Source organism: Nesoenas mayeri (assembly GCF_963082525.1).
Source record: "Nesoenas mayeri genome assembly, chromosome: 3".
Classification (NCBI taxonomy): domain Eukaryota; kingdom Metazoa; phylum Chordata; class Aves; order Columbiformes; family Columbidae; genus Nesoenas; species Nesoenas mayeri.
The window spans coordinates 2,298,132-2,560,764 of NC_137544.1; the positions used below are offsets into that span (position 1 = coordinate 2,298,132).

Here is a 262,633-nt window from a genome sequence, read left to right on the forward strand (position 1 = left end):
ATCCCTCGTGATGATCCCTGAGGCTGTAGCATGCGAAGCATTTCAGAGCGAATTTTCCATCTGCTCCTTTGAAAGATCTGCTCTCAAACGTACCTTAAAGCACGCACCTGATAGATTTATTCTCCTCGTTCAACTGCAGAAGGAAAATCCTCCAAATGCTCCTGTTCCCGAAGCGATCAGAGATTTGGGGTGTAATCCTTTTCTTTGAGAGCATTAGGAAGTAGAAAGTTATCATTGCTGAAGGGCTGTTCTGTATTCATTTCTTTCCCATTTCACCTGCAACTCTTTTCTGAAGGAGGGGAACGTGCTGTATTTTCCTTTTTTGAGCAAGATTTTCTGCTTCTCCTTTTAAAAAAAATGAATAAATAATGATTTTTTTTTTCTTTGATTTTATTTCTAGTGCTGGTGAAGAAAAGACCTGGCAATAGAAACCGCCTATTCAAGACCGGACAGACAAAGCACAGGAGCCGCTAACGCACTCCCTGCCATCCTTTGCTGTTCATCAGGAGGGACAGAGGTGGGTATGGTGCTTCGTTCTGGCACAGCAGGAATTTTGTGGGGTAACACAACAGCCATAACTCTGCAGACCCATCGTTTAATGAGGAAAAAGAATAAAGACAAGTGTGCCAGCATCCAGAGTGAGTTTGGGAGCTCTAATGTAGCGCATGCAGGATCTCTGTGGATTTTCCTCCTGGAAAATTCAGTGCAGTCTGTGTCACCGCCTGCTGCCTAATGGTTATTTATTGCTGTGCTAAGCTCTGGCAGATTCTAAGTTTAAAATTGCCAGGCTCTGTTCACAAATATGCTGAGAAAGAAGCAATATTTCCCTGATTTTATAGGGAGATGGGCAAAAGGAGGTGTAAGCGGAGACATGGAAGTAGATCTGAAGGGTGAAAGAGCTCAGGAAATCTGATAATCCTTACAGGACATCCTGCTCCAAGCACAAGAATGATCTCTACAAGTACCCATGAACAGAAACATTTCTCTCATGAGGCTGCTCCTCTGCACTGATGGAGCTGCAGGGCAAAAGGCAGCACACAGGAGGTGGGAGGAGGGGAAGCTGCAAAGGAGGAATTTAGAAACCTTGTCCATGGATGTGGGGATGATGACAAAACTGTCCTGGACTAGCTAGATACCTGCACGGGAAGGGCAGCAAGACGAGCTGACAGAGCTTAACTTGCAGTAAGAGAATAGACAGGATGAACGTGAGTCTGCTGCTGAACTTCATAAGGGTAGAATCAGACGGGACTGAGGTTCTTCAAGGATTCTTTGCCTCCATCTTCACCAGCAAGGTCTCCTGGGACTTTGTTCCTGAAGGCAGGAGTCTGGAGAACACCCAGCAGTGGATGGGGCTCAAGTCAGGGGTGACCTGAGCAAACTCAGACACCGTTACAGAACAGGAGATGGGTCACTTGCCCAGCTCCCTGAACACAAGTATCGCTGTGCTGTGGCACCTGAGATTGCCAAGAACACCCACCTCTTGGCCCAGAGGAGTGTGACTCCTCTTGAGGTGTCCTGGACTATCTCCTGAATCACATGGTGGTTTAGACACCCACTTTGGTGACATATTCAGTCTTTATCAGGAGACCCTCCATATCGATATGAACTGGAGTCTGCTGATACCACCTGTTCTGGAAATGGTGGGAAGGATGAGCAGGAGAGGGAATAGAAGAAATTTGGCTTTATTGCAAGGGAGGAATAGGTGTGCTGAGGTATTTGCAGAAGGACCTCAGTGACTGAACATTTGCAGAGCGGTGACTCCACGAGCATCCACAGGTCAGACCAGCCTGGCTCTTCCTTCTAGAAATGAGGGAGAACCTCAGGTATTCCCCTAATTTCATGGGCACAGGGAGGAAAGCTGGGGGCACAGCTTGGGATTTGAACCAAGCCGTGACAACTCAGCAATTCATTCTCGCAGCCCCACGGGAGCAGGAACTGCAGCGTGCGAACCCGGCGTGCCGAGAACTCGCTCAGGTTGGCGTTTGGGAAGAAGCTCTGGTAATTAGCGAGCTGTTGATTTCCCAAGAGCTCTTCCTGCCTAGCTTTTTTCCCCTCTGTGTGTGTGTAATTAGGTCTATCAGGCGGTAATGTTGTGTTGTAACATCAACAAGAGTTTCTCAGTGTGGGGCTCAATCAGTTTAAAGGACTAAAAAGTCCTATCTCCCCCTCCCAAATTTCTTTTGGGGAACTGTGGAAATCGCAGCGTTTTTCCCCAAGGCTGCTTATTGCTTTAAATACAACCCTGAAGTCTCTCTTGGTAAAACCACACATTGGGTTTTTTTGAAGTCCTAATAACAATGTGTTACAACCTCAGGCTCTATCGAGTTGATGAGGAATAAAGTCTTAGTAATGAAGAAGAGTCTGAGAGTGTGTCTGAAGTGCCGGCTTTATCGCCAGCACATATTTCATACTGACAGTCAATACTTTTTAACTGATCCCAAGCCACGCGTGTTGCATTTTAAATCCCTCCCCAGCCTGCTCTGCTCTTTCCCGTGTGGTCTTACCCAAGTTAGCAGCAAAGTCCATTTGTCAGCTTCAGCTTTCTGAGCGTACGGATTGGTTTTTAATTCGCAGCCCATAGTTTTAGGTCAGGAGGATAACGTTCGTTCTCTGGCAACTGGATGGAAGGGCCAGAGGAGCCACTGGAAGGATTAGGTGGCAGAACAGGTGCAGAGGATCGTGTGTGGGGCAATTTAGCTTTTCAAGGACCCCTGTTGCCATTTTAGCGAGTCCAGTTTGCCATTTCATTACTGTTTGGGGCTCGTAAATGGGCAAAGCGACTACAAAGGCACAAGATTGAGGTGCAGTCTCAGCTGATAACCCTTGGAACTGCCTTTACTACCCATGGGGCTGCACTTTTCCCTGGCTGGTCCGAAGCCGCGTGTCCACACACCTCTTGGCCACATTTACGATCTCTGCAGGGTCTGACCACACTTACCCAAACAAAACAAACCCAGAGCTTATTTTCCCACATGTGCCTTGAAGTTAAGCTGTTTTTTACATTCACCGATGTTTGAGTGAGTGTGTGCTTTGACAAGTCCCTCAGGAGAAGGATAATTAAGGCAACTCTCATCTCCTGGCCGGCTGTTTGCAGAAGACTCACCGCAATTCCAGCATCTTTGCAGCCCCTCTGTGACTACGTTCAAAACTGACCAACTGGTGCACGCACAAGGTGACAGCATGAGATTGATTTCCTGGGCAGAGCTTATAAAAGGAAAGATTTACATTCCTCGTCAGCCTCTCTCCCAGCCCACGCAAATGCAAGTTGGTGTGGAGAGAACAGAATTATTAATAAAAAGTCCTGCCAGCAGAAGCGAAGCCGCCCCCATCTGCCCGCAGCCACTGTGCTGCCGAGGTCTAAGAAAGCTGATTTAGCCTTTTCCTGACTTTTTAGCCCTTTTATCCACCCGGCTTTCAGAGATTTACACCAGTTCTGTTTGCCAGACAACGTTATGAATTTTGAATCTGCCTTAATTTTAAGCATCTGTACTGCTGTGTAACTCCCAGTTGTGGGTCAGGTTTTGGGGAGGGGTTCTCATTTAATCAAAGGGGCCGATGAGAAAGATGGGGACAGACTTTTGAGCAGGGCCTGTTGTGATAGGAGAAGGGGTGATGGTTTTAAACTAAAGGAGAGAGATTTAGGCCAGACATGATGCAGAAATTGTTTGTGCTGAGGGTGGTGAGAGCCTGGCCCAGGTTGGCCAGAGAGGTGGTGGATGAACCATCCCTGGAGACATCCCAGGCCAGGCTGGACGGGGCTCTGAGCAACCTGAGCTGCTGAAGATGTCCCTGCTCATGGCAGGGGTGCCACTGGATGAGCTTTGAAGGTCCCTTCAACCCAAAATATTCCGTGATTCTATGATTCCATGAAGTGAAAGAAAACAAATGGCCTGATAACAAAACAGGCCTAAGAATTATGTGTTATTACTCCACTTATTTCCCCTTTCAGTATGTTTTTTCCTGCTTAAAATCGAATCTTCCATTCATTTTTGCTGACACGCACTTGGGTGCTACACTGAAAATTACTCCTGACTTCTCTCTGCTCCTTTAAGGTGAACTCCCGTTTTGCTTTGGCCCTTTTCCAGCTCTCTGTTTTAGCTGAGATTTGCTTCCTCGCCTTCTTTCTGCTGATTCTTGATGAGTAGATGAAAGGAGTATTAAATAGATTTAGTGAAAAATGACCGTCACCGGTGTAGATGACTTTCCTCTAATTAAAAATTGAAGCAGAAATGAATGAGCTTCTCTCGAGGCCGTGCAAGAGTCGATGCTAAGCCCAGCTCTATATTCATCAGTGATGTGGGAAGTCCAATATATGAAAGAATAGCCCAGAAACAATAGCACCTCAGAGGATGCTAATGAAAGGGAAGGGAGAGTTTAAATCTCAGTTTAGGTTTAAATCTTTTGGCGTAAACCAAAGACTCGGAGCTGAATTTGCCATGTCCTGGATATTTATGCCCATGCTAGGTGGGTGTTCAGTGCCGTAGCAGAGCTTTCCAAGCAAAAACACACATCTAAACCAGCTGATACCGCTTGGGTGATGTGGTACCCAACAAATCCCAACTTTGGCATCTTTGCTTTTGATGTACAGTGTAGACTTCTCCAGTTTTGACCAGAAATTCTCATACGCAGCCGGGCGGCAGAGGTGATCGTAACCAAGACCAATATGTTCCCTTTTAAACTTTCTCTTGCAATGAATCCGTTTTTTCCAGCAGGAAATGAAAGCAAAACACTTCATCTAAAAATTCTTCATCAGCTCTACTCACTCAAGCAGAACAATAGTGATTACACTGGGTTACGCAGCACAAATTCACAGCACCGCTGTGGCCCAGGGTCACAACGTGCCATTAAAAGGTGGGTGGACAGGGCGGGTGTACATCAGTATCACCGTTTTGTACACAAGGAGACAGGAGCTTGCAGATGTTGAGCTGCTTCTGCAAAGTTACCCACCAAGACGGCGGCAGAACTAAGGAACCAGATGCAGGGGCTGTCATTTTTCTGCTTTGGCCACTGAAGCGTGGAGCCCTAACGAAAAGCAAAGTGCCTGGAGAAAACCGTGTGTCCGCATCTAATGAATCCCATCGCTTTCCCAGATTTACTGGTATTAACCCCAGAGGTGTCAAACGTGTACAAAGGTTGCTCGTTTGCAGAGAGGATCGTTGTTTTTAAAAACTAGCAATATCTTAGGGTCACTAAGGAGTCATTTTGTTTGCGTTGTCTGAATATACAATTATTCTCTTGTAGGACTGGCAGAGCACCAGCCGCGCCGCAGCGATGAGCGAGACTGACATTTGTACGAGTCTCTTCTGGCTCCTTCTCCACGACGGCTGCTGCCTCTGCATATTCATCGGATGGTAATGCAGGATGTTGAGAGCAGCGGTAGAGTTTGGCTTCATCCCATTGTGTTTTTCTTCTGCCGGTTGAGACTCTGAATCACCATGACAACGCTGTGACACTTCCAGCAACGCTTGCCCGCAGACCAGGGTTGGGCTGGAGGTGGGTGAGGAGGTCAATGATTGAGTCTAACGGGATCAAAAGTTGCGCCTGCAGCAAAACGACTGTGGAAAAGCCATCAGCACAAGAAGAAGATGAAATTCCCCTTCTATTGGCTTCTTGTTAAGCAGGCACAATAATATTTTTTTTTGAGAGACTCGCTATAAAAACTCTTTTGGTTATGGCTACTGATCCAACGTGATTGGGCGCACAGCGACTTTGGAACTCATGACTGGATATACGATGTTGCGGAATGGGGGAGTGGGGAACGGAGGCCAGCCGTGGGTGTTGAGGTGGTCCAGTCGGATCCGGCTCACCTGGCTTAGTTTCACCCTCTTCATCATCCTCGTCTTCTTTCCCCTCATCGCCCACTACTACCTAACGACCATCGATGACGCGGACGATGCCGGCAAGCGCATCTTTGGCCCTCGGACCGGCAACGAGCTGTGCGAGGTGAAGCACGTGCAGGACCTGTGCCGCATCCGCGAGTCGGTCAGCGAAGAGCTGCTGCAGCTGGAGGCCAAGCGGCAGGAGCTCAACAGCGAGATCGCCAAGCTCAACCTGAAGATCGAGGCCTGCAAGAAGAGCATCGAAAATGCCAAGCAGGATCTGCTGCAGCTGAAGAACGTCATCAGCCAGACCGAGCATTCCTATAAAGAGCTGATGGCTCAGAACCAGCCCAAGCTCTCCTTGCCCATCCGGCTGCTGCCAGACAAAGACGATGTCACCTTCCCCCTGCCAAAATCCAATCGGAACTGCAGGCTACACAACTGCTTTGACTACTCACGCTGCCCGTTGACATCGGGCTTCCCAGTCTATGTCTACAACAGTGACGATTACCCTTTTGGTAGTTCCTTAGACCCTTTAATTAAACAAGCCTTCGAGGCGACTGTCAGAACTAATGTTTATGTTACTGAAAATGCAAATATTGCTTGTGTGTATATAATTTTAGTGGGGGAAATGCAAGAGCCCGTAATGCCAAAACCTACTGAACTAGAGCAACAGTTGCACTCTTTGCCGTACTGGAGGACTGATGGACATAACCATCTCATCATCAATTTGTCAAGGAAATCGGAAACTCAGAACTTCATTTACAACATCAGCACGGGGCGCGCCATGATCGCCCAGTCCACCTTTTACGATGTGCAGTATCGACCGGGGTTCGATATCGTGGTATCGCCTCTGGTCCACGCTATGTCTGAACCCAATTTCCTAGAAATCCCACCCCAGGTGCCAGTCAAGCGTAAATATCTGTTTAGTTTCCAGGGGGAGAAGATCGAGTCTCTCAGATCGAGCTTGCAAGAGGTTCGCTCTTTCGAAGAGGAGATAGAAGGCAACGCCCCAGCCGACTACGACGATCGGATCATCACCACCTTGAAGGCTGTTCAGGACAGCAAGCTGGACTTTGTTTTGGTGGAGTTCACCTGTAAGAACCAGCCTAAGGCGAGTCTGCCCACTGAGTGGGCTCTGTGTGGAGAAAGGGATGACAGACTAGAGCTACTGAAGCTATCTACTTTTGCACTGATAATCACCCCAGGAGACACCCATTTGGTGATCTCCGCCGGGTGTGCCATGAGACTGTTTGAGGCTCTGGAAGTCGGAGCCATCCCGGTAGTTCTCGGAGAGCAAGTTCAACTACCCTACCACGATGTGATCCGGTGGAACGAGGCAGCCTTAATCATACCAAAGCCACGTATCACAGAAGTGCACTTTCTTCTGAGAAGCATTTCTGACAACGATCTCCTTGCCATGAGGAGGCAAGGCCGCTTCTTGTGGGAGACCTACTTCTCCACCTCTGACAACGTGTTCAGCACAGTCTTAGCTATCATAAGGACTCGAATCCAAATCCCGGCTGCTCCCATCCGGGAAGAAACGGCTGTGGAGATTCCCCACCGGTCTGGCAAAGCTGCTGGTACAGACCCCAATATGGCAGACAACGGTGACCTGGACTTGGGGCCTGTGGAAACAGAACCACCCTATGCATCTCCCAAATATCTCCGCAATTTCACCCTCACGGCAATGGACATCTACAGGAATTGGAATTCTGCTCCGGGACCTTTTCACCTCTTCCCCTACACTCCCTTTGACCCTGTTTTACCATCGGAAGCGAAATTTTTGGGGTCTGGGACTGGATTTCGACCAATTGGTGGAGGAGCCGGCGGCTCTGGGAAGGAGTTCCAGGCCGCTTTGGGTGGCAACGTCCCCCGCGAGCAGTTCACGGTAGTGATGTTGACTTACGAGCGGGAGGAAGTGTTGATGAACTCCCTAGAAAGGCTCAATGGTCTCCCGTACTTAAATAAGGTTGTGGTAGTGTGGAACTCTCCCAAGCTGCCCTCTGAGGATCTCTTGTGGCCAGACATTGGCGTCCCAATCATGGTAAGAAAGATGTAGCTACTTTGGTCTTGCTTTCCGGTGGGATTTGTGTGCTAAAATTGAAGCGCGTCAGCTTAGCTTAAGTCACCTAGGACAGCGTTTCTCTCATGTGGCTGTAGATGTCTGTACCTGATCTGGATGCTTTATGAATGAAGAAGAACAGGGAGACGACAGGTGCGACTCATCTGACCTGTTTTAGGTGTTTGCGTGAGAATACGGTGGCTGGTGCTCCAGGAACGCCGGGTCCTCTCCATCACCTTTAAAGGGAGGCCGGCGTTCCGAGCCTGTGCTCTGCGACCTCTGAGCTTACACAAAATGATTTGCTGTCATGGGAGGATCCATTCGGTTATGAAATAATGGGATCTTTAGAGGTGCCATGAAATGGTCATGGTTTTTAAGGAGCCTAATATGGATCTCAAGGCTTAAAGCTTCTTGCTGATGGAAAATCTTACTCAGGCTCTTTAAGTGTCGCACTTTGAGGACCTTATAAATACCTAAGTAGTGACTGTTTCTGCACTTCACAAAATAAATCTTTTATAAAAACAAAAGAGGGATCCACTGCAAGGGCCTTAGGAGCCATTTATTGCTTTACATTGTGAAGGATGGGAAAGAAGAAAACAGGGGAAAACCAATGAAGGCAAATGTGCCTTCCAGATGGGATGCATCCGCGGGTGCTGAGGGAGCTGGCTGAGGTCATTGCTGGACCGCTCTCCATCATCTTTGCCAAGTCTTGGGAAACGGGAGAGGTGCCTGAGGACTGGAGGAAAGCAAATGTCACTCCAGTCTTCAAAAAGGGCAAGAAGGAGGACCCGGGTAATTATAGACCCGTCAGCCTCACCTCTGTCCCTGGGAAAGTAATGGAACGGCTTATCCTTGGTGCCATCTCAAGGCATATCAAGGATAAGAGGGTTATTAGGGGCAGTCAGCATGGCTTCACCAAGGGTAAGTCATGCTTGACCAACCTCATAGCCTTTTATGAGAATGTAACAAGATAGATGGATGATGGCAGAGCGGTGGATGTGGTTTACCTTGACTTCAGTAAAGCCTTTGACACAGTCTCCCACAGCATCCTCACAGCTAAGTTGAGGAGGTGTGGTCTAGACAATAGAGTAGTGAGGTGGGTTGCAAACTGGCTCAAGGAGAGAAGCCAGAGAGTGGTAGTCAATGGTGCGGAGTCTAGTTGGAGGCCAGTATCTAGTGCAGTGCCTCAGGGGGCAGTGCTGGGGCCAGTATTATTCAATATATTCATTAATGATTTAGACGAGGGAATAGAGTGTACTATCAGCAAGTTTGCTGATGACACCAAGCTGGGAGGAGTGGTGACACTGGAAGCTGTGCTGCCATCAGAGACTTGGACAGGCTGGAGAGTTGGGCAGGGAATAACCTGATGAAATTTAGCAAGGGCAAGTGTAGAGTCCTGCATCTGGGTGAGGAACAACCCCAGGTTCCAGTATAGGTTGGGAAATTACACATTAGAGAGCAGTGTAGGGGAAAGGGACCTGGGGGTCCTGGTGGACAACAGGATGACCATGAGCCAGCACTGGGCCCTTGTGGCCAGGAAGGCCAATGGCATCCTGGGGTGTATTAAAAGGGGAGTGGTTAGTAGATCGAGAGAGGTTTTCCTGCCCCTCTGCTCTGCCCTGGTGAGACCACATCTGGAATATTGTGTCCAGTTCTGGGCCCCTCAGTTCCAGCAGGACAGGGAACTGCTGGAGAGGGTCCAGCGTAGGGCAACAAAGATGCTGAAGGGAGTGGAGCATCTCCTGTGTGAGGAAAGGCTGAGGGAGCTGGGGCTCTTTAGTTTGGAGCAGAGGAGTCTGAGGGGTGACCTTATTAATGTTTATAAATATATAAAGGGTGAGTGCCACGAGGATGGAGCCAGGCTCTTCTCGGTGGCAAACAATGATAGGACAAGGGGTAATGGGATCAAGCTGGAACACAAGAGGTTCCGCTTAAATTTGAGAAAAAACTTCTTCTCAGTGAGGGTGGCAGAGCCTGGAACAGGCTGCCCAGGGGGGTTGTGGAGTCTCCTTCTCTGCAGACATTCAAAACCCACCTGGACATGTTCCTGTGCGACCTCACCTGGGCGTTCCTGCTCCAGCAGGGGGATTGGACTGGATGATCTTTTGAGGTCCCTTCCAATCCCAAACATACTGTGATACTGTGATACTGTGCCCGTGACAGCTTCCATGCTCCAAAGGTTGTCATTGAGTTTTGCTTAGGATTGGGTTGATCTTCTTTTTTTCCAGCCAAACTGAGTGACACCTTCAAAATTGACAGTGTTCCTTTCCATGCCCAGCTCCTTGCTTGCGTATTGGCAGTGTTGCTTGTAGTTAATTCTCCCTAAACTATTACTTGCATATGTATTTATTTCTTTTAGGACTTCTCTGTCATTCCAGCAGAACTTTCTGCACTGGCCATTGTTAGCAATCAATATTAAATGTAAATCTCCAGGTGCTCCCATGAGCACAGAGCCACTAACAAAAAGCAGCGCTCTTGTCTGAATCCCTTCGTGTTTAGAGGACAAATGGAAGGATAATGTCTTACAAATTAGGGAAGAGGAAAAGAAAAGAGGGAGACGGTGCTTAAGTACACAAGCTGCATGTGGTTTATGTGACAGGATGCTACTAAGCTTAATAACAATGTGAGCTTTATGCTTCACGCAAAGAGATTCATTGATTTAATATTTCATTTTATTATTATTGTGATGAATAAATCCTTCTGCTCACATTGAAAAACCCGTCTGGTCCAGGGACAATGAGGAGAGAAAATTACTTGGATAATTGCAAAATAATCTTTCGCATTAGTCCTGTTGAATGCCCGAGTTCTGCAAAATCCTCACATTGTGTTTTGCTGAAAAACCGTGTATTCCTTCGGAGACGAGGAGTGGGGATTGTTCTCCTTGGAGTCGCTAATGGTGTTATTTGTGAACGAAAAATATGTTTCTGTTGATGGACATTAATGCCTTTTATTTTCTCTGCTGCTTGCTAAGTCCACGTCCATGTTTAAACCACATTGGGAGTCTGCAGTATTCATCTGTATGGATGGTTTAGTGTGGTAATGATATAAACATTTACCTGAGTTCATCAAACAGTGACAGATCCGCTGTGGAAAAGGGCAGCAAGGACCTGGGGAGCAGAGCTTGAGGCTCCGTTTGAGCTTCGCTGATTGAGACGTGGGATGTGGTCACCAGGGTAAGAAGCGAGAAACACCAACCCTTACAACCGCCGATGTTGAGAGAAACAACAGAGCTGTACATTTAATTTCTGTATGGAAAAAAAATGGGGTTTGACGGGGAATATCAAATTCTCTCAGATCTTGAAGCAGGACTGTATCTCTATGTAAAAATACATCCCAGTAACTTTGGAGTGCAAAGAATTGTCCTAAGTCCCAAAGCACAGAGCTTGGCAGCACCTTTGTGGGACTTAGGCCTAGGCTTTAGCTTTGTGCTCAGAGGAGCATGAGGCTCCTTGCTGCACGCGTAGTGAGTTCAGCGACCCGTTCCTCCAAACTTCACTTGCAAACTGCGCTCTCTGGATGTGATTTGGTTTCCCAAAGCAGGTTCTGTGGTTTCTTTTCCCTGGTGGGCTGGAGTTAATCAGGAGCAAAGCTTGAAGCTGTGTTGGGTCTTTGAATCTTTCACGGATAATGAGATAAACAGTGCTATGGAGTAGATTTGATTTTTTAAAAAACTTGTACTTAGATGTAGATTTCTTGTGATGGCACAATTTACTAAAAAAACCAGTGAAGTTCCTTAGGTGCTCGGGAGTCTTTGTTCGAATATTCTGGCTCTGCACCAAGCCTGAAGTGACTGGGTGAAAATGTAATTTAACGTGAAGTTGTGTGCGTAGTCATTCAAGGCTGCCCCTGGAACAGATGTGGGTAGGTTACCCTCTAATTTAAAGTGCCTTTGTGCTGGAGTTGAGCTGTACAAGTTGCTCCCATCTCATATTAAATAGTGTCGTGGCAGAAAAACAAAGATGGGAAGTCTTGTTTGCGCAAGCTTAAAAACTTGCTTTCTGCAAGGGTTTTTATCTCTAGCGCTGCGTTGGGACCTGGAGACCAGGACTCCACCAGCACCAACAGTGACATTGCAAGTGCTGCTTAACTTCTGAGCTCTTCCCTGCAGCATTTATTCATCCTTCAAGATATCTCTGCGGTGTCTGGCAAAATTGCAGTTTACTCAAGGATACTCAAAATCTGGAGCATCTTTCTTAAGAGGAAAGGCTGAGAGAGCTGGGGCTGTTGAGCTGGAGAAGAGAAGCTGAGAGGGATGTGATCAATGGGATTCAATATCTCAGGGTGGGTGTCAGAGGATGGACCAGACTCTGCTCAGTGGTGCCCAACACTAGGGTCCTGCAGCTGGGGAGGAACAACCCCAGGCACCAGCACAGGTTGGGGTTGAGCTGCTGGAAAGCAGCTCTGCAGAGAAGGACCTGGGAGTTGTGGGGGACAACAGGGTGACCGTGAGTCACCAATGTGCCCTGTGGCCAAGAGGCCAATGGGATCTGGGGTGCATGAGGAAGAGTGTGAGCAGCAGGTCAGGGAGGTTGTTCCTCCCCCTCTGCTCTGCCCTGGGGAGGCCCCATCTGCAGTTGTGGGTCCAGTGCTGGGCTCCCCAGGTGAAGAAGGACAAGGAATTACTGGAGAGAGTCCAGGGAGGGACACAAAGATGCTGAGGGGTCTGGAGCATCTTTGTGATGAGGAGACTGAGAGAGCTGGGGCTGTTGAGCTGGAGAAGCTGAGAGGGATGTGATCAATGGGATCAATATGTCAGGGTGGCTGTCAGAGGATGGACCAGACTCTGCTCAGTGGTGCCCAACGCCAGGGTGAGGGGCAACGGGCACAGACTGAAACACAGGAGGCTCCATGTGAACATGAGCAGCAACTTGTTTGCTGGGAGGTGCCAGAGCCTGGCCCAGGCTGCCCAGAGCGGGTGTGGAGTCTCCTGCTCTGAGACATTCAAACTCGCCTGGACCCACCTGTGTGATCTGCTCTGTGACCCTGCGTGAGCAGCTGGGTTGGACTGGGGGATCTCCAGAGGTCACTCCAACCCAACCAACCTTTGATCCTGTATTTTAAAGCTGCCTGTGCCACCTGGCAGCAGTTGAGCTGCACTCCTTGGGGCGGGGGTGAGAGCCCTCCTGGACACGGCACAGCTCGCACCTCACCAGCTAGTGCTGCCACTATTTCCATCCTTCCAGGGAAGAAAAGGATAAGGAATTTGGATGAAATCTCTGCTCTGAGCAGGTGGAAAAGACGGCACTGGCGTTTGAGGTGGTGACACTTGGCCGCTGCTCCTGCGCTCCGCGCGGATGCACGTTCATCTTGGAAAGATTTCCAGTGGTAGAATAACAAGGGAGTCATTAAGGAGGAGATCTGGCGTGATCTCAGCGTAGAGACTTCAGCTTCCCCTTTCAGCATCTCTGTGCCCAGGATTTCTAAATAGCGTCCAGGCGACGACAGGAGAGACCTCGCTCTTTGCTTTGCTTTGCCATTCCTTGACAGCGTTTTCATCCGCCCGAATCAGCGTGAAGGGAAACAAATGAAACAAAACACTCAGGCAACCACACATCCAGCCCACGCCAGCGGTGATAAGATGCACCCAGGAAGATTCCGATCCTGCTGTGCGTTGCCATGTGCTCGGCGCTGATGTGCTACTGCTTTTGGGCTGCTACAGGGCACTTGCTTGCAAATCCTCAGCAAACTTGCGCTGTAAAGCCCGGTCCAGATGCTGAATAAACCCAACACGCGGTTTTAGCAGCTCTTCAGATCCTCCAGGGCTAATTCACCGTCCGTCTTCCATGCAGCTGTGAGCAGGACATGGCTTGGGGCAGGGGGATGGGGTTAATTTCTCTGTTCCTGCTCAGGTTTTAATGCTAGAAATGTCAAAGCATGAGTTGAGCTTGAACAGCCAGAGTTACCTGAAGAGAGTTTGTTTTAATGTATTTAATATATATTTCAGAAGGCTGCCGGTGCTGCACATGCCCTCGGTTCGGTGGGGAGAACACAAAGCCCAGAGCAGCGAGGTGATTAAGCTCTGAAGCAGCTTGCACTCAAAACAGCCACAGATCCTCTAATGCGGCAATTAAATTATCCATTTCCCATTCCGAAACTGCCTTAAAGCCCCTCAGGAGTTGCAGTCGGAGCCAGGGAAGCAAACGGTGCATTCAGCAGGAGTTTATCTCCCCTGCTACCCACGTTTCTTGGCCTGTGGGTCATTCCCTGGACACGGGAGGAGACCAGGAAAGAGAAAACTGAGCTTAGGATGAGCCTGGATTTGGTTACGATCTCAAATATGTAGAATTCTCAGCCTGTCGTATGCACCCTCTGCCATCCAACTCCAGCATCTTCGGGTCAGTCTCTCTTACACTGCACAAAGATGCATTTCTAACACTTTTTTCCCATGTCCTCAGTTGTGTAGGGTGAAAGTATCTTGTTTGAAGTCGAGGTTTTGCCAGCCAGAGAGAGGAACCGCTGCTTTCAAACCATGAAGGCTCCACACTGTGTTGCCAGCGCAGCGATCTCTGCTTGCCAGAGGAGAAAAACGTTTGTGGAAAACAAAGAGCTTCATGAGGACAGATGCTTCATCTGTTCACAAGGGTGTTTGAACCTCGAGCAGTGATTTCCAAGCAACGTTGCCTTTATTTCTCTTTATTGTTCCCTGTCCTGAGCCCTTCACATGCAGCTCAGCATGGCCACTGGCGTTCCCAATCTCAAATCCATCCCTTTGACGTGTGGCCTGGGGGTGACACCACCTGGGCCTGGAGCAAAGGAAGAGTGAGATGTGTCCTCGTTAGCTGATAATTGAGATTTTGTGCTGACCTGACATCAGGTTGTATTGCTGGGGGTTGGCGGGTTGGATCAGGACCACCCAGTTGTGTCGTAGCTTCACTTTGTTTTGAGCCATCGTTCCCACTTGCCCAGTAATGACCGGATTTCGGTTGGGTTATTTTGGAAGCCAAATGGTTTCGCATGAGCTGCCGGTGCCACATGGAGCGTGGACCCAGGTGAGCTGGGAAAACGCTTCCCACATTTGGGGCTAAACCTTATTCAGCCCAAACCCAATATTTTCACAACCTCTGCTCGTGTTCTAAGGAATTGCAGTTTGAATTTGCAATTCCTCTCTTTTCTGTGTGCGTGCGGGTCCTACGGTGGCTGAAATTCCCTGCAGCACTTTGCTGTCTCCTTTTCCTCCGGGGTTAGGTGGTGTGTGCTTGTAGGTATTTTTGAGCAATTTAGCTGGGTTGGCTGCCAGCGCCAGCTCCTGTGGCTTTGGGCACTGACTAATCCCTTCCTTCAGCTTTGTTACAGAATAAGGAGCTGACTTTGATCTCTGCAGCCAGTTCCAGCGGCATAACGTCCTTTTCTGCGGGCTTGGTGGCCGGCTGGGAAACCTCATTCAATTTAGCTGCTTGTTTCAAATGGAATAATGTTTGGAAAATGTCGAATCCGGGAGCGTTGCCGCATCTGCAGACCCGTTTGGCTGCTCACCGTGTCCCTTCAAACGCCGCTGGTTAATCCGGAGCAGACGGGGGGAAATGCCGTCACCGCTTTCCCTTCTGTTCGGGCAGCGTCTGTGCTGAGCTCGCTGCTGGAGGATGGATGTCTTAGGTTTGCATGCTCTTTCTACCAAAAATCCTTAAAGGTTCTTTGGTGTCTCCATTTTAAGGAGCACAAGGGGGTCCCTGGGTGATGCTTCTGGCTCAGAAGAGGAGGAGCAGACGCTGCCCAGACTGTCACATCAATGTGTAGCAAGACGTGGGGGAAGCACAAGTTTCTCTGCTTCTCCTTCAACATCACATTTGGTTTTGTGATAAGAGCAGAGCCGGCCTTGCAAACTAACAGCTCACACAGTCACCAGTAACTCGAGCTAAACTGGTGTATGTGATCCATGGTGAGGTCCTCAAGGGAACCATCAGTTAAATGGGGGAATCAAACTCTCCACACTGATCACACCACTGTTTCAATCTACCATTTTGCTTCCTGGGAGCTTTACATAAATACCAGCTCAAGTCCTGACTCAACCAGGTACTTGAGGACGTACCTGACCCTTCTTGGTGACATGACTTGGGTTTTGCTGGGCCAGCTCACCCACTGAAGCTCCTTGGTGAGACTGAGCTTCACACCCAGCACTTGCCACCTTGTTACAGAATCAGGAGGAACCCAGCTTAACATTCCGGTCCTGGGGAGCTCCAGCTTTGCTTCCAGAAGGAACAATTCAGGCTCTACTTTCCATGACAAAATCAGCTGAGAAAATCACCTTGTTTCTTAGCACCGAGTCACTTTACACAAGAGATTTGCACCATCTAGGGGTTAAATGAGCCCCATCCAGCGCACCAGCTTTACCGACAGCGTATGACGAGTTAGAAGATTTCTGGATGAGAGCAATTCTATAAGTCAGGGTGATATTGCCCAAAACTGTCTGTGCGCCACTGTCGGGTACGCAGCACCACCTGCTGCCCGCAGCCCACGGTGCTGCTGGAGGGCCGGATCGGATCTCAAATCCCTGCAAGTTTTGCCGTCTCCGTTTATATTTTTACCATTCGATAGCAGAAGAGGAAAGAACAAATTTGCTGCTTAGTTTACCTGCAATGCTAAAATCCAGATGCTTGTCACTGCGGGGCCTAAAAGCAAAAGTGCAGCGATGCGTGAATGTACGCTGATGATTTAACAAGCAGCGCCGACTTCTTAGGGATTTGCGCTCTGAATATTAACTCAAGCAGTCTTGCAATGCTCCGCTGCTGCTGCCTAAAACCAGCGCTTAATTCTCTTGGTGCTGCTTTGTCGTAGCTTTTCCGTAGACAAAATGGGACCATAGCCTCTCCCAATTCCCTTGGCTTAGGATGCGGCTAACGGGGTCGACGACCAGAAAGAAGGCATTAAAAAGGAAAAACAAGGAAGGGAAGCACCCTTGTACACTGCAATGTATATAATCCAATGGTTTTTCTTGCACATAAAAGCCTGAAAATGCCCCAGGGGCCAGTCCCCCAGGGTTGAAGCCTTTAAACCATCACCACAAAAGCTGTCCGTGCATCTTTAAAGTGGAGCAGACTCTGTTACAACAGCCAAGGGACAAAAGCGGCACGATAGGACTTGGCACCGGTGTCAGTGCAGCAGCAAAATCAAAATACCACATTGTTTTTCCAGGGCTGGATTTCTGCTGCTTTTAGGCTTTGCGTGGTGGTCTGCGTGTGCCTGTTTAAATAACAAGAGAATATGTAGTGTCCCCAAATTATTCTATACTGGGAAACAAGTGGTGGGGGGAACGCTTCTGTTTCACCTTCTTCTCATTTTTGGTGACGCTGTTACTGCAGATCTTACTTAGTCCATATGGCACTGTGTGGTGACATCCACTTCAAGCTACACCCCTTTGATAAAGTCCCAGAGCCCGGGTGTCTGCGTTTCCTTTCTTCCCATGCTTTTAACCATCTTGGTGAAGTGGTTTTGCCGTGCAAAACCATTTGATTGTGCATTCTGTACAGGTTGTTTGATTCGTGAAGTGAAGTCAGCCTTGTCTCCCGGAGCAGCCGTAACCTGACGCCGTACCACAAGGAATGGATGGGCCCTGAGGCACGGGGAGCTGTAGTCACTGCGGTCGTGAATTTGGCATTGGCTTGTGGGTGTTAAATAGATAGGATAAAAGAAAATACATGTTGTTAAAGTTTACCGCAACAGCAGGGACCTTGCAGGGCGTTGGGACATCAGGGAGGCGACTGAAGGACACGGGAAGGTTATAAAGAGGAAGGTGACGCTTGGCTACATGGTTAGAGAAGGACAAGAGGAGCAAGGGAGAGGTTTTAATCACTCTGCTTGTTCTTACGTGTCCGGTGTAGCTCACAGGTGCCTCCCCAAGCTCCGGGGGATCGATGAACAAAGATATTGCAGCTCTCAAAGAGAAGACGGTGACTTATTCCCAAGCGGAGCGGTGGGCTGGCGATGGGGCAGCACAGCAGCCACAAGATTATCGACTTCCTGGACACTCTCTTACCCCTTTTCCCCACAGCTCCTGCCTGTATGTGGTGAGAAAGTGGACGCTGCTCTCCCTTATCGAGCTGGTGGATGCTTTTTCTTCAATTTTTCTTGAAATCAAAGTCTGCGGTTAGCGATAAAGCGTGACGGATCTCCCTGCCGTGCTGCGCATACGGAGCGCTCCCCTCTCCAAAAGAGGAGCAGGTTCATCTCCCGTAAATGCGATCGATAAGCAGGAAGGTGATGGAGTGGCTGGAGTCAGAACCAAGGGCTGCACTTTGTTTTCCTGTTGTCCTGACTGCTGGGTCCCTGAAATCCATACTGATTAACTACAAATACCCAGAAAAGATGGAGCTTCTTTTCTTTCCTGGTGACGGTGAGGAGATGCCATTTTGGAGAGCATGAGGAAATCAGGGGAAAAAGCAGGAGTTTCAAGTCACTTCATTAAAAGTTAATTAATGTAAATCTGTGTTAGCCCTGCAAAGAAAGCTGGGGAATATTTCCCTTCTCCTGATATTGGCAAAAAGACCATAAGCAGGGAGTAAGGGCATCTTGCTAAGAAGATAGAGGGGAAACTGAGGCACGGAGAGCAGAAAGTCACGCCTGGTCACTAAAGCATTCACTTGTACATCTTATAAGCTCACAGAAATGCTATTTTCACCTATTTCCAGATTTACTAGCAGCAGAAAGATGGGAAATGTGGTGAAGCCGTTCTTAGGCTTCCCAGATAACACCTTCGGATCAAAATAGTTTAGCGAAGTCTTCAGGTTTCTACGTGCTTATCGGAATTGAACTCTGGGGTTTTTTGAGGTTCGGGAAGGAAAGGGAAATGGGTTTTGGTCTTGACATTGAACATTCAAAACATTCTGGGCAGGGAGGTTCAGTTTGCAGCTTCCATGTGAAGGGACTGAGCATCATTTTGATCTCCTGAGCTGCCCAGGCTGGTGGGAACCTGCGTTATCTCAACAATGAGGGACAGCCCGTCCTTCACTGTGCAAGAAGAGAGCTGAGAGGGAACCAGAAAAGCGCTTTTCTGGGGAATATAGCGGCTGTAAACTAGATAATTCTTTGCAATAAGGCTCTTTCCCCTCTTGCTCCGAATACAAGTGACAAAGCCAATTGGCTTCAAAACACTGGTAATAATTAGGTTGATTTTATCAGACATTTATAGAAGGAATTGTTTTTAATTATGCCTCATTAATGTGAATTCTATAATTTCTAACACATGCTGGTCCTTAATTCCCGACCCTTGCTGTGGTTGTGGGAGGTGGTTATGGCAGCCTGGATTCATCCTGACCATGTATTTGTAATGTGTTAACCACCTCTTGATGGAAGCGTTTGTTCCCCCTTGATCTTGTTTTACGTTTTAACTGACAAGTGGCAGAAGTTTAAATAGATCACTGGGTAACCAAAGGCTCAGGGCAAGCCAAGGTCTGAAGAATGTGATGTGGGCCACCGCAAAGCCCACGGCTTGGAGAGCATGAGGGTTGTTTTCCTCTTGCTGCTGCCCTCTGCTCCTCTGGATGGTGAGACCTGGACCAGGTGAAGTAGGATTCAACCAAGGGTTCCAGCAATTAAGATGCAGCAATTGAAGCCTACGAGCGAAGGGAAGATCTTCAGAAGCCCGTCTGGGGTTTTTATCCTGTTTTGTCATCAACTGGCTCGGTCGTGTTGAATGAAAAGGCATTTACTGCTTGCTGGGGTGAGATTGTGTGTTTGGCGAAAATGCCTCTCCTCTTTATTTGACCACACTCAGCTTAATGTCCTGACCTTATTCTCTGATATTTGAGCCTGTGGAAATTGCTTTTCTCGATGAGCTGTACTCATGGAACAACAACAGCTAAATGCCAGTTAGGGAATCAGGGTGTGGGGTTTGCTTGTTCTCTTCTTCTAACATTACATAAAAGAGCTCTCATCTTTAGATCATAGAATGACAGGATAATTTTTATTGGAAGAGACCTTCAAGATCATCGAGTCCAACTGTTCCCCCAGCCCTGCACTGCCCCATGTCCTGAGAACCTCATATCCGTCTGTCCAACCCTCCAGGGATGGTGACTCCAGCACTGCCCTGGGCAGCCTGTTCCAATGCCCCACAGCCCTTTGGGGAAGAAATTGTTCCCCACATCCAACCTCAACCTCCCCTGGCGCAACTTGAGGCCGTTTCCTCTCATCCCGTAATGGATTTGAGGACAGAAAGCTGTTTTCATTTCATCCAGACCCATCAGAACTTCCCCGGTGAGGTCTCAGCCTTCTCATCTCCGAGGTCGCCACAAAGCTCCTAGTCTGCAATAAACCCGGCAGCCAGAAGCTGGGTTCACGCACCCGAGTGCTCTTTATATTTGCTGCTCGCAGCCACGTCAGCATTAATAAATCCTCTGTCCTCTTCCCATCAAAAAAATAACCTACCTGCAAACTCAGTGACTTCTTGGCTGTTCTTATATACCAAGTTTATATACCAGCTTTTTTAGTAGCTGCTCAGTAAGTTAATAGTCTGACCCCAATTTCTTCCTCTGTTAGTTGAGATGTAATGCTCATTTTGATGCCTTCAGCCCCCAGATGTGAATGCCTGCGCTAAAGCTCTTCTAGCATGGGACACAGCGACTTTTAAGTGCTGAACACCATTGACGTTAAATGTAATGTATTCCAAAGAGTCGGAGAGACCATTTTTAACTAATTTAAGAATAATCACACCTGCTCTGCCAGGCATTTTGTTTTACTGCTGTACTGGAAATCCTGTTTGACAGATACCGAGCAGAGAGAGAAGAAACCTGCAAGAAGAAGTAATTGCACAACAATACTGGGGATTTGCACTGACAAAAGTCTCTGTTAATTAAAGCAGCCGGGCTATCAGCCAAAGAGCAAAGTGTGGCGAGATAAGCTCTGTCTCGCTTCGTGAACAGAAAGAAGATATTTCCAGTAATCCCCTGGGTCTGCATCCCTTGGGTTTCCAGCACGTTCTTCTTCCACTGGAGATGCTCTGACTCTCCGGTATGCATTTCTGTATTTCTGGGGTGAATATCGCTGTGTTTCCGTCCCTTTGACGCTGGTGACCTGGTGTTGCACCAAGCTGATGGCTTGGCACAAAGAGGGTGTCTCAAGGGTGCTCCTAAACTGCCACGCTGACTTGTACACACTCTCCGTCTTGCAGATGAGATGTGACAGCCCTTCTCAGATCCATCCCTTGGCTCTCAGTCCATTTGCTGCCAGACTTCTCAGTGCGGACCCGGGGACTGAAAACGTGTCTTTTCCAATGAAATTAGAAGTGCGTGAATGAGCTAGTGGAGTCGTCTCAAGAGTCAAGGCCTGAGAGATGTGAGCTTCGGTACTTTAGAACTTTTGGGGGGTTACTTGTCTTTTTTTTAATAAGGTCAGGGAGTTGCAGGTTGTGCATCTTTCTCAGGCTCTTGCATGGTTGTTCCAGGCTCTTGTTTGGCTCTAACTAAAAGAGGGGAGATTCAGGCCGGACATGATGCAGAAATTGTTTGTGCTGAGGGTGGTGAGAGCCTGGCCCAGGTTGGCCAGAGAGGTGGTGGCTGAACCATCCCTGGAGACATCCCAGGCCAGGCTGGACGGGGCTCTGAGCAGCCTGAGCTGGTGCAGATGTCCCTGCTCATGGCAGGGGGGGCACTGAGGGAGCTTTAATGGTCCCTTCAACCCAAACTATTCTATGATTCTTCCAAGGAGGACAACGCGCCGAGATCGTACCTGGCCCAACACATCTAACCACACATCTGTGGTAAGTGCTCTGCCTGCATAGTTCAGCTGGGAAAGTGAGGCAGGGACACTGAATATTTTGCCAAAATAAGGTCAGACTTTCCAGTGTTCCTCTGTGAGCTGGTCTATTTTTTCTCCTTCATCTGTATGGGCTGTATTACACAGTATTTCTGTGGTTCAAGTACAGGAACAGGGTAATCCTGGCCTGTTTTCGCTCTGCTGCTCTGAAAACACATCATCCCGAGCAGCCACGGGCAGCGCTCCCACCTTCTGCGTCTCTGCCCGGTGTGTGCAGCGCCAGCTTCCCTGCGATACCCAAAACAGGCCCAGGAGAGGAAAGCTGGCGCAGATCAGTGATCCCTTTAACTCAGCGTCTGTTTACATGTTCTCTTTTTGAGCAGCGAGGGCTGGTTAGAAATGGCATCTCCGTGTTGTACTGAAGTGATTCGGAGCTGTGCTTCTCCAGCGCCGAGCTCCTGGGTCTCAGCTTTGTGTATCTAACCCTCTTGTTCCACCACTTAATTGGTGCTGCACTCTCAGGCACCGGGTTATCATGGTTTAGGAATATTGCCCCTTCAGATTCCATTGTATAGGCCTGACCTTGAAAATCACAGAATCATTTTGTTTGGAAGAGACACTCAGGATCATCGAGTCCAACCGTAACCTAACCAACTCTAGCACTAAACCATGCACCTAAGAACCTCATCTAAACACCTTTTAAACATCTCTAGGGATGGTGACTCCAGCACTGCCCTGGGCAGCCTGTTCCAATGCCCCACAGCCCTTTGGGGAAGAAATTGTTCCCCAGGTCCAACCTCAACCTCCCCTGGCTCAACTTGAGGCCGTTTCCTCTTGGGAGAAGAGACCAACACCCTCCATGCTACAACCTCCTTTCAGGGAGTTGTTGACAGCGATAAACTCTCCCCTCAGCCTTCTGTTCTTCAGGCTAAACAGCAGTTTCTTTCCATCCAAAGATCTTTGAGTTGTTGGCACGTTCATAAACTGAACAGCTGCCCTGCGATACCAGGGGAGGATTGACACTGCTGGTTTGTTAAAACGCAGCCGTGTTGGCTTGGAGCGTGCCAGTAAGTTCAACAGTGTGTTATATCGTTACCCTGAGCTTTACAAGAGAAAGCTGTTTATTCCAATAACCTTTTTGCTTCTAAAATTACCACTGTAGCAGCCCAAGGGGTATTTAGAGAGGAAGAAGAGGGAGAGATGAAGTTCAGAGTTGAGGTGGGCTGCCAGAAGCAAGAGCTTGAAGGTTCAACAAGTACAACGAAGGCTGAGAAAAGAGTTTTTGAGAACGTCTTTTTGTTGTTAGGTGAGTGTTTTGGTGCTGTCACTAGAGAATCATAGAATCACAGAACATTTTGGGTGGGAAGGGACCTTCCCAGCTCCCCCAGTGCCACCCCTGCCATGAGCAGGGACATCTGCACCAGCTCAGGTTGCTCAGAGCCCCGTCCAGCCTGGCCTGGGATGTCTCCAGGGATGGTTCAGCCACCTCCTCTCTGCCCAACCTGGGACAGGCTCTCACCACCCTCAGCTCCATTTCCTCCTCATGTCCATCCTGAATCTCCCTCCTTTAGTTTAAAACCATCACCCTTTGTCCTATCGCAACAGGCCCTGCTCAAAAGTCTGTCCCCATCTTTCTTATTGGCCCCTTTTAAGTACTTTTAAAGTTTTTTAAGTACTTTTGAAGAAGAACCATGACATCTGTCAGATCACTACTCCTTTGCGTATTGCCAATTTAATTGAACAAATACCACAATAACCACCACAATTTGGATTCTCATATCCAAACCCTGAGTGGAAGGTTTTCCCTCCTCAGATGTCCTTCTCTCATTTCACAGCAAACAGTGATTTGCGTGTCTGGCTCGTGATCCCAGATCTACTAATGGAAGGTGGGTCGTGAGCTTTTCTGTCCCCTCGCACTCGGCTTTCGTGTAAAGCATAGAGTGGAGTTTCAGAAAGCTGAGAAAGGATGGAGGTGAAGCACTGAGAGATGAGGTATTTGAAACCCTCAACTGCAAGAGACACCGTGTTATCCCAGGGACCTTCTTTGGAGCCAAATAATTACAAATAATTGTAAAATAAACCTAATTGGACAACCATCTCAACGTGCATCTTTAACTGCACAGCAACACACAGAGAGTAAAAACAAGTGAGTCTCTAGATCCCTTTAGTGTTAAAATAAGCATTTTTGTCCTCTAGTTTCTCTACAGCTGCACCCATATGAAAAGGAATAAATAATTGGTTTTATTTGTATCTCAGGGTGTTTTCTCATCTTGGAGATGAGCAACCCACTGATTGCAGTCAAGCAGCTTAAAGAGAGACCAAGTCTTTGCACATATTATGTACATGGACATAATATCCATTTAAAAAAGAAGGATTTCCACTAGTATCTTCCTGTGTGGTTTTGCTCTCAATGGGGGATAATTTATGCTTGGTTTTATGTTGTATTATTTAATTACACGTATTTTAAGGATGCATCTGTTTTGCCAATTTATGCAGCGTGCGCTGCCTTTGGGTAGCTCTGGAGCTAAATACCCTTCCAGTGAAACACTTTTCATACCTCTGGAGATGAGTCTTAAAATAGTCTATAAATCCTTTTCATTCCAATTTTGAAGATGCCTTAAATTGGAGGTGGCAAAGTGCAGAAGTCTGGAGTCTAGAGAGGCTGGTTCAGGGCTGGAGCTGCTTCAAGGTGAAGAGAAAGCGCTGGGAAAGGAGCAGCAGAATAATTAATACATGAGAAAGGGGATAACGGTGACTTTCCAACCCATCTGTGCAAGCAAAGATGAAAGAGAAAGCAAGAAGGTGAAGAATTGCCAGGGGAAGCTGTTATAAAAAACAAGGACATCTCATCAGGCAACAGATGAAGGAACATCCCGCTAAGTGCATTTCTGAAGAGCAGGTTTTGGGTGGACTTTCAAATAAATGACGGTATTTTTGGTACAAGCACCATCAAATCAAGTAAGAGCGCAGATGCCAGAGAATCTGTACGGGGTAGGTGAGAACTGAGATGGAAAAGGTCTGGAAACAGGTGCTGGAGGAGAAGTTACTGTGTGCTTTCTCCTTGTCTGGCCAAAGCAGATCCTGGTGTGGCACCGTTCAGACCCAAGCGCCCGGTGGCCCAGGCCTCATCCAGAGAAGCTGGAGCAGAGCTGGGAACCAGCCCAGCACTTCCCAGTTTGCTGGAGAGAGACTGGTCAGGAGAGGAGCGTATCCCCCAAACAGCTGAACCTCACGTGCAGATGGCTCCGAGCAGCCTGGATCTCTCTCCAGAATGGTTTTGTTTGGGATATCGGGGCTCGTTCAGGAGCTCTGGACACATCCATGCTCGTTTAAATGAGAGGAGATTCAGACAAGAATGAGGGTGAATGATTGTTGACAGTGAGGGTGGTGAGAGCCTGTCCCAGGTTGGCCAGAGAGGTGGTGGCTGAACCATCCCTGGAGACATCCCAGGCCAGGCTGGACGGGGTCTGAGCAGCCTGAGCTGGTGCAGATGTCCCTGCTCATGGCAGGGGGGGAACTGGATGAGCTTTGAAGGTCCCTTGACCCAAACTATTCCATGATTCTATGATTTATCAATATCTTCTGGATTTGGGCATGTTAACCCAAGGGTAACAGCGCAAGATCATTGTCTTAACAAACATCTTAAGGTTTGGTTTTGGCTGAGTTGCTTTATGCATCTGCGGTTGTGCCTTCGCATCCCAAGGTTTTTAAACATGAAATTATCATAAACACAATCAAAAGAACATCAGTTTCTTTACCAAATGCCAGGCTGCTGACACCTGACAGTGCTGGCAGCGTTTCTGGAAGGAGCTTTAACACCATATTTACATGCGTCAAGGTGTGGGGCTGCAAAGTGCAGCTCGTTGGGAACTGTTGACATGCTGTGTGTCATACTGGACTCGTCTCCTTGAATTTTCGGGTCTGGGCTGGGAATGAGAGCATGTTTGTAGGGAGGAAAACCATCATCCCGGGTGGAAAGCCATGCTAGCATCCCTTCTTCTGCCCGCACAGCCCCGGCAGCCCGGCTGCGCACCGAGACGAGCATCGTGTTGTATCGGCGAGGCCAGATTTTTTATTTCTCATTAAATGAAGAATTGCTGGCTGAGCTCAAGGCTGGGATCTGTGCTTTTCACTGTGGTTTTGGCTTTGGAAAGCAGGAGTTGGATGAATTCTTATCCTCTGCAAATTGAGAGGATGGTGGGAGTCGGGATTGGCACAAGTTAAATGTTGTGTGTGGGCAGGACCACGGGGCCGCTGCATTGGATGCTGCACTTTCAGGAGGCGATTGATCGTCTTCAATAAGCACCGCTGGAGTTGTCCTTGGTAAGGGCAGTCAAATAGATTTGAGGTCTGGGCTGAGCGCCATGGTGACCTTGCCAGCTTTTGTGGAGCATCTCAGCTTGCCCAGGACAGGTAGTGATAAAACACTGAGAAAATAAAGGAATAAAAAGCCCGCGGTCTTGGTCAGAACCACGCGATTCACACAAATGTCATCTGGCTGGGAATGGGTAGAGGGCTGTGGAGGTTTTTGATGGCGTCTGTAGCGATGGCAACAGCTCCTTTGGTTTTTCCTTGGCGGAGAGCTTGGTTTCTCGGCACGCAGCCAACGCCTGGTGCCTGCCTTGGGACCGGCTTCTTCTCTTTTCAGCTCCCTGACATGTTAAATGGGGGAAAGATGACATAGAGCACAAAAGAAATCAGAATCAAAGTCCTCTTCAAAAGAGAGCGAACCTCAGGTGTGCAGTTGCCATATGGTGCCTCTCCCAATGCCAGAATTCACAGTACCACAGTATGTTTGGGATTGGAAGGCACCTCAAAAGATCATCCAGCGCAATCCCCCCATGGAGCAGGAACACCCAGATGAGGTTACACAGGAAGGTGTCCAGGCGGGTTGGAATGTCTGCACAGAAGGAGACTCCACAAGCCCCCTGGGCAGCCTGTTCCAGGCTCTGACACCCTCACTGAGAAGAAGTTTCTTCTCAAATTTCAGTGGAACCTCTTGTGTTCCAGCTTGATCCCATTACCCCTTGTCCTATCATTGTTTGCCACCGAGAAGAGCCTGGCTCCATCCTCATGGCACTCACCCTTTATATATTTATAAGCATTAATAAGGTCACCTCTCAGTCTCCTCTTCTCCAGACTAAGGAGACCCAGCTCCCTCAGCTTTTCTTAGTAAGGGAGATGCTCCACTCCCTTAATCATCTTTGTTGCCCTACGCTGGACCCTCTCCAGCAGTTCCCTGTCCTTCTTGAACTGAGGGGCCCAGAACTGGACACAATATTCCAGATGGGGTCTCACTAGGGCGGAGTAGAGGGGCAGGAGAACCTCTCTTGATCTACTGACCACCCCCTTCTAACCCACCCCAGGTACCATTGCCCTTCCTGGCTACAAGGGCCCAGTGCTGGCTCATGGTCATCCTGTTGTCCACCAGGACCCCCAGGTCCCTTTTCCCTACACTGCTCTCTAATATGTAATTTCCTGCCATAGTCCCATCTGACATCCCAAACCTGTTCCTCCATTTCCAGCAGGTCAGTGCAAACCCCTTCTGACAGTTTTACTCCCCAAAAAATATGCAGCTTCAAGGATGCTGCTGTTCCCTGGGACCAGGCAGGATCATCTTCCTCCTCCACATCTCTGGCTGTATTTGCAGAGAAGCGAGTGTCGGTCTGATCTAACACCTCGGTCACCGAGGGAGTTAAAGTAGGGAATGGAGTCCGACGTGGTAAAAATAAAGGTGTGATTTATCCTGCTCATGCAGACGTGAATCTGCACACACTGAACTCTTTCTAAGGAGTCTGGTAAATAATCTCAGCACTCGCATGCAGATGCACAGAGGGACAAGACCCTGGGGTATCTGGGAGTCTGTGGGTCTTGAGGGCTGATCTTCATCAGCCTAATTTTCCAAACTAGGAGTTGAAAATAAATGCCTGGTTACAGAATAGTTTCAGCGTTGCTTGGTACCTGCTCATTGTCCCCCTCTGGAGTTTGCCATCTCCCAAAACCTGCTAACAGACCTCTCCCTAACTTCTGTTAAGCTGATTTTAGTTGCATTCCATACTACATTAGCCAGTGAGAGCAGCCACGTGTGCTGCGAGCCTGCGGACACGGCGAAAAGCTGCGGAAGGTTTGGTTTCCCACGTGCTTTCTGCAGAAGGAAAAAGGCGCCATCAAGGTGGATGGGAAGCAGCCTGATCGGCTTGAAACGAGGGTGTGGATATGGGTGGGATGAAGATCATCAGTTCCCAATTATGCAAATTTTGCCTCCCTCCATGGGTGGAGATGATGACCATAGCATCTCTGGAGCCAGGTCCGAGTGGTCAGGCTGGTCATCCATGATTTGGGAGATGCATTATTCCTTTTCTCCACGGAGAGATCTGAGCCCCTACCTGTGCATCAATGTGGAGCAGGGTCATAGAATCACAGGATGGTTTGAGTTGAAGGGACTATTAAATCTCCCCCAGTCCCCCTGCCATGAGCAGGGACATCTGCACCAGCTCAGGTTGCTCAGAGCCCCGTCCAGCCTGGCCTGGGATGTCTCCAGGGATGGTTCATCCACCACCTCTCTGGCCAACCTGGGCCAGGCTCCCACCACCCTCATTTTAAACAATTTCTTCAGTGTGTCTGTCCTGACATGAGGAAGCTCCGTGTTGGGAACTCTATCCCAGACAAGGTCCTGGGCTGATCCCACCCTGAGGTCACTGCTGTCCCCATGGGGCTAAGCTGAGTTTTGCAGAGGGCTTTGCTGTGGGCCAGTGGATCAATCCTTGGGACAACAGTGAGCGAAAGGACATAACCCCGGAACCTCTGGCTCCTGCAAAGCAAGAAGCTTGTTTCACTGAATCTTTGTAATAAAGCGTTCAGCGTCGTTGCCAAGAAAAGGGATTGACGTGTTGTAAATCTGCATTCTCCCTGGAGAACCACGCTGGCAGGAGCTTTTTTCTTCAAAGTGTAGATCGAGGTCAGCTCTTCAGGCACATTTTCTGATGCATTTGGCTCCCACATCTTCATTACCATAATTCTCAACCTCATGGTGATGAAAGGGCTCGTGCTGTCCCCATCCCCACTCTGCTGATGGTGCTATTTTCCTCCAGCCCATTTGGGTTGAATTGGCACATATTTGGGAATGATATAACGGATGCTTTTCCCAAGAGCTTGTTCTTTGTCTCCTCAAATTATCCAGCCCTCCTGAGGGAATCTTTCTGGGGTTTTTATCTGATGAAGACCTGATGTGAGCAACGAGGTCCCTGTTTTTTGCAGAGTTTGCTCTTTGCCCAGAAATCAATCCAGTTCACCAAGCTGAACTGTCAAAACTTCTCCAAGGGCATAGACATTCTTCATCTTCTCGCCATCAAATTGTATGTGACAATTTAAAGCTTAAGTGTAAAGCCTCACTAGCAAGGAGATTGCTGGAAGATAATGATTTTACTGCATTTTTGTATTTAGGTATAAAAACTTTCAATAATGTATTGATTAGGGGAATTATTGCTGGGCAAACTTTAGATTTATGCTCTGTTTTAGTTCTGTCTAACATTTCTACGATCCATTTGGCCAACATAACTATGAACAACACCAGGAACAAATGGACTTGTGTAGAGTTGTGGGGTTTTATGCTCCCTGAGTCAAAAAAAACCCCATGTTGTGGAACTGAATGGCCTTGAGTTGATTTGCTGAAAGGAGCAGAAACTTCTAATGTGGTGTGTTGGGTGCTCAGAGGCATTTTAGGTCTTGCAGTTTGTCTCAGAAGTTTGCAAACTGTTTAGGAGGTTCATAATTTTTGAGCTGGGGGGCATTTTATTATTCCCAAGGAAAAGCCCAAAATAAAGACAGCCAGAAATACACAATCTGGGGTAGTTTTATGTGTGGAGGGGCTGGGGTTTGAGTGCAGGTCCAACCACTGATCAGTGTTTGGAGCCTTAACGTACGGGAAGGTGGCTTTTTGGTAGATGAGTTTGTGTCTTTCTCGTAGCTCGTTGTCTGATTCCGTGTCCTCCTCGCTGTTTTAATCTCCTCGTTAAGGTAACTTGACTCTGTTTTGCCAGAGCGCAGCGTTTCAGCTTTGCGGAGGGATCACGTTTTGTTGGGTTTTGACAGAGCTTTTGACTCAAGACTGTTGAGAAATAAGGTTGTGTAGAAAGCGGGCATTAAAACAATGGAAGGGCAGGAGAACCAGGTGGGAGATGGAGACATCAATCTAAAAAAGGAACAGCGAGAAGGTTTGGTTGTGGTACCCGTGTGGTTCTCTAGGGTGGAAGAAGCCAACGAGGAGCAGTGGCTGGGACCCAAAGGCTGATCGTTCATGAGGAGTTGTTACCATTTGAGAATGAGCATCCCAGGAAAGGTGGATTCCCCTGCTCTTGATGTCTTCACATAGAGACAGGGTGACTTTCCAGCAGAGATGCTTCTGGTGGCCACCACTCAGAGACGAGGTCCATGTGAAGGTTGATGCAGGTGACTTCAAAGTCCCTTTTGACTTAACTTGCTGCTGTCAGCCCCACCACCTGTCTGCTGTTGGTTATCCAGAAGTTGTTTAGATGATCATCCAGAGACTATTTAGAATCCAGCTGGTGCCATGAAGTTCGTTCTCGTGGCTTTGTGGTTTTGTCCAGGTTGTTTCACAGCTGGTTTATGGTGCTATGTAATGAGACTCTACCAGAGGAAGGGTGGTTGCTTGGCGTCCCCAGGTCCACCACATAGGGAGGTCCCAGAAGATGACCAAGATTACCTTCTCTGGCCTGTAAATCACTGAATTTGGCAACATGACGTACCTCTTGTCTCTACATATAGATCTGTGGTCACCATAACATCTACTGGCTTTTTCCACCCAGCCCCATGTGTGGCAAAGGGTGATTAATCAGTTCTTGCTGAAGAGTCCTTGGAGACACCTGCAGCCGAGGACATGGCACAATGAAGTGTCGTTCAGCTGTATTTTAAGCGTGTGATGGATAAAGTCATGGAAAATGGCTAAATCTCACTTCATGCCATGTGAGGGAGAGGATTGGACTATTGTACTCTTTGCTGATGCAATAATCCTTCTTTTTTCAGCCGGCCTAATGAGCTTCTGAGCACGTTTGTGCCCAGAACGTCCGTTTCGTGCCTGAGGAATCTGGTGTTTTTAGAGGCCCGTTGAATGTAAAAACCTTAGAAGACATAAGAATGTTTCAAGTCCTTGAATCAAACGCTCTCCCCATTCCCTCCTAACCTGTTTCTACAAGGTTAGTTGCTTGAATCAAAGCCGAAAAGTTTCCCGAAAATCCGCTTTTACCTTTCTCAAGAGTTGTATTTTCTGTCTAATAACGCGATGCTCTCGTTTCCGCAGCCTGGGGTGCAGAATATGTGGTCAAGATCAAAAGCTGGTCTTGCCTGAGGAGGCACCACATTCGAACCGTCCTGGGGGACGATGACAGACGAGAGGAAGGTTTTGAATCTCAACCCCATCGTTCCCACCTCAGGTCCCTGCTTTGGGTCCTTGGTGTGGTGGGGAAGGCACAAGGATTGACAAGAACCACCACATAGTTGTCTGATGACAATCAGCTGCATCCTAAATGCTGTAAATTGGGATAGTTCCTTTGAAAACAAGGCATCCAAGGCCTTTAAGTTGCTTCTGACTTTTGCTGGAGCTAATGTGACGATTTGAATGTGTTTGTGGAGGTGTGGGGGCATCCATCTCCTTTGGAACATGCTTCTTTTCAGGGAGGAGATAAATGCGCTGATCTCTCTGTCCTCTGTGATCCCCAATTTCAGACAATTCAGGCAGGATCCGCTTCCCTTTCTCACTTGACAGTAGTTGCATCATGTTATTGTTCAGCAAATTACAGGAAAACAAGTGAATCAATAAAATTTGCTGGGTTTTTCTTTGGGATCTATCGATTCTCAGGCTGCTTTATCTTAAATACTCCCAGCTGAAAGGCAGGAGTCCACCTATTTTCTGTGAAATGCAAAAGCACTTCCAGACCTGCAAAGCTTCAGCCGTGATGGAGCGACCTGAAACTTTTCCACTGCAGAACTTGTGCTGAGTTTTAACTCTTGTCCAGATCTTTACAACATGAGAAGGTGGGTTTGAGCCCAAAGCTCAGCTTTGGGCAGCAGAAATGAGTTGATGTTTGCAGACATGAGTCTCAAATCTTTTCTGGGAAGCTGCGTTGAAGACCCACGGTGAAGAGGAATCTGATAAATTCAAAGCAGTACCCACTTGCTGGTTCATCAGTGAGGTAGAGAGTGCTCAGCCTGGTGGTTCTTGCTCTTCTTTTGTCATTTATCCATCCATCCATCCATCCATCCATCCATCCATCCATCCATCTTCAGCTGGCATGGCAGGACCTTGCATGGAAAGCCTGACAAAACAATTTACCATGGACTCAATGCAATGTGCGCTGATCCTAATGAGTAAGACACCCCCCAGACTTCACCAAAATTGGGCTGGTTTTAATAATTTTTAATAATTTTGCAAACTTTCTAGAAGGTGGAACCTGCAACGGGAGGAAAAGGTTGGTGGGCACAAGACTTTATGAGGAGAAACGGTGCTGCTTTCAGACACACTGCTCGTGAGGAGCCAAAATCCATCTTGCATGTTGAATTAGAGTGAATGATGACCAGTTCCCAACTGGTATGGGCTGGAATTTACTGGAGGGGCCCTTGCCTGTGTCAGAAACCACAAAAGCTTGTCTTGGGTGGTTTTTGCAAGTCTGAAGCCTTTGGAGAACTGTTTGGGGTGGGTTGCTCATGTGTTGACCAGGAAAGGCCGACCAGGTGTGGGAGGCAGGAAATATCCTAAAGCATTTAACCACACATGTACTAAAGTAGATCATATAAATGCCACGATGCACTGGTTGATTAATTAGAAAATGGCTGCAAATTAGGGCTAATGGCTCTTGATGAAAGTGGTGAAGTGTGGGTGTCCCACTGAAGGCGTTCAGTGGCCCCACCAGTGTCTGCTTTGGTTTTGTCGCTGTATTGGTTTGACGAAGTGCTCTTCCAGTCCAGAGAACGTCTCTTCCAGTCCAAAAAGTGTCCCTGTGTGGGGCCTGGTTGCCACATTTAGATCTGTGTCACCTCTTTCTGAGCCAGAAAACTCGCTCACAGAATAGTTTTGATTGGAAAAGACCCTCAAGATCATCAAGTCCAGCCGTTCCCCCACCCCTGGCACTGCCCCATGTCCTGAGAACCTCATGTCTGTCTGTCCAGCCCTCCAGGGCTGGTGACTCCAGCACTGCCCTGGGCAGCCTGTTCCAATGCCCCACAGCCCTTTGGGGAAGAAATTGTTCCCCACATCCAACCTCAACCTCCCCTGGCGCAACTTGAGGCCGTTTCCTCTGCTCCTGGCGCTTGTTCCTGGGGAGCAGAGCCGGATTTTGGTTGTTTCTCCATGCCCCCCCAGCAGCTATTGACAGATGAAAGCACTAACACAGGCTTTACACAGGAATTTAATCATCCCAGCTGCCATGTGGATCCCCGATACAACTATTTTCCGCTGTTAATGGTTTCAGTGTGGCCTTTTTTTATGTGATCAAATGTAATCTTATTTAATGGAGTTTTATTGCCGTGTCGCCTTATTCTTTCCACCAGGCTGGACTTTATTTTTAAATCAAAGACAGATTGTTCAGAGGAGAGCCAGAGAAACAACTGGAGGGATTGAACAGGATGGGAAGCTTGGGGTGGACTGAGTGTCTATAGATCATCCAGGGCATGTGAAACGTGTGAAAACAAGGGAGAGAAAGGGTCTGGTGTGGAAGGGGCTGACAAGGAGAGGGACAGGCTGAGAGAGTTGGGGTGTTCAGCTGGAGAACAGAAGCTCGGGGGAGACCTCAGTGTGGCCTTTCTGGACTTAAAAGGGGCCTGTAAGAAAGATGGGGACAGACTTTTGAGCAGAGCCTGTTGCAATAGGACAAGGGGTGATGGTTTTAAACTAAAGGAGGGAGATTCAGGCCAGACATGATGCAGAAATTGTTTACACTGAGGGTGGTGAGAGCCTGGCCCAGGTTGGCCAGAGAGGTGGTGGCTGAACCATCCCTGGAGACATCCCAGGCCAGGCTGGACGGGGTCTGAGCAGCCTGAGCTGGTGCAGATGTCCCTGCTCATGGCAGGGGGCACTGGGTGAGCTTTAATGGTCCCTTCCCACCCAAACCATTCTGTTATTTGATGTAATTCAGTCCGATCTTACATGCATATGGCTGGGGATAAGGGACATTGCACAGTGTGAGCTTTGGAAGAGTTTTGAGAGAGGGAGGCATTGCAAATGAGTTGTGTCCAAGCCAGAAATCGTGGGCAGTTGCAGAAACAATTCAGTTCAGCTCAGCGCTGGAGAAACGCTGCGAGGGCCGCTGCTTCAGCAGCCGTAGGACAGACTGGCCGCGGCTGCCGTGTTCTGCTCTCTTGGTTTGGTATTGCTGAAGCACCCTCGGGCAGCGACCGCAAGTGCCGTCCTTACCGCTGGTACCGGGCATCGCTTGGGTTTGGCTTTGGCCGTGTGGCGAGACGGGCAGGACGCGGCAGGGAGAGGGATGGAAGCTGGAGTTGGTGCCAGGCTGATGCTTTTTGCTTAGTAAGTGCTTTCCCATCACAGCGGCTACAAAGCTGAGACAAAATGTTGGACCGTGTGCAGCCCCGACCCCTAAATCCTCTGGGCATGTAGAGCCATTGCAACTATTGTGTGTTCACCTCTTAGGTTGTTCGCACAGAGAAAAACAGCCTGAACAACCGGTTCCTGCCGTGGGATGAGATCGAGACGGAGGCCATCCTGTCCATCGATGACGACGCTCACCTGCGCCACGACGAGATCATGTTTGGGTTCCGGTGAGTACCCTCTTGGTACCCAAACTCAGGTTTTCCGCATCCAGGGTCTGTTCAGACGCAGCCCGGCCTGGTGGCTAAAGCCGGGGCCAGAATTAGGACCAGCGCATCCCTTCCCGTGGTTTCCAGCTCAATTTCTTGGAGGAGGAATACACACTAATGAACTGTTTAATGAGCGCAGGTGGGCGGGCTGATTTCAGGTTGTCCCGGCAACACTGATTCTCACGCTTCTTAACCTCGACTCTTTGGCATTTGCTGTGCTGATGATGTTCTCTTAATGATTTTGGGGGGTGCGTGGCTTCCTAGGGTGGAAGGAAACTGGAACACAAATCTAAGAGGCTGTTGCCTTCCATCCTTCACATGCCCGTGGCAAGGGCAGGACGTTTGCAGGACGCGATGCTCGTGTGTCCTCTGCTCGTTGTGACACTGGGATGTGACAGCTCTTTTGGTATTTTTCACTGCAGAGCATAGAATCATGGAATCGTTTTGGTCGGAAAAGACCAAAGCTCATCGAGTCCGGACGTTAATCTCACAGTGCCAAATGTTTTAGCAGAAACAAGTGTGGTTTTGTAAACAAGCTTTCCTCACCTGTGATCCTTCACCCCTTCGCGGTACCTGTTCCAATCTGGGTTCACCGTGTCTGAACGTGGATAACAGGCAATGGACGCAGCATCTCCCTTCAGTAATCTAAATATTTCATTATCTTAACTGAAAAAAGGCTGCGGTTGCTCTTTTCTGACGCCCTACAGAACAGCTCATACGCACCATGCAGCTCAGTACCTCCTATTACATTTTCACATGTGTCAAACTGATGACTTCATCATCATCTTCTCTACCTCAACTAATAATTTTCCATATTGTACCAAATCAGATGTTTTGCTGAAAGTCAACACCCAAGATATCCATTAACTTTCATTTTTTTTTCAAAAATATGTAATATATTAAAAAAATCATTATGATTTAGGCATAGTACATTTATAGAGCGTTTTATTCCGTTTCATAGAATGCCTTCAGTTGGAAGGGACCCACAAGGATCATCAAGTCCAGCTCCTGTCCCTGCACAGGACAACCCCATATGCATTCCTCATGTTATTTTTCATTGCAATTGCAGACAGGTGGGCCAAGCAAATGCACAGCGGTGGCTTCACATCTTGCCTCAGACCATTTCTTCTCAAGGCCCTCTGGGAGCTGCCAAGGATACATCAAAATATCTACACAATGTTTGCGTGAAGTTGCATGTCGATAGATAGATTATTTAAGATTTTTAAGACTTATGGAAAGGATGGAAAATGCAGACGTTACACAGAAAAGCCTGGTGCTGGTTTCTCCCATTCCCACCCCCTTCTTGCTCCAGCATCTACGTCTTCCCTTGACTTTGCCCTGGTGAAAACCTTCCTGATTTCAGGGCCAAGGAGGAAAGCGGGTCCATGGGCTCCTGCTGTGGGAGGGTTTGCGGGTGAAAGCTCTCCGACCACCAAGGTGGTGCTGGGGAGCGAGGGTGGCACGAGGAGCAAGGGCGGAATGGGGGACAAGGACAGAACGAGGAACGACATGAGGGGCGAGGACGGCACAAGGAGCGAGGCCAGAATGAAGAGTGAGGATGACACGAGGGCGAGGACAGAATGAGGAGTGGGGATGGCCTTGTTCTTTCCACCAGGCTGTCCTCACACAGGGACGAGGAATGAGGCCAGCACAAGGAGCGAGGACGGCACAGGGGTGAGGACGGCTCCAGGAGCGAGCTCCGCAGCTCGTTAGGCTGTGGCTCGTTAGTGGTTGGGAGCAGGGGTGGCAATTGCTCATCCCAGAGCAGCTGGTGAGGGGGCGAGACATGGGGACCAGCTCCCACCAAAACGTATTGGCTCGTGTTTGGGAGGAAGGTTAAAAGGCACAAAATGCCTGGAAGCCCAACAAGCTCTTTGAAAGATGAGGAACGATGCGTTGAAGTGATTAAAGCAAAGGAGTGGGTGTCAGGGCTCCTGGCTTCCCTTCCGTGCCCCGTTTCAGGCTCTTTACCTGAACTTGGCCGTTTTCTCCTCCTCTTTGGTCTCCGTTTGCCGCAGCGCCTGGCTGAGGCTTTTCCACTCAGCCCTGCAGAGCATCAAACAAAATTTGGGAGCGCCGGGTGTTATTCTCCCTCATATCCTTGCTTACAAACGCCTTGTTCGCACAAAACCTCCCTGTGCTCAGCCAGGGACCAAACGGTGTCTGGGCTATGGAGTGAACGTGGGGGATGGATGAACTGGCCCCTAACAACGGGGTTTTGTTGCAACTTTGCTTCAGGCTGTAATTCTTGGGGCCAAACGCCTCCTTTTGATCAGTTTTCTGCTCAAGAGCGAGCTGGAGGTGCATGCCCAGAGCAAACCTTTCTGAAGAGCATCCCCAGAATGATTCTCCGGAAAAATCCTTATTTTTGAGGCTGAGCTTAGAAGGAAAAAGCATCACATTCACAGGAAAGCGAGAGAAATGGAAGGGAATGAGTAGTTTCAACTGTGACTTTTCAAACCCATCGCGCTGGATTGACAGAAACGGCAGCGAACAAGCACTCAAGGAGATGTCAAAGGTGACACCCTCAAAATGCCTGGAAGCCCAACAAGCTCTTTGAAAGATGAGGAACGATGCGTTCTGGGAAGCTGTTGGGGTGTTTCATTACTTGGTTTTCTTCATCAGGTTATGGCGGAGTTTCATTAATTTGAGGAGGGCTTATAACAATAAACACATGGCGGTGTCAGTGACTGCAAGGAAAGCGCAGGGCTTGCAGAAGCTCCATCTCCTCGACAGCCCATCGCCCTGTGGCCATCGCTTCTGTGACTCCACGGGAAGGGCAACCTGCATCCCCAAGTGAAAAAACTGAAAAGGCCACTTTCTGCCTTAATTTTGCACCTATGAAGAAGGAAAACCCTTGCGTGTCCAACAGGCACCCACTTGGGACTTGTTCACTGTGGCCCCAAGTCACCGAGTTTGGAAACGCGTCTCAGACACGACCTGTTGGGAGGTGGGATGGGAGGATCCGCAGGCGTCCCGCACCCCTGCCGGTGGGTTTATTTCCCAAGCGAGGCGTTAGGCACTGATGTTTTTCTTCATTATTCGTGGCAGTGCTGCAGCTGTCCTGTGGGATTCCTCTCGAGGAGATCAAGCTTCACAGCACAATATTAAGTGAGCTCACGTGTGAACCTCACGATTTAATTCCCTACGGCTCGATTGCAAACCTGTGTTAGGGTGTTTTTTCCATATGGACAGAGCCTGGGAAGCCGCTAGATGCCAATTTGGGGTGGAAAACTGGCAGTTTGGCACTCCAGGTCTTCTGTTTGGAGACACTGGGGTCTTCAGCATCTCAGCAGCTTTCCTAAAGGGAGTTTGATGTTATCTCTACTTTACGAAGGAGGAAACAGCTTCTGGGAGATGCAAAGTCCCGGGGGTTTGGGGAAGAAGCGAGGAGATGTTGGGTTACCCCCAGGCCAGGTCTTGGCTGCTCTTGACTTTTTGTAGCGGAAAATAAGAGAGAAGCAGCATTGGGGTACGTGTCGTGGATGTCCCTGCGTGGGCTGTGGGGAGCTGGTGGCAAATGGAAGAGTTTCTCAACCCTTGTGAGTTAGAAAATGTGACATTTTTGAGTTAGGAGTGCTTGCTCCATGAATAAACAACTTGAACGTGCCTCTGTACCGAACAATGTTGGTTGGTGCTCATGGCCCAGGCTTGGAAGAGCTGACCAGGGGATGGTTTAGTTCACACCTAACAGCTTCTAACCTGTAACAAGAGAAGGTCAACAAATTCTGCCTCTCCGTTAAAGCCACGATTTCTGCGTTATTGCACTACAATAGGAAAAAAATCAGAGTTATCTCAGGGAGAAAGCTTGTTCATGGCTCACTGGGGCAGCTGTGACGGCTCATCGGTCCCTCCTGCCAAAAGCAGAGCTTTGGTTGAATCACAGAATCACCGAGTCCCATCCTGGTTGGGTTGAAGGGACCTCTGGAGATCCCCCAGTCCAACCCAGCTGCTCACGCAGGGTCACAGAGCAGATCACACAGGTGGGTCCAGGCGGGTTTGAATGTCTCAGAGCAGGAGACTCCACACCCGCTCTGGGCAGCCTGGGCCAGGCTCTGGCACCTCCCAGCAAACAAGTTGCTGCTCATGTTCACATGGAGCGTCCTGTGTTTCAGTCTGTGCCCGTTGCCCCTCACCCTGGTGTTGGGCACCACTGAACAGAGTCTGGTCCATCCTCTGACACCCACCCTGACATATTGATCCCATTGATCACATCCCTCTCAGCTTCTCTTCTCCAGCTCAACAGCCCCAGCTCTCTCAGTCTCCTCATCACAAAGATGCTCCAGACCCCTCAGCATCTTTGTGTCCCTCCCTGGACTCTCTCCAGTAATTCCCAGACTCCGAGGTATTTTGGCCATTCTTTGGATGAGCAGTTGCTCAACCTTTCCATGTGTAGTCATCTCCATCACTTGCAGGCCCACCTTGGAAGCTCCGTTGGTGTCAAGGGTGAGTCCTGTGCGTCGCGGTTGGGTTTGTGTCTCACCGAAAGCTTTTGCGTTCGCAGGGTCTGGAGGGAGGCGAGGGACCGCATTGTCGGCTTCCCGGGCCGCTACCACGCCTGGGACATCCCCCACCAGTCCTGGCTCTACAACTCCAACTACTCCTGCGAGCTCTCGATGGTGCTCACTGGTGCTGCCTTCTTCCATAAGGTGAGATGTTGCGGCCGCAAAGCCCTGAGCTTTCCCTTCCTTCTCGGAGCAAACGGAGGCTGCACGTTTGTGGGGTTGTATTTTTTCTTTAAAAGAAGCAGTTTTGGAGCTCGCCATTTGCTTCCCTACGCTGCATCTTCACTGTAGCATCTTTAGCCTTGCAAAGTGTTGCGAGGGGCAATTTGCAGGGAATTGGCTGGGGGTGTGGGAGGCACTGGTTTGTGTTGGAAGGGAGCGGAGCGGAAAGTGGCTCCGTGACATTGTGCCTGTCTCCATGGGAGAGACAACAGTCAGTAAAGACACCTCGAGAAAAGGAGGGGATGTCTTTTTGTCCTGAGCTGTCGTGTCACAATTTCTGAGCTTACAGGAGCCTCAGGACTCGATCAGCGTTGGCTTTGGGGTAGATTTGCTGCTGCTGCAGGTACAATAGATCTGGGTGCAGGATTGATTCTGTTATGGGGGTCTCCACTGCATCCTTGAGCTCTTTGCTTGGGACACCTTGGGCAACATTGCACCTTTTTATCCTTCCCAGTACTACGCCTACCTGTACTCCTACGTGATGCCGCAAGCCATCCGTGACATGGTGGATGAATACATCAACTGCGAGGACATCGCCATGAACTTCCTGGTGTCTCACCTGACCAGAAAACCTCCCATAAAGGTAAAGTGCCAGGCGGGAGTTTGTTCTGCGCTTTGTGTTTCTGGAGAAGCGGTGGGTTGTGCCATGTCTTTGAAAGGCAAGTGGTGTTTGGAGCCTGATCTGCTCCGGGGGAAGTAAAATCGCAGAAACATGGAATCATTTTGGCTGGAAAAGACGCTCAAGGTCATCGAATCCAACTGTTCACCCACCCCTGTCCCTGCCCCGTGTCCCTGAGAACCTCATGTCCGTCTGTCCAGCCCTCCAGGGATGGTGACTCCAGCACTGCCCTGGGCAGCCTGTTCAATGCCCCACAGCCCTTTGGGGAAGAAATTGTTCCCCACATCCAACCTCAACCTCCTTCACTGACATCAAACCAAACTAACCCAGGCTTGCTCTGCTGGAGCTCAGTGAGACTCGGGGCACAAACAGATGCAGGAGCAAAGGCTGAACCTCACATAACTCATTAGGATGAAAGCAAACTCTTCTGACTCATTTCACCTCCATCGTTCACAGAATCATTTTCATTGGAAGCGACCCTTAAGATCATAGAGTGCAACCATAACCTAACTCTGGCACTGCCCCATGGCCCTGAGAACCTCATCTCCATCCATCTCCATTTGTTCAACCCCTCCAGGGCTGGTGACTCCAGCACTGCCCTGGGCAGCCTGTTCCAATGCCCCACAGCCCTTTGGGGAAGACATTGTTCCCACATCCAACCTCAACCTCCCCTGGCGCAACTTGAGGCCGTTTCCTCTGCTCCTGGCGCTTGTTCCTGGGGAGCAGAGCCCGACCCCCCTGGCTCCAAGCTCCTTTCAGGCAGGTCAGAGATCAGAAGGTCTCCCCTCAGCTCCTGTTCTCCAGCTGAACCCCCCAGGTCCCTCAGCCGCTCCATCACACTTGTGCTCCAGCCCCTCCCCAGCTCCGTTCCCTTCTCTCCACTCGCTCCAGCACCTCAAGGCCTTTCTTGGCGTGAGGGACACACGACCCCTACCAAAATCTGTCAGCATGGCCCCTCTCCATCCTCAAGGGGATGTTGTGCGTGTTCAGGAACGTGTGAGAAGTCAGTGCAACCCTCAGAATCAGCCAAATCCCACCGCAGCAAGCAGATAAATTGGGGTTTGACTTACACTGCAGCTCAGCCCAGAGGTTTCCTGGGTCAGCAAAGGCCCTTCCAAGCAGCTGATCACAAAAAGGCACATTTTCTTCTTTCCATTACACACAGCACAAGCAGGAATGGTTTCCTTGCTGCTTTTGTGTGGCTTTCCGGAGCCATCCAGGCCCCCTGTGTGCGGGGCTGTTGGTCCAAACGCGGCGGTGCAGCTGAGACTCCCCTGCTCCGCGACAACAAATCAGCCTCACAGTTTTGAGCATGAATTTTGCTGCAGATCATTCTGCTCTTTATCGCTGCTGGCAAAGTGCTCTTTACAGCCCTGCGTATGTCTCCCCACGGCAGGCCAGCTGCCTCGGACATGGGTCTCGCCATAAATATGATGGGTGGGTTTTTCTGTGTGATGTTTTTCCCATCTGGAGCTGCTATGAAGTGAAGGCTGGAGAGTTTGGTGCAGCTGAGAGCATAATCAGGCCAAACCAAAGGGCAATGCAGTGGGAGGCCCGATTCCACACAGAAAAGGCCTTTCTGGACTTAAATGGGCCCAATAAGAAAGATGGGGACGGACTTCATAGCGGGACCTGTTATAATAGGACAAGAGGTGATGGTTTTAAACTAAAGGAGGGAGATTCAGGAAGAAATTGAGCTGAGGGTGGTGAGAGCCTGGCCCAGGTTGGCCAGAGAGGTGGTGATGAACCATCCCTGGAGACATCCCAGGCCAGGCTGGACGGGGCTCTGAGCAACCTGAGCTGGTGCAGATGTCCCTGCTATGGCAGGAGTGGGACCAGATGGGCTTTGAATGTCCCTTCCAACCCAAACCATCCTGTGATTCCATCTGTAGCTGGTGAAAGGAAAGGATTTCCTTTCTCAAGCTCGTGTCTTTTCCCTCAAACAGCTTCTCAAACATTAAACCAGAAACAAGTAACTAAGAATATGTAGATCATCGTGTCCCCCTTTAGCCTTTGCTGTGGCAAAGCTGGTGTGGACCGTGTCCTCCTTTGCTGGGCCCCCATCCGTCCAGGAGCGCTGTGTGAGCGTGTCCACTGACCCTCGTGTCCCTCTCTTGCCAGGTCACCTCCCGCTGGACTTTCCGCTGCCCTGGGTGCCCGCAGGCGCTTTCGCACGACGACTCGCACTTCCACGAGCGGCACAAGTGCATCAACTTCTTCGTGAAGGTGTACGGGTACATGCCGCTGCTGTACACCCAGTTCCGCGTGGACTCGGTCCTCTTCAAGACCCGCCTGCCCCACGACAAGACAAAATGCTTCAAGTTCATCTAGAAGCGGGGGCAGCCGCCCCCTGGGCTCTCCCGACTGTGTCCGGAGGCGGGTGAGGGCGCAGGCGGATTTTTGGCAGGGCTGAGAGTGCGAAACACCTTGTGCTACAGACTCCGGCCTCCCCCACGGAGCAAAAGGGACGCCCTGCATTGGGACGGGCGTGTTTCCCCCAGCCATGCGGATCAGGATCTCACGGCTCCCGTAAAGACGCTCCCTGGGGTCGTACACTGAGGAACGGCGCGTTGGCCGGCGGTTCTGCCCCTCCGCTAGCCAAGGGCCACCATTCTTTTTAATTATAATTATTGTTATTTAAAATGAAAGTGGTTTAGATTTGCCGCGTGAGGCTTTTTTTCTTTTTCCCCCTTTTTTTCCCCCTTTACCCACCCACTTTTCCCTCCGGTTCCGCCTGCGCACTCGGGGGGACCGGAGCGAGGCCGGTCAGAGCTGTTTGACACGGTGAGGTTATTCCCAGCTCCGGTCACCTCTAATGTCCCCGTCCTTCCTTCCACACACCAGCTCCTGGCTCATCTTGCCCTGTGGCTACTACTGAGGCCTTCCAGGTGTCATCTGGTGACGAGCTCTTTGTTCCGCTCCCTCTCAAAGGGGGATGAGCAGGGAAGGATTTGACCTCGGAGGGTGGTTCCCCAGCTCCCTGGGGAGTTTGGCCACTGCCGCCTCGTTCTCCGTGTCCTTCTCACCCCGCACGGCCCGCGGCCGGTGCTGCTGAACCTCCAGAGATGGGAGCGCGTTGGGGGCTTGGGAAGGACCCATCGCAGCATGGACGGGGCTGGCGATGCCTCGACCCGCAGTTTTCTGCAGCCAAAGGCGGCTGTGGGGCCTCCTGCCCTTTTCACAAAGCGCGTTGGGGCTTTTCCTCCTCGTTCAGCAGCCCCGCAGATTTGCTCCAGCAGCACCCGCAGATGGGCTACGGGAGAGCTGATAAAATAAACCAGTTTGCCAAGAGCATCCGAGCGTGGCCGCGGTCGCTGAGAGCGACTCTGAGTCGGGGTGTCGGCGCTTCTCTGGAGGTCACTTTGCATTTCGCAGGGTGGAGGAAGGAGAAGACACCGACCGTCAATGCAAGCGAAGCGCCAGCCCAGCCTGTGTGTCCCTTGTCCCTCCGCGTTGGGTTTGCCCCCCCGGGGCCTCAGCATCGCTGCCTTAAACCCCGTCCCCTCCGCACCCGTGTCCCGGCTTTGGGCTGAGGGTAAATCCCACCAAGAAACACCGATCAAGACATGGGGCTGTTTTCGGAGGTGGTTTCTCTCCCAGTGAAGCGAAACACCGTTGCGTCTGTGTCCACTCTGCTCCGTCCTGCTTCGATCCCACCCCGCAGCAGGAGGGGAGGACACAGGTCGCCCTCTCGGTGTCCTGCTCTCCCCCAGGGGTTCAGGGGCAGCCTGGAGAAGCTCTTGCTGGGTAGACGAGAAGGTGACGCTTGTGTGATTCACCTCCACGTCCCTGGTTGTGCTGCCCGACCCACAGCAGCAGGTTGCAGCTCAGCACCCCGGCGCAGCAGCCGATGTCACCACCTGGTTGTGTCACCTCCGTGTCCCAGGAGGAGCCAGGACGGGCCGTCAGCAGCTGCAGGGTCGGCCGTGCCTGCACAGTGCGGTTTGGGGGGTTAAGTGGCCTCTCCAGCCACATTTCAGCCTTTGTGTCAGCCCCACGGGCTGGGGCACCAACCGCAGCCAAATACGTATCACGGTCTCGTGTCCTCTCTGTATGGTTTTTCCTTTCCGCTCTCTTTTTGTTCTGACACCAGCTGCTCGATATGGAGCATGTGAAGTCTCATTGTCTTGGAAAATGCGATCGGAGACTCCTGTGAGGCTCCGAAACACCCGCGAGGGCGTTTTCTGCCCCTGCTCGGGGTGGAAAGGTGGCTCTTGGCAGCAGCCGCACCGGCCTCAGCGTCCATGAGGGTCTGACCCTCCCGTCGCGGGTTTTAATTGTCCCCTCGTTACTGGTGGCTCGTTAGCAGCAACGGTTGCTCAGACAGGTCCCTGGTGTGCACCAAGGGGTCCAGCCCTGCGAGTCCAACGGGAGCAGCTCTGGATTGCACTTTATATAAACAGAGAGATGAGATGCTTCTCAGCAACCTGTCTTCAAAAATCCCTTAAGGGAAATGTTATTATTCTGGAGAGAGATTTTAACACAGGGAGCTTGGAAAATAGGGATGTGATGTGAAATACTTGCGTTGCCATTTGCCAAGCCCCTTGGCTGCGGTCGGAGCTGGTGGCCAGCCCAAGGGTGGGTTTTTCTCCCTTTCTCTTGACATGTTTCAGTTCCAGGCCGGCAGAGATTAAAAAATCCACATCTTTCTTCCTCCCAGGCTCTTGTCATGCTCAACTCTTGCCCAAAGCGGTGCGCTGGGTTTATTTTTGGAGGATCCCCAGTGCCGCGACAGCCCAGGGTCAGGCTCGAGGCGTCACGGCCGCGCGGTGGGATCGCGGTGTGCACCGATTCATCCTTGACGAGACCCCCCAAAGGACGAGGATTTAGGGGCAAACAGGGTCCAAGTGGCTGCTCAGGGGGGACAGAAAACAAATGGCAAGAGCATCTCCATCCCCACCTGTGGGTGCTGTCCCTCCGGCACCTCTGCTGCTGTGGCTTTTCCTCTCGAATAGCCCCCAAAACCCCTCCAGAGTCCAGACTCATGATTCACACCCTGACTTTCTGCTCCTGAGCCATCCCACAATCTGACTGTCCCCAGCTTTTCCAGGGGAGGTGTTTCTGGACACCCTCCCACGCCACCTGTTGCTCTCCTGTGGTTTTCAGGGGGTCCCAGGGTGACCCCGAAGCTCAGGTGAGGTTCCACGATTGGTCGCGGTCCCAGCTGCCCCAAGGAGACGTGAAGGTCTCTCTGTGGCTGCCCCTTTTCCCCGCTGCCCGTTCCTGCTGCTCCGGCCAGGGATGCAGTTTGCTGTAAATACAATGACCTGCGGTGACACGGAGCCCCCGTGCGCGGTTGGTGCCGCACGGCACAGCCCCCGCGCCGCGGTTGTGCCGACGGCTCCGTGAACACCAGGTTTGAAAGGAAAAACTGCAAGAGAAAAGAAACACTCCTTCAACACGAGCACAATGTTGAGATTTTTTTGTAAAAGGATCCAATAAATGGAGAGTTTAACTTGAGACGTCTCCGTGCCTGCTTTGCCAGGGGGGTGCAGCACCCGAGTGGCTCCGTGGCCCCCAAAAAACAAGCGTTGCCCCAAGTTTGCATTTCCCAAGGGGGCAGGAGTGGGTGAGTTGGTTGGGAATGGTGGAAACCCCTCAGGAATGGTGGTGCCTGGCGCTAAAACCAGCTGTACCCATTGGGGAGCTCATGGTGGGGCTGAGAGAGCCCCCAGTCCAGCCCCACGGGGGTTTAGGATCCTGAAATGAGGGGCTGTTCCCTCTGGCTGCCCCACTGGACACAGGGGGCTCCATCTGAACGTAGGAGGTGCCGGACCTGGCCCAGGGCAGGTCCGGAGTCTCCTGCTCTGACACATTCAACTGCAGCAGATTCATTTGTGAGGCCTCTCCAGCCCTCACACGGCAGATAAAAACCTCTTGTGAAGGCAAATAATTTACAGCTGTGACTGATGTGACCTTGGGGAGAGGAGACGCAGGGTCCCAGCTCCTGTTCTTTGTTTTCTCTTTTCTGTTTTTTCTCCCTTTCCCCCTTTCCTTTCCTTTCCTTCTTTCCTTTCCTTTCCTTTCCTTTCCTTTCCTTTCCTTTCCTTTCCTTTCCTTTCCTTTCCTTTCCTTTCCTTTCCTTTCCTTTCCTTTCCTTTCCTTTCCTTTCCTTTCCTTTCCTTTCCCCTTTCCTTTCCTTTCCCCTTTCCTTTCCTTTCCCCTTTCCTTTCCTTTCCCCTTTCCTTTCCTTTCCCCTTTCCTTTCCTTTCCCCTTTCCTTTCCTTTCCCCTTTCCTTTCCTTTCCCCTTTCCTTTCCTTTCCCCTTTCCTTTCCCCTTTCCTTTCCCCTTTCCTTTCCTTTCCTTTCCTTTCCTTTCCCCTTTCCTTACCTTTCCCCTTTCCGTTCCTTTCCTTTCCCCTTTCCTTTCCTTTCCCCTTTCCTTTCCTTTCCCCTTTCCTTTCCCCTTTCCTTTCCCCTTTCCTTTCCTTTCCTTTCCTTTCCTTTCCTTTCCTTTCCTCTTTCCTTTCCCCTTTCCTCTTTCCTTTCCCCTTTCCTCTTTCCTTTCCCCTTTCCTCTTTCCTTTCCTCTTCCCTTCCCTTCCCTTTACTTTCCTTTCCCTTTTCTTTCCTTTCCTTTCCTTTCCCTTCCCTTTCCCCTTCCCTTTCCCCTTCCCTTCGTTTTCCCTTCCCTTCCCTTCCCTTTTCCCTTCCCTTCCCTTCCCTTTTCCCTTCCCTTCCCTTCCCTTTTCCCTTTCCCTTTCCCCTTCCCTTTCCCTTTCCCTTCGTTTTCCCTTCCCTTTTCCCTTCCCCTTTCCCTTCCGTTTTCCCTTCCCTTTTCCCTTCCCCTTTCCCTTCCCTTTTCCCTTCCCTTTTCCCTTCCCTTTTCCCTTCCCTTTTCCCTTCCCTTTTCCCTTCCCTTTTCACTTCCCTTCCCTTCTTTGTACCTTTAGATGGGGGAACAAGCCCTGAGAAGGGCAGGAGGGAATAAACCCCCCTAATAATTCATTCCCTTCAACCAGGAGGGAGAGCGGGGGAAAAGTGCTTTACCCATCACTCCTCAAACAAAACTTCCCCCTTTCAGGTGACACATTTCTTCGACATCGAAGCCATTTCACTGGAATTTCTCCCCGTGTTTCCGTTCTGCCCATCAATGCCATAAAAACTCCTGCAAGAGCTGCGGTGAAGGACTCACAGACACTCATGCCCTCCCACGGCCCCGGCCAAGCTGGGATGGGCAGAAAGAGGCAAATTAACTGCTTTGGGTTTTTCTTTTCCCAGCTGAAAATGCAGGAAAACGCTGCAACATCACAAAGCCGAGCTCCCGTCGCTTCATTAGTTTGCAGGGTTAATTGTTGCCAGGTTAATTAGATCGCCACTTCCACCCACAGCCCAGGGCAGCCCACGTGCCCCGGCATCGCTTTCCTCTTTAAAATACATGAAATAAAGGCTTAAATTCAAGTGCAGGCGGCACTGGGTGAGCGGGACGGGCAGGGGAAGGGCCAGGTTAGGGCTGTTATCAACCCTACAGCCGGACCATTCACTTTCCAGAGAGCATGTGCTTAGCAGCACGTGGGATTTACACCCGGGCTGGTTGCCAGTGATGAACTGTCACAGGCTTTAGGACCAAAACCGGGACCTTTTTCCTTTTAATAAGTTATTCAGAGGCTGAAAAGCAACTGGCGCTGTGTTTTTGTGGATGCGCAACGCACAGCATTCTCCACCGTCACCACGGGGTTCTGGTTTCAGCCTGGATACGGAGCTGTGTTTGGGAACCCTGGGCTTGGCTTAAATCCCAGCAAAGCCAGGTTTTGCCGCAGGGCAACCAAAAGGTTGCAAAGAGGTAGAGGAGGGATCGAGCTGGTGAAACAGCCGCAAAGCTCCCGCGGCGCCCAGAGGCTCCGTGAAAAGTACAGGCTCGAAATAATAAATATGAAGAGCAGTCAGATAGAAATGAGTGACTGTCAGCCCGTTTGCTGGTGACACCAAACTGGGAGGACTGGTGACACTGGGAGGCTGATACAATATCCGCATGGCTGTTTCTGGTAGGGGTCAGAGCTTTTGGTGTGAGAGCCCAACCGCATCAGTTGCCTTTCGGTAGTGAAATGAGCTCTGAACTAACAGCTAAGCTTAAGCACAGTTCTAATCCCGTTAATCAGCACAGCAGCCCCCTTCCAGTCCCCCAATTAGTGTCAAACCTCTGTGCTTTTAATATGAATTCTGCCGCAGCAGCTTTCAGCTGGAAGGCTCAAGGCAGCCTGAGAAGGACAGTGTGATTTTCATTTCCCAGAAGGGGAAAGCGAGGCACTAAGCCAGGCACTAAGCCAGGCACTAAGCCAGGCCAGTGTCCACAAGCGGCCAGGTAGGACTAGATGGGATCTCACTGATTCTGTCAAGTTGATCAGAACTGCGAGATTTCCACAGGGAAAGAGAGCAGCCTGTTTATTTCTGCCAATGACACACTAATCACTCCTGTGGAGTGGCTGTTGTGGCCGAAACGAGATGTCTCACTATCCCATATAAATATTTCCTTGATACCTTGAGCTCAGTAAAGCCCCTGGCTCTGACCTGGCTTTCTGTATGACGAGGATGAGGACATCGGGAGGTTATTGTCCCCTGACGTGCAAGGCTGGTTGGACTGTGCAACTCCAGCAAGGACAGCAAATCTGTCACCTTCCTGCCCTCACACACCTGCAGAGTCGGAGAAACACAGAGCTCGATTAAATCTTTTACGGCAGTGAATCCGCAGCCCTGTTACTGCAGGGCTGTGTGTCATTTAACCACATAAATGTCAGAGAGTCACAGGATGGTTTGGGTTGAAGGGACTGTTAAAGCCCCCCCAGTGCCACCCCGGCCATGAGCAGGGACATCTGCACCAGCTCAGGCTGCTCAGAGCTCGGGTCTGGCTGCTTAAAGCCACAGAATCCCAGAATGTCAGGGATGGGAATGGCCCTGGAAAGCTCATCCAGTGCAATCCCCCCATGGAGCAGGAACACCCAGATGAGGTTACACAGGAAGGTGTCCAGGCGGGTTGGAATGTCTGCACAGAAGGAGACTCCACAACCCCCCTGGGCAGCCTGGGCCAGTCTCTGACACCCTCACCTCCAACAAGTTGCTTCTCATAGTCAAGTGGAACCTCCTGTGTTCCAGTTTGCACCCATTGCCCCTTGTCCTGTCCCTGGTTGTCACCAGCAGAGCCTGGCTCCATCCTCCTGACACTGCCCCTTTCCATACTGACCCCCAGGAATGAGTCCCCCCTCAGTGTCCTCTTGTCCAGCTCCAGAGCCCCAGCTCCCTCAGCCTTTCCTCACACGGGAGATGCTCCACTCCCTGCAGCATCTTGGTGGCTGCGCTGGACTCTCTGCAGCAGTTCCCTGTCCTGCTGGAACTGAGGGGCCACAACTGGACACAAGATTCCAGGTGTGGTCTCCCCAGGGCAGAGCAGAGGGGCAGGAGAACCTCTCTGACCTACTGACCACCCCCTTCTAACCCACCCCAGGTACCATTGGCTTCCTGGCCACAAGGGCCCAGTGCTGGCTCATGGTCACCCTGCTGTCCCCAGGACCCCCAGGTCCCTTTCCCCTACACTGCTCTCCAACAGGTCGTTCCCAACTAGAACCTGGGGTTGTTCCTGCACAGATTCAAGCCACAAGTGAAGTCCCTTCTAATTATAAATGCAAATGAGTATATTCACAAAACGAAGGCTCTGGAGCACAGGGATTGGTGTAGGTGAGAAGGAGAAAGACACTGCCAAGGACTCGTATTTCACACTCTGCTCTCTCCCTCTGCATCCTCAGCTCAGCTCCGTTTATCACACAACCTCCGTGTGTTACGAATAATCTTTTCGGAGATTTAATTACAAAGTGAAATATGTCCAATTCTTTTATCCCATTTTGGAGCCATGATGAAGAAGCTGAGCTACTGCAAATGTTGTAAACTCTTATGAGGATTAATGCCACCGCAACAGGTTTTTTATCACATTAATGGTACCATTTCTCTCACGCCCATGACACAGACACAAAGCAAAGGGTATGGATGCTGGAGTGTGTACATCCAATCGAACAGGAATCCTTAATGCGCACAGAATGTGATGTGGAAACTGCAATAGCAAATAGTTTTTATTACAGAGCTGTTCCTCCGCTGCCTTAATCTCCCCCGAGCTATAAACTGAAGGAGCAGTTATATTTTACAAATGTGTATATACACGCACAGGCGGATGTGGAATAAGCATGCAGATGCTTTTATAAACCACACAATGCGCCTCCTCCTTGGCAGGCTTGCTATGCTTTTTATTTTTAACACCAAATAAATACAAACCAACCCAATAAAAACCGAACAGCAGTAAATCTGAGAAATTGGTTGCTTTTAAAAGCAATACTATTAACTAAGTGTAGGCCCCAAATCTATGGTTTGGGGAGTGAAAAGCCTGCCCGGGTCTGCAGTACCGATGGCTTTGTATAAATGGGTCAGTATTTCAATCAGGGTTTGGGATAGTGAGAGGTGAACAAACAGGTTTTTGGAAGGTAGAAACAAGAGGCACTTAAATCCCAAAGGTTTTTCATGAACACTGGGGGTTTACCTGCTTTATCCACTTCTGAAAGTACCTTCCTGAGATAATTCCTCCACTGACCATGGGGGAACCAGGATAAAACAGTTTATTGAGTGTCTCAGTGAAGAGCCCAGAGCTGGGTGGACAAACCTGGTCATAATGGGTGAGGGTGCAGCGTCAACAAACCCTTTGCATTGCTGAAGCTATAAAATCCCTTTGTTTTTGCAGGGAATGGCCCACGTTGCCTCCAAGCTGCTGCATGTCCAGCACAGCCCTCTTCTTCTCTTTGGATCTTTTATAATCTTTGCCTTCCCAGCTTTCTCATTCCTCTTCGCGCCAGTGAAACACACACATATGTAAATGGAGGACAGAGAGGAAATTCGGTCTGGTAACTGGGAAGAAAAACAACATCTTAATATCTGCGGCCACTGTTTCAATATTCTTGGAGTTTTCTCAGGGATACAATGCTGAGGGTCACACAGAAACATCTGCGGCTGGACGCAATTTCACCCTGACCTTGGAAATATACACTCTATTCATTTACTCTGCAGTTCATATCTCCTCTAAGATTCCAACTCCCAATCTTACAGAACAGGAATCCTCTCCAAAGTTGTCCAAAACCAGTTAAAAAAATTAAAAATAGATAGATATTAAAAATACTTCCTTGCTTCTCCATGAAGGGAAGGGGGTTTCTGGTCTCTTAGAATCAGGAAATTCTCCTTGGGGTGATGCTCTGGAGATGTTTTAGCTCAGGGGCTCTGGGGTGAATCCTTGCAGAGCAGCACCATGTCCAGGAGCTAAAATTTCTGCAGGAATTTGAGCACCAGGTCGCGCAGCTTCACCCTCAGGGGTTCGTCGTTGTCGCAGATGATGTGCGTGGAGTCCTCCTCGATCTGAATGAGGGTTTCTGCTTCCTGCAGGAGGACGATATGGCCCTTGGCTGTGTCCTCCACCTTCACGTCACTGAACCCATGCTAGAGGTGCAGTTGGGGAGGGAGGAAATGAGAGAGATGTTACTACAGCTCAGGAAAACGGGTGGAGATGAGCCCAGGGCACAGGGGAGAACAGCTACAAAATACAGGGTGCCATTCCAGATATCTTTGGGTTTTGCAGAGGAAACACGCACAGGTTAAGATAAATACGGCCCTCATTACACAGATGGATAAACTACAGAACAGAGAGAGGCTCAAGTCAACATCTTCCACCACACCAGGTCACTGTAATTGCAAAATCTTGAGAGACAAACAGGACAAATGGCTCCTTTAACTACTGAAACGTCCATCCAGTGACATTACGGCCTCAAAGAAGATGAGAGTGGAGAGCTACTGAACCCCAGGGCAAACTTCCTCAGGGACAATCCTGCCCTTTTTCCTGCTGATTTTCTCCAAGGATTCACACAGGTGAGAACTGGGCTCCGTGGAGCAGTAACCAACTGCCTGCAAGTTCAGCCACCGAGCCGCCCGTCCTGCAGCTGCGCAGGGAGTTCTCCAGCAGCAGAGACACTGTCAGGACCTCTTAGAATCGTGGAATCGTTTTGGCTGGAAAAGACGCTCAAGGTCATCGAATCCAACTGTTCACCCACCCCTGTCCCTGCCCCGTGTCCCTGAGAACCTCATGTCCATCTGTCCAGCCCTCCAGGGCTGGTGACTCCAGCACTGCCCTGGGCAGCCTGTTCCAATGCCCCACAGCTCTTTGGGGAAGAAATTGTTCCCCACATCCAACCTCAACCTCCCCTGGCGCAACTTGAGGCCGTTTCCTCTGCTCCTGGCGCTTGTTCCTGGGGAGCAGAGCCCAACCCTCCTGGCTCCAAGCTCCTTTCAGGCAGGTCAGAGATCAGAAGGTCTCCCCTCAGCTCCTGTTCTCCAGGACCCTCCAGGTCCATCAGCCGTATAATTCATTATTCGGTCACCTCATCTTCACAAAACTTGTAGGAACTTAAATACTTCTGAGTCCTCCTCCCCACTGTTCAAATTCATTGGAAATCAGCTGATGAATCCAGAAGTTACACAGGGGAAAGTCAAGTACCCAGAGTGACCCCAAAATCTCCGCTTCCATTCCCACATTCCCCAAAGTGCTTTGCCAGCTCATTGCCCTCACTTCCAGCCACACTAAAATGATTTTCCAACTCTGCTAGCAAAGCAGCGTGTTTCTGAGATGGGGAGAAATGGGCTTGAACCACTACAGGCTTCTCACCTTCTCGAGCGTCTGCACAAACTGGTCCACAGGAATGGAGCCGCTCAGCAACGGCTTCAAGGGTTTGCACTCCGGCACATCATCACTCACTCGCTTTCTCTTCTTGCTGGCGGGAGGTTGCGGAGGTTTTGGAGGGAGCTAATGGATGAGGAGATGCACAGCAATGACATGAATCACATCAGCTTATTGTAATTTAGTCGGAATAACAAGCACATCAAATAGGAAAGGAATACTGATTTGGTTTTCAGTGACTAAGGGGAAATATTGCGGTGTTGAAAGGGAGAGGAGAAACCCAGCCTAGCGCCCCATGGCACCTCCGCACACACAGGCCACCGCTTCTAGAAATAAATGAGCAGTTGTAGTTCAAATCTCCGTCATCCTAAAATTTCTGTAAATTCAGTTCTGCTCAAATTTCTGTCTGACTTAAGACTGAAGCTTTTTATTCTAGTATTCAATACTCTGCAATATTTTCTAGGAATCATGCCTTAAAGAAGCCAACGCCTTGAAAATCATGCTCGGGTTGGGAAACAGGCAAATTCAGGGCAAGTAACTACTTGGGGAATGAAAAAAATGGGTAATTTATTCCTCGCTGCCCTCAGAGAAGCGAGTCTTCAGGAAGAACCTGCATACAGACAACATGAGAGGTGCTGCAGTGCCTGAAAAAGCGTGATCTGGGTATAATTTTGTGCTGCTTCAGGAAACTCTGCCAACCTGTGCATCGCTGCAAGTGCACGCAAGGTATGGGGGTAACAGTGCTTCTGAAAGAGCATTCCATTTAATGGAGATGGAAATCAGATCCCCAGAAAATAACCATGAGGAAATTATCGTGTAAAACAAGTCCTGTGCCGAGTTAGTTAGGTTGGGGAAGAGTCAGCATTCGTCTTTCCCAGTGAACAAAACAACTCGATCCCTGGGAAAAAGGTGCTGGGGGAAATTTCTCCGAACTCTTGGCAGGACCGTTTGCCAGGGATGTGTCTGCACAACACACGGGGAATTCGCCTGCAGCAACCCCAGAGTCTCGTGGCCCCCACGCCCCCAGCTGACAGACTGGGCTCCTCTCTACGCTGTGTCTTTCCCACCACGTAGCACTGCACCTGAACCTGCTGCTGTGATGTCCCCGTGTTTCCTTCAACAGCGACGGGTGTTTTTGACCCTTGGGAGAGAAATGCCGCCTGCTCGGGCTCCAGTTCAGCAGCGATGCACCTGAGTCACTTTACCAACCCCACAGTTTTCCCTGAAGTCAGTGGGTGTATGTGCGTGTCTCACGTTACTTGTGCGTGAAACAGTCGTGGTGGGTCCCAAGCTCAGACAATTCCAACAGATACAACCACGCTGACTTATCTCCGGGCATTTGTGAGGGCTCTGGCATTTTAAGCCTAGGTCTGAGCTTATTTGGCATCAGGAATCAGAGTAGAAAAGGCAGTAAACTAACAAAACAGAGGGAAACGCAGCCTCAGACCAACTGCATGTTAGTATTTTGATTTGTTCAGTGTTGCCTGGTGTTTCTAGGGAATTGACCTAGAAAAAGTAAGACAGCGTGTCTGCTGTGCTCTGATATAAATCCTTAATCGATCTTTATGTCCCTACATTAAAGCCATTACCATACTGGGCCCTCTTCCCGAGTGCTTCGCAGGTCCCCCAGACATCATCTCTCTCTGCAGAGCATTAATTGCAGTGCCAGCCTAAAGGAGGCGGTAAGAAGAAAGCAGACACTGCTACTTCGCACAAGGATGTAGAATCTGCTTCCTGGGGGGCAGGACAAACTGAGGAGGACAGGCCCTTCACATGGCTCATGTTGTAGGTCACCTCTGACCCTCCATTCTGAGCCCATAAGAGCCCGGCGGGTGCTGCTCCTTGTGTCTGGGTTACACAGAGGGCTGTGTGATTTGTAGGCTCTCTTCACGAATAATCTCACCTCCCCTTTTATCTTAGCCAGGCACACGGCCAACAACAAAAGGGGAGTGAGATTTATTTGCATCCCACTCTCTGCTCTAAGTGTAATTCCTCACTCCTACATTCCAGGACAAAGCATCTGATGAGGACTCCACTCCGGGGGGGAAGAGCGGTTGGAGAGGTTGCCTCATGAGAACAGCTGGGCTCCCAGATGGCAGGAGAGCCGGTGTAAGGATATTTTTCTCCCTTTCCCATGATACCGTACCTGCAGCACATGCTTGTTGTCTTTAGTATGCAACACGGCAGAAACTGTTGCTAAGGAAATACCCGGCTTAATCTCCAAGGGCACGAGCGAATCTGCAAGCTAAAGCAAAAGAAGGATTTTGTTCAGCAAGTGATCATCTCAAAATTTGTATGAATCCAGCTGTGACTTAAATTGGCAGCGTGGTATTTTAAAACATGGACTAATGAACTGTAAACTCAAACCCACTGATACAATGACAGAGCACTTCTCTTACCTGTTAAACCTCCTGCCAGCTCTTAGATACTGATTTTCACACCTTTATCAGAAACCAAGGCAAGTCACACAAAATATAACAGTTAAAGAGAAACCTTGTTTAAAAAGACATTGACCATGTTTTTAATGTTTTGATTAGTAAAACTCATAAACTAATTCAGCTTTGTTTATTATGTTTGTTATGTCGATGGACAATGAAAAATCCAAGCCAGTTTCAGTTCCTTAGCACTGTGGCATTCAGGCTGGAAGCAAAGGGTTTGTCCTTAAGAACCCAATGGCTCTGTTGACTGGTTTGAAATTTTTCCTTACAATGCTGCATTGAAACCCTTCCACTGCCTTTTATATCACTCTTTTCTGAAGGAAAATAACATTTAGTCTTGGCTCCAGCTTTGAATGGAGTGGCAGCCTCCCGAGATGCTCAGCATTGAGGGTGCTGGCAGTGAACGTGGGGTGGGCAGTGAGGCTTGCAGAAGTCGGCCGGCTGGGAAGCAGCTCTTCCAGATGTATTTCCAAGGGAATGATGCAGAAAACACGGCTTGTGAGCACAGAAAGGTATTCCTTTTTTACCTTCTAGGGAGTTCGAGGTGACAATGCACTGGACACGGGATGTTGTGTGGTCCTGTCTTGTTCTGTTTCTTCCAAACAAAACGGTTCTGTGATTCTATGAAGTCAAAGCACGCTCTGTGTCTGTGGGAAAACCCTGCAGGCACCTCATAAAACAAAACCGGGTAAGATTGCTCATGTGTTATACCACTGCAAGGAAGAATTTTCCAGCTGTGAAGACCCGATGGAACAGAATCTACTTGGCTGTTTTTCCCAACGTTTGTACCATCCACGCACTCAGACCATCGCCCCATCTCACGTATTAATACAAAAAGCCTCTACGGGATGATCTTCACCTGAACTTCATTCCCTTTCATCCTCAAATACCTCCAGTTGGAGCCAGATATTAAGAAGAGCTTAACCTCCAGGTGAAGGAGCATTTTTGAAGGTTCAGCCATCACTGACAGTAGCACTTCCATGGAGCAGAGCTCCGGAGAACCAGCTGCCATCGTTGTCCCACCAGCAAGACAACACCAGCTTCCCAGGTGCTCCCATGGATGGAAAGTACAAAGAGAAATGGAACAAATTTCAGAAAAACAGAGTATATTTCCACTTTGGAGATAAAGCACCTGAGGAAAAAGTAGATTAAATCGCTCAGCAAAGGCCATTTAGTGAATTTTCAACAGGATCTAAACCAGGAGAGGGATGGAGCACAACCGGACCCTGCCACTTCTCAAGAAACATCAGGCACAAATACCTTACTGCCAAATACTCTGGTCTGCTGTAAATTAGGATTACAGAGGTGATCACTATTACCGCAAAGCTCTAAACCTCATGAATACAGAAGCTACAGAAGTTGACTTACTTCAGAAAGCAACTCGCTACCGGCTTAATCCTTTTGCCATCAAAGCACTGAGGTTCTTCTGTTGGTTTCAGTGGCAGCAACGTTCAGCTCCTTCTTCTGAAAACCTTTCCTACCACTATGAAAGTTGCAGGAACATTTTGAGAGCATCTCCTTGAAATAAAACAGGTGGATAAATGATTGCACTGCATTCAAATCCACTAAATTTTGTGCATATTCAGACTTGGCGAATCTTAGAAATCAAAATTTCATGAAGCAATCCACGTTGCTCTCCCTCTGGGCCTCTGTTCAAGATCTTGAAAGCAGTCAATTTGAATACAGCCTTTACAGTGTGTTGTTGAAGGTTAAGAGAACGAAAATACAACGCTAATCACTGCTCCAGATTTCCCCAGCACCCAAAAATTGTAATGCTGGCAGCACTTTGCAGGGTCAAAAGCACTTTCCATTCCCACCAGCATCCAGAGGAGGATCAATACAAAATGGGCTGTAATGAAGAATATATGGCAAAATGACAAACACTGTAAAGAGAAAGGTCCTTAAAAAACGAAGAGTCGCTTAGAATTCAAGTCCTCTTCTGCCGCTGAAATACTTTGATATTAACATTTACATGGGTTTTAACCACACCGCTGGTAAACGGCAACACTTTAATTACTAAGTCAAAAAGACAGCAAGGCAGATGTTCACTTCTATTCTTCCTAAGATCTTGCTTCATCTCACAGCCCTCTTCAAGTTGTGGCCAACGCTTTTATTATAGAAGTTCACTGACCTAAACCAAAAAGGTCATTTAATCACATCCAGTAACTCACCCACCGCTCTGCTCCTTTCCACTGACCTCCTGCACACACGCAGCACAGAACTCTTCCAAAACACCGGGTTAAAAAACCCTTTTCAGAGAGATAGCAAACCTTGTCTGTACTCCAAGCAACAGCAACTCCAGCATTTCCCCTCAAAACTTTAATTTTCCTTGCAGCTAGGAAACCGTGTCTTATTTCAAGGTTGAATTTGTCCAGCTTTCTGCTGCTGGATCTCGCTAAGGCTTTGTCTGCAAGACTGAGAAGCCCCCGACGATGCAAGAATAAACGTTTTTCCTTCCAGTCATTATCACGAGTCTAATCCCACACGCTGGCACGAGGGAGTCGCAAAAGCAGAGCCGCATGGCACTGAGCACCAGTGTTGTGTTAATCAGTCCCCAGGAGCGCTTGGGCTGCCTTAAGACAAACCTGCGTGTGTTACATGTTCTGTGTATCTCGGGTTTTTTCAATTCCTCCTCTTAAGGAAAGTTTAAAATACAGACCACCAACAAAAAGAGTTATTTACTCTCAGTAGCCTGGAAGTGCTGATGTGAATGTTGTCACGGTTGAGGGAGAGAAGAGGCAGTGCTGCAGTTCTGCTCCTGTGATCTGAGCTTCCACCTATGTTTTCACAGAGTAAAGACACAAACTGATGAAATTTAATAAGGGAAAGTGTAGAGTCCTGCATCTGGGCAGGAACAACCCCAGGTTCCAGTGTAGGTTGGGAAATTACATATTAGAGAGCAGTGTAGGGGGAAGGGACCTGGGGATCCTGGTGGACAACAGGATGACCATGAGCCAGCACTGGGCCCTTGTGGCCAGGAAGGCCAATGGTACCTGGGGTGGGTTAGAAGGGGGTGGTCAGTAGATCGAGAGAGGTTCTCCTTCCCCTCTACTCCACCCCGGTGAGACCACATCTGGAATATTGTGTCCAGTTCTGGGCCCCTCAGTTCCAGCAGGACAGGGAACTGCTGGAGAGGGTCCAGCGTAGGGCAACAAAGATGATTAAGGGAGTGGAGCATCTCCCTTACTAAGAAAAGCTGAGGGAGCTGGGTCTCTTTAGTTTGGAGAAGAGGAGACTGAGGGGTGACCTTATTAATGTTTATAAATATATAAAGGGTGAGTGCCATGAGGATGGAGCCAGGCTCTTCTCGGTGGCAAACAATGATAGGACAAGGGGCAATGGGATCAAGCTGGAACACAAGAGGTTCCACTTAAATTTGAGAAGAAACTTCTTCTCAGTGAGGGTGGCAGAGCCTGGCCCAGGCTGCCCAGGGAGGTTGTGGAGTCTTCTTCTCTGCAGACATTCCAACCCGCCTGGACATGTTCCTGTGCGACCTCACCTGGGCGTTCCTGCTCCAGCAGGGGGACTGGACTAGATGATCTTTTGAGGTCCCTTCCAATCCCAAATATGCTGTGATATTGTATGTAAATCTGTCAGGTAGGATTGTACTTCAACAAAATGAGATAAGACACATACTATGTGAGCCCAAACACCACGGCTGGCCGAAGTACAGTTGTTTATACAGCACAATGCACACAGGCTTGGTTATTCTGAAGTCTCTACTAAGGCCTTTACCATGGGCAATGGTCCTAAACTTAAGGTCATGAGCAGTCAGCAGCCAAAAATCCTCTTGTTGGCAATCTGAACAATGACTGAAGATGGGATCTGAAAATCCTATTAGTAAAAAAATAAAATGAGGCTGGATGATCGGTGAATAAAATGGGGAAATGGCCAGAATTTTAGCACACATGGTTTTGGTCCTATGGGGGATTTTCCCGGTGAAAGCCATCAGGTCAGTAATTAAAATCCCCTTAACTTTTAAGGTCTGAAATTCACTGATGCGTACACTAGACTATAGCATGTGTATTTAGAAAGGGACACAGCTGGGCTTTTACATCAGCATTAAGTGTCTTTTTTCCAGATCTGCAAACTGTGTAGAAGGGGAAGGAGCCAGAGCTGCAACAATGGGTCAAACCACAGAAATCAAAGACATGAAATAGAGCTGTGAAACCACTGGGCAGGACAGACCCATCATGAACTCAACACATTGCAAATCCTTGGAAAAAATAAAGACATAATGAAGTTGTAATATGTTCCTTGGGGCAGGGGTCAGTTTTGTTCGGTGCTTGTGCAACGCTCATAGCTCAGAAATCCTACTGAAGTGTCCATTATTCACGCTGCTATGCTGCAATAATAAAATAAATGGAAGGTAAACTTAAATCATCAGAAGTGGATCACGTGCAACTAACACAACGGCGCTCTCTGCTAAGCTGAGGGAATTGGGGCAGCCACTGTCTGCGCTTCATGAAGGGAACACGAGGAAGGTACCACATGGGAAATGACCAACTGTGGATTTCTACAGCAGTCCTGAGGCGGGGAAAAAGCTGGTTAAAGCAAAAATATCCTCAGACAAGCACGGAGCTGGTGCTGCAACTCCTCAAGGGTCAGTCTCAAGCTTACACCCTCACAATTTTTATTAATGACCTCGGTGCAGAACAAAGAGTGTTCAGAAGGCCGCACTGCAGTTTGTAGAGGGAGGTTTAATAGAAAGAAAACTCAGGTGAAGAACTAGATGACCTCCAGAACCGGAGGAAGAAAAACAAGATGAAATTCAATAGCATGAAATACAAGGCCAGGGACTGAGCTAACACTGAGAAATTCTGCTGTGAGCTGGCAGCCGCTGGAAATGACAGAGGTGAAGGGTTCAGGTTTATTAGTCCATCTCATGAGAACCGAGAGTCACGAATGTGACATGGCCATGAAAAGCCAAATGCAACTCCAGGAAATATCAGGTAAATCTAGCAGAGCTATTGCTATTATATTTGCCCCAGCAAGATCTCATCTGAACGACTTGTAAATCATGGGTAACTTAAGTTCAACTAAGACACTGTGTGAGCTGACACAGGCAGGATGCAGGAACAACCACAAAACCACGCATGAAATGCGAAGAGCAAATGTATTTATTTGCTAGAGAGTCACCAAACCTGCTGTTTTCACCTGTGTTTCAGAGATTTCAAAGATGCCCATAGACATATCTTATCACCGTGCTTTGATCTTTCCCATTGCGGGGCTGGAATCTCAAGCAGGTTCCATAGGATGCCTCTAAGTCCATCACAGACCGACATTATCTACTTGTCCAACACACAAGGCTAAATAACAATTAGTATTATATATATGTGTTTTTCTACACCTTAGCTGCAGGTCACTTGGGCATCTTTACCATTCTCCTCGCCAATATTCCGTTATTTTCCCACAGATACATTGATTAGGGCAGGATAAGCTGTCTTGGAAGAGGAAGGTAAATAACTTGGCTTGTTTAGCCTGGCAAAAAGAAAGCTAAAAGGAGAATTTGATTATTCTACATCAACACCGCAGGGAAAACACCAAAAAAAGGGAAAATCTATTTATGCTAAAACATGATGTTAAGAATAAGCATGTGCAGACCAGCCACGAAACGCATGGGCTGGAAATCGGGATTTTTCTCGCCATCAGAGACAGTGGGGGTTTGAACAGCATTCTAGTGGGAACAGCAGCGGCAAAAGGCTTCACAATGTGAAGCTGGTGCCTTCCATTTTTTGAGGCACGTTATAAACACTATTACTCACCGCAGTTGGGTTCTGGCCATGTAACCCATGAGGGCATTGCCATTTCTAGGTGGAAATGATTGCTTAGAGCCTTGGAGCTTGGCAGGTACAAAGAGATTCCCACCCAGATCCTATCCCCTAAAGAGGATGCAATTTGTATGTGACAGGAAAATATCTTCTCCCTGTTATTAGAGAAACCCAAAGATTTTAAGATCGTGTGCCCCTGCCTCATCCTCCATCCCTCCGCTCACCTCGTTCCCCCCTCGTTCAGTGAGCTCGGAGCTGATTGTAACAGAAGCAAAGCAGGATGGTTTTATTTCATTTACTTTATGGTAAGTGAGGCTACGGCATCTTCATACAAGGGGGAACAGGCCGGGGAAAAGGAATGGAGAGATCGGGAGATTGGATAATATGGGGCCAGCAAAATGAATCAAGGGTTAGAAATAAGACAGAAATGAAACTGAAATATGGGAGGAGGTTGGAGAGGCAAGGTGAAAGCCATGTTTTGCCTCCGTCCTGGTTTTGTTAAAACCAAGTTTCTCTTTTAGTGAATGTGCCTGTCAGCTAAAGCTTTCAGATTAGCTGCGTTTTCCTAGAGAACCAGATCCATGTTCTGGTGAACACAGCAATGGAATGCGAGGTCATTGATAAGGATGGATGCACATCTCGCCAGAGGGGCAACGAGAAACAGGGGACCAAAAACTGACCAACGGAGTATAACATCCCATTCACGGGATAATTCATATAAAAGTAGGAGATCATGAGGATCTCGTCCCTTTTCCTCATGGCGACATTAGGAGAGGACCTTGCGAGTCGTCCCTGCAAACCGGGGCCAGTGAGAGACTGAATCCAGTTCCATTGGCTGCAGAGTCCAGTCCAGGACTTTGGGTGCCAGAGCAGTTGCCGGGACTTTCAAGACTGGTTTTGTATATTTTGTATTATTTTCTCTATTTTATCAGTAGCATTAGTAAAACATGTTTAATTTTCCCAACTCGCTTCTCTCTGTCCTCCTTTCCCTCCCGATCGCCTGTCCTGAGTGGGAAGTGGGGAGAGGGGGTTAACAATACATCTGCCACGGGTTTATTGTCACCCCGCAATGAAAACCCTCGACAGCCTCCCTTTCTCTCACAAAGGAGTTGGCAAGATCCTGCGTGGAAAGAGAAGTCAAGGCAGGAGAAGGGGAGGGTAGATTGAAAGGTACAGAATTACAATGGGCCACCACGTGGCTTTTTTTCTTAATTATCCCCTGCAAGAGTTCCTTATAATTTCACCTCATGTCAGGCTGTGCTTTGCACGCTCACACTCTCCTATACTGGCCCGTGTCCTGAAGAACTTGCAGACAGAGTATCGCTCAAGTCAGGCTGCTGCTGAAATAAGTGATCCGCATCATTGTTCAGCTGTAATTAAACTGGAGGCACATTATTTGCTCAGACACTAGTGTTTAATTTATCTGTTTGCTCCAGAAGATGTTTTCCATTCTCCCGTCGTTCTCCCGTGAACAGACAATGCCTAACCAATTTCCAGGAAGAAGCCTATTACTTTTTAAAGTGAAAGGCAGATGCTGAGAAGAACAAATGAGTTAAAGCGTAAAGGTTTCCACAATACCTCGGAGAGTCATTCCAGCCCGGTGCTTTGGGACTGTTGAAATCTCTCTCTAAACAAAGGCTGCTCTGAGTGTAAATCTCATTAACATACAACAGTCCGGCTTGACCTGACTTTGCTCTTTGGTGAAGTGATTGAAATGTAGACAAGCTCCAGCGGTATCACTAAATTTGCATTAGTCTGACAGGCCAGAATGAACCACCGAGACAGTTTTGGAAAGGAAATTTCACGTTATCACATGGAAAGGAAATGTCACATTATCGCACCGGCACTCTGTATCCACTGAAACCAGGCTCAGCCAGCTGTTTGGTTTGCAAAAGCTTTAAGAACCCAGACAGAAGGTTCATTGCTGAGAAAGGGCTGTGGCTGTTAGGAGAAGGCCCTGATCAGGACTTCATTGAAGCAGACGTTCTTTTATGGAACTTTTAGCTACTTTAGACTCAAGTCCTCTCCCTGGAGCAGATTTAGCAATTACTATTTATTTGCCAGGGTGGATTTCATCATTCCATTTTTGCCTAACAAGGTTTTGACACATAAGAAGCCATTGCAAGGTTTGCTAGGAGCTATAAAATACCCTTTCCAATTGCCTCTTGAGGCTTAACCAAACCCCAGAGATGGTGGTACCCACATGCAACAAATGACCTTTCCTTGTAGTGCAGAGATTCCTGTATATTCAGGCACCATTAAAGAGTCTTTCTGGATGAAACTACTGAAAGAGGGACATGAAGCAGCCAATACTCTCCACCAGGGAGCCTCATCTGTTGTATTTACAATCCTGTCTTGCACAACCCACCCAGCAGAAGGGGAAGATCCCATTATTTTTTGCCACCACTGTGTAAACCCTGCATGAAACCACCAGGTCGTTGGCATCTGCTTCTCCAAACCAACATCCTAGTGATCCCCCTGCAAAACGGGACAATGATCCTTTGGGATTAACTGTTGTGAGTGGTTACACAGAGGAGGGATTACATTTATCAGCTACGCTGCAAAGGCTCAAAGACCAAAGTCAGAGAGGATGGGAGACAACGTACCATCCTTATCACCACCCTGCAGGTCAAGTTGGAAGTAAAAACCAGCCTCACGTGGTGATGTGATGAACACACGTTTTTGCAACAAGTTGGAAAGTGCAGCTTTGGAAGCAGGGAGAATACCTGGACATGGAAAATCATAAGATGCTCCTACTCCCTGAGCACGGCTAGCTTGGAAATTAGAACTCCCGTGTGAGTATAATTTGATGTTATTTGTTAGAGGAAAGAAAAAGGGCTATTTCTGTTGGTATTCTTGTCTGTGCAGCTTTCTGCTCCAACTCTCCAGGTTAAAGTGAATGCAATAGAAACCAGATCTCCTTTTCCACGTGCTTCTTTGATACTCATTCCCAGGTTGGTGAATAACACGTTGTCTACAGCGCATCCTCCTTCCAACCCCTCAGTAGTTTTGGGAAGCGCTCTTATTTCTGTGCACTGTTTTTGGAAGCACAGGAAGAATCCATTGGCTTCAGTGATAGCACCTGAAAACCCCTGGAGATGTGGGTTTGAGAAATGAAGAGCATTTTCACACTGGTGACAGACAATGAGGTTGAATCCACGCGGTTTCTTGAGCAGGAACTTCTTGGCAGGAACTTCCAAATGTATGAGGGCTGGTGAATATTCATCTGTAGCATGTGTGCTAATCTGCATTCTCTTTGCAGGGAAAGCTGGTATCCACTTTCTTCCCAGGCTGACACAAGGGACAAGCCCACTGACACCCTCACGGTTTAGGGCAAAACCCAAAGCTTCAGTGCCATCTAAATAACAGGGAAGCCGTGTGCTGGTTCTCTGCATTCTGAACGTGAGGTTTGTTTTGGTCATGCTGGTGAACAGAAGCCACGTTTTACTAGTCTTAGGTTTAAAAGGATCCAATAAATATGCACATTTCCGAAACAATTAAATACACGTGTCATGATGGAGTTGCATCCAATTATATTTTCTAATTAAAAACCCCTCCTTGTCTCTAAGCAATGGGCTGGGTAGGCTCCAAACAGAACCGATGCACCAAGCAGACACACAAACTGGTAGGAATGGCTATTGTGGGCTGGCTGAGGGATTTTGTTACATGGGTACCAGCTCTGTACTTCACGTTGGGCTTAACTAAGGGCAATTACTCCCTCTACCTTCTGATTAAATGTACACTCAGACATTCAACAGTTTCCAAAGTGCAGTAACACCTCCTCGTAAAAAGCCACTGTCACCTTTGATCCAAGGGCACATTTGTGCTGATTGGATTGTCCAAAAAATACTTTAAGATCATGCCTGTTAGCATATGGGTCACGGTTTGTATTACGGGTACATTTATATTTGATTTATGGGGTTAATAAATTATTAATAGGTGTTGCAGGCATAAGTAGCCCACATTATAGATGGCTGGAAGCAACCCATTAACCTGCTGGACTTCAGCAGCCTGTATTAATTAGGAATTAACCATTTATTGAAACTGTTGTAATACAAATGAGCCATTTCACTGCTATGCCTTTAACATATGACTGAATACTGCTGCTCAGCTGAAAGGGTATTTCTCATAGCAGATACACTTGGGAAAGGAGAAAGACGACTCCTGGCTACTAAATCCCAGATTCTCTGGATCCTTTTCATGGCCCTGGGCCACTAATTCAAACTTACTCCTATTTAAACTGAAAGTGACTGGCTTGTCTCACAGATGCCTAGCAGAGTTTGCCCTTTATTCTGTATTTTGAGATCCAGCTCAGGACATACTATGATTCTATGATCTGATACATCCCTGCAAACGACAATTAACCTGACCATACTTTTTGTTTGCCCACATTCCCATTAGTTTACACAGTGAAACTCTCTCTCAGAAATACTTCTTTCTTAACCCTCCATTTGATAGAAAACGTTTTACATGATCACAGTCAACATCAAGTCACAGCCACAAGATATCTCAAATCAAAGGGGCTACTGAGAGCAGTAGCTTGAATTTGGCCACACGAGCCAGAAGCCGCCTCATTTTCCCCACTTTATTTTACTCACTTCTGGCATGATTTCGATTTTCTCGTAGCGCCGCTTGTAGGGAAGCGTCAGGACCTCTGCTCGGCGGTAGGACATGGGCGGGGGCTGGCAGTCTATCATCAGGTCCGTGCGGTGAGCCTGGGTGGGCGGTGGTTGCGTGTACTGCTCCGGGCAAACCACGTGGAGAGGCTGCAAAAGAAAACTGTGGTGACTTCCAGAAACATCTGCCTGGTTCTGTGCGCTGCCCTACAACAGTAGTCGTTGCCATAAGGAGGTTTGTGGGTTGTTGTTGGCAAATTCATTTATTTGCATGAAAACAACATCCTGGAGATGCAAAATCCAGAGGGTCCAGTTGATATCGGAACAAATTGTCCAAGGAGCGGGGATGCTCGGCTTTGTGGACAATGCCTCAACTTGTGGCTTTAATCACCATTTCGATATCAGCAGTCATGTTAGCTGCCATAAGGAGAGGAAAGAAGAATATTCAATAGCTTTTTCTCCCAAATCTTTGCTATTGGAGCAAATGACAGCAGTGGTGGAGACCATCACAAAATGGCACAGATGCATCAGCAGGTGAGGCTGCGAAAACATCAGCAAAATAAGCAACTCGGAGTTTTCACGACCTGTCAGCAACATATTCACAAAGCATAAACAGCCTGGTTGTCACAAGGATCACTGCAGGGTTTAGGGAAGTCAAAGGAAAAGACGGAAGAAGATGCTTGTCAGATAAAACAGGCAATGGCAATTGCAATCAGGTGTGTAGTGACAAGCCAGGCCACAGAACAACGACATAAAATGATCCCATCATTGCTGAGAGGTTCAGAAGAACATGTATTAATATTTTGACACTCAACAAGCTGAAGATAGAGCAAAGGGAAAAGCTCAGCCAGGAAAAATACTGGGTATTATATTCATTATGTCATGAATCAGAAAGCAAATTTCAATAGAAACGAATTGGATGGATAAGGAGAGGCCACTAAAACCAAAAAGAGTCAGGGGGGGAAAGCAGAGACAATATGAACGCTCTGGTCTTCTTCCTAGACAGAAGTCTGGATTTTTCAGGAGTAAGGAAAGCAGTGGATTTGGAAGAGAGACAAGAGTGGAACTCCAGAATAGCAGAGCCGGGACCCAATCAATTATCAACTGCAGGTTAATGAGCAGAGGAGATGATTAAAGCTGAGGGTGCTGAGGATACTCAGCATTTGGTTCCCTTTCCGTTAAGACTGTGTTGGATACAGCCACACTTCCTCATTCAAATAGGAAAAAGAATAAGAGAAAAAAGTGATTATGACTATATACACCTCAAAAAGAGGAAAAGAATGGACACAATGTCTGCTCGAAGCTTTTAGGGGTCTTCTAGCTGCCCTGTGCAGGGATTGGCGGTCGCTCCAGATTAATTTTGGAGCAAGAGACCTCAAAGCTGTTGTCTTGGTTTGGTGGTTGTTTCCTGTTAACTGTTGCTCACAATCGACCTATTTATTTTTGGTGTGTGAAGAAACGTAAGAAAAGACAATAAAAATCCATTACCTGGACTTCTTTGAGTAATTTAGACACCTGAATGAAATTCAGCCTTGTGTCGATGGGACAGTAAACGCATTTCATTGCCAAAGGTTGGTAGGGAGCCAGGGCATCCAGATAAGAGAAATCTGGTTCTGCAAAGAGAAATGTTTGGCAAGGTTAATTCCGTTACAAATTTCTCTTCCCTTCTTCCTTCCCCTACCCGTTATTTTCTGTTAATTTGATGAAAATTATGCCCACAATTAGTCTTACCTTAATCAAGCAACTGAGCAATACTGTTTCATTTGAAGACATTACTGCATGATTTTTATAACAAACTTAATCAAGACAAAAACATATCTCTTCTTTTTAATCAGATCCCATAAAAGAAGGTGAGATGTGTGAATTTTCGCTATCATAAGGTAACCCAAATGTCAGCTTGTTTTCCACCGCGACAAAAACACAGCAGAAAAGTTGTATCTTTATAAACCTGTACCAATGTCCTTTGCTGCAGACACATTACCTCCCAAATCCTCTTCTTCCTTACAGTGTGTAACTATATATCTATATCTATATCTATGTACTCTCACTATTGACTTTCAAAAACCAGATTAGAGGTTTGCCAGAGAAAAGTCATGCACTGAACAGGCTTTTGCTCACATAGAGAGTATTACAACATTGAGAATATGACAGAAAGATACAATATTTTTGGTGAATGAAGAATACAGGTCTCATAGGTGACACAGTGTAGGATAAATGTGGCCACTTGATTCTGGGGGCCACCAGTTGATGTGGCAAAGCTTATGCTATCACTATGTACCGATAATTGTGGCATAGGGGAATGCTAGAAAAGGAAAAATTGGTGTTAGTTTGGTAAGTACGAAGTGAGAAAAAGAGAAAGAGATGCATAAAGGCCTCAAAGCACCATCTGCAGAGCGAAGGGCAGTTGTGAAGCACCCATCCTGGCTGGAAAATGGTATGAGGTATTTCCCTGGACTGCGATGTATTTCCCTGGACTGAGGTATCCCCCTGGACTGTGAACTGGCTGAAGGGAAGAAGCCAGAGAGTCGTGGTCAATGGGGCAGAGTCCAGTTGAGGCCTGGATCTAGTGAAGTGTTCACGGGTCAGTGCTGGGGCCGGTATAATATATATATTAATCAATGACTTGGATGAGGGAATAGAGTGACTGTCAGCAAGTTTGCTGGTGACACCAAGCTGGGAGGAGTGGTGACACTGAAAGCTGTGCTGCCATCAGAGACCTGGACAGGCTGGAGAGTTGGGCGGGAAAACTTCAATGAAATAGAACAAGGGCAAGTGTAGAGTCTTGAATCTGGGCAGGAACAACCCCAGGTTCCAGTGTAAGCTGGGAATGAGCTGTTGGAGAGCAGTGTAGGGGAAAGGGACCTGGGGGTCCTGGGGACAGCAGGGTGACCAGGAGCCAGCACTGGGCCCTTGTGGCCAGGAAGCCAATGGTACCTGGGGTGGGTTAGAAGGGGGTGGTCAGTAGGTCAGAGAGGTTCTCCTGCCCCTCTGCTCTGCCCTGAGGAGACCACACCTGGAATCTTGTGTCCAGTTGTGGCCCCTCAGTTCCAGCAGGACAGGGAACTGCTGCAGAGAGTCCAGCGCAGCCACCAAGATGCTGCAGGGAGTGGAGCATCTCCTGTGTGAGGAAAGGCTGAGGGAGCTGGGGCTCTGGAGCTGGACAAGAGGACACTGACGGGTGATCTCATTAATGTTTACAGATATATAAAGGGGGAGTGTCAGGAGGATGGAGTCAGGCTCTTCTCAGTGACAACCAGTGATAGGACAAGGGGTAATGGGTTCAAACTGGAACACAAAAGGTTCCACTTAAATTTGAGAAGAAACTTCTTCTCAGTGAGGGTGTCAGAACCTGGCCCAGGCTGCCCAGGGAGGTTGTGGAGTCTCCTTCTCTGCAGACATTCCAACCTGCCTGGACACCTTCCTGTGTAACCTCATCTGGGTGTTCCTGCTCCATGGGGGGATTGCACTGGATGAGCTTTCCAGGGCCCTTCCAACCCCTGACATTCTGGGATTCTGTGATTGTGTGGTATCTGCTCAGGCTGTGAAAAAAGATGAACTTAAAGGAAACTTAAATACAGAGAATTCAGCTGAGATTTCCACAGCCATCCTCTATGTTCTCCCAGCACCCTGAAGAGGCCACTGCCTGGATTCTTGTGCAGACAGAAAAAAGTATTCTTAAAATTTACCGCAGGATACTCAGCACCCAGCACGGCATCCGATGTTTAATATTAAGTCTCATTCTACTGATAAAGCCCAGTTAATTGCTGGCTAAGAATCAGCAATCACGATGTGGTTATATTTACCCTCTGAGAACAGAATGTGGCATCGGCCCATGATCCATACGTTTGGAATTGTCAAAGGGATCATTTTGCCAAGTTTAAAGCGATTGTCAGAATAACCGCCCGGGAACGTCAAAGTGAGAAATATTAACAAAAAATGATGGTTGTACAAGAATATCTTCCTAGATGCCCCATAAAATAAAAATTATACTGGGCAAAAAGCCACACTAGTTAAAAGCAGATGTGGTAGTGGCAGCGAAACAAAGACTAAAAATATCGATGTAAATAATGGGAGTTAATGGCACTAAGTTTAATAGCAATGGATAGAAGTTTAAAAATAAGAATACTGAGAAGGCAGCTAGTTGAAGAATGATCAGCAATCAATTAGAGTTAAATCAGAAGACATTTTAAAACTCATTGGGGAAAAATGGAAAACTTAAGTCAGGCACAGGGCCTCTGCTAGAGATGGATGATGAAATTGCAAATAATAAGCTTAAAAATTACCAGAAGGGAGATTTTCTATCCCATCAGGTGGATGACATAGAGACTTGACTGCCTGTATCTGAGAATGCCATGATGTGGCACCTATTCAGATTATTCTTGAGTCAGTAGGTTCAGTTAATCTACAGACATGGATTTTCGTCCCTAAGAACCTAGAATAGCATCCAGTCTATGGTGTCTCTGAACAACCAAGAAGAACATAATTAGCCTTGGAAATGTGTGAAATTCTAATGAAGCAATCCTACCAGAGGCCTTTGACGGTTTCAAACGTGAAAAAGAGAACAGGAGCTGGTCTCATAGCCAACTCGTGTGAAACAAAGGAATAACTGTCCTGAAACTACCAAAGAACCAGAAGCCACCTGCCTGATGGAAGATGGTGCCTGTCAAGGACACATAGATTTTTTCTGATAGAATTACAGGTCTTGAGCTTTTCCCCCAAGACATCTGATTTACTACTGTGTGACAATGAGTTCTAAAATCTTCCACTGCACAGCACTAATGTGACGCGCATAAACTGCTTTGAAGATCTCCTAGGGAGCTGCTTTTTAAAGCATTGTTGTTATCGGAGGGAGAGCAAGAAACCGACTCTTTTCTGCCATGTTTTCTTCTACCATTTCTTTGTGGCTTAGTGGTATTCAATGTTTTGAATCAATAATCTATTCGATACTGCTTCAGCGGTAACATTTGCAGATGCCACGAGCAAGGAGAGCAGCGCCGCAGCTCACTCACAGCGAGTATCCTGGTTATGGGCTGCAGACGCTGTTTTAGTCCATATTGTCTCCTGGTTGTTTTTTATATTACAAATTGGGAAGGTGGAGTCTATCTGGCTCCTGCAGGCTGAACAAGCAGTGTCATCATTAACAATACTGCGTGGCCTGTAGTTTAAGGCTCTAATTGCAAGAAACTAGGACTCTATAACGGGAGAAGCTAGAACATCATCTGCTATCACATACTGTTTCAATGGACCAAGCTTCTTTCTACAGGAGATTTTAAACTTAAAACACGAGAAGATAATAGCTGGAGAACAGGAGGCTGAGGGGAGACCTTCTGATCTCTGCAATTGCCTGAAAGGAGCTTGGAGGCAGGGGGGATCAAGTCTCTTTTCCCAAGTGACAAGTGATAGGATGAGAGGAAACCACCTCAAGTTGGGCCAGGGGAGGTTTAGATTGGATATTAGGAAAGATTTCTTCCCCAAAGGGCTGTGGGGCATTGGAACAGGCTGCCCAGGGCAGTGCTGGAGTCACCATCCCTGGAGGGTTGGACAGATGGGGATGAGGTTCTTAGGGACATGGGGCAGCACCAGGGGTGGGTTAATGGTTGGACTCAATGATCTTGAGGGTCTCTTCCAATCAAAATGATTCTATGATTCTAATTAAATAATAAAAATCCTGGGGATCAGTGGAGGTGCTTCAGATTTCCACTGGAGTTATTAAGACCAGAAGAATTTAAACTGCTACTGATTTCTGTAGGCACAGATGTCTTTGTTCCAGCTGAGACAGTGAGAAGAAGTAGGAACATCCTGCTGAGCAATCTGCCTACAGAGTCCAAAAGGCACAGATAACGAATTTAGGAATAAAACTAAACCTAGAATCACTGTGCTCTCCAAGGTCACCACAACCAAAGAAGATCTCAACTGGGAGTTTCATTTGAAGTATAAACTGGGAATGAATATCAAAGATCACAACCTAATGTATCCAGAGGTTGCTACGATCATCATTCAGATGCCTTAATGACTTGTCAGGGCCACATTCTAATCGAGTTCGCTCTATGTCCTCATTTCACGGAAGGATTACATTTTAATACAGAAAGGTCAATTACCTCTCCCTACAAGAAGGCACAGAAGAGAAGTTCTTGCCATTAAAGGCCAGTTCCTGACACCCTCACTGATGGTGGGTGGCACATTCAGGACATGATTAACGGCACTGATTTCCTAGGGCTTAATGAAACACACACCCCAGCACAGAGCATACATGCTCTGGTTTTAATTGAAGTCTCAGCTGGAGGAGAATTCACTGTTTCCAAGACAATGCATACCTATATTGCCATCTTACCAATTACTGTAATTAGGGCACATCTCCTGAAACTACCTCAAAGGTCAGGAGTGACAGGAACGGTAGCAGTTATGACATCTGTGCTGTGGGACCGGGTACCACTTCCCAGCATCATCACAATCTAGATTTAAGCATCTCATCTGCTCAGCACAAACCTCCATTAATCTTCCCTCCCCTTGCAGTAGGGCTAATTACATCCTTCTTTAAACCTTTCCAAATTGGTTTAACAGTATCATGATACCGTGACACTTTTTGGTACCAATATTGTGAAAGAGTCAAAGGGACTTGTTCATCAGTAGCCTCAAGTCCACAGTTAAGAAAACAAAGAAGGAAGGAAATAACCGTTTCTCAGTCCTCTTTGCTTTAGGAGGTTTTGTGCTTTCCAGCAGAGCTATTCACTAAACAGAGGAGGAAAACAAGCTTAACAGTGGGACTCCATCAGGCTCTTGCTGCAGGAGCAGGTTTGATCAGTCACCCGGTATTCTCCTCCTCATTTCTAATTCCTTTGTCCTAGTCCTAAATCCACACCTTCTGAATCTGGCTGACATATATAACACATCTCCCAATTATACCACAGCTCTTTAGAGATAAAATCAGTAGCAACGGCCTAAAGGATTATTTCCCTTCTCAGCTGTGAGGAGTGCCCGCTGTAGGGTTCTGTTTGGATGACACGTTGAGTATAAAGAGGAGGAGGTAGTTTGAGGGAAGGCCTTGAAGAAGATCAAACTTGGGAAGATATTCCCTTTGCTAGATTTCCCAAAAGCTTCACGTTAAATCCTTTGTCTCACTGTTATCGATTGGCACGGTCTCAGGATGCAGCTGCCCTGTGGATCGCAGACTTATTCTGAGGTAGACAAGGCTTGATTCACTAAATCCATTAAAGGTAGGCTCAGTACTAGAAGCAAACCGGGAGAAGCGGAGAAACTTCTAAAGACCTGTTGTGCCTCTGGCACAGCTCCCCGGGGGATGAGCTGGAGCTGAACCTTCAGCTTCACATCCAAATGGACAAAAAAAGTGTCTGAAAATCCAAAACCCTCAGCCAAAAGGCACAGATCGGCACTGCCAGGTCTGCACGGGGCGCACGCCCCTAAAACAGCAGACATGACAAAGGCATCGTCAAAAACAGACCAGCCGGTTGCCTGAGGTTCTGATGAAAGGGCAGAAGAGATGAGGAAAGAAAGGTTTGTGATTTCAATGGAACATGGAGAAGTGCTCCTGCTTTCTGAACCACGAGCAATTAGGTCTTGCCTGGGTTCCACTTGCAGCCAGCTGCTTTTAATCCAAAAATTAATTTCCTGTAGGCGTTTTACTGCTGTGTGTAACAAAGATTTTGCTTCGAAACGGCAGGAACGGGCTCTGCATGGCAAAGGTTGGCTCTGCAGGGCTAAAATGAATTAAATGGCACAATAATTACATTTGGCCCTACAGTTAGTCCTGGTGTCTTAATTTAGCTGAGCTCCTACTGAAGGCAGAAACTTCTGCCCCAGAACAAATGAGTAAAGCCCCCAGGATGTGGTCACACTTAACCAGAGTGCAAAACCTATTGTTAATTTAGTAATGACATCTGCGTTTTACTTACCTGTGAATATAACAGTGTTCAAGCTAGATTTTCCCCATAACTCCATGAAATGAACCACGTCCCCAAATCTAAGAGAGGGATGTCCAGTGAACACAACACACGGCTGCTTGAAGTCATTGCTGAAGTCTCCGTGGATGCTGGGATAATGTTTCAACTTGTTTGTCTGTATGAGCTGAAATAAGAGCAAAAAAAATCCAGATATTACAAACTTTTTGTGCCTCTGTGCTCAAGTGTGTTTATTTACATGAGATTATAAATATTCTACAGTTTATTTCTAATTCATCGCAGAGTCCCTGAGATTTTCCAACAGATTTAGTCATGACTGTCCTAAATGTTATGAAAAGGCAGACAGAATATAGGGCCAGGTGCCTCCGAGTCCTTGCTCCCATATCTTTGGAACCGGCCGTACGGTAATTTAAAGAGTAAGAAAACAAGATAAGAATAATATAAGAATATAAGAATATAAGAATAAGAAGCAGTTGCCACTAGAGCTGGCAAACAGTGGAATCAACTATGTGGTAAACCAGATTTCTTTACTAAGATGGGGAGTTTGATTTCTCAAGGCGCATTTTTAGAAAGTATTTTGCTTTATTTCTCCCACCACTGTTTTCTAATTTGCAAAACGAGGTTCAACTTAAAAAGCAATTTAATAGACTAGTCTGCTAAATACTTTCACACAATATTTTGCAAGTTTTTGCTTGGCAGGTATAAGCTTCCATCCTCAAAACGGCTGTAAATATGGTTTTCTTTAAAAGTATGCAATTGAACACAACAGAATCACACACTGAACAAATGAAAAGATACACGGATGTAAAAAGTATGAAAGAGGGGAATGGTACTTCCATGGGCAGTCAGTTTTTAGAGGAGGCGGGACTGTCCATCAAAGGTCTCTCTGTATGTTGCATCTTGGTGGCTGCGCTGGACTCTCTGCAGCAGTTCCCTGTCCTGCTGGAACTGAGGGGCCACAACTGGACACAAGATTCCAGGTGTGGTCTCCCCAGGGCAGAGCAGAGGGGCAGGAGAACCTCTCTGACCTACTGACCACCCCCTTCTAACCCACCCCAGGTCCCATTGGCTTCCTGGCCACAAGGGCCCAGTGCTGGCTCATGGTCACCCTGCTGTTCCCAGGACCCCCAGGTCCCTTTCCCCTACACTGCTCTCCAACAGCTCATTCCCCAACTTACACTGGAACCTGGGGTTGTTCCTGCCCAGATTCAAGACTCTACACTTGCCCTTGTTCTAGTTCATTAAATTTTCCCTGCCCAACTCTCCAGCCTGTCCAGGTCTCTGATGGCAGCACAGCTTCCAGTGTCACCACTCCTCCCAGCTTGGTGTCATCAGCAAACTTGCTGACAGTCACTCTCCTCGTCCAAATCATTGATGAATATATTGAATAATACCGGCCCCAGCACTGACCCTTGAACACTGCACTAGGTCCAGGCCTCAACTGGACTCTGCCCCATTGACCACGACTCTCTGGATTCTTCCCTTCAGCCAGTTCACAGTCCACCTCAGTACCATCCGCCCTTCTAGCAGAAAACCCCCAAACTCTGGCTTTACTCTTCATCATAACGTATTTGATTTTCATCAGAGGCACTAAGAAAGAACATGATGATAAGCAACTGCTTTGGTCTCCAAAAGCTGTAATTCATCTTTCCAGATTCTCTTTTATTTGGTATATTCTACCACGGTAGATCTAACTCAAGGATAGTGTGCCTATATGACAAGAAAGCTGGGGATTCTGATGCTTCTTTAAGCCTCTTAGCAACTTATGCACCACACAGCACTTCAAAACTTACGGTTATTTCATAGTTAGGTTCTTAATTCAATTTAGCATCACTGACCCTACTCAACTTGTAGCTGTCACCACTTAAAGATACATGTCAGTGCTCAAACAGGTAATGTGCAAACTTCTCCTCAATACCCTTTTCAAGAACAGAAAGTTGGCTGTACATAGGTACCAATATTTATGTTTCTCCCTTTCTTCCTTGAGTTTGGTCGCCTTTATGTTCCCACCAGCAAATATTCTGCTGCAATTTGGCATTTGACTTCCCACCTGTCCTGTTTAAAACAGCTGTGCAACACCTGGATGGCTGGAATGGAACAGGATTGGGGTTTGAGGTACGATGGAAGCTGTAGGTGGATGCACTCTGCTATTTCTATGTGGATCCTTGGATCATGGACGAAGGGGATGATACTTTCTGCAGCTTACTAGGAGTATCAAATTCCTATTTAATTTTCAAGAGGAAAAATGGAAAACTGCTCTGGCAGTTAATATGCGCTGTATCTTGAAAACATTTTTGCAATTAGGACTAGTAAAGATTTCTGATTAACACATCTGGAGTGCAATATTTAGAATCTAAACTTAGCTTCGGTAATAAAAACTGCAGTTTAGCAGACAACGCGCAAAACAAATTTGATCCCATATAATTCTGGCACTTAAAAGAATGGGTAGGAAATGGCCCCACAAAGCTTTTCACTTATTTTTTCGAGGGAAGTCTAAAGCCTCAAAACTGAAGTTGCAAAAGCAGTTTTAACTGGGTAAACTGGAAGAAGGGCCCAACTTCTGCTTCAGATATTCAATGGGATACGTGATGTTCCAGGGACCAGCAGAGTGAAGGACATTTCTAGAGCTTGCAGCTCTGTAACACACTCCTGAGAACCACAGATTTCCTGCTTCATAGGATCCTTAGGCTTAGATCTATATTTGTCTACAGTAGCATTCAAACCTTTGCTAAGATGTGAGAGCGGCGCTCGGTGAGCAAAATAATCCTCAACCGCCTGTTTCACTGCTCTACCTATACAAATGTTCATTGTTCATACACATAAAAGCCGTATTCTCTTCAAAACATTACGGCAGCTTCAAATCCCTTCCTGTCACTTTGTAGAGAGACACAGACTTGGTTTCCAGGACCTTGGGTTTTGTGTGTGTCATTCCTTTTAATTATTTTTATCATATTTTCAGCAACACAGCACGACACCAGGGCACTGAACTTGCAAAATAGGTCCAACAAAATTATACTCATCATTAAGGGGACTAAACCTGTAATGATTTGCACAGGTCTTTCATATCTACAGATGAGAAGGGCTGTATAAGCACTACAGTCAATCCTGTCCCAAAACCATTCAGCCAAACAATATTTTCAAAAGGGAACTGATTTCTGGAAACCAGAAACAACATTCAGAGTTTCTACAGAAAGAACCATTATTGACTGAAAGCTTAAGAGACAGAGGATGGTAAAGTACTGAACCGAGACCGAGGAGAGCTGTGGGTTTTTGAACTCCCCGATGGCTATGCTTCCCTTTAAAGCAGTAAATTTGATTTACAGGGTCAGCAACTGCTGTTATAAACAGGATAAATCTCCAGAGCCTTCGTGTGCCCTTTGTTTTTGTGAGCCAAAATACACCGCTATTTCCTCTGGGTCTTCTGGGTCCAGAATTTTGAACAGAAATGGTTCTTATCAATGAACAAGTGATGCATTTATTACTTGGCCTCACTCTCTTCATAAGACCAATGCTAACAGGGGCCTAATTCTATTTAATACTGCAAGACAAAACATAATGCTATACAGTCACCTGGTTCCAGGTATTTATTACTTTGAATGTGTTGCACAGGAACTGGTATATGGAGGAGGGAAGCAAAGATGAGGAAGACAAACGCCAGTATTTAAGACCACAGAATCAATATTACTCCCATCCCGGCGATTTTCAGCCACATAGAGAGGCTTTTTGTAGCCATTTCTCTTAGATGTTGCTAACAGAAACCTTAATAAGAGGCCATTAGCAAATACCAATCAGTGTCAATCAACTCTCAAATTTTCCTGTTGTGGACATTTAGCGAAGTATCGTCAACTCCGGATCCACATATTGTAGAGCCTGAAATCAGCTAGAAAAGGGAGCAAAAGCTTCTCGTCTTGCCTTGCTGGAGCAATTAAGCCACTCATTTATAAAGCACCTCCACAAAAGGGCTGACGCAGAGCGTACGATCCATGGTTCCTGGAGGAAAGGGCAGGGAGATGGTTAATTCCTCAGCTATGGCTGCGTTTAGGATGGGACGTTCCCATGCGCTCAAGGTAAAACACCACGAGTTGGTTCTGAGATACCAGAATAATATTTCTAAACAAAAATAATTACTGATTTTTGCTCCACAGCAATTCAGCTAGGAGTTGTGGAGCTTTAATCTAAGCCTATTTAGACAGTATGTGACATGTGATATTTAGACACGGTGAATACAGTGCTGCTGTATTCACAAACCTGCGCAAACTCCAGTTTTTAACAGTGCAGAAGCTTCCAGCATTGCTTCAGTTTGAGCTGCCTCTTCTCTTTTCCCCATCGCAATAAGTGCTGGTGAAAAACTGAATTGCCACTTTTGTCCATATGCAGGGGAAAGGCATCCACAGGTGATCCAGCCCTTTCCTAACTGACTGTTTCTCTACTTCTCCAGTTTTCCTCCCGAAAAATGACCGGTTGGAATGTCCATCAGTTCTGCTCCGGATCCTGATTCACTTGAGTCACAGCAACTCTTCCTCCAGCCATCACAGTGAAACAAATGCCTTTCCAAGAGGCTCTTTTAGCCTGTGCACCAGCTAACAGGCTGCAGATGCAACTTCAAAAGCTTGTGCGAGAATCTGGACGCCTCATTCATATTATCTTCAGTAGGAATCGAAGTCCAAATCCATCCCCACGAGCCTGAAGCACTTTAGCCCACATCCTTTGCTCATAAAAGAGGGAAAGAACATTCCCTATTTACTTGGACTGGATTTAGGAAACAAACTGCAACCCCAAAGCACAATAAATTGTGCGGGAGGAGATATGATGAATACCTACTACTACGTTAAAGTGGAAGCATTGAGGGGGGAGTAGAAGTGTTCTGGGTTCTCTGCGGAGTTGAACAGTTTGTCTGGTTTTATTCAATGCGGTAGAACAAGGAATGAGTTCAGAACAGGTAAATCACAAACCTGGAAAATATTCGTGCACAGAATGAAAAAGCTTCAAACAATTTGGTATAGAGAAAAGACTAAATAAAAGTAATAATTATAGAGATTGTCAAGATACTTTCATTTATCCTCTTGTAACAATTATAAAGGGATAGTTAAGTGAAATGCAAAATACAATCCTAGCTGATTAAAGGAAGTAAACGCTCTTTTATACTATGCATCAGATCCCCATTGGAACTCATTGCTGCATGAGACTACATCAATGATTTGGGGCATTTTTGCCTTGTTTGTTTTGAAACCCTGCTGTTTGTACAGCTAACAGGAATGTCGAATTTCAGGACCAGACAGCATGCTGGGCTGGACTTGTTCTGCAGATAATTAGAAGCTTATTTCCTGGCCTGTCCCTTTCTGATGTATCACGCCAGGCATGTTATTAATGCTTGCAAATAACTAAGGGGCTTGTCTGAGTAATTCCCTATTTTCTTCCAACAACTGAGCAGCTAAGCGCATCTTTTCACGACAGGCAATTTCCGTATAGTTTACGCCGCACAAGCCTACCATTACTTTGGCAAGAAGTAAGGCAATTCTCCACTAACAACCCATCCAACAAAAATGATCGTTCAGTGTCTATTTCTGATATTCATTAAAAATTCCTTTAAGAGCCAGCAAGCAGAGCTCCTGATTGTGAAGCTGTGGAGTCACAGACTTAGAAAGAGAGTGTTTATTTAAGACATAAAGACCGGCTGCTAAGGCTCTAACTCAGTCTCAAGTTCAAGTCCTTGCTCCCTCCCAGACTGATGGTTTGGCCATGGGCAGGTTATTCAGGCCAGGTCTGTATTAAGACCGTTTTGCTGGGTAAAATTACACCACAATTTTATAGCATCTGAGCCTCCTATGGCTGCTCTTTGCAGAGGCACCACAGGATTTCTGCGAGGGAATAATAATACATTTGTTAAAAATTGTACCGAAAAGAAGTTATAAGATGTTTCACATTATCTGAATTATAAATACAGTGTCAGCTGTAAGGTTTTGCCTCCTTCTGTTGACATGGGTTGGTCTAAGTCTGTATTTCATAGAAGAAAAAGAAACCCAGCTTGTTAGAAACGATATGACAGCGTTAAACCATAGCCAGCTGTAGGTACCACTAAAACTGGAATGCAGCCCAAGGCAGCTGAGAATTAGAGGAATAAAAGGATGACGGTAGCTTGCCCTCGGAGGACAGAACAAGGAATCAAAGGCACGTGCTGAGCACGGGGTATGTGACATGGTCACCGTGAGTACGGACCTTACGCGTCAGTCTTCTACATAAACCTCAGTATTTTGTTTCAAACCAAACTAAACCAAGCCCTCCATCTTGCAGATCAGAAAGGAGCAGCCTGATCTCGTGTTCCTAAGCGCGTCTAAACTTCAGTGATTTACAACCTTCAGGAAAAGACTAAAAGAAATAGTAGCCTCAGTCCTTCTTTGCCTGGTGATGACTTTGGTTTGGTTTTGCTGTTAAGCCAGGCTTTCCAGAGAGTCTTGCTACACACCCAGGGCTTCTACCTCTCATTGCACCGACTCCTTTTGCGAAAGAGCAAATAAGTGTCAGGAATTAGTGAGGAAGACACCCCTTTAGTCCATCAATGGGTGGGGTAACACAGGTTACTCCACTTCCCAGTGTTGATCCAGCAGCTGTAAGTGAACATCCCACACACAACCTGAGCTTTGTTAGAGGACGTACCGTGAAATGTGCAGAAATGCCTAAAGGCTACAGGCATTCCATGGTTTGGGAGCCACAGGGATGTGGATACACACTCTCTTGTGTCATTTAGCACATTTAAGGGAACTTTTAGGCAAAAATATAAGAATGGCTTCCTAGCAATGATATCCATGGGTCTAGATAAAGCTGTTGGTGCATCTCATGATAAAATGTCCTCATCTTTGTGGGTCATAACCTATAGGATCTGGCCTTGTCAAGCAGAGCCTGTACCTGTAACAGGCACAATATTCCCTCTATCCACTGCATTTTCTCATAAGGAAACCAATCTGTTATCCACCACTGTGAGCCCTTTCTTAATCACCTTGATCTGCACATGAAGCACATGTGTCGTCTCAACAGCTAAACAATCATTTGGCAAAATTCCATTATCAGCAGGCCTCTGGCAAACAAAAAATGTCCTAAAAATTAGAGGACATGGTTATCACTCTATAAACACAACGACCCATCTCAAAAGATGGGTTAATTAATCCAGTCTTTGGCAGCTGCATGTTTGGCTCCTCAGTTTTGGAAGGGCTTTCACTTTAAACTTGCCAATTCCAGTGTATGTTGCACACTAAAATTTTGAAGGAATATCTTTTATAGGATATAGGATGTCAGTGAAACAAAGACACTGTGGATCAAAAAGGAAAACAGAAATGCAAGGGAAATCAGAAAGTGTAGCCAGTAGCACAGGTACAAGAATGTCCTACTCGGAGATCAGGCTTTGGAATTGATCTGTGGATGTGAATGAGTTTTTGGGAAGAAAAAGTGGTGAATAGGTGGCTTGGCCTGCAGTTCGCATTATTCTTAGTCACAGATTATACATCATTCACTGCGCATCCTGCTTGGAATGTATTCAAGAATCTGGAAAGAGTGAGGGCTTCTGGTCGGATCCTACTTCCAACGGCGTCTTTGAAGCACCTACAGATGATAGATATGATGGACAATGGCGATTTCCAGAACAAGTCTCTGGATGAGGTATCTCAAAGGAAGGAAAAAAGAAAACAAAGCCTGAAAAAGTATTTAATCTCTGGGCCCTTGAACCTGCAATGGTCACTCTGCACATCTCATCAAGCAGTTTTGACCACAGGAACTAAAAGAGCCACTTTTTGGGGAGCGCACGCCCCAAGCAGCTCCCTGTCTCACAGGAGATTTAAATCCTTTCCCAGACTGCCTCCCATTTTTTCAGTGGGAAATCTACCTGTTCACAGTATCACAGTATCACAGTATGTTTGGGATTGGAAGGGACCTCAAAAGATCATCCAGTCCAATCCCCCTGCTGGAGCAGGAACACCCAGGTGAGGTCGCACAGGAACATGTCCAGGCGGGTTTTGAATGTCTGCAGAGAAGGAGACTCCACAGCCTCCCTGGGCAGCCTGTTCCAGTGTCTGTCACCCTCACTGAGAAGAAGTTTCTTCTCAAATTTAAGTGGAACCTCTTGTGTTCCAGCTTGATCCCATTCCCCCTTGTCCTATCATTGTTTGTCACCGAGAAGAGCCTGGCTCCATCCTCGTGGCACTCACCCTTTATATATTTATAAACATTAATAAGGTCCTCCCTTAGTCTCCTCCAAACTAAAGAAACCCAGCTCCCTCAGCCTTTCTTTATAAGGGAGGTGCTCCACTCCCTTAATCATCTTTGTTGCCCTACGCTGGACTCTCTCCAGCAGTTCCCTGTCCTGCTGGAACTGAGGGGCCCAGAAATGGACACAATATTCCAGATGTGGTCTCACCAGGGCAGAGTAGAGGGGAAGGAGGACCTCTCTGACCTACTGACCACCCCCTTCTAATCCACCCCAGGTACCATTGGCTTCCTGGCCACAAGGGCCCAGTGCTGGCTCATGGTCATCCTATTGTCCCCAGGACCCCCAGGTCCCTTTCCCCTACACTGCTCTCTAATACGTCATTTCCCAACCTATACTGGAACCTGGGGTTGTTCTTGCCCAGATGCAGGACTCTACACTTGTCCTTGTTAAATTCCATCAGGTTATTCCCCGCTCAACTCTCCAGCCTGTCCAGGTCTCGCTGGATGGCAGCACAGCCTTCTGGCGTGTCAGCCACTCCTCCTAGCTTGGTGTCATCAGCAAACTTGCTGATAGTACACTCTATTCCCTCGTCCAAATCGTTAATGAATATATTGAATAATATTGGCCCCAGCACTGCCCCCTGAGGCACCGCACTAGATACTGGCCTCCAACTAGACTCCGCACCATTGACTACCACTCTCTGGCTTCTCTCTTTAAGCCAGTTTGCAACCCACCTCTCTACTCTATTGTCTAGACCACACCTCCTCAACTTAGCTGTGAGGATGCTGTGGGAGACTGTGTGGAGAAAGAGATTTCCTTTCTTGATATGCGAGATAACTTTGAAAGGATGAGTTACAACACATTTATTTAATGTCCGGTTGGACATTCCCCTCAAATAATTATTTTGTTGCCGGGAAGGTCCCATCAACATCTCCCTCAAAGATAGGAGCCTTATTCCTCTTTGCTTCGCTAAGATGCTAGCTCATGTAATTTCATTTAAAATTGCCAATGACAGCACTCAGTGCTGCAAGCTTTAACTTTACATCAAATACCATTTCTCCTGCAGCAGGCAATATGATGCCTGTTGCGGCTGGGGAGGTAAGAGCTGGGGTGACTAAGCTGTCTCTGATAACAAGCTCTTAGTTTTACAGACTTGGAAGCCAACTGCTTGGGCAAAGGGAATATTCGTAGTTGCAGCCTGATAAGAGCAAACATTAAACCATGTGTGTGCCAGACCTGTGGGGGAGCAGAGGGGAGCATCTGTAAGTTCTATGCTGAAATAAACATCAGGATAATTTTTGAGTTGAGGGAACACCACCATTCATTCCTCCCCCAAACTCTCAAATTAATCACAGGAAGCAAATTAAAAAACAACCAAACTTGTATGAATAATGACACAAAACTACTCAATAGCTGTAGAAGTGTTCATCAGAAAAAACAACAGCCACGCAGGACTGTGTTCCAGAAACCCACTCGCTCTCTGGTCTTAGCAAACAGCAGAACTATGGTTTACTTACCTCAGCATGGGGAAAAGGAGGTTCTGGGAGATAAACCTTTGTTTGTTTGTTATGACACAACCTTTAAGAGAAAAGGAAAGTAAGCTGGGTTAGAGAGCGGCAAGATATCCTGTGGTATCTGCTGCCACCTACTGTTCAATCTTTTCTGGAGAAAGCAGTTTATTATCTGTGGCATCAGGTGCAAAATCACCAATTTGTTGTGTTGCTTCCAATCTTTCTGTTCAGAGCACCAACACCTACAGGACGCGGCAACCCAGCCGCAGGGAGATCACTTAGCGAAGGTGCAGGACACACCTGCTGCTGAGGACAAATCTGTAACTCAACATCTCTGCCATTTCATAGTCCAGGTCTCAGCAGTTTTTGCAAAGCCAAATTACCTGTCGACAGAAAGACTCCACTTGCCTCACCCCACTTCTCAGCAGTGATGAGGTTCTTTGGTTCATTATAATCTCACTCCCCTGTGCATTTTACTACTGCGACTACAATGTTGGTAAACTGCCTGTCACTGTGGCATAACGCTGTTACCCGCTATTTTACATCAATTGTTTATTTTTAAAACAGAAATACTGAAAGTTGTGGATTAGCTCTAGCCTCATTTCTGATTCATCCTACTACAGAAGTTAAATAAATGATATTTTTGCGAGGCCTGTGTGATGTTATAATTGTCTGCAGTGACTCTGGCCTGGTGGCTTTTTCTCGGAAACATTACCTGTCTCACTCATATTTTCTTTATTATAAAGCAATAAGCCTGGGTCAAACTAAATTTGATAAAGTCTAAGAGATACTAAGAGCAGGACATTTCTTTTAACTGATTAAATAGTAAAATTGGAAGGCAGAAATCCCTGAATTTCAACTCCATTTCTGAGCCCAAACCTTTGTTTCACAGAGTTCAACCTCTGCCTCCATCTCTACCCAAGTCAAACATTTACTTTACAGATAAATGTTTGGAGATTAGCTAATGATGGGTTTAACTTTTTAATATAAGTCACTACAGCGAAGGAGAATTCAAAAATACGGTGTATGTGTCTGAGTTGTGCCAGCCAGCCAGAAGGACACAACTGGCACATGTAACATTCCTGCTACTTTGCCAGCAAAGCATACTCAAGTTTGGCCAGGACACCAAGGCTTGATTTTCCTACTTTTGCTAAAAATAACATGATTAAAATTAACCAGATTTAATTCCTCTTTCCAGTTCTCCTGAGGGATCAATTCACCTAAGACTTCCTGTCAGGTGCATCATTTAATCATCGGTGCAAGTACCAAAACGGACAGATTATTTGAGTCTGTACATTCTACAGGAAACGCTGCTTCCCTAATCATACAACATCTACTTACACACGCACACACACCCTCGTGACTCCAGAAACGTGTTCACAATTCTAATCAAGTATATAATAGAATATGTCATGTAGAGATAACCTGTGTGTGTCTATTTACCATCTCTGGGTGTGCGAATTGAGGCCGATGAAGCAGCTGTTTGACACCTACCACTCAGCAAAGATCTGGGAGAACTCGAGGGAGCTGTTGGCAACGGGGGAGATGAAATAAAAGGGGACGTTGGAGAGTCCAGCAGAGTCAATATACTGATACAGGCACTCCAGCAGGTCGTATATCACTCCAGAGGGGTAACAGGGAACCAGCACATTTCCTCCATTCCGGACAGTCATAGCTAAGGGAGAGAGAGAGTAAAAATCAATTAACAGGGTTAATATTTAAGCTTTTTAACAGAATTCCTTTAATATAAGCATTACATAAGGTATAGAAAGAAGCTATCACATTAATTCGTAGAACTTATTATGCGTATGAATTGGGAGGAACACTTCTGATCATGAAATATGTTTATTTACTGCCTACTCCAGACTTAGTGAACAATTATAGTCTATTAGCTGGGGGCACACAACACTCTTGACAGGAGAGGGCGATCTTGCATCAGCACATGAGGATAAATGAGGGACACTAACCACCTTACCATCAAAATAACCCAAATAAACCCTGCTCTGTCTGTTAGCTCTCCACCAGAGAAGGACAAGAGCTCACAGGTCTCGGCTGAAAGCACCACACATGGTAAACAGGTCCGGACTCGGTTTTCAGTACTCTGGATGAAAGGCTGAAGATGTGGTTATTTCAAACATCCATTGAAGCTAGAAGGGGTGGGGGCGTGTTTCTCCTTTTTAAAAGCTCTAAATATTTTGTCCTTCCAATATAATAGGAACAATTTAAAAGCTCTGTGATTTGTAGACAGCATGGGAGTAGAGAAAAATGAGAAAAAGATGTTTACTCTGTAATCAACAGCAAAAGCAAGTACAGAGCAAATATTTTGTCCTTTTTGGCAGAACAATTTACAAAAATGTTGTACGTTATGGCAAAGTGGAAACGCTTTGTCCAGCTCACCCAGCAATTGCTGCCTCACCAGGATTTCATGTGTGGTCGTGGGGTAAAACCACCTACCGATGTTAATTGCAGTGCAGCGGCAGTAACATTAAGCATGGAGGTATTACACAAAAAAGCTGTGAAAGAGCCTGAAAACGCATATATTACATCCCGCCATAATCACTTCCTCGACTTCCATTTATCGACAAGCTTTGATGGGTACGGATTTCGCACATTAAGGGTCTTTTTGCCCCACCTACGTGTTCAAGGAAGATTTCTCTGGCTGAGTGTGTGAAGGTTTCTCAGAGTCCAGAGACTCTAGTAGGATTTTTCACATGCATTTAACTCCTTTTAGCAGTCAGTGCTTACTACATGCTGCTCACAACTGGTCAAAGACACCCTTTATATCAGAGAAACAATATAACTTCAGTGTAGTGGATTCATTGCCAAGGTTTTCTCCAGGTTACATACAAACTATACCATGGAAATATTTGGAATATGAAAAACAATAGTTCATATTTGGCTAGAAACTGAGATGCTACAAAACATCCCAGCAATGTGTTATATTATTCCTCTTCCATAGCTAAGTCTAAACTATCCCATCTGTAAACAGGATGCAAAAGGAGGAATGAGGAGATCAGGAGCAACATTTCCAAAGCCATCTGGGGGGCTGAAAGTTAAACCTCTGGCTCCAGGACCAGAATTTGCATTGCTTTGTTATGCACTCCAAAATCAGGAATTTGCCCAGGTCATGAAAAATGTGGCTTTCATTCCTAAAGCCTTAGGGTCTGAGTTCACAGCTCTCCCTTCCCTACAGCTCTAAGTTTGCTATGGGAACCTCAAACCTTTTCTGTTGGAAGCAACCAGAAGATTCCCAGGGCCACAGAGAAAATAATGGGGGGTAAGGTCTTGGAGCGGAATCCAACTGGAGTTTCTGTTCCCAGAAAAGCTACAGAGCTGGTTACCAATAATTCATATAAAATTATATTTCAGGGAGTGGAGCATTCTCCCAAGCAGCTGTCATACCTACTAAGCCATGGAGCCAGGGTTGCTGACCCTTATCTCAAGTTTCTGGTGCCACAGTGATGCACCTTTGAAAGGACAGCAACACGGAATCACAGAATCCAGGCTGGTTGGGGTTGAAGGGACCTCTGGAGACCCCCCAGTCCAACCCAGCTGCTCACGCGGGGTCACAGAGCAGATCACACAGGTGGGTCCAGGCGGGTTTGAATGTCTCAGAGCAGGAGACTCCACACCCGCTCTGGGCAGCCTGGGCCAGGCTCTGGCACCTCCCAGCAAACAAGTTTCTGCTCATGTTCACATGGAGCCTCCTGTGTTTCAGTCTGTGCCCGTTGCCCCTCACCCTGGTGTTGGGCACCACTGAACAGAGTCTGGTCCATCCTCTGACACCCACCCTGACATATTGATCCCATTGATCACATCCCTCTCAGCTTCTCTTCTCCAGCTCAACAGCCCCAGCTCTCTCAGTCTCCTCATCACAAAGATGCTCCGGACCCCTCAGCAACTTTATGTCCCTCCCTGGACTCCCTCCAGTAATTCCTTGTCCTTCTTCAACTGGGGAGCCCACCACTGAACCCACAACTGCAGATGGGGCCTCCCCAGGGCAGAGCAGAGGGGGAGGAACAACCTCCCTCCACCTGCTGCTCACACTCTTCCTCATGCACCCCAGGTCCCATTGGCCTCTTGGCCACAGGGCACATTGGTGACTCACGGTCACCCTGTTGTCCCCCACAACTCCCAGGTCCTTCTCTGCAGAGCTGCTTTCAGCAGCTCAGCCCCAACCTGTGCTGGTGCCTGGGGTTGTTCCTCCCCAGCTGCAGGACCCTGCACTTGCCCTTGTTGAACTTCATCAGGTTCTTCTCTGCCCAGCCCTCCATCCTCTCAAGACCCCACTGGACATGACTATCCTACCACTGGCAAGGCTCTGTGTGACAACTTCTCCATTTAGAATATACTACTCAGTTCCTCGGTGCAAGTTTATCTGTACGTGCTGTGGTCAGCATAGCTGGGCACTACTTGAGGGGGCGCTTAGAATTATAGGATCATTTTGGTTGGAAAAGCCCCTCAAGATCATCGACTCCAACCATAACCCACCCCTGGCACTGCCCCATGTCCCTGAGAACCTCATGTCCGTCTGTCCAACCCTCCAGGGATGGTGACTCCAGCACTGCCCTGAGCAGCCTGTTCCAATGCCCCACAGCCCCTTCCAGGAAGAAATCTTTCCTAACCACCCTAAAGTGGTTCGATAAAAGGATAAGAATCACCTCCCAGCTTCAGCAAAACAAGGGTGAAACCTTTTCCAAGCTTTCCATGCAAGCACCAGGTCCAATCCAGCCCTCTGCACCACTACAGCAACTTTCTACAGTTGTCAGTAAGAGGACATGTATATTTGAAAGCTGTTTAAAGCCCAATTTATCTCTGTGACTGATGGATGCACTCTCTTGATAAAAGTTGTATAATAATCTCGGCATTTCAAATTTAGTCTCCTTCAGTAGCTCCCTAACAAGTTGTTCAATTTACAGCTCACAATGAGATAACTTGCTTTTCGAGCAGCTGCCACCACAAGGTCAAGTTGGCACCTAAAAAGCAAACTGTGCTCTTTTCTGCTTTATATAAACACAGGCAAACACACAGGGGCCCGACCGCACACGAAATATCACAAACTGTCCCTACAGACAGTCTGGCAATGATGCTGATGATGCCCAAGGCAATGTAAAAACACAGCGGCTTTTCTCGAGCTGCAGGGCGCTGGTGCTGCAGTGCTGAGCACAGAAAAAGGGGTTTGGGCTGCGCCGAGAGGAACGTGGAGACGTGACAAAGCCCGTGCTCAGTGTTGCACACACAATGCGGAGGGGAAATCACACGTGTGACTCGGTAATAATGGGAATCAGTGTCTCCAACTCTACGCACAGTGATGAAAATGGAGAACAAGGCGGAATTTTCACACTTGCATTTCTGTGCTTTCACAGCGCTCACGAACATGCCGGCACCTCATGACACAGATTTTTGGTACGTTTCCAGCGTCTGCTTTAGAGTTTTTCCCTTGTGTGTTCTGAACGTCTTGTGAAGTCCCCTGAACGTTTGCAAATGGGAAAAACAAATGAAAACTACTGTGCTTAGCTTGCCTACACTATCGCTTTTCACAGCAACCTACTGCTTTTTGGACTTTTTTACACATTTGAAATTATACTGATCCACTATTTTCTTCTCCTGATGTTGGTGTAGATGCATAAATGCTGCTGGTGTCATGTAAAAGACAACGCTACAGCTACATTATTCATACAATTACTTAATTTCTTCAAGTCGCTGTGTTTTATTTGGCAAATAGCGCTCAAATTCCAGACTCTTACAATGGTATCATTTTAGGTATATATCTGCCTTTGGTCTTTAATCATTTTCTAATGAGTTTGTTCCATTCAAGATATAAGCTGCTTTGATGACCTTCTGCAAAGCCCTCGGAATAGTTCAGAATACTTCTGTGAACCAGAACAACCTGTGCAGATAAACCTCAACCTGTACCTACATTTGTAACACATTTATTTATACACAGTCCCCTTTTGGATTTTGCTTTGGCCCAAGCTACATCTCAAAGACTTTGTTTCATTTTTAAAAGTGTTTTAATTAACAGCAGGGGGATAGTAACCCCCTAAAAGGTCCAGAAAGGACAGAGAAAGGCAGCACATCTGGATCTAGCACAACAACGTCACTAAATCTTACCTGCGACAGCTTATGGGGTAATAAACCTAACAATGCTCAAAAACAATGAAAACATAGGCTGTAATACACACACACACATGAACACACAGGCAGCAGGTAGGAAAGGAAGCCACAGGTGTTAAGAATTACCATGGCTTCAATGGGGGGTTGAACAAGTTCCTGGAAGAGAAATGCACGGAACATTCCTAACTACACAAAAGCCACGTCTGATTCAGGAAATCCCGGAAATCAAAACACTTGAAGGCTAGGAGATTATAATGGGAAAGTATTCTATAGTCTCGTCCTGTTCTTCTACTGTCCTCTTGACATCTGCTCATGATCCCTGCTGGAGCCAGGATGCTGGGCAGAGAGCATCTTTGGTATAATCCAATACTAAAAGTCTTACAAAATGCTCTATTAATAGGTGTTTACACCACAAGGAATCATGTTGACCTCGTAACTCGTCTTTTCACATAAACAAATCCCACGTAATTTTACCTTGTACATCCCACAACTCCTGTTCGAACTGAAAAGCTTCAGTCATGAGCAGGAATATTTGATTTTCATTTAGAGATGGTGGTTGATGGAGGAATCTACCACGTCCCTTGGATTATCTGCCTTCCACTACCAGGCCAGTCTCATACTGGGACTGGGGGACAGTACGTAGATATCCAGTATCTGTGAATATGCACAAGGATTTTAAAACGGGGAAAAAAAACCCCAAGTATTGTGGGTTTTTTTCCTCTCCAAGGGTACATTGACTTGTAAAAAGACTAAGAATTGTTTGCATTTAAGTTCAGTTCTCAGCCTTTTTCTGCAGCCTTGGGTAAGCCATGTAAATACTGCAGCTCAGATCTCTCTCCAGTGTGTGATGGGGACCAGAACACTTGCTCGCAGTGAGCATTGCACAATTTAGATTTCTAAAGTCTTTTGATAACCTTTGTATAATAACAATCCACCTATCACGAGCTTTTTTAAAAAGCTGTTCATTTAAAATAAAGCAAAGATCTCTGATAAAAGAATAGGGAATATAGAGCAGGACAGACGTGAGCAAGCGGTTTGGTGACAGAGGGTGAGAGCACAGAGGAACTGGGGCAGGGGAAGGGGAGGAAAGGAGAGAACAGCCCTGGATGTGACATTCCAAACAGGCTGGAAAATGCTGCCATTCACACTGATATCATAGCTTTGTAATTATCAGCTTTTCCAGCTGTGAAAGCTTCTGATTAGGTTTTATATTTCTGAGGTCTATAAATATATCTTGATGTATTTTTTTTAAACAGAGATTGTGCTGTTTTGCTTTTGATATATTTAAAAATCAGGTGTAAGAAGGGAAGCAGATGTGCTTGTTTTCAAATCTGAAAGTCATAAAAAAACATGTAACGATTTTACACTGGCTGATATACAGGAAGGAAATAGTAATATTTCAGCTGGGAATCATATCCAAAACCTCGGCAACACGTAGTCTGTTGGCAGCTAAGTGACATACTTAGCGAACTAAGAGCAGCAGATGATCAAATCTCATTATACCTGTTCCATTCCAAAACATTTTAGGTACAACTTGTGTCTCTCCAAGCACTTAGTGTATTAATGACATCAGGAGCACATCGTAAAATCTAAACAGCTAGTTTTATGCCAGCAGCTATAGCTGGACAACTTATTCAGTTCCAGGAATCGCAGAATTATTTCCCATCCAAAGCAATGAATAAGATAATAAAATAGGCAAAAGACGCCTTTCAACGACCTACCCAAGTTGCTGCAGAACTCTCCTACCATGCCATCTGGGTTAGCGGTCGGGATTTGTGTCAGACCCGTCAGGATGAGAACGTCGCTGTTTTTCAGAGAAGCCTGGTCCATGGGCTGCAACAGAGCACAGCAAAATAAAAGGAGTGATATAAAAGGCAGAGCACAGGCTTTTCTGTTTTGCACCAAGAAGGCTGCAATACGTGACAGACACGGTGACCAAGGAGAACACATGGAACACTTGAAACTTCACATCCTTCCATCTGTGGAAACCTAACTGGAGTTAATAAAAACAGGCACAACTGTTTACCTGCATCCTACAGCCCAATGCAAGCGATGGAACTGTAATTGGATCCATCTCTAAGTAGTCTCCGTGGACTAATAATTTCATGGCCTTAGGAGCTGAACACTGAACAGACACTAATTTGCTGAGGATGTGACAGGGCAGCCAGGAAGGTTCAGCACTCGCATTCCTCTCTCTGGCTTCACGTGTTTCCAACTCGCTTCCCTTTGCAAATCGAGGTCGCAGAATCACAGAATCATTGCAGTTGGAAGAGACGCTCAGAATCATCGAGCCCAACCATAACCTGACTATAGCACTAAACCATGTCACTAAAACCTCACTTGAAACATAATCTTCTTGTTTCCCCATCCTATTCAACGAGGAGGTCTTGCTTCCTACCTCCACCTGCGCCACATGCTGCCCACAATAGACTTTCCTATCACTTAGAGACTCTATAAAGCAGCTTTTTGCTTTTTCTCTTGTTCCTCCCTAACACAGGCAGGAGTTCTCCCTTTAGTCTCTGAAAAACTACTTCATTGTTGTCATCAAATCTCTTCTGCAAACTCTACATTGCTGTGAGGCCTACAGGAATAAAAGGAAATGAGAGTCCACGTCTTGTCAGTACTCCTCCCTAAGGTTTGTTTCTTTGTGTTTCCAGTATATCTGCTCATTATTATCTGGTTTTGCACAGCTCAGCTGCTCGGCACACATCTCTTTGTCCTTGGTCAAAGTCTCCTGATCCATATGTAGGATTTACTGTAATGCAAATATTAATACTAGTCTGGAGGGGGAGGTCTGATGCTAAAATCCTGTGTGAAAATATGACATGGTCACTTGTGTCCAACAATGAAATTCAAACACTTGTTTAGGAGATAGCAATTGTGGTGACCTTCCTTCCTTCCTTCCTTTCACAGAATCCCAGAGTGTCAGGGGTTGAAGGGCCCTGGAAAGCTCATCCAGTGCAATCCCCCCATGGAGCAGGAACACCCAGATGAGGTTACACAGGAAGGTGTCCAGGCGGGTTGGAATGTCTGCACAGAAGGAGACTCCACAACCCCCTGGGCAGCCTGGGCCAGGCTCTGACACCCTCACCCACAACAAGTTGCTTCTCATATTCAAGTGGAACCTCCTGTGTTCCAGTTTGTACTCATTACCCCTTATCCCGTCACTGGTTGTCACCAGAAGAGCCTGGCTCCATCCTCCTGACACTCCCCCTTTCCATATTGATCCCCAGGAATGAGTCCCCCCTCAGTGTCCTCTTGTCCAGCTCCAGAGCCCCAGCTCCCTCAGCCTTTCCTCACACGGGAGATGCTCCACTCCCTGCAGCATCTTGGTGGCTGCGCTGGACTCTCTCCAGCAGTTCCCTGTCCTGCTGGAACTGAGGGGCCACAACTGGACACAAGATTCCAGGTGTGGTCTCCCCAGGGCAGAGCAGAGGGGCAGGAGAACCTCTCTGACCTACTGACCACCCCCTTCTAACTCACCCCAGGTACCATTGGCTTCCTGGCCACAAGGGCCCAGTGCTGGCTCATGGTCACCCTGCTGTCCCCAGGACCCCCAGGTCCCTTTCCCCTACGCTGCTCTCCAACAGGTCATTCCCCAACTTACACTGGAACCTGGGGTTGTTCCTGCCAGATTCAAGACTCTACACTTGCCCTTGTTCTATTTCATTAAGTTTTTCCCCACCTGTCCAGGTCTCTGATGGCAGCACAGCTTCCAGTGTCACCACTCCTCCCAGCTTGGTGTCACCAGCAAACTTGCTGATAGTGCACTCTATTCCGTCATCCAAATCATTGATGAATATATTGAATAATATAGGCCCCAGTACTTTCTTTTCCTTCTTTCTTTTCCTCCTTCCTTCCTTTCCCTTTCCCTTTTCCTTCCTTTCTCTTCCCTCCTTCCTTTCCCTTCCTTCCCCTTCCTTTATTTCTTTCCTTCCTTCCTATACTGTATTGTACACTTTGATAACTAAAAATTTAACTTTTCATGCAGAAAACTACATATGAGGATTGCAACTTACGAAAAATGTGGTCAGGGTTGTGGGTTTTTTTGTGATTCATGGGAATCCCATTTGATTTGTGTATCTTTTTTGGTGCATATGTGCATCACCTTTGATTTCCAGGGCTCACTGTCTACAGGGGGCAGGACCATTTTCTCCAATCACTCAGTGGATTCTCTTTGGAAAAGAGGAGACCAGTTGAATCTCTCAACTTTGTGTATGAACCTCAATGCCACACACAGCTCTCCCTAGAGTGTAAAATCTGCTCTTTTGCCCACAGTATTACAATCATGACTTTCAAATGCTCATTTCCGATGGTTTGGACAGGCTTTTTTAGAAGTCTCTTCTTGTGAAATGGTAAATGGCTACTGCTGGTGGAAAAGAGAAATCAGTTTAAGTTCCATAATATGTTTATTCATCTAAGAAATAATCATATATATATATACTCTTCTCCCAAGCAGCAAGTGACGGGACAAGAGGAAATGGCCTCAAGTTGCACCAGGGCAGGTTTACATTGGATATTAGGAAATATTTCTTCCCAAAAAGGGCTCTTGGGCATTGGAACAGGCTGCCCAGAGCAGTGCTGGAGTCACCATCCCTGGAGGGGTTTTAAAAGGCATTTAGATGAGGTTCTTAGGGACATGGTTTAGTGCTCGAGTTGGGTTATGGTTGGACTCAATAATCTTAAGCGTCTCTTCCAACCAAAATGGAATTCGACGATACATTTGGATTCGATGATACATTAATTTTTTAAATGTAGCTATAATACCAGGCCAAACAGACAAGTATTTCCTTAAAGGTCAATAGGTGAAAACAGGTGAAAAATCACAGCTTCAACAGCACAAAAAAACCCAAACCAAACAAATAAAACCAACATACAAAAAGTAGCGCTCCTAATACAACACCAGAGCTAAAATAATAGAGAAAACAGGCTCACACTTTTTTCACGGATGTGAATTATTTGATATACTTTATACTGGCATTTTATTAAAGCAGAATGAAAATGCATACCTGCTTCTCTCCACTAGCAAACATAGAGCAGATATTCAGAAATTATACTCAAGTGCGACCTGATACTAAATATCTATTCTTGATACTCAAAATTTAACATAATCCAATCTTGGAAAAGCAAAAGTCGCTTCTGTCTGCGCAGATGCAGTAGAGCTACTGTGAAAAATTAACTTGTAGCCTTGCTCTGGGCTGGGATGCACTTCCCACAGCTACTTTTCAAGCAAAGGTGGGCGACTGCAGCCAGCTATGCGATGTTTAATGTTATTTATTCCCAATAGACCCTCTGCAGTCTCACCAAGCAGGAAAGATTTCTACCAGAAGAGACTGATAAAGAGATTTCCTCTACTGAACCTAGAAGACCAGTGTATAGTTAATTCCCTCGCTCGCACTCAGTGCCATTTTAAAGCAGTTGAGAAAGACCTTGCTCTGTTAAACAAGCAGGGGAATTTCACATCAGCCTCGACAGAAGTTTACACTGTGCACCACCTTGTAGCACCAGCCCTGTTATGAGGGATTTATTGCAATCTTTGACTCTCCGTAGCGTGTCTGTGAAAATGAAATGCTAATAATGCCATAAAAAATAATATCGGATCTGCCTGTGATAATGTACATAATGATTATGCCACATTAGATAAGCATAATTTCGGCTGCTATTGCACTGAGAGGGCTTGCATTGATTTTTGGGGGTTAATGTAAAGAATATGTCTTAAAAGGCTTTTAGTGACATGTTTGAACCTGTGCTGTCAACTCGCATTCTCCACTTCGGTGGCAACGGTGTCAATTCTAAACTCAGTAGAGGGTGAGGCCAAATTTTCAACAGAAACCATCTGCCAGAAGACAGAAGGGAAAAGAACAATTAATGGTGCCAGACTGAACTCTCAAACAAACCCTTGAAAGCTCTTGGGTGATTTTCAGCGACAATGAATCCAGTCTCGCTGAACCCTCCACCTGCGCTTCCTGCTGAGGATTTCACAAGATGATCCTTGCTGCTGCACCCGGTCCCAGCTCATCTGTACATCCTAGGCCAGGCCTAAACTGCCAACTGTTCCACTTTCTATCTGTTATTAACAAAGAGGGACTGATAATTACAGACATATCATAACTTTCTGCTGATCATAAACGTAACCTAGATGTAACTTAAAATGTCACGAAAACTTCAAGCTGTTATTTATACCAAAGGGTCTGAGATTGACCTTATCCTATTGGCACCCTGAAAGAAGGAAATGCTTTCCAGGCTATTACTGTGTGTATTAGACAAGATTGAAGAGAAAAAAAGCATTTTTCATTTCTACGCCCAAATAATCTGTGTCTTATCACCCTAAATAGGCAACTGGCTGATGAGAGCCTGGCCAAGTGATGCCCATTTGTAATAATGACAGAGAGAGCTCCAGAAGACTGGAAAAGTGCTAAGGTTTTACTATTATTCAGAAAGCTCTGGATATGTATTTACATAAACATACGCTGATTAACTGGGTATAACTTTTAAAACAAAATGCAGTGACTGATTTCATACACCGTTTAAAGACGGGAATTTCTTTATGACTGCTCATCATGGTTCTACGGAGAAATGGGTCAGACAAAACATCTTTTCACTCCCCGATGAACAAATGCTGATTTGTTGAGCACAATTTTGACCCTACGCCACTCAAAATATTGTTATCATTACATATTGTCTGTCAAACATCACACAGATGAAGAGCTGGCTGGCAGCTCACAAAAACCACCAGTCATTACAGAATCACCACACTAGGAGCTCATATTGGTGTTCACAGAGATTAAAACTAGGACAAAAACTATCCAGTATTTTCAACAACCATCTGGAAGCCCACGTAAGATTATGATGATATCTGATGTGCAAATGATATGTGGTAACGTTAGTGATAATTAGCAAGGAAAGGGCAAACTGAATACAATTTCAACTATCTGGGAAGCTATTCCTTCAAACTATGTGTTAGTTTAAAATAACACGAAGTGCAGTGGGCTGTACGCTGAAAAATGAGGCTCTCGGAGAGCACGTGGGCCAAGCTACGCTGTCAGCAGAGCCAATGGTCCCGGTGTCATTTCTTGTAAGCAAACAGAGTAGGTCCGTGGGGTTTCGCGGAGGCTCACGGTACATTTTCCTGCACTTGTTAAAGCCCTGTCTGCAGATCTGTGCTCTTACCAGGCACTTCATACACACACCATTTCCTGCCACGGGGAGCTCATGTCCTTAAAATCAGGGACTTTACCAGAAGTTAACAGAGAAATGTTCACCTTTGGAAAATGCTCAAGCGTGGTCAGTCTAACCTGATAAACTGAATCACTATGTAATGTACATGAAAACGCTCCCAGTTACCCAAGGTTCCTCCTCACTGAAATATTCCATTCAAATATTGTCAAATATTGCTGCTGCTCCTTAGATGGTGACCAAAGAGCACGACCCAGGCCAGTGTGAGGCTAACGAGAAAAAGGGATTTAGAAACTGATGCATCGCATGGAGCCAAGTACAGCCACGCTATTAGGGATGGTTTATCTATTGGCGTTTCTCAGCTCCTGAGATCAGGCTTTTAAATGAAGGATGCTCAGAAGCAAAGCTCTTTAGAAGATACTCACCTTGGGGGAAATTACTTACTGATCATGAACCTGACACATTTTCTAAATTATTTTTAAATACCTCCTGCTAATATTGCTTTTAACTATTTTGACAACTTCTGAGGCACACAGTACTGCAAACTTCAAGCCATTCTTTGCACTAAGAATTTATGGATCTAGAGAGAATTAATTTACTGGAAATTACATCTACAGCACTATAAAGACTTTGCCCTTAGCAGAGCAGGGTGGAAAAGTTGGCAGCCAGTTAGCGATCATTTCTCCCAAGGAAGGATGTTTCAGAAGTGATATAGATGCCGTCTGTGAACTGTCTGTAAAGACTCTTCAGTGAAATATGGATTTAAAAAAAAGTCACTAATGTTCTTTTGTTTAACTCTGTGAACATTTCCCATTTAAGGTGAAAGAGAATTTCCCAGCTGGTAAGTTAATGTCAAATCATTGATAACAAAGAAGTTTAGTTGTCTTTCCCTAGTAACTATTGATACCTGGCCACTTATCAGGGTAGTATCTCTTATCAATGCCCATTAAGCGAGCTAATTGCTAACAGAGGTACTTTAGTACAGCTTCTCTACTATACCTGATCCCAGCTGGAATAAGCCCCTCTAGTTTTTTTGAGCAAAGACACTTCCCCCTATAGAAGACTCACAAAAGCTGTACCTGAGGATGTGTTGTAAGTAGAGAAGATCCTGAAACATAGGAAACCTTTTCATAGTGTGACTGGATAATCCAATTGGAGCTTCCAAGAGCGTAGCCTGAGCTGAGAGGGGTGACCTGTACCGCGCCAAACAGCTCCTGAAACACACAGCAAGAGGCATTCATTTGAGCAAGTCCCCGACAAAGTCAGAACAGGTCATGTTATCATCAGCGATATCAATTTTAGAAGTAGTTGTGTTATACAAAAACTTTATGAAGTTAGTTTCCCAAGCTTTATGTTTTTATTTCCCCGCATCTAACCAGACATGTGCTCTGAGAAAAGCTTTTCATTAGGTAGGGTCTTCATGAAGTCTCTCTTCCATATGAGTTCTACGGCATCTGAGTTCACACTGACCCATGATTCTAAACGGAGGAATCAACCGGGGTCGTGATCCTGTACCTGCCTTGGCTGCACTGAAGAACTTTGTAGGCACTTTGCATTTTTGAAGACTCTATACTCCCTTCATCAAACTTTATTGATAATGACAAGCAGGAGAGAAGGAAGGACAAGTATAAGACTCTCTTTGAGTTACACATTTTGCTGTGGAAAACAAACTTCACTTCAGACTCACTCACTTTCTAACTTGATTTCTTTTAAAATGCTGTCTACTGGCGATTTAGAAACAACACCCTGCAAACTCAACCCAAATTTCAGCTTCAGCTCTGAGCATAAGCAACCTGACAGTTGTCTCCTTTCCAGGTGTCATTAGAAAGTGTATTGCTTTATCTGTACACAGTAATGTTATACTTGTTCTGAGAAAGGAAAACAAGCCCCTGTGTATACATCGCTAATGTGATCTACTTTCTGGTTACTGAATAATAGAACAAGCATCTGATTCATGCAATACTAATGATTTCTCTAGTGTCCCAATACATATTTGGATCCTTCACAGGGCAAAACAGGGTCTCCATCACTTAGAGTGTGTAAACCAAAGCTCTAGATTCTGCTGATACACAGACGTGAAAAGTGGACAACAAACCATTCTTGATGCTGCCACATTTTGGGTTAACTGATTATTTGTGTCTGATTATTTTTAAAGTTTGCTCTAGAAGTATCTCCTTTTCCCCAGTAACTATAAAACAACAATTTGCTCAGATGCACAGACCTAAAATTAGGTGAGATACATCCAAACTGTTCATATAGTCAAAAACGCTGGGGTCCTTTTTCACCGGCTACAGTGCAGCGTCACACGAACCCAAATCCACCTAATTTAGTACACAGCACCACTGGTTACTGTTCCAAACTGTTTTACTCATTACCAGTAGTCTCCAAACTTCAGCAGCCCATTGCTTAAGAAAAGGGAGCAAATAAGGAGCTTTGGGTTCACAACTTTAATTCACCTTTTTATTTCTTACGGGTCCAAGCAACAACCGCAGGTCTCATGTCCCGCATGCTGCCTACAAGCCATAAGGGAACAGCATATCTGCAGATTAATGAATTGTTGGTTCGGTTCATTCTAGAAACTACACTGGATTATAGACAACAGCATTACAGATAAAAAAGGTTAGCTGGGAACACTGGGAAAGAGTGTTTGAAGTTCAGGTCGAACCATTAGGTTTTGTTTACAATTCCTAATTTGCTGTATAAAAAACAAAGTAGAGGCTGAAGCACTCAAAAGATTCCCAGAAGTGAGATACGGTAACTCAGAAGGGGATGTGGCTTACGGACAGAGAGGATACGCTCATTCGGAACATCCTCCCAGCTCTCAGCGGGCCAGCCATCAACTCCAAATTCGCAGGTACGCCGCCTTAAAATTGGTGTCCCCAAGGAAGAGGAGAAACAAATGGATACTCCCTGATTTCACCAAACAAGAACTTTTCCTGGGAGGTGGACTGAAGGACATTCAGTATAATCTTATCTTGCTTTCCTAGGCTAGGGTAACTAGATGTTACACAGGATCTAGAGGGAAAATCGAAAAGGAAGGGCATTTCCAGAGAAAAGTTGGGCAACGACAAGTTATTACTGTTGACCTGAGGATAATTTTACAGGTACTCACAATTTTCTGAGAATATCCCACCAGCTGGATCTTACTGAGTGCAGCGTTCACTTCTGGCATGGTGTAGCACTTCCTCCACATGGATACCTCCACCGCGTCCTTCAGAGGGGCAGGCAGCAATCTGCAAAGATCACAGAACCCCAGGCTGGCTGGGTTGAAGGGACCTCTGGAGATCCCCCAGTCCAACCCAGCTGCTCACGCAGGGTCACAGAGCAGATCACACAGGTGGGTCCAGGCGGGTTTGAATGTCTCAGAGCAGGAGACTCCACACCCGCTCTGGGCAGCCTGGGCCAGGCTCTGGCACCTCCCAGCAAACAAGTTGCTGCTCATGTCCATATGGAGCCTCCTGTGTTTCAGTCTGTGCCCGTTGCCCCTCACCCTGGCGTTGGGCACCACTGAACAGAGTCTGGTCCATCCTCTGACACCCACCCTGATATATTGATCCCATTGATCACATCCCTCTCAGCTTCTCTTCTCCAGCTCAACAGCCCCAGCTCTCTCAGTCTCCTCATCACAAAGATGCTCCAGACCCCTCAGCATCTTTGTGTCCCTCTGCTGGACTCCCTCCAGTAATTCCTTGTCCTTCTTCAACTGGGGAGCCCAGCACTGGACCCACAACTGCAGATGGGGCCTCCCCAGGGCAAAGCAGAGAGGGAGGAACAACCTCCCTCCACCTGCTGCTCGCACTCTTCCTCATGCACCCCAGGTCCCATTGGCCACTTGGCCACAGGGCACATTGGTGACTCACGGTCACCCTGTTGTCCCCCAGAACTCCCATGTCCATCCCTGCAGAGCTGCTTTCCAGCAGCTCAATCCCAACCTGTGCTGGTGCCTGGGGTTGTTCCTCCAGTAGGGTGTGGGCATTTTCAGCACCTCCTGTAGACCACCAGTTTTGATTCCCATTTATATTCTCCAGATCTTATATTTTCTCGTTTTTCTTTTTAATTCAAATACGCCTGGTGCTTCACAATAAGGAGCAAGACTCCCTGGCTGTTAAGGAGCCGAACAGCACTGCCCACTTTGCCGCACCCCACAGACCACTCTCCTTCTGCTCTTTGTTGTTCATGTTCAGCCCTTCCATCAAAGCAGCAGCTGTGATGAAGGTGCTACAGCAACTCTTGTGGTATTTTCACCACTGATGAAAGACATTGGCTGATTTGACACATCAACACCACTAGAATTGGTAAAGACGACTGTGATCTTGAATCAATGTCTATTTTGCGTCTCCTAAGAATTTGAAAACAGAAGTAAGCCGCAATCTTGCGATTAAAATAAAGGTACCACGAACAAAGGCTGGCTCTGCTCTCATCTTTGTCACCGGTGTCTTACAAGAACACATGTCCCTGCAGCTCAGCTCCTTTGCCTTCAGCTCTGATACCCCACTCGCCTTCCAATTGTGCTGGCACCGAAACATTAGCTGACACTGCAGAGCTCTCCGAAATCCCCTATGCGGAAGTATTTAAGATGTTTTACACCAAAGTAAAATCCATCCATTCTGCTCTTCACAGACACGGCAAGTTAACTGGACGGCGTTGTCAAGGGAGGAAGTGAAGTGTCATGTCACAGGCTGTAAGAGAGATGGCAAACTTCTGGGAAATAAATCTTCCTTAGCAACACGAACTGGGGCAGGAAGCAGCACAGCTGCCAAATGCATAAGAAGAATAGGATTTCTTTTTTTTTGTATATTAAACCAACGCTAAATCAAAGGGTAATTCAAACCAGTTTCCAAAGATTTATGGAAATTGGTCAAGTTTCTTTGATCAATTTGTTTAAAGGAATTTAATTTATTGTTATATCTACTAGGTCAGTGAACTCCTCCATAATTTAAGATACTGAAGAAAGGATTAAGAGCAGCTATTGCCAAGACAGGTCTAGTGCGATAACTGTAATTCCAGCACACGCTGGCTGAAATCGCACTGCCCTTAAAGAAACAAACAAAGTGTTCAAGGTCTTTTTTGGGAAGTCATAAGCAACAAAAGGCCAAACAATGTGGATAGTTGTCCACCACTGCACTGCAGCAAATTGCCTGTAAAAGCCTTTAACCTACCAGAAGAAGCATTTAGAGTTGGATGCTTTCAGGAACTTCTCTTCTGGGAAGAGGAGAATATATCTCCAAGTAATGGAGAAAAGTGGGAAAATGTCCTTGGTGACTGAAGTAAGTTTCTATTAGCCTGGGCTCCGTGGCTACGCTGTAAATATACTCTGACTTCTAAAAGAGACCAGTGGCACCAGTTTGCAGTGGTTTCACTCTTCGCTGAGCGGCACACGGAAAATAGGGACTGCTGGTTCCTCAGATGTGCTCCTGTTGGTGTTCAACCTGCCACCCACGCTTTGAAAATTGGTACAGAAAGATATTTTAAAGTCTGGAGAAGAGGAGACTAAGCGGAGAGCTCATCGTGGTCTGCAGCTTCCTCACAAGGGGAGGAAGAGGAGTAGGAGCCGATCTCAAGTCTTTGGCGACCAGTGACAGAACCCGAGGGAATGGCAGAAGATGCACCAGGGGAGGGTCAGTTGGACATGAGGAAAAGGTTCTTCCCCCAGAGGTGTTGGACACTGAACAGGCTCCCCAGGGAGATGTCACGGCCCCAACCTGACAGTGTTCAAGAAGAGACTGGACAACGTCCTCAGACACACGGGGTGACCTGTGGGGTGTCCTGTGCAAGGTGTCCTGTGTCCCATCTTTGTGGGTCCCTTCTAACTCAGGACATTCTGTGGTTCTACGATTCTAAAGTCTGAAGTGGATCTACTAACACTACAGCAACATCCTATCATGGATCACCTCGTAACAACCAGATGTATAAACCAAAGGTATCGTGAAGAAGCAGGATCCAGTGGTTAGTCAACAAAATTTATGCTGAAGAAGCTCAGAGGGTTGTGCTCCTAACTGGGCATCTGCACAGAGACAGTCCCTCCTGTTTAATGCAAAGGATAACATTTAGTATACGACATAACAGGTTCTTGTGTGAAGTCAGTGCCAAACTAGATCAGCGCGCTGGCCTCTCTCGTCCACTACTCCATCTCAGGAAACAGCCTTTACAGAAAGGCATGAGAAACCATCAAACAGGTGGTCAACAAAGTGCCTTTCATAAGGCGAATTTCCCCTTTAGTCCCCTGAATCCTCATCATTTTAAAATTCACCCTGGCTGAGTAGCTACAGAGCTTCCACGAGGCTGCACATTTAAAATAAAAACCAATGGTAATAAAACTTGCAAAGCAATTAGTTCAGACTAGATCTGATAATGGAAAAAAAACGTAAACTACTATAATGAACTTATTATATTTTATGCAGTATTTGAATTTAAAATGCTTCAATGCTCTATCTAATGAAGATGATAATACTTTGTGTTTTATACTAACTATTCAGAGTAGAACTAGCTGAACTGTAAAGCAGTAATGGTGATTGATCGGCCTGAAAAATTAAAGCTAGACTCAGAAGTAATAAGTATTCTTTTCTAGCAACAGTCAAGTATTAAAAAATCCCCATCACTAAGGATTACATTTCTTAAATAATGGATGTCAGTCCAACCCTGCGTGTGCCATTAGCCAGGTGTTAATTTGCGGATCAGGAGATGTTTTTGCTCACATGCTGTAATAATCAGTTCCATTCACGCTCGCATGACACTTGTCACTAAGACTCTCAAAACGCTTTGCAAACATTAATTAAGTCCCCGTATCCCCTCTGTGGTGGATAGAAGCTCCGTTTTACAGAAGCAGAGGGAGCTGAAGAGGGAAAGCAGTTGGAAAGGGAATTCAGGTTTGTCCCCCTGTTCCGGATTGCACACAACACTGGTTCGTACCAGGCGCAAGGCAGAGTTGATGACACGCAGACTTTTGTTACAAACAGCCGCAGGGCTGTGTCCGGTTGTCCCCACTAATACGGCATCACTTTGCTTCTAGCTCAGATTTGGGCAAGTTGTGCAGTTTATGAAAGCCAGGGGACCTGCCATCCGATTGAGGTTCCCAACGACACAGCACGTTGTGGCGGTGCTTGGTGCTCTGCAGATGTCCTGTAAGGGGGACAGGACGCTGTCTGTCCCCAAGGGTGGTTCTTACACCTTCTCCTACCTCTCGGAACCCCATCACAACAGCTACTTGATAGTGCCAAGGAAGAACTGTTGATGTTGGGGTACTTCCCAAGCAATATGATGCAGGAAAATGTATTTTAAATACCACCGCAACAAAAAGACTCCAGCCTTCTATAGCAGTTGAAACAGAACAAAGATATCTCTCTGTGTTCGCATCTGGAATAGTCAACAGCACACAAAGTGCTAGACAGCAGGTTTTCTATAAATACAGCCAGGGAAGTGACATTAAATGAGCTCCAAGATATATGATCCTTCTCTAAACCACGCATACAAAACACATGTGGTGGTGTGACGAGAATAATGGGAACAGGTCCCTCTCTTCCCATCACTGTGAGCTTCACGTGTGGTTCTGGTCAGGCCAGTGGACCCCCAAATTAAAACAAAACCCCAAAAATTATTCTGATCAGAATATATATCATCCAGCACAAAATCCTGATCATTTTTATCATCTATATTTTACTGGCCTTCTTCAGAAGAGTGAGTTACATGCTGAGATAAGCCTGCTCCTAAGCTCAGCAGGGGAGTACAATATAGAGCTAAACAGATTTTAATTTGGATTTTTGATAATTTTTTTTTGCATTGTGATATTGGAAAATATCAAAATTTCTTTTATAATGTATGTATGAAATAATTCAATTTTGGTAAACTTCTAAATCAAGCCATGTTAGGAATTGTGAGCAGAAAACAAGTCAATTAAAAATGCACAAAGCAGTTTTTAAGAATAACTTTGTAATCAACTGGCCCTATCTTAAAAGGTGCAAAACCAAAACTGTCTCCTCCATAGAATATGTTGTGCAGCTAAAGTTGTTTCTATTTCCAAGGAAAGCATTATCTGCAATTAGTAAACTCTATGGATAATTCTTAGATTACATAGGCTTTCAAAATTTTAGATGCAGAAGACCTCAATTTTGAGCGCCTTGTTTTTACATACAGATGGAATAACGGACATGGAGTTTCCAACTAACCTTTTTTTATTCAGATTTCAATTTGCTTCTAAGCTTATAAAGCCAAAAAACCCACCTCTGCTGTTAAAAAAGAGGCTGCAGACCTGGGAAGAAAGGCAGCACTGCCCTGGGATTGGCCACCAGTGTCTTCATTTTCTTCAGCAAACATGAATGTAAATACCATTTTAAATTAAAATTATTCCAATACAATCTAATCAAGTTTAAATATCTTGCTGATTTCAACAACTTTTTATGATGTCAATGCAAAAATCTGCTGGTTTTATCTTCCACCATGGAGCTTAACTACGTGAGGGGAGATCAGGGGAGACTTTTGTGTTACCGAGTCGCCCTCCAAGAATCAAACTTGTGTGGTTGTTTGGAAAATGAACAAAGTGCAAATCATTCAAGAAAGAACCAACCCCAGGAGTGAAAGCTCTAAGCCTCCTAGGCTTTTTTTTGCAAATCTAATCTCAAATGGTGGCAGCTGACCCATGGTTACAGTAAATTCTAAACCTGGGTTAGTGTTTCAGGACAGTCACCCTCTCCAGGTGGCTCTTCCTTACCTCTGTACCTCCTTGTTCTTCCACATGGAGGCAGACTGAGCCTTTGGCACACGTTCAATGGAATTCACCAGTTCTTCCATGAGAAGCCTGAAAAGATATAATAACTAAATGAGCATTGCAGCCTTTCACACAGGACAGAACTTTGTCCCAAGTATTTCCAAAATATCACACCAACTGAGCGTTTCAAACTCAAGCAAGTCCAATTCTGTCTGCCTGGTTGCGACAGCAGAGGATCTCGCCCACTGCGTTATGGGTTATTTGGGAAATGGCAAGAAAAGAGGAGCTCCCAAATCTCTTGCCTGCTGCACAAGATGATTTCTTCCTTACCCATTGCTTGTCATTTGCAATGAGGCAAAATACGCCAAGAAAACTCAATACCTGCTGCCTGTTTATCACTTAGAGAAGACAAGTACATTGTCCAATGAACTCTCCTCATCTGCACAGGCACAATACAGCTTCTGAGACAGAAAAATATTTCAGGCATCAAAAATTGGCACTGCAGATTTCACTGTCCAAAACTGAATATCTGTAATTGTACGTATGCTCCCTCTCCAAGGTAGGAATTCGCATTTAACTGCAGAAGCTGGGCATCTGGAATAACCTGGGGTGGGGACAACCACACCAGTATATTCTCCAACACGACTATGCTTGTTACCTTCAGCCACGGGCCAGCACCACCCCACAGGTCTACTCCTAGTTTGTATTTACACAATTCCTTTCACCTACAAGGGCCTTTGGTTTCTGTTTGTTTTTACACAATGGGAGAAATACTTTGGAGAGGGAAGTTTGCATAGGACCTTTAACAGACAAAGATTCCTGGTACTTACAGAGTAGTCCAGATACCACGGCCTAATCTGGTTTTTAATTATTGAACACAGCAGCTGCTCTGCATGGGAGATGCACACAGCACAAGCGCAGCTACAAACCTGCAGCCTTTGGTATTGACCCATCTAATCAACAGGCAACTTTGGAAGAAAAGATTGCCAAATTTGATGACCAAGTATTACATTTTTGACTGCACTGTCAGGTCTTACACTTCCCACTTCAGTAGAATTTCTGCTGTTTTTCTTAGCGATTATCTTTGGAGTTCAGATCTTATGTATCTCAACTGTCATTTGAGATGAAGCCAGATTAAATTCCCTCCCACGGTGTAGTGGAAAGTATGATGATACGAATATCAAACGCTGAAAAACAACAAGGCAATAATCCTAAAAGTCATTTATTGTTGAAAAGATTGGTGATTCCTCTTTTGCTTAAGGGGAGCAGCGAGGAGTAGGTGAGATCTTTGATCCACGGTTTTTGAAGGTTTGAAGTTCACTATACGGTAATTGCTGCTCAAGGTGTCTCAGTCCACGCAGGATCTGCTACCCCACATCTATTTTTTTGGACTCAACACAAAGCACCTGCTGTAAATGCTGAAGACGGAGGGTTCCAGAGGTTGGCAAACATGGTGTTAACACATTTGCAGCACTAAGGACTTGGCTGGTGTTCAGGTACTGCCTAAGAGCCTCTTCGGAACATTAGACACCACTCCTCTCCCCATATTGTCCTTTACACCTTTTCCTTAGCAGTGATGAAAGAGGAGAAGAGAATATTAAGGGGCTTTTTACCTGCCAATTTGGACAGTGGGCTCGGTGGCGTACACCGTGCCAGCGAATCCTGTGTACTCTGTGATATAGGGCAACGCCATCATGCAGTGATAGTTGGAGATCAAGATCACGTCTACCGTGGAGAGGTCAAGCAGCTCAGTCTGAAAACAGAGGAAAGAGATAAGCAACGTGTAACCCTTTCATGCAGTTTAAGCAATGGCAGAAAAACTTCTGTTCTTTTTTTAAAGTTTATATTGCGGGAATATTACTGGTTTATAAAAAAATTCAGGGAGGTGAGGCATGTCTCAGCTGTGGCAAAGGTTAATGTTGCCTTTAAATTAACAAGATTGATTTGAAAAGCCCCTTAAAATTATTCCCTTCTCAGATCTGAAAAGGAAACCATGTCCTGGGTTTGTCTGTCTTTCATGTAATGAAATCGCTGCCATTAAGAGAGGCATGATGATCACACTTTTATCAAAGAACTGATACGTGTGCTTCCTTAGGGAGAAATATTTTGCTCATACACCAAAACTTCTGCAGTAGTGATTAGCAGGACATCTCATATTTTGATGTGGTACATGGTACTGAACGCCAGGAGAATGAGAGAGATCAATGTAGACTGCATTCACATGCCTAAAATAATTCTCATATTTTCCCAAACTAAATGCTTGGCACCCTTATCATTCACATTTTCTACAGCAGAAGATCAAACTAACTCGTAGGATACAACAAAACAGGCGGTGGGTCCAATTTGTTTTGAAGTGATGGTTAAGACAGCAGTTCAGAGAGTGAAAGAAGATTTCACACATTGTTAAAGGAATTTTAATTAGAAATATTTACTGGTAATGCTATAACACAAATGGTGTCAAGTCAGAAATTTACAAGATATACGACCTCTAACTCAGTTATTATAGAGCAGCTAATGGAATTCAACACTCATCAAGCACGTATTATCTGATTACAAGGCCTGGTCCAGTAATTTGAATAAAAAAGGCAAGAAAGTAGGTCACTTGGTTTTTCAGAGGGCTGACACGGTGCTCTGGTGACAAGCTGCTTAACTCACAGCAAAGCGTCCATGGTTTCAGTCCATGATCACAGCTAATGCTGAGGCACGATCTCCAAGCTGAGCATAGGAGGTGAAACACCATCCTCAGATTCCTGACCGGGCTCCCTTTTATCTTCCTAAGCTTTCGAGGCAGAAATATTCTCACTCCACGGTATCAAGGAGGCTGCTCACGCCTGCTCTGACCAAGCTGGCCCTTCATGCCTTGGTTTTCAGCCACGTCCACAAGCAAACTGAGCTGAATCCCAGCCCCACAAGCCATCAGGACAGAGACTCCCGTTTTCCAAGCTTAAGCATCCTACATCTCAGCACCCTAGAAGCATTTACTAATAGGATGCAAAGGGTGTCAAAATCAAAACAGAGCAAAATCCTCCCTGGGACTTGCGGCGATTTCACTCCGAGTGCCTAAGAACTGAAGAGGTTTAAAAATGTTTCCTGAAGGTGAAGTGAGAGAGACCAGAAGGTTGCCAAGCAAAAAGGGCCGCACTCTGACATGTGGGAGCGCACTCTGCTGCTCAGATAGCCTTTTAGCACCTTGTGGCTTCTGGATCACATTCAGAACTCGGCTTTCTTTGGCAATAGTGTTCCTGGAAGTGATACTGTGATTCTCAAACTGTTTTTGCAGACAAGTTTCTTCAAAAGAAGTGGCATGGAAGGAGACAAAGATGACGACAAAGCCTCTTTCACACAAGCTCCTTTTTATACTGTGCTGCCAAACACCACAACATTTCTACTCTGCTGGTGCAGTGACATCTGAACCATCCTCCACACAGGGAGCCCTTGAAGCTCGAGACGCGAGCTGTGCACCACTAGCGAATCATAGAATCATTTTGGTTGGGAACGACCCTCAAGATCATTGAGTTCGACCGTAAACCCACTCCTGGCACTGCCCCATGTCCCTGAGAACCTCATCTCCGTCTGTCCAACCTTCCAGGGATGGTGACTCCAGCACTGCCCTGGGCAGCCTGTTCCAATGCCCCACAGCCCTTTGGGGAAGAAATTGTTCCCCACATCCAACCTCAACCTCCCCTGGCGCAACTTGAGGCCGTTTCCTCTGCTCCTGGCGCTTGTTCCTGGGGAGCAGAGCCCGACCCCCCTGGCTCCAAGCTCCTTTCAGGCAGTTCAGAGATCAGAAGGTCTCCCTTCAGCTCCTGTTCTCCAGCTGAACCCCCCAGGTCCCTCAGCCGCTCCATCACACTTGTGCTCCAGCCCCTCACCAGCTCCGTTCCCTTCTCTCAACTCGCTCCAGCACCTCAAGGTCTGTTCCGAGCCCTTGCAGAGAAGATTTGGCATCTGTTGGGAACTTTGGGAAGTGAAACATTTGAGAGAAAACTTCCTACCATGATGACATGGTTGGTGTCTTCTAGTTGTCACAGGGACTGCTAGAAAACAGAGGTAGGTTCAGTGACGACACCAGTACAATGAGGCAGCAACTCCCCATCATTTTTAGAGCTACACACGTGGGAGTTTTCCAGCCCAACAAAGTAACCAGACAGCCCAGCTGAAGCACCCTAAACCCCAGCATCATCATCCCTGTGCATGGCCTCAACTCCAAAGGGAAACCAGAAAGTTAATTCCATTCTTCCCAAGATCTGGGACACAATGGTATTTTCTAGGCATACAGGTGCTTCCCATATCCCTCTCATCCACAGGACACTAACCAGAAAGCATCCAAGAACCCAGAATTATCAGGGTGTTGGTTGTGCGGGTTTTTTGTGATTGGATTATATCCATTCCTATTGGGGAAAGCAAGTAATTGCACACAGATATGTTGATATCACTTGCCAAAACTAGTACCAGAGCTGCCAGCTTACTTTGAAGAATCAAGATGACACGAGGCAGAAGCTGCAAGAGGTGAGTTTCATGGGACCTACAGACAGAAACCCAGCAAGCTGACAACCACCTTCCAGAAGCGTTTCGTAATTCCTGTCAACAAGGTCAAGCAGAAAGGAAAAACCCTTCCCTGTCCACAAGCAATCATCTTGGTCTTTGAATGACAGAGAAAACATCCCCAAAATGAAACCAAAGGGCTGATGTTATCACAGTCCAAACACAGCTGAGGAATGAGGATGCTGTTCCCTGACTATTCCCCATTGTTGACCTGCACCACTCTCTGCTCAGCTTTTTACTTCTTCAGCTCTCCTACATACATCGTTAATCTGATCAGCCAGGTGAGCCCAGTTAATTAAAATATTTTCAATAGCCCTTCTTTCTTTTTTAGTTGTAAACACAGGTATTCTTGGAAAAAAAACAAGACAACTTCAGAAGCAGGTATTCACTATTAAGTGAGCGGATATGAGGGTACAATTTTTCCCTCAAAGAGGCAGCGATAAATAGCTAGGAAGGCAGCAAAGCTTTTTCACCTCAATTTGGTGCCGGCAGAACAGCACGTCTGATTGCAGTCCAGTGGAATCCATGGGGCTTAACCGCATGGTTGGATCCCAAGGGGGATCCGGTGGACAGGCCAACATCTGTGCTTAGAGACAAGCAGCTTTCCTTGTCTTCATTCACTGCCCTTATCTAGATCAGCACATGTATCCTGTCATAACTGAGTCCAGCTCAGTCACATTGTCTTTGGAAAGCCCAGAAAAAGGGGCAGTTAAACCTTATTTTTTGTGAGATACCGAGTTGGTCAAGGAAACCTTCCAGATCTCCCAAAACCATGGCTGAAAAGAGCCGTTTCAAGCCATTTTCCAGCCTCATAGATACTGGAGGCACCTTAAAAACACACAGGCTTTAGCAGTATTGTTTACTGAGTAGTAATAAATTAACGTGAATCTGATAATAATTACTTAGTAAGTTTCTTCCACATGATTGGAGTCTGATTTTTCACTAATAATAATGAATAAACTCACCTCTGGTAAACAGAACTCAGGCACGGAGTCTACAAACACATGGCCAGAGCACTCCTTCAGTTCCTGGGAGAAAAGCACATCAACAGAGAAGACACAAAACCACAACACAATGTTACTCCAATATAGCAGATTTTGCACTTTCAAAACCTTTTCTCTATCGCAGGTAATTTCCAGCCTGTTACTACATTATTTTTATGCCCTTTCTAGATACAATTTGCTGCAAGGAGATCTGCTGAAATTGTTTTTATACGAGATGAGGCTCCTTGGTACTTCAAGGCATCAAATCCTTGTCTGGAGGTAGGAAAGGAGAGAGACCCTGGCTGGTTTTGCTGGGGCCATGAAGCAGATGTTGTCCTATGAAGCTGCTTTTTCTCTGCTTTTCCACTTGCAGGTGTGTTGGCTGCGAAATCTGTAGCAAACAAGTCAACTTTGTCTATCAGAATCAGAAATATAAACTGAAAAGTGGGTCACGAAGACCACTCATCTTGGAACTGCTGCTTCCTGGAAGGCGTGCACAGCACCTTTATAGTGTCCTGGCTGTCTTACAAGTTTGGAATTTAGTTTTGATTCCAAATAACATCAAACCTTTTCTGTCTTGTTAGAAGCAGAATACAATTTTTAGCTTTTGTCTCAGAGCATTTGATGAAACATCTTTTGGGGATCTAAGCTCCACGTGGTGATTCTTGTTAGATTTATCTCTACTGGATCTCTAGTCCTCTATTTTCTCCTTCTTTTTTCGAGGCTGACATCAGAAACCTTTGTCACATGAAAAGTCACATTCTTCAGGATTATGTATGGCACAAAAAACGTACCCAAGTCTAGTCCTAACACACCTCCCAAGCTACCAAACACTCACTCTGCCTTCTCTCGTGGACGCTTCTCTTGCTCGTCCCAAAGCAAGTGGTCTCAGCCAGCTTCAGACCGACAGAATTAAAGACTGAATCCAATTCTTAATAATTACAGTGCACCTGCCAACTAATAACGAATGAGCAATTACATCTAGTGGCAGAAGTCTCCTAACCTCATCTCAAGGGAGTTCAAAATGATTAAAACTAGATCGCAGCAAATTTCAATGCCTCTCCAGGACTTAAGTTTTATAACTGTCATCCAGAGAGTGCTGTAACAGGAATGTCGACGCGACATGATAAAACACCCCCCTTTGACTCCTTCCCTTGCCTTTTTCCAGCATGGGTCAAAGAATTTACCATTCCAAGCAGTTACAATGGTCAAGGTGAAGGTAAGAGATGCTGCCTTTGAATTTTTAACACCTGATTTCCATTGATGCTGTGCGAGCTTGAAAAATTCATCCCGTGCCAGCAGTACCACAGAAATGTAAATACGTTAAGTATAAAAATATACTGACAGCCTGTCTGTTCTTTGCACCGAATGGAGCCCAAAGCTCTGAGACCAAGGCTTGGGGTTCTGGGGAAACAAATTCCAGGGAATTCAAAGCGGGTAACACCATTCCTGCCAATGAGCCTCTGTAGCTCTGCGATTGCGTGTGCTCTGAATAGAGCTGTTACTATTTTACTAACAGAAATGCTGCCTGCACAGTTTCTTTTGTCTCCAATGAGAAGAAAAACCTGGTCTTTGATCTGTGATCTTCAGCTCCCTCGTCTGTAAAAATCAGATCAATCCATTTTGTCCACCTCAAAGTCCCCTACAAAAGCAACTATTATTACAGTTTTCCTTTAATGTTCACATAGTCAGAGAACAGTCTATTAAAACAGTATTTTCTCTACCGATACCTATCACTGCTCACATTTGAAACCTATCTGCCTATTTCACTAACATCTGATATATTTTTGTGTTCATTGTTCCCCTATGGCAGATCAAGCTGGATGCTGCAGTGTCTAGTTTTGGTTGAAGCCCCAGATAAATTCTGCCTACAAAACTAAGGTAATGAAAAGAGGGGGAAAAAAGCCAAATTCTATGTCTCTCATGTAGCTGAGTAAGTCCCATGTCTTAGAATCAGGAAGCTGGAGATAATGTCCTCCCTGCTATGTCCAGCAGCAGAACACAAGTTGATTTCAGAGGCCAAAGACACACTTTTCCTCTGTACCAGACCTCCCGTGGGCAAACCATTCGCTTTCTCATAGTTCTCTTGCCTAAAAACCAGTATAATACCAACCTCATTTATAAGCACGTTATGAAGCTTTGGTGCCGGAAAAGTGAGACTGTTGAATAAAAGGCACTTTAAGAAGGCAAAGCACTATTATTTATGGAGCTTCATGAAACAAGAAAATATTCATCCTGACAATTTCTACATTTTAAGAGGAGTTTTTAAAATGCTGGGCTACCTCTGAAGACTGAAAGCCTTAGAGTTGTTCCCAGCGTTTTGTTTGGAAACATTCAGCTCTACAAGGACATCATGGCTGGTAAGGGTACACACAGAAACCTTTGCGATGAGTCAGCAGTGAAGTCTCGTTCCTGCAGTGCAAGCTCCTAACCTGTCAGGTAGCTTTTTGCATGGCAAGAAAATTCTAACTATCAGCACAGTACCTTGTCCAGAAATGTGCTTCCATCTTTCAAAACCCAACCAGGAAGTTTGGACAGCCTGGGGCTGCAGAAAGAGAGACAAAAATTATTGCAATATTAATTATATCATTATCAGTCGCTAAGCAAAGCCCTCCTATTTGGTGTCACAAAGGAAGGGAACACCATTTCTGTCTCAGGGAACTAACAATCTCAATAAAACAGACAGACAGTTTCACTGTGTTTAAGTGTTCACTGAAATGACTTTTACAAATCATGATTATGACATTTATAAGTAAAAAGAATAAAAGGATGATGCATGCAGGGAGTTGGAGTTTAGTCATTTACAGTGAGAATTTCAAACAGGCTCAGTGCTGCTTATGTTGCCCTGTGGTGAAACTGGCTGTGTAAAGAGAAGGGTTAGGACAGCAACAAACTATAATAATACAAAATAATATGAAATAATACAAAAGCACTGTAAAACCGTTCTGGGACAGAAGACGACAGACAAATATTCCCATTAGCGATGGCAGGGAAAGACCGATGCTCTGGACTAAGTCATTTATAGACAGAGAGGTTGCGATTTTATATCCACATAAACCATGGTTTCATGCTGAGGTCTCACCCTGAAGATCCACACCAGCATTCACCTGTGCTGGAAGGACAAATGGGCAAGGGGGTTTTGCTGTGAAGTGCGTGTTTTAAGCTGGTACGTCTGGTATCAATATCAGCAGGGTCCCTTTTCAAAAATGGTTTCAAATGGTAATAAAGACATGCTAATAAAGGTAGAAATTGTAATCCCAATGCCGCAGCATTTCTTGCTACCATAATAGAGAGACTTATCCATACTTCACAGTGATATCTGATTTTTGTGTGAGCCTACACCTTAGCTCTAAAACCACTGTCTGCCCAGATTCAAGCTTATCTACAGAAATCCAAAAAAGTTGAGGAAACAAGAACGGAATTCACCTGGAACCAAGCCCTGCAACAACCTCAGGTTTGCAGACAGGACCTGAGAACCAAGTTGCAATGAAATCTGCAAGTGTGCTCTAAGCTTTACAGCCAACATGCTTATACACTCTAAGGGCTCTCAAATTTAAGATCTTGAAAACAGGAGGTGATTCAAGAGCTCAGAGGAATGTTGTGTTCAGACTAACATCCGTAGAAAAGAACAAATCCTAACTGGCACTCCAGAAAGTCACAAGGGAGGAAAAAAGGGAAATCTAAGACTCAAGGAGTGAAGACAGAAGGTAAGAGGTGAGAGCAGGTTGTTACATGTACTCCCCACTGACACATTCAAAGGCATAATTTAAGAGCAGTATTATATTTTGGAGGCTGCAGGGGCTGAGTGGAATTGGTGCAGAGAGCCTACAAGAGCTATGGAAAAACAGGGAAAAAGCAAGAACAAACCAGTCTGATATGCAACGACTTTGATAGCTAAGGGAGGAGAGGACAGAAACCTTGTCTGGAAAGAACATCTAGAGGTCTGCAGTCCAGTGTCTCAAAGCCAGCATTAGACCAGGTCAGCCGCGGCTTTGTCTACTCATGCCTTGCAAATCCCTGGAATAGGAGATTCTAGAGCGTCTCTGGGGATGGGTGAAAATGCTAAAAAAACTGCATTAATGAGAGACTAATGTCCAACCTGAGCCTCTCAAGAGATAATTTGTGGCCACTAGTCCCGTAGAGTCTCACATCTGGGCAGGAACAACTCCAGGTAACAGTATAAGTTGGGGAACGACCTGTTGGAGAGCAGTGTAGGGGAAAGGGACCTGGGGGTCCTGGGGACAGCAGGGTGACCATGAGCCAGCACTGGGCCCTTGTGGCCAGGAAGGCCAATGGGACCTGGGGTGGGTTAGAAGGGGGTGGTCAGTAGGTCAGAGAGGTTCTCCTGCCCCTCTGCTCTGCCCTGGGGAGACCACACCTGGAATCTTGTGTCCAGTTGTGGTCCCTCCGTTCCAGCAGGACAGGGAACTGCTGCAGAGAGTCCAGCGCAGCCACCAAGATGCTGAAGGGAGTGGAGCATCTCCCATGTGAGGAAAGGCTGAGGGAGCTGGGGCTCTGGAGCTGGAGGAGACGGAGGGGTGACTCATTCATGGGGATCAAGATGGAAAGGGAGAGTGTCAGGAAGATGGAGCCAGGTGACAACCAGTGATAGGACAAGGGGCAATGGGTGCAAACTGGAACACAGGAGGTTCCACTTACATCTGAGAAGAAACTTGTTCCCGGTGAGGGTGTCAGAGCCTGGCCCAGGCTGCCCAGGGAGGTTGTGGAGTCTCCTTCTCTGCAGACATTCTAACCCACCTGGACACCTTCCTGTGTAACCTCATCTGGGTGTTCCTGCTCCATGGGGGGATTGCACTGGATGAGCTTTCCAGGGCCCTTCCAACCCCTGACATTCTGTGATTCTGTGATAGTGCCTACCACCAACAAGAAAAGTTTGGCTCTGCTGCCTTGGTAATTTCCTTTCCAGCAGATGTAGGTGGCTGTTGCTCCCCATCCAGCCTCCTCTCTGCCAGACTCAACAAGCCCAGCTCCCTCACCAAGCTGTGTCACTGTGGGCTCTGGACCCTGACCAGTGTTGGAGCCCCCTGGACACCCTCTCCAGTTCCTCAGCATCCTTCTGCAACTGGAAATCCACACCTGGATCCATTTGCGGTTTCCCCAGCACGAGGCAGAGCAGAATAAACCTTCCTTGATACGCTTGCCCTACTCGCCCTAATTCAGCCTAGTGTGCAGTCTGCTTTGTTCATGATTAAAGAGCACTATTGACTTGTACTAAACCTGGCATCCGATGAAGAACATACAGTCTTGTCAAGGGAGGCAAAATTAGCAGATAGGTCTTGTGTGGGGGTGGAAATGGAATAAGCAACACAGGACAGAAAGGACTCTTTACCTTGAAGGCAAGAAGTAACACAGTTCTTGCCGGCATGGTTTTGACATTGTAATAGAGAGATTGATTAATCCAAAATAGCTAGAACTGTCCCATAAATAATGTGAGCAAGTGTGTCATGGCTAGACAGGAAAGGTTAAGAGCTTCCCACATGTTCGTTTTACCGTTTTGCATTTGACTTTGGTGCAGGGGAGAAAATTCCAGTTGACAAACCTCCTTTAAAGTACATGAACTGGCATAAAGTGTTTGGCAACCGCAAGTACTTTGCACCTGCTCCAGGGGCTGGTGAGAACTAGGACTGCCATTTCCAGGACAAGGTGGAATCTAAATAACTTTTGATGGCCCTTTTTTTTTGAGAAGAGCAAAGAACTCAAAAAAAATGTCCAGACCCTTTAATGACACAAACACTACAGTGCTTCCCTCTCCTACAGATTAAAGCAGAGGCTCTCAAAATGTTTGCTCAAGGAGGGTCCCATGCCAGGTACAACACGGGATTTAACTGCATAGCAAAGCTCCTCTCTAACTTCACACATCTACGCTCTACACAGGTAAAAATTAGGGCACCTTTGCAGAACACATACTGAGACTTGCAGAACCCAAGCAGTTCATGGATCATACTTTGGGGATCTTAGGTTTAAAGACAGCAGAGAGGAGCACAACTGGTTGACATTTCACATGGGTCAAGAAGAACATAGAGCTGGTAATAACCTAAGATCTGACAGACCTACGTTTAAATTCTTGCACTGCTACATGCTTCATGCAAGACCTTAGTCAGTCCTTTGTGTAGTCTCTCACCTACAAACTGATGATAACGTCAGCTCTATGTCACCCGGTGGTGTTATGCTGATAGAACACATTTGAATTTCAGAGCTATTTAGACATCATGGTAATTCAGACCTGATATATAACGGTAAAACTATGAAAACTATGGAGAGATAAGGACTTTTTAGTGGCAGCAACTCTCCTCCTCAAGTTTCTAACTCATTTCCACAACTCTCTGCAGGACATCCGTTTTGTAGAGTGCTGAAGAGATCAATTACTCGCCCAAGTCCATGTGCTTAGGACAATCCTTGCTGCAAGGGGTGTTCAATCACCTTACCGACAAGATTGATTGGATTTAAATCCAACTGTTTGCTCCGATTCCACTGGGCCATCCGGGGTCAAATCCGACATCCTTTCTTATTGAGTTTGAGTCATTTCAATGCAGACATTCTGGAGGTACTGGGGGAATTCCAGGTTGTGACCTGCAATTTGGCCGTTCATTCCCAGGGTCTGCTATCAGCACACAAAGCTGCCATATCCCCCGGGAGCGCTGATGCCTGCAGTTCTAAAGAACCTCTTAAGCCTTTGTTCAATCACCTAATTTTGCTTCTTGTTCCTCTCTCAATTTCCTTTTTCTTTGGGGGCTGGGAGAAGGGGAATGCGAGGCAATTCTGTCTGTACCTGGATTTCTCAGATTTTCTGGATCCTTTCGAAATCTACTACTGCCCCTAAGTATTGTAGTTAGCAACCACATTTTGTAAAGGGATAAAATTCGAACATCATACCGATCCTTCTTAAGGCATCTGTTGCCTACTGTACAGCAATTCTTGAACTCCCTGTTCTTGCAGAACAATGCCTACATTGTCTATTCCTTTCCTCTCCAAAAAAATAACAAATCATAGGAAGTGCTGGAAAAACGGCTTTAACCTCATCAGGTCCCTTAGGAAACTCCCTTTCCCAATCATCTTCTCCCCCTCACCCAGAATGTACTTCACTTGTTTCCTTGTGGATCAAAGTTACTAAATGGCTTTTGTGAAAACCCCTCCTGCCTTCCATCACCAAGAGTTACTCATTCCCACCTTTCTGACCTCTCACTTTTGTAATTTGTTCCATTTATGCAAGACATAAGCCACCCTAACTGAATATCCAAATTCACCTAAAAACTTGGGAAGATGCAGCTGCGGTTAGGGCTCAGAAGGGGCAGTCTTGCTCTCAGGATTCTCTTCTAGACTCTACTTTTGTTTCACTGCTGTTCCACTCCCATGCTCAGCTGCACTGCCCTTTTATTTATTTAATTTTTAAAAGGGAACAATTATGCCATCAAGTCAACTAACGAGGACTTTTAAGTGCTATTTTTCTTTGCATTAGTCGGCGCTCTGAAGAAAAGCCTGAGAAGACGGTGGTTAAACAGTACTTGCTGGGCTCCCTGCACTCCATCTCAGTTACCCATTTATCTCATCTTGCATGAAGAAGCCAGAAAGATGACAGATATGTGACCTCACTTGTGCTGAGCAGTTGCAGCAATACTTTACTGAAGCTTAGAATAAATTATCTAGAAAAACCAATCAATAAATCCATAAAATGTCTTCCGTCTACTGAGCCAAAGGACGTTATTTTGATAAAGAGAATTTTTAAGTGAACAAAGTCTATTTATGATATCAGATGATGCTGTTCCTTTGTATTCACCCCCTCCCTGCTTCCAATACACCGTTTCACACAGAGCACTCCAACTGCAACCCAAGAAGACACAGACTAAGTGCTTACAGGCCGCAGAACATACCTCTGAACCAGCGGCAATGGGAGGAAATTGAGGGTAGACGTCATATCCAGGCCACAATCCAACATGATGGTGGTGGATTTGAACTTGAGTACGTTGCATGGTAAGGTTGGATGTCCTGACAGGCAGTACTGAAAGAGAATATGAGGGTGAGTTACTCATGACCTTGACCAACTGTGTGAAGCCTGCTTGAAAATTGCTTCTTGCCCTTATTTTTAAACACAGTTTCATACATACCAGAACAAAATCTGATTTCCTATGGATATCTGTTCTTTGAGGAGAAACTTGTTTGCTGGGAGGTGCCAGAGCCTGGCCCAGGCTACCCAGAGTGGGTGTGGAGTCTCCTACTCTGAGACATTCAAACCCGCCTGGACCCACCTGCGTGATCTGCTCTGGTGACCCTGTGTGAGCAGCTGGGTTGGACTGGGGGATCTCCAGAGGTCCCTTCAACCCCAGCCAGCCTGGGATTCTGTCTCACGTCCGTGTGTGTTCACGGAGATTTCCCCAAGTCAGGATGGCATAGCTCCTCTCTCTGATTTAGGACACATGCAGAATCTGTATTTTCTGACAATCACCCGCGTTTGCAAAAAACCCAGAAAAATCAGTGTCTTCAAAACTCAGTTCTACCAGCAAAATCTGGCTGAAATTGGCGAGCAAATTTGAAATTTACTTGGGGTGGAAATGGAAGGAGAGAATCTCTGCAGGAACACAAGTTTTATTTCTCTAAGAAACCTGCCTAAATGACCAAACAAGGCGCAGCCCACACGTTCTGTGGCTGCTTGGCACAGATGAGAGCGCTGCACACCTGCACTAGAGCAGCTCTGGGGCACGTTCTCACCTGCTTTTTGTCTCGCAAAACGCAAACAGGAAACACAAGGAAGGGACAACCACACCTGAATGGAACGGTTTGTGTACCGAGAATTCCCAAGTGCTTTGCAAGCTTAATGAGGCATCGAGCAGGTTATGTCCAGGGGCACTTCAGCATCATTGAGATGCAGCCACCTCTTGTATGGAGAGCAGGGAAACATTTAACCAGGCATCGGAGCAGCTGAAGTGTTGTATAAGAAGAGAATAAAAACATCAGCTTTAAAATTTAGGATTAGAAACAAATGTCTGAATAGCGTGTGGGCACCTCCACATGAGAGTTTCTCTGATGAGGGATTCATGGTCCTTCAGGGATTGCAAGAATAGATTCTGCATCTCGAATACAAGTTTTTGAGTCTCGGAAGCCTGGGCCTTATGTTCACTTTCTATACTTCACGCTAAGAAGTGGAAAGAAGGCAGATTAATCATTTAATTTCCTACCTCTGCTCACAATATGTTAACACAGGACTGCAAGTGTCTCCCAAGGAGACTGTTTACATCCATTCATCAAAAACCCTGCTTAAATTATATTTAAATATTAAAAAGTTGCTAAAAGCCCCAAATATTAAATTAAAAATATCACAAAGACTTTTGTTTCAAATTCACAGAGCCTTAATTTTTAAGGAGCAACACGACATTTTGCCCGCTGTTAGCAAAGTCTGAAAAGAAGGTGAAAAACCAAGCTGGTGAAGAAGTGAGTACGCAAGTAAGGAATTAAGTTGTTTTATTTGCAAATACAAAATATGCATGTGAAATGAAGTTCTCACCAAATCAGAACTTTGACAACTAAAGCTATAAATCTGAGGAAATAGAAAGAAATGAAGGGGAAACAGAAATCTAAACTATTTTTGTAGCTTTTAAACTATCTGCAATTAAAAAGGCAATGAAATATCACCACTTTTATCAGTAAAACACATTCTTGGGGTTTTTTTTGTAAAAATCATGAATAGGATCATGACCCTGACAACTATGAGCTAACTGGAAAATCTTCTTTTTTTCTTCTTTAAAAGCATCTAAAATAATCTATATCTGTGGCTGTCATGCTGTGGTAAATGGATTCCTGAGAGGCAACGGACTCTTCCTACCAGATTCAAGCAAAGCGACTAGGGAGGAAAAAGGGAGGAAAAAGGGAGGAAAAAGGGAGGAAAAAGGGAGGAAAAAGGGAGGAAAAAGGGAGGAAAAAGGGAGGAAAAAGGGAGGAAAAAGGGAGGAAAAAGGGAGGAAAAAGGGAGGAAAAAGGGAGGAAAAAGGGAGGAAAAAGGGAGGAAAAAGGGAGGAAAAAGGGAGGAAAAAGGGAGGAAAAAGGGAATTAATAAATGCTATATAGCTATTTGCATAGGTGACATTTCTGGGTCTCTACAATTTTAGATTCGGAATCCAGGAATTTGAATGTCTGCACTACATATATCTCTAGACACACTATAAAAGTGATAATTTCCACCCTGTTTGTACTTGTTACTGTTTAAAACAGATTCAGAGATCCCAGCCACTAATATTCCTGAGTGGACTAAAATGCAAGTCCTTTTTGCTCTAAGATTTGTCTGCTTCCACTTGGTTTTGTTTATTTAGGGCTAAAGGCCGGTGCAGTTAACAGGTGCCTCATCTCCCCATTAAAAACCAGCATGTAAAAAAGTTAAAAATTCTACAAAAGACACAAGTATGCCTCAGCTCACAATCTTCTTGGCAGGCTTTGTAAATGGGATGAAAGTTTGATGGAGTGGGGCACGAATACAAGGGGCTAATTCCGGATCTGAAGACCTTTGCAGAGCCAGGTTCTCAGTGGATATCTGGCTCGCACTGAGTGCTCGGCGGCCTCGAGCGTCTCGGGTGATCTCATGGATGGCAATGTGACAGAGAAAAGAGATGATGTCTCACGCTAGCGACTCCAAAACATTCCAAATTTCGCAGGTTAAAGCCAGTGCTTTGAATTCCAATCGAAGCCAACAAATACTGCAGTGCCTCCTTCTAGTATTAATATCACATGCTGGCTTAAAATCAAGGGGGAAAGTAGGAACTGGATTTGCCTGGACCAAAGCACGTTCACATTTGTGGAGTCTGACATTTTCACCGGATTCAGATTCAGGTCTGGAGGCTGTTACCTCTATCTTGTTCTTCCAAATTCAACCCAAATAAAAAAAAAGAGGATGAAATATCATCCAACTCTTCCCCCTACAACCCCAAGATTCAGACAGATCTTGAGAAAAATATAAGATGAAGAAACTGGTTTTATGATGCCCGGTCCCCAAATTTATACACAGGTCTAGATATGTTACAATACAGATTTCAGATAGCTTGTATCCCTCCCCTTTCCCTACCCCTATACCAGACTAGACATAAGAAAGAAATCTGCATTTCATCTACGGTTTTCATTCAAAGATTTCTCAGTTTGCTTCCCCCGTCCTGCATTTCATCAGCCTCTACAATCACGTCCCAAAGTGCTGAGCTTTGCACAGTTTGTCCCGGTGGTTCTAGTCATCCACGCACAGAGATTTAATCGCATACATAAGATTATGCAGGATTGAGCTCTTCGGGCACCTGCCTACCAACTGAATTTCACACAGCTACACCACGGATAGCGATTTATTGGAGGTCTCAAAACAAGCCCAGAATCCAAGTTCACTTCTACAAAGCTTCCTGAAGACCAACTGCTCCGTCTCAAAACTGAGAGACAATCGTATGTTTAACACTGTAACTCCAGGTTAAACTAACCAAACATTCTGCCCAGGTATTTTGAAAGCTGCTTTGGTTTTCATCTCCAAGCAAAGAATGTGAAACAGGGAAATTCTTCCTGGAAAATAAAGCAGCAGCTAAACTCAAGGTCTATGGGAAACTTAAATAGTTGAAAACAGAGATCTGGAGAGGAGATCAATAACACGGGTAATGTATTTTCTCATAACCTTCCCTTTAGAAGATTGCAATATCAGAACCGAATTATTTGTCAAGAAGCAGAGTGCACCCTCAGCAAAGTATTCCAGGCTGATTTTCTTGTTAGCAATTATCTGCGTTAACATCACCCTGCCGATGGAAAACGATTTTATTACGAACCAGGAGGATTTATTAATATTCCTACAGCAACCCGGGGACAGCCAGACATGCGGGGGACTCGCTCCACGGAGATATTTCAAGGGTGGAAGGGTGTTTTAAGGGAGGAAGGCAGAGAAACACCCCCCGCCTCCTCCCGCATCCCGCCCCCGGTAGCCCCCGGCCCGCCGGTGGGGTGGGCAGAAAGCCGGAGAAGAGCCACCCGCCCGGGCTTGGGCGCCCTCCCACCCCTCGGTGCTTAACCCCGCACCCGCCGCGGCCTCTCCCGCCTTCCCCCCCTCAGCCGCCGCTTCCCCGCTGACCGCTTAACGGCCGCTCGCGCGCCGGGCCCGTCCCGCTCCCTCAGGGCCGCCTCCCTCAGTGCCTCAGTTTCCCCTCACGCCTGCGGGTGAGGCTGAAGCTGCTGCGGCCCAGGGGCGATCGCAAGAGACCCCCCCCGCCCGCCACTTCCTCACAGCACCCCCAACCCCACACACTCACCAGCTTCATGCTTCACCCGGTTCTATTTACTGGGACAATCCTGCCCCCACCTTCCTGCCCGCCCGCCCGCCTCAGGGCATCATGGGAGTTGCAGTCCCGCCGTCCCCCCCACCCCCGCCCAGGATGAAGTCACGGCCGAGCCCGCCCCTCCCTCCTGAGGCACGCCGGGAGTTGTAGTCCGCCCCGCGCTTCGCCCCGCGCTCTCTCGGCGTGCGGCGCCGCCAGGCATGCTGGGAGTTGTAGTCCCGGCGCGGCCGCTCGCCCCGTCACCCTGGGGAGGGGGGAACTACAAGTCCCAGGGTCTCACAGCTGCAGCAGGTGGGAGCTTGGATGTTGATATCAACATGGCGCTTGTCAGACAGACAAAGACAGTCAGTCTGGTGTGATTGAGCCAAAAAAAAAAAAAAGAAAGAGGGAGAGAGCGGGGAGGAGGGAGCGGCAGGAGGAGAGCGAGCCGGGGAGGGGGGCTTGGCGGCCGAGGGATTTCCTCCCCCCCATTGTTCTCCTCCCTCTGCGCCCCCGTTAATCTCCCCTCACGCTGGGGCGGGGGCGGGCGGGGGGACCCCCCCAGTCCTGCCGTTCCATGGTGAGGTGGAGGCGCCGCCAGCACCCAGAGGTGAGTGAGGAGGAAGCTGGGGGGGGAGGGAGAGCGGCCCTTGTGAGGGGAGGGGGCGGGCGGGTGGGTGGGCTGGAGGGAGGAGGGGGTGCGGCGGGAAGGGGGGACCCCCCTGAGCCGGCACCGCGGCTGCCTGAGGGGAGTTGAGCCGCGGCGAAGAGCGGGTTTCCTCGCCTCGCAGCGCGGGATGTGCGTGAGGGGGGAAGCCGGGGCGGGGGGCGGCCGGGGGCGGGCAGGGGCAGCCCCTCAGCCGGGCCAGAGTTCGAGCCGCGGCTGCGGGTTATTCTGGGCGGCCCGGAGCGGGGGAGGAGGAAAAGTGTCCCCGGGTTGCTGCTGCGGGGGTCTGCGGGAGGGCATGGCAGCCTTTGGGCTTTAAGGAAGAGCCTTCCATCGTTGTTCCTGCCGTTTATTTATTTAGCCTTTTTATTTTTTTCACCCGTCTCCTGGGTGCGGGGGTGACGGACTAGTGGTGGCGGAGTCCCCTCAACCTGGGTGGGTGCTTATTTTTATTGATTTTCTTTCTTTTTTGTGGTGTTTCGGGTTTTGTTCGCTGCTGAGTTTGGTGCTGGGGGGTCGGGGGGTCCCCCCGCTCCGTGTCCCTGGGAACTCGGGTGGGGAGAAACTGCCCCGACGCGGCCGTGGTTTGGCCGGGGAAGGCGCCGACCCCGCGGGGATGGAGCCCGATGCTCTCTGAGGATCGAACCCGCTTTACCGGGGAGCTCTGCCCTGACTGGGGGGCTGTGGGGCCGCCCTGGGGGCTCTTTTTTAGGGGAGCGCCGGTGCTTTGTGCCTGTGGAAAGGGGGGAAACGGGATGAGCCCAACCCCGCTGGATCCCGGGAAGCGGCGCGATGAGGAGGGTGAGAGCTGTTGCAGCTCCCGGGGCTTTGAGGGAGGGTTTTCGGCAAAGGGAAAGGCGTGAAAGCGAAGGGTGTCTTGTTGCTGGAGAGTTTTAACATGGGAACGGGTGGGGGAGGAGGAGGACCCGGAGGGAAGTCATTCCCAAAATGTGCGAGGAGAGCTTGGGTGGGGTGTCATAGGCTTGTTTATTCTGTACTTCTTGGGAAGAGATGGGGAGGGGGTGTAAATGTTTTTATACCCGCGCCGGGATCATCTCTTTTTTTCGGAAGAACAGCGTGTTTGACCCCAGGACCGGTTGGAGGAAGCGGCAGGGAATGTCGCTGAACCGTTTTGCTTTGATTCGAGGTTAAAACAAAACAAGAAGCGACTGGTTTGGGGTGAAAAATACACATGCGAGACAGACCGAGCTGAGTTCCTCAACCTCAGTTTTGCATGATGGGTTGGGTTTTTTTTTTCAGTTTTAAGAGTGTCTCTTGGTATGTTTGCACAGCACTTCTCCGGAAAGCATTTTTTTTCTTTGCGATAGGTCTGAAAAAGCTTTGGTCATGTGTGTTGTTTTTCCCAGTCCTTTCGTGTTAGGGACAAAAAAATGCCTTTTGGGGTGGGGGGAAGAAGGAAGAGGAAATGAAGATTGTATGTTTGCTGTTTTGTCTGTGGAGTCGGGTATATCTCAATTCATTCTCCTGCTGAAGTAACGCTGGGAGTACAGATAAGTGGCTTTTAAGTACAAAATGTACTGAAGCTGGGAAGATTTAAACTTTGTAGGGAGGAAAGCGTTAAAGCGATGGCCAGGACACACGTTTGAGAGCAGTGTCGGAACAGATGTGACAGACGCCAGCTACGTGCCCCTGCTTCAAACTAACGGGGATGGGAGAAAGAAAAAAAAACCCTACAATTTGCATGAATGGTACCATGTACAAATTATCGTATCGGAGAGAGGGATTGTGCTTTGCAGCCGATTCGTGAGCTGGTGAAACCCCAAAGTGCCGGCTTGCGTCCCGTGATATGACTAGCTCATTTCTGCAGGGCTCATCAGGTACAGACTCTGCTTCCTTCCTGGGATGGTGCAGCTGGCATTTGATTTCCTCCATGGATGGGAGAGGAGGAGTCCTGTGCAGTTTTTTCCCCGAGATGATTGCATTTTCTTTGGCCTTGCTGTACCCTGCCTCATTAGTAGGAACTGCATCTATATTTATTTACCATTATACCGTGTCCCTTGGGATGTCGGGTGTAGTTTGGAGTAGGTATATATGGATTTATCACTCTTGACATTTTTTTTTCTCCCATCATGCTAGGGCCAAATCTGTCAACAGCAGAGAACAAACTTAATTTATTTCTGTGTTTTGCATCTCCCTTTTTGCCATTTCTCTTCCAAATTGCAAAGGAAACATCTCTGAGATAGGGATGGGGGAGGGAAGTAGGGGAGAAGTGAGAAAGGGATGGAGTATGTTATCTGTGCAGGGATGCATTTGTTATCTGCACGTTCTAGGAGCATGGGGCTCTGTGAAAGAGCAGAGTTTGATACTGCATCTGAAAACTGAGGTTTGGGAACGCTCTTTTTCCCTTATCTGAAGATTCTATTTTAGCCCTGTGACAGCCACAACTTTCTGTACGCTTGACAGAATCGTCTGACGAGCCCGGGCCTGAGACTGGGAACAAGGAACTCGTGTTTTACTCAGCGATGTCTGTTCTTCCTCCTCTGGTTCCTTTAGCACCAGCGCGAGCACCAGAACAGGCATCAGCATTTTTCCTCCTGTGTCATCCAGCTCCGTTCAGAGCAGGTCTAGACAACATTGTGGTATGCAGGCTGCCAGCTGGGTTACAGGAATGCTACCACAGGTGAAACTGCAGGATTTTTAGACAGTGGTAAGGAAATCTGCAAGAAAACCATGGGTGGATGAGGCCTGCTTATCTCTTATAAGTACTTTACTGAGTGGTCTTGAGCAATTCCTTTCTGTTTGTTGACCTTTCTAGAAAATGTGCATCTCTTTAGCATTGTGATTCTGATAATTCCACAGAACTAGTAACCGGTATCAGCTGCGGAAAGCTTACTTGTAAGGCAGTTTCTGTGGTCTTCCTGGTCTCCTTCACAAGGATATTAAAAGTTCACATCTGGCCAGCGTTTTGAAAATTAAATTATTATGAAGTGCTTACTTTATAGTGATAATCCATACATTGATAGAGGCGTTTGATATGTTTCTTCGTCGCTATCTGGAGGTGGGAAGACAGTGGGATTCTAACATTTGTATTTTAAACTAATTTTTAAATTTTTAATAAGCATGAATGTCAATAATTGTTCTACCATTAACTTTTGGGATGGTTCTTTTTTTTTGCTGGATGTCAGTGGGGGAGTGGTGAAGTTTGGATCTTTAGGATACGATGTTTGGGTGGGGAATTGGAAGAATTAATGAAATGGAAACATGAGAAGGGAAGAACGCTGTGCTGCCCCTTCCATACAGGCATTTCCAAAGATGTTTGGTTGCGTATGTTAGAAAATAAACCAATTTGCATGAATTAACAGCATGTTTTAATCTAAAGACAGCAACTTTACCGTGATTTCTGTGCAGAACTTTTAGGGGCACTACAGAATGACACATTACAGTGTTGGAATCTGTGGCAAATATTTTTCATGTGCTGCAAAGTTTAGGATTTGAAATCAAACACTTGAAAGCATGCTGTCATCTTAACAACGCTACTGCAAAAAAACCCCATGCCTTTATTTCCTCTACCCATAAGTTTATGCAGCTTTGACACTTCTTCTAAAGTCACTGAAGTCGATTTCACTTTATACCAATTTTAATGGAGCGGGCACTGGATCCGTATACACGTTCTCATGGGACTGGGCTTTAATGATGCCGATGCTAATAATATTACCTTGTGAGTTATCAATGAAGTGAGACCAATGTCATGGTTATAGTGGGATTTTTAGGAGATAATGAGGAGAATTTGAATTTTTGGGGGTCTAAGTTATATCCGTACGGCTGGTTTTATATGTAGGATTATTTAAAAAGTTGCATTTTGCATTCTAATATCCCTGTACTGACTAAAACTCGCTTTTGACATGTATAAAATCAGGATGGCTGGGTAGCAAAGAATATGAAGAGCTCATATTTGAACGCTCAGCCTTGCAAATGGGTGGTGTGTTAGCTATGAATGCAATTTTCAGTGTTAATGCTAAAGATAAGTGTTTTGACAAATGCTTTTCATTTGGGGAACAATACAAGCAAGAATAACAGGATATGAAAAGGAAGCGTTGTTTTTCATTTGCCAGGTGGCAAACCAAGGTGGAGAGGGATTAACTTGCCCGGGTTCATACACAAAGTCTGCAGCAGAACTAGTAATGAGTCTGTGATCTCCAGGGTTTGTCAGGGCTTTAATCAGTTTTTCTTCCTCTCTCTTTAACTGGTTAACTTCCACATTTAAAAAATAATGTAAAGAGTTCATTTTTCTTCCAGTTTCGAACTTTATAGCCTGAAGTTTGGTGGTTTTTTTTCTCATTTTCAGTCGAGCCTTGAAAACACAGGGTTGGAAAGCTGCGTCTGAACAGCACCTCCCTGACATATGATACTATCTTGAAACAGCCTCTGACAAGTGAACCCTCTCATTGAAATCATGTGAGGAATTTTATTACTCAACTCTGAAGATCTTCTGGGGGAAAGGAGGTTGCAAACTATTAACTATGTGGTCTTCATTTCAAGCTGGCACAGAAAATGGTCTTATGTATTGAGGCAGTCATGTGGTCCACAGAAAGAAGCAGAGAATCAGCTCTGTAGTCGCCGGCCAACTGAAAATTTCATCTTGTAACTGTGAGAAACACATTTATTTTTGTGTTGTGACTGCTAAAAAGAGGCACATTCACTTGAAATCTGGTCTTTCTTTAAACACGACATTGTTTGATTTCCTTCCCCTCTCCTTCTGCTCAACTGGGTGCTTATACAGGGTTAACCTGGGACCCTAAAAACATGTGGAGAAGCTTTTATGATAGATACCCTTAAAAAGTATATTGTGTTTGGGATGCTGCTTTTCTTTGCTGTTGCAGTCGGGTTTACCCAAGCTCGTTCGTGCAGGTTTCCTGCATAATGCGCTGCTGAGCAAAGTGCTCGTTTCACAGTTATGAAACGGCTGCTATCGCAATTATTGCATCGTAAAGCCCAGCCTAATCAGAAGTGATCGATTTATGGCCATAACTTCTGTGAGGTGCTAGTGGAGAATGGCTCTGATGTTTCACATTTGATTCGTTGTGGCCGAGCCACTGTCTTCCTCCTGATAAAACAATACTTTGTACCTTCGTTTGTAAATCTTCAGGTGCTTTACAGACATATCAGTATTTTACAGATAGAGAAACTGAGGCGAAAGGGCCAAGTGACTCACTCAAGGTCACATGCTGAGTCAGTGGCACTTGAACGTGGCTTTGTCTATTACACTTTTATATCTGTGATATATTAGTATATATTACCCATATAAGGAATTTATTGGCTGGTTGTCTAATGTGCTCAATAAGATTTTCTTACAGCGATGGAAGGATTTCCCATGTTCATTGACTTCTGTGCTTTGACACTTGTCATCCTTATTTGTTCAGTTAATTTTAATGCTTTTAAATTCATTAGTTTGTTTCCGCGCCCCTCTCTATCAGGCCAAAGGTGCTGTGGGGTAAACTTTCTAACCAGACTGTAAGGGATGCCCCTTTTTCTTGCATAGCCTTTCTTCTGCTTCATTTAATAGGAATTTTTCAGTGTGGAACATCGAATCTTATCTCAGGAATGCACATGCACGTTTGTTATTGTTTTGATTCAGCACCTTGTTAATGTAGACACCAAAAGGTTGAACAATTACTGGTTTGATGCACCTTTTTTTAAGAATTCAAAAAAGAATCCCTGACTGGTTATTCTGCCCGCGTTTGTGCAGATTTACCTTTCCCAGCTCTCCAGCAAAGCTCAAAGCAGAGTCTGAAGTTAAAGCCTGCTCTTAAAACTGGGAGCTGCTGTAGTGCAGCGCTTCTGACCGAGTGTATTCCGCTTTATCTTTCCTGTGCAGCCAACCAGAAGGTATGGAAGGTCAGTTAACTCTTTCTCCTACAGAGCTCCTCTAGGAATGGTTACTTCAGCATTTCATGTTGGTTTCAGTGCAGCTAATCGCCTGAAACTCTTTCCTAAGCATGGCCCTTCATCAGGTTATTTATATGTGTACACCAAAATTAATTATGTTATGTATTTGTTGTATATATGCCTGTGGTGTGTTGGTGAGAACGTCCTCCAGTCACTATTTGCCCAATGGGTAGAGTTTTGTTTCCAGATCTACTGAAGAGTTTCTTGCAGCCAGAGGAAACAGTTTTTATTACCTGTTTCATGCGTGGAGGTGGCATTCTTTTGTTCTCCGTGCTTATAAAACATCTATTTAGGCTACATTAAATTTATATGAAGGTCTTGATATTGGGCTGGGAAAGTCATTTACAAGCCAGGCATACAAAATATATTATGTTTGGCTCTACCCCCAGCTGAATCTCGCTTGCCCTGAATTCCTGGCATCGGTTTTCTCCCTACTTTTGAACTTAATATTTAGGAAGTCTTATTTTCTCTTCACTTTCTTAAAAAAAATTATGTTGACTGTTAAGTTCAGTAGTAAAACAACTGCTACTGAAACAATACTGTAGGCTACTCTTGCAGGGAGCCTTGTGAACAGGCAGTTTGATTCTGATAAGCCTATGCCCTATCAATCGGGAAGTGTAGCATATAGTCATTTCCTGCATTTCGAGCTGCCCGTTTCTTAGGAGCTCTGAAGGAAGCACTGAATCTGCTTTTTGTTCCTCCAGTGGTGCTGTAATACTAATGGAAGCAGAAAGCATTTAGTTAGTTCATAAAATACAAGCGCTGTTTCTGCTTGGATCTTTATTCTGACCTTTATTTTGGACAGTTTCTCTGCCATGAGCAGATTCTCCGATTACAATGTCAGCTTTCACTAGAAATCTCTTTGTGATTTAACAGGCAGGGTTTTGGAGTCGAAGCAACTGGGTTTGCAGCAGCTCTGACGTGTAAGTCGCATTGAAATGTTGAAAAGGAAAGTTCTTCCTGGCAATGAGCTTGCGCTGGGCTCTCGTGTGTAGGCCCTGCCGTAGGTCTTACTTTATGACCCAGGGCAAACTTCTTGACCGCCTACGTTCCAGCGTGTAATCCGAAAAGAAGCCTTTCAGGGCTGTTGAGATGCTTTCACGTTTGTCAAGTATTTGAAGATTCTTGGCTGGATGGAAGTGCATGCTGCTGCTCTCGCTGGTACAAACATCAATGTCGTAAGTGTATTTACACAGAGTAAGAACTAGTTATTTAAGTGAATACCGATTTTTTCGTGCCTCAGATGGGAGAGGTAAGCGGCTGATCACAGTTTTCTCCCCTAAGTTGTATTACGCGTGGGTTCCAGACATCACCATCGGTTGTTCTCTGTTTGCCTTTCACGGAGGCTCCATCTGCTTGGTGGAATGGTGCTGTTTAGTGAATAGTACAGCAGTCTGAAAAGAGGGAACTTATTGAACTTGAAACTTGTCCCACCCTCTTTAATTTCCTCGTCCATAGAAGTAGAATGATGTTAACATATTAGAGATTCATAAAATTTAACGTGAGAACAGGCAATTAAAATCTTGTCTGATACATTTTATGTGCTTTCTATCCCAAGGCTTTAAATTTTAATCATTTACTCTGAAACTGAGACCAATAACTGGTGTTTGGCTAAAAACAATTTGAAAACTTTCCAGCCCTGAGCGTCCATCATTGGTAAGTTCAGACTCATCACTTCTCTTGGTAGTTCTTGCCATCTCACTGTTAAAAATAAGTGGCTGATTTCTCATTTGAATTTGTCTAAGTTCTGCCGCTGGTTCTTGTTATGACTTTCCTGACAAGATTAGAGCCCTTTAGTACCCAGGACTTTCTTGCCATGAAGGTACTTACGCTCTGTAATCAAGTTACTCAATTGATAAGGAAACAGAGTTGAGCTTTTAAGTCTCACTCTGAGGCATTTTCTCCTGCACTCAGATCATCCGGTGATTCTTCGTGGTCTCAGGTTATTTTTAACATCGTGGAAACCAAAAATGGAGAGTGTTCCGGCCTGTGTCTAATCTGGACTGAATACTGAGGTGCAACAGCATTTAAAAGGTTCACAGTAGCCCCTTTGCATTGGGAAATCCCATTTGTGAGCCTTGCTGTGCCGGCACTGAGATTATTCTTAGTTAAGCCTGCCATTTAGTAGGTGCAGTCTGCATTTCTTAGATTATAAATTGGCCTTTGTATTCAGATGTGTTTTGCTTTACTGAGCTACGCTGAGGTATTCAGACGTCTTTCTTTTTCCGTCCTTTCCTCATCATAATGTACTGTTCCTATAGTCGTGGTGTCAGTCACAGATTTTTATCTGCAGCGATAAAAATGTTGAACTGCATCAGCCCTTAAATTTAGTGACAAAAAAACTAGCATGATGCAATCCCAGGAAGTAGATGAAGAACTGGCGAACTGACAGCCCTCAGAAAGCACCAGTCGATACGGAGCAGCCGATGTGCATTTCCACTACAACCAACGTATGCCCAATGCGCATCTTTTCTGCCGTTCGGCTACCTTTGTAATCTCAAAGAACAAAGTCCTTTATCAAGATATTTGCCGTTAAAACACGCCGACTGGCACTACCGATGTCCCTGCTCTCTAATTCTTTACTGGGAATGTATATATATATTTTTCTCCTGTTGGTTTGCCTGGATTGCTACCCAGCTACCTTACAGCTCTCCACATTTTCCCCTTTTTGAGCGTTAACACAATGTGAACATTACCCGGCCTTGGGTTTTGCCCTTGTTTTCTGGAGAATCCCTCCTTTAAAAAAAGAAAATAACCAAACCACACTGCCCGTCTGCAAAAAGCCCTTCAGTGCATGGATTTCAAATGTTTCACTCTTCATGGATCTGCTGGAAATATCCTTTTATTACTGGTGAATTAGAAGGTACTTTGTGTGACAAAAGCATCTTGCCCTGGTGTAGGGGAGAAGTGTTCACAGTAATCCTGCTTTTCCCTTTCACTTAGAAGTTAGTTTAAAAAGATGATTAGCTTTCTTGGTATGTGTCTGTTGAATCTAGCGCTTTGCTTAGTTTGAGGAACATCTCAAGACCTTTTTGTTCCTAAATGGCTGCAAGTGTAAAACCGCGATGCTTTTGGGGTGGCCGCAGTGCGTGGGCTGGAAGATTGCACGGCGTCCTGGGAGTGAACAAACACCTTTCTAACCTTTGCAAGTGGCTACTTATGAAGACACTTCGGAATTATAGTTCAGTTTGTTTCACGGGCATAATTCTGATAAATATTGGTGTCACGCCTCTGTCACACTTAAGTAAGTTCTGTTTTATTCATAGCAACATACCTTTTTGTTACAAATGCAGCTGCCTTCACTTGCTGGCTCTTCCCCTGCGTTGCCCTTTTCCTGTCCCAAACCGCTTTAGCTTTTACTCCTTCCATGTTACTGCTGGAGAGGCAGCATTTTTGCCGTTGCTTTTTAGGATACAAGATAATACAGGATCTTGAAACCAAACCTCGTTTAAATACCACTGTCAGGAAGAGGTGAAGTGTGTTGTATTTTGGTGGTTTGTGTGTTGGTTGGTTGGTTTGTGTTTAGGTGTTTGAAAGGACTGGCTCCATGAGGAAGCCCCTGTTTGGAAACCTGCAAATTCCAAGCAGATAAAAGGCAAAGAGGTCGGGCGAGGATCTTGGGGTTTGGGCCATCTGCTTCCTTCCTGGCTGGTGAGTGGGAAAGCTGCCGTAGCGATAGGCTTTGGGGAAACATTTGGAAGGGGGAAGAAAAGGAACAAGACTGAGGCCCAGCATCTGGGAAGGACACTGTAAAAGCAGGGACGGCATTTCTGCTGTTTGCAATCTGAGCTGTGGCACTGTGGAAGTCTAAGGCAAGTAACAGAGACTCAAAAGAGTGTGCTGTTTTGTTGTACATTAATATTTCTTATAACACAAGCTTCTTAGCTTTTCCTGCCTCCTAGCTCACTCAGTATCTGATTTTTCTGTTCCTCTGCTGTCTTCTTGCAGGAGTTGTTTATTGACTGAAATTGTTTCCATATGGCTGCAATGTAGAGCTTGATTACATTAAACGTGGCGCTTTCCTGTGGCATTGCAGTGCTATGCGAAGCTCATCCCTCTTTCTCTCCTTCCAACCTCCCCTTCCTCCCTAAAACTTTGGTTTTGAAATGTGTCATTTGTTTAGGGATTCTCTTCCCCCTCTCTGAAGCTTTAGAACTGGAAAGCTGAGATCCAGATCTTTTTTTTGGGTCTTTGTATGTGATTGTTTCGGCAGGTTAAGTTTGCTTGTAAATTGCTGATAAAATCCTTATGAAGATCAGAGTGACATTGCTGGAGCTGGGGCCCCAATGTGTTAACCACTGAACAAGTATGCAGACAGGAGGTAGTCTGTAGCTCCAAGGAGCTGACACCCATCAAGACAGTCCATTTAGATGGTGCTTGTTTACACTGATGATCAATTTAAATACTACTCCAAGAAGGTGTTAAAATGAAAATTCCTCTACTTGGAGGCTTCAGGCCAGATTCACCACTTATCTGGAGCCTGGAAGCTACATCTAGTTTGCAGAAAACAGATCTGTTTAATAGCAAATGATGCATCTGTATCTTTGATAAGAATAAGAGCTGATTGTTGGCTAAGTTAGCTAATAAAACCAGCAGTGCAGCATCTCCACCTGCTCTTGCAGTGACACTCTTTTATAAACTTCAGTTCATAACCTGGATTCAAAATTTAGGTTTTGTTAAAAATGTTTTCTGTTAACCAGGTTGAAATATATAAATACCTTTTTTTTTAAGCCTAAGCCATCTGATGTAATACCTGCATTTCTTGTCCTTAAAGAGAACCTAGGCGGTGCATTTTTATTGCCAATATCTCACATAAAGTCAAACCAGTGAAGTGATGGTTGTCACTCTTGGCTGAGCACACGGAACTGGAGTCTGATGAAGCACTAAACCAGCTTTGGAGAAGTAGCCTCTTCTGCGAGTACATAGAGAATATTTGCTTCATTTCTGTATATTCAGATAGTTCAGATCACAGAGTCTTTAATTCAAAACTGAGAAACCCATTTGGGAGCTGTAAATGCAGAAATGCTTGTTTTCCTCGCCTAACATAAGGTGGAAAAAAAAAGAACAATGAGGAAAGAGATTGACTAACACTGAAGTCTTTCAGTGGAGGACACAGCAAGGTTCAATTCACTTAATAAAGATAATTCATTTGTTTTCACTAAAGCATTTTAAAATGCGAACCATGTTTCCGACCCTCTTATGCGTCCAGCACATATGATGTATCATTCAAGACTAATAAAACTGTAATAGATAAAAGCTGGCATTTAAAATTTGTTTTCTAAACAGCCTGGCTAATAACCCAGGGTGGCAACTGAAGTGCAGGGAGAATGTTTAGGCCTTGCTAGAAGCTACCTCCAGTCTTTTTAAAAAAATTCAATGTAAAATGAAAGCTTCAAGGGGAGAAATTCAGGGGATCCAGCGTGGAGAAGGGTGGCGTGGGGCACTCGGAGGTGTTAGTTATGTGGCAGGTTCAAGCTGCAAGTTATTTAAATGTCCCTTGTAGTTTATAGGTGTTTGAGTACTGAGCTTGGCAGGTAAAAGACAGTGTGGAGCCGTCACAGATGTCACCTCTGCTTGGCCTTTACCTTAAAGGACTTGCTGCTGCTGCTCCGAGCTTGGAGTGAAGGCTGTGGGCACCTTGTCCCATTTGGGACATCACAAGTCTTTGCATTGTGTCCGAATGGAGCAGCCCACACCGAGGCACCTTGCTCCAACAGGACGGTGGATTTAAAACCTTTCATTCTCCTTTCTGTTTCTGTCCAGCGTGCTGCTCTTTGTGCATCCCTGGATGGATGGCTTGTGCACATTGTGATTCTGGGAACTTTTCAAGAAAGGCTGTGGATCCCACAGCTGCAGCGGGATGCCTATAGATCCTCAGTTAACATCTTTCTACTCCCTGTTTTACGAAATGCTGGAGGAAAGGCATGCTGGGGAAGTCTTAGTTTTCTTCCGTCCCTCATAAAATTCTCTATGTGGCAGCAGAAGCGAAGTTTAGAATAAATTTAGTGTTTCAGTGTTGTCATGTTCACAGAAAGGGAGAAGAAGAGGTAAATTGTGACTGTCCCAGGCTTTGCCTGTTCTACTTCTTGCACGTCAGAGCTATGTTCTGCTGCTTTCCCAGTGGATGACCAGCTAAAACAAATACTAAACTTCCCCTCTTTAAACTCCTCCTTTAATAACATTTAGTTAGTTTGCTGGGTATTTTTCTGTGATTTCCAGAACTACTGAAACAGTGTAAGTCGATGAAGACTCTCTTGTGTATTGTGTGTGAGCTCAGATATTTGAATACGGAATAGAAATAGTACTGAGTATCTGCAATTTCCATTGAATTTCAATGCCTTTAAGGAATGTGTCCTTAAGATGTAACTAACTTAGAGGCAGCGGGAGTGCTCTCGCTCTCTGTTGGTTTTCAGAAGAACTGAACTGGAACTATATTGAGGATATTTTTTTAATTAACAGGAGATCCCTGAGTTCTAGGTCCTTTCATACTTAAGAATAATTAATTCTCTATTGTTTTTGCTTTTGACAGACTTTTACTGTCAGTCTTCCAAAGGAGACATTGGTCCTTCCTCCAATTATTTGATGAAACAATTTACTACGTGCAGCCTCCCCCCAACCCTTCATGGTCAAAATCTGCTTCTCGTGTCCTCCTGGGTGCTGCTTCCCAACTCTGCTTTGCACTCTCTGTCTCTTACAGATAAATATCTCCATAGTGGTGGGACTGAAATGCTTTTATTCTCCTTGCACGCTCTTCCAAAAGTCCATAGCGCTGGCCTTCTAGGTAACAGCATGTGTTCCATGGCTTGCAAATAAAGAGCATGATCTTTCCATTTTCTTCTAATGGGAATTACTTTAGAGAAAAGACTGCAGGCTCAGGGCCGTCCTGCCTTTGCAGTATTATCAGTTCATTTTGGCTGCAAATGTGATTTCTTTTTTTCTTAAAGGTTTATGGTTTTTTTGAGGTATAATTGTATGGAGATGTTACTTGGACAGACCTCCTAAAGTCTCCTGCATTCAATTGGATGTGCTGGGTATGAGCTCTGTGCACTTACAGCTGCCGAGGAGAGTCCTGGACCAGAACTGGTGTTCCCAGAAACCAGAGAAACTGCAAATAATGCTTCTGCTTCTTACCGCATCTTGACTCTCCCTTCCCTGTTTTCCTTGCTCCCGTTGATGATCATCTTCTTACCTCTTCATATGCTTTTTGCAGTCATAGTTTCCAATTGTAAACTTAGCTTAAAACCTATCTTAACTAACTTTTCAGTTCTGGCCACATAGCAAGAGTGATTTAGCAATGTTCTTCCAGGTTACTGAAGCTACCATGTGGAAAGGTGTGGGCATCCGTCCCTCGCAGCTCTGAGACGGTTTGTCCTTGTAGGAAGAGCTGTCTGTGGTCCAGTTACCCCAGCACCAGCCTAAATCCAGATGGATCATCATGTACCTGCACAGGAAAATCCCATATGCAAGCTCGAGAGGTGCTATCCAACCTCCACAACTCTGGTACGTGCAAATGGGGAAATTAAAAGAAGAGTTTTCGTATAGATACATCCTTGTGCTTTTCACCCTGTCTCCCAGCTTTCTCCATATTTTTGAAAGGTGGACCTTTTAAAGCCTTTTATAACAGTACTTAAAGACATCTCATTGGATTTAACACTGGCTGGCTAAAGGGAAGGTTAGTAGCCAGCTGTTTAATTGACGTTTTACATGGTAGACTTTCAAATTGTGAGTTGGGTGAGGTTCCTGCTTTGCTGCTCATTCTCTACGGAGCAGCAGTGGTGTGCACACACGATACTTCAAAAAGTAAAGGTCTATGTCGTGACTGTTGCTTGAAGCTGGGCTCTGATCTGCAGGAACGACAGAGCTACACTGATTTGTACCTATGAATATAGGCAGCTAGAAAATAAGATTTACTTAAGAGTTGCCAAAGACAACTGAGCTTCTTGAACTTAACAAGTTCAGTTAAAATCAGGTTTAAAAAATTGGCACAAGGCTTGATGACTGGCAGCCCTGGATGCTGAGGGAAGCCTATAAAGACAGGGCAAACATCTGATACCCCCCCCAGCATATCCTTGCAAACACCCACACTGTGTGCTTCAGGCATTCTGAACATCTTTTGTATCCCAGCTTTTGCACTTCAGGAGAGGCCTAGGCATGTTAAACCCTTAATGGCCCATTTGTCTAGACAAACTGCTGTCCTGAGCCATGTCCATTGTGCTTTTCCACCTGCTTAATGTCACATACCTGCAGGCCAGGTTGCCTTTGTGAAGTGAGATACTTTTAAATTCAATGTGCAGGATAGCAAACAATTATCCCTCCAGTCAGAGAAGTTACTGTCCTCACTGATCTGTTGGCGGTGCCGCTTGTTTAATAACTCTTTTATTTGGTTCTGATGAAACTGGGTGGGATAACATGGATTTCTGTGTAAATTCATGCTTGATCTAGCCCAAATAGTTTTGCTGGAAGTATTAATAATTTGGGGAGTGCTCACAAAGGGCTCTGCATGTGCTTGCTCCAGGTAGGGAGGTCCGGAAAAACACGTGTCTATATCTGGAGTAGCATGGACATTGCAGAACAAGGGCAACAAATGATTTCTCTACATTTTAGGTCATCCACAAACATCTATAGGACTCTCAGTTACTGTGTAACTCCAACTCTCTGTGCTCTTTACACATAAGGACTAAATCTGTTGTAATTTAGAAAATGAAGGGTTTTTTCCTGACTTGTCAGTACCTTTTTGGTGTGCTGTGATTGCTGTTTGACTGCCATTTCTCCAACTCGTAAAGCTGTCTCCAGTGTATGCAGTTCTATATCCCATCAGCTCGCTCTTTCACATTGCACTGCAATCGTCTGTCCTCTGCCCCCTAACATTGGTGGATCTCTCTTTTAATACTGCGTTTTCTAAAAGCTTTCCTATGAAATGCCACCGTGTGAGACTGTTTTATTGGCTACAGTGATCATTTTAAGTCCTGAACAAGGAAATTCTAATTTGATTATTGTTTTTTTCTAGATATGTATATGATAGCCTCAGCTTTTTGGAGCCTGACTGCCTCCTAGTTTACCTGCAACATGTTTTTGTAGGTTATATGTGAACATACTGTTTCAAATGCTTTTAATCAAGCAGGGAAACAGCGCTGCAAATGAAATTCCCTCAAACTGCATCATCGCCAGCACAAGGGTTAATATTTTTCTCCAGATGTTAATCTGTTTCCTGCTTTTATTTGAATGTGTGCATATAGAAGGATTTGGGTTTCTTTGTCCCTTTGCACTTGAACTAGAAACTGTGTATTCTATTTGAGGTACACAGTAGAGGAGTATTTTTTTAGTACTTTTGGTTTAACAGTTTGTCTGTAGAGGAAGAAGAATCAGCTCGAGACCTCCTTCCAGTGACATAAAATGAGAGGACGGCAATATCTGAACTTGTGTTGTCTCCAGAATAAGATGACAAAATAGATTGAATGGTCCTGTACTCCTGTTTTGGAGAGAGCAAGAGGGAGGCTTGGCTGAAGAGAGCAATCTGCAAGTAAATGACTTGGAGTGACATTTACATTTCTCCTTGCAAGAATTTGGTAACAGTTCTAATAGGAATGGATTGGAAATGGGTTTTTTTAACCTGTAACGAGGAGCGTGCTTGAATTTCATTGCTGCTGCTGACTTCTATCCCAAGAATTCTGGTTTACAGCTGTTACTAAAAATTTATGGGGCAACTTCAGATCAAAGCAAATCTATATTCTCTTTATTATGTAAACTTGGGGTTTGTGGAACATATGCATTGCATCCATGCATTTTATGCAGGAATTTTTGTTCCAGCAAAGGCAGGCGTTGTGCAGTGAGACCTGAAATGTGCAAAACCAGTGCTGTACCAACTTCAGATCAAAGCAAATCTATATTCTCTTTATTATGTAAACTGGGGTTTTGTGGAACATATGCATTGCATCCTTGCACTTTATGCAGGAATTTTTGTTCCAGCAAAGGCAGGCGTTGTGCACTTAGACCTAAAATGTGCAAAAGCAGGGTTGTGCCAGTGATGAATGGCGGTCTGCTTCTCTCTCTTCTTTCTTGATGTCCCAAGTAACGTCTTATGAAAAGAAAGATCTTTCCTGAAGTGCTTCACTTACCTGTTTCCTAGTTTAAATCTTCTGTACTGCACTTCTTACTGAGGTTTTGTCACGCGATGTCGTGTTCCACATAACCCCGGTTTCCCACTGGTGAGCTGAATGAGTACCTGCCACTTCTTAGGGCCCAGACCTGGAAACATTTCTATAGATACTTAACCTCACGATTAAGTTTTAGAGCAGTTCCCAGGACGGCGGTGACCTGTCCTTGGTGTGTTTGTCACCGAGAGCAAGGCAGCTCTTGCTGCAGGTAACAGGCTCCTGATAAACGTCTTCTGTTCATTCATATTTCTTCTCTGATCAGCTTCCTCTTGTCCTCCAGTCTCACCTTGCAGAATAAGTTGTCAACATTGGCATCTTTTATCAAATGTTTAAGACGATGCTTTTTTAACCTGTCAGCTTTGAGGATCTACATGTTATCTACCAATCTCAAGTTTTACCAGGACTTGAGATCCTCCTTTTGCAGTGAAAAGCTTGCAGATGTGAACCCTGATGGTTCCAGTTTGAGAAGACAGCTTGAATAAACTATAATCGCGTGATTTCTGAAGGACTGTGGTTGCTTGTATTCTGGCACCTCTTTGAGATTCATATGGGCCAGTTCTTTGGTTTTATCCCCCTCCTGACCCGTCCCGTGTCTCCAAGTAGTTGGTGCTTTCTGAGCTCTTACCTGGGCTATTGCTTTTGCATTTGATGGGATTTGTGTGCAGTCCTGGATGTAACTTAGTCCTTGCTGTGGTGTTGCTTTAAAGCACTGATGATAAGACTGGTAACATGGTGGAGGGAAGGCAAAAATGGGAAAAGCTGCTACATCTTAAAGATTAATCAGCCTGACTTAAATAGCAAGCAAAGCTACAAGCATTCTTTTCTACATAATGTCTTTTCTTCCCTTCTGCTCTTGCAAAGCTGTTTCTCCAGGGGAAGATTTCAAGCTCCCTGAGACCGTGTTCTTATATTAGTGTCAGGACACAGGCTAGGATTATTTGTGTGAATATGTATCAACAGTTACATTACCTGGGGTTACTTTCATACTTTCTCACTTGGTGGAATTATGGCCTTGTATTGCACAGTTGCTTATGTATTGCTCTGTTTATACCGACAAACTCATAGCAGGGAACTCTTGTGTCTGCGCTTCCATCCTAAGCGAAAGAGAAGTCAATGTAAATGGTGGGGACTTCTTAACCTGTGTAGATAATGAAACCAGTTCTGTTTATAAATATTATGAGGAATATACAGTAGTATTCTCATAAAAGGAGTACGGTCAGACCCAAGGTTGCTATAATTATTTACTTGGTTAGCGGTTTGGTTGGTTTAATTTGAAGAATATATTCCCTTATTCCTGTAAACAGCTTCCTGCACACCTTCCTAAACCAGATCAACCCTGACACTCTTTGTTCTTAGACCTGTGTTCTACCTGCGGCCGCTCAGCCCCTCTGCTGGGGGTTTTCACCTCCTCTGCTGCTTCACCTGCACAAATAAGCTCAAAGAAGGGTTGTAAAACTATGATGGAAGCAAGGGAAATGGGTAGAAATGATAATTTATTCTTCTACATTTTCTCCTGTTTTCCAAAATCGATTAGTGGTTGTGCTTACGAAGCACCATTTACAACACGGATCAAAAACCGGGGAGGTCTTGTTTAAATCTGTATCAAACAGCACGTTTCCACATCGGTGTTCGTGACTTGCTGACTCTTGGTTGTCTATGATGTGTTAGAGGGGGGTCTCTGAAAAAGCTGCAGCAAAATTAAATGTTCTGGACTCGAGTGCTGTTGGTGTTGTCCCAGAAGTATAAACTGAAGGGATGCAGCTATTTTATCAATATCTTTAATTAAGAAAATGTTTTGCTGACAAGGTTAGTGGGTTTATGACTCTACCATTTCCATGTATCTCAGTGTTAGTGGGATACAGGGTTGTCTGTGGTGTTGTTTCAAACAAGTTGGACTTGTTTAAGGTTAAGAAATTCCACGTTGGTAGCCCTAGGCGAAGGGCAGCAGTTGTGTCTAGCAGGCAGGTTGCACATCCTGGGTAGTTAAGACTCTTTGTGTGCATCCTGCTGCATTGGATATCTGTAAAATCGATGTGTTTTGCCACCATCTAGGGTTTTAATGAGAATTAATAGTTACTCAGTGTGCTCTGGTGATGGAAATATATGTGACTTCTAACTGAAAATGTGTATTCATGTACCGAATAGCATTTGATACAAGATGAGAGTTTTCATTTCTGGGAACACTAGCAGCTTTATTTATCTCACGCCATCACAAGCAGAGAGAGACGGGCAAGCGTGGATCGAGGAGAGCAGGCAGACACCCATCTGAGAAGGTGGAAACTGGGCAGCAATCTCAGTATACTGGGGGGACTGGTCGTGGTCCCTCATCATCACAGGCAGTGGGGCCCAGGGTAATAACGCCCCAGCAGCCTGAAACCACAGCAAAGTGAACCAGCAGAGCTGCTAAGTGGTGGACGGAGAGTTTTTTGAGGGTTTATTAGGCAGGATTTTGCCTCTGAGAGTAGCTGAACTCCTGAGCTATCGAAGAGTGGTTATTAGATCCCCTGCCAAGCAAGAAAAAAATAAGGGAAACCAAGAAATCTTGTTTTCTAGCATCCACTGTCCTGGTGTTTCCCTAGTAATGATTTTCTGGGGACAGTTTTGTTTCTTTTTGCTGAATAGTGGCCTCCCAGATCCCGGCAGCTGAGGGAAAATAAGAATGTTGGTCTTATTTGGAACATCTTGGAAAGAAAAGTCTTAACGGCAACAATAAATGCGCTGGTATAATGCAGACTAAACCATACTTAATACAAGTCTATATCCATCACTCTGATATACTGAAATCCCAGTTTGCTGATTTGATGTCAGGATGATGAATTATGACCTTTTTTATTATTTATTTTAAGGTTTAGTTGCAGACTTTATAAAAACATAAAGTGTGTCTGGCTCTGCTTGTAAGGTTTATTGAATGGCTGGAAGAAGCTCTTACATTTGGAACACAAATGGCGGTTTGTTTTCTTGTATTTATATACACACAAATGCATTTGCAAGTACATACAATTTGTGTTTGTTTATGTATGCAATTTACAATGGGTAAAATTACAGCCAGATGTAAATCCTGTTTAGTTACACGTATGGTCATGGTTAGAGGTCAGTTCATGGGTGTCACCTTCCCGTTCTTCAGCAAGTTCGTACATGTGGAGAGACAAGTTTGAGCTGATAGGGAACCCATTTAAGATGAAGCATTATAAGCCACTCACGGAGGCACTTGGGTTGGTTAAATCACTCTGAGGTGTGGTTTAATCCTTCCAATTTGCAAAGGCAAGGCCGTGGGAGGAATCCCCTGAAACCCTATGGGCTATTGCTGAGAAAAGTTGGATCGGATGATCCTTGTGGTCCCTTCCAACCTGGTATTCAATGATTTTATGATTCTGTGATATGGCTCCGCGTAGCAAACGCCACGCTCAGTGCTCCCGGACCACCCCGAGCCCAATGCGATGACTTTATTCAAACCCTGTTGACCGCATCATGTCCCAGCAAACGTGGTTCTTGGAACACAACGCTGCAATGTTTGTCTGCGTAAGATTGTAGGGTCTGCTGCTTCATATTTAATCAGGTATGAGTGGAAAGGTTGCACATTACTAGTCCTTTATCTTAAAATAAAACTCTGAAACAGCTGTTTGGCCAAAGTTCAAGTTGTTCATCCACTTTCTGTTCTCCAGTGTGGTCACTGGAGAGATTCGGCGCTCAGGATGTCCATAGGCTTGGGATAGTGTCGACACCTTATCTTGATGTCTTGAATAGATCTGATATGAAGTAGCATCTTTCTCATTTGGACTAAAACCTTCTCTCCTTCTTGTCAGTAGAAGTTTTGACATTGCATTTGCTGCTTCCTAGCATGGGACTGACCAACTTCGCCTGCTCAAAGCGATTTAGTAGTTCATAACAGTTTCTTACATCTGTTTGAGCATTTTGTTTGTATCTCTTGTGATACAGAACTGAGAGCCCCAGTACCTTCAAGTTTACATTTTTGTAAGGTGGAAGAGAAGGTATTTTGTTTTTTCTTTCTGTGCTTCTTTGTAAACGATGGGTGCATTTGTTTGAATGTTTAGCAGGTTTTCTGCTGCGTTTGTACCATAGTAATGCAATTGTCAATCCAACACTGCTTTTTTTCCCATTGTCTCCTCCAGAATTTCCTTTACTCCCCTTCCCTTAACTGCTTAGGGCAGAAATCAAACTGCCTTCTGGATAGGAAAAACATCCATTAGATACATCCCATAAGTTCGCTTATCTGCAATAAATGCATAATATAGATGCTGTATGAAGCTAAATACGGCTTTGGAGGGTGGGTGGTTTTATGTGTCGATCGTCAAAGTTAACGCTGCAGCATGTGGATCGATTCAAATCAAAGTGGTTTAATAGCAGGCAGGAAACTTGGGTTTGGATAATTGATCTTTAGTTTTGTTTTGCACGTGTGTTTCGTAGCTTCTGCTGATAACTTCATAGTTTTCTGGCGGGTGTCAAGAAATAACCAAAGCGATTACATTATTTCCTGTATATTTATGACATGCTGAATTACAAAATGGTTAATTCTCTGCGTATTTCCCATATGATTCTTATTTACAAGTCACGTCAAGCTACATTTGGATTGAAACTAGAATTCAATTCAAAGTGCAGTTTTAGTTATGTTAAGGCTGTGTTACACTTATGTCAAAATACAGTTTTTCTTTTAAAATACGTGTATTAAATACAGTGAGTCATGTCTGGATAAGGTAAATATCACATAATTTCTGGTTACCTTGCCCTTCAAAAACATAAAGCTGGCAGAGCTCATCAACCTACCTTATTTTTATTCCTCATTTAAAAGCGAGAAACTGTTTTTCCTGCCTTCTGAATTCCCAACTGATTTCTCGACTTTGAAAGCCGTAGTCATTGAACTGAGCTAAATAAGCAAAGTAAAAAGAAAATGTTTGTTCTTTTGTACTTGCAGACAAGGATACTGCTTGGAAGATGGGCTGGCACTTCATCAGACACTAGTTCCCTGTGCTTACTGAGTGACTTCCACCAGTTCACTGCCTTGATATTCTTTTCCCCTTGGAAAATTTTTTGCTAAATATGCATCTTCCTCATTTTGCTAATTTAAATTATTTTTAAATTGGAAAGTAATTTTAAAGCTTTTTATTTTTAATCTGCATGACTCTGCAGTGATGCAGATGCACCTTTGCGTGCGAGTGTTGCAGCTGTGTTGGTGAAATCAAGGGCATGTGTGACGGCGGCCCTGGCCCTATCAAATGTCTGTAACTGAACACAAGACTGACAGGACGTGCTCCCGCAGAATCCCAGAATGTCAGGGGTTGGAAGGGCCCTGGAAAGCTCATCCAGTGCAATCCCCCCATGGAGCAGGAACACCCAGATGAGGTTACACAGGAAGGTGTCCAGGCGGGTTGGAATGTCTGCACAGAAGGAGACTCCACAACCTCCCTGGGCAGCCTGGGCCAGGCTCTGCCACCCTCACCCCCAACAAGTTGCTTCTCATCTTTCAGTGGAACCTTCTGTGTTCCAGTTTGCACCCATTACCCCTTGTCCTGTCCCTGGTTGTCACCAGAAGAGCCTGGCTCCATCCTCCTGACACTGCCCCTTTCCATATTGATCCCCAGGAATGAGTCCCCCCTCAGTGTCCTCTTGTCCAGCTCCAGAGCCCCAGCTCCCTCAGCCTTTCCTCACACGGGAGATGCTCCACTCCCTTCAGCATCTTGGTGGCTGCGCTGGACTCTCTGCAGCAGTTCCCTGTCCTGCTGGAACTGAGGGGCCACAACTGGACACAAGATTCCAGGTGTGGTCTCCCCAGGGCAGAGCAGAGGGGCAGGAGAACCTCTCTGACCTACTGACCACCCCCTTCTAACCCACCCCAGGTCCCATTGGCTTCCTGGCCACAAGGGCCCAGTGCTGGCTCATGGTCACCCTGCTGTCCCCAGGACCCCCAGGTCCCTTTCCCCTACACTGCTCTCCAACAGGTCATTCCCCAACTTACACTGGAACCTGGGGTTGTTCCTGCCCAGATTCAAGACTCTACACTTGCCCTTGTTCTAGTTCATTAAATTTTTCCTGCCCAACTCTGCAGCCTGTCCAGATCTCTGGATGGCAGCACAGCTTCCAGTGTCAGCCACTCCTCCCAGCTTGGTGTCATCAGCGAACTTGCTGATAGTGCACTCTAGTCCCTTATCCGAGTTATTGATTAATATATTGAATAGACTCCCATCTGACTCTTTTCTGCCTCCCAGGGATCTTGTGTACACACAGCCCAGCACAGAACCCCAGGCTGGCTGGGGTTGAAGAGACCTCTGGAGATCCCCCAGTCCAACCCAGCTGCTCACGCAGGGTCACAGAGCAGATCACACAGGTGGGGCCAGGCGGGTTTGAATGTCTCAGAGCAGGAGACTCCACACCCGCTCTGGGCAGCCTGGGCCAGGCTCTGGCACCTCCCAGCAAACAAGTTTCTGCTCATGTTCACATGGAGCCTCCTGTGTTTCAGTCTGTGCCCGTTGCCCCTCACCCTGGCCTTGAGCACCACTGAACAGAGTCTGGTCCATCCTCTGACACCCACCCTGACATATTGATCCATTGATCACATCCCTCTCAGCTTCTCTTCTCCAGCTCAACAGCCCCAGCTCTCTCAGTCTCCTCATCACAAAGATGCTCCAGACCCCTCAGCATCTTTGTGTCCCTCCGCTGGACTCTCTCCAGTAATTCCTTGTCCTTCTTCACCTGGGGAGCCCAGCACTGGACCCACAACTGCAGATGGGGCCTCCCCAGGGCAGAGCAGAGGGAGAGGAACAACCTCCCTCACCTGCTGCTCACACTCTTCTTAGTGCTCAAGGTATTGTCCAGCTTTGAGTCCAGGTTATCTCCTGAGATAACACCTATATGAAGTCCTTCAGCTGGTTAACTGGTAGGCTTGGGTTTAGCTTTTTTGTTCATAGAACAGAACCACTGAATGTCCTGAGCTGGAAAGGACCCACCAGGATCATGGAGTCCAACTTCTGTCCCTGCACAGGACACCTCACAGGTCACCCCGTGTGTCTGAGGACGCTGTCCAGTCTCTTGAACACTGTCAGATTCATTGCTCCTGAGTTTTTAGGCTGAATATCCGAAGATCGTTGACAGGAACCGCTTAAATTGCATCTGTTGAGGGATATACCTTCATAGCAGGATGCTCACTGTGGAACAGGACTCTCTGCCGGCTATTTTGAGCTTGTTTATCTTTTTAGATAATGCTTGCCCTGGCATCTCTCATAGTACTCCTTTAACTTTTAAAAGCTTTAAATGCAAGTTAAACATAGACCGTCTGCTTCTACTAAATCCTTCTTGCAAGCTCCTGTCAGATGTTAACGATGGCAGCCGCACGACCTTTTACTGACAAAGCGCTGGGTATGGGCAGATAATGCTCAAACTGGAATTAGCGCGTGGAAAAATAAGGAATGGTTTGAACCCTACTGAAGCCAAGACAGGAAAGTGACCCTTCCAGTGCTAGAGCAGGAGCTCAGAGTGCAAAATGAGCACAACTTGGGTGCAGTAGTTCCAAGTAATTTGTGAGGTGGTGAAAAATATAAAAGGAAAGTTGGGAAACACATCTGGGCATCAGTTCATGGCAACTTTTGTTTTCTGAATGTATTGGGGAATGAATTTGTGAGGTCTCGAGGCAGGAAGTGTCTGTAGGCAGCTGCAATATAATAGTTTCTTTTGCTTTCCTTTTGGGATCTTAACTTTTTCTATTCCGTAGGTCTGGACTGTAAACTCTAAAATGAGCTGAACTCCATCTACTGATTAAAAATGAGCAAAACGGTGTTTTGCCACAAACAGGGATTTGGGGGAGGATTTTTGGTTGATTTGTCTAGTGAGGGCATTTGAGGACTCAGCATAATCATTTCATGTTTAGAACATTTGTCTTTTTTTATTCAGTTTTGGAACTAATAAATGCCTATTACATATTTTATTATATTTACTAATTAGTGTTAACTGCCTAGATTATAAATATATGGATTTAGAGAAAACTCTCTTTTAATAAAATGTAGAGTATTTGGTTTTCTTTCCTTCCATCTTAGCACCAAAACAAAAGCATAAAGCCACTTAGGATCCATACACTCCTGATTTTCTTAAGAACAGATACCTTTTTCCTTCACTTCATTTTTCATATGTGTTGGAGATCCCATTTAAACTCTGATCCCAAAAATGCTGAAGGATGCTCATAATCCTGCTAAACCCACTTGGAATCTCCCAAGTGGAAAAGCTCCCACAGCTGGGAGAACCAACAGCTTTACAGGGCGGTATCTTTGTGTGAGAAATCGTGGTGCTGTTTAAGTTTTAAAGTACTGTAATACTTTCAACTAAACTGTATTATAATTGGATCAAAATGACCGTGATACAGTTATTAGCTTTGTGCCGCTGTCTTAAAATGTTTGCATTTAACAAACCAGACCTACTCGGTACTCTTGTATATGCCCGTAAAAGAGGTAAAAACGCTCATGTTTGCTCTTCATTTTTGGGGGTTGTAGTTTGTGTAAAATGTTGTGCATGGAAAGCATCGTCTGAGTTCTTAGTAGTAGATTCCTGGGCTGTCCCAGTGTGCTTGATAATTGTTTAACTTTAATTTGTATGATCCTGACATCCTGGTGGGGGTCCTGGTGGACAGCAGGGTGACCATGAGCCAGCACGGGGCCCTTGTGGCCAGGAAGCCAATGGGACCTGGGGTGGGTTAGAAGGGGGTGGTCAGTAGGTCAGAGAGGTTCTCGTGCCCCTCTGCTCTGCCCTGGGGAGACCACACCTGGAATCTTGTGTCCAGTTGTGGCCCCTCAGTTCCAGCAGGACAGGGAACTGCTGCAGAGAGTCCAGCGCAGCCACCAAGATGCTGCAGGGAGTGGAGCATCTCCCGTGTGAGGAAAGGCTGAGGGAGCTGGGGCTCTGGAGCTGGACAAGAGGACACTGAGGGGGGACTCATTCATGGGGATCAATATGGAAAGGGGCAGTGTCAGGAGGATGGAGCCAGGCTCTTCTCGGTGACAACCAGTGACAGGACAAGGGGCAATGGGTACAAACTGGAACACAGGAGGTTCCAGTGAAAGATGAGAAGCAACTTGTTGGGGGTGAGGGTGGCAGAGCCTGGCCCAGGCTGCCTAGGGACGTTGTGAAGTCTCCTTCTGTGCAGACATTCCAACCCGCCTGGACACCTTCCTGTGTAACCTCATCTGGGTGTTCCTGCTCCATGGGGGGATTGCACTGGATGAGCTTTCCAGGGCCCTTCCAACCCCTGACATTCTGGGATTCTGTGATCCTGAATTTCCTTAGTGCTCTCACCTCCTTCCAGTTTCTCTGTTCCTTTCCTCACTGTACCTGGAATTAAAGTCTGCAGGAATGCAAATAAAACCATGGAGAAGAGCTGGTATTTAAAGAGTGGCTTGCAGAATGATTTGGAATCACCCAGAAGTTCAGGTGAAGGGTCTTGAGGCAAAATGATGCTGAGTGGGAAGGATGTGACCACATTGCAAACATTTTATGTAGGAAACGCAGAAGCAGGGCAGGGAGAACTGGAACAAAACTCCACATTTAACGAAGATTGGTAGGGCCCAGCGACCATTTATGTTGCCTTGAGAAAAGGCAGGTTTTCTTTAATGAAGGGAGAGCCCACCCGGTGTTAATCCCCGCTTTGTGCCGCTGATCAATGCAGGAAAACAGCACGCTGTGAAAATTTACCACTGGGGATCAATAGCCCCCGGCTACCCAACTGTATTAAAGAGAATTGATGGGCCGAGGGGATCTTGTAAACACTGATTTGTCCCATCAGCATCTTTGCTTATTTGTTGATAGTAGGGAGATCTACAGGGCCGCTGTCAGCTGTAATATATTGCTGGTTTGATGTGGGATTACTGCAGAACATGCATTCGATTATTTTCTAAACCGTTTCAGCATCCCGAAGGTGATTAGACATCAGTAATGGAAATGTATGAGGTGAGAGCAAATGGTATAAATTTTTAAATAAGAACACAAAAGCCTTATTTATGCTGCGTGAATTGAGATTTGCAGAAATATCCAACTAACTCGGGCCCCTCGATGACATTTTAAGGGATAAACGATCAGGGTTATGCAAATGAGTGGATTGATCAAAACCCGTGATTTAAATCACTTTGATTTACATCAGCAAGAGGGAAGCTTTGATTTAAATCATTGATTTTAATCTTGTTTTAGGATTGTACTTTCATTCTTTTCCTAAAGACAAACTGATTTTCATTGACTGGTAACTATTTGAAGCGTGTTTATTTGCAGGCAAGTACAGCTCTTAAGTTAATTTCTTAATTTCTTTGGGCAGGAGGACGGGTGCTTAACTGGTAGGGTAAGCGGGGCGGGAATATGTCCTTAAGCAGGTACATAATTTACCAAATCCTCGTTTAAATTCTTTAACATTTACATTTTCTGGAAGTGGCAAATGAGCTGTATATAGGTGGCGATTGAAATGGAATGTAAAACAACCTCGCTGCTTTTAATCTGTATTTAAATGTAGCTATTTTAAAAAGCTGGATTAAAAAAAAACCTCCAACAAAGATGACAAAAACGTCTCCTAAATGTTTTACATTTTAAAAGTGATTCATTAAACAAAGAAAGTATTATCTGCAGTTAATGAGCTGAGCTGCTTCTGGATACCGTGTCCTTCAAGGTTTGAGAGCTGGCGGATCTTATTCTCTTACCTCTTCTATTATTCACAGATTAGCAGAGGAAAACAAGCTTTCCTGCCTTTTTTTGGTTTTGTATTTTGATTTTTAAACTCCCAATTGATTAGTCAGCTTTTGAATGAACAAGTCATAGATTTGAATTAGATGAATTAACTAAAAATGAGCAAAATATGCTTTATAAGTTCAAAAGAGACCAAAAGTGGTTTGGCACTTGAGACTCTCCACGTGCTTGTGTTGGACCTTTCCCAGGTCAGGAACGGGGTTTATTTCCCTTCCTTCCCCTCCTCCCCAAAACCCAGCGATAAATATAATACGTATAATATATACATATATAGATATATACGTATAATTTCCAATAGTGTTACAGTAAACTTATGCTTTGAAATAGGTGGTCAAAACTTTAACAGACCTTTCAAAACCTGAATAAAAACCCCTCAGGTTTTAATCTTCCCTTATGAAATCTAATGTGAATACAGATATTTTCTTAGCGCATTTTAGGTGTTGCGTGCAATCTAGGTCTGGTAATCAAGGAGAAAGAAATAGATGTACTACAGGCAACAGTTTGGGGAGAAGCTGCTGATGTTTTCTTGTCTTCTTCAACAGTATCAAACCCGTGATACTTCTTATAGCTGAAAACGGTCAGACACCACTTTTGCACCACCTTAAAACAAATGCCCGCCCGTGTTGATTCACCAGAACTCTGTTGCTGAATGTGCTGGACTGTAAATCAGGGTGAAAAGTGAGGTCCCAACTTCTCGTCGCTGTGTTGCACTAGAGCTGTGTGTTACCAGGCCCTTCCTTCACTGCTGGTTGTGTTCTTTGGTGATGCCGTGGTAAATGGGTTTATCTTCCATCATTCAAGCGGCTGCTGCTGGAAATGACAAAGCGATACCTTTACCAGGTCCTTTCTCTGTTTAATAAGTGAGAAAATACTTAATTTCTTCTGATGGGAGGAAAAAAGCCTTTCAATGAATGCAAAATACTGTTCCTGTAAAACGGGATCTGTAAAACTGGAAGGAGGAAATAATGGAACATACGAGCTTACAATAAACTAGAAACATGTGTTGTTACATCCTTGGGTGCTTGTGTCCCACACCTTCAATTAGATTTTAATCTCAGTCTCAACCTTTGCACATACCTGGATACAAAGGGTGAGCTGGTGACTGATGCAATGCACTGAGCCAATTTATATGTATTGGGACGTATGTTTAGAAATAGAAACACTGTGAGACAGAATAGAAATATCAAATGGTAAAGAGATATTAAGTGATAACTGCTATTTACCCGGTCTCATAATACAGAGATGTAAAATGTAATGGAGAAAATATCCTTCAGGATATTGATAAAATATGAGGATTTCTTACCCGTTGCTTTGAAACACATGATTCTTGATACTGTTATGTATCTGGTCCCTCAAAAATGTGGACTTGGGAGTAGATGTACAGATTTGCAGCCTTTGATTATTGTCAATTAATCAACATAGAGGCAATTCCTGACCAGGGGTAGCACATATTGCTCGGTTGGGTTGGCAAACAAAACTGGGATGGGGACATAGGGCAGGAACAGGCCTGGAAACAAGATGTTATGAAGTTAATGTAGAAGCTGAAAATAACGGCAGTAAAAGGATGAGAGGTGAGTTCCCAGAGGATTTCTGCGCTGGAATGGCGTTTAAAGTGAAACCTTCAATAGTTCACTTGTCAAGAGTTGTTAAAACCCAACGTGAAAGTTTCTGGTAAGGAAATGAGGAATAAGCTGTTTTCTGCCTCTGTTGGGGGCGCACAAGAAATGGTCGACCTAATTTTCAGCAAAAGTGAATATTGGGAAAATAATTTCTAATTCTAGAATAGCTTGGAAAGTCTTAATATTCTCCAGTTGCTCTTCCCTGAGTTGCTGGAGGTTTTTCCTGCCAGTAACTTCGTCTCGATGCAGCAACAGTTATGTGGGAAGTCGGAGCGATCCTGCAATAAAAGCGCCCTCTTAATCAAAGGTGGTGGAGTCGGAGACAGTCGGTGCTTTCAGTGCTGGCATCCTGTCCCGCTAAGGCCATCGCACGTAGGAGGAAGACGGACACAAAAAGTGATTTGGCTGTGATGCAGCAAAACAAATTCTGGCCAAATCGTGGCGCGGGAGTTAATGGGTACACAGTGTTACACTGCGAGTCTCCATCACGCCGACTGGAAATCCTGGGGAGTTTTGTCGTTGGTTTGGTTATTCCAAGTTTGGCTTCAGCTGGTGAAAAATAGGGCACTTCTCATGTCCTATATCTCAGAAGTAAAAACATTTTAAGAATATTAAAGGTAAATCTTACTCGATTGCTTTAGAGTGACGGTGAGGCTGTGATCTAATCCATTTATATGCATGTGTGTGTCATCCCCTTTTCTCCCCCAGCCAACTGGGTGTTGACTTATGGTGTCAGTTTTCTCCTTGTAGCTGTAGAATGTGTCTTTTCTGATGTACCGAGGTTTACGATATATTCACACGCTCTGGCTCATGGAACGGCTGTACATAAATTGTCCCCAGGCCATTTACAAACACCATGTCCCTGCTGGGTCAGACTGGCGGTCAGAGCCCAGTAGCCGGGCTCTAATTGCAGTAAAAATACAACTTGCAGACACTCGGCGTTTTTCCTGCTGTTGAAGTGGCAGAAACACGCTCAGGACCTCAGCTTCATATCTGATGTTGGGGCCATCAGACGTCCCTTCTCTGCCCCGGCCCAGATCTCTCGCCCTATTACCAGTTTAAACCTACTTGACACTATGCAGCTCTTCTCAACAAGGCCACTTGCTGGTTCTTGACTAGTTAGTCTCAGTCACAGGTAAGACTGGATCCAAAGCCCCTTTACAGTGTAAGAGAGTTTTTTTAGGCCAGCCTTTCACCCCCCCCCCCCCCCCCCCCCCCCGAACTTATTTTCCTAAGTATTAGGCCTGAACACTCTTTTGAAATGAACTGATGTATGTTATTTACAGCATATTGAATCAAATTTTGCTAATGTGAAGGGCTTGATTCTGTCTTAAAGGTTATAAGATGTGTTTATTCACCTTACATTTCTCAGCTTTTCTTTTTCCACTTCTCTTTCTGTCATTCGAGCCGGAGCTTAAAGAAGAGCAAATGTTTAACTGCGAATGTGAGGACAGTGGGAGAATGGCTGGGATGTTTTACTTTCTCATTCGGATTCTAAAGAAAGTCCAAAAAAAGGGATTGTCAAAGTTGTCCCACTTCTGTTCTTCAAATCCTCAAATGGTTCCGTTGGTGCAAATCCATGGTGAGGACTGCAGGGAATCAGCCAGCACTCTCTAGTCATTAACCCTTTCCAATGGTGCAGGTAGATGGGTATTAATACATGCATCACACTTCTCTTGTAGAGCTCTTGATGTTTATTCCAAGCACCCCAATGTCAGCAAGAGGGGACGAGGTAAAACCATCATCGTCAGATCTTGGTGATCTGCAAGGGTCAGCTGTGTTGATGGAGAGGAAGGATGAAATAGTGATATTGCACAGAGCACAGTGTTGACATGGTGAGGGATTACTTACTGCAGTGTACTTGATCCCCTCTTTCTCTAGGAGTAGCAATAAAACATCTCTGTGTTACTGTAAAGAGATGAGGGAGGAGATTATAGCACTTTAAGTAACATAATATTGTAATTTCCTAGAGCAGAGGTGATTAGGTAATACTGGGTCATAAGTTCTCCCACTCCGTTTGCTTGCGGAGGCCCTGGAAGGATTTTGGGAGCTTTCCGAATGAGCAGCATCATATCCCTAGTCCTGCCCCAGCATGCACCATCTGTCATGATAGTGCCATGATATTCACCAAGCGCACCAAGATTTTACTGTTAAAACATCTATTTTAAGATCCCTTTTCCATTTGATAACTGGCATCTCCTTACAGGGACACCTCGTCCCTTCTGCTGTCTCTATCTAAAGAGGATCAGATTTCTTTAATATCAAGTGAATCTAGGAAGATCCATCTATTTTGGCTTCTAGATGAGAGAGAACTCGTAAGTACAGCACAGTGAGCTTGCACTCCATTCTAAAAAATATCAATAGTTAGAGTAGTTGTTAAGAGAGGTGGGAATTGAGGGAGAGATGTAGTGCATGGTCTCCATACGCACTCAAACGCTGCAGTCCTGTTCTGTTCTCTAGAGGATATTCAGCCGTCGTATTGCTGTAACTTTTGAATGTCTTCCAGGAGTTCTTTAAATTGCATGACCAAGGTGAGTCATGGGAATTTAGCTGTGTTTTCAATGGGAAGTCATATTTAAATAGGGGTTAAACTGGCTTAACAAATGGTATTCTTGTGTGGCTGGGGACAGAGTTTTCTATAAGTGTGCCAAAACCTTATCAACTGGATGTAAAGAATCATAAAGATCTAAGTAATAAATGAAGTTGAATCCCCCCAAATGACTTGAACACAAGCCCTATGGGGAGAGGCTGAGGGAGCTGGGCTTGGTTAGTCTGGAGAAGAGGAGGCTTAGAGCTGAGCTCAGCACTCTCTAGAACTACCTGAAGGGCAGTTCTAGCCAGGTGGGGATTGGGCTCTTCTCCCAGGCATCAGCAATAGGACAAGGGGCCATGGGCTTCAACTCTGCCAGGGGAAACTGAGGCTGGAGATTAGAAAGCAATTCTGTGCAGAGAGAGTGGTCAGGCATTGGAATCGCTGCCCAGGGAGGTCCTGGACTCACCGGCCCTGGAGGTTTTTCAACTGAGATTGGCCATGGCACTTAGTGCCATGATCTAGTCAATGGGCTGGAGTTGCACCAAGGGTTGGACTAGATGATCTCTGAGGTCTTTTCCAACCCAGGTGATTCTGTGATTCTGTGAAGGTACACCTTTATATAAGTCAGTATTTTGGATAATGTTCCAAGAACTACCTAAAGAAACAAATCCATCCTGCAGTCTCCTGTGCTTGGCAGCGGAATTGTTAGTCAGCAGGAATGTGCAGAACTTTGTGAAAAATGGTTTTTTAGATAATTGCCTGTTGCAGACTGTCGAGAGAAACTCACTTTTTCTTTTTGGCATATTGCATTAAACGGTAGCTTTTATGTTTTAGGACTGATACGTTGATTTATAGATCCTCCAGTCCTCTGGTAGGTGTCCAATTTCCAAACTTGGATACTTCTGTTGAGTAACTAGGGTCAACATTTTCAGTTCTCTGATGGGGAAATAAACTTTTTAAGATATTACCCATCCAGCTAAAAGGAAAATGGTGAGATGATGAGCGTGACAGGTCTGAAAGTTTAGAATCAAAGTGCAAATAATGTGTGAATTAAAAGTATTTGGTATTTCTTTCATTGCTCTTCAGTTGGAAGCTTGTAGCGTGGGCAATAGGGCTACATTAAACCAGCAGCTTCTTGCTGGCATTGCCAATCCTTATTGTCACATAGAGGCACATAGAGAATATTTCACGGGTCTTTTTGTATTATTATTGTTAGCACTGTGTGTTGGAGCAGGAGCTACAGGGAAAGGCTGTGCTGCCATCCGGACACCTGGACAGGCTGGAGAGCTGGGCAGGGAGAAATTTAATGAAATAGAACAAGGGCAAGTGTAGAGTCTTGAATCTGGGCAGGAACAACCCCAGGTTCCAGTGTAAGTCGGGGAATGGCATATTAGAGAGCAGTGTAGGGGAAAGGGACCTGGGGATCCTGGGGACAGCAGGGTGACCATGAGCCAGCACTGGGCCCTTGTGGCCAGGAAGCCAATGGTACCTGGAGTGAGTTAGAAGGGGGTGGTCAGTAGGTCAGAGAGGTTCTCCTGCCCCTCTGCTCTGCCCTGGGGAGACCACACCTGGAATCTTGTGTCCAGTTGTGGCCCCTCAGTTCCAGCAGGACAGGGAACTGCTGGAGAGAGTCCAGCGCAGCCACCAAGATGCTGCAGGGAGCGGAGCATCTCCCGTGTGAGGAAAGGCTGAGGGAGCTGGGGCTCTGGAGCTGGACAAGAGGACACTGAGGGGGGACTCATTCCTGGGGATCAATAGGGAAAGGGGCAGTGTCAGGAGGATGGAGCCAGGCTCTTCTGGTGACAACCAGTGACAGGACAAGGGGCAATGGGTACAAACTGGAACACAGGAGGTTCCACTTAAGTATGAGAAGCAACTTGTTGGGGGTGAGGGTGGCAGAGCCTGGCCCAGGCTGCCCAGGGAGGTTGTGGAGTCTCCTTCTGTGCAGACATTCCAACCCGCCTGGACACCTTCCTGTGTAACCTCATCTGGGTGTTCCTGCTCCATGGGGGGATTGCACTGGATGAGCTTTCCAGGTCCCTTCCAACCCCTGACATTCTAGGATTCTGTGATTGTGTGAAGTGCAGTTCCCACCACAGAAACTCTTAGGACTTCTTATTTTTTTAATTGGCAACCTTCTTTAATTTATATCCAAATTATTAATTGCCAGAGTCCTGGATTTTTCTCCAATAGCTCCTTCTCTTTTTGTGAATGATGGGGTTGAATGGGATGAGGTCCATGGACTCTGTTTATTTGGACTTAAACTAAAGTGTGTGTGTGTGCATAAGGATATATAAAACCCCTTCTGGAAGTCTGAGGTTTTCAGAACATTTTGTAGATAATACAGACCGAGGGGAACAACAGGTTCATGCAAACTCTGCAAGTAGCATTGGGTTGTTTTGGGAACAAGGGAAAATAGCTCAACAGCCCCTGGATACTCTAGAAATCTCAACGCTTTGGAAAATACGGAATGGCTGAACGTAAGGAATAAATGCACATTTTGTTAGCTGTCATTTTGGCCAGTATCATGGTTGGGTAATATCATTTTTGGCGTGCTGTTTCCCCTCGCACCGCACTGGACCTTGTGTTAAACTGAGCACAAGTGTTTGCTTCACAACCAGCTATAACAGATAATGCATTTTCTGCATTTCTGACCACTCCGTGGTCAATCAGCTACGAGAGTGAACTGATGGCATCTCTGCCTGTCTTCAGTGCATATGACGTGCTTTAATTCTTCCCGTCCTTTTTCCTCTGTGTTTCTCACAAGTTTCCCGCAGAAATCGCCTGCGTTCAATTGCATTATATTTGAAATAAAGTTTTCAGAAGAGGTAACAAGTGCAAATGGAGGATGTAAGGGTAGCCAAAACTGTAGCCTGCACAGCCGGCAATGCTGCGATTATATATAGAGCATGCACATTCTAGCAGATGTTTCCCATTTACACCACACTGGTTTCAACATGGACCAAATTGAGGATCTAAGCGTGGTGACCATAGCTCTCGCTCAGTCTCTGATTCCATCTTGTGCCATTTACTGTCTTTCTCAAATGCTCGGTGAGACTTTTTTCCCCTGGTTGTTCTAGGGAACAGCTTTGATTTTTCTCACTTTGTGGTTATTTTAAGCTTCAGAAAACAATAAGGATGTACTTTCTTTTTTTCCCCCCCTTCTTTCCTCTGTGCTTTTATGAAAGCAGAATCTGTGTAGATAAAGCACAGTTGATCTGTTAGGGATTACTGTTTCTCGGTTATTCTTTTGCTCTTGCATATCATGCCTTTATGTAGGAGAATATTTAAAGGTGTCGTGTAGAACAGCGAGATGAAAGACCCTTTGTGCACTGAAGAATTCTGGTGTCACAGGAGTCCACCTGTTCTCCCGTAACTTTATTTTTTTTAAAAAAATAAGTTTATTTAAAGTGATTTTTAGTGCTCATAAAAGCTGCTGGGTTTTGACAGCCTTAAAGATTGAAAGTCATCCCCACAGGTGGTGTCAGCGGCGCTGTGGCCTCGTATTCAGGGCACAGGAGCAGGAATCAGAAGATCCTCGTTCTGTTCTCGTCTTTATCACAAGTGACCTTGAGCCCGGTGGCGTGGTGCTGAGGCTCAGTTCTCCGGGGAGGATGTTACCCTGACTCGCAAGGACGTCATAAAGATTTGCTGCTCTCTTAGGAAAGAAAAGACAAGGATGAAAACTTCTTGAGTCGTCATCAAGCAACAGACCTCGTTTCCAGTCCACCAGCGAGGAGAGTAATGGGCATTTTCAGGAGAAGATAAATCACCAACAGCCTGTTGAAAGTCTCCGAACAAGTGGAAATACTTCTGTCCGTAAAATGTAGTCTAAGAGGAGCCAACCAACCAAACTGGTTTCCTGCAGGCCCAAAAAGACTGTTTCTGCTGCTGTGTCCTACATGAAATCTTAGTAATTTTGCCAAATCAATCTCGAGGTCCATTTGATGGAGCTTTGTGTGTCAAGCCGTGGTCAGTACCGGCCAATTAATGCACCGCTCCAGCTTGCAAAGCTATTCCTCTGATGAAGTGCAAGCGGAGTTTTCTTTTTGACCCTTTCAGGCTATCAGCTTAATTCCCAGAAGCTTCAGATTTAATTACCCATATCATTACCACAACATGCATAGCTGCAGATTTTATTAATGACCATAAAATTATCGAATCCTCTTTAAAATGAGCGCTGCTTCCCAGCCAGAAGGTCCTTTTGCACGTCAGCTCTAGTTCCAGAGAATCCCCCAGCCTGGTGCAGCACAGAGAACCACAGAATCCCAGAATGTCAGGGGTGGGAAGGGCCCTGGAAAGCTCATCCAGTGCAATCCCCCCATGGAGCAGGAACACCCAGATGAGGTTACACAGGAAGGTGTCCAGGCGGGTTGGAATGTCTGCACAGAAGGAGACTCCACAACCCCCCTGGGCAGCCTGGGCCAGGCTCTGCCACCCTCACCCTCAACAAGTTTCTTCTCAAATTTAAGTGGAACCTCTTGTGTTCCAGTTTGCACCCATTGCCCCTTGTCCTGTCCCTGGTTGTCACCAGAAGAGCCTGGCTCCATCCTCCTGACACTGCCCCTTTCCATATTGATCCCCAGGAATGAGTCCCCCCTCAGTGTCCTCTTGTCCAGCTCCAGAGCCCCAGCTCCCTCAGCCTTTCCTCACACGGGAGATGCTCCACTCCCTTCAGCATCTTGGTGGCTGCGCTGGACTCTCTGCAGCAGTTCCCTGTCCTGCTGGAACTGAGGGGCCACAACTGGACACAAGATTCCAGGTGTGGTCTCCCCAGGGCAGAGCAGAGGGGCAGGAGAACCTCTCTGACCTACTGACCCTCCCCTTTCTAATACATGCTTGGCTCATCCATCTTTCTGCACCTGATTTTTTGCTAATTACCGCTCACTAGTAATACTCTTGTGCAGTTCTGTCGCCAAACTTGGGTATTTTTGCCTCTAAAATAGCTGAGCTGAAGTTTTACCGTCCTCGGAGCCTGTTTTCATGCTGTTAGCAGCAGAGCAACCTTTGCACCGCTGTGTTTCGGCCTCCTTCCGCTCGCTGCCCCGCTTTTCTTCCTATCCCTAAAACGTTCTTTAATCCATTTCAGTCCCTTTTCCCTGCGCGATGTTTTATGACTTTGTAAATCAGTCTGAGTGGTACAAAATCAAATGCTTTCCTGAGATCTTGATAACTTATGTCCACTGCTTCACTCTTGTCTAACCTAACGATTTGGTCGTATAATAAAAAGGATTTCAGCAGATTTGTCAGGCATGACCTTCTTTTTATGAATCTGTACTGGATGTCCTCTACTAAATTATGCATTTCCAAATGTTCTGCAATTTTTGGCTTTTATCAACACTTCCAATACAGCTGAAGCTGGTTTTCCTCTCCGAAGAGAATTCAGCAGAACTCTGTCACAGCCCAACAAAACCCATTGGTTTGTCAGAATTCTCCATAATAAAACTCAACCGTATTCTACTCTTTGTCCTCATCTTAGTGGATTTTTGACATGGGCATTAGTGTTGTGTTTTCTGAAGCTCCGCGAGGACTGTTTTCTCAGGAAATAACCTTCCCACCAGGTTTTTGTGTCACATGTGAACCGAGTTGCTGCAGCTCCATTTGGTCGCTGATTCGAGGATGGAGCTGGGGAGCTCAGTGTCTCCATTTGCTTCCTAAATAATTCCATTTGCGGCTGGAGCTCAGTTCACCTCTGGGTGCATCTGTTCGTTTTTCTGGCCTGCTTCCTAAAGAGTATTTTACATTGCAACCTTACTTCGTGCTGTTGTCTCGATATATATGTGTGATGGGGGGGAAGGGAAACTCCAAATCCTTCAAGTGTTCTTGCTTAAAGCCCTGATGCTTGTGCTTATATCTACTCTGAACGTATAGCTTGCCACTTGGGCTATGCTTCCAAATACGGATTTCTCTTGGAGGTATGTTCTGACCCACCTACTTTGCATTGCGGATATATTTAGCAAAGTTTTGCCGTAATAATCCTACAGTGCTGTCCCAAAGCTTCCTGTGTCACCTGCTCTTCTGCCTCCCTCCTTCCCAGTTACCTTCTATGCGTCAAAAACCACCTGCCAGAGTTCTGCATCTGCGCTCGAGGTTTCCTGCACTGACACGGCTCTTCTTTCAGCAGTAGGTAGAGCCCAGAGCCTTAACAGCACTGACCTCCCAGTGTGCTGCTGGCTCGACAACGCAGCTTGCCCTAAGCTTGGCTTAATTCCTTCGTGTCTGCAGCAAATATCATAGAATCACAGGATGTTTTGGGTTGAAAGGGACCTTCACAGCTCATCCAGTGGCACCCCTGCCATGAGCAGGGACATCTTCACCAGCTCAGGTTGCTCAGAGCCCCGTCCAGCCTGGCCTGGGATGTCTCCAGGGATGGTTCATCCACCACCTCTCTGGCCAACCTGGGCCAGGCTCTCTCCACCCTCAGCACAAACTATTTCTTCCTCATGTCTGGCCTGAATTTCCAGAGACAATAATAATTGAAGCTGCAAAATACAGTGGATTTGGGGGTTTATTTTTTAAACAAAGTTAACAAACAGGTACATAGTCCTTGCCCCCAAGCCTGGCTTGGACAAGGCAAAGGTGCTGCTAGAGCAGCAGAGGAGGCTCCTGCACTTGGATCCTGACTATGGACTATGTCTTGAGACCATGGGAATGCCTCTTTTTTGGCCTGAACCCAGCTTAAAACAAAAGTAGCACTAGAATTACAGGTAGGGGATGTGTCTGCCCTGTGTCTGCTGTTTATTGCAGGAGGAAATTGGCAAGTTATAGAGATATTTAAGTTGCGACAAAATTACGGGAGACGCTGCATTTAATGGGCTGGCTTTTCCTCTGCATCCCTCCGGTGTCCCTGTTTGATGTCAGCCAACATGGATTCCAAGTGCAAACCTGCACCCAGTGACTCATTCCTTACTAAATTTAAATCACTTTGGGGCAGGGAAAAAAGGAAAATACAACTCGGTTCGCAGGTTTAGCAAGCACGGGCACGTATTGCAGCATGTATTGCTGTCTTCGTAATTGCCAAACTACTGATTTCTTGGAACTCGTTGTTAAGCAGTGTTCCAGACAGTCACTCCTATAAATCCCTGTTAATATGTTAAGCAGGAGGAGTCCTTTGCAAGAATAATGTTTAACCGGCGAGCGATCCCGTTTCGGGGCGTGCTGTCTGGGCTGAAGGGACAGTCGGGGACGTAGCCGCGTGGGCTGGGAGGACGTCCTGCGTGGGCATCCTGGTGATGTTTGTCTTATCGGTGTTTGGGAATATTTCATTCTTTAATTAATCTATTTGGACAGAGTAAGGGAGCGTATAGATTTCCGTACAGGCTGTACCAATAGCAGTAAAACTAATCTAGTTTTCTGATCTCTTACTCTCCTTCATATGCTACTCAGGCAATAAGCAACCACACGAAAAACACATCAGACAAACAAAGAAATGACCTTTTCATGGACAGATATTGTTCTTTTTCGAGTGTGCCATTCCAAATAATGAATTGCCTCAAACCCTGAAATTATGAAAGCATGTTGCTAAATGCCCCTTTTAAAAATTGTGTTTTCATAACCTCGGTACAACCAGAACGTTTTCATTACGGCGAGTCTGCTGACCCAAGTTATCGCTGCTTCTTCTGAACTAGTCAGTGGTTAGAAATAACATGGAGTGTCTCAAGAATAAATTTGCCAGAGTGTGGCTTTGTCTTGGACAAAGAAGATTGTCCTGTTTCACTTGTGTCTGCCGAACCAGGTACCTCTGCTTTCTGGAATCACAGAATCGACTGGGTTGGAAAAGCCCTCAGAGATGATCAAGTCCAACCCTTGGTCCAACTCCAGTCCATTGACTAGATCATGGCACTAAGTGCCATGGCCAATCTCAGTTGAAAAACCTCCAGGGACAGCGAGTCCAGCACCTCCCTGGGCAGCCATTCCAATGCCTGACCACTCTCTCTGCACAGAATTGCTTTCTGATAGCCAGCCTCAATTTCCCCTGGCAGAGTTGAAGCCCATGGCCCCTTGTCCTATTGCTGATGCCTGGGAGAAGAGCCCAATCCCCACCTGGCTAGAACTGCCCTTCAGGTAGTTCTAGAGAGTGCTGAGCTCAGCTCTAAGCCTCCTCTTCTCCAGACTAACCAAGCCCAGCTCCCTCAGCCTCTCCCCATAGGGCTTGTGTTCTAGTCCCTTCCCCAGTCTTGTTGCTCTTCTCTGGACCCGCTCCGCACTTCAATGTCTTTTCCAATGGAAGGCACGTGAAACAGAAAACTTGGGTTGGGCTGTTTGCTTGTCACGGATAATACATTCAGAGGTGGATCCCATGGGAATTTGGGTCATCAGAGAGGAAGGAGAGGGGAAAACACATGAAGAGGGTCAAGCCACAGATCAATATTTTAATCACAACTGGTCGACAAGGGTGTGGGATGGAGGGGACAGGGAGATGTGTGTGATCTGCTGCTGCGGTGAGGACACATCTGCCGGATCCCAGCCCCGTTCCAGTGTCACTGCTGGACGTGTGGCTTCTCTGATAACTTGTGGCGTTCTGAAGGGAACAACAGATGGGTGCCCTGGGTGCCCTAGCACTGTCCATCAAACCAAGGGTGGGTGTCAGAGGATGGACCAGACTGTTCAGTGGTGCCCAACGCCAGGGTGAGGGGCAACGGGCACAGACTGAAACACAGGAGGCTCCATGTGAACATGAGCAGAAACTTGTTTGCTGGGAGGTGCCAGAGCCTGGCCCAGGCTGCCCAGAGTGGGTGTGGAGTCTCCTGCTCTGAGACATTCAAACCCCTTGGACCCACCTGTGTGATCTGCTCTGTGACCCTGTGTGAGCAGCTGGGTTGGACTGGATGATCTCCAGAGGTCACTCCAACCCAACCAGCCTGGGATGCTGTGAACCTTCCTGAAGCCATTCCCATGGCCACGAAGGGCAAGAAAGTGATTGGAGACACCACACAGGTAACATGAGCAAACTGACTGATCTGATTGTCTCCTGGAAAAAGTCACTGGTTTGGCAGTTGACGTCGGTTACCTTGACATTGGCAAGGTTGCTGATGTCATCTCCTGTGACTGACTGTACAGGAGGAAAACGAATGACTGGAACGGGAGCCCAGAGAAGTGGCAGGTCCTGCACCCCAGTGATGGTCAAACCTCAACAGGACAAAGCCCTGAACAGCCTCATTTACCTCTGCAGTTATTTCTACTCTGAGCAGGACGTTGGCTTAGAGACCTCAGAGGTCCCTTCCAGCCTGATTTGTTCTGTGATTCAAAGATGCGAAACAGAAGGTGAAAGTCTTTCCTAGAAATATTTTGGCCCTGTGTTAGCAAGTGGGTTGGACTGGGGGATCTCCAGAGGTCCCTTGAACCCAACCAGCCTGTGACTCCTGAAGGCACAGGGCGGACATTGCAAGACTGCTGTGCTTATAGTCCCTTTTTATGGCACAATGTTATGCAAACTTGTTTGGGGATGGGAAAGGGTTGCATGCTTATTTTATTACAAGTCACTGAGAGCTTGCGGAGCTTTTTGAAATACCATTTAATGTTTTCAGAACACCATTTAACGTTTTGTAAAGTTCCTAGTTTATTGTTTGTATAGCATGGTATCAGATTGCTGTTTGGGAAAAGGGGATGATGATCTTAAATCCAAAACCTATTTTTAAAAAGATGATACTTCTCTTAATTTTTATGCAGTGTCTTTGCTATTGCCAAATGATATCACATTCTTCTTAATGCTTTTTTTATGCTATAGAGCAATGCAAAACTAAAGGATCATAAGGCATTACTTATTTCTCTTCTGTGCTTGTTCCTGGTACTAGTGATGACAAATACATTTCTGGTTTCTGTTCAGCAGCTGGGCGTAGGTTCTTCAGCCAAATATGCATCTTGCATTTGGACATCTTGCATTGGGCACCTTTGTATTTGCAGAGCATCGTGTAGCAGCAGTTTTCTGTGCCTGCCAACAGCTTGTGGTCTTGCTGTCTCGCAATTAATCTCCTTCTGTCAAGTGGCCTGGTAGCAGGTACGACTTCTGGACTTCACTGAGCTTGGTGGCATCTGCTAAGGTGTGTAGGGGTCCCCTGGAGAGTCACAAAGGTCCAGTCAGATGAGCAGTCTGTTTTTTTGAGGTCTGTTGTCTGTTTTTGCAGTACCTTCCGCTTTTGTACTTGGAAACGCGCCTGTCACTGGCTGTGGTCTACGTGGCAACTGAGCGTTAGTTGTCATGGTGGATATGTGTAAGCTATTGGGGAGGCTGCAGGAGTGGAACTGACAGCAAAGAGAAAGGCCTGTCTTTACAAGACTGTGCTTATTTTAACTACATTATCTAGGTTTTCTGGTCTTTGTGTGGCCTGTTATAGCGTGCTGAGGTTAGATTATCAAAGCTTTATGTATGAGATGGATGTTCTGAAGGTACTGCTGAGTTCCTCTTGGCATGTGTGGTGTGCAGGGCAACCCTGTCAGGTTGTTCTCACTCAAGGCCAGGCTGGATGGGGCTCTGAGCAACCTGAGCTGGTGGAGATGTTGCTGCTCATGGCAGGGGGAACTGGGGGAGCTGGGAAGGTCCCTTCAACACAAACCATCCTGTGATTCTGAGAGAGGCAACGGGCACAGACTGAAACACAGGAGGCTCCATGTGAACATGAGCAGAAACTTGTTTGCTGGGAGGTGCCAGAGCCTGGCCCAGGCTGCCCAGAGCGGGTGTGGAGTCTCCTGCTCTGAGACATTCAAACCCGCCTGGACCCACCTGTGTGATCTGCTCTGTGACCCTGCGTGAGCAGCTGGGTTGGACTGGGGGATCTCCTGAGGTCCCTTCAACCACAACCAGTCTGGGATTCTGCAATTCTGAGTGATCTCCCCACTGGGACCTTGAAGCCATGAGAGCAATAGTTTCTTTCTTGTTCCTAGTGTGCACTGTTGGGCATTGCGTGCTTGATCTACATTAGGTTGCACCCAAATTGCGTTCAAACAGGGTAATTCATTTCTCTGTGCCAAAACTGATACTCGTTGCAGACTCAACTAAGGAGATGGTAAACCTGGAGAATGTCGGGAGGTGAAGTTCTTCCCCAGAGCACTGCGTAGAAATTCATGTGAGCAGTTCCAGATAGTGAGTTCAACTACAGCATTATTACAGATACAACCACACAGGGAGGGTCAGTTGGACATGAGGAAAAGGTTCTTCACCCAGAGGTGCTGGACACTGAACAGGCTCCCCAGGGAGGTGTCACAGCCCCAACCTGACAGTGTTCAACAAGAGACTGGACAACGTCCTCAGACACACGGTGTGACCTGTGGGGTGTCCTGTGCAGGGACAGCAGTTGGACTCCATGATCCTGGTGGGTTCCTTCCAACTCAGGACACTTTGTGGTTCTGAGTATGGACTGCGCTGACCCTGCCTGGATACACTCCGCAAGCAGAGATGCTCCCATCTAACAACATTCAGCAGTGGATTAATACCCGTAGGATGCAGACATTACACTTGGCAATACAGAATCTCATTTCAGTTGGCATATCCAGCGCTACTATGTCACTGTATTCCTAGCAGAAAAGGTAATTAGTGTTAATTAGGGTATTTTTTGAATGAGCCTCACATTTATTGTCTGTCTGGCTCAGATCTGGACTCCAGGACTTGGCGATCTCCCACCTGCAGTTTTGTCCAGATAAACGTATGTACTGTAGGGTTTGCATATCCACAGAGTTCAAGCTGTAATCCCTGCTCTTGGCATTTAAATGTTTTAAGTCTTCATTCTCCTTTAGGGAATGTCTTGCCCATTGTGGCTCTGTAGGAATTAGCTGGCGTGGGCCTGTTCCTTCAGCTCTCAGCTCTTGCCTGTTCTCTTCTAACACGCGGTTGGAATTTTGTGACGGCTTCTGCTCTCATGCAGCATCAAACATTTTAAACCGAACCACTCAATTGAGTCACCATCTCCTTAAATTCTGTCTCGTGTGCGAATGACCCTCTCGCTCTTCCTCATCCGTTCCAGTGCTCAGACTGATCTAAGTGGATTAAGATAACCTGTTTGATCACTAAGTGGTCTTTGTAGCAGCCATTAGCTTTTGCTATTAGCTGTGAGTTTGTGTCCCTTGCTGTCAGTCGTCTGCTGTCGAGATTCACTTTGCTGTCGAGATTCACTTGTCATTTGAGCCAGAAGAGCTAATTCACGTCTGGCCTTTGGTTCCAGGCGAGTTTTTAGACATGATTGGAGGGGACAATACACTGAAATTCAGGAGATACAACAGTGTAGGTGCTTGGTATGTGAAGGCCTGAAGCTCATTTGTAAGCAATAATGAAAACAAAACACGGGGTTCTCTGCTGGAACGTGTCTGCAGGTGTATCTCGACAGCATTTCATTTTCCAGCTGCCATTAAGCAGCGAAGCAAAACTAAATGATGTCCTTTTACTGGGACCACATTGCCTTTAGGTATCACTGGGACCACATTGCCTTTTAGGTATCTGTGGGACTTGTGGAGTAACTTGGGGTGGCCCAGGCTGCCCAGAGCGGGTGTGGAGTCTCCTGCTCTGAGACATTCAAACCCACCTGGACCCACCTGTGTGATCTGCTCTGTGACCCTGCGTGAGCAGCTGGGTTGGACTGGGGGATCCCCAGAGGTCCCCCAACCAGCCTGGGGTTCTGTGATGCTGCCCTTTCCAGTGAAATACAGATGACCGTCTGTGCCTTTCTGGAAGCCTGGGGTGAGTTTAGGAGACTCGGTGGTTTTGTGACCTCAGTGTTTTTGTGCAGTGGATCAGCCACTGCTTTGCTTCAAAGTGGAGCCTGGTCTCCAGCTTGCGCTCAAGGCAATTCCACTAAATTTGGCTAAGGAGATGTCTTTTGTGTGGGGTTGGAGAGGGAAAAGGAGAGAGAAACGCTGCTGACCACAGCCCTTCACTAATTGTTCTTTAGAGATCTACCGCAGGGTGTGTTGTAGAATCAAGGATTTACTTGGTTTTTCAAGTGTACCAGCTGTGGCTTTATTTTAAGATTGAAGCAAGTGTCTTCTAAAGGGGAAGAAGCTTGTTTTGGTGGTTTCCCTTCAGTTAAAAGAGTTCTGAGGAGGAAGAGGATCCCATCAAAAGTTTTTGCTGTAACCTTGGCAAGATGCTACTCTATTTCCTCACCATAATCCCAAAATATGGCTTCATCCTGGGTCGTACTGTAAAGAGTTTGATAAACCAACACAGTCATGGTAAGGCTGAAAACAGCTTTGGTTGAAGGCAACTTCTGAGCAGTTTCTTCAAGAATTTTAGTGTTTGTGCTAAGTACTCCCTTTCTCCCCTTGGTCTCTTTTGAGTTGCTGGCACAGGTTGCCCAGAGAAGTGGTGGAGCCTCCAAGGTTGGAGATACAAGCCCTGTGGACATGGTCTGGTTCAGTCACAGAATCCCAGAATGTCAGGGGTTGAAGGGCCCTGGAAAGCTCATCCAGTGCAATCCCCCCATGGAGCAGGAACACCCAGATGAGGTTACACAGGAAGGTGTCCAGGCGGGTTGGAATGTCTGCACAGAAGGAGACTCCACAACCTCCCTAGGCAGCCTGGGCCAGGCTCTGCCACCCTCACCCCAAACAAGTTTCTTCTCATATTTAAGTGAATCCTCTCTGGGTGGCTGGAGGTTGGACAAAACCACCTCCAGAGGTCCCTTCCAACCTCAGACGTTCTTTGAACCTCTCATCAGAAGGTCACAACCTGTCCCTTCAGATAAGGTCTCTCTGCCACGACAATTCTTTCTACCTTGCAGCTGGGCCAACACGCTCCTTGCAAACATCAGTTCAAGGTAACCCAGAAGCTGCAGCAAATTCAGTGACTGTTTGGCTTGTTCAGCCACGATTCCTGACGAGATCTTGTTCTTCACCTTCTTGAGGCTCTGCACAAGCCCATGCTCAAGGTACAAATCTAATTAGTGATTATTTTAGTGATATTTAAATAACTTGGAGCCTGGAGACGTAAGAAACAGCTCATGTCTTTGCGTTGCGGCACAAAGACGGCGTGAAACTGGATGCTCCAGGTCGCTGAGCCGCACCGTGCGCTCAGGAGGTGGCAGCTCTCAGAGAAGGTTCTTAACCTTGCTTTCCAGGCCACAAATGTAACACATCCTCAAGTCATATGGCAGGAGTGTATTTTTATTTTTTTCTAATAGATCTATTTTGGGAAAATGGGCTAGAGAGTCCTAGATTAGTATTTTGGACGCTAGTCCTACTTTTGTGCATGTACCCAGATGAATTTATCTTGAAGTTTTGATACAAATACAGTAACTGGAGTTTTCACAGCACTGGGTAAACAACAACCTGCTGAACATCTCCCAAGAATAAAGGAGTTCAAGCTGGCGAAGAGGCTTAACAGGAGCTACCGGCTGGAGTCGGAAGCCAGACACATCCAAAGCAGAAATCAAGTACAAATCGGTGATGGAGAAGAGTGATTAACCACTGCATTAACCACTTCATGTTGGCCTCATGTAGAGAAGGCGAAGCGGCTGAAACGTAAACCCCCACATTTGTAGACATGTGCACACACAGTCCAGCCAGAAGACCTGACAATTCCTATAGACCTTAAGCTCTGCATTAAGCGAAAGACTTAAAATTTGAAATTTTTCGTTAATTCTAGGGAAAGATTGAGTTGTAATTACGCACAGGGTTGGGAATCTGCCTTTATTGTGAGTTCAGCAGTGGGAGAACTTCATTCTCAGGACTGAATTTGTTTGTTTTCCTCACCATCCAATGCACCAGGTTTCTCAGCAAACTCAAATTTGGTTCTTCTGCATTTCTGTAGCTCGTGGCCAAGAAAGCCAATGGTGTCCTGTCCTGTACCCAAACTAGCGTGGTCAGCAGGACAAGGGCAGTGATCCTTCCCCTGTGCTCTGCATTGGGGAGGCCACACCTGGAGTGTTGTGTTCAGTTCTGGGCCCCTCAGGTCAGGAAAGAAATTGAAGTGCTGGAGCGGGTCCAGAGAAGAGCAACAAGACTGGGGAAGGGACTTGAACACAAGCCCTATGAGGAGAGGCTGAGGGAGCTGGGCTTGGTTAGTCTGGAGAAGAGGAGGCTCAGAGGTGAGCTCAGCACTCTCTACAACTACCTGAAGGGCAGTTCTAGCCAGGTGGGGATTGGGCTCTTCTCCCAGGCATCAGCAATTGGACAAGGGACCATGGGCTTCAACTCTGCCAGGGGAAATTGAGGCTGGCTATCAGAAAGCAATTCTGTGCAGAGAGAGTGGTCAGGCATTGGAATGGCTGCCCAGGGAGGTGCTGGACTCACTGGCCCTGAAGGTTTTTCAACTGAGATTGGCCATGGCACTTAGTGCCATGATCTAGTCAATGGACTGGAGTTGCACCAAGGGTTGGACGTGATGATCTCCGAGGTCTTTTCCAATCCGGTCCATTCTGTGTGTGGTTTGCTAATAGTCCTGTTGTAGTAGTGGGTCTGTGTCCTCAGGCGGGTACCATGTCCACCCACTCATACTGTCCATGTGGCTTTAAGCCAAAAATTTGGCGCCTCTTTTTCATGTTTTACTTTTGACAAAATGGTGAAGTTTCTCTTCCGAAAAGACAAAAGCTTTGAATTCTTATTTGTAAAGCCCTTTTGAAGGACTGCCCAAGGAAGGTATTGGTGAACTACAAAGTGGTGGCATTATTTTCCTCTCTGTGACTCACTCAGGAATTAAAAGAGAGAAATGAATTTCTCTTCCAAATAAGTGATATCGGGCTCATCTTTACCAAGTGACTCGCTCCTTGCCTCTGCAGGGTGTTTTGGGGCAGGGTGAACTATACTTCAAAACATTTAATTGCATACAGTGAGAAATGAAGAAAACTGAAGTGGATCCCAAGAATGTATTAAAAATCTGAACTAAAATGAGAATGATTTCATGTCAAGTGAGACAAATGCAGAGTTGCTACTCCAGCGCTTCACACTTCCACTTGTCCTTGGCACCGAGAAAATGAGATTTTTAATATCTGAACAACAGATTGCCATGAAGACTCATCCATTGTAAATTTAAGCTGCCTTTATAGCAACTTAAGCTGGGGACAGGATTGTTTATTCCATCTGATTCTACAACTGTGTCCATAATTTCCATATTAATACTGATTTATTTTGTTTTATTGTCTGTGGCAGGAATAGGAAGGGGAGCTGGTAGTGTTTTCCCTGTGTTAGCAGATAATTGATTTAACTAATAATGCGAAAAGGGCAAAGGTTTGTGAGCTCTTGCTTGCATACCGGCCGCAGGTGGTGGTGACACCCGCCTGTGCTGCTGCGATCGGGGCTGGTTTGGCGCTTGGGTTCGTGCTAAAAGGAGACTGAGGACAAGAGGGATATTGAGTCATGGTTCCAGAATCATGATGTGGTGGTGAGGGAAGTTACGTTGTTTGGGGCTGATTTTTGTTTTGACTAAAACTGTAGGTTAAGGGTTCTTCATCTCCCGTCTGATGTGCCCTTAAATTCCAAACAAAGCAACCGTTACATGTATGGGGGGCCAGGAAGGTGTTTCTGCGCCACTGAACGTTAGACCAGCGTGGACTCCAAGACTATTTGTGACCCTTTTCTATAGCAGCCGTTCTTCTGCTGTCGTAGGAATCGCTGGCTTCTCTTTCTCTATAGCTCCACTTGCTTTCACGAGTCCAAGGATCGAGGATCCCCGACCTGCGTCACCGCTTGGCTCGGTGACAGTTTGTGACCACATTCAGATGTAAAACTGTCACCTCAGCCTTTAACGTAGCAAAAATGGGGAATTCCTCTGATTTTCTCATGAGCCCTATCCCGTTTCTTTCTGCTGAAATGTCGCCGTCCTCTTATCTGCGCTTGCAGATCTAGAGTTTCCTGGAGAAGTTTCTCCTTCCTCTGTTCACATCCCACGTTTGGTCTAGATCCTAATGGCTATTTGCTTATAACATCTGAGGTCGGTGCCATTATTTTTCTCTTCCATTAGTATCACTAATATCATTGTCCTGCCTTTGTCATCTCTCACCTGAGTTACTGCAGCCTTTTCTTTGGCTCTATCTCCTCTCCTCGTGTTCCAGCTCTAATACTGCGTTTCACAACGATGGAAGGTGATCTTGTCTTTCCTTTGTGGGTTTTGTTCTTTGCTTCTTCCACACTCCTCACCCTGGGACCAAACCTTCCTCTGAGGAATCCAGTTCTCTATCATTAGCTGCTCTGACCTTCAGAAAGTTTGTATATATTTAAGTCTAATTTGTTCCTCTTTGGAAAACAAAACAGCTCTCTGTATTAAACTCAAGATTTGGCAATAGGTCAACAGCATGATCTCATATTTTTTTGTGACTGCCTCGGGGAAAATATTTTAAATGTAGTTGAGAGATTTAACAGAGAAGCGTTTGGGTGTAGAACTGACTTTAAAAGGTTTGGGGTGGCCGACCATGTCCTCTGTGTTTGTGTTTGACTCTTCCATCCATCACGTGTTGGTGTCACAGTCCGTGACCTGTGACAATCCCCTGGCCCACTGGTTCTGTCTGTGACCTTGCTCTTGGCCACCTCCTTTCCTGGAGGGGAAGAAGGCGACTCGACGCTTCGATGTGGGCCAGAGGAGTGATTTGGAAATGGCAGCAGCCAGATGTCAGCATGTCCCTTCTCCGAAAACACCCATCGCTTCACTTTGCCACATGCGGGTGGGAGCAGCTGTGTGGGGACAGGCTTAAACCAGCTGGCCGGGAGCCATCATGCTGCTTCTGGAAAAGCTCGTTCAGCCCATTTGCACTGAGAGTTCCTGAAGTTTTTTGCAAAGGAAATAAAAGAAAAAAGGCACAGAAACGATGATGTAGTGGACTCCGTCTGAGGAGGTGCAGTCGTTCCCAAAGCCCTGGGCAGGTGTGAATCCTGCTCTAGTGCCTGGACCACTGGGAGCCACCGAGAAGAGCCAAGATCACAGAATCACACAGAATCCCAGAATGTCAGGGGTTGAAGGGCCCTGGAAAGCTCATCCAGTGCAATCCCCCCATGGAGCAGGAACACCCAGATGAGGTTACACAGGAAGGTGTCCAGGCGGGTTGGAATGTCTGCACAGAAGGAGACTCCACAACCTCCCTGGGCAGCCTGGGCCAGGCTCTGACACCCTCACCCCCAACAAGTTGCTTCTCAGATTTAAGTGGAACCTTTTGTGTTGCAGTTTTCACCCACTGCCCCTTGTCCTGTCACTGGTTGTCACCCAGAAGAGCCTGGCTCCATCCTCCTGACACTCCCCCTTTCCATCTTGATCCCCATTAATGAGTCCCCCCTCAGTGTCCTCTTGTCCAGCTCCAGAGCCCCAGCTCCCTCAGCCTTTCCTCACACGGGAGATGCTCCACTCCCTGCAGCATCTTGGTGGCTGCGCTGGACTCTCTGCAGCAGTTCCCTGTCCTGCTGGAACTGAGGGGCCACAGCTGGACACAAGATTCCAGGTGTGGTCTCCCCAGGGCAGAGCAGAGGGGCAGGAGAACCTCTCTGACCTACTGACCACCCCCTTCTAACCCACCCCAGGTCCCATTGGCTTCCTGGCCACAAGGGCCCAGTGCTGGCTCATGGTCACCCTGCTGTCCCCAGGACCCCCAGGTCCCTTTCCCCTACACTGCTCTCCAACAGGCCATTCCCCAACTTACACTGGAACCTGGGGTTGTTCCTGCCCGTATTCAAGACTCTACACTGTCCACAAGGCTTAGTTGGTGATTTTACAGACATCTTGTTATGGAGCAGAATAAATTATCCCTGTGCTGCTCTACCCGCTTGTTCTCTGTTCCAGCTCACATACACCCATAGCCTGAAGTGCAAATATCCCCTCTAGTTCTTTCTGCCTCTGCCTGGGTATAATATCCTGCCTCTCTCTTTCCCGTTGGTTAATAGTTTGGCTTCTGAAGTGCTTTCAGCCCGTGCTGGTTTGTGGAGAAAGACATCAGCAGCGATAGCTAAAGAAAATTCTATTAGATCATTCCTTTTCAGAACGTAGCACCTGTCTTCTGAGCTCTTTGCGGATGTTAGCCAAATAATCCTTTTAATAGCTTTTGTGAGTTAAAAGGGTAGGTAACTGTCATAAGGCTAAATGATTGCATAGATTAATTTACTTGTGGCCAAAAGAAATCAATTGTAATTTAAATTTTTGTCTCTGGACTGATTACACTATCAAACATAACTTTCTCCTTAGGAACCCACCATGTGCATTGAAGTGCATGTCTGTGATTAGTTACAGATTATCCAAAGTAACACAAATTGAATATTTCCAGTTTTTAACCTGTGGCTGAACACGAACTCAAAATACTCACTTGCTTGGCCTTGTTTAGCTCTGTGAATTATCCATTAATACCTTGAGTTGTTACAATTCATCGGGTGTTCGGATGCAAAAGAATATTTGCCAGGCTTTGAGAACAGGGGTCCGTTGCAAACCATGTCACAGCTCCCCAGGTGAAGAAAGAGGGTGAGGCTTTAATGGGCCTTTTAAAAATGAATGTAACAAGGGCAAGTGTAGAGTCTTGAATACGGGCAGGAACAACCCCAGGTTCCAGTGTAAGTTGGGGAATGACCTGTTGGAGAGCAGTGTAGGGGAAAGGGACCTGGGGGTCCTGGGGACAGCAGGGTGACCATGAGCCAGCACTGGGCCCTTGTGGCCAGGAAGCCAGTGGTACGTGGGGTGGGTTAGAAGGGGGTGGTCAGTACGTCAGAGAGGTTCTCCTGCCCCTCTGCTCTGCCCTGGGGAGACCACACCTGGAATCTTGTGTCCAGTTGTGGCCCCTCAGTTCCAGCAGGACAGGGAACTGCTGCAGAGAGTCCAGCGCAGCCACCAAGATGCTGAAGGGAGTGGAGCATCTCCCGTGTGAGGAAAGGCTGAGGGAGCTGGGGCTCTGGAGCTGGACAAGAGGACACTGAGGGGGGACCTCATTAATGTTTGGAGATATATAAAGGGGGAGTGTCAGGAGGATGGACCTAGGCTCTTCTCACTGACAACCAGGGACAGGACAAGGGGCAATGGGTGCAAACTGGAACACAGGAGGTTCCATTTAAATCTGAGAAGCAACTTGTTGGGGGTGAGGGTGGCAGAGCCTGGCCCAGGCTGCCCAGGGAGGTTGTGGAGTCTCCTTCTGTGCAGACATTCCAACCCGCCTGGACACCTTCCTGTGTAACCTCATCTGGGTGTTCCTGCTCCATGGGGGGATTGCACTGGATGAGCTTTCCAGGGCCCTTCCAACCCCCGACATTCTGGGATTCTGTGAATGAACTGAAAGATCATATAAGAAAATTCACTGGTTCCAGGGAGCATTTTTCTTAACCATGGCTATATTTAGTGGTTGGTATATATATTTTAGTGCCTTTTAGCAGAGGCATGGATGGACTGGGTGATTGGGAAGGATCCTGAAGGCGCCTGTCTTTGTTTTCTATTAACACTACTGGTGTAACCGCCATAAAATTGGAAGCCGGTTGTATAATTGTAAGTCAGATAACGAGAAGTCAGAATGTATTTGCCTTTCATAGAAATCTCTGACATTCTTATGTCTTTTTATCATGTCTTACAGAATGGTGAATAACACTGAAGACCCTCAAGAGGCTTTATAACGCCCCATCCCCATGTAAAGTATGCTCAGAACTTTTCCAGTAGTGTAAGTACAAATGAAAAATAACCCACAAAAATCCATTGTTCAAGAGTTGTTTGGTGGGGGAGGGGGGTCTGTTAATTCGTCTCAAAAGAGCAGAGAAATGGTTACTGTGATTATCAGCCATTTGCAAAGTTCTTTTGGTTTGGTATTTGCGAAGACATTTAAACCAAGGAACAGTAGCATTTAATTCTTCACTTGGTCTGGCTGTTTTGTTATTTCTGCTTTTCTGTTGCTGAAAAAGAAGGAAAATCATGCAGTTCTTGATCAGAGAAAGGGTATCGTTAAAAGAGAAACCTCAGTACATCTACTGAATATACTGGGGGGATACCAGAGCTGTGCAGGAGAGTTCAGCACCATGACAGGCTTGGTGGAAGCGGATGAGTACACCACTGATTCAGTATTTTATAGCAAAAGGAGAGAACTACGACACCTAACCTAACGTTAGAACTGGATATTTTGGTCCAAGCAACCACTGAATCCCAGTGTGAATTGAAGCTGTCTAAGTGTCGTGCTTGAATTCGAGCCTATTACTTTGTTCTTTTAAACGACATCTGTTGTGAATCTTCAATGTAGTTGGTAAACATGCTGTTTCTTCGGTAAATAAGCGAATAAATTCAAAGTTTCAAGTTTGTCAGGATGGAATGAGAGGCTTAACCTGTCCTGTGCTGTCATCCGTCTCCCTCACTCAGCGCTCTTGTGTCACTGTCCCCAGATCTCTTTTAGAGACGCGACTGAGTGCTTGTCCAGTGGCAATCAGATCCTTGAGGTGCTTTGACCTCTTGACTTCTGGTTGTACCTCCTGTTACACCGAGCTGGAAAGAGAAATCCAGTCTCCAGAGCAGGTAGAAACGGGGCTGCTCTGCATGCAGGCAGCTGCTCCCACATGCATCATTTCAAGGAGGAAGATTTTTCATCTAGCACGTGGATGTTCGTAGAGCAAGTGACAGTGCAGTCACGTATTTTTATAGAGGGAGTCACAGCAAGAAGTGACGACTGCCAGGCGTTTTGTGTTGGAAATGAAACTACCAATGTATTTCAAAAAGGCTTCTTGGTACAGCCATTAGTTAGTTCCTTTCTGTTGCTGGTGGCTTAGTCTTCTGTTCAAAACTACTGATTTCCTACCTTGTTCCCATTCCCCTGAGCCACCTCCTCTGCTGTCTTTTAGCTGGAAATATGTTGGGTTTCAGTATTAAAATCACCCCTTGAAAGTGTAAAGATGTAGTCCACAGCAGGAAAGAAGGCTGGAGGTAAAGCCACACTGCCCCGTGCCTCTTTATTTTACTGGTAATTCAGAGTTTGCAGCGTGATCGTAGACGCCTCTGTGCTTTCCGTGAGCACAGGACAGTCTGTCACCTTTAGCTTTGAATCAGACTTCTGACATATATTTCCAAGCTGTGACTGATGTAGTTTTAATTTCTTGTGCTTTAGCAGGACTTGAGTTGTGTTGTGCCCCTGTGCAGCTGGACTTGGATATTGCAGCTGGACTTGGATATCGCATGGTTCTGTTGCCTTCTGGAATACTTTTGGCACATGGATGTGCGCTGTTAATCGGCTGCCACCCTCCATTGGAAAAGTAGCAGCTTCTCCATTTATTCTAGTCTATGATCATCGCGAATGCAATATCAATATAGGTGAATAATTTTGGACTGAGTGAAAGCTGAGTTGAACGTATTTGGAAGGGATTAGGGAGTATTAAATTAGAGGAAATGGGGTAAGATGAACCATTTAGGTATAAAGTTTCCAGATTCAACCAGAGATACCTTTTAAGTGGGCATCGTGGTTTCAGAAGGGGAAAGAAGCAAACAGAATCATTTGAAAAAATAGCTTAAAGTACTGAACAAGATTATAATTGTACTGAACAAGATTAAAATTGAACAGGCTCAAAACTCCCATGGTTAGAGAGTAGTTGGTTGTCCCTACCGCGGGGCAGTGTCCTCTGTCAGAACAGCAAATTAAGCAGCTGGCTGCAATTATCATCTCACCTAATACCTCGTTTTTACCTACAGTTGGATGAAAGTCTGTTCTCGAGAGAAATTTGAGGCAGATTTGTGATTTTGGTCTCACAGATATTAGTTATTAGTCTGAAACTAAGTCCTTCTGTAGCCAGTGCAAGTGTCTCTCTTTTGGTTTCTCCATAAATATGGTGGGAGTAATTGTACGTCACAGGCTCAGGGTAATGTTGATTAATTAATACGTGTTAATAGTGAGATACAGCCAGCAGTGTTTGTGTTGCATGTTTTAAACCATCTCTCAAAATATGATTTCTGATAGAACTAGAGAGTTTCAACATAGTCACTTGAAGTTTACCTGAATGATCAGGCTGGTGCTTATGGACCTGCCAGCAGTGACGGAGCTGTTTTGGGAGTGAGTAAAAGCCTCCTGAGTGGAAAGCACATCAGTGTGAGTAATACGGATGAAAAAGGACTAGATTGAAGCTTTGTCATCATTTAGGAAAAATGACAGAAAGGAAGGAAGAAGTGTGTGAAAGGTACTGAAGTCAGCGCATGTTGAAGAACAGCCAGCGGAGTGGCTTAGAAATCCACCGTGGGGCTGAGCAGCCTTAGCTGTCCAGCTGCCTTGAAACGCGACACGAAACACGTTAATTAAACGTGAGCAAAAGAGGACTCGGCTTATTTGTTCCTTTTGTCTTCAGTGACAAGGTAGCGTGTGAATAGTCAGTGGCTGTAGCAAGGTTCAGTTGACATTTTAAGCTTTTTAAACTGAAACAATGTCTCGTCTGAGCCTTTAGTTTTACCTTAAGATAAACCAGATGAGTTAACTTGTTTTTTGCCAGGCAGCTCAGCTGCTCTGAAAGGGGCATAAAAGAAAGGACGCAGAAGGATTGGGACTTGTCCTGAGAATACAGGCTACGTCTTCGAGATGTCACAATAGAGGAAATTGCCCTACTTCGGGTCTGGGCTACAGAGGAGACGCTGGTTGTATTAAGAGCATTAATCAGCATGTGTGTTTCTTTTTGAAATGGTTTTAGATAAACCAAAACTCTAATATGGAAGCAGCTGTCACCAAAAGCCCATGTTTTGCCATGATGATTTACATTTTCAAGGAGCCACGCTTACCTGTTCCTGAGTTGTTCTCCAGGTAGCACCTCTGTCTTCACTAAGACCATGTGCCAGTAAAACTACACTTGCAAACTGTTTTCCAGTGGAAAATTTGCTTTGTAGTTAATCACAAAATTAGGGGTAGGTAAGTTTCAGTTCTTGCCTGGCTTTGGATTTTAGTTTTCTGAACTAACAGATTTCTCTTTTAAGAAAGCGTGTTAGTGATAGGTCCTGAGGCAGAAGGAAGGTGCCTGAAATACTTGAGAACGTCTCTTTACATGTGGAAGGGAGGTGGTGGGATTCCTGGTGCTGGCATTCCTTGGAACGTGTCCTGCACCTCGCCACTTCGGACGCTATAGATGGACCCTGTGGGATGGCTCTATGTGTGGGGAGAAGCTCAAAGTTGGGGCAGGTTCTTGGTCTGCTATCTTACAGAATGCCTGCGTGACTTGGTCAAAGTCATTTTGACTTATCTAAAGGCCAGTCCCTTTCTGTGGGCTCTTGCTCTCAAAAGTTTTACTTTCCTGCCTCACAGGGATATTCTATAGGAAGATGCATTTCAAGTATTTAGATACCCCAACTAGCAGACCGAAAAGAGAAAAATCCTGAGATTGTGTCTCATATTTTATAAAGGATTCATCATATTCTGGAGTGAACTGAAGAGGCAGAAGGCAGGAATGTCCCTGCCCCTGGAGTCCTGACAGCTGAAAACACGGGACTTGCCAGCCTAGGATCTAGGTTAGGCCCACGTCTCACTTTCATTGCCACACTGACTCTGTCTCTTCCTATGGGTTAAGGGCTTTATTTTGGTGTTTTGGTGAGATTTGTGTAGCTGTGTAACTCAAGCCCACAAGTCCTGCCCTGATTCTGTTACAGAGCTTATATATCCGAAGTTTAGTCTTTGGCTCCCGAGTCCAGTGGCTTCTCTGCTCTTGGCACAGGTTTGGGCTTTGGGCCCCGGTTCAGCTCTCAGCTGCCGCTACAGCTTTTCTGTCTGTTTGTTATTCCTCCTGGTCCCTCGTTCTGCCCTTGAATCCAGCCTCAGAGTTTGAATTCCAGCCTCGTTGCTGTAGAATTGCAACAATAGTAGGAAACCCAGATTTTAGAAGAAGGGAAGGTTAGGGTTAGACAGATAAGGTGTCGACGTGAATCAGTCTGTGCCTTGAGTAGAATTCAGAAGTATCTGGCTCGCAGCCCTGTGCTTAGTCAGAGGTCAGTCCCTTTTGTTAGACTTGGATTATGACAATAATTGGCATTCATATTATATTTTTGCCTTGTAAGATCGATCTCAAATTCTCTCTTTCCCAAAGATGTAAAGCAGATACTATAAAGCAGAGTAAGTTACTCACCCAAGTGGAATCAGTGGCAGAACTGCCGGGGTTTGCTCACCACCAGTGTGCCAGCATCCAGTAAAAAAAACTCGATCGGCAGTGAACAAGTTTGAAGACTGAGTGGAAGAACAGCTTATGTAGAGGAAGAGAATCTGGGTTTGGGGCTCTTTAACCAGTGAGAAACTTGAAGCCTCCTGAAGAAATGATATGTTGATATTCTGCTCTCAGCTTGCCTTCCATAATTTGTGTAGCGGTGAGTATTTGATTACGTTGGATTTATTTTCAGAAGTTTCAGGCTGCTCTTATTAACTGTCACCATTTTGATCGAAAGCGCACGGCAGCGTTCTGCCTTCGTAAGGCAGCGTTTTGCATTCATAAACAGACCCGGTGACGCTTAACCTCGATAGATCAGCTCGTAGCCTAATTTCGCTCCCTGCTGCAAGGCGAGGCTCTCGTTTCCCCGGGATGAGAGCAGTCATTACCAGCCTTACATTCTGTTTGTGAATCAGGATGAATGGGAGTAGAGCCCTCTTTGAAAATCAGAACTGAGAGATGCAACTGCGGGAGATAATTATGCTAACGTATGGATGAGGGTGGCTCTGTGTTCCTTGACATGATGAGCACTTGAGGCCTGATTTTTTCTCCTCTCTCTTGAAAACGGGTACAACTCCGCTGAAAATACTGGAGTTGCAAGTGATGAGCACAAGTGTTGGCTCAGATGAGTCAGATCCTTAATCCTCTGTTGCGCCCCAGAATTCACAGCAGCAGCTACTGTTTTGAAAGCAGCTTTGCTTAACCGGTGAGATGGATCGAGAACTGGCTGGATGGCAGAGCCCAGAGGGTTGTGATCAGTGTGCAGAGTCTGGTTGGGGGCCTGTGCTTAGTGCGAATCCCCAGGGGTCAGTACTGGCTCCAGTCCCGTTCAAACTGTTCATCAATGACCTGGATGAGGAGATGGGGTGCACCCTGAGCGAGTTTGCTGATGATCCCAAACTGTGAAGAATTTAATGAAATATGACAAGGGCAAGTGTAGAGTCTTGTATCTGGGCAGGAACAACCCCAGATTCCAGTGTAACTTGAGGAACAACCTGTTGGAGAGCAGTGTAGGAGAAAGGGACCTGGGGGTCCTGGGGACAGCAGGGTGACCATGAGCCAGCACTGGGCCCTTGTGGCCAGGAAGCCATTGGTACCTGGGGTGGGTTAGAAGGGGGTGGTCAGTAGGTCAGAGAGATTCTCCTGCCCCTCTGCTCTGCCCTGGGGAGGCCCCATCTGCAGTTGTGGGTCCAGTGCTGGGCTCCCCAGGTGAAGAAGGACAAGGAATTACTGGAGAGAGTCCAGCAGAGGGACACAAAGATGCTGAGGGGTCTGGAGCATCTTTGTGATGAGGAGACTGAGAGAGCTGGGGCTGTTGAGCTGGAGAAGAGAAGCTGAGAGGGATGTGATCAATGGATCAATATGTCAGGGTGGGTGTCAGAGGATGGACCAGACTCTGTTCAGTGGTGCCCAACGCCAGGGTGAGGGGCAACGGGCACAGACTGAAACACAGGAGGCTCCATGTGAACATGGGCAGAAACTTGTTTGCTGGGAGGTGCCAGAGCCTGGCCCAGGCTGCCTAGAGCGGGTGTGGAGTCTCCTGCTCTGAGACATTCAAACCCGCCTGGACCCACCTGTGTGATCTGCTCTGTGACCCTGCGTGAGCAGCTGGGTTGGACTGGGGGATCTCCAGAGGTCCCTTCAACCCCAGCCAGTCCGTGAGTCTGTAATATGGTGCAATGCTTTGGGCATTTCCGAAACATCTAAATTGGCTCTGAGTAAAAGTCGATGCACTTGTTCAGTAAGAACAGACAAGGCCAAATGTCCCAGTTTTGTTCCAACAGTGTCTTAGAGCTGCGATTGATGGGTCACAGTCTTTGCCTCTCACCGCACACATGTGTTTGCTCTGTGATATATGTTAACCGCTCTGCTTGCGGAACAGCTGTAGCTCAGAATCAAAGTCCCGCTCTGGAGCATCTTGTAAGAACCAGCTGCATCCTTTGGGGTGGGTGAGATGTGGGAAAGGAAGGAGGAGTGACTGAAACTTTGGCTCTCGTAAAAATGTGTGGAGAGAGACACAAGTTTGCATAATCGAAAGCATGGTTTAAAAATTAACAGACTGGGCAGCTGGAAGCGGAGTTTCTTTGTAGTCACAGCTTCTGATAGAAAGCATCCAGAGCGGTAGTTCATACCAGTTAGGTTGTTGAATATCAGGTTGGTTGATAAGCAAATCCTATTGTCTTTGGAAATAGCCGTGCCATCCTTAACATCCATTTTTGCTTGTTCTCTAAATCAGAGACCTCATGTAGAAGGGAAACGTAGCAGCCCCGTCGAACTGAACGAGGATCCGTGCACGGATGCGTGCGCTGGGCGTGCAAAGCCAACACAACCGCTCTCTGCTCTGTGCTTTTAATAGCCGGAGGACACCCATCTCCACGGTCGTTCAGGTAGTTTCACTAGTACCTAAACACAGGAGAAAACTGGCAGGCTGGGGAGTTCAAGCTGTGAGAAAGACTGTGCTAGTTCCAACACTTGTTTAGGTAACTAGTTGTAGAAAGTGTTTTGCTAAATGCTTTGGGATAAGCTTCTTCAGCTGAAAAGTGGGTTTACCTTGTGATTTTGTTCTTCTGTTTAAAAGGCAAGAATGTGTGCAATGACACCAAGGAAGTGCATGTTCTGTTGCAAAAAATGATGATATGATTAAAAATAAAATACAAATTCTGGAGATACTGTTAAGAGGACGGTGTGTTGAAGTCCTGGCCTGGACCAGCACTATATGCCATGTGTCAACGATGAGTAGAACTTGGCATCTCTCCCCATCCTGTTCGCCACAGTTGATGCGACTTTATCAGAATCATTCTTAAACCAATTACCAGGCTTAGGATCCTGTTCTGAACACTTTGGCTCCAGCCCGCATCCATATTATGCAGACCATCTTTCCCAAGGCTCAGACTGCAGTCCAGCTTAACACAGTTTAAGCACAAAGGAATAGCTCTGTCTTCTCCCCTCAATTCCCTTTTTGGGGGGAGCTTTCCTGCCCACCTGCTCCTCTGGTCCAGCCCCCCATCTCTGCCAAGAGCCGTGGTTGAGCAGCCGAGGGATGGAAAAAACAAGAACTGCCCATTTCCCCGGCTCCCATCTGACCCCTGGTGAGGAACTGAAGATCTTGCTGCCACCAGGGACTGAGCTCCCTGCCAAACCTTCCATGGGTCCGGATGGGATGCACCCGCGGGTGCTGAGGGAGCTGGCTGAGGTAACTGCTGGACCACTCTCCATCATCTTTGCCAAGTCTTGGGAAACGGGAGAGGTGCCTGAGGACTGGAGGAAAGCAAATGTCACTCCAGTCTTCAAAAAGGGCAAGAAGGAGGACCTGGCTAACTATAGATGGATCAGCCTCACCTCTATCCCTGGAAAAGTGATGGAACGACTTATTCTTGGTGCCATCTCAAGGCATATCAGGGATAAGAGGGTCATTAAGGGCAGTCAACACGGCTTCACCAAGGGGAAGTCGTGCTTGACCAACCTCAGTGACTTTTATGAGGACATAACAAGATGGATGGATGATGGCAGAGCGGTGGACGTGGTCTACCTTGACTTGAGTAAGGCATTTGACACAGTCTCCCACAGCATCCTCACAGCTGAACTGAGGGAGTGCGGTCTGAACAATCGGGTAGTGAGGTGGACTGTGAGCTGGCTGAAGGGAAGAACCAGAGAGTCGTGGTCAATGGGGCAGAGTCCAGTTGAGGCCTGGATCTAGTGGAGTGTTCAAGGGTCAGTGCTGGGGCCGGTATTATTCAATATATTCATCAATTATTTGGATGAGGGAATAGAGTGAATGTCAGCAAGTTTGCTGGTGACACCAAGCTGGGAGGAGTGGTGACACTGGAAGCTGTGCTGCCATCAGAGACCTGGACAGGCTGGAGAGCTAGGCGGGAAAAATTTAATGAACTAGAACAAGGGCAAGTGTAGAGTCTTGAATCTGGGCAGGAACATCCCCAGGTTCCAGTGTAAGTTGGGGAATGAGCTGTTGGAGAGCAGTGAAAAGGGAGCTGGGGGTCCTGGGGACAGCAGGGTGACCATGAGCCAGCACTGGGCCCTTGTGGCCAGGAAGGCCAATGGTACCTGGGGTGGGTTAGAAGGGGGTGGTCAGTAGGTCAGAGAGGTTCTCCTGCCCCTCTGCTCTGCCCTGGGGAGACCACACCTGGAATCTTGTGTCCAGTTGTGGCCCCTCAGTTCCAGCAGGACAGGGAACTGCTGGAGAGAGTCCAGCGCAGCCACCAAGATGCTGAAGGGAGTGGAGCATCTCCCGTGTGAGGAAAGGCTGAGGGAGCTGGGGCTCTGGAGCTGGACAAGAGGACACTGAGGGGGGACTCATTCCTGGGGATCAATATGGAAAGGGGGAGTGTCAGGAGGATGGAGCCAGGCTCTTCTGGTGACAACCAGTGACAAGACAAAGGTGTAATGGGTGCAAACTGGAAAACAAGATGCTCCACTTGACTATGAGAAGCAACTTGTTGGGGTGAGGGTGTCAGAGCCTGGCCCAGGCTGCCCAGGGGGTTGTGGAGTCTCCTTCTGTGCAGACATTCCAACCCGCCTGGACACCTTCCTGTGTAACCTCATCTGGGTGTTCCTGCTCCATGGGGGGATTGCACTGGATGAGCTTTCCAGGGCCCTTCCCATCCCTGACATTTTGTGATTATATCAAATATGCGTCTTATATCAAGAAGTGCAACTGGTTTTGTAAAGTCTTGAGCTTTGCAGAGCTAATTAGATAAAGCAGTGAGTTTTAATGGAAATTTGGAGAAGCACCTCTGCAGAAGAGGATCTCTTCAGTGATGCTAGATTACTTCATACTCATACACTGTGAGTAGAAGAGTGGAAAAAATGATTTCTTGTGATCATGAAAGAGTCCAGAGCCATTTTCTCAAGTGTTAGAGGTGTTAGGGCTGGTGTCTGGCCTTATTCCCAAACGGGTAGTTGAATTGCTTTGAACTTCTGCAAGTTCAATTGGACATGAACTTAGCTGGTGACTGTATGGGATTATTCCACTCTGTTCCATCACCTAGAACGTTGGTGTCGGGTAAATGATTCTTGCATCTGTGTGGACTTGGGCTATGATAATAGGTGAGAAAACCTTGCTGCATTTTTCCTGATGTTCTCTATGGGATGCAGGAAGATAAGGGAAGATAACAGCTCTGTATCCGGCCACATACCCACATTCAGGTATTTTCAAAATAAGGGTGAAATTCATACCAAAAAAAAAGAGGCTAAATAAGTCTTGGTGGTGTAAGAAGGAAAAATAAATGATATTGAGAGCAATTATGCCCCTAATGAGCCTTCACTCCTGAAAGAGAACTAGAAAAGAGTGATGCTACATCTGGCCTGTTGAGACCTGCTGGATATTTTATATCTGTGGATTTGGGAGTGAAAATAGTTCTTTCTGTTTTATTTAGCTCTTTATAGTTCCCCTTTCAACCTGATATTCAGGTTCCTTTTGGATGAGCCAGGAAAGATAAGACCAAAGTTTCAGTGCTTTATAAAAACCAAGAGGCAGCAAGTGAAACTGGGCCATGTTGGGCTGTGACTGCCAACTTAATGCGAGACATGGAAATAAGCTTGATATTTTAAGCAACCCTTTTATTCTGTCACGGTCCAAATAAACTTGATTCATTTTAAGGGCCAGATTCAGTTGTTAACAAATTGATTCATTTTAGCTTTGAGTTCAATTAGGACTTTGCAGAGGTCTCGCTTGCAAGATCTGGGGGAGAAAAAACACATGGTAATTCCCTTCATTGGTGCTTTATTTTGAATATCACCCCAAGGAAATCTGACAGCCCATCCTAACTGGTGAGTTAGAAGATAACAGCCTGTGATTTTAAGCTCAGATCTGCTAGTTCTGAGCTTATTTTGCTCCACCGGCAGCAAAGTTTGCCCAAGTTTGACCGCAGCAAAGCAGTCGGTCACAGGCTTCGTTCTCTGGAAAAGTATTTGCTATCTTTATTTTCTCTTGCACATCCCCAATCATTTTGCTGGTCCCTCTTTTATTTTGCTCCTTGTTACTCTTGCAGTGATTGTATTTCATAGGGGAAAAGAGGGGGGAAGCAAATCAAGTTATAGCCAGACGGGGGCATTTGGGAGGATAAGAGGCTCTTACAGCAGTGTGGGGGACATGAAGTAGTAGAGAATATCCATTAATTAATGAGGTGCATGAAATTATCAGGCTTCCAAAATGGCTGATTTACTTAACTTCTTGTAAATTGATCCTTAAACAGGGTAACTCATTAAAATATTTTAAAAAGGGGAAAATAAGTGAAGCCCTGCTAGAGGAAGAGTTCTAAGTAGTGTTGCTGTAGTTATTCATTAAAAAGCAGTAGATAGTTGGCAGTGTTGGAACATGTTCAATAATGCCAAGTTTTGCAATATTTGGTTTGGGTTTTTAATGGAAAATTCCCAGTTCCTGCAGTTGTTTTCAATACACAAAACTCCCTCAGAAGCGTCGCTTCTGGATCTCATGGTTGTGTAGAAAAGCATTGGAAAATCTCAATAGGATTTTCAACAAAGACCCATAAGCAGTGTGTCAGCTGCGGTATATGCTGTGTATGTACCTATAGGCAAAGCAGACTAAACATCCATATGTGACATTAGTGACACTAGAAATAAGATACTGTATCTGATTTTGGTGTTCTGGATAATTTTTCAATGCTTAAAAGGCTAAGAAGTTGTCTAAAAGGGTTGGAGGGATAGAGTAATACTTTTATGGGCAAGACATATCAGTGAATTTGGTTTTAGGTTTTTGTTGTTTTGTTTTTCAAATCGCCAACATTTTTCCAGCGATTGTGTTCGACATAGTATAACGGCTTTGACAGGTTTTCTCCTCTTAGAACGCTTTCTCCAGGCCTTTTAGAAGCAGTCCACAGGTAAATGGGACTCTGGAGAACACACATGGGAAGGCATTGAATATCTGACTTTTATGGCACAGGGTGGCCTTATCCAGCAGCCCCCGCATCCCTCTGCGACTGCAATCGCTGCACGTGTACAGCACGTCCTGCTGCGTCAAAGTAGATGAAAGCTCAGGAAGCGCAGGCTGGATGGATGGACGGCAAGATGGATCCAGAGCTGGTTGGGTGACAGAGCTCAGAGGGTTGTGATCAGTGTTGGGGGCCTGTGGTTAGTGGGGATCCCCAGGGGTCACTACTGGCTCCAGTCGTGTTCAACCTGCTCATCAATGACCTGGATGAGGAGGGATGAGGAGATGGGGTGCACCCCGAGCGAGTTTGCTGATGATCCCGAACTGGGAGGACAGGCTGACCCAGCAGAGGCTGAGCTGCCATCAGGGACCTGGCCAGGCTGGATGGGCAGAGAAGAACCTGATGAAGTTCAACAACGGCAAGTACAGGGTCCTGCAGCTGGAGAGGAACAACCCCAGGCACCAGCACAGATTGGGGCTGAGCTGCTGGAAAGCAGCTCTGCAGAGAAGGACCTGGGAGTTGTGGGGGACAACAGGGTGACCATGAGTCACCAATGTGCCCTGTGGCCAAGTGGCCAATGGGACCTGGGGTGCATGAGGAAGAGTGTGAGCAGCAGGTCAGGGAGGTTGTTCCTCCCCCTCTGCTCTGCCCTGGGGAGGCCCCATCTGCAGTTGTGGGTCCAGTGCTGGGCTCCCCAGGTGAAGAAGGACAAGGAATTACTGGAGGGAGTCCAGCAGAGGGACACAAAGATGCTGAGGGGTCTGGAGCATCTTTGTGATGAGGAGACTGAGAGAGCTGGGGCTGTTGAGCTGGAGAAGAGAAGCTGAGAGGGATGTGATCAATGGATCAATATGTCAGGGTGGGTGTCAGAGGATGGACCAGACTCTGTTCAGTGGTGCCCAACGCCAGGGTGAGGGGCAACGGGCACAGACTGAAACACAGGAGGCTCCATGTGAACACGAGCAGCAACTTGTTTGCTGGGAGGTGCCAGAGCCTGGCCCAGGCTGCCCAGAGCGGGTGTGGAGTCTCCTGCTCTGAGACATTCAAACCCGCCTGGACCCACCTGTGTGATCTGCTCTGTGACCCTGCGTGAGCAGCTGGGTTGGACAGGGGGATCTCCAGAGGTCCTGTCAACCCCAACCAGCCTGGGGTTCTGTGATTCTGAAGGCCAGGTCCCTTTCCCTCGTACAGCCACGTACAATAAAAGGTCAGCCCTTTCTCTTGCGTCTACGAACACTGCAGTTCATTATGCGTAACTCACTAGTGATTCACTAAAGGATACTTAGGATTCACTAAAAGATTCTATGCAATTCACTAAAGGATATTAATTTGGCCTTAGAACCCAAATCTAGAAGCTGAGCCGTGACTTATTAGACAAATTAGGAATAACACCCAATTTTGAAAGAGAATGACTGGCTGTGGCAACAAACTGTGGGGAATGGTAAGTTCGGTGTTGCTCAATGTTTTTGAAGCCATCTGGAAAGTCTTGATTTTGTCAGATGTGAGTTCTTTGGTTCACAGGGCTAGAAAGGCAAAACTTTTGGGTTTCTAGGTCTGTGACAAACTGGAGATTAAACTAGATAACCTAAAGTATGTTTTGGTATTAAGCATCAAAGAGTCAAGTAAGAATTTAAAGTAGAGGTAGGTCTGGTTGGAGGTTCTGGCTCATTAGATTTCTCCAGTTTGACAATGTACTTGAGCCACGTGAAACTTGGCATCAACAGAAAAATAACCCAGGAAATGGTGACATTAGAAATACAGGTAAGAAGTGACAAAAAAGGGTTGTTTTATCTCCAAGAAAGGGCAAGCTGGCTTATCTGGTGAAAAACATCTCAAGACCAGATGTTTAAGAAGAGATTTTCTATTTGAAAACCAGCGCTGACTGGGGGGGTTTCGGGCTGTACGGGAGCCGGTGATGTGAGTCAGTAAGTCAGTGTGACACTTTCTTCTCACGAAGCTCGGAGAAAAGGATCTGCCAGCCCCACCGCAGAGGCCAAACCTAGAACACAGCGTCTCCTTTCCAAATGCTCCTTGACAAGCTCGGAACGTCTCCGTCTGAGATGCGACTTCCAAATTGGAGTCGTTACGATTCCAGTCAGTTGCTTGTCTACTGCTGCCTTGGCTGCTGTGCCCTCCTTTTAGTAGAATAATCTAGGTGCTTGTCTTTTAAAATTTAAAATGCCTGGTACGTTTTCGGTAATCAATTGTCCCAAGGACAGCACATTCCTGTTGGACTGAAGCACTTATATGGCTGTAGTCCGTCTGTCTTCTCGTATAGTCATTTTCTTGGATGGGAATCATCCCCTTGCATTGTCCTCCTGCTTCTTTCTCCCACATATTGAAACAATGCAAGGGGCTCTATTTGCCTGATAACGCCACAGACAGGAGCTTCACATCATTTCTGTATTTTCCAGGCTGCAGATGCCGTTTCTGTGGGTTCATACATCCTGGCCTTGTGGCATCACATCTGTATGGCTGCTCTCTGGCTACAGCTCCACCAGCAAACCCGTTCTCGGTGCTGTTCTTCAGCCCCAGGGCCCCGTGGCCACATCCCCTACCGACAGCTTTAGCCTCGAGGCTGAGGGGCTGCATCCAAACAGAGCGGTTGTGGTTTCTGCTCCGTGTAAAATCTTGGAAAAAGCCTTGGAATCGGTCAGGAGTGACCAGAACTGTTAGAGCTGTTTAATGATGCTTCAAACTGTGTGTAGATGCTACAGTGCCTCTTCTTGGGCACTGTTTAATTTACCGATGTTGATGTGGCCGTACCTCTCTTCTCCCAAGTGACAAGCGATAGGACAGGCAGAAATGGCCTCAAGTTGCACCAGGGAAGGTTCAGATTGGATATTAGCAACAAATTCTTCATGGAAAGGGTTGGGAAGGATTGGAATAGGCTGCCCAGGGCAGTGGTGGAGTCACCATCCCTGAAGGGGTTTAAAAGGCAGATATACAAGGTTCTTAGGGACATGATTTAGTGCTAGAGTTAGGTTGTGGTTGGACTTGATGATCTTGAGGGTCTCTTCCAACTAAAATGATTCTGTGATTCAAGGCTAGACCTGTTCCCATTGCCTAGTGAGGTCCGTGTTGGGACGTGTCGCTCAGCTGAAGAAATTCCTTTGCTACACTCCCAAAACCTACAGCCTTGATTTACTTTACTGTGTAGCTGAAAAATAAAGGCTAAAATACAACAATTCCAAAAGTTGTGTCACTCTGTGGCGCCTGTAGGGACATTGCTGTGCCAGGGCAGAAATGGAAATGAGGAATGATCTTCAACATTTGCGGAGAGCAATAAGCAGCCCTGTCCCTGGAAGGGCTGGCGCAATCCCGGCAGCCACCGTCCCTCTTTGGATGCTCATAAAGTCCTTGAAATTCTTACTTGGCTTTCCCGAGGCTGCTCTTTGTCTCTTCTCGCTTGTAGGCGTTGTATATGAGCTCTGTCGTGTCTCCTGGAGTTTGAGTGATCTCTTCACCCTGCTCTCCTGCAGAAATTGTAATAAAACCTTGACTCATAAGAGGATTCGCAAGAAGGATGGAAAACGCCTTGATCTCTTTGCCAAGTTCTGCCTGCCCTCCATCTGCCATCCCTTCTTCTCAAGATCTTGACTTCTGAAGGAGGTGATCTTGTCATTTTTATGCCATTTGCATCTGTAGTGAGGAGACTTAGGAAAGAAAAGAGATTAAGCGAGCATGTTGTGATTTTTTTTCTGTTTCTTTTTCCAATTCCATTTCTGGACTTTGCAGCGAATACACAGGATGTTCATTGTTCTGGTACCCTGGAAAGTTTAGGAGTTAAAAATGCTTTTGATGAGCCCCCATGATGAGTTAGACGAGAAGCCCAGCTTTGGAGGGGAAAAGGCTGTAGACTTATTTCCTTAAATGAAAGCTCAGTAGTAATTGGCTGTGCTGCACGTTCCTTGTTAGGGCAGGCGATCTGTGACAACATTTAGGTTCAAAAGTTACTGACTTCAGAAATGGAACTTCAGAAATGGGACTTCAGTCATATCAACTTGGGTCCTACAGGCCACTAGAGTTTCCGCTCCGGGTGTTTTTATCTTCTGTGTTTTTTCCAGGTAGCAACTAAAAGTTAGGGCAGCTTGAACTCTTCATACTTCAGATTCCAAAGAGTTGCAATTCATACATCTCGTGTCATAACTGCTTAAAACTTTGCTAGAAAAACTCAGCGTCTGGCCTTGATCTAACAGGTTTGGCGCCTGGGATTTCTGTCTTAGTGATGGGCAAAATCTCGTCTAAAATCAAGTTGCAGCCTTAATTACTGAGCAACCACTGTTGGTGGCAGCAGTTTATCCAAAGCAAAAAGGGAGTAACTGCAAGTTTGTTGTAGAAGGTGTAGGGAATGCTGGTAGGAGAGAGAAATGCTGTTTGAGCATTTCAAAGAAAATAAGCTTTATGGCACATCTGTAGACTGGCACTCACGGGAGGTTGTTCGGACGTGGACTTTGGGCTGACATCTGTCATGTGTGACTTCAAGTGTTGGACCACAATTGATCTTACCCACCTGTGAGGTACTTTCCACAGAGAACTCTTGAACTCAACGATTTGCTTTTACGTTTTACCTTGTTTTTTAGCCTGCTGGAAACCATGTCTCACTACACAGACGAACCAAGATTTACCATCGAGCAGATAGACCTGCTTCAGCGCCTGAGACGGACGGGAATGACCAGGCATGAGATCCTCCACGCGCTGGAAACCTTGGATCGTCTTGATCAAGAGCATAGTGACAAATTTGGAAGAAGGTCCAGCTACGGAGGTGGTTCCTACAGCAACAGCACCAACAACGTCCCAGCGTCGTCTTCTACAGCCACAGCGTCAACACAGACCCAGCATTCTGGGATGTCCCCATCGCCGAGCAACAGTTACGACACCTCCCCACAGCCTTGCACTACTAATCAGAACGGGAGGGAGAGTAACGAGCGGTTGTCTGCGTTCAATGGGAAGATGTCACCCACCCGCTACCCGCTTGCCAACAGCTTGGCTCAAAGGTCGTACAGTTTTGAAGCTTCTGAAGAGGACTTGGACATTGATGACAAAGTGGAGGAACTGATGAGGTTAGTAGAAGTCTTTGTAAAATGGTTGGAAAGTCAGAGTGAGAAGTCCCGCAGAAGAAATCTGCGTCTTGGAGGACTTCTGGAGTAGCGATAGGTGTCACTGAGATGGTGGGAACCTAGCAGTTCCTGAATGGTCCTCCTCCACTTCATACCAGTTGTATTTCATTCCATATACAGGGGGAGTAGGGAATCTACTCGGTTCATGCTTTCCTGTGGGATCTGCTCAGAGTTTCTGAGATGTGCACAGTGTGCAGGTTGGCGTAGGAAAATACAAAAATAATAACGGAGCAGCACGAATCTTCAGTGAGAGCCACTTGGGTTGGTTTTTATTTTCCAGCCTGACCTTCCTTTACTTTTAGCGGCTTCATTTTCAGCGTTACGGCAAAGATGAAAGGAGGGGATTATGCCACTGAGGATGAAAGTCAGAGTCAGTGGGCTTGATAAGAAAAATAAGGAGAAAGGCCAAATATCTCAAAACAACTTTGGTCATAATGTTGGAATGTATCTTTTTCCCCCAAATTGCAATATTTATGGAATACCTATGAGAGAACTAGAGTCCATAAGCTTCGGGGTGAAAATATGTTTGAAGTAGATTGGAGATGTAGGGTAAAGGTGTGACTTTTGGGGGAGAGGATTAGAGATGAGCAAGGAAAGCTGATAAAGCTCATTTACTGCCAGCTGCAGGATAATGGAATAATGCGGGGAGATGGTGAGTATAGCAGAGCGCAGGAGTTCCCATTGCTGAAGTTTAATCGTTCCTTGGAGTTTTGGGTTCCTGTGCAATAAGCTCAGGTAACGCTTTTAGCGCTTATTTAAACTGAAACCACTTTGATTCGCAGACGTATGGAGGATGAGCGTTAGGTAGAGAAATAGAAACAAACCCACAGTGTAGCATTTGTTTTACATTTACCTTTGTGAGGTTGAATCTGCCTTGAGTGCTGCTGGGGCAGGAGGAGAGAAGGGGAGGGGAAATTACCAAATAATAAAGCCTAATAAAGTCTGATTTTAATTGTTTGCCCTTCTCTGGAAGGGAGAGAGGAAGAGCAGGGACAAGTATGTAGTTACTGCAACTAAAATTTGCTGCACATCACACAGTCCCTGTGCAACCTCCAGATCATTTACTTTTTAGCAGTTTTAGTCCCTTCTGACCCATCTTTGCACACCTTGTAAAATCAAAGGCTCCAAATAAGTGGCACTTGTTCATGCCGTGCAAGCTGTGGACTCAGCAGGTAGGGGACAGGGGCTGCAAAATCCTTTCTCCTTTGGGTCTTTTCCTTGAGCGCTCGGAGGTTTGTGTGCGTACATTCATTTGTGTCGCCAACCAGACCCTGCTACCCGTTCTTCTTTATTTTCGTGCCTCGTTTTTATGACCGAGGTTTTTTATGCCGGTACGAGAGATTTATTCATCCCCGTGTAATGAAACTTTGTACATTCCATATGGCAGCACTGCACCTAATATGAATTATATAGGACATGAGTCATCCATTCTGTTGCTGGGGTACTTTGATCAAACGTGACACTTGTTAAAAGCAGCGTCCACTGCTGAGGCACTTGGAGGATTTTAACACCTGCCTTCCCCTCTCCTCGTCCCCCAAATAAAGGAAATAAAGCCATTCCGCATCTTCAAAGTGCACTTTGGTCTGTCCGTCTTTTTGTGTGTTCTTTTGTTTTGTTTTGGTAGGAGGGACAGCAGCGTGATCAAGGAGGAAATCAAAGCCTTCCTGGCCAATCGCAGAATTTCCCAAGCAGTCGTTGCACAGGTAACAGGTAAGAGCTCGGGGAGCCCGTCCTTTATTTGGGGAAAAACTCTGTCTCGCTGCCGATGGGCGCGCGGTGCAGATGTTGGAGTATCGCTTGGCTTTCTGCATTGCAGTGCAGATCTGTCAGCTTAGTCATGATAATGTATGCCTTTGATTTAAGACCCATTGTCCCGCACATCATGGAACTTCCCCAGTGAATCACTTTTTCTTTTCTCCTTTTTTTTTCTTGTGGCTTGTGCTAGCAGATTTTATTTTACAGCATTATCATAAGCCCGAAGTTCTTATCTTAAAATGAAAATGCTTTTCCTTAATTCTTAAATTGTTTGTTGAGTGCGGCAAATAGATGTGTATCTGCACCTCTGTGTATGGAGGGTTATGTAGTTATATTATAAAATGCATATGAAGAGTCAGGAGATTCGGCTATAGCTGCTATCGTTACATCCAGGAGTCAGATTGTGACATTTTGAAGTTTTTCAGTCATTTGCTTTTGAGTCCCAATTAATGAAAATGAATGTGAGGTTGGGGGCATCACCAGATCAGCTCAGATTTTACCTGGAAGGAGCAGTAGTTATTATTTTGCGCTGTACCTTCTCTCTTCGACATTCAGGACAAGTGAACAGATTGCGGAGATTTTATTCCCTGGGTGTGTTTCTAGAGCTCTACACACGCAGTAACAATGTCTTTCTGCTCCTCCACAGAGCTGGGTGCTATTAGTTCTCCTTTCAGGCTCACACTGCTTGTCCAAACACCATAGCTGGGTGCAAATTTAGGATGAAGATTGATGATAAAATCCAGAGAGCTCAATCCCATGTTATACCTACAACATCTATTCATTTTTAAACTCAAGCTTGAATGAAGATCTTGAAATAGATTGTTTTTAAGGCTCCTTGATGACTAGGAATGCCAAAGCAGCAGGAGGGAAGCTGTTCTTTTATGATATTTTCGGTTTGTGAAATGTCACAAGAACCCATCTGGCTGGGAGCTGCGGGTTTGCAGACACACGAGCAGTTGGGGTGGGCAGGAGTGGGTGTATGAGCCACGGAGCCAGGAATTACAGAGTCACAGAGTCCCAGCCTGGTTGGGGTTGAAGGGACCTCTGGAGATCCCCCAGTCCAACCCAGCTGCTCACGCAGGGTCACAGAGCAGATCACACAGGTGGGTCCAGGCGGGTTTGAATGTCTCAGAGCAGGAGACTCCACACCCGCTCTGGGCAGCCTGGGCCAGGCTCTGGCACCTCCCAGCAAACAAGTTTCTGCTCATGTTCACATGGAGCCTCCTGTGTTTCAGTCTGTGCCCGTTGCCCCTCACCCTGGCGTTGGGCACCACTGAACAGAGTCTGGTCCATCCTCTGACACCCACCCTGACATATTGATCCCATTGATCACATCCCTCTCAGTCTTCCACGTCTCCAGCTCTTCTCTGTGATCTTGAGCAAAGTTAGTTGTCCTTCTCTGCTTTCTCTCTCTTCTGCAAAATAATGAGATGAACATTTTGTGTAACTCCAGGAATGTCATTATCCTTATCAGATTTTATTATTTGTACTCAAAAAATAAAATGCTAACCTCAGTTGCTTAAAATGTACCCGAACTGTGAAGTTTTGGTAGTTAGTGGGTCATTCACCTATTTTGGTGTAATCCTTGCCTGCCTCTGAATTAACATCTGTATAGCTTTTCATAAGGGCAAACAACAGAAAAGCTTCTGATTCTGAGACCGAGCCTGAAGGTTCCAGCGCCCTTCACATCTACCAGCCAGTCAAACAAGCTTCTCGTTCCGGAGAAGGGATGGAGACAGAAAAAATTGCAGGAGAAGAGTATTTCCAAAACAGGCCAGCGTTTTTATTTTGGTCAGTGGGACCTACTGGATCAGAATCACCACCCCGAATCTAAGACAGAGTCTGTATCGGTTAAAGTAATTGATTTAGTTAGCCAGGTGTCTCGGTGCACGTCTTGATACCCCGTGCAGACTGTAGCAAGGGCAAGACCCGTCTTTTCACTCCTGGTCATTCTTTTTCCTTCCATTTTCAATCTCTTCTCTTGGATTTCAGTTGTTGGAGTCATTAAGTCAGTGTTCAGGCTTTGGGAGCGTTCCCAGGCTGTTCCTCCTGGGAGTAAATGGCACCATCCACCTCTTATGTAGTAGATCGAAGTTTCACACCCATCCCACTCAAACCTGCTGTGGAACATGGGGGAAAATCCAGAAAGCGCATGCATGGTGAGCAGAGAAAATATTACTCCATGTCTCTTTCTAGCCTCTCGGTGGGGCAGACTGAACTAATGGTGCTGTTATTATCTTGTTTTCAAGCCAAATCAGTGGGAAACAAGGGAGAACTAAAGGTTAAATGGCTGTGTCCTTTTGCAACTGACCCAGTAGTGTTTCCATGGACCTTTCAAATGAGAAAAGAAAGTGGTATTTTGCACATGAGGCAGCTTCTCCAGCAGAGAAGTGCCGCACCGATCTCTTCCTCCCATTGCCCTTTGCATCTGAACTGTGTCATCCTCCATATGCTTGGTGGGAAGGTCTACAAGAGCTGATTCATTTATATATATAAGTGTGCAGATGTGTAGTACTTTTGTACCACTGGTAAGTACGTAGTTATGGCTTATCTGAAAGGAATAGAGATGTTTGAGGAGCAGATTAAAGAGTGTGCTCAGCACTACCAGAGAGGAACATCCGCTCCCTTTCAAAAGCACGGGATGGTGAAGAGTGACTGAAAACAGCTGGCGACAGAGACCCGGAGCAGAAAACGTGTCCCAGGGCTCTCACTTCCAGAGTTCTTAGGCCTGATGAGTGCTGCTTGACTTGTGTGTTCTTCAGATGTATCCAACATCCCATTCAGCTGTGAGACACGCTCCCAAGGAAGGCCTGGAAACCACTTCTGGTTCATTAAGCAAGTGGTTTTTATAGATAGAGGTAATGCTTCGCAGAATATATGATCCCAAACAGTGTCATCTCAGTATTTACAAACTTAAGCCTTGTTGGTAAAGCTGTTCGGTAAATCATTCAGTGAACAAGAGGAAAAATAGATCAATAAAATCCAAAGTAGCAGATGGTGTAGGGAGGACCATAGGGTGAAGTGATGCTTTTTCAGCCCCCGGTGATCCATATCTCAGGATCCTCTTTATTATATTGCACATGGAGATGGGACCCTGTTCTTACTGGGAAAGGGGCAATTCTGCAAGAACGGACCAGCACCCACAGAGACTGGTGTGTTTGCAGCCTCCATCACCCTTTGCTGTGATGCAAACAGATAATAATACATGAGTGTAATAATAATAAATAAATATGTAATAGACATAATAAACATGTGATATATAATATATATAAATATGTAATAATAAAGAAATGCAGAATGGAATGTCCTCGGCTTTTAGCATTCATCTCTTCTGCCCTGTGGAGAGAGGCAAGAAAGAAATGAGATGAAAAACAGCTGGCTGGCTCTGCCCAGAGGGAGAGTTGTTTGGCTTGGCCACCCATGCTCTGAACTTTCTCCTTTCAATCTCCACCAATTTCTTTACACACACCATTTTTAGAGTAGGACTGGGAGGGGAGAATGGCACAGAGATGGGAAAGGACTGACCAGAGGGATATTAGACCTTTAGCAGGAACCGAACGCTTCGCTTCCTTAACTACAGCCGGGTTTGAAGTTGGCCAAACTGGACACCCAAGTGATGAACTTTAGTATTCGCATACCTTCAGATTGCAGGTCATGGATTAGCTCATCCAAGTGCAAAGTGTCCCCCGCTCTTACAACTATTTGTCACCGTTCTGTGTCTTGTCACGTTCTGTCCTTAGTTCAGGAACCTCCAGTGCAACTTCTGCACCTCGAAACTTCTATTTTACCTTATTTTGCTAATTCTTCAAGCCACTTAAGATTTCATTGGGAAATACCTTTCTCCTTTTTCTCATCTTAATTCTAATATTGCGATGTGCTTATCAAATACACCTTCTGACATCAGCTTCAGCCCTGCAGAGCACACTGAGCAGGCTCAGATTTACAAACAGCAACAATAAATGGCTTTTCCTTTTGGTTTTTTCCTGCGATGGAGAGAATGGAACTGAAAGTCAAACCCAGCTGTTGCAGTAGAACCATTTTTTTAGGCTCTTTTAGTCTTTATAAAATTACCAGAAACTTTACAAGTTATTTAGATAACGAATCTGACAGGGAAAATTAAACCTTGAAGACCTTCTATGGGGCTGCTTTGTGTACTGAGAGGAGGGGGCAGGTTGGAAAATAGTATTAAATGGTGACTTGAAAACAGAGGAACGATTGATAAGAAGCAAAAACCACACCACTTATTAGTGCTGGGCCTAAATACAGGAGCTGCTTTTTATAGAAACTTTTTAAATGGTGTCTGTAATAAGATAAACAAGAAGCACTTGGGTTGGGCTCTGTATAAATAATCTCCCACTGATAAGAAAAATGACAGTATAAACAGGAGCTAATAATAGTTCCTGCTGAATTTCCTATCTTGTTATTTGAAGCTCCTTTTAACACAACTGCAGCTTGCTTGGGAGTGAGTATTTAGCCCTACATGTCGCAGGTGAGGCGCCCAATTTTGCTCCACAAGAATTTCAAGTCCTGTGCTGCGATTTGCTTGAATTGCCACCAGAATTGCGCCTGGATAGCAAGAAAGATCTGGTCAGAAGGCGAAGGATAAAGTGATAAATGTAAACTTATTAGGAGATGCTGTCTCTGAGCTTGCAAATCTAGATGGAGGGATGCTAAATGCTTGGAGGGATGATATCTCTGCAAGGTTTGGAAATCTTACCTTTTCCATTCTTTACACTTAGACAGTAAAGGAACAGAGGTCGAAGTGGCCATAGTTTGTGGCAGAGCAGCAATTTGAGTTCACATTTTTCAGTTCTTAGACTCATACCTTAAAAACCAAACCACCATTTAAAAAAAAGGCAACAATAAATTGCAAAGCTCGTTTTTGTTTTTAACAACACATTAAAAATCGAGCTTTGCAGTGTGCGGTTCTACTACCATTCCCAGTTATTCTACTTGTATAATTCAGCCCTGTCCCACTGTTTCTGTCTTAATGAATCTTCAGGACTTAGCTTTATATTATGCTAAATACACCCAGCTTATAACATGGTGGAAGGCAGCCCTAAAGCCATGCTGGAAGTTACTGAACAGGCTGGAGAGTTGGGCAGGGAAAAATTTAATGAAATAGAACAAGGGCAAGTGTAGAGTCTTGAATCTGGGCAGGAACAACCCCAGGTTCCAGTGTAAGCTGGGGAATGAGCTATTAGAGAGCAGCATAGGGGAAAGGGACCTGGGGGTCTTGGGGACAGCAGGGTGACCATGAGCCAGCACTGGGCCCTTGTGGCCAGGAAGCCAATGGTACCTGGGGTGGGTTAGAAGGGGGTGGTCAGTAGGTCAGAGAGGTTCTCCTGCCCCTCTGCTCTGCCCTGGGGAGACCACACCTGGAATCTTGTGTCCAGTTGTGGCCCCTCAGTTCCAGCAGGACAGGGAACTGCTGGAGAGAGTCCAGCGCAGCCACCAAGATGCTGAAGGGAGTGGAGCATCTCCCGTGTGAGGAAAGGCTGAGGGAGCTGGGGCTCTGGAGCTGGACAAGAGGAGACTGTGAGGGGTCACTCATTCATGGGGATCAAGATGGAAAGTGGAAAGGGGCAGTGTCAGGAGGATGGAGCCAGGCTCTTCTGGTGATAACCAGTGACAGGACAAGGGACAGTGGGTACAAACTGGAACACAAGAGGTTCCACTGAAAGAGGAGAAGCAACTTGTTGGGGGTGAGGGTGTCAGAGCCTGGCCCAGGCTGCCCAGGGAGGTTGTGGAGTCTCCTTCTGTGCAGACATTCCAACCCGCCTGGACACCTTCCTGTGTAACCTCATCTGGGTGTTCCTGCTCCAGGGGGGGATTGCACTGGATGAGCTTTCCAGGTCCCTTCCCACCCCTGACATTCTGGGATTCTGTAACAGAAATCAAATTCTTTAAGGTTCCAAACCTCCGCACAGCGATGCTGCCCACATGCCAAATTAACTAGTTCCACTGTGATGAGAATTCAGACAATTACTGAATTACAGATGATCTGAAATGGCAAGAAAACAGGGTTTGAAAATCTTTTTCCTTCCTTTTTTTTTTCAAGTACTCACGCCAGCGCAGGGAAAGATTTGTTTTTCTGTGATTTTGATCTGCGCAGGTTGTCTGTAAACAAGCTTTGCTAATCTCCTAAATTGATAGCTGTCCTTTGCAAGCGTGTCGTATCTCAAACTAGGGCTTTGCTTACAAACTGAAGAATTAAAACCGTCGGTTGCTTTCTTCTCCAAATCTGACGCATTCCAGGTGCTTCTAAACTCAGTCCTGAAAGAAACATTAAAGAAATGCAAAATAGAGTCGCTGAACAAACCCGTGAAGGTGAAACCCAGTTACCAAAGACGTGCCGAGCAGCGGTTTTGAGGGCTGTGAGCAGATTTGCGCCGCAGATACCAGTTCCCTTCTCTTGATGCTGCATTTTGCTCTTTCCTTTATGTATTTGAAAGGGAAACGTTTTCCCCAAATAATTTCTATAGGGGAGAGTGGGGCTGGCCAGAAGAACGTGCCGTTGTCTCCATTGCGTTTAGAGTTACAAAGCATAACCTGCAATGGGAAGGAGTGACGTGTGCCACAAGAAGTCAACGTTTGAATTGCCGTCATCCGTTGCCATCACCTTTTTTACCGTATTTTCTGTGAGAAAACCACTTGTACTCATTCCACGTTGGTGTCCTGATGCTGAGCCTTCCTTGAGGTCCACGATTCGGTTGGAGAGTGAATTTCCTCAAGACAGCTGGATTTTCAGTACTCCAGAGAACTTCCTAATCTGCTTCTGGCAGCAGGATGATTTCTCTCTGTGTATTTTCCTGCCAGTGCAATTTCCTAAAGCAGCGTGATTACCGACAGCGTGACAGGACGGGGCTGGTGACTGTCCCTGTCCCTGTGACTCAACGTGTAAAACCCACAGGAGATGCAGAAAACTCCGACGTGACAATTTGGCGCTTTTTTGATGGAAGGGAGTGAAGTTTGGGATTTAAGACGCTGTGCTGGGATTTGGGAGATCCTGGATCAGTTCTGCTGCTGTGAGCTTGAATCAATAGTTTGGAATCTACAGTTTTGGGGGCTCTGGATGAAAAACATTTTCTATCTTAAAAACAAAAAGAGGAGAAGTATAGATAGAGGAAACCTTTAAGAAGCTCAGCTCTTACCACAGATCTCTGAAATGAGAAGATAAAACAGGAAAAGGTGATAGGAAATGGGATGTAAAGGGTCTTTTGTAAAGGCGCCTTTTGGCTCCTGCTCCTTTGCTTTGTCTGGGGTGGGGAACATCTGCACTGCTGGACGCCACATCACACACCATTTGGCTTTTCCACACTACTGATCTTGTGGAAGATGCTCAATCTCTATTTATAGTTTCTTTAATCTAATAATGCTTTGCGTTTATATCTTACGTTGTTATCCAAACACTCGACAAACACTAATTCACTGCAGTAAGTGGACAGGAGTAAGTAAGTAAATTAATGATGCTGTTGCCCATTGATTCATAGGAGCGAGACACAAACATTCGTGTTCCACGGGACTGTAAAAAAATGGCTTTTATAAATAATAATAGTAGGTGAAGAGCTGCAAAACTTGGCCGTTTCACTGACAATCAGTCATCAAGATTGAATGATTTCAACAGATTGAAGCCGTGTTTTGGGCTGGAGAGTTTTATCAACTTCGACTGGCTTCTTTTAGTATCAACTTGTACGCTCCCACAGTTACTTGATGTAAACTTGGCAGGATCCAAGGTTTGTGTTTGGTTGAATAATTCCACTTCCCTCGTAGTATAAACTCCATTATATATCCCGATTTGAGCCCTGGGGATAGTGAACTCCCGCCTGCCCCAGCTGGTTCTCAATTCTTGCAGCCGTGGGGCAAAACCAGTTGCTGGGAATGGGTGTTAAGAAGATAATTCAATATATGGGGAACAAAACCAAACCAGGATGTATTTTGTGGGCAGAGCTTTGCTGAATGGCAATAAACTTCTGTTCTCGAAACAAAACACACCTCTCCCTTTTCCCCAGGACAATTAGAACTTCATAGACTCTGGAATTCTGTATAAGGAAGAGCGCTTGAGAGCATAAACCATGTGATTTAAAAAGATCTATTTGGAATAAACCCACCTGAATATGATGCCTGAGAGTCAAGTTTAATCATTCTAAAGTTAAGTACCTACAGTGTGCAAAAATAAGGCATAGTTAAACCTCCGTATTAGAAGTGGTAAAACTACAGGGAGTTGTTTTTCATGAGCTAAATATGACTATGAGATCTTCTAGAACCTTGATGCATCTCAGGAGGGGAGAGGTAGTTGGGTTTTTGTGTGAAAAGCGGGGTTTTAGCTGCCTGGATATGATCCCCAAGCAGGCAGTGGCACATGGGGTGCTGAGCGGTATATTGGTGCTGCAGCACTGCCGAAAACTGGACTTCCAATGTCCTTAACCCCTTCTGGTAGCTGAGGAACCTCATGGTGGCACAGGGGGTGCTGAGCCATATATTGGTGCTGCAGCACCTCCAAAAACTGGCGTTTCAGTGTCCTTAACCCCTTCTGGTAGCTGAAGAACCTCGTGGAAAACCCAGGGAGTGCTGCTTCAGTGAGTCATCAAACCCCGTATTTATTGATCATTCCAAATGAACCTGCAGTTCACCTCTTAGTGCACTTTTAAACCTCTCGCTTTGTTTCTTCTCCTTCTGATCACTTCTTTTCCCATTCTGCATTGATCCTTCATTCAATGCCATGCTTTGGAAGTAACTACATTAACTTCTAGGGGGGTTTTCTCTCTTTTACTCTTTTCTTAGAAGTCTTGTTTTAAAACATCTGGAACTCTTGTCCCTGATCTTGCCTGGACACCCAGAGCTTGAATCCTTCCCTTTCTTTTTCATTAGTATTTTCTGGCTGTTATAGCTGCCGATAGTTGACTTGCTCCATTCCTGGGCCCATTTGATGTACATCACATAAACTATTTCTGTGTTTATCTCCCTTCTTATTCAAACATTAAATGATAACGATCTCCTAACTATCATTATTTATATATCACAGTGGGTAGGTGACTTGTTCCCTTTTCACAGATGAAGACATTTTACAACCAGGGAAGTTGTGGACAGTTCAGGTCAGCAGTAGATTGATTTGGCTTCCCATTTTGTGCCCAGATTGGTTGTGCTGCTTCCAGGAGGTACCTTGAATAAGGCTGAAAATAACAACAGGGAGAAATTAAACAAGTTAATGATGGGGGGAGCTTGAACACTCTGCTTTTTCTGTGATTGAAACAGCGAGTTCGTAGGCTTTGCAAGTCAACACCTTTGATCAGTATATAAACCACTTTGAAATGTTTTTAAAAGGATGACTTTTTTCCTCTTTTTTTTGCTTTATTTTATCTATTTTCGCAGGTATCAGCCAGAGCCGGATCTCCCATTGGCTGCTGCAGCAGGGGTCGGACCTGAGCGAACAAAAGAAAAGGGCATTTTACAGATGGTACCAGCTCGAGAAGACAAATCCCGGTAAATAAATACAGCCTAAACATCTCCTGCTGTGTTATTTATGGAAAGAAGCCTTTTGTCCCTGTTTATTATCACTGATTGTTCAGTTCTTGGGCTGGCGTACTGAAGAGGTGTTCCCTCTGACCAGAACAATCCATCAAGTTGTAGCCTGCTAACATGAAATATATACCAAAGCTCTTAAGAATGAACAGATAGAAATCATTAATATTGGCTGCATAATGTAAAGTAGTGAAGAAAAACCGCACATTTGGGCAGAGAGGAACTTTGGGATAACTTCAGAGGGTTTGCGGGTGGATCTTGAGCTCAGGGATGGGATGTTGGTAAGTTGGAGATGTGTCTCTCAAATCCCACCTGCTTCTCCAAATCTCAAAATAGATCTGAAATAGAAAAAGAGAAGTAAAGCTCCTCATTATCTTTAACTAACCAGCAATCTTCAGAATCACAGTTCAATTAATTTCCTTGCATTATGCTCTTCCATAGATTATGTTTGACCACAGTTCTTTTTGTTCCCTTTAGCGGTTTCATTGTAAAGATAAAAATATTTATGTTTAATTTCCTTTAAACAACGGCATGATTAAATTAACTGTGTAATTGTTTTAAGGAATTTAAGCCTCATGCTCTCTAATGTGAACTTGGCTTTAATATCCAGAATTTTATTATGAAAAATTCCACTGGAAAAGAGATCCTCGAAACTCCTGCTGTGTGTATAAGCTGAAAATCAAGCTGCCAGTTGGCCTGAGAACACTTGAGCTTCAAGCTGGGTGGGTTCAAAGTGACACCTAAGCCCGTCCTTTCTGTTAAGCCTTGACTTTTGCGGTGGCTGCAATTGTGACAGCAAAGCTACAGCCGTTTGGTGGCGGCTGCTTTGAAAGCCACGTGTGTCGCACCCTATGAACTAACACTCAGCCGTTTCCCTTTGATGGAACGTGTTGCCTCCAAAACAGTGAAGAGAGGTTATTTGGAAGGTCTATTTTGCCCAACAAAAAGCCCCAAAGCCTCTCCTGACAATGCAAACTCCCATCTTTTCTTGCCAATGTCGTTTGGAGTTGTTTAAGAAATAGTGTTCTGGGCTAAGAGAAGCCTTGTCAAACTTAGCACTAAACTCTTGACTTCTTCCTCTTCACCTTTCCCCATGTCCACAAGCTCGCATGGTGTTTGTCCTTTTGCTCTTGAGAAGAGTCTAAGGAGGGAAGAACTTGGCCGCTGAAGGTTACGGCCGAACTGGAAATGAACCGACATTAACCTCTGCTTTTCCAACGCGTTCTCTTGCCAAGCTCTTATTCACTTTCATTAATACACAGATGGAGAAATGTCTTGAAAAGTGGTTGTTTGAAAACAACCTTTTCCAAGTAAGAGATTTTGTACCATATTTCCGAGACAAAAGGTAGAACGGCTCCTCTGCTTATGCCAAGCGACTATTTGGATGCGCTTAAATTCCCTTTAGAACCAAATAATATTCAGTTTCTTTTTCGAGACTGAGGCAAGGAGGAGAACCCTCTGTTTTCCTGGAGCTGTTGGAAAAACCTACGTGAGGAAAATGTGGTTGTATTTATTTATTTATTGTAGGATAATCCACTACTTGGAGTTATTGCCATCTACTATATTGCAGGTCAGGCTGGCCAGCCGAGAGATAACAAACACACACATGTGCAAGTGCATACGGTGTATTAAAGAAGGTATAAACCAAAGAATCCTGGATTTAAATTACAGTTATAAAATCAATTTGGAGCCCAAGTTTTGGATACTGCTTACAGTATCCTGTGATTAGTAGACTAGACTGGTTGTTCTTGGATTCGGAAAATGAAGAGTTTATGTTTATCTCCCTTCTTATTCAAACATTGAATGATAACGATCTCCTAACTATCATTATTTCTATATCATAGTGGGTAAGGGTTCCCTTTTCACAGATGAAGACATTTTACAACCAGGGAAGTTGTGGACAATTCAGGTCAGCAGTAGATTGATTTGGCTTCCCAGTTTATGCCCAGTTTGCCTGTAGCAAACTCCAGCCACGTTCACAAAGAAGATCGTTCTCCTTCAAATTTAAGACATTAAATGACTGGCATGTGTTTTTTCTAGTCAACTCCTGGGAAGTGATAGTTGCCTTTCTATTCTTTTATACTTCATCTTCTCCAGTTCCACCTCCTGGGAATAAAATCTTCTTTGGGTGATGGCACCAGGTCCCTGTGTGCAGAAGCACCTACATGTTGGAGTTACCCATGGGCCAAGTGAGGCCTTTGGGGGCTTTTATTCCCCCCATTTCTTCAAATTCCTTATTTTGGGAAACTGGATCTTCAGCCTAAGTCCATTTTCTGGCTGAATTTGTTTAGTAATGGGAAGGAAACTTAAAACGAAAACAATCTGAAGGACTAGGGCACCAGATATAATCAGTTTATGAGCTGTGAATGAGGAAGAGTTGTTTAGCGAGGCAGGACTGGAGATCCCTTGGTAGACCTGGAGTCTCTCCCTGGCTCCACCGGTTTTCTGGATGACTCTTAGGGAATTATTTCACATTTGTACCTCCCTTTCCCGTCTCCTACTTAAAGATGAGACCATTTCCCTGTGCGGGACTTGCCTGTTGCTTCCTCCCAGCAGGGAATGGCTTTTGCTGTTTCATATATTGCACCCAGCCAGGAGTTTCTAATAATATAGGGGACAGAAGATGACTTATAAATACATCAAAAGAGATTTTATTTCTCTTTATTTTTTCAAAAGTATAACTCTACTATATGATGCTTTAAGTCATCCCCAGGCAGCCCTACACCTGACAACAAAAGAACGTCACGTCGTGGCAATTTTGAGACATCGCTGCTGTTGAGATGTCGCGAGATGTTGCTCCTGTACAGAAGAACTCAGCAATTCCATCACATTTATTATTTACCAGCGTGTTTTGACCTCTCGAATACGCTGTTTGGTGTTTGCTTGAGTTCGGTTGCTGGTTTGCAGGGGCAGTTTCCTCCTGTCTTTGGCGCTGGGTACCCAGCAAACTGGAACATTGCAAAAGAGACTCGAGTCTCCAACAGCAAACTGGAACATTGCAAAAGAGACTCGAGTCTCCAACAGCAAACTGGAACATTGCAAAAGAGACTCGAGTCAGGATCAGGAAAATAAGCACGCTTTTTCTGCTATATGCAATAATCTTGCTCAAATTTTCTTGATCAACGTTTTTCTGGTAGGAGTGATGTGGGATTAATAGCAACGCTGCGAATTCCAATGCACTAGCAACTGATTTTTTCTGGAAACTCTTGCCAATTAGGGCAAAAGGCAGTTTTGTATTGAAGGGAAAAAATCAGTGCTAAATGCTAGTGTGTTAAGGGTCTTTAACGCAATTAATAGAGATGCTTTTCATTTAGGGCATCGCACCTCTTGTGTTTTGTGGAGCACTGAGAGCATTTTGACAGCAAACAAACAGCCTGTGTTTCAGAACTCCAACAGTTGAGTTTGGAGTGCACAGAGTCCTAGAATGTTCTGATTATTGTTTTCGGAGCCCAGTAGTTTTAAATACATAATTCCCTATTTCATTTTACATTAGTAATTGTTAGCCTGATTAGTTTGACATGCAACGTGGAAAGTCTGTTATGGAATAACTTCAGCGTGTCCATTCCCTGTGTGCGCTGCAAACTGAAGCTGGCACCTAGAAATGATGTGCTGAAGCTACAGATGAACACAGACTGATTCCATTTTGGCTGGATATTTATTTCTGCTGGGCTTTTGTAATAGAAAGGCAGCTGTGGTCACCTTGGAGAATACCGTGTGCTCTTCTCCTTGAACAAAAGGGAAAAAGAAAGATAGTTATTATCAAGATGTAGCATCTCTTGTGTTATTCCCATAGCAGCTCTTGTTTAGCTATAAAAGAAAAGCCTACAAAAAACAAGAAGAAAAACTCGGGGGCTGGATCTCCCGTGAGATTTGCCCTGGAAATGGATTGTTGGTGATTTACTGGTTTACAGAGAAAATCGTCCCCGCTCTGGTCCTTCCCATCCGAGCAGTGAGCTCTGGAGGGAGCTGCTGCTGATCCAAACCCGGCCCGGCTCTGTGCTCACTGAAAGGTGCTTATGGTTGTCGAGGGTTTGATTGCGGGGTGACAATAAACCATGGCAGATGTATTGTTAACCCCCTCTCCCCCTTCCCACTCAGGACAGGCGATCGGGAGGGAAAGAAGGACAGAGAGAAGAGACTTGGGAAAATTAAACATGTTTTACTAATGCTACTGATAAAATAGAGAAATAATACAAAATATACAAAACCAGTCTTGAAAGTCCTGGCACCCGAAGTCCTGGACTGGACTCTGCAGCCAATGGAACTGGGTTCAGTCTGTCACTGGCCTCAATTCGCAGGGACGACTCACAAGGTCCTCTCCTAATGTCACCATGAGGAAAAGGGACGAGATCCTCGTGATCTCCCACTTTTATATGAATTATCCCGTGAATGGGATGTTATACTCCGTTGGTCAGTTTTTGGTCCCCTGTTTCTCGTTGCCCCTCTGGCAAGATGTGCATCCATCCTTATCAATGACCTCGCATTCCATTACTATGTTCACCAAAACATGGATCTGGTTCTCCAGGAAAACGCAGCTAATCTGAAAGCTTTAGCTGACAGGCACATTCACTAAAAGAGAAACTTGGTTTTAACAAAAACCAGGACAATGATGTGATCTGGGGTCAGGCTGGCTAAAAATACAGTGTGACATCTGTTCTTATCAATATCATATCCGTACCTGCTGCAAAGCCTTGGTGGTAAATGGTTTCTCCGAGTGAAGAGGTGGCCTGAGGCTCCTCTGTGCACCCCCCTGGCCGAGACGTGTGATGAGGAGCAGCAATGCGACACCTTTTGGAGCAGCGTTCTTTCTTCAGGGTGGTGTTTGGGATGTGCTGAGAGCTCTTGCCATGGGGAATTCTGAGTTTAGAGCTGCATTCCAGCACCGTTCTTGCCTCCTCTCCCCAAAACCCACCTGCAGCATCCCTAGCGTTTGAGAGAACGCTGCCTTGCACAAAGAAAACACTGGTGCAAAAGATCCTCAGCGCTGGCAGGTTGGGAGAGATCTCACTTTTGATTTTGCTCTGCAAAAGGAGTTCTTCCCACAGAGTTCACCTCTCCACCTCTCCCATATCTCTTGCTTTTTGATGCATATACCAAGATGAAAATCTCGTACTGCATTCTGCTCAAGAGAGAAGTTTCAGTTCCTAAAAGCTGTTTGAGAGGTTTGTAAAAAGAATCTGACCTGGTAACTTGGGATGTAACGTATGAAGTTGTAAAGCAGAGGAGCTGGGTGAATATTGCCGTGGAGCTTTGGAACAGCAGAATAAACAGGATCCCAAAGTACTCACTTAATTGAGGGGGATGAAGAAAATCTCCATAGTTGCCTTATTAAATGTGACAATAGTGTATATTCCACCACTTTTGCCACTGGCTGATAAATCCGAGCACATTTTGTGCCTCTCTGTGCATTCGGATGTTTCCATCTTTATGTGTGTGCAAAACAGAGGTGGGCACTTGCTTGTAATTCTCAGCATACTTCTCTCTTATCTGCGGCTGATATTGATGTTACCCCATAGAAAAGAGAAATATCTTCTATTCAGTAAGTGAACGTATCAGTAGCAGGAGAAAATTTATGCTTTAAATGCCCTTTTTTTTCCCAACCTTTGTCTGAATAATAGAAGTATTTTGCATCTCTCACCTTGATGTTGGGCATCACTGATATTCCTATACTCTCCCTGTGAAAAGAAATCCCCAGATAGGGGAAGTATATTGCAAAGACCATGCAGAAAAAGCTAATTTCTTATCCTATTCTCCTCTGCCTCTTTTAAAAATTATTTTTTAAAGTTTTTTCAGTTTTTGTATCTATTTAAAGCCTAGTGACCCAGTGCTGACCCAAACCCACAACCTGTGCAAATACTAAAAGGAATAGATGAGGAATTCTCCTGGAAATGCCCTCCCAATGAATTGGCAGTATAAGAAGTTGTTCATGTGTCAATAGAATGTAGGAGTCTGGGTAGCTGGGAATTAGTGCGATTCGCCACCCGTTGTGCGTGCAAAGCGGAGATTGTGGGCATCAGTTCCTACACACTTCTCCTGGGTCAAGGTTTGAGGTGGTTCTGGGCTCAGAAACAAACCCCTGGCAGGAGGAAAATCCTCCTCGTGCAGTTCTGGAGAGGAACGCAGCCAAATGCATAAATAGCCAATTTCTTGCCTTTTAACTCTAGGAATTCGTTTAGTGGTTAAACTCTTAAGTTCCCCTAACCTTTTTCCTCTGTTTTCAATTAAAGCAGCAGTGTTGTTTTGCTAATGCAGTGTGTTTTTATGATTAAATCCTAACCATTTGGAGCAAGTCTGTGCACGCGGAGGGATTTGCTGTCTCAGCCCCTCTTTCCATGTTCTCCCATGCACACAGCTGCCTGCGGCTCTTCCATCTCCCCACGCTGCTTCAGGGCATGAATTCCATAGCTCACTATGCATATGGGATATAGGTGGTGATGTATCTTTTCATCCACCTGTTTGCGCTTGGTTTGGGTTGGGTTTTTGAAATCTTTTTGCACACAAGAACTGCTATTTCTTGCCACTAGAGAAAGTCACCGGTCACAAAGCCGCCCTTCACAACATACCCCGTTTTACCTATTAATGTCCTATACCAGGTTCCCATCCTCAACCAAGCAACATAGGAGAGATCGGTCTCCCAGTGGGTCTTGATTTATCTTGATTTATTAACTTAGAAGCTGTTGTGGAAAGAATCAGGGGTAAGTTTCAAAGGGCTTTGCACCAAGTGCTATCTCTTGCTTAATGTTTTCCTGTTCAGGCTTCTTGAAAGGAGAAATACATCCATAGAAGGGGGACAGAAGAGGAAAGATGTGGCGTTAATCTGCTTTCAGTGCCTTTTTCAGGCGACCTGGCACTCGGGAGCCCGTGTTTGCGCAGGTCGCAGGGTGTGTTTCTATCGGTGGAGCTATTTCAAAGTGTTTACTCAGCTCTTCAGACACATCATAATCCCTTTGGTATCAATTTACATTTTGCTTTTTGTTGTACAAAGAAATGGAAACCTGCTGTTTCCCGTTTTGTGGCAGAAGAGGTAAAAGCGCAACCCGAATAAATCCTGGAGCGTAGATCACCCGTTCTGTACGACCCTTTTCCTCTTGCTGAAGACAGGGCAGCTTTTCCTATCACCTCCATTACATCTCCCTTAGATTTCACCTCTACCTTGGAGGTTGGAGGGGGCCTTGTGTGTCTTTACGGTGTCTTTGCTTGATAACGCTTTACTTGTTTTAGTTTGAACGGTTTCATCACCTGTCTTGTCTTTTTTTCCCACGAGCAGGAGAGAGAAAACGGGCGTGATTTTTAATCCACTAGGAAACACAGTATTTATCATTCTTAGGGGCTACGTTAAGCATGAGACCCGCTCCTATCCCAATAGAAGAGCCAGAATGGAGACAGACGCCTCCCCCAGTCACAGCTACCTCTGGGACCTTCAGACTACGGCGAGGCAGTCGGTTCACGTGGCGGAAGGAGTGCCTGGCTGTGATGGAAAGGTACGTCACCTCGGGCTTACCGACGGGCGTTTTAAAGCCAATACAAACATCCTTTTTCCTGCCCTGCTGAACACCAGCTTCATTTTGCGTTGGCATCATGCAGCTTAATAACAGTGTAATCGTTTGATTCTCAATGGGAGAGTAGGAGGAGCTATTTAACGCCTTTTGTTGTTTAAAAAGATGTTCTACTTCTCTGGACGATATCTCGTGTTTTGTAGCCCCTAAGGCATCTTGTTCTTACTTCAGTATTGGTGTCCAGCTCTTTGCGTTTGCAGAATCCTTTCCATCCAGCCCCACGCAGGCTCCGTCGCTGTGGGGCTCTGCACGCTCTTTACATTATACATTTCTCCTCTCCCAGCTTACTGATTTATCCTCATAATGCACCGGGTTATTTTCTAGCTTATACTGGCACTTCAGCAGCCCTATGAATCGTTCAGGATGCAGAGCTTTGCCTAACAAGCACTAGATTCCTTGTCCAGAAATGCTCTTACAGCCCTTTTATGTGAACTGGGAACAGCACAGAGCAAAGTGGATCTTTCAACTACATATGCAGAGTGGCAGGGGATCATTAGAGCTCCCAGCTCGTGGGTCCTGCGGAGACGGAGCGCTCTCTGAGCCCGGCTACCCGAGCGCTTTGCCTTCCCCTCTGCTTGCAGTAATGTCTCTTTTGTGGATAGTATTGTATAATAGAACAGGGCCAGGGAACTCAGATGGAGTTTAGGGATGAATGCTTGTTTCTGTTAAGGGCTAAATGGCTGGGAGGAGTTTCCTTCTCTCTGAGGAACCTCAGATGACTGTGTGTGCTACACTCCTCTCTGCTTTGCAACTCCATTAAGTCCGCAACCAGCAGATTTTGGGGATGTGCTTTTGCTTTCTGTAATGCTCCTCTTGCTCGAACAAGGGTCTTTGGAACTGATTAGGAGCAGAGAGTGTCTCCTTTTCCCTAAACTGAGACCAAAATACCAAGTTCTCTCAAGGACCCGAGGTATTCTACACACAAGATGGACATATCCATACTTCTATGTGGCCACAGGCCATCGTGGGGCCTTTGCAGCGCTGAGACCACGATCTAAGTGTTTATTTCCATAATCTATCCTGGCACAGCACTGATGTTTTCAGGTTTGGCTGAATGTACCTCCAAAGGAAATAATCTAAATGTTTGAAATCTGTTCTGCTAATGCAAAGTCCCGAAACGTGATAGCACACAGACTGTGTTTTTCTAGCGTCCCCTCCACACAGGCAGGACAACATGCAGTGTAGGATCTTTAACGCTTTCAAATGCTCGTGTGACTGTCCTGATTGCAGTGTGTATGATGACAAAAATGTTCCAGCTCTGTGTACCACCTCCTTATTAACCCCCGAGGAGTGAAATATTTAGTTAGTCCGAAGTAGAATTAGAACTTTGGGCATCGATGTTGTTCCTTCTTGGTTTCTGTCTAGCCTAAAGCGTGATAACTGCTGTTATTTACTGTTGGAATCATGATAGTGGAAACACAGAGCAGAAGGAGAAAGCCAGGCCCTTCAGCTCCCTCCTAAAGCCGGGCTTTGCTGAGACACTCAAGGAGTCAGACAGCCTGTAAGGGTTTGGTATCTGTTAGAAAGATGTGAGGTTTAGTTTTGTGTACAGAAAGCAGCACGTTGGTGTTGACGTTGGAAATCATCCAGTTGTGTATGCAGATGCATAATCACTTGATCTAATTTGTCGTTACTCTCTTTCTTCTTTGTCATTCTCGGGTTTGTTTGCTGTGTCTTGTGCTCTGTAAGGTCTTTGCTGCTGGGGTTTTCTTCCTATTCTGCTGTTCTGCCACATTGCCTTAATCCTGCCTTTAATATCAGTTTGAATCAGCACTGAATTTCGCAGCCTTGTGTGTGGGTGCTGGACAATATGGCCAAGGGCTTCGACTTGAGGCAAGAACACAGTAACCTCGAGCTGTGGCAAGTCACACTATTTGTGTGACAATAAAACTACACCATAAAGCAAGTTGGAAATGCGGTTGTTTAACTGTTATGCTTTTAATAGGCCGAGTTGAGCTGTGGGGATGGAGCTGGTTTATGCGACAACTTTTGAAAGAGTGAGAGGAAAATACCCTTTTGGGAGCCATAGGAAGAAGGGAACTAATGTCACATACAAGTCACCAGAGACTTCCAGGCTTGTCTGTGATGTGACTCACATCACCAGCCAGGGTCGAGGTGACCAGACCCCTGCACATCAGGTTCACTTGGTGCCATAGGGTGAGGAATTCGGCCCCCTATAATGCTGCTTTACATTACTTGTGTCCTGGTGCCATTCATCTGCTCATTTGCTTTTTCCTTTTGACGGTGAGTGAAGCCATCTTACTCAGTTCATCCAGTGTTTTCCTTAATTAAACACAAGTTGCATTGCGTTGGTATGTTCTGCAGCATCTTGTGCTGCTGCTGCGGGGGTTTAGGCACCTGCTTTGAGCTGCTTATTTGGGAACGTCCGTAAAATGCTTGTTCATCCAGGCTTCTAGCAATTCAGCCCTGAGAAACGGAGATCCAGGAGACAATTCCATCCCACTAATGCAACTATAAGCACCTTTCTGGCTGCAAGAGAGGAACCTTCTGCTATTAGATGTAACTCTGGTGATCTTATTCAATGCCTGAAGATAAGAGGGTTGATTCTAGACCTTAATGGCAACTCCTGGGTGGGGAATGCAGAGCTACTTCTTCCTATAAACTTCTGAAACGCTGCTGTGAAGCCGTATAGACATTTTTTGGAGGCGAGGATCAAAGTCTTGGGCTGCTCTATGAGTTAATTGTGGTACGTGGTTTTGACTTGGTAAGAGATGCAGTCGCTGAAAGTCGCTGTGGCAAAGCAGCTGAGAGCTCTTCAAGAAAATAAACCCTGAACTTGATTGCAAAAATTAGACAGATTTGCTTGCAAGAGCAGGCTCTTCAAATGCACAGCACCGGTCAGAGTTTGGCCCATAAATGAGAGAGTGAGGGTTGAAGGACTAGTTTCTCTTTTTTAAAAGATCTAAATCAAGCAAAATTCCAGTGCAATTAATTATTAGATTGCTGCCAACCTGATGTAATTAAGACTAGAGTTAGGGCCAGCACATATACTTAAATGTCTCATGTACAGAAGTGTCTGTATACAGGGTATGTGTATTAAAGAAACTAATTGGTTTATACTGGGTTTCCAGAATGCTGCTTGCGGTTTCTGTAATTCAATTCTCCAGCCTTTACTGCTTTTTTGGAACCCCTCCCAGAGCAGTTTGTTAGTTGCTAGGCTTACATTTCGGACAATAGATTCAGGTCTCTTTCTCCCTCTCTCTCTTTTTAAATATCTCTGGGAATATTTATGCGCTGAAGGTTAAGAGGAGCAGTGGTTGCAGAAGGTGAAGCTCTATATTTAACTGCAGACTAGGTGTGGTTCAGACTGCAGCACAAGCTCCTTCTCGCCGCCGCGCTCCCCAGATCCACCTTGACCCGTTCCCTTCCCCAGCTCCTGAAATGTGCTGAGTTTTGCGTGCGTTTGCCGGCGTGTGGCTTTACCCTCCTTTGGGAGCTACAACAGACCTTTCTGAGGTTAAACTTGAAAGTCTGTTTCTGGTTCAGTTCTTCTGCGTTTCGTCTTGTCCCACAGATATTTTTTTCCCTTTTCTCCGCTTTCCTACTTCTTTTCAACCCCCCTCATTAGAGCTTCGAAACTGAAAATTCCCTTAGGGGTTTTTCTATTTTAATGAAGCTGTGTTGTCTTGTCTATCTTTTTTTTGGAAGTGATGCGTGCTTCTCCTCTAATCATATGTTAGAGTTGAGGTTTATCTTCCTTTTCAGACAAAAATACCACCTCGGATTGGCAGCAGAATCAATGACAATACACCCGTTTTAAGGCACTTCCACTGAAGATGTTGGGCTGGGGGATTGCGTGTTGTTTTTTAAGTATATGTTTTATCCAAAGATTAAAATAACTGTAAGTTCTGCTCTAAACAAAATGAATAATTCATCCGTTGAAAGTATTTCACTTTGTCTAGGCAACAGGGACTTTGCTTTCAGGTTGGGGGTTATTCGGTTTGATTTTATGGCTCTGGTTTTTTATTTTAACACTTTTCTGTGCCTTTGAACCAAGATGTATTTAGATTAAGTAAGACTGGATGATATAGATACCTATTATTCCCATTTCATAGATGGAAAAACAGAGTCAGGTGTTTCATTTGGCCTTGCGATCCAAGGCAACTTTATTCATAAGAGAAATGGGTTTAGATTTCTCGAGATACCAAGGGTATGGTTTCGCGATACAGCTGAGCTGAATTAACAGTTTGTCACCATCTCATCCTTAGGTGTTATCCTGTCTCATCGCCCTTCTCGATTCCTCCTCCGTTTCCCTGCGCCTGCCTTGTGCCAGATGTGCTGCTTCCCTGGTTGAAATACCAGCCAATTCTGCTCGGTTCGGGAAAAAATGAATCCTTTTTATCTCCCCGCTGCATTTTATTGAGTTGGTTCAGCTTGCTGTGCGATGAGGAGGTGCCAGACCTGGGATGTACAACATGGGAGAGGGAGTTGAACAAAAAGATGCGCAGATTTTCCGCGGTGTGTTTGTGATCCGCTCGCTTTTCTGGTGGTTTTTGCTTGGTTTGAATTGGATGCCCCATCCCTGGAGACACCCCAGGCCAGGCTGGGTGAGCAACCTGAGCTGGTGGAGACGTCCCTGCTCTTGGCACTGGATGGACTGTGAATATCCCTTCAACCCAAACCATCCTGTGATTCGATGATTCTGTGCTGACAGTTGTGCTTTGTCCTTTGATTTTTGCCCAACAGCAGGAACATCTCGCTGTATCACCCCTGTCAAACTCTTTGTGTAACTTGAGCCGGTTGTATTCTTGTTCCCCCTTTAAATCAGACCCAAATTGATGAGGAAGGTTGTCACCCATCCCTGCTGCGTTTCCTTCGCACCACAGAAGATTGAGCATCGCCCAGCCTCCTGAGTATTGCATCTGGGTAGGAACAACCCCAGGTTCCAGTATAATGACCTATTAGAGAGCAGTGCAGGGGAAAGGGACCTGGGGGTCCTGGGGACAGCAGGGTGACCATGAGCCAGCACTGGGCCCTTGTGGCCAGGAAGCCAATGTTACCTGGGGTGGGTTAGAAGGGGGTGGTCAGTAGATCAGAGAGGTTCTCCTGCCCCTCTGCTCTGCCCTGGGGAGACCACACCTGGAATCTTGTGTCCAGTTGTGGCCCCTCAGTTCCAGCAGGACAGGGAACTGCTGCAGAGAGTCCAGCGCAGCCACCAAGATGCTGCAGGGAGTGGAGCATCTCCCGTGTGAGGAAAGGCTGAGGGAGCTGGGGCTCTGGAGCTGGACAAGAGGACACTGAGGAGGGACTCATTCCTGGGGATCAATATGGAAAGGGGCAGTGTCAGGAGGATGGAGCCAGGCTCTGCTGGTGACAACCAGGGACAGGACAAGGGGCAATGGGTGCAAATTGGAACACAGGAGGTTCCACTGAAAGAGGAGAAGCAACTTGTTTGGGGTGAGGGTGGCAGAGCCTGGCCCAGGCTGCCCAGGGGGTTGTGGAGTCTCCTTCTGTGCAGACATTCCAACCCGCCTGGACACCTTCCTGTGTAACCTCATCTGGGTGTTCCTGCTCCATGGGGGGATTGCACTGGATGAGCTTTCCAGGTCCCTTCCAGCCCCTGACACTCTGGAATTCTGTGAAAGAAGCACCTCGTGCCGCGGTCGGGCCGGCAGAGCCCTGCGCTTGGTTCTGGCTCTGAGCGATATCAGCCCTGACATGCGTTATTAGAAATTCTTCCGATTGTGAAAGCGCTATTACTGCAGCTCTCCTGAGCGCCGGGGTTTCCACGGCTTCCCTGGGGAAAATGAGAGCTCTATTAGCTCCTGAAATTCAGTTAGGAAATTTTCTTAGTTAATTTAATCCCATTACTCTTAGTTATGTCTTCTAGCAGAACCTTAATACCGGCCCCATAGGGGATCTAAGTTTCCTGTGCAAGGCTTTGGAGGAGATTTAAGTTTTGGATTCATTGCGTTTCTCCCTTTTCAAGCTGACAACAGAGCAGGAAGTAATGTCTTTCGGTCTCTTCCATTAGCCTTGTACATTGTTAGGAACAGAACATCAGTTTCTCATCAATATAACGATGTCCACCGCTTTGCTCAGGGATGCTGCTCGTCTTCCTCGGGTTTGTTTTGCAGACTGCAAAGAGGTGAGGAGTGCTGGGAGTTCGGCTCGGCCATCCCTGCGACCCTCAGGTGTCATTGAACCTTTTGGCGACTCGCTGTTCTTACCCCTAAAATATCTACGACCTGCTGGGGAGACTGAGCCAAAGCGAAGAAACCATCAGCAAGGTGCTAAATACCTGCAACTCTTGGGTTACCTACAAAGATTGGTGTTGGGAATTAGGAAAAACTTTCTAAATTAGGAATGGTTGCGCACTAAGGTTATCTACAGAAATTACGTAGCGTTTCTCAGGAGCAAATGAGCTAAAATCTATCTGGGTGGCTCTGTTATATTTGATCTTAACGCAGAGGGAAACATCAGGTGACGTGTTTACATGATTTTCCAGCTTCTTCTATTCCGTCACAAGGTGTTTATTAGTCAGCAACTTGCAGTGGGAGGTTTAACTTCATTCAGTCCCTTGAGATGGTAGGAAGGGAGTATTTTTGCAGCATCTTTGCTGTTCACTTTGCAAAGGCATTCAGGAAAGTTCACTTGACAATTTAGACACGGGCAGGATCGGTTTATTGTCTGCAAGTTCAGATGGTTTGGCTCAGGGTCATTGCTGTATGTCTTCATAAAATGCAAGAGCAGCCATTTTATGCTTGCTACACAGTATCTTTCTTCTTTTGCATTAGATCAAGCAATGTTCCCTCTTAGACATGCATAATATTCCAGCTTCCTATTCTAATCAGCCATAAGCAAATCCCAGTCGTTTGGCAGCTTGCATGCAGTAAAACGCAGCGCTGGGCTGGCTGTCCAGAGAGCTCGCCAGACGCTGCTTTCCTGAAGGATCCAGCACCTAACAGGGTATTTTTCTATGAACTCAGGTGCTTTTTGTATCTTTATTCTCTTTATTATCTTTTAATAATAAAAAGAGCGCTGTGTGGGAGGGGCAGCTCCTTGCAGCAGACTCCAGATACGATTTTTGTACCTGCCAAGGTCACAAGAATTGAAATCAACATTTGCAAAAGGAGCCTTGTCAGTCTGACCTGCAACAGCACTGGCTGCTGCAATAACCCGACGTTTTGAGAATGGCAATTCTTCCAGTCCAGGTGCTCTCCGGCTTTTCTGCAGGACCAGTTTCCTCTGTGTTCTGTCTCCCTGCTCGTGAAGGTGAGAAGCGAGATCTCACCCCGAGTTAGAACGTTGTCTTCTCGCAGCATCAAAGCACTGGTCATACCAATGGGATTGAAACTCTCTCTGGAAGTGCCCAGGTGCTTTCAGCGCAGATGTAAAAACTCAGAGCTGCTCTTTACTGTGCAGGCTAATGTCATTTTTACTGGCTCCAGTAGCACCGATGTGTGAGAGGATCTGTAAGACCCGATTACCTCTTAACCTCTCGTTTGTTTTTAAGAACATCTGCTGGCTCCTGCTCACAGACCCATTAGTCAGAGTGTACCCCTGAATATTACATCCAAGCTGTCCTGCTTGCCCGTGCAGTGATTTCATTTGACCGTCCTCAGCATGTGAAGTGATGCTGGGACATTGCATAAGGAGAGGAGCTACAGAAACATCCTCAAATCAACCCGAGTTCCTATTAGGAAAACACAAGTGTGACATGGCAGGTCTGAATAGCACCGTGAACAGACTCCCAGGCTGGCTGGGTTGAAGGGACCTCTGGAGATCCCCCAGTCCAACCCAGCTGCTCACGCAGGGTCACAGAGCAGATCACACAGGTGGGGCCAGGCGGGTTTGAATGTCTCAGAGCAGGAGACTCCACACCCGCTCTGGGCAGCCTGGGCCAGGCTCTGGCACCTCCCAGCAAACAAGTTTCTGCTCATGTTCACATGGAGCCTCCTGTGTTTCAGTCTGTGCCCGTTGCCCCTCACCCTGGCGTTGGGCACCACTGAACAGAGTCTGGTCCATCCTCTGACACCCACCCTGACATATTGATCCCATTGATCACATCCCTCTCAGCTTCTCTTCTCCAGCTCAACAGCCCCAGCTCTCTCAGTCTCCTCATCACAAAGATGCTCCAGACCCCTCAGCATCTTTGTGTCCCTCCCTGGACTCTCTCCAGTAATTCCTTGTCCTTCTTCACCTGGGGAGCCCAGCACTGGACCCACAACTGCAGATGGGGCCTCCCCAGGGCAGAGCAGAGGGGGAGGAACAACCTCCCTCCACCTGCTCCTCACACTATTGCAGCTGTGGGCATTCTCATTATTCGCATAAATATGCAATTCCTTCTAAATCCTGCTAAGGACTTCAGGGTACTTGGGAAAACTAATTACATACCTAGTTTCATTTTATATGCTAAACTGTGTTTAAAAATTTGGAGGTCCCTTTTTCCTGAGTCTCATGAAAAATAATTACAAAGAACCTTCTGTTTACCTTCCCGTCATCACTCCTTGTACATATTGCTATCGATATGCTGCTTATTTATCTCCTCTCTGAACTAAACAGTCATTCTCTTATCTCTTTTTAGATGGCGAGTCTTCCCTTGCCTCTAATACTATTCATTGTCACTCCTCTCTGGACCTTTTCTATTTCTGCATTCAGTTTTTAGTGACGCGGGGCAGGTGAGCGGGGACAGGAGACCTCTAGATGCTGTTCATTGTAAGGACAGCGTAAAAGTCTAAGTTTAGTGCTGTGGCTTATCTATCTTTGAGCTTTCTTCTGTGCCAGCACTAAGTTTTCTCTAATCTCCGATGGTATTCTTCTTCCTGTGACTGTTCTGTTTAATGTACACGGAATGGACTAGTAACAACAAGCTCATATTAATTAGTTACGTCGTTATTTTCTTCACCGTGATTTCAGGAGGCAGGGCAAGTCACAGAAACTGCGAACGTTCCATCTACATTTTATATGCTGTAGAACAACTATTTGCTATAGACTGGAACAAAATCTCTTGCTCATATTACAGCCCTTGTAAGGGTGATGTGTCTTTGGATGTGCACAAGGGTATAACAGTTATAATCCACTGTCCCTCTGTCCTGAAGGAGTGGAGACACCGCTGGGGAATGTACTCGCTCTCTGTGAGCAGAATCTGGGGACATGTCACAGGTAAGGCAGTGACAATGACAAACACAAGTGACCATAAAGCTACAATCATTCCCCCTTTGGCTCTTTTTCAGAGTCTTGGGAAAGATCTGGGCAGCCCTGTTCCAGGTCTAAGGAATAATCATCTCTCACAGGGAGATTTCCCTGACCTGGGTGTAATATTACCCATGGAATAAACCTACTTCGGTCAGTTGCAAAAATTAACTTCTTGAGCGACCTGGGAAGCGTTTGGAAGGAATTAGTGATCAGGTTGGCACCTCATTGTGTCTCAATTTGATGGGGCGGCTGTCGACGGGAGCAGCTCCGAGCGCTCTCGGGTTGGCCCATTCCTGGTTTATAGATGCAAAGCGTTGTGCCGACTCCTGCTTCATCTCCTCTCTGAACACGGTCCAAACCTACCTCAGCGAAAGGAAATTCTCTGCCATCTAGTAACAGATGGGAGGGCTTTATACAAGCAATAAACAGAATCATTACGAGGAGAAGTGGGGGAGCAAAATTCCGAAGTACAGCTCCTAAGTATGTTGCATCATGTATTTATGGGCTCTTGGTCAGGCTGTGGAGCACTTTAAACAGACTAAAAAGAATGCTTTGTCAGGCAAGCATATGGGCTTTAACCACAAAAGTCACTACCACATCCTAAATTCTTTTTTAGCCTTTTTTTCTTGTAGTCCGGGATGGCACAATTGACCCTTTTTTGTTTCATTTTCCTTCGGAACACGCATAACTTTGAATTTGTTTTGAATTCTCTGCCGTTCGCGAGGAACTCTGTCAACAGAATAAAAGGCATGGACACGTTCCAAAGAGCTTTTTTAATACGATTTACTTATGAAGAAAATAAGCTACACAAGTAGAAAACATATAGAAAAAGTCATCTGATTTGTTGCTGATGATGTCCATCGGCTGGTGCTCCTTCAGTTTTTAAATGCTCCCTGATATTCTCTTAATCACAGGGGCTTCCAGTTTCATGTTCAGCTTCTCTTTTCGGTCAAACATTATTATCTGTTTCTCAGAAAGTGATTAAATTCTCCATCTTAGAAGCAGGTGTAGCCAAGGGTACAAAATCCCTGCCCAGCAGACTCTGCTTGTTTTAGCGGTTAGAAATCTACATTCCCATGGCTGTTTGTGACCATATTGAAGCAATATTATCATTTAACTAAAATAAATCCTTCCTTCCATCTCCCTTATTGGTCACCTTCAGGTATTTGTGCTAAACCGCATCCTGATCTCAGCCTTGAGCTTTGCTCAGCTAAAACTTGCTCCATCTCCTGCAAAACGGGCTTTTCATTCCTCTGGCTTCCTGTGATCACTCCCTGAGATGTTCAGTTTGAAATTCATCTTTCTTGAATGTGGGAGACCCGGATTGTATAATACTTAGTCCAGGTGAGGTTATCACCATGTTCAAGATCATCAAGTGGTTTTGTTCTTAAGATAGGCCAGAGTTGGTACCCGAGGAAGAGCACTTGTTAACCATTTAAAGTTTCAGCCCAGTTCTTCATTTCTTTTCTACCCTATCTCATAATTATACTAATCTTTGTCTTTTTCCAAAATTATGAATGATTTCCCATATGCTTTACTGAAGTCCAAAAACGATAAGACTATATTTTTTGAGACATAGGATATATAGTCAATACCAGTATTATTCTAGTCACACTTCCCGACGAGATGAGACTGTGCCCAGGGAATCTGGCTTTTCTGAGGTGGAGTGGCCATACTTTTGAGTCCTCGGTGCTTATTATTTCCAAGGTAATTATTTACAATCCTATAGGGGAATAAGTAAATTAAAAATATATATATAAAGTGGATAATAAACTCAACTATTTCCCTATTGTCATTGAATAATCTGTAGAAAATATATTGCTCTTGTCAGACTTGAGAAGTAACACTCTCAAGGATCCACAAAGCGACCTCCTTGCTTAAAACTTCCCTTAAACCTTCTTTTTTGCTGTGACGTCTCCAAAAAGCCTCCTGAAACTGGCCTTAGCACTGTAGTCGCTTAATCAACTTGCATGCTGGCCTGTGCTAATTAATTATTTCTTGTTCTCGTTTGCTGATATCCATCTCATTGCATTGCATTTCGGTTGTAAGGCAGGGAATGGACTGATGTTTAAAAACCAGCTTATTCTGCTTTGCATCTGTACATTATTTACTAGAGTAGCAGTTCTGGTCCAGATCTTGTGGATAATGGGCAATAGGAAAAATATAAGTACTGAGCCCGAAGTCGGAAGCTTTGATCCTGAACCTTTTGACTTTGGGCACTCGTTACCCCACAAGAATTGGCCTTATCATGTCTTCTGCATCCCGTAGGATCCTTTCATTAGTTTAATCAGCTTTTCTTTTCTGAAAAAGCAGCAGTGGTGTTGTCTATGAGCTTCTCAGCTGAGTGGACCTGAGTCTGGTCCAATACTGGACATTGAAAATAAAAGCTTGCGGATCTTTGGGGGGAAATGCTGGAGGTTGGTAGCTCATATGAAGCTTTATCACAAATCCCATGTTGGGTAATTTTCCTCTCCCGGAGGCTTAGGGCAAAGTGAGACTTCAAGGTTCACAGCCAGAAGGACTATAACATTTTGAAAAACACGACCTTACCGAGGCCAAACTAAGAACAGCTTGAAGGACCTTGCTGCTTACCCTTCACATTCTGTACATACTTACTTTTTGTGTGATTCAGCGCTGAACTTCCCATTAAAGCCCAGTTTTGAGGCAAGGATAGGCTGTTCCTCCAGATGAGCTGAAAACTGAGAAAACTGCATCTCATGCATTTAATATCTTTTTCGAGAGAGCAGAGAATGGTGTTTTGGATTGAGTCCCGTGAAATCCAAAGCAGACAATTTCATGTGTGTTTGTGTTGCCAGATAAAGCCTTGGAATCCTCTGCTGTCTTAAACGCAGTATCTCTAATGACCGTGGTGTTGATTAGAGGAACATCTTGTTGGAAAGGTCACGAGTGGGTGGGCTCATTTCTGCAGGGTCCTGTCTCTTCACAGAATGCCAGAATGTCAGGGGTTGGAAGGGCCCTGGAAAGCTCATCCAGTGCAATCCCCCCATGGAGCAGGAACACCCAGATGAGGTTACACAGGAAGGTGTCCAGGCGGGTTGGAATGTCTGCACAGAAGGAGACTCCACAACCTCCCTGGGCAGCCTGGGCCAGGCTCTGACACCCTCGCCGGGAACAAGGTTCTTCTTAAATTTAACTGGAACGTTTTGTGTTCCAGTTTGAACCCATTGCCCCTTGTCCTATCACTGGCTGTCACCAGCAGAGCCTGGCTCCATCCTCCTGACACTCCCCCTTTCCATATTGATCCCCAGGAATGAGTCCCCCCTCAGTGTCCTCTTGTCCAGCTCCAGAGCCCCAGCTCCCTCAGCCTTTCCTCACACGGGAGATGCTCCACTCCCTGCAGCATCTTGGTGGCTGCGCTGGACTCTCTCCAGCAGTTCCCTGTCCTGCTGGAACTGAGGGGCCACAACTGGACACAAGATTCCAGGTGTGGTCTCCCCAGGGCAGAGCAGAGGGGCAGGAGAACCTCTCGGACCTACTGACCACCCCCTTCTAACCCACCCCAGGTACCATTGGCTTCCTGGCCACAAGGGCCCAGTGCTGGCTCATGGTCACCCTGCTGTCCCCAGGACCCCCAGCTCCCTTTCCCCTACACTGCTCTCCAACAGGTCATTCCCCAACTTACACTGGAACCTGGGGCTGTTCCTGCCCAGATTCAAGACTCTACACTTGCCCTTGTTCTATTTCATTACATTTTCCCGCCCAGCTCTCCAGCCTGTCCAGGTCTCTGATGGCAGCACAGCTTCCAGTGTCACCACTCCTCCCAGCTTGGTGTCACCAGCAGACTTGCTGACAGTCACTCTGTTCCCTCATCCAAATCATTGATGAATATATTGAATAATTCTGGCCCCAGTACTGAGCCTTGAACACTGCACTAGATCCAGGCCTCAACTGGACTCTGCCCCATTGACCACGATCTTCTTGGAGATGTTTCATCCATGGGCTGATCCTGCTTTATTTTTGATTTCTGAGAACTGTCTGATCCATTGAATGGAACTTTAATAACTTGTCCCCTGTAGAAAGTTTAAAAATATGTAGATGGGATGTTTGTTTCACGGTTGTCTTTATAAAGATCATTTTTAATCAAGTCGTCAAGTCCGGAGGATTTAATTCCCATCAATATCCCTGTAGTGCGTAGGTCTCAATTTAAATATTGCAAGTAAATAAAGGAGAATAGAGACACTATTATTCAGGCTTAGGTGCCTTGTTAGGAAGAGCTTTGAAGGTGCTGTATGTTCACACCAACGCGTTGTTGAAATATCACAGAAGAATTCTCACTTTATCAAGTCTCAGTGTGTTAGCTATTAGCTGGTTTCAAAAATTTGTCATGTTTTTCTTTTTCCCTTTGTTTTGTGAACAATTTAGTTAAATACCTTCGTTTTGGGAGCCTGCAATAACATTAAGCTTAAGGATGGTCATAAAATGTTACCTGTTGTCTGCTCGTCAGCGATTTCCAGTTACCTTGAGCAGAAGGTGTGTTTCAAACTGCTAAAACCTGCAAATCTTTCTACTCAGAAGAGCTGTTGTGTCATTTCGAAAATATTCTTATCACCAAATCCAATTACAAGGAAGAGTAAATCGCCACCTCCGATGTCTTAACTATTCTTTTTTAAATTGTTAATTATCTCGCCAGTAGGGTGCTGTAGATTAGGAGGCAGAGATTATCTTTTGCAAGTATGAGGCTTTCAGAGCTATTATCAATTAATTCTGGTCTTAAACAAATTTTAGGATAATATTATTCATAATAGCTTGATGGGATTGTGTTGGTGCTTGAGACCGCTGTCAAAACACTGAGAAAGTTATTTTAGAATTGGAAACCTGATGATGTTGTAGTAGCTTTGAAGGTCATACAGTTAACAGACTCCGGTGCAAGGTGTATTTTTGGCATTTTAATCTACATTGCAGAGTAGATTCCTGCTAGGAAACATCAGTTAAACGACTGTCTCGGAATTTAGGCGCTGATTTGTAAAACCAGAATAGAGTCGACTCAGTCATACGAGGTTTTTATAACGTGTAGTGGAACGACAGTGCAATTTACGTCCATAAACACATACTAACAAGAGAAATAGTTAGGATTTCTAGAAGGCTGGTGCTCTAAGTGATCTAGTTGTGTTGAGAGCTCGTCTCCAGGTTTGCGCTTTGCATGAAAAGAAGTAGAAGAATGAAACATCTCTTCCAGAAAAAGACTTAAAAGCCGTGCTCTGGGGTGAGCGCTCGAGCTGCGAATGAGATGGAGATCTTTGAAAAATGAGCGGTTTTAGTTCGGTTCCAAAGCTTATTTAAAGTTGGGGTAGATTCTACGTCAGATAAAATCCTAAATTGTGATGCTGGGACTGGATATCTCTATAGGTTGAACCTGGACTTAATGCCACGATTGCGGAGAAACCTCTGGTGAGATGAAGAGTCCTGCAGTGGTTTCTTCACTCCTTAAATTGCACAGCCCTACAAGAGCCCCTGGCTGAGTGATACTGCTGTAGGGAAAACCAGAGAGAGCTGTAGCCATCGCCTTCATCAGGGTGTTTTTGGGCTTTGGGATTGTTATTTAAACTTGTCTTTTGCCTGGATGGAAGGTCTAGATGAGCTGGTGCTGAGGGGATGTCTCACGTTCATCTCTTGCAGCCGCATCCTCAGCTGATCTCAAGTGGAAAAGGACCTCGCCAGATGTTTCCTGTAGCGACTAAACTGGTGGTTACATCTTCCAGAGCTGTGAGGAGGAGATGGTGTTGTCAGTGTAATTCTCAGCTCCATCAGAGTTTATCTGCAGAGACTATATCTTTGAGCTTTAACTCTGCTGTCTAGAGTAGAAATGACTTTCCTATATATTGCAGCACACACATGCCATTATTATAGAATCTGTAGAAATATCAGTAGATAAAAGGGATGGTGTCATCTGTTGACCTCGCTGACAATGGCATTAGTGACATTCTTGGCCAGTATTTACTGGGAAATAAACCAGTCATTACGCTTCCCGATGAGATTATGCTTTGAATGTCACTTCTCTGTCTCATGCCACGCAGTGATAAGATCTCGGGCACAGATGACAGTCGAACTTCAGAAATCTTTCCATTGATTTGACAGGCTGAATAATAGTTCTCTGAAAAGCCACAACGACTGAAACAACGACCTCTTGCTACTGGGTCATACTGCGTTGATAAATATACTAATGAGTGATAAAGTAGGTAACGATATTCGAGTGTTTCATGTAACTTGTCAGTGGAAAGCAGAGGTGCCGTTCGAAGGGAAACCGGATAGGGAGCTGGAATTACAGGCAGCCTTATTGAAGAGAAAACAGCAGCTTGTGCTCTTGTGTATTTTGAGACAGCAGAAGGTTTGGCAGGGAGCTCAGTCCCTGGGGACAGCAAGATCTTCTGTTCCTCACCAGGGGTCAGTTGGGAGCTGGGGAAATGGGCTGGACCGGAGGAGCAGGTGGGCAGGAAAGCTCCCCCCAAAAAGGGAATCGAGGGAAGGGGATAGAGCTATTCCGTTGTGCTTAAATTGTGTTAAGCTGGACTGCAGCCTGAGCCTTGGGAAAGATGGTCTTGGGTGGAGGAGGTGCTGGTGGGGGAGAGATCGCCCATGACCCAGCCCTGTGTGCTGGCAGCCCACAAACCACCCGTGTCCTGGGCTGTGTCCCCAGCAGCGTGAGCAGCAGGTTTGGGGGGATTCTGCCCCTCTGCTCCACTCCGGTGAGACCCCCCTGCAGTGCTGGTCCAGCTCTGGGTCCTCAGCACAGGACACACATGGAGCTGCTGGAGAGGGGCCAGAGGAGCCCCAGGAATGACCCGAGACTGGAACAGCTCTGCTGGGGACAGGTGACAGAGTTGGGTGTTCAGCTGGAGAAGAGAAGCTCCAGAGACCTTAGTGTGGCCTTTCCGGACTGAAAAGTGTTGATAAGAAAGATGGGACAGACTTTTGAGCAGGGCGAAATGATTCTGATTTCTGAGATAAAGATTCTGAAAACACACATTTCACTGCATCTTCACCAGTTGAACACATCATGAAGGGAAAAGAGAGACGGAGGCAGAGAAGGGAACGATTCAGAATGAAAAGCCAGAGGGCGGCCGGTCATACAAGAACCTGGGGACATTTCCATTCTGGAGTCACTTTCTCCACATGCAACTTTCTGATCCAATATTTCCTGAATATCAAGAGCGATGGTGCAGCTGTGAAGCTGTTTGACTGTGGAAGAACCACTTCAGAGACAATATATACTACAAACTCAGGCAAACAATACGGCGTGTTCTTTACGAGGCGATCCTGTGCCAGAAGGATGTCTGTGCAAAGAGATGGGGGAGACCTCAGTGCGGCCTTTCAGACTTAAAAGGGGCCGAGAAGAAGGATGGGGAGAGACTTTTGAGCAGGGCCTGTTGCGATAGGACAAGGGATGATGGTTTTAAACTAAAGGAGGGAGATTCAGGCCAGACATGATGCAGAAATTGTTCACACTGAGGGTCGTGAGAGCCTGTCCCAGATTGGCCAGAGAGGTGGTGGCTCAACCATCCCTGGAGACATCCCAGGCCAGGCTGGACGGGGCTCTGAGCAGCCTGAGCTGGTGCAGATGTCCCTGCTCATGGCAGGGGGAACTGGGGGAGATTTTGAAGGTCCCTTCAACCCAAACCATCCTGTGATTCTATGAAGAGCACTGGGACATTTGACAGAAATGGGAACCCAGAGATGCAAACACAAAGTTCAGTAATGGAGTGAACTTACAGCACATCCATTGTTGCTCAAGAAATATCCACCCGTGTATTCTGCTCTCCCTTTAATTGCAAGGTAAATTATTCTCCTTTCAGTGCCATTGCCCTCTTGTCCGCATACCTGAATTACCTCACCTGGGGTGTCTGTAATTCTGCTGTGAATTGTTACCCTGCAACACATTTCACCCTATATACTCTGAATCATTTCCACACTTTGAAGCTTTAACCAATACGTCATACTCTAAACTAAACCTTTCCTCAGTTTTGGGTGGTTTTATCGGTGAAAAAGCACCGAAGCCGTCCGTCCTTCCACTGCTCCATCGCTCTGCTCCTCTCAAACGCTTCCCTGGCAGCTGCAAAGCTGATAGAGAGCAGCAAAACTTCCACCGTGGATTATCAGGAGCGCTACCGAGGCGTTGCTTAATGCATCTGATATCGAAGCCTGGATAACAGAAGCTGTACAGCCAAGCCGAAAAGGAAAATAAAAGAGAGATTGGCAGCTATTGCAGGAATTCAGATGGGGCACCTTGGTGAAGAGTTAGGGGGATGCGTTTCCTCCCATTACAGAGCCGGGGGCTGAGATGGATTCTCTCTCCATCATTGTCCCGAGCACATTATCCCTGAAAGAAAGAGGGTTTCTCTGAATCTGCAATTTTTCTAGGCTTCAGTGTTATTGAAATGAAACCGCTTCAAGGATATCTACATTCTTTACCATCGTATGGATTCTCATCTCATGTAAATTATTTGACCACTTTTCATTTTAATCCTCCACTGTCATTTTCTACAAAAGAGATCATTTGGTTTCTTCATGGAAGGTATTCAGCTGACAGCTGCCCTTTGTCTAGAAAGCAGTTTGCCTTCGCAGGATTTACTTGTGCCTGCTCTTTTTCTTTTATTTTTCCCTTATAATTTCATATTGCTTTATATATTTCATCCGGAGTTTTCAGGAACTGCGGTTTGTCGCTGCAAAGACAAACTCAGAAACGCCGCATTCTTTCCCCGTCCCTTAGCACGACTACACCTGACAGATAAGTAACGAAACTAGAGGCAGATTAATTAATTTCCTGCTTGCAAGAAGAACCGTAGTCCAAAAATTCACAGTGTGTTGACAGCAAACCAAACCAGTCAGTGATGAAGTATTGAATTTTGTGCCCTGGTTTCCATATCTTGAAAACCCAGTTACTCTCACCTACTTCCCAGAACCATTGGGAAGTTTTAAATGTGTTTTATGTCATGACGTGTCACCCACAAGTCCTGTTAGAACATCAGGATGAGTGATGGGAATGAAACGTGAGTGTGTATACGGAGAATTTGGAGGTTGAGGATGAAAATCAGCGCTTATGCTTGAGGTTCTATATTTTTGGCTACTTGGAGCTGTGGGGCCTTTTTCTTTTGAGACTCAAAACTCCTGAGCACAATCTCTTCCATGATAAAACCAGCTGACAGTCTCTGTCGAAGGTTAAAATCACAATGTGGGGATGGAGAAAAGAACATTATCAGAAGTTGAGAAGAAAGTTGAGTTTTGGGGAGCATGAGTCAAGTGATGGACAAGTTCATAGTCAGCTCGAATCTATGGGAAAAGGAGGCGGCACATCATGAATGTGGGTGAGGAGCAAACCAGGAGATGGAAGGAGAGGCAGACACTAAAATCACTACAGAAACCAAATTTAACTATTTAGTTTCCTTCCAGCTCCCTGTTTTTTAAATCACAAAAGTGATTGGACTAAATGATTGGCTCTCGTGTTGTCTCTTCTTCATTAATTGGTGTTGCAGTTTCTTGTGTCAATGGGCAGTTCAAGTACACACCGTTTATTAGTGTTACATCTTTTGTCTAGCAGTTTGTGATCACAGATGATCTACATTCATAATATCGCAAGATATCAAGATTTCACCTCTTGGTTTCACTACATCGCCTTGTAGATCCATCAGGTTCTAATTTTATGGGGTTTCTTTGTGGTGTTTATTCTTGATTTTTGACAAATATTAGAAACAGGATAATGTTCAGCAAAGGAAGGCCCTAAAAGAGCTGTTATGGCTACTAAAATTTGTGGAGTTAATTTTTGTGCACAACAGCGATGACCTGGATTCCTGATCAGGATTTCAGACCGTACGATGTATTCATGTAAGTAATAGCACGGCAGTTTTCAGCTGTGATGTCTTGACGTTCCTGTATCTCACGGCACTTAAGATGGTAGTCAATGGTGCGGAGTCTAGTTGGAGGCCAGTATCTAGTGCAGTGCCTCAGGGGGCAGTACTGGGGCCAATATTATTCAATATATTAATTAACGATTTAAACGAGGGAATTGAGTGTACTATCAGCAAGTTTGCTGATGACACTAAGCTAGGAGGAGTGGCTGACACTGGAAGCTGTGCTGCCATCAGAGACCTGGACAGGCTGGAGAGTTGGGCGGGGAATAACCTGATGGAATTTAACAAGGGCAAGTGTAGAGTCCTGCATCTGGGCAGGAACAACCCCAGGTTCCAGTGTAGGTTGGGAAATTACATATTAGAGAGCAGTGTAGGGGAAAGGGACCTGGGGGTCCTGGTGGACAACAGGATGACCATGAGCCAGCACTGGGCCCTTGTGGCCAGAAAGGCCAATGGTACCTGGGCTGTATTACAAGGAGGGTGGTCAGTAGATTGAGAGAGGTCCTCCTGCCCCTCTACTCTGCCCTGGTGAGACCCCATCTGGAATCTTGTGTCCAGTTGTGGCCCCTCAGTTCCAGCAGGACAGGGAACTGCTGGAGAGGGTCCAGCGCAGGGCAACAAAGATGATGAAGGGAGTGGAGCATCTCCCTTATGAAGAAAGGCTGAGGGAGCTGGGGCTCTTTAGTTTGGAGAAGAGGAGACTGAGGAGTGACCTTATTAATGCTTATAAATATCTAAAGGGTGAGTGCCACGAGGATGGAGCCAGGCTCTTCTCGGTGGTAAACAATGATAGGACAAGGGGTCATGAGATCAAGCTGGAACACAAGAGGTTCCACTTAAATTTGAGAAGAAACTTGTTGGGGGTGAGGGTGGCAGAGCCTGGAACAGGCTGCCCAGGGGGGTTGTGGAGTCTCCTTCTCTGCAGACATTCAAAACCCACCTGGACACCTTCCTGTGTAACCTCATCTGGGTGTTCCTGCTCCATGGGGGGATTGCACTGGATGAGCTTTCCAGGGCCCTTCCAATCCCAAACATACTGTGATACTGTGATACTTAAATAGTTCTTGGAGATGGGAGAGCTCCAACATTCCTAAGGCATCTGGACCTGGGTGGGGATGAAAATCAAGTGGAAGGACATTAACAGTGCGATTAACTGTGCTAGTTAATTGGAGTAAGTTTGGACCGTGTTTGGGGTGACTGTAAATAACACTGTGAACAATGGGGCAAAGAAACTGTGGCTAAAATTCGAAGCGAATGTTCAAAATGTGTATTTACAGTGAACTGATCTAAACTGGATGTGAAATAGTGAGATCTGTGTTAGTAACGCTTACTCAAAATAAAGCTGGACACAAAAAGGTGCTGGATGGAACAGAATCCAGGTTTCCATAGAACGTAACTGTGCTGGGGAGGAGAAATATGACCATGGAAATAGTAATTGCCTGAATACGCCTGACTCCGCTGCTACCAAATGATCCACAATCCAAGGAAATCTCTTTATTTTCCAATTCAGAGCAGCTGTGCAGCAGCTGAACCTACTGCTGATCAAAGTTGATCAAAGAGATTGTAGGATTATATATTACGGACAATCCACAGAAAAAAAACAGTAGTATTCGCTGCTTATGGCGCGCTTATCAGAGCCCATTGAAGTAAACAGGACTTTTGTTGTTTGTAATGCAAATCTGATAAGTTCTGTCGAATGGAAATCAGTTCATTAAAATTTGTAAAGCACTTAAATGAAGTAAAAGAGAAAACAGTTTAACTTTTAGAGGGTGTTTACTGCATATAAAGTGGAAGAAAACCACAATTATTCCGAAAAGTATAGCGTTAAATATGCTCTGCTCAATTGGTTCTGCAGAAGATTTAGGATTTTTGCATTGTGATTTACAATAAAATAGTCGAACTCTAGAAATCTGACTATATTACTGTGTGATTTGTCGGTACAATCTTCATACCTTATCTAAAGCATGCAGTGTTTGGGTGCAATATATATCCAAGTATTTATGTATGTGTGTGCATTAACCCAGGGATCCAAGTGAATATTGAACAGCTCCATTTGTAGGATGCCGCCTAAACTGGGGGTGTATGTCAGGAAAATATAGAAATAAATGATAATAACCAAAAGCAGCATCATGGCCTGTGGTGTTTCTGCTGTGATGCTTCACCTGAGAGTCTTAATTCTGATATTTGTAGCATTACCTGCTTCCTTCTATCTCCTACTACAATATTCCGAATGCCGAGTTAACACCTTTTAGTGAAGCTGCTTTGGAGGTTCATGCTCTGATTTCTTTCCTATTTTTATTGCCATCCTTGCAGTTACTTCAATGAGAATCAATATCCAGATGAGGCAAAGAGGGAAGAAATTGCCAACGCCTGTAACGCGGTTATACAAAAACCAGGTGAGGAGCCGATCGCTGCATCCTTTCCGAAGGCAAATGCAATTAGATTTCCATCTCCTGCTAAATTCAGCACATCTCATTTTATGGCTTTTCCTAACAAATACAGTGCTCTCAACTAGTAGCAGGTTTCTTGGATGTTCTATGACTGGTGTTGTTCAGAGCTCTATTTGGATAAACATGACGCTCAATGCCATTTTCAAACCTAAATGCCAGTGTTTGCAGCTGGAATTCCCACCAGTCGCAGGGCAATGAAGATGCTGAAGGGAGTGGAGCATCTCCCGTGGGAGGAAAGGCTGAGAGAGCTGGACAAGAGGACACTGAGGGGTGACTCATTCCTGGGGATCAATATGGAAAGGGGGAGTGCCAGGAGGATGGAGCCAGGCTCTTCTCGGTGACAACCAGTGACAGGACAGGGGGAATGGGTTCAAACTGGAACACAGGAAGTTCCACTTAAATATGAGAAGAAATTTGTCCCCAGTGAGAGTGTCAGAGCCTGGCCCAGGCTGCCCAGGGGGTTGTGGAGTCTCCTTCTGTGCAGACATTCCAACCCGCCTGGACACCTTCCTGTGTAACCTCATCTGGGTGTTCCTGCTCCATGGGGGGATTGCACTGGATGAGCTTTCCAGGGCCCTTCCAACCCCTGACATTCTGGGATTCTGTGAGATATGAAGTGCAAGTTGTGCATCTTAACTTTTCATTTATACGGCTTTGTAAATGGGGTAGCTGAGAAAATAAATATGTCTGAAAGATTTTCATCCTTTACATTACATCATTTCAAAGTCTTCGCACTCAGTAGTGACCTCAGAATTTTGTTACACTCCACAAAAGTGGATTTTGCCGGTTTCTTTTTACAAATCAGAAATTTTAGGTTCACAGACTGAGGCTTGCTGGAGAATATACTTGGAAGAATAAGAAGCACAAGTTTCCTGTCTGTTGGTTTTCTTTACCACTTCTAGACAGTGGATCTCCTACTGGAATCTGGCTGTTAATGGAGGATCTTGTATTTGGGTCAACAAGCTGCATTTTCCCTGTTCCTGGAGAAGTTTTGCTTGTAGAGGTGCATGAATATTCAATGTACTATTAGTGGATGCACCTGCCTGTGCTTAGTTTTGCTAACCAAACATTTGCATAGTTTTCAGAACTGGTAAAATCTAAATAGGTCCAAACTACATAACCAGACTGAAAATGAATGCAAAGCAAAGCTAAGGCGCAAGTCCCAAACATTGGAACAGTTACAGGACAACACAGAATCTGAACAATTTAGGCTGGAAGTGACTCTGGAGAACATCTGGTCTCGCAGAACCAGCTGAATATGGTTGCTTGGGGTTTTGTATCATTTTGAATATCTGCAAAAGCAAAGGTTTTCCCACCCCTGGGCCCTTGTTCCGTGATGTCTCATGGTAAAATACTTGTTCCTAATATCTGCTCCAAATTTCTGGTATTACCTCTTTTCATTGTGGAAGCAGAAAGATGCACCAAAAAGGTTCAGGATTTTATTCCTTCTGGTTGGTTTGGCCCTTTGGAACAAGTGGCTTAAACGCTGTCCCAGGTTGGTAAAAATGTAAAGCGTTAGGAAACAGCGTAGCTATCATATATATTTCCAGATTTTTCCTTTTTGCTTCTCTCTCCTTGCTTATTTAAGCCTGCATTCAATGACGTGAATGTTTTGTATGCTGAATAAATAAAGTCTGAGAAACAGTCTGCAGCAGGGGAGTCTCACCCCCATGCAGCCTGCAAGCGACTGCCACGTTGAATATTGTATATTATATAGGGTCAAGGCCAACTGAAGAGGTTTCCATGATGTCCTTGCAATGCTGAAACCCTCCGGCCTTCCCTCTTTTATAGTGATCAGAAACAATTGTTTCCTGTAGCTGGCCGGTTGTTGTTGGATAATTAGTTTTTATTGCCAGTTTAAGTGTAGAACTCCAGAGATCTGGTTCCCAACATCCACCCCCATGTCCCAAAAGATCCCAAATGTCCTGGCAGGAAAAGCAAATTTGAGGGGGGAAACACGACATTTCTTCATTCATTTTGCTGCTGAAGAAAACACATCATTGAACTGTATCATAGGAAGAGACTCGCCCAAGGGGATGCGATTTGCGGCAGGGCTGCGAATTGAACTTGAGGTTTTGTGCTTGAACCAGCAAAGCAGCCCTCTGGTCTCCCATACCTCTGCATTCCCTTGATTGAAGCTGCAAAGAAATTCCTCTAATTCAGATTTTTATGGTTTTTTTAAAGAAGAAAAGTTACTTTGATTTTTAGAGCGATATTTGGCATTTATTGCCATAGCATCTGGGCACAGTACACACAAAACTCACTTTATTCTCAGTAACTTAACCTCTGGAACCCAGTGAGTAACAATGCTGTATGTTATTTTTTTCCCCATTACTTCCATAGGAAAAAAGTTATCGGATTTGGAGCGAGTTACCTCCCTGAAGGTGTACAATTGGTTTGCCAACAGAAGAAAGGAAATCAAGAGGCGAGCCAATATCGGTAATGTATCAGAGCACCTGCTTTCAGGGTTTAGTATATAGACTTGCTCGGGGGAGATGGAAATGACGTAAGATTATATTAATGAAAACACTAGAGGTTCTGACATTCTCGGTAGAAATGTGGTGGAATTATTGAAATGAGTGTCTTGCTGTTACAGGTTTTATTTCTAAAATATGAGTAGGGATTTAATGTATAGAATCCCATCGTCAATACGGGAGAAATGGTGCAGTCACACTTTTGCTGGAAGATCAGTCTTAAAAGCCAAAGTGCGAATTCTGCTGGTGGAAGGAACATCATGCTTGGGCTCCTTGGGCATCCAAAGTAAAACCTACAATAAAACCTCGAAATATCTGCATTGGGAATGAGGGAAATGGAGCTGATTGCAGCTTCACAACCTTAGCGTGCAAAGGTCCTGCAAACCAAGTGTTTGTTCTGGTTACACCTGCACTCCTGATTGCTTTCCAAGGGTTGCACAGTGACAAGTGGTTGGTGTCACGGTCCATTCAGTAATGGACTCGTGATGGTTCTTTTAAACTTGATCTCAGAGCGCAAAATTAAGTCGACCAAAATGCCAAGGGGTTATAATTCAATCAAGCAGTGTTGCTTTATTAATTTGCCTGTAAAGCGGCATGCGATAGAGAGAGTGAGAAAGAGAAAAGGGAAAAGAAATGGGGAACAGTAGAAGTAAAGATGAGAAATGAGGTTGCGTTTATCACCAGTCCAGTTCCAGAAGCTCCCTCTGGTCTCCGGTCCCACGGAGTCCTGCCGGTCCTCCGTCGTAGTTCGGGATCCTCTGGTGGGAAGATCTTCAATGGTGTCCATTCTGGAGTCACCTTTTATGCTTCTTCACCCCCCTTGCTCGCATTGTTTCAGGCCAGTCTCCGCCTTGATTTCGATACCCAGGCTTGTACTGCGCAGGCTCGAAAGATTCACACTTTCTTTTGCCAGCGCTTACGTGTCCAGCATTCAGGGGTCTTTCTCTGGTCCATTGGGTGACCTCAGGACCCTTGGCGAGCTTCTGGGCGTGCTCCTTGTCATTGGCCATTGTTTGGGGGAGCAGGTGGGGGACATGTGTAGCTGAGGCTGCGGGTGAGAACACATCTTCTGGACGGCAGCTGTTGTTCCTGAATCGAATAGATACTCATGACAATCACTTTCAGGAGGCTGGGGCTGGTTTGGCTGAAGCAGCAGGTGAAGTCCACACAGCAGCCGTTGTGAGCAGCAGCCCCCTATACCGGAGAAACCAGTGCTGCTATACTGCTCCTCGGGCCTCTCTCCAATTCATTGTCCATCTGTTCTTTCTGTCAGAGCCTCAGTTCTCTAAGTTCTTGCTGGCGATGGTCAGGCAAATACTGCTCCATCTTCAGACCAGCTCTCACAGTTGGAACAAAATAATCATTTTTCTTGGTGATCAGGATAAAATAAAACCACTTCAGAATTAGTCCCGTGGGTTCTTTGAGTAGTTCATTGTAAGAAGTTTAGAAGCGACTCTAAACTTGTAGACCGTCTAATGAGAATAAGCAGAAGACGTTTTAATGTGAAAAAACACACATTAGTGGCCAGGACTCAACAAACCTCTGCAGTCCTTGCAAAATTTACTTACTTTTAGGTACTATTGCGTTTGCAATACACAGATGAGCAGAGATCCACGCCTGCTTGTTCACCGCTATTCTTGCAAACGTCAAATGCCCTTTTGCTCCCTGCTGCTTTTCACTGTATTTGTGAATGAGAAAAATGTCTTTTTATATCATTTAATGTGTTACTTGAGATTTAACCCAAATTTATTTTTTCTAAAAATGAAACCTACCTGTCGAAGGGAACAAAGCAAAATTGGTCCGAGGTGGGTGGATTTACAGCTGGGGATTAAGAACCAAAGGGAGCTTTAGCTGCATGGATCCTCCTGGAAGATGAACATATGTGTGTTTGTACATCCCTTAAGTGCTTTGAGAAATTTCTCCATCTATTTTCAGACGCTCCCCCCACCCTCAAGTCCAAACGATGTAGGAGGATCTCTAGGCGTTGCTTTTGCCACTCCAGTGCATTGGAAATTAAGCAAATTTCTAGTAGAAATTACACTAATTTCTAATCAGACTGGCTGGAAAATAAGGATTCTCACTCGCAAATAAATCCGTTAGTTGGCAGGGAAGGATGGAAAAAACTGGAAAAACTGGAAAAATGGGCTGATTCCAATGGGATGAAGTTCAACAAGGCCAAGTGCCGGGTCCTGCCCTTTGGCCACAACAACCCCCTGCAGCTCCAGGCTGGGCACAGAGTGGCTGGAGAGCAGCCAGGCAGAAAGGGACCTGGGGGACTAATGGACAGGAAGCTCAACATGAGCCAACAGTGTGCCCAGGTGGCCAAGAAGGACCGTGGGATCCTGTCCTGTATCCAAACCAGCGTGGTCAGCAGGACAAGGGCAGTGATCCTTCCCCTGTGCTCTGCATTGGGGGGGCCACACCTGGAGTGTTGTGTTCAGTTCTGGGCCCCTCAGCTCAGGAAAGAGATTGAAGTGCTGGAGTGGGTCCAGAGAAGAGCAACAAGACTGGGGAAGGGACTTGAACACAAGCCCTATGGGGAGAGGCTGAGGGAGCTGGGCTTGTTTAGTCTGGAGAAGAGGAGGCTTAGAACTGAGCTCAGCACTCTCTAGAACTACCTGAAGGGCAGTTCTAGCCAGGAGGGGATTGGGCTCTTCTCCTAGGCATCAGCAATAGGACAAGGGGCCATGGGCTTCAACTCTGCCAGGGGAAATTGAGGCTGGAGATCAGAAAGCAATTCTGTGCAGAGAGAGCGGTCAGGCATTGGAATGGCTGCCCAGGGAGGTGCTGGACTCAGCGGCCCTGGAGGTTTTTCAACTGAGATTGGCCATGGCACTTAGTGCCATGATCTAGTCAATGGGCTGGAGTTGGACCAAGGGTTGGACTTGATGATCTCTGAGGTCTTTTCCAACCCAGTCCATTCTGTGTGTGATTCTGTGTGATTTCAGGCAAACCAGCACCTGTACCTATGTTACCTTCCCCAGTACTGGAGAGTGAAGAAGAAAAGGCTGACAACTAACTCTGTTCTTTCAGTTATTCTAATTTCTTGGGAAAAAAAAAAAAAAAGTAGTTGCTTTTAATGACTCTAATGCATCAGATAAATTAGGGATCCATTTGCTTTTTTCGAAGAAGCAGCAATCCTGGAGAGCCATGGAATAGATGTACAGAGTCCGGGAGGTCATTCCAACAGTGACGACGTGGATGGCAATGACTACTCAGAGCAGGTGAGCCCAAAAAGGGGGAGTTCACACCTCTCACAAATCAGATCTCTCTCATTTTAATTTTGCTCTTGTGTAATTATAATGGGGAAAGTGGAAGAGCACAGCTCCCCTGTTTGAATGTCTTGAGCAACCAGTATTCACCCACATGGATTTATTGTCATACAACAGGACACTTGGCAAGTACGCAATGGGGAGGAGGAGGGAAGATGTTCAGAGGGAGGCAGAGAAGCAGAGAAGGTAGAAGAAGACAGGAGGATCTGCTCCAAACAAGCAAGTTACACCATTCACACCACACGCAATGTATGAAAAACGCTAGGAGAGCGTTAACTCGCCCAGCGCACTACGAATAACTTGCGCTCTCCTTACCCCGGCACTGTGTTCTAGTTATGGGTACTTGAGGAAGGACGTAGAGATTTTAACCCTTCCTCCTAAAATTCAGGCACCAACGTGCTTCCCTGCAATCCTGTGCCTTCCTCTCGCACCTGTTCTTTGTTTCTGCGAGAAATGTCTCCGTTATAGCCCGTGCCGCAGCCTCTGTGAGTTGTTGATCTGGCACCAGGCGAGCGCAGCAGCGAGCTCCCGCCCCATACATTTATACATATATTTATATATACGCAAGCCCCTGCCCTGTACCCTTTCTAATCCCTTTTGTCACCCTTGCCCAGCGCGATCCCGAGCGCCCTCCTGCAAGGTGCTGAGCGCCCAGTTTGTCTGGGGCAGCACCTTACGGGAGCGGCTCAGGATCCATCCCTGAGACACTGACAGACAAAGGGTGACGGGTGGGGGGAATTAAATCGATTCACCAAAGTTTGACGTTTATTTGGCCCCGTACCTGTTCCCTATTGTTCTGCTACAATGTGCCACTATTTGGATTGCTTACCTATTATCTGTCTTTTTTATTATTATTATTATTATTTTTCTTTTTGCATTTTAACTCTTGCCTATTCTCTTATTTTTCTTGGTTATTTTTAACCCTTGACAGCGACTTCTTTTTTAAATTCTCTAGCAAAAGAATACCCCTTCCCGCACTCTGAGCCCTCACCTACCCTAAAGTTGGTGACCCTTCCTTCACACACCTTCCTGACAGGTATTGCACCCCCTTCCCAATTTTCCTTCAGGTGTCAGTGTTGGCCAAACCCCCCCAGGGCTGTGGGTGAGCTTAGCGGTTCACTCATTAACTCTGGTTTTTGACAGGAGCCGCGTTCTGTGCTGCACCCAACAGGGTGGGCAGATGGCTTTTAATTACCTTGTTTGGGAGAAGTCGGTAGGTCTCCCTCTATTAAAGGCATCGGAGTGGCCTGGAATGAGTCCCTGGCACACTTGGCGCTGGGGCATCCCCAGCCCCTCTGCTTCCGATGGCCATTAAATCCCTTTTTATAGGTCATCGCCAGCAGATTTGGTGCAACCAGCTTTGCTCTCCGATCAATATAAACTATATCAGAGTTGCTGCCGAGCACAGATTAATTGTCAGTCAGACACAAGACCTGAAGCCTGAGGTGTTACATAGACTCCCACGCTATGTTTTTCTTCTGTTTGTTACCCAAAATACTTCGAGAAGCGAAATAAATTGGTTATGAAAATTTAAAGATCTTTGCTTAGAGTCCTTACGAGTTACATTTCTCAGTAATCTCTGTGAAGTTTAATTACAGTGAAGCAGATGAAATGGCAAACGCTCCTGATGACCATTTAACGTCCCTTAGCCATTAAAACCATACATTCTGTTTTCTGCAGTGACTCCTCTTAGTAAAGTTTAAAATCAAACTTCATCCAAATACTAATGAAGTGACTAAACTTCCACAAGTCAGGACTTTGTAGATGGTGAAGAATACTGAGAGGACCTCAGAGTGTGTGCACATAACACTATTTGCCATGCATTTGTTGTAAATGAACATATTCCTTTAAATAACCTCCGAATTTTACCCAATCTTGGCTTTTCTGTCCCTCCCAGCATTTGCCACCTGTCATTTTAATTTAAAAACACATAATACGCGTTTTAAATTTCACAAGTTCATCACTTAAAGGCTGTTGGAAGACTGATAAATGTTTATCGTTTCCTTTCTGTAAATTAAGAGGTGAGGTCGTGATTTGTTAACAATCAGTGCCCCTTTTAAAGAGGGGGAAACACTGTGATTTTATCCAGTGTCCCAGAAGAATTAATTGAACAGATGGGATTAGAGATTGGATATTGCTGGTTCTCCTTCTTGTCATTCAAAACCCTATTTCTGATGTAGGCTGAGAAAGATGCGCAGCTTGCTATAGGATTTATATTAGAATTGTCAGACTTTTAGATGTGCTATTGTGCGGCCGTTCTGCACCTGTACAAGTTTTCCTGCAGTCCTGTAGCAGCAATTGCTCTGTATTGCTTCCCAAGCCATCACCACAGTGCTCTTCTCACAGCTGACAGACTTTGCTCTTTATTAAATAGATGAAGAAATAGAGATATATAAAATATATAGATTAAAAAGAATACATATATATATATATATATGGCACATAGTTCAGTGAACTGGAGAACCTGGCAATATCTTCACCTGGATTTTATTCCAGTCCCCTGAAATCATTGCACGTTGTTCTGAGCAGTCTAGGAGTTTTTCAGCATCTTTTTCCCTATATATTCTTTTTTTTTGGAGTAGCCTCTGGAAATCAGTAGTTTTGAGAGGCTTCCTGAGCCAGGCAATGTATCTCCTTTCAGTTTTGATAGTTTCTAGCGGACTAATTTTCCCTGCACTTGTCCAACCCCCACCTTTTAAAGCCATTTATACTTCCCATTGCTGCTTTGGAATATATTTTCATTCCCTTGCTTGTTCCATCATGAAAAGTCACAAACAGTTGTTCTGTATTTACTAATTATTTGTGATAAACATTTAGCATATCAACCATCAGCCATTTCTTTTCCAAACCGAAAAACCTGAGTGTGTTCGGCCTCCCGTCCTAAAGAATCCACCCCACACCTCTTCCCCTGGGCCGTTCTCTCTGCCTTTTCTATTGCGTCCTCTTGAAATGGGATGAGAACTGTCTATTCAAAACCTAAGCATAGCATGAATCCGTGCGGTGCGTAATAATTCCTATCTTAGCTTGGTTTCCCCACCCACCTTTATAATTCAATATTTTCCTCAGAATATCCCCTCCCCGCTCAAATCCCTCTTGAAAATTTGGAACGCCGCTCCTTGGCCCGTTTCCCTTTGTCTGCGCAGTGAGGGAAATCAGTCCTGTATCCATTTTGTTAATTCCTATCGATGTTTCCCCTTCTCCCCCCGTAACGAGTGTGCAGTTTGCCGCCCCGTGTCCATTACTTCACGCAGTAGTTTGATCGGCCGGTTTGCTGCTCCGGAGTAACGATGCTTCTCTCTTCTCCTTTTGCGTGCACAGGATGACAGCACTAGCCATAGTGACCACCAAGACCCCATTTCGCTAGCCGTGGAAATGGCAGCGGTAAACCACACCATCCTGGCACTGGCCCGGCAAGGAGCCAACGAGATCAAGACAGAGGCTCTAGACGACGACTGATACAAAGAAAGGGGAGGGTCGAAGCGAGAAGTAACTTAGTTTTAGACGTAGCACCTTAGCAGACTTTCCTCGGTCCTTAATATGTGTTCTTACAGTATAACTTTGCAGTTTCTTGTACGTCAGTTAGCTGTTAGGGTCTTGTTCTGTGAAGATGGCATGGTGCCCTCAGCCTTTGCATATACTCTCTCAGTATTAATTCCCAATCAATAATCAATCAACCAACCAACCAACCTCCCTCTCCCAGCCCCAGTGGCTAGAAAAATCTTGCTGCTCTGTCTTAGCATTCAAAGTGCTTCCAGGTATTTTAGACAGTCCTTAATTACAAGTCTTAGGCTACACTTAAAATCTTGGATACCCTTAGAGATTGTGTTTAAAAGAAAAACAAGATTAGTCTGTACGCTTTTCCTTCTCTGAGACTGAAAGGATGCAAGCTGAGGTAGTGGCACAGGGTCGATGGACACCAGGTCGGGAGTACCAACAGAGAGTAAAAAGAACACTAGAAACCCCACTTCAGCATGGGAATAAATGATTTCCAGCTGCAATAAGCTGTGCCTCACTGCTCGTACAGTGACTTGATCTACTTTTGGGTGCTGTGCTGGGAATGCCCATTGGAAACACGCTCACATAGTTGGTCACATATTCACCACAGACATCATCCTCTGCGTGGCTTAGTGGATCAGTAACCGCCTTCTGCCTCTGCGACCGGGATTGACACCCAGCCTGGGATCGTGTGACAAATGAGCCGAATGTCTAATGGGCAACAGTCCGCTTCTCAAAGCCGGTGCTGGTGATCCGGCACGGCTGGCAGAGCCTGCTCAGAAGAGGTCTAGACTCTTAGCCATCTGTCATTCACAGTGTCACCTTTTCAGTTCTTCCTCTTGCCTTTTCCGTCCCCACCCTGCTCCCCGCTCCACTTTGCCACTTTTCCAAGCGGTGTTTTCCAGGAAGGTTGTCGAGGTCGCGGAACGGGTGAGTGGATTTTTACACGTCTGTGTAACTAACGCTTACGTCCTGACTAGCCTGAACCGTTCTCGGAGAACTTTTGCGTCTGACCTGTGCTAGATCGCCATCGTAGCATCAATACTCTCCTATATATGGACTTTTTCCTTTGTTCAAAGGCAGGAGGATCTCTTACCTGAGAAACGGGATGTGAATGGTTTGTGTTCTCTTTACTCTGTCCTCGTTAAGATGTGAGAAAGCTATACTGCTACGAGCAATTTAATTAATAATTGGAAGCCATACTGATAATGGATGTGGTAATATTTGTAAAGCGAACCTACTTTAAGTAGCAGAAACTAATGGAATTGTTTTCCTTGATCATATGTAGCACTTTTGTTACTTTTTTCGTAAAGATATTTATATTTGATAAGTCTTTTTTTTATCATTTGAGAATTCAAAATACCAAACAGCGAAGTTGCATTACAGAGTCACCCTGCGATCACCTTGTCATCTCGTATCTAAATGATGAACTGTGTGTGCATCTAAGAAAATTACATCTGCTGGCATTGTGTGGAAATGATCTCCTGGCATCCTGATAAAATGATATGTTGCTGCCGGTAAGAGGAAACATTTCGATGGAAGCAGCATGGGAAGCGTTAGAGACGGGCAGGACTGTGCTCCGTTCAAAAACAAACATGAAAAACCTATGTAAATCTTTTCATATATAGCTACATGAAAATTTGCATAGTGTTGCCACAACATTCCATTTTGATCTTCCTAGTTTATAGCTCCCAAAGAGGAAAACGGCTTAGTGTGACGGGTGGGTTTCCTTTCCTCCCCTCCACTTTTAAGGTGGAGGGAACGAAGCAAAGTCACTTGTCTTGTTCTCGTCCCTTCCTCACGCTTCGCTGTCACATAGCGTTGTGAACTCCCAAAATGCGGCTCCTCAGCAGGTTTCTAGCCAGCCCAAACCCCTTCGAGGCGCAGGCTTAACCAGATCATCTTCACCTCTGCTCATCTTGTGCCAATTGCTTAGGTGAGTGCAGAGATTTTGCGCTTTCGGAGGGCACCGAGTTGGCATCTCTGTGACTTTGAAGACAGAGAGGTAGGGCTTGGCCTTGTCTTTCATTTATGGATTTCATTGGGAGATTTATGTGCTTTCCTCAGATATCCATCACCGAAGCAGAATGAAGCCGTCTTGTTTCAGTTTTATTGCGTTGCTGGAGTAGGCAAATTCACAAGTAGCATCAGGGCAGACTCAGGAAAGAAAGGAATTGGATCAGCCACCATTGCAGTTTTTGTCTTAATGTGTGTATGAATGTTTTGGTACTAAGGACCGAAAGGACGGGGAGAGCTTTTATTTCTATTTTTGCACAGCAGAATGATCGAGCAAACTGTAGCCTTAGTGGAGTTTTACCTACTTATTCATTCCGCAGTCACACACCAAGCTGACAAGCAACATCCACGATTTATAGTAAGGAGATTTTAATAATCGATGGCCTCTTTGCGTTAGGATTGCCACCACCATTTGTTCTGGCTGTTTCATTTTAAAAAGAACAGACTCAAACTGTTGGACAGCTGCAATTTTAGAAGAAATATTGCTTACTATACCGTCTTTAAAAAAGTCATTGTTTCGAGCATCGCCTTTATAAAGCAATATGGAAGAATACAAATAGTCCTGGAACTTTTGTATCCTGATTATAAGTTCGTGTGATGCAGGATCAAAGTAACACCATTAAAATTGTGTGTCTGTACCATCTAATGTAGAGTAATCTGATCTTCATTCAGCTAGCCGCCGGTCTCATCCTGCATCAGTATCCCAGCTGAAGGTTAAACAGTTCAAACCCCTCGCGAACAACTGGAGATGGGCAGATCCTCGTTGTCTGTAGCTTCCTGGTAAATACCAGTTTTCTGCTTTCCCACATCATCATCTCACCAGAGAAAATAACAAATCACCGGGGAATCAGACGCTTAGTTCCGTCGTGCCGGTTTTTGGGTTGCCTCCGTCTATTTTCTTCGACCGTCGAGAGGTATGAGGAAGAGAGTTAAGAGTTCAGCTCTTAGGATGCTCACGCAGTCTTATTTCCTTTATTCTCAAAGTTCATCATGAACAGTTTGCAGCTTACTAATACTTTTTGCTTTGAATTAACTAAAAAGGAGCAGAGGCTGGTGTGATGATATCAGGAGAAGTGTATGTGATCTGGAGTAAGTGCAAGAATTGGTGGAGAGCGTGTCGCGGACTTTAGGCTTTGTTCTAGGGGCTTTTTCTGCAATATTGAAGTTGCCTTTGTCTTTCTGTCTCTGGATTTTCTTGAAGATTAAGCCTCGTTTTTGTAGCGTTGCAGTTCATTTTGCAGTTTGTCGTAGCCGGTTTGGAATTACCGCAGTTTGTTCTCACGTGGGTTCCCTTGAAGTGGGTCTGGTGGCCGACTAGATCCACCTTTTTGTTCTGTGAACAGAGAAGAAATAATTTAAGGTGCTCCTCTTCTGTGACGGGCACAGATTGCTTTTAACTTTGTAGAGTTCTGGCTGTTATTTTGTCGCTCATGAAATCCTTATACTTGAGTTGTCGTCTCTTACCGTCTTCTTAAAACAACAATTTCTACCTCCACTTATGTTTTGGGGTTTGTTTTTGGATTCAATCTCTTCTTTCTCATTCCCCCACCTGTTTCCTGAAGTATGAGATCCCAGACGTTTGCAAAAGCGTTAGGAACTGATGGAAATAAGTCTAGCAATGAGCAGACGTGTTATCTGTTGATGCCCTACTCTTGCGGCAACATCTTCTTAATACTCTATAATACTCTATAAACATCCTTATTGTTACATTCCGATCCCATTGTTGGATGCAAACAGGTTGGTCAGCAGCGCGCTCTTGCAGCAATTAAAGAAGAGCCTTCAGCAGGTCAAGGAGAGCAATTAGTCCCCTCTGTTGATCACTTTTGGGATGACGTCTGGGGTACAGTGTGAAGCGTTGGGTCCTGGGGGCCGCTGGGACCAGAGTGTTGGAGCACACGTGGCGTCGCGAGAGTTTGCGAGAGCTGGGATTGTTCCGACTGGTGATGGAGGCAGCTTCTATTCTGATTTTCCTCTCTCTTAATGCGTGGATTTAGAGAATATGGAGCTGGGCTCTTCTCGGAGGTGCGTAGCAAACGGTGGGGGGCAGCGGGCTCAAGTTGCATTAAAGAAAATCCCAGATGAACGTAAAGAGAAAGATTTTCATACTCAGTGGTAGAACAGCGAGCAGGAAGGCAGCGGCAACCCCGTCCCTGGGGATACGCCAAACTCAACTGGACGAGGTGGGAGGTTGGATTGGAGACCTCCAGAGGTCTCTTCTGACATAAGTTATTCTGTACAAACCTGCTCAGGTCGAGATGTTGGTTGTGGTCTATACATGTTGACTTGTTTAAAGAAATTGTCTTTTGGGTTGTTTTTTTCCTATTCATAAACAATTATCTTTCCTATTCTCTTACCAGAGGGGAGGTTTATTTGCAGGGTCTGGCTCCAGGCTCCAATCAAGCCATAAGTAATAAATTCCATTAGTTATTTGTTCTGTTTACACAGTTCTTTCAGGGATATTGGAATGACTCTGTTTGTTTCCTTGCCTGACACCACACTGGTAAGTTTTCCGTGTTTCATAACGTTTGCGCTGTTAGAACAGTTTTCGCCTTCATTTGTGAGGGTTTATTGTCTTGCTGCTTTGGGTGCAGGCGAAAAATTTCACGTAGGTGAGTGTATTAGAGGAAAAATTGTAGTGACTACTATGATAAACTGGAAATGTGTGGTTCAGTACATCATTAGTTGGTGATTCTCAGAACCTGCAAGGGTATGACTGGGAAAAAAGTCACGTTATACTTGCTTGGATCCTCCTTTGCTTTCCTAAAGTGTTTTCCTGCGGCCGCTAGGCTGCTAGGAAAAAACAATACAATACTTTCCATTAGGTCTGATTTGGATGTTATTTTGAAGAGAAATCGCAATGGTATTTGCCAAAATGGACTGAATGGGGTCAGGTAACGCTCCTCCGTATTCATTTCTGCCTTTAAGAGCGTGGAGGTGATTTCACCAACATTTTGAGTTCCCCTGTGTGGTATAAACATTTTCCTTCCCAATGAGATGCCGCTGGCAAAGAAGTAAAATAGAAGCAGCAGAGTAGCTGAGTCACCGAGACGTGTGCTGGTTGTAACTGCTTTTCATTCAACGTTTCGGTTTTCAAATAGATAAAACCAGCAGAATTAGTAGAAGGGTTTTCCAAACTCAAAACCGGTGCCCCTAAAGCACTTAACGCAGGACGTGTGGAATTTTAACTGGGATGCAAAGCTGCATTCACACCTCTCTGAATGGCTAGGATTCAGTGCAAGATTTTGCCCGTAGTACTGAGAGCTGTGGATGTTTATTACAAGATATTTTCCCCTGTTTATCCCTGGAATTCTGCTTATTTTAGATAATTTTCTTACCAGGAGGTTGATATTCCTCCTCCCACCCCAGCTCCATCACTGCGCCGCCTCATTCCCCAGTGTCCATCAGCCGCTTTCAACCTCATTGGAATAATTACCAGCAAATTCTAGGGGTATTTTTGTCAAAATAAGCTTGGCTTTTATTTTAGACAAGGCTTCCCACCCAAGTAGCTCTTGCACTCTTTGAAGTCATTTAACTTGATAATATTCTTTTGATCAAAGTCTTAAGCTTGTAGGCAATAATCTTGAGTTTGGTGTAGCTTTTATCGCTTGGCAGGAATCTTTGTTGGTCTTGAAAACTGTGTTCTGTATCTGTGACCTGATATGTTCGTTTTGATTAGACAGCCGAAGATTGTGTGTGTGTGTGTGTTAGTAGCCGTAGTCGGGGTTGTATGGAGATCCCGGCTAATTGAACGGAGTTTTGTGGATTCGGGTGTTTTCACTGTGATTTCTTGGAAGGGAAGGTTGATGGCCCGACCAAAAAGAACGTTGCAGATCCCAAGAAGAGTTGCAGGGACGTTTCAAAAGAAAACATTCCCCTTTGGGCTTTTTTTTGCAGCTGGGATGTTTACTCAGGATATTGAATCAGTTGTTGGCCAACAGGCATTTGGCAAGCTGAAAAACCCTAAAACCTTCATTTTAGCCTCTCTTACTCTTGTGTAATTTATGGGGTTTAAACTGTCCAGCTAAAGATGCTGCATGTTCATGAAAAATGAGGCATTCTGGAGGTGGCAGCTATAAATGAGAATTTCAGATACAGAAGAATTATTATTCTCCTTTGTGAGAAATGTGTTAGAACAAGAAAAGCAGACTTGGTCCATTTTGAGGGCTGTCAATAAAGTGACAGCATCTTGATGTTGGTTTTTGCTCACCAGATATAAATGAAATCAAACAAATGGAAGTGATCTCAGCAGCACCAGGGAAACAGAGATGTGGGGAGAAAAATTGAAGCATCGCTAACCTTGGACTTGGGTTTTGTTACTTAAAAATAACCTAGAGTTGTTTGCTCCTGCTTGTTTTCACATCCATGATCATGGAATCATAGAATGTCATGAGCTGGAAGGACCCACCAGGATCATTGATTCCAACTCCTGTCCCTGCACAGGACACCCCACAGGTCACCCCGTGTGTCTGAGGACGTTGTCCAGTCTCTTGTTGAACACTGTCAGGTTGGGGCCGTGACACCTCCCTGGGAGCCTGTTCAGTGTCCAGCACCTCTGGGGGAAGAACCTTTTCCTCATGTCCCACTGACCCTCCCTGGCACATCTTCTGCCATTCCCTGGGGTTCTGTCATTGGTCACCAGAGAGAAGAGCTCAGCCCTGTCTCCTCTTCTCCAGGCTGAGCAAACCCAAGAAAGCCAATGGTACCTGGGGTGGGTTAGAAGGGGGTGGTCAGTAGGTCAGAGAGGTTCTCCTGCCCCTCTGCTCTGCCCTGGGGAGACCACACCTGGAATCTTGTGTCCAGTTGTGGCCCCTCAGTTCCAGCAGGACAGAGAACTGCTGGAGAGAGTCCAGCGCAGCCACCAAGATGCTGCAGGGAGTGGAGCATCTCCCGTGTGAGGAAAGGCTGAGGGAGCTGGGGCTCTGGAGCTGGACAAGAGGACACTGAGGGGGGACTCATTGCTGGGGATCAATATGGAAAGGGGCAGTGTCAGGAGGATGGAGCCAGGCTCTGCTGGTGACAACCAGTGACAGGACAAGGGGCAATGGGTGCAAACTGGAACACAAAAAATTCCACTTAAATTTAAGAAGCAACTTGTTGGGGGTGAAGGTGTCAGAGCCTGGCCCAGGCTGCCCAGGGGGTTGTGGAGTCTCCTTCTGTGCAGACATTCCAACCCGCCTGGACACTTCCTGTGTAACCTCATCTGGGTGTTCCTGCTCCATGGGGGGATTGCACTGGATGAGCTTTCCAGGTCCCTTCCAACCCCTGACATTCTGGGATTCTGTGAAACCCAGTGACCACATATTCCAGGATGTCCTCGCTGCTTTGGTTCTCTGAAGCATTTTGGCGTGAGGATGCTGAATGCCATGAACTGTCAACCAGAACCCCCAGATCCCTCTCCATGGAGCTGCTCTCCGGCCTCTCGTTCCTCAGTCTGTACGTACAGCCAGAATTGCCGCGTCCCAGCTGCAAAATCTGGCACAAAAACCCCATAATCATTACATACAGAGCGTGTTGGCCCATCCAGACACTGCACTGCGCTGGGTTGACTCAGCACCAAACCAGAACTGGATTCAGGGATGCGCGGTCTGGAACCAGGCTGAGGATCAAAGGCAGAACAGACAGGGGCTTCTTCACTTGATCAAAGAGTGCGAGACCCTCATCATCTCCCACTTTTACACGGTGTAAGATGTGGATGGGATGGATGCTTAGCTGGTCAGGTTTGGTCACCTGCTCTGTCCGTCACCCCTCTCTGCTTACAGGACACGCAAAATTCATCACCAACCTCGGCTGCCACAGCAATAAGTCTAAACCTGGGCCTATTCTGCACACCATTGCTGCTGTTATCAGCTCCGGAGCAAACGGGGTATGAAAAATGTGCAGCCAGCTTCAGGAAGGTGCGGTTGATTAAAAGAACTCGGCTGAAAGGAAAATTCACTGGAAGAAAACTGGTCTTGTTTAAAACAAAACCAAGACTGTCTCACTCCCTTTGTGAAAATCCAGATCATACTTAAGCTTGAGCTTGCTGGAAGAAGTAAACAATTATGCTTTGCTCTTTCAAGATACCGAAACACGCTCTGTGACGTGCTTATCGGTGCAGGAGCCAGGCCATAGTATTGACAGCGTATGTCATGGAGATAAAGGATTTTCCGTATTGACAGTGGGGGAAAAAATTCACAAAACTTATTTCAAAACGCCTCTTTTATGAAGAAAACTTAACGAATGGGTTTGATTGCAGCGGTGCTGTGCTTTTCCCCAGTCTTTCCAGGAAGCTTTGGGGCGCTCTGGCCAACAGCTTAAGCAAGAGTTGAACAGCTTAAGCAGGAGTTGAACTGAAACGGTTGAACTGGGACGAACTGGGTGACGGGTTTGATATTTCGGTATGTTGAGCGCGTCGTGGCGCGCTCAGCTGCCTTGGCAGGAGCCTCGCTCTGCCATTTATTCCCTGCGCCGTTAAATGGGAGCGGGTGCATTCTGATCAAAACACCCAGCGCGCTTCTGCCGAATCCTTTCAAACCGCGGCCGGGGTCATTGGGATGGGTGCGATAAATGGGTAAGAATACGGCACTAAAAGTGGTGGCAGCTCTTTCGGAATGACTGGGTGTCCTCCTGACATGTAATTAGCCGCTTTAGAAAGATGTGGATTGGCGTGGCCGTAATTAAAAGGATTTCTGTCTTTTCTGTGATTGAAAACAGAAGATCTTCCGCCCCCTAATTCTCTTTAATACCAGTGTTATTAGTGACACTTGGAACACAGCTACTTCGGATACTTAAATAATGACCTGTTCCTAACGCTAGCTTACAACAGCAGGGACTGAAACCGAGTTTAGTTTTCTATGCAAAGCTGATTCTCTTCCTTTTGTTTCCCCCCACCCCGCTCATGTGTGTGTTGCTTCTCAGTGGGTTGTAGAAATAAAACAGACGCTTAGTTCTGTGCGACAGCGTGATTACAGGTTACCCCGGGTTCTGGTTTAGCTCTCCGTGGTTTATCTTAGATTTGCAGCGTTGAGGAGGATGCGCCGTGGTCCAGGACTCTGCCGAATCGCTCATCCTGTGGGTTTTTACCCATCGCACAGGTAGAGGGACCAGTGGCACTGGTGTCCCCCCATTCCCGAGGCAAGGGATGTCATTGGGCTCTTCTGCGCCATTCCAAGTTGTCCTTTATCGTAGCTCGGTCTGAAAGCCTTACCAGCGGTTGTTGCCAAGTATAACATATAACCGTATGGTCCTCGAGTGTGCGCTGTCTCCTGTTGTCGTTAGCGTGGCGTAGGGTTACAAGCTAATCCACCTTTTTCTTACAAAAATCTCAAAATAGCACACAGTGGAATGGTTGGATGGTACCACAGGAGAGGGATATGTGGTGGTGACCTGAAATAACATCGTAATCTTTCTCTGATATGTTGCCAGATTCTGAAAAAGCATCTGTCATAGGGCCTTATGTGCCTTTTTATTCTGTGTTTTTGTGAGAGGTGCTGCCTGTTGACCAAGTCTTGAGCATTTTTGCCCTTAAGCTTCTCGGAGATATTTTTCCCTAGTGCTGTTCTCCTGCTGTAGTTGATCATCAAACAGCTTTCCAGAGTTTTTTTGTATGCAAAGATGCATATGGAGACTCTTAAATCAAATTTAGAAAACTTACCAGGTTCCTAACAGCAGATTTGTGAAAGAAGTTAGGAACTTACCTTCCTTAGGCTTTTGTTTAAGTCCTCCGGTTACTTTTCAGCTTCTTTGTACTGAAATACTTGTGTAAATGTTACCCAGCGTCACTGTGGTTCGGAACAGACCTGTGGGTCTCGGGTACTTGAGTTCTTCCACCGGTGGCACTACGCTCATTGTAGCAATTTCTTCTCTAAAATGTACATTTTAAGACATTAACTTGCTGCTGTCACTGTCACCTCAGTTCATCTTCCTCCCCTCCCCATCCCTTCTCCTTAACTAATCAAAGTCTTCCATGTTACGGCAAGTTGGCGTATGTAGCTTAAATAACCCACCTCTCTAATTATGAGATTGACCTCAGCCTTCTGAGATAACATTTTACATCATTTGGGATTTAAAAATACGTTTCACTTACAAAGTTTATCTGTCAAATCGCTCGAGTAGGGCAAAGAGATAATGAAAGCAAATTATTAATTAATATTTCTCACCCGGTATAGTCCATTAAGAATATTAAGCATAAATTCCATTCCTCAAAGCACATTTGACTTTGGATATATTTGGATATATATTTTTTGAAGTCTGCCTGCTGATAAAGGTGCTGCTATCTCTCTTTGACAGGACTGTAGTGACAGTACTGAAAATACCCTTCAGGAACCAACCCGAGCCGGAAACTCAGAATATCTAGTTCCCTGAGCAGGTTTTCCTATACCAGGGTACAAAACCATTTCGTTGATGCACGATGGCAAGTGAGTAGAGCTTTTCAAGACCAAAATGCCGTAGCGTCTCCCTCGCCACGTTCAAGCTGTGCTTCTGTTCCATGGGGTTGATGTAATTTTGGAGTGGAAAGCAGCAGCAGGAGCATCTCACCCTTCTGCGTGGTGGATAGATTGGGTTTAGGCGGAGCTACGTTGGATGCAGAACGGCAGAGTGGAAATTCGGTGTATTGCTGGGGTGTATTGCGCAAAATACGTAATTACTGCTTGAGAAGGATGAACATCTCGGATGCTTCATTGAGGAGACAGTTGAAGCAGTTTATGAAACGCTCTGAAATGCCCATTTCTTTGTGCCAGAGTGTGTTCATGGCACACCGTAAAACACTATAAACTTCATCCTTATTGGAATTTGATACATGCTGTTGTTCCGTAGTTGCCCATCAGTTTAACTTAACATTTCCATCTTGGCACATGGCTGCTCTTTGGTTTAATTCTGCGACTCTTCCTTCCTTTTAGAGCAATTTTGAGTCGCAATCCTCTTCCTGCAGGTACTTGGAGAAAATAAACGCTATTGAGATGCGGGAATGGATCCCTTCATTTGCAGACTTACCAGAGTCAACATCAGTGGAGAATTTGTCCCAAGATCTCAACAATACTCACTTACTGATGCTGGGATTTGTAGCGGAGCAAGAACAAAACAGTCTTGGAGTTTCATTGCCAGTAATTCAGTTTGGTGATGTAGGCTTGAAAATTAGGTGTCTGGTTGGGAGTTAAGAGTCAATGAAGTATCCGTGGACATAAAGAAGGTATTTGTAAATGTGTTGAGAAAAAAAATACATTATTCCATTTATGTTTATAAATCCATTGGGTACAAATGGTAGAAGTAGTAAAGAGTTACATGGAAAAGGCAGAAACTTTCCATTAGGGGATTTTGATTTCTTTTGCATTTGGAAGGGCAGGATGGTTCTGTGATTCTTTTCGTCCGTTAGATGAAGTAGATAGAACGGGGAGTTTGCATCAGAAACTGGGAGACCACTTAATATTCAGGGTCTCATTGTAGGTGATAGACTGGTCCCTTCTGGCCTTAATTGCAAAACTCTGATTCCAAAGAGGTAGACTTGGCTTTTACCCTTAGAACCTGTTCTTAGTATTTAATGATTTATAGAGATTTGAGTAGGAGAGGGGTTCTCTGCAGTAAGAACTTCCTTAGAAAGTCTGACTTTCCATCCGAGAACATGTTGTGCCTTATGTCTCTGAACCACGGGAAGTTCCAGTTAGGTATGATAAATGTCTTTTTACACTTTGTACTTCTGCCATATCAAACAAATGTAGTTTTAATACCAGGTGGTTTCTCTGCACTGCCATATTACTCATTTTTCCTCCCGTATCTCACAGATTCAGTCTGTTCTGCTCGCGCAGCGATTCGGACTTTCATACCGGTCAGTGTTGTAGCTCTGGAACAGCTTTATATTCCGTTCAACTGTTCTTTTTGCTTCTTATTTGAAAATGAACATCAACAAAAAATCCGTAACCAAAAGCCCAGATCAGTCTGAATTCCTAATCTGGAATTCTTTGTTGCTTTTCATTCCATTAGACGTTCAGGCACATGAATTCCTGTTGTTAAGGGTACCTTGTGGTATTTTTTACCGCCACCCAAGCACACTCAACACAAAACTGATTCGCTGTGAGTAGAATGTGATGAGTCGTGGCCATTGCCTCAAGCAACTGATTTGGGCTTTGTTTGCTTGGGTTTCTTTTCAATACTTTCATCAGTTGCCAGAGCGCTTCAAAAAATATCGCAGGCAGCAGAAGTCCCTTTGCTTCCATTCATGTCTCCTCTTATATCCACACTGAGCCTTCATTTCCTTGAAGGAATTCCAGGCGAGTTTTGGGCTGAGCCCTTTGCTTTTCTCTCAACTGGGTTCTTCTCAGCACCCAATTTGTCACACGTTCTTTTCCCAAACTTCAGTTCTTCTCATTGGGGCAATTTCTCTTTCCTCCAAGCTCTTTCACCCCCTGCTAATCCTGTTTTCTCGTTCCGAAGTGCTCTGACCTGCACCTGTTGTTCTTACAGTCTCTAAATAAGGACTATATTTTATTTCCAGCCTAATATAAAGTGATCCCGTGTGATGCTGAAGCTTGGATTTGGTTCAGCCTTAGGAAATCTTCTGCCAGCCGAAAGCCCTTGGGTTTTTCCAGCGTGATTCGTTAGCAGCTCCTCCCTCCCCTCATTTCAGTTTTGACGCTTAGATTAGCAAATCAGGGAAATAGTAGCTTTGAAGTATAATCTTAGTTTTTTTATTAACACTTGGGCTGCCTTTTGAACTGGGAAGACTGGTACTGGGTTCTGCAGATACTCAGCAACGTTCTAGGAAACACAGATCCATCTCCGAAGCAGCAGTGCTTCTAAACAGACTAATTGGAGGTTTCTTGCACACAATTATAGCGCTCAGGTTTATCTTTTCTCCTTCGTCCCTTTGATTTTCGCCTCTCCCGCTCCTGCTAAGACTCACTCGTTGCTCTCCATGCCCTTTCAGTGACTTGTGCCATTTGGCTTTTCTTCCCTCGTTTTTCTCCTTATTGTCTTTTTCCTGTACAGGCACTTTATTCCCTTCACACCTCCAAGCGGCGTATTTATGCTTAGCCGGTTTTTAATTCCTTTAATCCAAATCCAGAGCCGTTCACCTTTGCTTTATGCCTCTTAGATGGTGCTGTATCAGCTGCTTACTTGAAGCCCAAATACACATTGTCCGCGGTGTCATGTAAATACGAAGAACGTTGTCTTCTCCCACAATTAGCTCATAATTCAACCAATTTACAGCAGGTTCTTTACTTGCACCCTCCGGTGTGAAATCAGGTAGTTCCAAGGTGTCGGACCGCGGTTAACAGACAGGAACAAGGCAGGGGGGTATTTTTCTTGAATCTTATTTTGTCTTGCAGCACTTGGTGTTGGAAGCTGTCTCCATCGATGTGTTGGTTTTTGGTGTTGGAAGCCGTCTCCATCGATGCGTTGATTTTTGGTGTTGGAAGCCGTCTCCATCGATGCGTTGGTTTTTGGTGTTGGAAGCCGTCTCCATCGATGCGTTGGTTTTTAGGTAGCGTGCTGCTGTCTGCTTTCTTAGTTTTTGGGACAAGAAACTTGGATTTATGCGGCTTTTCCGAAGGACGTTCCCCATGTCCCTTATAGAATGGTTTGGGACCTTTTAAAGCTCATCTCATCCAACCCCCAACCTCATTCACCCAGGGCTCGAGATCACCTTTTACAGCCAGAAAAGCTTGCTTTCATTAGTTTTTTCAAGTTGTTTTAGATTTGAAGATCATTGAAAAACTCCAAGTTACTTTTCCAAATGACAAATCAGAATGAAAGCAGAGTTTGGGTTTTGGGCTTCCCATCTTTCCATAATATCTACTGAATTTTCTCTTTTGGCGTCTGCGTAAATTTAAGCGTCGTGGTGAGACAAGTGCCGGATTGAACCTCGCGACTTGTTTTCAGTTCGGTCAGGGCCCCCCGTTTGTTCTTTCAGGAGGGACAGATTTTCCATTTCATCACCCGTCGCAACACAAACTCGAAACCAAAAAGCCCCTTTGGCTCTGGCCGTAGCGTTGGGAGCGTCTTTCCGCATCTCGTCAACTCCTTAATTTGCTGCCGGGGTTGTTCTGGAGGGTTACGGGCCGCACTTCTCACCCCAGTACAAACCCCGTGCGCTACTGGTTCAAACTGGGAGAGCGCCGTGTCACTCTGGATGGCAGATCCCATACGGCAAAGCCATCTTGTCGTGCCACAGAACCACAGATGGGCTTGTACCTTAAAAGATGATCCAGGAATAACAGGTTTAATCGGGATTGAGTTCAACAGCGGCTCTATCAAAAGGGGACAAATAAAAGTCAGCCGTGTCCACGGGGAGCGCTGTTTTTGTGACAAATCGCCTTGGCTTGTCTCCCTCTTGGTCTTTATGATCTTCCCAAGGCTGCCGAAAGCCTGGGACGTGTGAAATATGTGCAGTACTTTTTTAATTTTATATATATATGTATTATTATTATTATTCTTTTCTTTGAGTCAATTTAAGAAGTGCCTAAGTGAGTAACAGGACTCCAGGGCGAGCTGGAGGAATAGGATTCAACCTCATGTTTAAGAACAGAGCATGTACGACTCCGACCGAGTCCGGAGCTTTGCAGAACCCGGCTGGACCATAATAAATCTCCGCTCCTCCCTCGCGCCGCCCACCTCGCTGCTCGGGATCCCATCAGCCCACCGCATTTCTCAGCCAAACCTTCGCCATCTCCCATTTGGGGTGGACGGTGAAGAGCGGGGGAAGCTCTGAGCGGAATCGGGTAGGAAACCGCCTCCGGGGTTGCAAATGCCAACAGCTTTGTGCAGCTGGGTAAGGGCACGGCTGCCACTCGGGATGCAAACAGCAAATATACACGTTTAATCATCCCTTTTTGGAATCGCGGAGGCAGTTTCTTCCTCTATTCTTAATTATTTCTAGGCTTATAATAGCGGCACCTGCTTGACATTCTATCAGAATAATTGTACCTGTCAGCAGGTGGTTATAATTTTGTAAACGTACGTGAGAATTTTATGTGGTTTAAAACAAATATGTAGCGATGCTAGTTTAAAAAATTACATTGAAGGAGGATTTCTTCTGACCGTAGTAAAAGGAAATAACGGAACACTATTAAGATGTATTAGTACCACTTAAAGATTCAGAAAATGAAAGCGATCCATATGTAGATGGTTTATTTTTCATTAATAACAAAATGTTTTCACTCTGACAACTTAATAGCGTCTGAGTTGGGAAAGCCGAGGAAATGACTGTTGGCAGGAAAAGCTGTGAGGACGTCTGAGAGAGCAGCAAATGAGCTTGTGGGATGCTGATGGGTGTTGATTTAAGCCATGATCGAATGGGAACGTATTGCTGGGGTACTAATGCGAATCAGGTCTTTATGGAGCCTGTAACACATACGGACTGTTCGTTGTGCCGTCGTCCTGCTCTAGAGATGCCTTTTTTAACAGTGATTTTTGATTTTCTTTCCTAAACGAAGTGATTGTCAGTAACAGTGGCTGTAAGTGGAAGGAAGGATTCATGTAGTGGTGAGTGTTGCAAACCTCAGACAGCGGAACGGTGCCAGAGGCACAAAAACGAAGCAAACCCCCCCAAAAAGCTCCTAGCGGAGCGCGGGAGGAGTCGCGGTTTTCATTTCCAAACTTTGTGCGTCTTGATTTTGTTCCACTGTCGCGTCCCCTCGGGGACAAGGGGTGGGCGACAGTCACCCATGGTCGCTTTGTCACCCGTCCCGCCGGTCACCGAACCCCCGGCGGGTCCTTCCCCGCCCGCTGCTCCTCTCTCGGCATCTCGCGGCGCTGTCTGTCCTTCCGCGTGTCCCCACGGAGGTGACACTCGTGTCTCATCTGCTGTAGGTGTCTCACCTACCTCAGGAGCCCGTCGCGGTCTCCAGGGTCGTCCGTTCGCCGTCCGCTCCTCTCGTCCCCGCGAGCACTCGTGCGCACACACACACACACACACTGGAATGTAGATTCTCCTCTTCTCCTCCCCCAGATCGCCTCTGGACCCCATCCTTGCTGTAGCCACCACCAACTCCTCTTGCAAATTGGATGCTGCTTTAAATGTGAAAACAAATGTTTCAAGAAGCTATAAAACCCGAATGAAAGCTAAAGCTGAATTTATAAAGCCTTGTTGCGTATGAGCCAAAAGTGCAAAAAGCTCTATATAATGAACTAACCTGCCACTCATATAAATATAAATATATATAAATATATTAAAATCAGACTGTTCTACAAAATTGTGTATTTGTATTTTTGTGTACGTACAATTTTCTGCTAAGCAGAAGGAGGATGTAGTATAGGATGATGTGAGAAGAGATTTTGTTTAATCATATTTCTTTGTTACTTATTTTTGTTAACATCCAGCTGCCTGTCTTTGTCTTCTGTGTATGACACTGTTCCAAGGTGCAGTATCTCTCTCCCATCAAACCCTTTCTGCCCCCAAAGCACCGGGGAACACGTCCTCATCAAACCGGGTCTCCACCTTCATTAACAAGGGCTGTTCGTTCAGCTTAACGACCATATGATCATTTTCTATTGGCATGTTGTGTCGTTGCTCCTCGTAGCCACGTCAAACACTCACAAACGGGTTGATCGCTCTTCACACGGGGGTTCCCCGAGCACCTCGTCTGCACCATCCGTGCTCTGTAGGATCGTTGCTGCCGCTCCTCGGCCTGGAATTTCAGGGGGAAAACAGGAATGAATGTAGAGGTTGATCAGATCTTTGTGTTGGGAAGCTGCTCATGGGCAAAAAGCCCCTATGGCAGCGTCGCGGTGAGCGACGGGGCCAATCTCGGGTAGCACCGCCACGGAGGGTGGAGGGAGCCGCCTTCCCCATGGCTGCGCCACCAAGGTGGGTTTTGCCTTGGGGAAGGCGTGTTGGCCGTGTCCAAGGTTGTCACGTCCCCTGTGCCACCTCGGACACGTCCTCCCACCCTAGGCGCCCCACGCGTCTCCGGTGGCTTCATGACCGCTCGGTGCCTCGTAAGAACACTTGTTGCAGCCGCGCTTGGTGGGCTCCATCTTCTGGCTTGCAGCAAAGGTACTGATTTTTCAGACAATATTCTAAAATCTTCTCCAAATCAGTGCGTTTATCCGCAAGACACCAAGCGGGTCTGCTCCATCGCTTGCTGAGAGGAGAGTTTTCCCCCTTGGTGCACTGGGGAAGCGTTAATTACTCATTATAGATCAGAGAATGACCCAAGGACAGAGGGGGGTCGGTGGAGAGCGAGATACACCAGGACATGGTGGCCAAACAACGCAAAGCGTTGGGTGCGAGGTGGCGGACGTTCTTCCCTTGGGGCGAATGGCTCCTTGGTGTCTCCATCTCCAAATTGCGGATGAGCGCGTCCATCGGCCGCATCCTCTTCCTTGGCCAACCGCCAACCTCTTCCCTCGTGTCCTTCTGTTCTTATTTATTCCTTTTTTCCATTTAAATTCTAACGCTATTTGAATTCTGGCCCGGGGAGAGCGATACTGCATCTTTACATGTAGGGCTCATATTTATAACAATGTGTAATGACTGTAGCAAAAGTCCTTGTTTCTATATGTGAATGGACAGAGAAACAAGTGCTCTATTGTATTGATTAAAATAGTTAAAATGAGTCCTGTATCATTGTATCTCCTATTCTGGATTAGTGCCTTTTGGACAGTAGACTGTTCTGTAATTAAAAATGTAGTATAACTGCTTTTTTGTACAGTTTTGTTTTAATAAAACTTTTTTTTAATTTGTGTTTATTTTAGTATTGTACCTATTAGAAAATAAAACCGTATAACTCCACCACGCCGCGTTGCCTCCCTGGTCCTTTCCGAGCGGGGCTGTCGGGGTGTGAAGGCCCAAGAGAGGCCTAGGACGCGAATAAGGCTTAAAATGTGTCTTTAGAACTTAAGAAGCGTAGGAAAATGAATTTAGTGGGGAAGACTTAAATATTTGTGCCTTCCCTTTCCCGTCAGGAGGGTCTGGGGAGGGTTGAAGATGGTGGACGTTGCTGTTTGAAGTGGTGGCATCGCTGGAGTTTGACCCATGGCCTGAGGCCTCTGGGGGCTCTTTCCACTGGAAAAACATCTTAAAAGCAGCGTTTTATCTACTTATATCAACTTATTTGCGTGCGGTTGTGTTTGCCACAAGCACGGGAGCTGCTTGGGGTAGAATGGATGGAGCAATAAGCCACAAAAGTGCCAGTTTTCCTCAGAAACCCCGTGAAGAGCCCGTCCGCGTCCCGAGGGGACGCAGGGAGCAGAATTTGGGGCCATTTGGGAATAAAACTGGCAAGATATGAGGTAACGGGGTGTGATTTTTGAGGAGGCACCGGCTGCCCCGTCATCCCGATCTCACTCAGCAGCAGCTTTGGTGGCTCCAAATGCAGCAGAGTTGGGTCAGAACAGGGATGAGTTTCTGGTGGGGCTGAATGAGCCGGTAGCAGAACAGACTCTTGATGACACAGGAATTGATTTATTAATTGACATGGTGTTCTGCAATATGGATTAAAAATCAGTTTGTGCAGGCGCCGATGCGGGGGGGACGGACAAGGGATGGAACCCGGGGATGGGAAACTCCCTTTGGGCAGAGGGGTTTGTTGGTTTGCTTTTGGGGTGGGTTTTGTGTTGTTTGGTTGGTTTGGTTTTGTTTTTACAGAAACAACCATTGGAGACAGGAGCTTTGCACAAAGCTCCATTTCCAGCCCATTTTGGTTGGTTGGATCTGTGTTTTGGGGGGGGGTTGTTGGTTGGTTGATGGTTGTTTGGAGGTTTTCTTTTCCTTTTTGCTTCTGTTTTGTTTTCTTTTGGGAGGGGGTTGATTTGTTTTGGTTCTGGTTGGTTGGGTTGGTTTTTTTGCAGGGTATTATTTATTTGTTTGTTTAGTTTGGGTTTTTTTAGGTTGGTTGGTGTTTGCTTTGGTGGTTTGTTCTTTTTTGTTGGTGGGTTTTTTTTGGATGGGGATTTGTTCATTTCTATTGGTTGGTTTTGTGGTTTTTTTTTATATGGTGTTTATTTATTTGGTTGGTGAGGTGGACTGTGAGCTGGCTGAAGGGAAGAAGTCAGAGAGTCGTGATCAATGGGGCAGAGTCCAGTTGGAGGCCTGGATCTAGTGGAGTGTTCAAGGATCAGTGCTGGGGCCGATATTATTCAATATATTCATCAATGATTTGGACAAGGGACTAGAGTGACTGTCAGCAAGTTTGCTGGTGACACCAAGCTGGGAGGAGTGGTGACACTGGAAGCTGTGCTGCCATCAGAGACCTGGACAGGCTGGAGAGCTGGGCGGGAAACATTTAATGAAATAGAACAAGGGTAAGTGTAGAGTCTTGAATCTGGGCAGGAACAACCCCAGGTTCCAGTGTAAGTTGGGGAACGACCTGTTGGAGAGCAGTGTAGGGGAAAGGGACCTGGGGGTCCTGGGGACAGCAGGGTGACCATGAGCCAGCACTGGGCCCTTGTGGCCAGGAAGCCAATGGGACCTGGGGTGGGTTAGAAGGGGGTGGTCAGTAGGTCAGAGAGGTTCTCCTGCCCCTCTGCTCTGCCCTGGGGAGACCACACCTGGAATCTTGTGTCCAGTTGTGGCCCCTCAGTTCCAGCAGGACAGGGAACTGCTGCAGAGAGTCCAGCGCAGCCACCAAGATGCTGCAGGGAGTGGAGCATCTCCCGTGTGAGGAAAGGCTGAGGGAGCTGGGGCTCTGGAGCTGGACAAGAGAACACTGAGGGGGGACTCACCCATGGGGATCAACATGGAAAGGGGCAGTGTCAGGAGGATGGAGCCAGGCTCTGCTGGTTACAACCAGGGACAGGACAAGGGGCAATGGGTGCAAACTGGAACACAGGAGGTTCCACTTGAATACGAGAAGCAACTTGTTGGGGGTGAGGGTGGCAGAGCCTGGTCCAGGCTGCCCAGGGGGGTTGTGGAGTCTCCTTCTGTGCAGACATTCCAACCCGCCTGGACACCTTCCTGTGTAACCTCATCTGGGTGTTCCTGCTCCATGGGGGGATTGCACTGGATGAGCTTTCCAGGGCCCTTCCAGCCCCTGACATTCTGGGATCCTGTGATCCTGTGATCTTTTAAAAAAAAAAACAACCAACCCAGAACAACAAAAATTAACCAACCCAACTACTCCCCGTGCCCGTGGAACAGCGGCCAAAAACGAGCAGAATTCTCCTTTAGCAATGAGCCCATCTCAGGCACATCATCCGTTGGGTAGTGACAAAACCCCCCTTTGCAAATGTCCCCATCCCCACCGCTCCGTTGTGGCCAAGGCCTTCGGGACAACGACCACGGTGTTAATTTAAAAGCAAACGGGAAGAAAAACAACAAAATAAGGTGTTATTTCTTTGTGGGTTTTATTTTTCCTGCTCGTTTTGATCGGTGCCTTTTCAGCTTCGGGTGAAGAACAGAAGGTGCTGCAACCGCCTTCGGGAAGAGCGAGGATTGAACAAAGTGAAGCGGCTTCAAAAGGCGCCGGTTCCAGCCTAAGAGTTGCGTTTCTTTCCTTTTTTCAGAAGGTAAAACATTAAAGGAGAAAAGAAAATAAAAGCGGGTGTATTTTCTGTATTTTCATGCGCTGATTGTGAGACAGCGCGGATGAAAACGTCCTCTGCTGAATGGCTTTGGTGGGAATTGGGGAATCAGCACGGTGTTTGGTGCTTAAAACAAGGAAAAAGGAAAAACCGCAACAACCATCACAAAGCCAGAAATGAAACCACACGATAGAAATCCACGGCAAGGATGACGGTGTGTGAGGGGAAAGGGTGGTGGGGAGAACAGGGCTGGGAAAGGGAAAGGGAAAGGGGAAAGGGGAAAGGGGAAGGGGAAAGGGGAAGGGGAAAGGGGAGGAAAGGGGAAGGGAAGGGAAGGAAAAAGAAGAGAAAGAGGAAAGAAATAGAAAAGAAAGAGAAAGAAAGAGAAAGAGAGAGAAAGAAAAAGAGAAAGAGAGAAAAAGGGAAAGAGAAAGAGAAAGAGAGAAAGAGAGAGAGAGAAAGAGAAAGAGAAAGAGAAAGAGAAAGAGAAAGAGAAAGAGAAAGAGAAAGAAAGAGAAAGAGAAAGAAAGAAAGAGAAAGGGAAAGAGAAAGGGAAGGGAAAGGGAAAGAGAAAGGGAAAGGGAAAGGGAAAGAGAAAGAGAAAGAGAAAGAGAAAGAGAAAGAGAAAGAAAAAGAAAGAAAAAGAGAAAGGGAAAGGGAAAGGGAAAGGGAAAGGGAAAGAGAAAGAGAAAGAGAAAGAGAAAGAAAGAGAAAGGGAAAGGGAAAGGGAAAGGGAAAGGGAAAGAGAAAGGGAAAGGGAAAGGGAAAGGGAAAGAGAAAGGGAAAGAGAAAGAGAGAGAGAGAAAGAGAAAGAGAAAGAAAGAGAAAGAGAAAGAGAAAGAGAAAGAGAAAGAAAGAGAAAGAGAAAGAAAGAGAAAGAGAAAGAAAGAGAAAGAGAAAGAAAGAGAAAGAAAGAGAAAGAAAGAGAAAGAAAGAGAAAGAAAGAGAAAGAAGGAGAAAGCAAGCAGGACCTCGAGAGGGAGGGAGTTTCAAGGCCGTGTTGCTGCATGGGTGGGTGCGTTGGGTCTCCCATCACCCCAAGGCCATTTTGGCCTTTGGCGGGTGGGTGCACAGAGTCCCCACTGCACCCCCAGCCCGTCCCTGCACTCCCGGAAACGCCCCCAAACCCTTGGCAAGGCAAGAAACCCCATGGGAGCCCCAGCCCTGCAGAGCGTGGGGACACCGGGGACAGTTTTCTGCCGGGTCTGGGACACACGGTGTGACCTGCGGGGTGTCCTGTGCAGGGACAGGAGGTGGACTCCAAATTCCTGGTGGGTCCAACTCAGGACATTCTGTGATGCTACGA

At 46.0% G+C, this 262,633-nt stretch overlaps 3 protein-coding genes across 5 annotated transcripts in view; 2 read left to right on the plus strand and 1 right to left on the minus strand.

The window, feature by feature from the left end:
- The window catches only part of EXTL3 (exostosin like glycosyltransferase 3), a 132,201-nt gene extending 89,861 nt beyond the window's left edge, over positions 1-42,340 (plus strand). Inside the window, exons 4-9 of the mRNA XM_080342118.1 lie at positions 401-517; positions 5,242-7,866; positions 34,229-34,356; positions 38,900-39,044; positions 39,577-39,705; positions 41,863-42,340. Coding sequence (XP_080198244.1) covers positions 5,719-7,866; positions 34,229-34,356; positions 38,900-39,044; positions 39,577-39,705; positions 41,863-42,072 — 2,760 coding nt within the window. The 5' untranslated portion in view covers positions 401-517; positions 5,242-5,718 and the 3' untranslated portion in view covers positions 42,073-42,340. The remainder of the gene's footprint in view (positions 1-400; positions 518-5,241; positions 7,867-34,228; positions 34,357-38,899; positions 39,045-39,576; positions 39,706-41,862) is intronic.
- A 7,620-nt stretch (positions 42,341-49,960) lies between these two features.
- On the minus strand, positions 49,961-122,747 carry INTS9 (integrator complex subunit 9). Of its 2 annotated transcripts, none has more exons than XM_080342186.1 (17): positions 122,678-122,747; positions 118,295-118,422; positions 112,890-112,950; positions 110,388-110,450; positions 106,491-106,630; positions 104,881-104,967; positions 99,289-99,409; positions 97,256-97,390; positions 90,722-90,833; positions 84,378-84,558; positions 82,890-82,950; positions 73,170-73,341; positions 66,748-66,872; positions 65,242-65,409; positions 54,581-54,679; positions 52,423-52,560; positions 49,961-51,203 (listed from the first exon to the last, which is right to left on the minus strand). In XM_080342186.1, the coding sequence occupies exons 1-17, from the start codon at positions 122,684-122,686 to the stop codon at positions 51,027-51,029; spliced, it is 1,977 nt and encodes a 658-aa protein (XP_080198312.1). In that variant the 5' UTR covers positions 122,687-122,747; the 3' UTR covers positions 49,961-51,026. The 2 variants fall into 2 exon arrangements, with proteins under 2 accessions (XP_080198312.1, XP_080198313.1); XM_080342187.1 differs by lacking the exon at positions 122,678-122,747 and adding an exon at positions 119,130-119,244.
- A 260-nt stretch (positions 122,748-123,007) lies between these two features.
- Positions 123,008-240,834, plus strand: HMBOX1 (homeobox containing 1; the record flags this gene model as incomplete). 2 transcript variants are annotated; one of them, XM_080342455.1, is made up of 10 exons in its annotated part: positions 123,008-123,048; positions 190,791-191,270; positions 192,952-193,037; positions 202,455-202,565; positions 209,932-210,085; positions 231,496-231,578; positions 233,976-234,071; positions 237,236-237,330; positions 237,496-237,597; positions 240,697-240,834. In XM_080342455.1, 10 exons carry the CDS (start codon positions 123,008-123,010, stop codon positions 240,832-240,834), a joined length of 1,386 nt encoding a protein of 461 aa, XP_080198581.1. The 2 variants fall into 2 exon arrangements, with proteins under 2 accessions (XP_080198581.1, XP_080198580.1); XM_080342454.1 differs by lacking the exon at positions 123,008-123,048 and adding an exon at positions 174,777-174,819 and having other exon boundaries at positions 237,496-237,627.
- Between the last annotated feature and the right edge of the window lie 21,799 nt (positions 240,835-262,633).

Coding starts and splice junctions, on each gene's coding strand:
- INTS9 (XM_080342186.1), bottom strand. Junction 99,410..104,880: donor AAGAACAAGGAGGTACAGAG/GTAAGGAAGAGC, acceptor TGATCTTTGCAG/ATTGCTGCCTGCCCCTCTGA. Junction 54,680..65,241: donor AAATCGAAATCATGCCAGAA/GTGAGTAAAATA, acceptor CTTTTGCTTTAG/CTTGCAGATTCGCTCGTGCC.